The following is a 288,358-nucleotide window of genomic DNA, read 5'->3' on the forward strand; positions in this document are numbered from 1 at the left end:
ATAAGTGTGTTATCCAAGAATATTTGCATTTTTAAGTCTAAACTCCAATAGTGGTATGAATGTCTGTATTTATATCAAATGTATTTTAAGCAAAGAAAGGCAGGTTTCTTTTGTTTTTGTTTGGCTTTATTTTTCAGGAGGAAGAAGAGAGGAAAGGAAGATGGAGGTACCTTCCAGCGCTTTGAAAAACTTCTTGGGAGGGTGATCATATTTCCTAGTTTTCCCAGAAAAGTCCTAGTTTACATTAGTTGTTCTGGAATAATTATTAATTGTGTTCCATTTAACCTTTAAAAAATGGCATGATTTGGAGGATAATTACAGAAACATATCTATTGGTATTTATTTTATGTCTAAAGTTAATAGATCATTCAGACAAAAAAATTTTAAATGCTGCACATAAAAATTTTTAAATATTTTATAAGTAAGTAATAGATACATTTGTAAAGCTAATGTCCTAATTAATATGTAATGCATATTCCTTCCAGGCTTGATTGTGGGAAAACTTCCTTCCCTCTGACATCTTTTTCCCATATAGCAAGACTTCTGTAAGAATACCTATCCTGATTTCTCAACTCTGCAAGGAAAAGTGAATCGCTCAATTTGTACATGCTTTCCACTGGTCTATATTTTTATATGTATAGGCTTAACTTTATTTTAATCATGGCATTGTGTATATGACATATAGATATACCAGAAAGCATAAAAGATAGAGCTCAATAACAAAAATTAAATCATGAGGGGGACCTTCAAGCTGGTGGAGGAGTAAGACGTGGAGATCACCTTACTCTTCACAAATACATCAAAAATACATCTACAGGGGTCGGCGGGAAGATGGCGGAAGGGTAAGACGTGGAGATCGCCTTCCTCCTCACGGATACACCAGAAATACATCTACACGTGGAACAACTCCTACAGAACACCTACTGAAGGCTGGCAGAAGACCTCAGAGCTCCCAAAAGGCAAGAAACTCCCCACGTACCTGGGTAGGGCAAAAGAAAAAAGAAAAAACAGAGACAAAAGAATAAGGATGGCACCTGCACCAGTGGGAGGGAGCTGTGAAGGAGGAAAAGTTTCCACACACTAGGAAGCCCCTCCGCGGGCGGAGACTGTGGGAGGCGGAGGGGGGAGCTTCGGGACCGCGGAGTGGTGCACAGCGACGGGTGTGGAGGGCAAAGCGGGGAGATTCCTGCACAGACGATCGGTGCCGACCGGCACTCACCAACCCGAGAGGCTTGTCTGCTCACCCGCCGGGGCGGGCGGGGCTGCGAGCTGAGGCTCGGGTTTCGGTTTTGGACGCAGCGCAGGGAGAGGACTGGGGTTGGCGGCTTGAGCATAGCCTGAAGGGGTTGGGGTGCCACGACTAGCCGGGAGGGAGTTCGGGGAAAAGCCTGCACCGGCCAAAGAGGCAAGAGACTTTTTCTTCCCTCTTTGTTTCCTGGTGCGCGAGGAGAGGGGTTTAAGAGCGCTGCTTAAAGGAACTCCAGAGACGGGCGCGAGCCGCGGCTGAAACCGCGGACCCCAGAGACGGGCGGGAGACGCTGGGGCTGCTGCTGCCGCCACCAGGGGGGCTGTGTGCGAGCACAGGTCACTCTCCGCGCCCCTCTTCCGCGGAGCCTGTGCAGGCCGCCACTGCCGGGTTCCCGGGATCCAGGGACAGCTTCCCCGGGACTACGCACGGCGGGTCTCAGGCTGGTGCAACGTCACGCCGGCCTCTGCCGCAGCGTCACGCCACCTCTGCCGCCGCAGGCCCGCCCCACACGCAGTGCCCCTCCTTCCCCCATCCCCCAACCCCCGGCCTGAGTGAGTCGGAGCTCCCGAATCAGCGGCTCCTTTAACCCCGTCCTGTCTGAGCAAAAAAACAGACGCCCTCCAGCGATCTGCGCGCAGGGGCAGGGCCGGGTACAAAGCTGAGCTCCTGTGAGCTGTGAGAGCAGGGAGGAGAGGTGGAGGTCTCTCCCGGCAGCCACGGAGGCGGCGGATTGAAGCTCCACAATCAACTTGATGTGCCCTGCATTGTGGAATACCTGAATAGACAGGGAGTGATCCCAAATTGAAGAGGGGGAATTTAGGAGCGAGATCTGTGATTTTTTTCCCTTTTCCTCTTTTTGTGAATGTGTGCATGTATGCTTCTGTGTGAGATCTTGTCTGTATACTCTTGCTTCCACCATTTGTCCTAGGGCTCTATCCGTCCATGGTTTTTTTTAAAAAAAAAAAAAAAAATTTTTTTTTTAATAATTAATTTTAATTGTAATAACTTTATTGAACTTTACCTTCGTTCTTTCTTTCTTTCTTTCCTTCCCTCCTTCCCTCCTTTAGACAGCGAATCACCCCAGGTTGAGGGGGTGGTCTCTGGGAGCAGGATTTATGATTTTTCCCCCTTTGCCTCTCTTTGTGAACGTATATGTGTATGCTTCTGTGTAAGATTTTCTCTGTATAGCTTTGCTCCCAACAGTTGTCCTAGGGCTCTATCCGTCCATGGTTTTTTTTTAAAAAAAATTTTTTTTCTTAATAATTAATTTTAATTGTAATAACTTTATTGTACTTTACCTTCGTTCTTTCTTTCTTTCCTTCCTTCCTTCCTTCCCTCCTTTAGACAACAAATCACCCCAAATTGAGGAGGTGGTCTCTGGGAGCAGGATTTATGATTTTTCCCCCTTTGCCTCTCTTTGTGAACACGTATGTGTATGCTTCTCTGTAAGATTTTCTCTGTATAGCTTTGTTTCCAACATTTGTCCTAGGGTTCTATCTGTTTTTTTTTTTTTTTTTTCTTTCTTTCTAAATATTTTTTAGTACAATAACTATATTATACTTTATTTTATTTTTACTGTATCTTCTTTCTTTCTGTCTTTTTTCCTTCTTTCCCTCCTTCCTTCCTCCCTTCCTCCCTCCCTCCCTCCCTCCTTTCTTTCCTTCTTTGCTTCTTTCTTCCTTCCTTCCTTTCCTACTTTCCTCCTTTCCTTCTTTCTTTCCTCAAACTTCTACTAATTCTCTCTACATTTTCTCCTTCTTTCCCTCCTACCTTCCTTCCTTCCTCCCTCCCTCCCTCCTTTCTTTCCTTCTTTGCTTCTTTCTTCTTTCCTTCCTTTCCTCCTTTCCTTCTCTCTTTCCTCAAACTTCTACTAATTCTCTCTACATTTTCTCCTTCTTTCCCTCCTTCTTTCCTTCCTTCCTCCCTCCCTCCCTCCCTCCCTCCTTTCTTTCCTTCTTTGCTTCTTTCCTCCTTCCTTCCTTTCCTCCTTTCCCTCTTTCTTTCCTCATACTTCTACTAATTCTCTCTACATTTTCTCCTTCTTTCCCTCCTTCCTTCCTTCCTTCCTCCTTCCCTCCCTCCTTTCTTTCCTTCTTTGCTTCTTTCTTCCTTCCTTCCTTTCCTCCTTTCCTTCTTTCTTTCCTCATACTTCTAATAATTCTCTCTACTTTTCCTCCCTTTTATTCTGAGCCATGTGGATGAAAGGCTCTTGGTGCTCCAGCCCAGGAGGCAGGGCTCTGCCTCTGAGGTAGGAGAGCCAACTTCAGGACACTGATCAACAAGAGACCTCCCAGCTCCACATAATATTAAATGGTGGAAATCTCCCAGAGACCTCCATCTTAACACCAGCACCCAGCTTCACTCAACGACCAGCAAGCCACAGTGCTGGACAACCTATGCCAAACAACTAGCAAAACAGGAACACAACCCCACTCATTAGCAGAGAGGCTGCCTAAAATCATAACAAGGCCACAGACACCCCAAAACACACCACCAGACGTGAACCTGCCCACTAGAGAGACAAGATCCAGCCTCATCCAGCACAACACAGGCACTAGTCCCCTCCACCAGGAAGCCTACACAACCCGCTGAAACAACCTTAGCCACTGGAGACAGACATCAAAAACAACGGGAACTACGAACGTGCAGCCTGCAAAAAGGAGACCCCAAACACAGTAAGATAAGCAAAATGAGAAGACAGAAAAACACACAGCAGATGAAGGAGCAAGATAAAAACCCACCAGACCTAACAAATGAAGAGGAAATAGGCAATCTACCTGAAAAAGAATTCAGAATAATGATAGTAAGGATGATCCAAAATCTTGGAAGTAGAATGGACAAAATGCAAGAAACAGTTAACAAGGACCTACAAGAACTAAAGATGAAACAAGCAACGATGAACAATGCAATAAATGAAATTAAAACCACTCTAGATAGGATCAATAGCAGAATAACTGAGGCAGAAGAACGGATAAGTGACCTGGAAGATAAAGTAGTGGAAATAACTACTGCAGAGCAGAATAAAGAAAAAAGAATGAAAAGAACTGAGGACAGTCTCAGAGAGCTCTGGGACAACATTAAACGCACCAACATTCGAATTATAGGGGTTCCAGAAGAAGAAGAAAAAAAGAAAGGGACTGAGAAAATATTTGAAGAGATTATAGTTGAAAACTTCCCTAATATGGGAAAGGAAATAGTTAATCAAGTCCAGGAAGCACAGAGAGTCCCATACAGGATAAATACAAGGAGAAATACACCAAGACACATATTAATCAAACTATCAAAAATTAAATACAAAGAAAGCATATTAAAAGCAGCAAGGGAATAAAAACAAATAACACACAAGGGAATCCCCATAAGGTTAACAGCTGATCTCTCAGCAGAAACCCTACAAGCCAGAAGGGAGTGGCAGGACATACTGAAAGTGATGAAGGAGAAAAACTTGCAACCAAGACTACTCTACCCAGCAAGGATCTCATTCAGATTTGATGGAGAAATTAAAACCTTTACAGACAAGCAAAAGCTGAGAGACTTCAGCACCACCAAACCAGCTTTACAACAAATGCTAAAGGAACTTCTCTAGATAAGAAATGCAAAAGAAGGAAAAGACCTATAATAACGAACCCAAAACAATACAGAAAATGGGAATAGGAACATACATATCGATAATTACCTTAAATGTAAATGGACTAAATGCTCCCACCAAAAGACACAGATTGGCTGAATGGATACAAAAACAAGACCCTTATATATGCTGTCTACAAGAGACCCACCTCAGACCTAGAGACACATACAGACTGAAAGTAAGGGGATGGAAAAAGATATTCCATGCAAATGGAAACCAAAAGAAAGCTGGAGTAGCAATTCTCATATCAGACAAAATATACTTTAAAATAAGGACTATTAAAAGGAATAAAGAAGGACACTACATAATGATCAAGGGATCGATCCAAGAAGAAGATATAACAATTGTAAATATTTATGCAACCAACATAGGAGCACCTCAATACGTAAGGCAAATACTAACAGCCATAAAAGGGGAAATTGACAGTAACACATTCATAGTAGGGGACTTTAACACCCCACTTTCACCCATGGACAGATCATCCAAAATGAAAATAAATAAGGAAACACAAGCTTTAAATGATACATTAAACAAGATGGACTTAATTGATATTTATAGGACACTCCATCCAAAAACAACAGAATACACATTTTTCTCAAGTGCTCATGGAACATTCTCCAGGATAGATCATATCTTGGGTCACAAATCAAGCCTTGGTAAATTTAAGAAAATTGAAATTGTATCAAGTATCTTTTCTGACCACAACGCCATGAGACTAGATATCAATTACAGGAAAAGATCTGTAAAATATACAAACACATGGAGGCTAAACAATACATTATTAATAATGAAGTGATCACTGAAGAAATCAAAGAGGAAATAAAAAATACCTAGAAACAAATGACAATGGAGACACAACGACCCAAAACCTATGGGATGCAGCAAAAGCAGTTCTAAGGGGGAAGTTTATAGCAATACACGCCCACCTTAAGAAGCAGGAAACATCTCGAATAAACAACCTAACCTTGCACCTCAAGCAATTAGAGAAAGAAGAACAAAAAAGCCCCAAAGCTAGCAGAAGGAAAGAAATCAGAAAAATCAGATCAGAAATAAATGAAAAAGAAATGAAGGAAACGATAGCAAAGATCAATAAAACTAAAAGCTGGTTCTTTGAGAAGATAAACAAAATAGATAAACCACTAGCCAGACTCATCAAGAAAAAAAAGGAGAATACTCAAATCAATAGAATTAGAAATGAGAAAGGAGAAATAACAACTGACACTGCAGAAATAAAAAAAATCATGAGAGATTACTACAAGCAACTCTATGCCAATAAAATGGACAATCTGGAAGAAATGGACAAATTCTTAGAAATGCACAACCTGCCAAGACTGAATCAGGAAGAAATAGAAAATATGAACAGACCAATCACAAGCACTGAAATTGAAACTGTGATTAAAAATCTTCCAACAAACAAAAGCCCAGGACCAGATGGCTTCACAGGTGAATTCTATCAAACGTTTAGAGAAGAGCTAACACCTATCCTTCTCAAACTCTTCCAAAATATAGCAGAGGGAGGAACACTCCCAAATTCCTTCTACGAGGCCACCATCACCTTGATACCAAAACCAGACAAGGATGTCACAAAGAAAGAAAACTACAGGCCAATATCACTGATGAACATAGATGCAAAAATCCTCAACAAAATACTAGCAAACAGAATCCAACAGCACATTAAAAGGATCATACACCATGATCAAGTGGGGTTTATTCCAGGAATGCAAGGATTCTTCAATATACGCAAATCTATCAATGTGATAAACCATATTAACAAATTGAAGGAGAAAAACCATATGATCATCTCAATAGATGCAGAGAAAGCTTTTGACAAAATTCAACACCGATTTATGATAAAAACCCTCCAGAAAGTAGGCATAGAGGGAACTTTCCTCAACATAATAAAGGCCATATATGACAAGCCCACAGCAAACATCATCCTCAATGGTGAAAAACTGAAAGCATTTCCACTAAGATCAGGAACAAGACAAGGTTGCCCACTCTCACCACTCTTATTCAACATAGTTTTGGGAGTTTTAGCCACTGCAATCAGAGAAGAAAAGGAAATAAAAGGAATCCACATCGGAAAAGAAGAAGTAAAGCTGTCACTGTTTGCAGATGACATGATACTATACATAGAGAATCCTAAAGATGCTACCAGAAAACTACTAGAGCTAATCAATGAATTTGGCAAAGTAGCAGGATACAAAATCAATGCACAGAAATCTCTGGCATTCCTATATGCTAATGATGAAAAATCTGAAAGTGAAATCAAGAAAACACTCCCATTTACCATTGCAACAAAAAGAATAAAATATCTAGGAATAAACCTACCTAAGGATACGAAAGACCTGTATGCAGAAAATTATAAGACACTGATGAAAGAAATTAAAGATGATACACATAGATGGAGAGATATACCATGTTCTTGGATGGGAAGAATCAACATTGTGAAAATGACTCTACTACCCAAAGCAATCTTCAGATTCAATGCAATCCCTATCAAACTACCACTGGCATTTTTCACAAAACTAGAACAAAAAATTTTGCAATTTGTATGGAAACACAAAAGACCCCGAATAGCCAAAGCAATCTTGAGAACGAAAAAAGGAGCTGGCGGAATCAGGCTCCCTGACTTCAGACTATACTACAAAGCAACAGTAATCAAGACAGTATGGTACTGGCACAAAAACAGAAAGATAGATCAGTGGAACATTATAGAAAGCCCAGAGATAAACCCACGCACATATGGACACCTTATCTTTGATAAAGGAGGCAGGAATGTACAGTGGAGAAAGGACAGCCTCTTCAATAAATGGTGCTGGGAAAACTGGACAGGTACATGTAAAAGTATGAGATTAGATCACTCCCTAACACCATACACAAAAATAAGCTCAAAATGGATTAAAGACCTAAATGAAAGGCCAGAAACTATGAAACTCTTAGAGGAAAACATAGGAAGAACACTCTATGACATAAATCACAGCAAGATCCTTTCTGACCCACCTCCTAGAGTAATGGAAATAAAAACAAAAATAAACAAGTGGGACCTAATGAAACTTCAAAGCTTTTGCACAGCAAAGGAAACCATAATCAAGACCAAAAGACAACCCTCAGAATGGGAGAAAACATTTGCAAATGAAGCAACTGACAAAGGATTAATCTCCAAAATTTACAAGCAGCTCATGCAGCTCAATAACAAAAAAACAAACAACCCCATCCAAAAATGGGCAGAAGACCTAAACAGACATTTCTCCAAAGAAGATATACAGAATGCCAACAAACACATGAAAGAATGCTCAACATCATTAATCATTAGAGAAATGCAAATCAAAACTACAATGAGATATCATCTCACACCAGTCAGAATGGCCATCATCAAAAAATCTAGAAACAATAAATGCTGGAGAGGGTGTGGAGAAAAGGGGACACTCTTGCACTGCTGGTGGGAATGTGAATTGGTTCAGCCACTATGGAGAACAGTATGGAGGTTTCTTAAAAACTACAAATAGAATTACCATATTACCCAGCAATCCCACTCCTGGGCATATACCCTGAGAAAATCATAATTCAAAAAGAGTCATGTACCAAAATGTTCATTGCAGCTCTATTTACAATAGCCCGGAGATGGAAAGAACCTAAGCGCCCATCATCGGACGAATGGATAAAGAAGATGTGGCACATATACACAATGGAATATTACTCAGCCTTAAAAAGAAATGAAATTGAGATATTTGTAATGAGATGGATAGACCTAGAGTCTGTCATACAGAGTGAAGTAAGTCAGAAAGACAAAGACAAATACCGTATGCTAACACATATATATGGAATTTAAGGGGAAAAAATGTCATGAAGAACCTAGGGATAAGACAGGAATAGAGGCGCAGACCTACTGGAGAACGGACTTGAGGAGATGGGGAGGGGGAAGGGTGAGTTTAGACAGGGCGAGAGAGAGTCATGGACATATACACACTAACAAACGTAGTAAGGTTGATAGCTAGGGGGAAGCAGCCGCAAGGCACAGGGATATTAGCTCGGGGCTTTGGGACAGCCTGGAGGGGTGGGAGGGGCAGAGTGGGAGGGAGGGTGACGCAAGAGGGAAGACACATGGGAGCACATGTATATGTATAGCTGATTCACTTTGTTATAAATCAGAAACTAACACACCATTGTAAAGCAATTATACCCCAATAAAGATGTTAAAAAAAAATTTTTAAAAAATTAAAAAAAAAAAAATACATCTACATGTGGAACAGCCCCTACAGAACACCTGCTGAATGCTGGCAGAAGAACTCAGACTTCCCCAAAAGCAAGAAAATCCCCACATACCTGGGAAGGGCAAAAGAAAAAAAAAAAAAAAGAGACAAAAGAAGAGGGACAGGACCTGCATCTCTGGGAGGGAACTTTGAAGGAGAAAAAGTTTCCATGCACTAGGAAGCCCCTTCACTGGTGGAAGTGGGGGGTAGGGGTGAGGAAGCTTCAGAGCCACAGAGGAGAGCGCAGCAACAGGGTTGTAGAGGGCAAAGTGGAGAGATTCCCGCACAGAGGATCGGTGCCAACCAGCACTCACCAGCCTGAGAGGCTTGTCTGCCCACCCATTGGGACAGCTTGGGGCTGGGCGCTGAGGCTCAGGTTTCAGAGGTCAGATCCCAGGGAGAGGACTGGGGTTGGCTGTATGAACACAGCCTGAAGGGGGTTAGTGCACCACAGCTAGCTGGGAGGGAGTCCGGGAAAATCTCTGGACCTGCCTAAGAGACAAGAGACCATCGTTTCAGGGTCCACGAGGAGAGGGGATTCCTTCTCTGTCTGCCCACAGCAGACATAGCACCACCTAAACAAGCTCCATAGATTGGCACAAGTCATGGCTATCAGCTTGGACAACAGAGACAGGCATGAAACGTTAATGCTGCTGCTGCAGCCACCAAGAATTCTGTATGCAAGCCCAGGTCACTATCCACATCTGCTTGGGGGCTAGTGCAGCCTGCCACTGCCAGGGTCCCGTGATACAAGGACAATTTCCCTGAGAGAACACACAGCATGCCTCAGGCTGTTGCAACAACATACCAGCCTCTGCTGCTGCAGGTTTACCCTGAATTCCAATTATAACTATGGTACCCCTCCCTCACCCTGGCCTGAGTGAGCCAGAGCTCCCAAATCAGCCGCTTCTTTAACCCCATCCTGTCTAGGCAGGAACAGAAGACTGAGGGCAACCTACATGCAGAGGTGGGGTGAAAACCAAAGCTGAACACACGCAGACTCAGGGGCAGTGGATTAAATCCCCACAATCAACTTGATGTACCCTGCATCTGTGGAATACATGAATAGACAATGAATCAACCAAGAAATGAGGTGGAGGACTTTGGGAGCAACTGTAGAATTGGGGTTTGCTGTCTGAAACTGATTTGTTTCTGATTTTTATGTTTATCTTCATAAAATTTTTAGCACTTGTTATCATTGGTGGATTAGTTTATTGGTTTGGTTCCTCTTTTCTTTTTTTTTTTTTTTGTGGTACACGGGTCTCTCACTGTTGTAGCCTCTCCCGTTGCGGAGCACAGGCTCCGGACGTGCAGACTCCGGACACGCAGGCTCAGTGGCCATGGCTCATGGGCTTAACCGCTCCACGGCATGTGGGATCTTCCCGGACCGGGTCACAAACCCATGTCCCCTGCATCAGCAGGCAGACTCTCAAACACTGCACCACCAGGGAAGCCCTTTTGTTTTTTTTTAAATTATTTTTATTATAATAATTCTTTTACTTTTTATTTTAATTATTATATTTTATTTATTTTTCTTTCTTTTTTCTCCCTTTTATTCTGATCCGTGTGGCTAACAGGATCTTGATGCTCTGCCCAGGTTTCAGGCAGGAGCCTCTGAGGTGGGACAGTCAAGTTCAGGTTTTTAGACCACCAGAAATGTCCCAGCTCCACATAATATCAATCAGTGACAGCTCTCCCAGAGATCTCCACGTCAACGCTAAGACCAGCTCCAACCAACGGCAAGCAAGCTCCAGTGCTGGAAACCCCATGCCAAACAATGAGCAAGACAGGAGCACAACCACAACCATTAGCAGAGAGACTGCCTAAAATCATATTAATTTCACAGATACCCCAAAACACACCACTAGACGCAGCCTTGCCCACCAGACAGACAAGATCCAGCTCACCAGAACACAGGCACCAGTCCCCTCCACCAGGAAGCCTACACAAACCACTGAACCAACCTTAAACACTGGGGGCAGATACCCAAAACAAGCCTTGGTAAATTTAAGACAATTGAAATCATATCAAGTATTTTTTTCCGACCACAAAACTATGAGACTAGATATCAATTGCACAGAAAAATCTGTAAAAAATACAAACACGTGGAGGCTAAACAATATGTTACAAAATAACCAAGAGATCACTGAAGAAATCAAAGAAGAAATCAAAAAATACCTAGAAACAAATGACAATGAAAACATGATGACCCAAAACCTATGGGATGTGGGAAAAGCAGATCTAAAAGGGAAGTTTAGAGCAATACAATCCTACCTTGAGAAACAAGTGATATCTAATAAACAACCTAACCTAACACTTAAAGCAATTAGAGAAAGAAGAACAAAAAATCCCCAAAGTTGGCAGAAGGAAAGAAATCATAAAAATCAGATCAGAAATAAATGAAAAAGAAATGAAGAAAACAATAGCAAAGATCAATAAAAATAAAAGCTTGTTCTTTGAGAAGATAAATAAAATTGTTAAACCACTAGCCAGACACATCAAGAAAAAAAGGTAGAAGACTCAAATCAACAGAATTAGAAATGAAAAGGAAGTAACCACTGACACTGCAGAAATACAAAGGATTATGAGAGATTACTATAAGCAACTTTATGCCAAAAAAAATGGAAAATCTGGAGAAATTCTAAAAAAATCACAACCTTCTGATTCTGAATCAGGAAGAAATAGAAAATATAAACAGACCAATTATAAGCACTGAAATTGAAATTGTGATTAAAAATTTTCCAAAAAACAAAAACCCAGGACCAGATGGCTTCACAGAAGAATTCTATCAAACATTTAGAGAAGAGCTAACACCCATCCTTCTCAACCTCTTCCAAAATATAGCAGAGGGAGGAACACTCCCAAACTCACTCTAGGAGGCCACTATCACCCTGATACCAAAACCACATAAAGATGTCATAAAAAACAAAACTACAGACCAATATCACTGATGAACACAGATACAAAAATCCTCAGCAAATCACTAGCAAATAGAATCCAACTGCACATTAAAAAGGTCATACACCATGATCAAGTGGAGTTTATCCCAGGAATGCAGGATTTTTTTAATATATGCAAAACAATCCATGTGATAAACCATGTTAACACATTGAAGGAGAAAATTCATATCATCATCTCAATAGATGCAGAAAATTTTTCAACAAAATTCAACACCCATTTATGATAAAACCCTCGAGAAAGTAGGCATAGAGGGAACTTACCTCCACATAATAAAGGCCATATATGCAAATACAAAGTCAACATCGTTCTCAATGGTGAAAAACTGAAACCATTTCCACTAAGATCAGGAACAAGAAAAGGTTGCCTACTCTCACCACTATCATTCAACATAGTTTTGGAAGTTTTAGCCACGGCAATCAGAGAAGGAAAAGAAATAAAAGAATCCAAATTGGAAAAGAAGAAGTAAAGCTGTCACTGTTTGCAGATGACATGATGCTATACATAGAGAATCGTAAAGATGCTATCAGAAAACTACCAAAGCTAATCAATGAATGTGGTATAGTAGCAGGATACAAAATTAATGCACAGAAATCTCTTGCATTACTGTACACTAATGATGAAAAATCTCAAAGAGAAATTAAGGAAGCACACTCATTTACCATTGCAACAAAAAGAATAACCTACCTAAGGAGACAAAAGACCTGTATGCAAAAAACTATAAGGCACTGATGAAAGAAATTAAAGATTATACAAATAGGTGGAGAGATATACCATGTTCTTGGATTGGAAGAATCAACATTGTGAGAATGACTCTACTATCCAAAGCAATCTACAGATTCAATGCAATCCCTATCAAACTACCACTGGCATTTTTCACAGAACTAGAACAAAAATTTCACAACTTGTATGGAGATATAAAAGACCCAGAATAGCCAAAGCAATCTTGAGAAAGAAAAACAGAGCTGAAGGAAGTCAGACTCCCTGACTTCAGACAATACTTTAGAGAATACTAAAAATCTACAGTAATCAAGACAGTATGGTACTGGCACAAAAACAGGAATATAGATCAATGGAACAGGATAGAGAGCCCAGAGATAAAACCATGAACATATGGTCACCTTATCTTTGTTAAAGGAAGCAAGAATATACAATGGAGAAAAGATAATCTCTTCAATAAATGGTGCTAGGAAAACTGGACAGTTACATGTAAAAGAACACTTCCTAACACCATACACAAAAATAAACTCAAAATGGATTAAAAACCTAAATGTAAGGCCAGACACTATAAAGCTCTTCAAGGAAAACAGGAAGAACACTCTTTGACATAAATCACAGCAAGATCCTTTTTGACCCAACTACGAAAGAAATGGAAATAAAAACAAAAATAAACAAATGGAATCTAATGAAATTTAAAAGCTTTTGCACAGCAAAGGAAACCATAAACAAGATGAAAAGACAACTCTCAGAACGGGAAAAAAAATATTTGCAAACAAAGCAACTGACAAAGGATTAATCTCCAAGATATACAAGCAGCTCATGCACCTCAATATGAAAAAAACAAACAACCCAATCTTAAAGTGGGCAGAAGACCTAAACAGACATTTCTCCAAAGATATTCAGATTGCCAACAAACACATGAAATGATGCTCAACATCTCTAATTATTAGAGAAATGCAAGTCAAAACTACAATGAGGTGTCACCTCATACCAGTTAGAATGGGCATCATCAGAAAATCTACCAACAACAAATGCTGGAGAGGGTGTGGAGAAAAGGGAACACTCTTGTACTGTTGGTGGGAATGTAAATTGACACAACCACTATGGAGGATAGTATGGAGGTTCCTTAAAACAACAAAAATAGAACTACCATACGACCCACCCATCCTACTACTGGGCATATACCCTGAAAAAATCATAATTGGAAAAGATACATGCACCCCAATGTTCATTACAGCACTATTTACAATAGCCAGGATGTGGAAGCAACCTAAGTGTCCATCAACAGATGAATGGATAAAGATGTGGCAATATATATACAATGGCATATTACTCATCCATTAAAGAAAACTGAAATTGAGTTTTTTGTAGTGAGGTGTATGGACCTAGAGTCTGTCATAGAGAGTGGGAGTAAGTCAGAAAGAGTAAAATAAATACCATACGCTAACACATATATATAGAATTTTAAAAACATGGTTCTGATGAACCTAAGGGCAGGACAGGAATAAAGACACAGAGTTAGAGAATGGACTTGAGGACACGGACGGGGATGGGTAAGCTGGGACGAAGTGAGAGAGTAGCATTGACATATATACACTACCAAATGTAAAATAGATAGCTAGTAGGAAGCAGCTGCATAGCACAGGGAGGTCAGCTCGGTGCTTTGTGACCACCTAGAGTGGTAGATTGGGAAGGTGGGAGGGAGACGCAAGAGGGAGGGGATATGGGGATATATGTATACGTATAGCTGATTCACTTTGTTTGCAGCAGAAACTAACACATTATAAAGCAATTATACTCCAATAAAGATGTCAAAAAATTGTTTAATCACGAAATTTCAGGATTTTAACTTCATAGAAGTTTGTTTTCCATTCAAAGACATTCTGAAATAGTTTGGGAAACTCTCTAGGACAGCTTCTTGTAAGTCATTATTTAAGAATCTTGTCTATCTCTATTTTGTGCCTTCATAATCTCAACATGAGTGTTTTAAGGTTACTTCAAGAGAGAGATTAAAAGAACATGGAACATTATGCACGGTATTTTTATTACTTCAGCCCAGAAATAATACTTGTCACTTTCACCCATGACCCATTTGCTAGAAGTTGCCACAATTTTGATTATAAAAATCTCCTTTCTTTCTCATTACCATGAAAGAAAACACTCATCCCATCCGCATGAAAGTTCCAGCCCATCACTGCATCCAGCTCGAAAGTCCAGAATCTCTGGTGACACACAGCAGTCTCTACATTAAGTCAGATGTGACTCCACCAAGTAATCAGCCTCTGTTCACCAAGTATTCAGTGGGAAAAAAAGGTGGAATAATTGCAATGAACACTTCTATACAGAAAGAAGTGAAAATACTTCACGGTCATTGATCCATAGAATTTTCTTTCTTTTTTTTTTTTTGCGGTACGCGGGCCTCTCACTGCTGTGGCCTCTCCCGTTGCGGAGCACAGGCTCCGGACGTGCAGGCTCAGCGGCCATGGCTCACAGGGCCAGCCGCTCCGCGGCATGTGGGATCTTCCCGGATCGGGGCACGAACCCGTGTCCCCTACATCGGCAGGAGGACTCTCAACCACTGCGCCACCAGGGAAGCCCTGATACATAGAAATTTTAAAATCCCACTGGGGAAGCATTACACGGGTCTTTGATTTGTAGATACACTAGGTGCTTTCATTAATCCTTAATTCTGCTCTCAGGAAAGTACCTGCTTGCCCAGTTTTCTGTTACCTCTGACCTCAGGCTTTGGGAGTTTCTTTTCCTTATATTATCTCTCTTGATAACAACTGAGATGAGATTTTGGAAATATGGCTTTCCTTGGCTATACAGCTTTCTAAGACTGCTTCATATTTGTCTAGATTTTTTGACTTAATGGAGTTAAGCTATTAAAAATAATTAGCAGGTGGAGTAGAAAAATGGGTGAGTGTTTTCTGTAAAATTCATTTTCTTTATCAAGCCATTATCAACTTTTGATCAACAGATCTAAAGCCACACTTCCAAATCTATGTATCAGTTAAAATCTGACGTTTGATCCCTGTTTTTGGATCTCCTATATGTCTTAATTTTAACTTACTTCTAAACTGAGAATGAAAGAAATATTAATTATTAATTTCTTAAAATCTCACCAGCATTAACTATTGATATTGTATTCTAAAGGTATTAAATTTTACTTGTGTGTCCAATAAGAATGGTTTTGTAAATCATGTCTCCTCAGGCTGGTTAAACTACTCTGAAGTAAGCATGTCTATCTTAGTGGAAATCTTTTGACAAGACATTTTTGAATGTTACAGTAGATTAGGCTCATTATTTTTATTATTCACAGAGAACTTTACAAAAGTAAAAATATGTTATGCATTTTAAAGTAAATTTTTGTGCATAATTCAGACTAAAAATGTATATGTATGTAGATATTAAGATTTGGAGGAAATAACATTGAAAACAAAATTTAAAGACATTAAAATATAAGCAGCATATAGTATCTTTTTATTATGAGTTTTACTGGTCTTGATCTAATATTTCAGTTAATTTTTAACACACAATTCCTTGGAGTTCCTTTCTGGAGACCATATAGGATAAATATCTTGCTTAACTAATAGTATCACTTTTGCCTTGTAGAGCCTTTATTGGTGATGTAAACTAGTTTTTGGCGATATCTTTCTGCCCATTTCATGACTCAATTATTATGATCACTGGCTTCTTTTCTGGTTTATATCATTAGTGAATATTACTGTTAGTTTTTAATATTTCTCTCCCATAAAGGAAATGCCTGATCTTTTACTTAATTTGGTATAGCTACCTGTCTCATTCAATTAATTCTTTTTTAAACATAATTTTCCATAAACGTTTCAATAGCATCCAAATTCCATCTACACAAATGTATTTCTTGTATAAATATACAAGAATATATTTATAAATCACCTCAATTTCAGTTCACATTTGTAATCTATTTTAATCTTTACTAAGGATATTTTGAGATATACTTCTCTAGATTTTTCCTTTTAAACGTGTTAAAAACTTCTCAGTTAGGAAGAAAAGTAACACCTATATAACTGTGTCTTCACAGCTGATACTAAGAGATTTTTGATAGTACAATAATAGTAATGAGTTGCATTCATTCAGTGCTTTTTCTAGAGTGATAACTGGGCTACTGCGCTGAGAACTTAGATTATAAAATTTAATCATCATAACCACTCAAGGAATTAGGCAATACACCTCCATTTTATACCAAAAACTCTAACTCTTAAGGAGATGATGTAGTTCAACAAAAAGAATGCAGCCAAAAGGCAAAGACAGGATTCTATTGAAATGCTTATATTGTGCAGACCCATTGGACCAAGCATAGTGCTCAGTGCATGCTGAGTAATCAGTGGAGTTTTGTTTACCAGAACTGAGCAGGTCATATATACCAGTTAGTGTGATTTTCAACCTACAGCTTAGCAATGTGTTGACTGTATTGTCTTTTAAATAATATTAGAAACAAATGACGATTTTGCCAAAGTCTTTGGAATGAAAAGAACTGTATAAATGAGAACTAATATTTTTCTGTGTTCTTTAGCGTTCTTCCTGTAACAGTCAAGGGAATAATTGCTTCTACAGAGCTACTGTTCTAAGGCTTTCCTTTGCCTATAGACAGGCATCAATAGATGACTCTCTGCAGGTATTTGCCTGGGGGAAGTTATTGCATGTCAGTGCAAATCAGGGCAGTTTCCTCAACTGCAGAAAGTTACTGGCAGGAACCTTGCAGGCATAGGTATATTTTAAGACAGTAGAACTGCACATTGTGTCAATAACTTTATATCTCCAAATAACTAATTTTTTACCTTGATCAGCTGTTTTATAATTTCTTTATAATCCATTTTATTTTAAAGCAAATTACCAGAAAACTATCAATGTCAATGATTGTGGTTATGGTTTAAGACATACCTATGTGATTGTTAACTTTCTTGACCAATATGAACACACAAAATTTGAAATAATACTCAATAATAATTACAGCCTAACATTGTGCTAAATGTTTGAATGGTAAATTTAGACAATCTTCCTGTAAGATTACATTTTATAAGTACATTTTGATTGTTTAAAAATTTAAAAAACAGAATCCTAAACTGACATTATCATTTACATATTTTATCTGTTACTTTTTGTTCTTCAAAAGAAATGGTATAAATTTCCAATGACTTTGGACCCTACCACCTGCCATTCTAAAGAATGTTTTCTTCTTCACAAGTAACATGATTTGCTAATTAAGTGTTAAAATTTGGGGTAAGGGGTTGAGGAATCAAAATGATAATGTGTTATGGTGAAAAAAACCAATTTTTCTGTTTAGATGCATTCATTTTACTATTTCTAGTGGGATAAAAATTGGTGAAATTGCTACACTGAGAAGAAACAATGTCACCTTTTAAATTACAATCTGGATGATGATGTATAAAGCACAGGCAGTCACACTAAAATAGACTTTACTATTGTTGAAGAAAACTAATATTGGAGCCAAATGAACAGCATCAGAAATATATCTATGTATTCTATGAACTATGGTAGAGTTATTTCAATTTAAACTTAAACTTTTATATCATGAGTCTTTCCTTCTTATTTTGTAAAAGAAAAATAATCATAAACTTAAAATATTAGTTTAAAATAGTGTCTAATTAGCTCTTTGACTTTGTCTCTTCATGCTAAATAGTTATCAAGACATAGAAACAGAAAAACTCACAACTTTGGAAAATAACACTGGCTGACAACTCATTGCCAGAACATGAAATATATATTAGCATTGCACAAGTTTGAAACCAGTCATGAAACATAGACCAAGGGAAGAATTAGACATACAGTAATTCTCCCTTATCCATGCAGGATATATTCCAAGACCCCCAGTGAATTCCTGAATCCTCGAATAGTACCAAACCCTATAAACATTGTGCTTTGTCCTATACAGACATACCTATGATAAAGTTTAACTTAAAATTGGGCACAGTAAGAGATTAACAATAATAACTAATAATAAAATAGAATGATTATAACAATATACTGTAATAAAATTTACATGAATATGGTCTCTCTCAAAATATCTCATTGAACAAATTTAATGGCTTTATCATCTCAACTAAACACTTAGCACCAAAAGTTACTGTGGCAGTAACTTTTGCAGTTCAAGGTGTGACAGTAAAACTAGTATGACTTTCTTTTTCCTTCTGCACAACTTCTTGAATAGAAGTTTCATTCTTATCATAGATCTTAGCCATCTCAGCACACAGCTTTTTTCTTTCCTTATTAAGTCAAAAACTTTCACATTATCATTTAAAGGAGCACTTTAGGGCTCCTCATTGGCAGATCCAAATTGCCAGCATCACTATTCTTGCGCTTTGGGACCATTATTAAGTAAATAAGGGTGACTTGAACACAGCACTGTGATACCACAACAGTCGATCTGATAACAAAGATGGCTACTAAGCAGCTAATGGGCGGAATAAACTGGACAGAGGGATGATTCACATCCTAGGTGGCAAGGAGCAGGTCGGCCAGAGACTTCATCAGGCTACTCAGAATGGCCTGCAATTGCAAACTTATGAATTTTTTCTGGAAATTAACAGCAACTCAATGGGCAATAAGTAACATAAGGGCAGCCTCTATATCCTTTTAGTTGGCAAAGATCATGCCTGGATATAACTCTTCTCATCAAAGAATGATTAACAATAAAAATCAATATGTGGCATATAAAACATTCTTCCAAGTAAAAGAAAAAGACAATGTCATACTAAAAACTCAAAGGAAGAATATAACTCTGAAAACAGTATAATAAATACATGGGAATTTTAAAACACTTATTTGGACTTCTTAAAAGATCTATTTCCTATGAACAGAAACAGGATACCAGAAAGTATAGGATTGACAGTAAATGTGAGTTTATTGAGAGATATATTTCAAGGAATCTAAAAACATAAATTAACAATAAAAATCTCTAATGGAGGCAGCAAAAAATAAAATTAATCTATTGGATCACCATATCATTGTAAAAGACAAGTTTGAGAAATAACTCAAAAATTGGGAAACTGCTTTACAAAATACAAGCACTGAGTGCTGATACTAGGAGGCCACTGTAAATTGTAAAAAATAAAATTTTAAATATTGTTATAAAATAACACAATCTTAATAAAACTATTGAAATATATAATTTAGAAATAAAATAATATAAAATTAAGATATGTAAGAATATTTATACCCTTTCACCAGCCTCTCCATATTTCCTCTAGCCCTCCCCACCAAGTCCCTGGCGACCACCTTCTACTCTCTGTTTCTATGAATTTAACATTTTTTTTAGATTCCCTGTATAAGTGATACCATGCAGTATTTTTCTTTCTCTGTCTGGCTTATTTTATTTAGCATAATGCCCTCAGGGCATTTACATATATACTTATAAACATATATTCATATATAACAATATATTTACATATCTTTTCATATATCATATCTTTTAATGTTTATATATACATACATATTTTACAATGCAAAGAAGATTTATTTGCATGCACAAATTATTTGCATGCACGGATTAGGATACTAGAAAAAAAGAAAGTCGTCTTCTGGCAAGTGGAGAAGACAAAGACGTTTAAGTAGCTAACTTTAAGACTTACTACAAAGGAACACTTGCAGTGTTGCCTTCAGAAGTTAAGTTTTCACCTGATGCTTCAGCAGGCTTCTCAAACAGGACTTTTTTGCTGGACCACCTCTTCTAGTTCCTTCTGATAGTCAAGATGGTATTCCAGATAGTCTGCATTCTTCATCTCTTTATCCAGAAAATCTCCCATGAAGCCTAGGAGGTCAGTTTTACTATTCTCAGAAGATAAGATTTTTAGATCTTACAAGACCCTGCTTAATATGTTCTCCACCTGCAGAGCTGACTTGAGAGTTTTATGCCACTTTCCCAACTTTCACCTATAAGATGAATAAGGTCTGAGGATCTAAAATATAACTTGGTGACTAGAATTGATAACACTGTACTGTATAATTGAAATTTGCCAAGATAGTAGAACTTAAATGTTCTCACTAAAAAAAAAAAAAAAAAAAAAAAGATAAATGGGAGTTGATGGATGTGCTAATTAACATGACTGGGGGTTGGGGCGGGGAGTCCTTTCACAATGCAGATGTATATCAAACCACCAGGACATATACTTTAAACAACTTAAAATTTTATTTGTCAATTATAACCCAATAAAAGCTGAAAAAATAAATTAAACCTGAATTTAAAAATACATAAGAATAATTTTCAAATGAACAAAAAGAAAAATAAAGTCCGATCTTGGACAGTGCAGGGTCATAGAATCATGCTAAATTACTTAGCTTGGAATTGGGGTCATGTTTGTGGGAGAATTAGATTATAATAACATTGTAAATAATCATATGTATTAATATATGTAAATAAATTTTAAAATCTTAGTGAGGCAGGTGGTACCCTGGATTGGGGGTAAATACTCATTCAAAAAGCAGGACATAAATTGTTTAGGCAAGCAATCATTGAATAACTGGGAAAAAAGGTCAAAGAATAACCTACTAAAATAGTTCAGGGCTAAACAAGCTTCAAACATTTCAGTAAAATGTAATCAGTAAGCAATATTTTCCCTGGCATAGAACAAAAGAGAAAACTACAACATTCATTTCTGTGAAGCACAATCATCATATCATAACTTGATAAAGATTGCAAACACAAAGAAAAGTATAGCTTAAACTGTACTTTCTCTGGCAGGCAGTGTCTAAGATGGTCTTCAATGATTGTCATCTCCTGGAATTTATGTCCTTGTTTAAGCCCTCCCCTTGAGGGTGGGCTGGATTAGTGGGTTAGTGACTCACTTCTAATGGAAAGGATAGAGCAGAAGTGATAGGTTGTCACTTCTGAGATTAGGTTATATAAACACTATGGCTTCTTTCTTAGATTCTCAGCCTATCTCTCTCTCTCTCTCTTTCTCATTCCTCACTCTGGGGAAAGCACACGAACCCAGGGAAAGGCCCAAGTAGTGAGAAACTGATATCTTGATATCATCAGCCTACAGCCAACAAGATCCTGAGTCCTGCTAACAACCACATGAGAGAGCTCAGAGTGAATATTCCTCCAGTTAAGCCTGGAGGTGATGGAAGCTGCTGCTGACACCTTGCTTGCAGCCTCCTGAGAAACTCAGAACCAGATGCACCTAGCTAAGCTGCTCCTGGAATTCTGACCCACAAAAACAAGATAATAAATATATATATTTTGTCACTGTGTTTTGAGTACTTTGTTACATGGTAATAGAAAACTATTAGACTTAGCAAATACTAATGAAAATATAAATAGCACTAAATAGAAAGTATATGTTAAAAAAATCCATGTTATATACAGAGGTCTGAATGAAAAGAGAAAAAAAGGCAAAAAATTATTAGAAAAAAACTTGAAAATATGTATATAATTACTATCCTTAGAGGGTAAGAGAGTAAAGCCATAAAAGCAAGCAGAATGATATAAAAACCAATTATTCATTTAAAACAATGACATTGAATATTAATATATAATATAAACTGAATAAGTATATTATATATACTGTACACATGCTTACATATATATAGTACGTATGTATGTTTATATAAGGAATGGAGAATTGGAAAATAAAATTGAACCAATATCCTAGGGACAACAAAAAGATAAAGGAATGAATAATAGGAGATAATTTATAAAATAGGAGATAGGAAAAGATCAGCCCAGAAGACCTAATTTCTGCAAGAAAAGAATTGCAGCAAGGGATAACAGGAAACAAAAGGGAAAAAATTACCGAAGGAATATTTCAGTGAAGCTTCTCAGAATTGAAGGACATAAATTACCAGATTGGAAAACAAAACAACAACAACTAAAAACTGAGATCTCGGGCTTCCCTGGTGGCGCAGTGGTTGAGAGTCCGCCTGCCGATGCAGGGAACACAGGTTCGTGCCCTGATCCAGGAAGATCACACATGCCATGGAGTGGCTAGGCCCGAGAGCCATGGCTGCTGAGCCTGCACGTCCGGAGCCTGTGCTCTGCAACAGGAGAGGACACACAGTGAGAGGCCCACGTACCGAAAAAAAAAAAAACAAAAAACAAAACTGAGATCTCTGTAAATTAAGAAGTTCCACAGCAAGACACATCATTTTGAAATTTCAGAGCTCTTGAGAAAATATAATAACTTAACTTACAGAGAAGAAAACAACCAGGAGAGATAGTTAAAATGTTACTAGACCTTTCAACAACAGCTCTGGGTGCTAGAAGACAGTGGATAATACTTTCATTACCCACCTGAGTAAAAATTTGAGGAAAATTTGAGGAAATGTGATTTCCAACCTAAAAATACATAATTAGCTAAACTGTAAGTTAGGTTTAAGAGTAGAATAAAGACATCTTCAGTCACAAACCTTTCAAAATAATTCCATCACATGCCCCACCAATAGGCTGTTGCAGTGGTCAACAACTTTTTCCTGTAAAGACTCAGATAATAAATATTTTACACTCTGTGGACCATAATGTCTTTGTTGCAACCACTCAGATCTGCCCTGACAGTGTAAAAACAGTGGTAGACCATATGCAGATGAGTGGGACTGTGTTCCAATTAGCTTTACTTATGAATATTGAAATGTGAATTTCATAAAATATCATATATGTGCCTTGAAATAGTATTCTTTTTCTCTCAACCATTTAAAAATATGAAAATCACTTTTTTTAAGGCCAAGCATTTAAAAACAGCTATTAGAAAACTGGTCTTACATATGAGTCATATATATTATTATTATTATGTATTTTTAAAGCATCAAACAGCCTTCTAGCTCCTATAGCACAAAGGAAGTCCCCACTAGCCTCCCATCCAAGGCCCTGAAACAGGGCTCATATTTCAATTGATTTTCTCCTGCCTTCTGCAGCAGAGAATTTCAAAGTGAAGATTTTGGGACCACCTGAATCAGAACCACCTGGGGAGGATTGCAGGTGTCCATGCCCCACTTTATCCAAAGCCCCTGTGATAGAGCCCAGGGATATGCACAACCTCCTGAGTGATCTGAAACACACCAAAGTCTGTCACCCCTCCTTTAAAGGCAAGTTTTTAATCTCCCAGGACAAAGGAAACACAAGCGAGGAGTGGAAATACGACACCGGTAGGGCGCAATTCCAAATCGTGAAGAGATACCAGCATGTCTACACTGGAGCGGTTGAACAGAGGCAGAAACTGAGTCCGGGAGAAGGGAACAGGGACGGAAGCTAAAACAGATGCAGAGACAAAAGCCAGCTTCAGACTCCTACTGCCTCATCTCCTGGCATTGAGGCAGGGCTACTGGAAACATTTGGAGTGGGAAAGGTAGAAAGGCGGCCATTGGGCTGAGAGGCTAGGTCTGTGGACAGTACTGAGGATCCCAGAGCCCACCTGTACGTTGGCTTCAGAGACAATAGGGGGATGTGTGGGGACCCGCAGCAGTGCTGTGAAGGTGCCAAAGCCGCTGGTTGGGAGCAGGTCTGAGCAGCGGCCTGAGCCCCCAGTGGCAACCAGTTCCCTGCACGCTGGGAAAATCATTCTTAAATTCTGAGTTGTCCAATGATAGTGCACCAGATCTGGCCGGCAGACCCATAGTTTGCTGTCACCCGGACTATTGGAAGGTAAACTTCCCCCACACAGAGTTAAGCAAGAAAGACGAAATTATAGACTCAAGGGCATAAAGGATCCAACACAGGAAACGGGCAAAGTGAACTCGCAGGATGAAGGTGAAGGGAGATCCTGGACCAGAGATCTAGCTGCCACGAGATCTCAAGATCCACCAGTCCAGGTTGAAGCAGGACGATAGAGAGCTCTAGAGAGATTTCACCTAGGAAAACAAAATGAAACAAAGCCAAATAAAACTGATAGATTTTCCCAGTGTGTTCATTGTATTGAGAAAAACTTTAAAGGTGTGTTGGAGTCTTGGAGAGAAGAAATCATGATGATTACAGAAAAAAAGGGACAGACAAGTGAATTGATTATTCATAGGTTAAGAAAAACAAAAATGTCATTCAAGACAGAAAATTTAAGCATCATAACTATGTTGTACAGATCTGAATAGTTAGTTATAACCTAATCACAGAATATTGATTTAATAAAAAAAATATATAACTATATAGTATACACTGTTTGTATGTATGAAGGTGGTGATTAGAGAAGGTGGGTAAGTAGTTAAAGCTAAAAGTTCAATTAATAGCACTAAAAACATATTATTTCAAAACATGGATGCAGCCACCAAAATAAATAAGTTCCTACTTCTGGAGTACATGATTAGTAGATAAGGAGGGCCAAGCACGACCACTGTTTTCACTGACATGCCATGCAAATTTATTGGAAATTATGTTTCAATATCAGTAAATTTTAATTTACCAAAAATTAAATAGAAAGTAGGAAAAAAGCTATTTCTGTTCTATAAATGGCAGTAACTCACATGATATAATAATAATGATACTAATTATACAATAATTACTTTTTAAGCAATATAAAATATAAAATGCATTAAACCAACTCTGCAAGAAAGGAGTGGAGACAATCTACAGAAGACAAACTTGAAGAAATCTTATGTTTTTTTAAAATGTTTTGAAACAGCTGTTCCCTCTGCCTAGAATGCCCTTCCTCCAGATATTTGACTGACTTGTGACTTTCCCAGCATCAGGCCCCTGCTAAAGCATCACTTTCTCACTGAGGTCTTTCTTGATTACCCAGTGCATCCCCCCCCACACACACACACACTTCCTGCCCTCCTACCTTGCTTTCTTCTCTTCCATAGGTTTGATAAATGTATGCCATTATTTTAAAATTTTTGTTCTTATGGTTTGTTTGTTTTTTCATTGTCTCTCTGGTCTCTTTAGAATGCAAACCATGTGATGCCAGGGATTTTAATCTGTTTTTCCACTTCTGTACTCCTAAAATTTAGAGCAGTATCAGGCGCATAGTAGGTACTCAATAAATATATGGTTCTAAAAAAATGAAAACTGCATTTTAATCAATTAGACACAATAAGCAAAATTGAATAATGTAAGAATTTCAAATTTTCCCAAATTTGAAATTTTGGATTTCAAAATTTCTCTACAAGGATTTTTATTGGAACTTGACAAAATAATTCCAACTTCAGCATAACCAGGAAGCATTGTAGGAGAAGTAGCAGGGAACTATCGCTATTACCATTGTCAGTGAGAATAAAAATTTTTGAAAAATAGAATAATGTAAAAAGTAAGTTTGCATAAAAATCAACAGGTAAATGGAACAGAATATTCCACCTTGAAAGTGACTGCCATTTGACCATTCCTGAAGGGTGAGTCTTAAAAAGGTGTGGGAAATAGTGGATATTTGGGAAATTTTTAGGTTGGAATATTTGCTTACAACACATACCCAAAAATGTCCCAGAGGTTTAAAAGAAGTTAAAAAACAATTTTATATAAACAAAATAATACAAGTACTATAAAAATATAGGTGAATATCCCATGCACAAAGAAATAATTTGAATAATGTTTTACCTGGTTTTTAAAGCTGATAACTCAAAAGTTATTACAAATAAAACCAACAGACAAATGATTAATAAAAATATTTTTGAATCTGTATTTTTCTCAAAAGTTTAAAGAATTCTTCCAAATGTAAAGTATAGCAGCATTCCAATTTTTAAAAGGACTAAAACAGAAAAAAAATTTCAGCTTTACCAATAATTTTTAAATGTAGATTAAAAAGAACAATAGTATAACATACCCCTCTTTCTAATTATCTAAGCCTAAAATGAGTAATTAATACAATTAGGTATTCTTATATGTCTGTGGTGGAAATGAAAATTGGTTCAAACTTTTAGAGGAAAATTTGGCTCTCTGATCAGTATTTTTACTTCAAAGAATAAATCCTAAGGAAATAATCAAGAATCAAACCACTTTATGTCCTAGAAAGGTCTTCAAAGCATAAATTGAGAGTGAAAAATAATAGAAACAACATAACATTCAGCAATAGAGGAATAGCTTAACAAGTAAAATAAGTTAGTACATTTCAGGTAAGTAAATGATAGTATACTGGTATGGTAACATTTTCTGCCACCACTAAAAGTCATGTGTTCAGAGCACGTTGACAGACAAGGAAAAGTCCTCATGATCTGATGTTAATGAAAACCATTCATTTACTATGATATGAACATTTTTTTAAGCATGATTTCAATTGCTTTTATCCCCATTTGTATTACATATATAATGCATTCTATCCCTATCTATCTATCTATTGTATTGCATTGTGCATAAAGTGTGAAAATCAGTTCTCTCTTTCACACACACATTTTTTAAAGTAGCTGCATCTGGTTATTGGATTGCAGATGACTTTTAATTCTTCTATATACTCTTCTGCATTTTATATTTTGTACAATAAAGATAAAACCATTTTTTATACAATAAAAGAGTTGAAGTACCCATAAACTTTTCCTGAAACCTATTGAAATACCATCATCAATACCCACAATTTAAATCATGACATTTTCATTACTGTCTCAAATAAAGGATTCAGAAAACAGAACGTGGCAACTAAGGGTTGGATGTCACTGCTTCCGTTTGCTGAAAAGCTCTTACTTCATAGTTATTCACTGTTTATAAATGACAGCGCAAAAGAATAATTGGGAAGAGTTCCCTTGTACAAAAAAAGGTAAAAGTCCCTGAAAGTCTTCTGCCAGAGAGTTATTTTTGGAGATTTTTAGTGGACAGAACAGTCCTTCAGCAAGGCTTGAGCCAGCAAAATGCATTTGTCTCCAACAGTTTTCTCAGAAAGGCTACAATAACTATCACACAACAAACAAACCAAAACACACATAAGATATAACATTTTATACTTTTACTGTGTAGCAATTTTAATTTAAAATATCATAATTTACCATTGTCCTTGAAAGGATGGAGAATTTGAGCAGTGTTTTGGGGAAAAATGCTTTTCATGACCCAGAGGTGCCAGATTTAGGCACAGATTGTTTTGGGAATAGTGGCAAGACTTTATCTACTTTTTTTTCTTCTGCATACCTGTCTACTCTCTTCTTTCTCTTTTCATCCCTTGTGGTACGATATACTTATGGTAGGTACTATTACAAGGTGTCCCTATGTATAGTTGAATATGACAGACTTGTGAAACAAACCTATGCCCAGTTAAGAAAATTATTTATAGAGCATTTATTATATGCAGGCACTATTTTTCATATCTTTAATACGTTATTATTTTTTTCTATCTTCACAGCAGCCCTGTGTTACACTGCTAAAAAAAAAAAAAAAAACCTTTTTTTTTCCTCTCAGATTAAGATACTAAGGCACAGAGAAGGCAAATGTCTTGCTCAAGGTCACACAGCTAATAAATAATGAGCTGAGATACAGACCAAAGAATCTGGCTCTTAACCACTGTAATAAATCTACTGACATTTTTGCAATGCTCTATTGAGCCCCTGTGTGAAAAACTATCCCTAATGTGTGAGGTAGAGTTTTTTTTTTCCTCTTTAAAATGAATGTAAACTCCTACTGGGAATCAATCTGGGTGATAGTTTATAATGAGGCAAAAAAAAAAAAAAGACGAGACAAAGAGAAAGGCTCTTTCTTCCCTCTAGAAGTCCTCGTTCTGAAAGATGAGGAATTTTAGGGTAGGTTTGGTGGTGAGGGTAGCTTCAGTTCATACAGAGTCAGCAAAACCATTGAGTCCCTATAATACTTTCCTTCCTTTTCTGGCAATAGTGTTTGCATATGCAGTAATGGCTATGATTTTCTTCAGTTGTCTGGAAAAGCAGGGATTCTTGGCAAGGTTAACATCCCGCTCCAGTTCAAAACATGCATCTGAGTTCTAGACCCACTGGCAAGAAGTGAGATAAATTCTTTCTGACATTTTGGACGTGAGGAAATTATTATACCTTAATCTATTGTCCGGGAGGACAATAGATTCTGGGCATGCTGTCCAAGTTTTCTTATTATTCCAATTATTCCTGCTGCCCCTGCTCACAGTTGCTCTGCCTTTGGAAAAATGTCTGTGTGTAAATTCTAAGAGTTATTCCCTGCGACTTAGTCTCTTTATGGTCCTGAACCTTTTGCTCTGTTTTTTCACAGACTGGGCTCAACACTGAAGGTTTATGCACTCCTTGGTGAAGTAAAAGTCACCCAGGTGTGGGTCAATCAAGAAGAAACTTGCATTTACTGTTTGTGAAAGCAGCGTACCAGGGTACTGCCCCAGTTGTTGTCAGCAGCAGTTTTTTTTATTCAGGTCCGACGGTCAAAGCTGACCTCCATGTTACTGATGGCACCATGGCTGCTGTGGATGCTGCCCAGCCAGCGGGCTATTCAGAGGGCAGCATTTACACTGTTGGGCACAAGTGATTACATCTGAGTTTCTGTTTTCTTGGCACAGCAAGGTAAACTGTTTAATGGGCCAATGTAAACATCCTCAGGGGTTCTTCAGAACGTTTGAGGAGATCTAGCAATAAACTGGATTTCTTGCTCATCAGTCATCATGATTTGAATATCTTTGTGTTGTGTGATCTTATTGTAAGATGTCTAGTAACGTCTTTGAATTGACAATGACTGCCAGTCTGAAATTGTTTGTACAAAGTGTGTCCTTATTGCAAAGTCATTGTCTTTATGTAAAACTCCTAATGCCCGCAGGGGTCTGACTTCCCAATTTTTCCAGCCTATGATTTTGATCTCTCTCTTTAAGAGCTACCGATTAATGAGTTTTGCTTGTTGATTTCCACTGTTGAAATTATTTTCTTAATTTCCACTGGCGAAGACCATTTCTAAGGTTGGAAATGCCAGTGAAGAGGTCTCTAACAGAGACAGGACAAGAGGGAAGAGTCCCCACAGTCTGGCAGCATCTCGACCTACTCAGATCTACCCAAGAGTCAGACAAATCTTGAATGAAGTCAAGTAGGCTTGAGATCCACAGGTACTTATCATTTTTACGATCTATGTAAAATCATACACTCTACTTATCTATATTCTCCCTTTGCTATCTTTACACAATGGAATTCCACAAATAACACTAGAGAGTGGGTGGTAAACGAAGTTATAGCTTTAGCACTGTACTAATTATCTTTTCTTAAAATCTGCTTTTTTGGAATGATACTACCACAAGGGCTATAAGCAAAAATATTTGAGATAAAGGAATTATTCTTCTTTCTCCCTCTCTTCTTACTTTGTGTTTAAAGAAATGAGCATTTCTGGAGTACTGCCTTGTTATTTGCAAAGCCATGGACAAGGCACTTTCTACATATGTTACCCTGGACAAAAACTTTAAAGCAAGAATTACAATAAATATTTCAGTAGGAGCAGCACCTTGTCTAAAATCTCACAGCTGGTATCTATAAGAGACAGCTAAAATATGAAATCTGAAATTCTGACACTAAACCTAGAAACTTTTGCTTGTATTCATATAAAAATATTCTTAAATATACATAATAGTTGTAAATAATTCAAATAGTACAGTATTTAAAGTAAAAGAATGTTTTTTATTAAATTTTTACTTGGTACTAAACCCATGACACACAGGTAACCGTACATAACAGTAAGATATTCACATCTCTAGGAATCTTTGATTAATATATATAAAATGTAAAAAAATACTCACATGCATAAGAATATCCACATGTAGTTTTTTTTCTTCAAAATTTGTTAAATATATTCATTTGTAATAATGCTTTTCTCACTATCTTAAGGCTTTCAAGTTGTAGGCATATTTTGATAATTGTACAATGTTAAGTAAAGTAATACATATATATGCACACACACACTTCAATATTACTTATAATACAGATATATGTATACATATTTCTGTATATTTTAATTTAGTTTTAAATATTATTTTTCCAGTTTTATTGAAATATAATTGGTCTATAGCACTGTATAAGTGTAAGATGTACAGTGAAATGATTTGACTTACATAATCATGAAATGATTATCACAATTTAGTGACATTAGTGAATATTCATTTAGTGAAATTTAGTGATATTTAGTGAAATTTATTGAATATTCATCTCATAAAGGTATAAAAATTAAAGAAATGGAAAAGAAATTTCTTGTACTGAGAACACTTAAGACTTACTCTCTTAACAATTTTCATATATAACACACAGCAGTGTTAATTTTATTTATCATGTGGTATATTACATCCCTACTACTTATTTATATTATAACTGGAAGTTTGTACCTTTTGATCACCTTTATCCAATTCCCCCCACCCCCCATTTCTGGTAACCACAAATCTGATCTCTTGTTCTATGAATTTGTTTGTTTGTGTGTTTGTTTGTTTTTGAAGTATAATTGACCTACAGCATTACGTCAGTTCCTTTTACACAAGACAGTGATTTGATATTTCAATACATTTCGAATGATCACCAAGATAAGTCTAGTTACAATATGTTATCATAAAAGTTAGTACATTGTTATTGATTATATTCCCCACATTGCATATTTCATACTCTTGGCTCATTTCTTTTATAACTGGGATTTTGTACCTCTTAATCCTCCTCACCTTTTTCTTTCCTCTTCCCGTCAACCTTCCTTCTGGCCGCCACCAGTTTATTCTCTGTGTCTATAAATCTGTCTCTGTTTGTTATATTTGATGACTTGTTTTGTTTTTTAGAACCCACTTATATGTGTTCTATTTAATATTTTTTGAGGAATTCCCATACTTTTTTCCACAATGGCTGCACCAGTTTGCCTTCCCAATAACAGTACCTGAGGGTTCCAAATCCTTACCACCAACACTTGTTATTTGTTGTCTTTTTGATAACTGCCATTCTGATAGGTATGTGGTAGTATCTCACTGTGGTTTTGATTTGCATTTTCCTGATGATTAGTGATGTTGAGCATCTTTTCATGTGTCTGTTGCCACTTGTATGTCTTCTTTGGAAAAATGTCTATTCAGGCCTCTGCCCAATTGTTTTTTTTTTTTTTTTTTCTGTATGCAGGCCTCTTACTGTTGTGGCCTCTCCCATTGTGGAGCACAGGTTCCAGACGTGCAGGCTCAGCGGCCATGGCTCACGGGCCTAGCTGCTCCGTGGCATGTGGGATCTTCCCGGACCAGGGCACAAACACGTATCCCCTGCATTGGCAGGCGGACTCTCAACCACTGCGCCACCAGGGAAGCCTCTCTGCCCAATTTTTAATCAGTGTTTTTTTTTTTTTTTGATGTTGAGTTTATGTATAGTTTGTATATTTTGGATGTTAACCTCTTAACAGATATATCATTTACAAATAGATTCTCCAGTTCAGTAGGCAGCCTTTTCACTTTGTTAATAGTTTCCTTTGCTGTACAAAGCTTTTTTATTTGATGTAGTCTTATCTGTTTATTTTTGCTTCATTTCCCTTGCCTAGGGAGACATAGCCAAAAAAACATTATTAAGATTAATGTCACAGAGTATACTCCCTCTGTCTTCTTCTAGGAGTTTTATGGTTTCAGGCCATACATTTAAGTCTTTAATCCAAATTGAGGTGTTTTTTTTTTTTTTTAATATGGTATAAAAAAGTGGTCCAGTGTGATTCTTTTGTATGTAACACTACAGTTTTCCCAAAACCATTTATTGAAGAGCTGCCTTTTCCCCATTGTAAACTCTTGTCTCCTTTGTTGTAGATTAATTGATCATATAAACATTGGTTTTATTGTGGGTTCTCCATTCTGTTCCATTGATCTATGGGTCTGTGTTTACATCAGTACCATACTGTATTGATTACTGCAGCTTTGTAGTATATTTTGAAATCAGGAAGCATTTGAAATCCAGCTTTGTTCTTCATTCTCAAGACAGTTTTTGCTATGCAGTGTCTTTTGTCTTCCCATACAAAGTTTAGAATTATTTTTTTTCTAGTTCTATGAAAAATGCCATTGGTATTTTGATGGGAATTGCATTGAATCTGTAGATTGCCTTGGGTAGTATGGTAATTTTAATAATATTAATTCTTCCAAAACATGAACACAGTATATCTTTCCATTTGATTGTGTCATCTTCAGTTTCTTTCATCAATGTCTTATAGTTTTCCTAATCTTTTACCTTTTGGTTAGAATTATTCTTAAGTATATTTTTATGCAATTGTAAATGGAATTGTTTTCATAATACCTCTTCTGATAGTTTGTTATTAGTATATAGAAATGCAACAGATTTCTGCATATAAACTTTGTACCCTGAAACTTTACAAAATTCATTTATAAGTTCTAATAGTTTTTGGTGGTATCCTTACAATTTTCTATGTATAGTATCATGTCATCTGTAAATAATGAAAGTTTTACTTCTTCCTTTCCAATTTGGATTTCTTTTGTTTCTTATTTTTGTCTGAATGCTGTGGGTGGAACTTGTAATACTATGTTGAATAAAAGTGGTAAGAGTGGGCATCCTTGTCTTATAAGTGATATTAGAAGAAAGGCTTTCAGCTTTTCACAATTGAGAATAATGTTGGCCATAAGTTTATCATAAATAGCATTTATTATATTGAGGTATGTTCCCTTTATGCACACTTTTTTGAGAGTTTTTATCATAAAGGATGTTGAATTTTGTCAAAAGATTTTTCTGCATTTATTGAGATGATCATATGATTTTTATTCTTCAATTTGTTAATGTGGTGTTTTGTTAACATTGGCTGATTTGCAGATATTGAATCATGCTCATATACCTGGGACAAATCACATTTGATGGTGGTATATCATACTTTTAATGTATTTTTGAATTTGGTTTGTTAATATCTGGCTGAGGATTTTTTTTTTTTTTTTTTTTGCAGCACGCAGGCCTCTCACTGTTGTGGCCTCTCCTGTTGCAGAGCACAGGCTATGGACGCTCAGGCTCAGTGGCCATGGCTCACTGGCCTAGCTGTTCCACAGCATGTGGGATCTTCCCAGACCGGGGCATGAACCCATGTCCCCTGCATCAGCAGGCGGACTCTCAACCATTGCACCACCAGGGAAGCACTGGCTGAGGATTTTTACATCTATATTCATCAGTGATATTGCTCTATATGTAGTTGTATGGTTTTGGTATCAGGGTGATGCTGGCATTTTAGAATGAATTTGGAAGAGTTATTTCCTTTGCAATTTTTTGGAATACTTTGAGAAGTATCAGTGTTAACTCTTTTTTTAATGTTTGGTAGATTTCCTCTCTGAAGACTTCTGTTTTTTGTTTGTTTAGTTGGTTGGTTGGTTGTTTTTTTTTTCTTGGCCATGCTGCATGTCATGCGGGATCTTAGATCTCCAAACAGGGATCGAACATGTGCTCCCTGCTGTGGAAGTGTGGAGTCTTAACCACTGGACTGCCAGGGAAGTCCCTAAAGTTAGATTCTATAGTTTCTTGTGTCCTGAAGTAGGCTTCTATTTCTATAAGCTTCCCTCTTTAAATTCCTTTCACTTTTTCCCAGAGATTTTTTCTATTGTTATGTTTTCATTTAATTTGTCTTCAGGTATTTTCATATTTCCTCTAGATTGTTACATGACTTATTGTTTGTTTAGTAGCATGTCATTTACATACCACGTGTTTGTGTTTTTTTGCAGTTTTTTTTATTTTTATTTTTTCTGGGATTTGATTTCTTGTCTTATAATGTTGTGGTTGGAAAAGATGTTTGATATGATTTCAATATTCTTAAATTTATTGAGACTTGTTTTGTAGATTAGCATGAGATCTATCCTGGAGAATGTTCCACATGCACTTGAAAAGAATGTATATTCTGCAGGTTTTGGATGAAATATTCTGTATATATCTATTAAGTTCACCTGGTATAAAGTGTCAGTTAAGTCCAATGCTTCCTCATTCCTTTTATGCTAGGATGATTTACACATTGGTGTAAGTGGGGTGTTAAAGTCCCCTACTATTATTGTGTTATTGTAAATTTCTCCCTTTATGTCTGTTAATATTTGCTTTATGTATTTAAGTGCTTTTGTGTTGGGTGCATATATTTTCACAATTGTTATACCTTCCTGTTTGATCCTTTGATCATTATATAATGTCCTTTTTTACTGCCTTGACACCAACCAGGCCAAGGGAAAGACCAATATCATGTAATTTCATTTATATGTGGAATATGAAAAACAAATCAAATGAACAAAAGGACAGAAACAGTCATAGATACAGAAAACAAACAGGTGGTTGTCCTAGATGTTTGGGGTGGGCAGATGAGTGAATAAGTGAGAGAGATTAAGAGTTACAAACTTCTAGTTACAAAATAAATGAGTCAAGGGTATGAAATGTACAGTGTGGGCAGTATAGTCAGTAATATTTGTATTACTACATCTTTGCATGTTGACAGATGATAACTAGATTTATCATGAAGATCACTTTGTAATATATAGAAATAGTGAATCACTTTTTTGTGCACCAAAAACTAACATAGTGTTGAAGGTCAATTATACTTCAAAAACACACAAACAAACCCATAGAAAAAGAGATCAGAAGCAGGGTTTGGGGAGAGGGGGAATTGGATGAAGGTAGTCAAAAGTTACAAACTTCCAGTCATAAGATAAGTACTAGGGTTGTAATGTACAACATAATTAATATAATTAGCACTGCCGTATGTGATATATGAAAGTTAAGAGAGTAAATCCTAAGAGTTCTCATCATAAAGAAAAATATTTTTTCATTTTCTTTGTATCTGTATGAAATGATGATCATTAAACTTATTTTTACAATCATTTTATGATGTATATAAGTCAAATCATTATTCTGTATACCTTATGCAGTGCTGTATGTTGATTATATCTCAATATAACTAAGTAAAAATGGTGGCACTAGCCAGAGTTTGTTTTATTTTGGTTGAGTGGTTGAATGAACTCCCAACTGTGGCTGCCACCAGCAATTCCATCCCCAGATAGAGTCTCAGTTGCCTCCTGACTCTCCAGGAGGCTCTCCAAGATCAGCAAGTACATCAGACCTAGCTCCTTTCAAACTGCTTCCTCTGTGCTGGGACTGTGAGCTTGTGAGACTTTTGTGCATGCTGTTTAAGAGGGAGTCTGTTTCCTATAGCTCTCTAAATATAAACCCCTCTGATTTTCAAAGTCAGATGATCTGGTGCCCTATCTTTTAGGTGCAGGACTCCCAAGCTGGGGAGCCCAATGTGGGGCTCAAACCTCTTGCTGGTAGGGAGGACCTCTACAACTGTGAAATTTCCTCCTTTTGTGGGTCACTGACCCACTATGGATCCTAACTACATCATCACTCAGCCCCTCCTACCCATCTCATTTTAGTTACATCTTTATGTCTTTAGTTCTGAAAATAGTTTTCTGCTGGTATTTAGTTTGTTCTCATAGGTAGTTGCTGTGTAAGTAGTTGTAATTTTGGTGTCTCCATGGGAGGAGGTGAGTTCAGGGTTTTCTTACTTCACCATCTTGGCTACATTTCCCTAAATGTAATGCTTTCATGAAAGGCATTTGAGGTAAAAAAAAAACATACTTGTATAATATGTTTAATTTTAAATCTCTGGCTTTATTTATACTTTGTCTTAGTCATATCTAGCTTCCATAAGTCATATCTAGCTTCCATAACAAAATACCACAACAGTGTGGTTTAAACATCAGAATTAATTTTCTGGAGGCTAGAAGTCTAAGATTTGTATACCAGCATGTTTGGGTTCTAGTGAGAAGTCTCTTGCAGGCTTGCAGATGGCTGTCTTCTTGCTGTGTCCTCACTTGGTGGAGAGACAGACAGTCTCTGGTGTCTCTTCTTATAAGGAAACTAATCCTATCAAATCAGACAGCTACCCTTAGGAATTCATTTAACTGTAATTCCATAAAGGTGCTAGCTCTAAATACAGTCATATTGGGAGTTAGGGTTTCAACATATGAATTTTGGGTGGACACAATTCAGACCACATCATAATTTTATATATATGTTTTATCCTTTATTCTTCTTCTTCAATATAGGAATCCAGTGTCTCCCTTCTGTATCAAGGCTACTGACTTCATTCTCAGTCCCTCTCTCTTACTTTGCTTTAAAATTTTCCCCTTTCAACATACAACCTCTTGGAAATTTTCCTAATGTTGATCTCTCCGTCTTCTAACTTTCAAGAACAAACAGTTACCTTCTTTTCCAGTACCCTTGGCTAGGGAAAGTAAATTAGTCTCAAGTCTTGCTCATTTAGGCAATAATGACTAAATCTAATTGAAATGCAAATGCAGATTAAAAACATCATAGATTTTTACCAACACATATGTGTCAAATTAGTGTTATATGACAAGTACTATTCAAGAGCTAAGAATATATAAATAAGAAAACTAAGATTCCAGCCCATGGTAAGTTTATACTAATGAGGGGAATTTGAAGCTCTTTGGTTGTAAGACCTGGGGTTAAACACTCATTAAACCACATCACATAGTCAGAGGCTCCTTGGTTTTTGATAAGCAGACCATGTATTTTCCAATTACAATAAAAACTCTGAGCTTAGACCCTGTGTTGTTGAGCATGGAATTGATCCCAATATCTGGAGCAGATAATAAGGATATCAAATACTTTCACTTACAAGCAATCTGTCTAGTAAATATGCTAATATCATTAATAGTAGGCAAGCATTATTGAGTAGCTAGCTTATACTCATAAGGGAAATGAACCATAAAGGCAAAAGCAAAATGACCTGTTAACTTTTGAAAAAAATTGATATGATTAAAAATATTTCTGTTTATTCTTCATCTTTTTTTTCATTGAGTTTAGCATGCAAACTAAGAGAATAGCTGACTTTTTGTTCATTTCCATTTGATCCAAAGATACTAAATATTTTTTGATATTTTGTAGCTTATACATTTTCATTAAATTGCACTCTAATGTTATTGCTAAAAATAAGCATTATTGTAAAGGTGTGGAAAATGAATACTAATTTTAAGTAAAAAGAGATAAGTAGCTTCTTTGTTGCTCAGTTTCTATTAACAAGAGGATCCATATCTACATGGGTCACCTACATATCTCCTGCATTTCATTCAATACTAGGCACAGAGTTGATATTAACAATTATTTGATTAATAAATAAGTAGGTTAGTGACAATCATAGAATATAAGCATCCTTCCCAAGAAAACTAATTGCATTTATAAATCTTTTCTCAAAATATGTTATGAAATTTATTCTCTCAGGGGTGCTTCCATTAACTATTTTTTTCCTATTACATAAAACATAAATTTATTATAGACAACTGTATTTATGAATATTTTTATTCAAATATAGAATTATACAGTACATACTAATTGGCAACCTGCTCCTTTTTACTATCAATTTATTCTATATATATTTTGTGATCATTTAATATTCTTCCACAATCTCATTTTCTATTGGCTTTATACTATTCTGCTTTATGACTTAAATAATTTACTTAACAGTTATTTATGAAGCTGAACAATACCATGAGGATGACTTTTAGTTTGAGTTGCTTAAAAATATTGTTTGCTTAGATTGACTTAAAACTTGAAGGAACACAATATTTTGGATTTAGGGGGAAAATGTATACTATGAAAAAGATAAGAAAATTTTAGTTTACTACATATAAAAGTGTCCCAAAATTATTATCTGAAATGTCTGTTTTTGAGAAATCAGGATCACCAGAGGGTTTAATGAAGTTTGATAGAGTAAGTCTTGGAAAATCAGCTGGAGACTGACTGTAGGGGGTCTTGGACACCAAGAGTGTACTTTGACTTACAGGAAACTATCAAATGTTTTTGAGCAAGGGATTAATATAAGTAAAAATTTTTGTTTGTTTGCTTTTTAGAATAATTTGCTGACAAGGTTGATTTAGTAATGATAATTTGGATGTATTAAGGTCATATATGAATTCAGATAGGAGTCTGTTACAGAAGGTCTAGAGCAGTAAGAAACTGAGAGGTTAAATAAGAAAAAAATTCTCAAATATGACAAATTCTCTGCAAAATGTCACAAAATATCATAGATTGTTGGTAGCCAATTTAGATAAGTGTGCATTAATTTTGTTAAGCATTTTCTGGAAACAGAATTATGTGTTTCTGGACATAAATGGAATCATCACCCTTTTTCTAACTTATAGACACATTAAGGAAGAATTAACTCCATAGACTAATGGATTTCAATGGAAAGGAATCAACAAATTTCTATTGACCAATACCATATTCTCATTCTTTCTGTGAATGAAGAATGTTGCCTGTCATATCAGTAAACAAAAGATGTTGTGGCCATCAAGCCATCAGCCACTACAACCACATCTGACTGTGCACCCTGAGAAGATTCAGGATGGGAAAACAAAACAAAGCAAAACATGATAATGGCCCTAGATAGTTAAAGAGCATATCAAAGGAATGATTCTAATGATCCCAGACTCTTGAGTCTTCACATGTATAGAAAATTGCTAAATTCATGAATTTGAAACCTCTGGTTTTTCTTTAATTAACAGTAATCTTTTGATTTTCCAATGGCCTGATTTTTGTTGCAAAAACTGCTATATATCCTGGTTCTTCTCCTACCTCTTTGGGACAGTCCCTCAGAGTTATCTGAGAGGCTGTCTTCTGGGTTTAAGTTAACAGTATGTCTACTGAATAAAACATAATTCTCAACTTTTAGGTTGTGATTTTTTTTTGTTTTTGTTTTTTCCTTTTTCAGTCAACATTTTCCTACCAAATGCTAGAAGACTGAATAATTTAAAGAACTAAGTAAGACAAGGACTTAACCTGCCTTCTTCTTCTTCAGAAGTTTTACATTTCTTATTTAAAAAGGCATAGCTTTACTTATAGAAAATATTAATGTAACAATACTGATTATTTTAAAACAAGTAAAAAATGCCACTGCGCACTGTCAAATGTTTCTATGACAAGGGCCACAAGGAAAATTAGGCTGTATTTATGTAAATATATAGAGAATAGAAGGAGCTGACTAGATTGTCATGATTGTCATGAGAGTCAGAACTGACTTCACAATCACTCCACTAACATTTCCATTTCGGTTATGTGTTTACATGGTTAGGAAAAGGTTGCTTTTGATAAATATTACACTCTAACATATTGATAAAGTATCAAAAGTGTTAGCAAGCCATTTGTATTCCAATACCATGAAAATATATTTTGTCAATTAAAAAAATGTTTTGCATGGTATTAAAGAATAGTTTTGGGAATTCTGCTGAAGTTCATAAGCACAATCTTTGCATACATAAATTTGATTCAGGGAGAGGAAAGAGGAGAATGGGTGAAAGAGAAAGAGAGAGAGAGAGACCTGGTTTCCTTAAAAAAAGAAAGGAAATTTCTTATCAAAAGATAGGTGTAACATATGTGAAATTAAATTACAAATTTCAAAGAAAATGAAATGTGATTTACTACTATACTTTGTCAATGAGGACTTCATACTTATTCCTTTGAATGCTGTAAGGAAATTTATATCCCAAGGAACTGATTATATTGAATAGAATGAATGACAACTTGCAGCAGTAAAATGTATTGGAAGTTTTTGTACTTAGGGGAATCTGGATGATCTTTTCTAAATGACCTTGTGCATAAGGCTTTCCTGAAAATTTTAAATAAAATTAGCAAAATTAAAGTCATGTTTTTTCTGTACCCACATTTTTTTCTAAAACCAAAATACATTAGAAATCCTCTGTTAGCAGCAGAGACATTATCTACCTCTAAACAAAAGTTAAAGAATACATACTCCTCAGAAGTAGTGCCTATTTAAATAAAACTATTATGATGAGTAGTTGTTTATTCTTTGTACACCAGTCTTAAGAAGATTAAGTTTAAAAGTATAGAACTGTATTTGTACAGGAGACAAAATGGCAGAATAGAAGGACTTGAGCTCACCTCCTCTCATAAAAACACCCAAATCATAACTAACTGCTGAACAACCATCAACAAAAAAGACAGGAACATATCAAAAAATACATTTTACATCCAAAGACAAAGAAGAAGCCACAGTAAGATGGTAGGAGAGGCACGTTTGAGATGCAATCAAATCTCATTCCCACCAGGTGGATGACACACTGGAAAATAATTATATTGCATAGGTTCTCCCACAAGAGTGAGAGTTCTAAGCCCCACATCTAGCTTCCCAATCTTGGGGTCTGATTGGGAGGAGGAGTCCTGAGAACATTTGTCTTCGAAGGTCAGTGAGATTTCATCACAAGAACTCCACAGGACTGGGGGAAAGAGAAACTCCACTCTTGGAGGGTGAACACAAGATTTCGTGTGCACCAGGACACAGGGAAAAAAACAGTGACTTCACAGGAGCCTGGGGAAGATGTACCTGTTGGTCTTAGAGGGTCTCCTGGGGAGGTAGGGGGGATAGCTGTGACTCACTGTGGGAACAAAGACACTGGAGACAGAGACACCAGGGAGTACTCATTGGCATGAACTCTCTTGGAAGCTATAATTTTGAAACCAAACATGGCCTCACCCAACAAGCTGCAAGTTCCAGTGCTGGGACGCCTGAGGCCAAACAACCAACAAGGTGGGAAAACAGCCCCACCATTAGCATACAGACTGCCTAAAGTCTGCCTGAGCCCTCAGCTGCCTTGAAACACAACCCCTGATACAGCACTGCCCACCAGAGGGATAAGACCTAACTCCACCCACCAGTGGACAGGCATCAGTTCCTCCCACCAAGAAGTCAACACAAGTCTCTTAAACCACTCTCACCCACCAGGGGGCAGACACCAGAAGCAAGAGGAGCTACAATCCTGCAGCCTGAGCGAAGGAGCCACAAACAAAGAAAGTTAGACAAAGTGAGATGGCAGAGGAATATGTTCCAGACAAAGGAATAAGGTAAAACCCCAGAAGAACAACTAAGTGAAGTGGAGATAGGCAATCTACCAGAGAAATAATTCAGAGTAATGAGAGTAAAGATGTTGCAAGACCTTGGAAAAAGAATTGAAGCACAGATTGAGAAGATACAAGAAATGTTTAACAAAGTGATAGAAGATATAAAGAGCAAACAGACAGAATTGAACAATACAAAAACTGAAATGAAAAATACACTTTCTCAGAAAAATAAATTAAGGAAACAATCCCATTTACCATTGCATCAGAAGGAATAAAATACCTAGTAATAAATCTATATGAGGAGGTAAAAAACCTGCATTCCAAAAATTGTAAGATGCTGATGAAAGAAATCAGGGATGACACAAACAGATAGAAAGATATGTCATGTCCTTGGATTGGAAGACTCAAAATTGTCATAATTAATGTACTACCCAAGGCAATCTACAATCAATGCAATCCCTATCAAATTACCAATGATATTTTTTTCAGATCTAGAACAAAAAAATCTTAAAATTTGTATGGAAACACACAAGACCCTGAATAGTCAAAGCAATAGTAAGAAAGAAAAATGGAGCTAGAGAAATCAAGCTCCCTGACTTCAGACTGTACTATAAAGCAACAGTAATCAAAACAGTATGGTACTCGCACAAAGGCAGATATATAGATCAGTGGCACAGAATGGAAAGCCCAGAAATAAACCCACACACTTATGGTTAGTAAATCTAGAACAAAGGAGGCAAGAATATACAAGAGAGAAAGTGGTGCTGGGAAAACTGGACAGCCACATGTAAAGGAATTAAATTAGAACACTTTCTAACACAATACACAAAAATAAACTCAAAATGGATTAGATACCTAAACTTAAGACTGGACAATATAAAACTCTTAGAGGAAATCATAGGCAGAACACTCTTTGACAGAAATGGCTGCAATATTTTTTTGGATCCCCCTCCTAGAGTAATAAAAATAAAAATAAATAAACAGGACCTAATTAAACTTAAAAGCTTGTGCACAGCAAAGGAAACCATAAACAAAACAAAAAGACAACCCAGAGAATGGGAGAAGATATTTGCAAATGATGTGACCAATGAGAGATTAATCTCCAAAATATACAGACAGCTCATGAAGCTCAGCATCAAATAAAACAAACAACTTAATCAAAAAATGTGCAGAAGATCTAAATAGACATTATTCCAAAGAAGATATACAGATAGCCAAAAAGCACATGAAAAGATGCTTAACATCTTTAATTATTAGAGAAATGCAAATCAAAACTACAATGAGGTATCACGTCACACCAGTAAGAATGGGCATCAAAATGTCTACAAAAAAGAAATGATGGAGAGAACAAAAGGGAACCCTCTTACACTGTTGGTGGGAATGTAAATTGGTACAGCCACTATGGAAAACAGTATGGAGTTTCCTTAAAAAACTAAAAATAGAGTTACAATATGATCCAGCAATCCCATTCTTGGGTGTATATCCTGAGAAAACCATTATTGGAAAAGATACATGCACCCCAGTGTTCATTGCAGCACTATTTACAATAGCGAAGACACAGAAGCAACCTAAATATTCATTGATAGATGAATGGATAAAGAGTATGTGGTACATATATAAAATGGAATATTAGCCATAAAAAGGAATGAAATAATGCTATTTGCAGCAACATGGATGGACCTAGAGATTATCAAGTTAAGTAAGGTAAGTCAAACAGAGAAAGACAAATATCATATGATATCACTTATGTGTTGGATCTTTAAAAATGAAACAAATGAACTTATTTACAAAACAGAAACAGACTCACAAACTTAGAAGACAAACTTATGGTTACCAAAGGGAAAAGGTGGGGGAAGGGATAAATTAAGAGGTTGGGATTAACATATACACACACTGTATACAAAATAAATAATCAATAAGACCTTCTGTGTAACACAGGGAACTCTATTTAGTACTCTGTAATAACCTATATGGGAAAATAATCTGAAAGAAATAGATTATGTATATGTATAACTGAATCACTGTGTTGTGCACCTGACACTAACACAATATTGTAAATCAACTATAATATAAAATAAAAATTCAAAAAATGTATAGCACCATATTAAAACATGTTCCTTCTTTTTATTCCATATTTGAAGACATTACTAATCTTTGTGATAAATTTATAGTTTCCTAATCTTAATATATCATTCCTTGGCACAAAATCATGTTCTTTAATTTAAAAAAAGGTGTGTGTGTTTATATTCAGGAACTAAAATCACAATAGAAACGTGGACCCATGCTTCTATATCAATAATATTTATCAGCAAAACTACATGAAATGTAATAATGAGCTTTAAAGAAAAATATTTTTTAAAAAGACTCCTTAGGGCTAGTGATAATAAAATAATTAAATAAAATTGAGGAGATTTAGGGCAATTGAATTGTTTAAAAGTATTATATTTTCATCATTAACATCACAACTGCTAGAATAAGCCCTCAGTCTTCCATGCTTTGTTTTACGATAGATTATTTCCCTACAGTGTACGAAGTAGATTAGCATTGTGTCTTAATTTAACATTTTAATTCCTAAAATGTTACATTCTCAGCATAAATGTAAGGGAGTTATTCAAGCTGTATATGCATTGCAGTTCAGATTTTTGGAACTATTAGGTAAAATATCACCTAAATTTATTTTTTGCCTACATGATGATAATATAGCTGTAATTAATAAATATAATCACAAGTAATCAAAATTTGAGCAACAAAAATAATTTAAGAATGCAATAATTCTAATATTTTATTTGCAGGCTACTTTTCTAAGCATTATCAGTGACATATAACACATTTCATAAGGTTTTAAAATAGATCTAAATATATTTACCTTTATCATAACAATTCACTTTTCAACAAATGAGATGGACTATATAAAGAATTTTAACATACACCATCTTTTACATGTTTCTTTAACATAGTTGCCAAAAAGGCAGCTATTTAAAAAAAAATGAATTCAGTCAGTGTTGTTGCTTTTTCTTGTCTTAACGATATCTGAAAATAAGGGGCTACACCCACACATTCTATTATTTACTATGTATTTATTATATATATTTATCTTTTTTTTTTTTTTTACCAAAAGCAGCTATAATGTTGATAAATGTCTCTTCCAGGCTTCTCTAGAAGCAGGGTCTTGGAGGGAATTTATGAGTTAACAAATTAGGTGGTAGATGTAGGAAGTCACAGGAAACACACATGAAGAAAGAGGTAAGTGATGCAAAGGAAAGAGGAAGAGCAAATATAGAGTTTATTACTGAGCTGGCCTCTGTTTCATAAGCACATATGATTTTTCAGTCTGTCTTAACATCTTCCAAGGGGGTTTGTGACACCTATGCATCTGCAAACAGTTCATCTAAGGGGGTATCTGAGAAAGAATTCATTTGTAGATCCTTCTCATCTCCTGCCTCCATTTGGTCAAAGTTTCCTTCAACAGGAGTTAATGTTCCTGTACTTTTAGACTCCCTCACCTAAACTCTTCAAGTGCTCTGGGGAACTGGGTGCTCCCCTCTATGAGTTTGTGCTTCATCTTAGTGTGTACATTGTGAAAGTGGTCAGGGATTTCTTCTCGAGAGCTCAGCCCTTCACTGTCTGGATATTCATGGAATTTTTATGTCTTGGAATTCATATTCCATACTGATATCAAAATGTATTACAAGTCTCCCAGGTAATATGAAGACAGATATGTCTGCTTTTCTAAGAATTTGGCTTACATAAATATTCAGGTACAAAGCTGAGAAGCAATCTCCAGAAGTTTGGTTGTATCATTCCTATTAAAACAAAAATCTGATAAGTGCAGCAATGAAAAATTTATGTGTGTAAAAATAAAATCACATTTATTTATTTAAATCAATTTTAATTTGTTTCTGACTCCCAACCAAACTGTGGGCAATTGCATTTCTGTCATAATTAGCATTTGTTTTCTACCAATCCTAAAGAGCATCAGAACTTTTTTATTTCAGGGAATCCCCCTAATCCTGAGTCATGGTTACACACTGGTTACTACTGGAATACATAAGGGGTCAGACAGCATGATCATTTCAGGGCCTATGGGTTGTCTTTCTTGTTCTTTGCTTAGGGAATGGGAATATTTCACAAGGCTTTGTGCTGAATTGTAGATCTCACAGATGTCAGCTATTTGGTGTAAGGTCATGAACTTTCCTGAGGTGAGGTCATAGAACAAGAGGCATATCACTCCATCTCTTTGTGCTTCCCAAGGAACATTGCTATTTCTCAGCATACATGAATTCTCTATTCTTTTTAACTCTAGTCTCAAATCACTTCTCTAATTCTCTTCTCTATGTAGGATACTTGCATTTTATCTTCAGAGAATTTATGAAAGGTAGAAAGAGACTTCAACACATGCATTTGTTAAATTTTTTCTACAAATTAAAAAAAATCAACTTTATGCATGAATTCTAGGAAACTTAAATTTTCATTCCAATCTCAAAAAATTCATCCAGAGATTTGGAGAAAAAAAAGGAATATTATTTGCTGACATCAGTATAAGCTTGTCTGAAACTAGCCAAGGACAGTTTGAGAAATGGAAATTATTGATGAGTCTTATTTATGAATATTGATAAGTGCTGACACATTGTATCCTTCAGGATAGGCCAGGTAATGCTGTGGTACATGAAGCTCTTAAATCTTAAATGTTTAAAAGAAAAAAAAAAGTTTATTTCCCTTATATCCATTGTTTGCTGTCAAAAGAAATCTGCTTAAGGAATCACTAAGTGAACCAGGAGCTCACAAGCTCCATGCCAACATGAACTTAGAAGGAGGAAAATAATTCTGAGCAATCCAAACATTTAATTTTATATTGTAGCCCAGAAGCAGCATATATGTCTTTCATTCATAATGCACTGGGCAAATCTAGAGCTGGGCAAAAAAGAGAGAAAAAACAACTATCAATAATTAGCACTAATGACTAGACAGCTAGCTAGAAATGTCTACAAAGATAATGACCAAGCTGAATTTATTTCAGGAACAAAGATAGTTAAACATTAAAAAAAAATCTATAAAAGAGACTAATAATATTAAAATATAAATAGGACATTAAAAGATAAATGGAATAAAAGATTATCCCAATAGATGAAAATAAGAATTAGGTAAAATTCAACATCCATTCATGATTTTTAAATATGGAAACAAATAAAAAAACAAAAGGAAACAAAATAAAAATTAAAGAAAATCACAATAAATTAAAAGTTATCTATAAAAATATACATCAATTATAATATCACCAAAAACTATAGAGCATATGATATTAAATTCTAAAAACAATACATTAATAATTATTAAAAGCTATCTAGAGGATCAAAATAAATGAAGAAAGATACCATAGTCTTACATTGAAACCATCAGTAAGTCAAAGTTCTTGATTATTCTAATGTAGTTATGTAGTTTAAATGCAATACCAATCAAAATCACATTTTTAAAAATAAAAATCTGAATTTAACATTAATATGAAAATGTAAAGTTCAGTGGAATGGAGGAAGGAAACTTTCCTTAACAGTCATCAAAATATACTACATAGCTAAGTGAATAAGCTAGTAGGTATTGGTATAGTGACAGAAAAATTGGCACATTGATCAGATTTCACAATACAAAACCAGACATACCTGTGTATGAACACTTGGTAGATGATGGAAGTGGTATTGCAGATCAATTGGGATCAAATGATGAAGTATTGTAGATCAAGTGATGAGGTTTTCAGTGCATTGACAATTGTCTATCCATAGGGGAAAAATGAATAAGTATTCACATAATTAAAAAATTAACCCTTGGTAGATAAGACAGCCAAATTCTATAAGCAAAATTAAACTGTAGAGGACATTGTAGAAGAATATATTAAGACCATAGGGGCTTCCCTAGTGGCGCAGTGGTTGAGAGTCTGCCTGCTGATGCAGGGGATGCGGGATCATGCCCCAGTCCAGGAGAATCCCATGTGCTGCGGAGTGGCTGGGCCCGTGAGCCATGGCCGCTGAGCCTGCATATCTGGAGTCTGTGCTCCACAATGGGAGAGGCCCACATACTTCAGAAAAAGAAAAAAAAAAGACCATAATGTAGGAAGAGATTTTTTAAAAAATAAGCATAGAGTGCTTAGAAGATTGATCAATTTGGCTACATTAAAATTTTAAAGTTCTGCTCATCCAAAAAATAACAAAAGAAAGTCAAACCACAAACTGAGAGTCAATATTTAAAACACACATAACCAAAAAATAAAGCACTTCTATAAATTAATGTAAAAAGATAAATAACAATCCAATTGAAAAACAGCCATTACTCAAAAGAAAAAGCACATTTGAGGAATATGTATCTTAAAAGATGCCCAAAGTTGTTATTCATTAAGAAAAAGCAATACAATTATGTTACCTTCACTATAGACTGTCAAAAATTAAAATGCTGGGAATACCAAGTGTTAGAGAAGATGTGTATCTAGTGGATGCTTATACATTGCTGTTTGAAATGTAAATTAGTATAATCACTTTAGAAAACAAGTCAGTGTTATTATGTAAAGCTGACTTATCACATATAGTACATTCCAGAAATTTCACTCCAACATATTTACCTGAGAGAAAATCTTGCTCATGTGCCACAGAGCAGATACACAAGAATATCTATACCATCATGGTTTGTAATAACAAAAATGTTTTTTTTAAAAAAGGAAATAACCAAATTTAAAAAGTATGGGTAAGTGAACAAATTGTACTATAGTCAATTTTACAAGACTGGATTAGGAGAGTGGCATCATCAATATGGTGACATAGATCACTCCTGACTTCAGGCCTTCTCACAAAAGACAATCTAGCAACTACCCATAAACTAGTCATTGCTGAGAAAATCCCAGAACCTGAAAGTGAGGCTGAATCATCTCTCTGGACAAGAAATATCAAGAAGGATGCATTACGAAGATAAGAGGACCAGCTACACTTTGACTGTATTGTCCCTCCTCCCAGGCCAGCACAGTGCCCCAACAGGAAAGCTCCCTGAGCCCACAATTTCTCCAATGGGAAACAGAGAACCCAAGGTGGTTATGCAGCTTCCCCAGCATTGGAGGACCCTTCAGAGGCCACTTGGGTCTTATCTCATGAAGATCACTGGGGAATCTGCAGAGCTTAAGTGCTGGGGATCATATAGAAAAAATAAGGTGGCATGGCTTACAGCAACTGTTACACAGATCTTGGCAGACCATATTCCTGCTTGCAGTGAGGACTGAGCAGAGATCTTGGACAGTGGCTTTGCGTATCTGCAGAGCCCAGCCAGTGGCCCTGCCTGGTCAGGGAGCTTAGTTGGCATCTCTGCCTGGTTTGGATCTTTAGCCAATGTGTTGTACCATCCATGGAACCCTTTCTTCAGTTCATCCTGACTGCTGAGCCAATCTCATCACCATAGGATGTATGGCCACAGATGTCCTATGCTATGGCACATGTGGAATGTTTTCTAAGATAGATCATATGACAGACCACAAAACAAACCTCAACAAATTTAAAAAGATAGAAATTATGCCAAGTATCTTTTCTGAACACAATGGTAAGAAACTAGAAATCAATAACAGGATGAAAGCTGCAAAATTCATAAATACAGAGAAATTAAAAATTTTAAAAATCCTGAATATGTTAAAGAAGAAAACCAAAGGAAAGTAAAAAAAAAAAAAATGCCTTGAGACAAATGAAAGTAACATACCAAATCTTCTAAGAAGCAGCAAAAACTTTCCTAAGAAGGATGTTTATAATGATAAATGCCTACATTAACAAGGAAGAAAGATCACAAATAAACAATAGCTTTACATCTCAGGAACTAGAAAAGAAGAACATATTAAGCTCAAAGTTATCAGAGGGAAGAAGATAATAAAGATCAAAGCAGAAATACATGAAATAGAGAAGAGAAAAAACAATAGAGAAATCAACAAAACAAAAGCTGTTTTTGGAAAATATACACACAATTGACAAACCCTTAGTTAGACTAGCTAGGAAACAAAAAGAAGCCTCAAATAAATAAAATCAGAAATGAAAGAGGAGCCATTACAAATACTACAGAAATAAAAACGATCATAAGAGATTACCAGAAACAACTGTAGACCAACAAATTGGATAAACTTATAGAAATGGATAAATTTCTAGAAATATACAACTTACCAAGACTGAATCAGGAAGAATTAGAAAATTTGAACATATTAATAAATGAATAGGTTGTATCCATAACTGAAAACCTGCCAACAAAGCAAAGCCCAGGAACAGATGGTTTCACTGGTGAATTCTACCAAACACTTAAAGATGAATTAGCATCAATCCTTCTAAAACTACCCTAAAATATGCAAGAGCACAGAACACTCTCAAACTCATTTTATGAAACCAGCATTACCCCAATACTAAAGCCAGAAAAAGATACTACGAGAAGAGAAAACTGTAGACCAGTATAACTTATGAATAAATATATGCAAAATTCTCAATAAAATATTATCAAACTGAGTTCAGTAGCACATTTAAACTATCGTACACCATGATCAAGTGGGATTTACCTCTGGGATGCAAAAATGGTTTAACATAGGCAAATCAGTAATTGTGGTACACCACATTAACAAAATGAAAGATAAGAATTGTATGATCATCTCAGGAGACACAGAGAATGCATTTGATGAAATACAATATCCTTTTATGATAAAACTGTACAATAAATTGGGGATAGAAGGAACATACCTCAACAGAACCAAGGCCACATGTGACAGATCCACAGCTAACATCATACTCTGTGATGAAAGGATGAAAACTTTTCCTCTAAGGTCAGGAAGGAGACAAGGGTGCCCAGTCTTACCACTCCTTTTTAAGATAGTATTGGAAGTCTTAGCCAGAGCAATCAGGCAAGAAAAAGAACTAAAAAGCATCAAAGTCATAAAGGAAAAATAGATGTTCTGTTTGCAGATGACATGATTTTATATATTAAAAAATCCTAAAGGCACCACCAAAGAGGAGTTAGAACTAATAAATTCAGTAAAGTTCCAGGATACCAAATCAACATACAAAACTCAGTTACATTTCTATACACTAATAATAGAAACTCTGAAAAAAATAGGAAAACAATCCCATTCATGATAGAATCAAAAATAATAAAATACTTCATAATACATTTAAGCAGGGCTGCAATAAACCATACATTGAAAACTATAAGATATTTATGAAATAATCTGAAGAGAAGAGAAATAAATAAAAAGATTTCCTTTGTTCACGGACTGGAAAAATTATTGTTGAGGTATCCATACTACTCAAAGCCATCCATATATTCAATACAATCCCTATAAAAATTCCAATTTATTTACAGAAATAGAAAAAACAATTTTAAAATTTATATGGAGTCACTAAAGTTCCCAAATATCCAAAGCAATCATGAGAAAGAAGAAGAAAACTGGAGACATCACCCTTCCTGATTTTAAACTATATTACAAAGTTATAGTAATAAACAAAAGTGTGACACTGTCGTAAAAACAGGTTCATATACCAATGGAACAGAATCAAATGCCCAGAAATAAACTTAAGCATATATGGTCAAATAACATTTGATAAGGGAGCCAAAAATATTCAACCAGAAAAATAAAGTCTCTTCAATAAATGGGGTTGGGAAAACTGAATATTTATGTGCAAGAAATTAAAACTCTATATCACACTGCTCACAAAAACAAAATTTAAATAGATTAAATATCTAAATGTATTACCTGAAACTGTAAAACTTCTAGAGGAAAAACAGGGAAAAATCTTCTTAGCATTGATCCTGACAATGACTTTTAGAAATGACACCAAAAGCCCAAGCAAAAGCAAAAAAAAAGAGGGGGGGGGGACTACATACTTGGTTAAAACTAAATGTTACTCCATAGCAAAAGAAACCATTAACAAAATGAAAACTATGGAATAGAAGAAAATATTTGTTAATCATATATTTCTTAAAGTGTTAATATCTCAAGTATTATGATTTGTGATTTATATTTATGATTCTTATAAATCTCAATAGTAAAAAAAAAGTCTGGTTAGAAAATGGGCAAATATCTGAATAGACATTTTGCTAAAGGTGATATGCAAACTGCCAATAGGTACATGAAAAGATATTCAGCATCATTTATCATCAGGAAATTGTGAATCAAAACCACAATGAGTTATTACCTTACACTTGTTAGAATGGACACTTGTTATTACTTTGGGGCCACATAGATAATCCAGGCTATCTCCAGATTTTAATACCAGTTATTTAACAACCTAATTCCATCTGCTACCATCATTCCACTTTACCATGTAGCATAATATTCATAGACTTCAGGGGTTAGTAAATGGCATCTTTGGAGGGGCATTATTTTGCTTACCATAATATCATTTTTATAAAACTCCAAATCAGATTGAGCTATGATGTACAGTTCAGGCATAAATAGTCAGATGATACAACTACAGCACAAGAAGGAAAGGATGTTAGACACAAAGTTTAAAATAGGGGTTGGGCTTCCCTGGTGGCACAGTGGTTGAGAGTCTGCCTGCTGATGCAGGGGACGCGGGTTTGTGCCCCGGTCCAGGAGGATCCCATATGCCGTGGAGTGGCTGGGCCCGTGAGCCATGGCCACTGGGCCCGCGAGTCCAGAACCTGTGCTCCGCAGCAAGAGGGGCCACAACAGTGAGAGGCCTGCGTACCGGAAAGAAAAAAAAACAGGGGCTGCCTTTTGGTAAGACAGGTGATGAGCTATGGAAGAAAGTCCTAAGTAGATGAAATTATTGTCCATATTTTGGGGTTGGATGGTTGCTTAAGAATGTTTATTAGTGATGAATGAACAATAATATCTATAAATATTACTTATATTTTAGAATGTGACAAATATTTTAAAAACATAAATTGGAAAAAAGTAACCAAAATTTTAGAGCAAATCACATGAATATCTGAGTAAGAAATGAGTGATCCATGATAAGGGAACAATAAGTGCAAACGTCCTAAGAGGGAATTGGAATGTTCAAGAAACTCACTTAATACAGCATAAATTATTCAGTCTTATATAGTTATATTCATATATTACATACAATATATGCAGTATTAATAAAGAATATATGTAAAATATGCATACATTAAAATAATTTTAAAATAACTCAACAGTACTATGTTTTCATCCTTGTTTTGCCTCCAACATAAGTTATGGATAATAATTTTGTGTTCCATTGGTCTAACTTCCCACCTCAATAGTATGAGGTAATAGTGTAGAATAGTATCTAAGCTTTGTCTCATATAATTTTTTACTCAGCTATAAAAAGGAATGAAATTGGGTCATTTGTAGAGACGTGGATGGACTTAGAGTCCGTCATACAGAATGAAGTAAGTCAAAAAGAGAAAAACAAATATTGTATATTAATACATATATGTGGAATCCAGAAAAATGGTACAGATGAACCTATTTACATGACAGGAGTAGAAACTCAGATGTAGAGAATGGACTTGTGGCCATGGGATGGGGTGAGAAATTGGGAGATTGGGATTAACATATATACACTACTATGTGTAAAACAGATAGCTAGTGAGCACCCTCTGTATAGCAGGGAGTTCAGCTCAGTGCTCTGTGGTGACCTAGATGGGTGAGATGACGGGGTGGGTGGGATGGGGGGTTGAGTGGGAAGGAGGTCCAAGAAGGAGGGGATATGTGTATACATATAGCTGATTCACCTTGTTGTGCAACAGAAACTAACACAACATTGTAAAGCAGCTATACCCCAATTAAACATTTTTTCTCTTTAAATTTAATACTAATATCTAGTTAGACCCATGCTAGGCACTATCAAGAATCCAACATATGGGCTTCCCTGGTGGCGCAGTGGTTGAGAGTCCGCCTGCCGATGCAGGGGACATGGGTTCGTGCCCCGGTCTGGGAAGATCCCACATGCTGCGGAGCGGCTGGGCCCATGAGCCATGGCCGCTGAGCCTGCGCGTCCGGAGCCTGTGCTCCACAACAGGAGAGGCCACAACAGTGAGAGGCCCGCGTACCGCAAAAAAAATAAAATAAAATAAAATAAAATATTAAAAAAAAAAAAAAAAAAAAAAAAAAATGAACCCAACATATATCCTTTTTTTTTTGCGGTATGCGGGCTTCTCACTGTTGTGGCCTCTCCCGTTGTGGAGCACAGGCTCTGGACACACAGGTTCAGCGGCCATGGCTCACGGGCCCAGCTGCTCCGTGGCATGTGGTATCTTCCCGGACCGGGACACGAACCCATGTCCCCTGCATCAGCAGGTGGACACTCAACCACTGCACCACCAGGGAAGCCCTCCTTTCTTTTTTTATAGAAAAAAATTTTGTCACATTAAATTACTTTTTGGTATGGAGTGGGTAAAAATCAATATAGGCTGATTTATTATTTAATATATTAACTGCTATATGATAGATAATAATCTATATTCTAGTTTCACATAATTCACTCTCCAACAGACAAAATGACTGATATTTAACTTTCATAAAATAGTCAATCTATTCATTTTCTACTGTTTTATCCCCCCAGATATTATGATCATTTTATTATTTATTTCAGGCTGTTCTACTCCAAAGATTTTGCCATGGTTTTGCTTATACAAATATTACAAGTTTGTTAGAGTTCTTGTCGCAATAATGGAATCTGGAGGTCTTTTATTGAAATAACTAATTGTAATATTTAATTGGGTCCTACAGTGATTTCTTACCTGTATATACACTTGAGAAAAAGTGTTTCCAAGTCAGGATTTAATTTTCTTTTGACTGTATTATGTACTTTAAAAACAAGTACAAACTAATGATTAAAATCATAAAATTATTTATGTAATTCAAAATTTATTGGAATAGCTTAATATACTTGTTAACAAGTTAACAAGATTTCTAGTAGTGAGAACAAAAGTAAATACTTTTGCCATATTGTAGAAGCTAAAATAAAGAAAAAGGAGAAGAGGAGAAAAGGAACTAGCAGAAGCATAAGGAAAAAGAGTAGAGGAAAGAAAGATAAAAAATAGCAAGTAATCCACAACATATTTCTGTAGTAGCAAATTATTAATGGATTCACACCACAAATTTTCTTCTACCCTCATATCTCAATTCAAACCACTTTGTTAAGGAATTTTTAGAATGGGAAACAAGAATATTTACTTCTCTGGATTTTTCAAAAAGTGCCTAGAAAATTCCATGTGAAGAATTTTTCTTGATATAATTAATTCATAACTCAATTTTAGCATATAAAATTACATTTAAATTGTCTACTTACTTATTTGTTGCTTCTTCTAATTTGTGAACTTTTTAGGAAGAAGAAATATATTTTAATTTTTCTGCCTAGTTCATTGCAGTACATAGTAGGTGTTAATAAATGATAATTTACTGAATGATTTACATTGCCAACTGCAACATATAACACAAGTAAAATGATTAAAATGTAGTCAGGTTTTTTTTTTTTTTAATTTTGGACATGGATCATTACTTAAGAGTTCATATCATCCAATAACCTCAATTTTAGCAGCAAGTAAACAGTTACGGAGGGAAAAAAATATCATGTCCGTATTTGTACAACCAGGTGAAATACAAAGCAAGAAATACCATGATCCCTTTAATGAAAATTTGAGGAATTGAAAGCATTTTAATAGAAATCTTTTGCCATAATATTATCAATTAGTTAGATAAACGTAACACTTAAGGAAATTATATATTATTGGATAGATAATAATAATTTCATTGTAATTATTGTTAACCTGTGCATGAATCATGGTTAGAGTTCTATAGTGAAAACACAAAATAGATGTAAAATTTGAGAACTACTAATTTATATAACATGTTTTATTATCTAAAATATTTATGCTACATGGTAGGTGATTCCCTATATTCTAGGTCTGCATAGAAAGTAGTGGTATTATCTAGTGAGTAGTAGTTTGAAGTTCCATTTTGCAAAAGGGGTGACAGCTTCATCCTATGTGGCAATATCATATCATTAGTTTTCCTATTTCTATATTTACCTTAAATAATCACATCTATTTCACATACTCAGAATTTATTTTTGTTGTTGTTGTTGTCGTTTTAAGACTTCCATTGGTGAACACCTAAGGCATTTGGTTGAAATCCTAGAAAGTTATTTTATACCCTAGGACTAAGTACAAAACCAAAATAATTCCCCTTTGCGCAAGCATCAATATTATAAAAGTAACTCGCAATTCATAACTACCTGCCAAAATAAAGCAATATACTCTATAAAGGTATATAACACAAACTAAACTCTAAAATATACTTTATTAAAAATGTCCAGAAATTTAGAAAACAAAGCTAAATATAAAAAGAAGCAAGAAGAAAATATGTTTTGTAATCAAAGGAAAGGATAGTCAATGTAAGGAGATCCCATAAATCATCTATACAGTGATATTAGTAGACAAGAACATTAAAATAGCTATTAAAATATATTCAAAATTTTTCAGAAAAAGTGATTGAAGATGAATTGTTTTGGTAAGAAACATTGAAAAATTGAAGTAGAGCCAACTTTTATATGAATGAAGAAGAACCAAAATTTTACAGCTGAAAAATGAGATATCTTATTCAAAAATTACCGAAATTTAAAACAAAGGCATAGAGGAAAAAAAAAAGAAAACTAACAGAGTCTAAGGCCAGTGGGATGATATCAGACAGTTTACCATATATACCAGTAGAATTCTAGAAGGAAGTGGGAGAGAGCAAGATACAGAAATTAACTGAAGAGATCATAGTTAATTTTTCTCATGACTTTTGAAAGACCAATCTTTATGTTCAAGAGACACAGCAAACCCTAGAAACTCACACATAGGCACATCATAGTCAAACTGATGAAACTAAAGATAAGGAAAACAATCATAAAAAACATGAGTATAATATAAATAAATAATACATATAGTATAATAAAAAAATAAAGATGATGCCTCTAGTCAGAACAATATAATACAGAGCAAAATGGGATTACATTTTTTAAACATTTTTTAAAGGAATAAAAAGACCTGTCAATCTATAATTCTATACCCAGTGAAAATATACTCTTAAAAATAAAGGCAAATTAATACATTTTCAACAACAACAAAAAGCTGAGATGTGTGCCACCAGTAGATATTCACAAAAAGAAATACTAAAGAGAATTTCTTTTGCCTAAAGATAAATAGTCACAGATAAAAGCCAACATCTGACTAAAGAAAAGAACGTCACTCAAAATGGTAAATATGTGAGTAAATATAAAAGGAACATGTCAAGAATTATTAGAAGGGTATAGATTATTTAAATAAAATATAATATGTATGTGGGTTTTATAACATATGCAGTAATAAAATATATACAACAGTAGTATAAAGTATGGGATAATTTGAACTATACTGTTAACAATTTATTTTATTGTACATACAATAGTATATAAATTTGAGGTAGATTGTGATAAGTTAAGGGTTTATATTTTAATCTTTAGAGAACCCAGTAAAAATAATAATCATACAAAGAGGTGGAGCTAAGCCCAATAGTGGAGAAAACATATTTTTCAATCTAAAAATGTAGTGAATTAACAACAAAGCAAATGGAAAAAGAATACTAAAACAGTATACTCATACACAACTATATCACAAATTACATTAAGTAAGTGGATCTAACAATTTAATTAAAAGACAGGGATTGTCTGAATGAATAAAAACAAACAGAAAAGCTGTTTGATAAGAGACTGAATTTAAAAATAAGGACACAGACAGGCTAGAAATAAAATGTTGGGAAAATATATGCTAGATAAATACTAGTCATAAGTGTTTTTATATTAATATCATAAAAAATAGAATTTAAAGCAAAATGGATTGCTAGAGACAAAGAGGGAGATCATAATTACAAGATTATTAATCCCTCAAAATGACATAACAAAAATAAATTAAAAGGTGAATAAATTAAAAGATGAATTTATCAAATAACCTTACTTCAAAATATATGTAGCAAATATTAACAAAACTGAAAAAGAATAGTTGTCACATTAACTTCCTTCAATCTCTTCTCGCAGGGTACAGGGTATAAATGTCTACATATTTCATTTTGATAAAATATTGAGTCTTTGGGGAAAATTTTTAACATTTTAACTGTCAATTTTCAGCAATATTTCAATGGTAAGTAATGATTTTAGCTGCTTCGTGTCTACTATAGAAGCATAGGTATTCTTTGAACTAATCAATATTAATAAGTCTATAAAACCAAGCTCAAATTTGCAAAACTTAGAAATTTATTTTGTGAAGAAAAAGATAAAAATTAAGATGTTCTGTATTATTTATGTGCCTTTGATGGAACAGGGAAATGACCATAAGCTGCATGAGGGTAAGGGACATTTTCTATTAATTTCTTAGTATATTCCCAGTGCTGGTGGAGTACTTAGCACATAGTAGAAAAATCAATAAATAATTCTTGAATAAATGAATAGACCTTTTAATCAATGCACTAGTTTCACAAGCTTCTTAAGTTCTTCAACAATCTGATTTTTGTAGTGTGTATGTGTGGCTATAAATACATAATATGCAGATATACTAAATCACAAGAATATAAATTATCTCCTAAAGGCAAGACACAAATGTATACTTCTAGCCTGAAGTTATGCTGAAAGAGAAGCTTAAATAACCGGAAAGAAGAAGAACAGAAGAGTTAATGGGAATACATGTAAAACTGATGCATAATTAAGTTGTATTCTATAGAGAGTTATACAATTCAAACTTCACTCTTGAAAAGATGAAGTACTTACTATGTAATTATTATGCTGTTATTTACACCATGATTATTTTATCATATTACACCATGATTATTTGTGGCAGCACTAACATATAGAATGTATGCATATATATATATATATATATATATATATATATATTTGTGTGTGTGTTTATATATATATATATATATATATAAAACATATATGATAGTCAATCTCATGTGACTTTAGATGAGATTGAACCGTTGAATCATTTCAAACTTCACAAGGTTATTTGTGTCAAGAATCTATTTCAAGGAGGAGAATTGGATCATTTCAAAATTTGGACTAAAATGTGACTCAAAAAAAAAAAGAAAAGCCAAAAATTATGACAAATATGTGATTTATTTTTTACTCTATTGGGTTAAGAGGGAGAGATTTTCCAATATCCTATTCTTACTTATTTTTTCCCCATAGTTGATTAAGGTGTTTTGGAAAAAAATAAAATAAACTAACCAATATCTTGCCCTTCTTTGTCTTACATACTTACTGTTCTCAGAATGGAATAACAGAATAATATAAGGACTCTATCAGAATATTTCTTCTATGATGTCCAGTAAGGCTTAAAGAAATGGAATACTTGGACAAAATGGAGATTCAAATCACACAGTTTAGGGGCAGATTGAGAACTTTAGTAGCCAAGGAAAGAGACACTAAATAATATTCACTGATCATAGTGTTATCACAGATGGATACTGACACCTTTATATAGGGGTTGGGTAGTTTGAGGTGATAATAACATTTCAGAAGGGGAAGAATGGACTCTGAAACTAGATTGTTGTTTTTCAAATCCTGACTCCTTTATTAATTAGCTCTGTGACCTTGGGCAACTCACACTATATACATATAGTGTGAGTATATATATATCAGTAATTGCACCTACTTCATGGGTTCGTTTTGAGAGTTAAATGAGTAAGTCCACATCCATAATCTCTTACTTGAAACCCTCAAGCCCAGAGGTGTTTTAGAATTTTTTTTAATTTTAGAAAGGTGAAATGGTATTTACACTGAAATATTCCCAGTGTGTTATAAAGCACTTTGACATTTTTGTAGTGAATTTTTCCTATATCTACATCAAGTGGGATTAATAAAAATTATGAACTACCTCTTGATGGATCAAATCAGGTTTTGCAGTAAACAAATTTGCACAAAACATGAAATAACTTTCAGTTTTCAGAGCTTTGTGGATCAGAACTGCAGAAAATGAATCTGTATATAGAAAGCATACAGAATTGTGCCTAGAGAATGAATGTATTTGTTAATAAAAAGGAATATGTTAACTCTACTGCACTATGTATGGATCAGGTCATATTTGGAGTATTGCATCTAGTTCTAGATGCTTCATTTTCTGTGTAGCATGACACACTAGAAAATGCCACATAAGATCTTTTTATAACTGTGTATGTTAGCTGAACGGGAGAAAGCACAGTTGTATTCATTCTACACCTGTCTCCCTAAACTAGGCTAACCCACATTCATATTTCAACCTGGCTCTCCAATAAAATTAGTCAAAAACTGTGTTGAGTTCCATGAGAAACTGCTTTCCATCTTTGATCCAGACTTTGTTGGGCTTGCTCCCTGTATAACTGCCACCTATGGCTCCATTCACTACCTCCATCTGGCACTCCTTGAAGTAGTATTGGCCTGATCCTTTCCTGCCTAGATTTTAGCTTTGTCTTCTACTACTGCCTCAGTTTCCATACTGATGGAGAGGAAGAGTCCTTTCAAAACTACCCTCCACCACTTCTTCCTGTGATTTTAAGTAAGAGTTTTTGGTTAGAATATGGAGTAGCTCAAACTGTGTGCTCATGAGACTAGAACCAGCACCAGAGTTGACATAATGGTAATGAACAGGTAGACTTCCACTAATATAAGTAAGGATGTAAAGCTGTTAACAACACTACAGACTGTTTCACCAAATGATGCGCCTCTTTCAATGCTGAATGACCATCAAAGATTTTGATTATTGGCAAAGTGCTTGGTTAATGGAAAGAAGTTTAGCTGTCAGATTCCCTACACTGTGAATATTCTATAGCTCTAGTAATAAACTACTGCATTATATAATTCAGTTTTTGATTAAAAATCTCTGAAATATTTCATTGAAACACTTTGTAAATATGTATATTTAAAATGTGTACATATTTCATATTTGCATAAAGGCAGACAATTTCAAGCCAAGTAAATTTATAAAATCTAGGCTGAACCTAGTTTTTACATTTGTTTGGGGTGGGGGGTGGGCAGAGAACAAGAGAAAAGTGTAGATTAATAGTTTTTCTAAAATATGAGGTGATGCTGTTTTGGCATAAGTTCTCTGTATGTTCAGCTGTTTTTGGACAGTATTGATTTATTAGAGAAATAAATACCTAAAAAAAATTATTTTGACCCTGTTGAGAATATTAAGATTCCTGAGAAAAGTACATGCTGAACCTCCAGTGAGATCTCTGTGGGAGAAATGAAATTAATTTCCTTCAAGGAAGTAAGGCACTGCTGTGAATTTCTTTTCTGTCAACTTGGCTAAACATGTTAAGTAAAATTTAGTGAATAAGGTACAAAAAAAAAAAAGTAGCAGGTGGTTGAAAATTGATTCAAATAATGAATTGCTTTTAATACTTGAAGCATGTTAAGGTAATTAGAATAAATTTTGTTAATATCTGCAACCATTCAAATATGAGATTCTTGTCAAATATAGTTTGCCTTTTCTACTGTTGAAACAATTCAGAAAATAAAATAGAAAATCCTTAAAAGGAGACTAGATTAATACTAATTTTGTACAACAAAGGACTATGAAAGAAATTCTATAAATTGATACTCATTAGGCCCATCATATAATGTACTTAATTATTTGAAGCATATTTGAGTGAGGAGGTAAAATGTCATTTGTTGTTTTTGTTGTTATGTTCCAGAAGAACAATGATGAATGCCTTTCTTTACTCACCATATAACATGACAACAGGAGACACACATTATTAGAAAGGCAACTATGTCCTGCCTTCTAAATTCTTCAGGAAGAACAGGTGTGTTGATTGCTAAACCTACTAAGAGAGTAAAATATTTAGCTATACTTTTAAAATAAGCCATTAAATTCACATTCTCCTCTTTCCTCATGAGATAAGGGATGCATAGTGAGCTGCCAGAAATCTGACTATAAAACAATGTGTTGTTTTTGTTAGACTCATGCTACAAACCCTATTTCGAATAGTGCACAACGGCTCTAGACCCTCATTTATAATAGCCACATATTTCCAGTTAAATGAAACTCATCTAAAATGCAATGTTAAAATCAAATTGTATAACATTTACTTGTTTTCATTTTATCTCTCCTCATATAATAAAATTAGTTGAAGTGTTTTAGATGGTTTGGATAAGTCAGTAAGAAATTATTTCATGCTTGTTTTGGGACTAAGGCAAAGCCAGTCCCTTTTACAGTTTAGAACCTGTGGGAAATGTGAGAAGAGAGAAAGCTGAGGAGAAAGCAGAAGGTTTAGAACTGCCTAATCTAACCACAGATCAAGAGGAAAGAATGGGGGTATAATCCATTTCCACAGCAGAGGAGAACCTTACTTTTGTTGGACAGCATCGTTATTAGTTCTCTCATAAAGCTGGAATGACAAAAACTATATAATGACATCACTGTGTAATTGATGATGTTTTAAAAAGAAAAACAGAAATGCAACTTAGAGTAAGAAGATGGTCAGCTCAAGAAGCTTCATGTAGTTTGTTTTTGAGTCCTGCAACCATTATGATAAGAAATTAAACTTCATGTATACACATATATTTAATGTTTTTTAAGTGTGAAAATATCAATACTTCATTGGGTTTTCAGAATTAAACAAGAAAATCTATTAAATTACATATTATGGAGAGAATTTGCTTAAAGCTAATTGTATGTCTGTTAACAAAACCCATATTGACAAAGGCAATATCCACCATTTTTCATTTGTTCAATAAACGGATGTATTGTAAATTCCACAAGGACAGGAATAATTTCTGATTTCAATTTCTGCACTAAACCTAGTATAATACTATATAGAGGATGAATACCATTAACTTAAGCTACCTTATCATTGTGACTTTGTCCCCTTCATTTTGATTTACTGGCAAATTAATAATATTTTTATTAAAATGTTTATTAAAAAGTGGTTACTCTATTTGATGCATACGTCTTGTTTAAGGAGGGAAACTGGTGGTCTTCTTCCACTCTATGCTTGTAATGTTTCATTGCCATTTCTCTGCAAGGCTAAGTAAGCTTCACTTTAAGTGTCTAGTAACTAGTAAGTAGAGGGACAGATAAAAGAAAATATCACTTTATTTCACTTATGCTGATCAACTCTGTATTAGCAAATAATTAGTGCTTAAAATTTTATTGCCAAGAGCTTTGACCTTGATATTATGAGTCAGTTATAGGAATCCCGATGCTTGTGTACATTATGGTAATAACAGACTTTGGGGCCAAAATTAGCCTTTAAACAAGTCAATAAGACATGAGATTTAATGACTTATCAAGATGTCCAACAAGGCTAAATATTAACTAGAATGAAGGATGATAATTATCAGTAAAGTACTTTCATTTTTTATTTATATCCTTTTTTCCATACTCCTTTTCTCCTTTTCTCTCTTTGTAATTATTATTTCAGACAAAAAAAGGATTTGTGGACAGATATATAGATGATAAATAGAAAGAAAGACTGACATTTGGGGTATGATTCTGCTTTTCTTTTCTCCTTGTTACCAGATTACCAGAGTAGAGTAGCTGAACTCACCTCGTTTTACAATACTGCTGTTTCCATTTCCCTTAAACTTTCTGTTACACATTTTCATGGCTTCGTTCACGTGGCATCAGGCATACTTTTATATCTTTATTTATCTGGAAAATTCTTATTCATTCTTTATCACTAATCTCAGTCATGTCTCCTCTAGGAAGTATTTCCTGAAAGCCACATTGTGTTGAATGATTTGCTTGCACACCACACTATACATACATCAGTCCTATCACAACATTTCCAAATGGCATTATCTCTTTGGAAGTGCCTTAAGGGAAAGGACTGTATCTCTTTCATTTTTGAGATACATGTACCCAGCAGCACTTGAGCATAGCAGGTATTTAACATATACACTGAATTCACTGTTTTTGAAAGCACTCTCTTGCAACTTACAAATATTTATTTAAAATTTATTCATAGATTTTGAAGTTTCTTGTGTTTGCTCATGTGTTTTATTAATTGCCTTGTTAATGGCAATTTAGTGTTCAATTATAGGATTTCAATCATGTATTTGCAAAAGTTTTGATGCTTTATTTTGATGTTAATAATTTTTTTTTTTTTTTTTTTTTTTTTGCGGTATGCGGGCCTCTCACTGTTGTGGCCTCTCCCATTGCGGAGCACAGGCTCCAGATGCGCAGGCTCAGCGGCCATGGCTCACGGGCCCAGCCACTCTGCGGCATGTGGGATCTTTCCAGACTGGGGCACGAACCCATGTCCCCTGCATCAGCAGGTGGACTCTCAACCACTGCGCCAGCAGGGAAGCCCCAATAAATTTGTAAATCATTAAAAATGACTCAAGAAAAATGATAAAGTATGAAAGGTCTAATAAACGCAGCAAATAAAAAATAGAGGCAAAAGGAAAAATTAATATAAATGGCATTTAGATGATTATGACACTTTTGGGAAAAAAAATCAAGCACTGATTAATTCTCTGCACAAAACTTAATGCTAAATAAATACTTTTTAGTTAAATAACAAATGTATTAAAAACTGAAGAAATATGGGTGAATATTTATGTTTTGTCTATAAAAAGATATTTCTAAATATAAAATTTATATAATGTTATAATGACAAACAAGATGGAAAGATTTGTCAACATAAACTATTACATACATATCCCAAATCATCATAGACAATATTAACAGTCAAATTACCTGGAATAAAATATTTGTATCATACATAACTGAGAATTGATATCCTCATTTTATTAAATTCTTACAAACAAACCAAAAATATATAAACATCCTAAAAAAGGAACAAACATATAAAACGACAGGTCACCAAAGATATACATTGTATTATCAATAAAAAGAGATTTGCTGAATCATACATGTTATATCCAGTTGATGAAAGTCTATGGAAACATTTCAAGAAAGGTTACTTATCTTTTAAAATGTTAATAATAAAATAAAAGAGCAGGCAGTAAAAAAAAGTGCATGGGGTAATTCTAATTTGTGTCTGTATTTAAGCATTTGCATAATTAAGTTGATAATAATTAATAAGGATAAGAGAGTTAGAGAGGATAAGGGAGTTAGAGATTTTACTATTCAAATTTTTTCATATCTTTATATTTAACCTTCCCACAATAAACAGTGATAATAAGAAAAAATATAGAATTGAACACATTTCAAAATATAAATTTCTTATTCTCTATAAAACCTTATACCAATCTAAATATCATTAGATACCTAACTGATTAGTAAATTAACATTTACTTTCTGGAGACAATAACCATTATTTTTGTATGCTTTATAAGCAATTGAAACACTTGTAAAAATTATTAATGTCTTTCTGTGTCTACTTAACTCATTATTTTCACTATTTTATTATAACCTTCTGTCAATGAAGTACACAAAAACTAGAAACTTCTCAAAGCAAAGAAGATATCTCCAGAACAAGAAAGATCACATCTAGAACTTGTCATTTCACTTCAGCATTGAGCATCATACAGAGTCAAAGATAAAATGCCCAAAGCAAGGATGTGAAATGTAGTTTGGTAAACAACATATCCTTCAGGTTATTATAAATTCAACATTAATTACATTACTTTCTTGCTAGTGTGACATTTTTAATGTCCTCTTTCACAAACCGGTTTTCAAAAAACTTGTTTCAACAATGTTCAGCTAGATAATAGGTCCCTTAGCAAGTAAAAATGAAGTGATACAAATATTGAAAGCATTCTGTGCCCTTTGAAAATATTATGAAAGTAACTGCACAGATGGGCTGAAAGTTTAATTACCTCAAAAGAAGAGTGTCAGAGTCATCATTGCTGCTGCAACTGGAAATTTAGCAACCAAAATATACATCAGGAAATTACTCTGTGAATATATTTCAAATATACTGAAGAAACAGCTGCCATTCCATTTATGTCTCCCAGACACGAGAGTTGCAGGGATGGAGTAACATGGAGATGCCACATTGGCTTTTTCTTAAGTTGACATTTTCTAGGCATTTCTCAAATATGCCAAACTGGGAGAAATGTATGAAATACAGTAACATGCAACAATTAAAATAACACCAGTTTGATTTCATGTATTTCTGGTGTACATTTTTGTGTAAAAGTTTATAGTTTTATTACAGGATGTAATGTTATTTTGGGCTCATTTTTATTACAGAGCTAAGACAACTAACATTATTCATATAGAATGACTAAGTTTCCTTTAACTGAAAATACTATGCTATTTAGGCCTTTGTAAATAATCGTTAATAATTGTGTGTATTTTAATATATCGTCTTCTAAATGGTGATATGAAATCCTACTTCAGAATCATAGCTGTGTGGCAAGATGTCAGAAACTGTGAGAAGATAAAAACTACTCAACAGAGATTAATTTTTCAGAGTAAATATTCATTCTTTTGCATCAAAAAAAGAGTAAGTGCATAAGAAAATAGTAAGAATATATGAAACTGCTCTTAAAACAATTTACTATAGGTCGTAAGGCCCACTGTGGCATCTTGCCATTCTCTTCATCTTTGTTTCTGGCAAGGTTTTGGCTGGAATTGTTTGAGCCTGACTAATCACCGATAATGGTAACTACGTACTTAACAAAAGACAATATAGTTTAAAGATATAAAAGAAATGTGTGTTCATTTATATTTACCAAAGCAAGTTTTACAAGTACAAGAAGCAGTGTGACATAGTCTGGAAAATATTGAGAAACTATGACATTATAAAATGCTGTGTATCAGTAATAACATCAATTTCTGAGAAGCAATACAATTTGTAATTATGCAAACCCCAGTATACGGAATCCCAACTGAATTAATGATAACTCATTTTTACCTCCCAAACATGCATTTCATATAAGCCAAGTCTTACTTTAGGTCTTGGGAAACAAGAATACAACTGGGACCATAGTTACCTATAGAGTATTAGTTAACAAATAATTGCTATCTTCTGTAATTTAGGCATGTATGTGAGCCCCTATGACTAAAAAGTTCCAAAACTTTATATACAAGAGAATATGCAAAAATCATAAAGTATTTAAAGGCAATTCAAGATCTTGAAGGTGTTATATTTATAAATTTCTTGAAATAATTGTTTTATCTTAAAATTTTAGCATGACCCATTGGAATTTCATCTCAATGGGTCAACAAACTTAGATTTTAGAAAGTCATTCTTTAACAAATAAACTTAGACCAGAGATTTATAAGATATTATGTTAGATATGTGGATCCAAGAGTGGCAAGTGAATAGATGTAGGATGCATAAAGACTTTTTAAACTTCGGTTAAATAAAGAATACATATATAATCAATGGCATCTTATGTGCATGACACCCCGTTATTTGTCTGACCTCATGATCTATCACCTGACTCCACTCCTGGCCCACTGTACTGTTGTTCCTCCAACACACTGGAGGTGCTCCTGTCTCAGAGCCTTGGACATACTGATCTTTGTCTAGAATTATCTCCTGTTAGAGGCACAATTCATCTCCTCATTCCTTCAATCCTTGATTCGATAACTACTTCTTTAGGAAGCTATTCCTGGTTAATGTATCCAAATTTCACCTCCCCATCCTAACTCCTGTCAACTTACTCTCTACTTTTCTTGCTTTATTTTGTGTTCTTCTTATCACTTATTATCTAACATACTGTAGTACATACAGATGTCACTTTATTTTAAATTTTTGACTGTTTTCCTCACTAGAATATAAATTTCTTGAGAGCAGGGATTCTTGTTTGTCTTATTTGCTGTACTTCAGGCTCACAATAATATTTGTTGCATGAATAAATGAATGAACTAACTGGAATACAAAGCAAAGTGAATGAAGTGCTGAAAAATTTGATCCAAAGGATATTCTATTTTTTTCAAAAAAGAGGGAAGATAAGCTAATGTTCCTTTTCAGACTTATAATTCTATGATTCTGTAAGGCACATATTTAATAAAGCTATTTTATGCACATACACACAATTTTTTTATCATTTCACTATAAAGGAATTAAAATTCTCAATAATAGAAAGGAGGGAGGCAAACATATACATCTGGGAAAGAAAGAATTAAAAGGTCTGGCTTTTGATCTATTTCTCTCCCAATTACTGGTGACGTATTCCTGGGCAAAAAAGAAAAGTCATCTTGTCTAATATCCGTGTAGGCATGCTGGTAACTGGATGATTTTGTATTGATAAATAGACTAATTCTATTTGCTAGGGGAAGAGCTCTTACACATGAAATACACTTAGCATGATGTCCCTGACATTTATTTATGGTAAACCAACCTATGGGTTTATGAGTTATTAAGTCCCAGGAAATGTCTCATAAGCTATACAATTAACTGGATTATAACTTGCAGATATTGGTCGTGTAGACACTCCCTGCTGCTGTATATTGAGGTGAAAACACACCTCACTTAGAGATAACATCTACTACTTGGACCAGAGAAAGAATGTCAGATGTAGAAAGGAAGAACCTGAGTAACCCTGAAGAATGTCCCTGATTCTGTATTGTAATCCTGTTTTATAGGAGGGAAAATTGGGGTTCAAACAGGTTGCATAATGGAAGTAGAAGATTGATTTACATTGTACATTTGTCTTTGCCCTCAATGCTTAACAGAGAGACTTGAACTTACTAATTAAATTTAATACATTATATAAGCAAACCCTAACAACTGATTTATGATAAGACAGAAAGGAATTTTATATATATACACACACATATACATATATATGCATATATATATTGATATATATGAAGCAGAAGACTGAAGGAAGAGAGCAGTAGTGGTAAAACATTTCAAAAGGCTAAATTCCTAAAGGATGTGATTGATGCTAAGTTGGGATTTGTGGAAAATTTCAAAGTAAAGCAAAAATCACAAATAACAAGCCTAGCAAATATCAGTTAAACTTGCACAGAAAATTTCAGAATTTCTCAATTTACAAAAGGAAGAGGACCAGTCATGACATTTTCCTGTGAATACAAAGACTTTCACAAGTTTGGAGTCTAAACCCTGATGTTATATATATTGCATAATTTGATAACTTAGAGCATATACGATGCGTACCTGGAAATTCAAACAATAAAATAAAAACAAATAATAGTTTTCACCATTGTATTCCTGATTTCATTATTTGGGAAAATTTCACAATTCTGCTATATTCTGTTTGATGTCATCTTATTTCTTTGAAGAGCCCAGAAGGTAAAATTATTTAAAAACTATTTTTATTTCAAAATGATACAGAGTAATGACAAGTTACACTTGTCATTGGGTTTCTATTGTTTTTTTTCTGGTGCTATTAACAATTTCATTTTTCTTATTTAAATGTTTGCATTCAATGCAATATAGTTTTAAGGAAAATTTCTTCTAAATGAGCCTCTCTAGAGTTCACCTTCTTGAAAAAATCTATTCTGAAGTCATGCGGCAACTTAGACAGCAACTATCTGCCTTAAATATCGTCAGTGAGAGGAGAAAAAAAAAATGTCTTGAGCAAATGTCTCTCCTCAAATGGGAGAAAGTGACATTGCCAGTGAATAGAGGTGCTGCTTCTTATCTGTGCTTAATAACCTCTCTCACTGGCACCCATTCAGCTGCCACATAGCACAAAGACACTTCTGAATGTCATTTAACAGGGCTGCATTAATACACCTAACCAATCAATGGCTTCTACCCATTCCACAAGGACACCAGTCTGTTACTATTACTAGACACTGTCAACAGAAAATGACACCAGAGTTGCAAAAGGCAAAATGTTGTCAGTTTAATCAGAGAGCAGACAAAAAGGCAAACAATGCTACCCAGGATATAAGTGTAACAAGGAGACTCAGAGGTTGGCATAAGCCACTCTTGGCAGGTCCCAGTGAAACCAGCTTGAAATTCAATGATATAAAATCCAATAGAATGACATAGACCATTAGAACTGCTTTTTTCCCCCATTCAATTAAAATTGGGGACTGCTGCTGGCAGAAGGAAGATCAGTAACAAAATATTGGAAGATGGTGCAACTTGAATAGACTTTATAAGAAATCAAACTATTTTTCCTTCTAAGAAAAGGACCAGCAACCTAAATTGTAATAAGATTTGTTTAATTAATTACTTAAGTTTCCTTTCCATGGAAAATTAAACAGATGTTTTTAAAAGTCTTATTATATTAGGCCAGCTGTTTTGAATTTGTGTTTGTGTACACTGACAAGATAGCTGTTCACATTAAGTCCTGATAATAATGATGGATTTGTACAATTATGCATGTGGAATAGGCCTCAGAAATGATCTGGCCCAACCTGCTCATTTTACAGATGAGAGCGCTGAATCTGAGACAGGATGGGTGAAGTGCCTGGGAGCACGAGGGCAGTGCTGGGCTCCTGGCTCTCAATCCAGCTCTTCTTCCATAGCACTGTTTAAGGTTCATACTTTACAATAATAATTCAATTTTTATCTAGAAAAAAAGGATTTCATTAATTTTCGATATACATGTAATGTGTGTTATTTGTGAAATAGTGAAAGGGAATTATTTTAATTATGTTACTTCAAATAGAAGAGTCGTAAACAATGAAGTATGCTTCTACTGACCCTGTAAACCTTGTAAGATTCCTCTTCCACTTTCCTTTAAAGACTTGGGGATGTGTGGTGCCTTTAAAATACACTAGAGACAAGGGCCACAACTAGGCCAATAAGAGCTGACTGAGAGCAGAAAATACACTGGCAAAATGTCAGAGATGCCATATCCAATCCCTCACTGCATTAATCTGAGTTATTTGGCTGGCTCATGACCCAGTTTTCACAGGGTTCAGTATTTTGGACTCGTCTTTGACATTGTCTGCAGTCTCTCTTTATGTAGAAGTCCAGTGCTGACTATGCTGCTCACTTGAAATGCCTCTTTTGGCCAAGTCTGACCCATCCTTTCCTCCAACTCAATTTCCCCCAGTTCAGTTTCTGCTAAGTCCTGTAGCTCTGGGATGGGTTATACATATGGAGAGCCAGGTGGATAAGCCTTTTCCCCCAGAAACATTCCAGACAGTTCCCTGCCTTGGGCTGACAGCTTTTCCAGGTAGGTAAAATTGAAATTTGGTTTCAAAGCTTACCCTTCATTTATTATCTAAAGAGGTCTATCTCAACCTTTCAAAATCCATGTACCTTTTGAATAAATAAGAAATATCTCAAGGATTCTCTGTCTCCAATACTGATATAAGCATTTAATGGTTATATGTGACAATAAGAGTTAGTGTTTGCACTACCTGTGAAGAATGTGTCGGGCATGGATATATGGAGTTGGAGTTCTGTTATAAAAAACTATTTCTTTATATTTTCAAAATTTAAAATTATAAAATATTTAATATGTTTATTTGAGTTTCACATACCTTCCCCTAAGCTTCTAATGCCCTTATTTCCTTCTCCCCGTACATCAACATGGGCCTTTCTAGTTTAGAGTGTGAATGCACACACAGTACTATAATATATTTATCCTTCTCCTTGTCTCTCTGCCTTTCACCTCTCCCAACTCAGGTAATTTCACCATGAAGCAATTTTTTCTCACATTTTCTCATATTTTACCCCTCTCAGCTTCCTCTGCCAACACCCATATTCTGCACCATTATCTCAGAAAAGTTTTCCTTTTGTTTATCCCCTTAATTTCATGATTAAATGTGCACACACACACACACACACACACACACACACACACACAGAGGGAGAAAGAGAGATAATTATAATTATCATGGTTAATTAGTGTAAGGATAGTCCCAGTTTAAAAAAATATATAGTATCCTTTCCTTGATATTAGGAAGAATAATCACTAAGTGGTATCAACTTCTTGATTCCTTTAACATTTCTAGAAATTGTAGCAAAATGCCTTCCTATTTCTGCTTTGATTCTATAGTCAGTCAGATTTAAAGATATTATTTCCCATGTAAATTTTCATTCTGCTGTGTGTAATTATAATACTGAAATGTTGGTAATCTTTTTCACTAAAGTTATGCAACTACACATTTTGTATTAAACATAAACCTTGTATGTAAAGTAAATGCATCCTAAGTAATCAACATACAATAGTTTCTGGAACCCACCATTTTATAGACTGAGAAGAGTCTGCATAGGGAATTTTTTTAAATTTCAAAAACAGTTTTAAAAAACAGCATTTCAAGATGCTGGCTATGGAAGCAACTCAAATGTCCAGTGATAGACAAATGGATAAAGTATACATATATATATATATATATATATATATATATATATATATATATGTATATATATATATATATATACTTAGTGTTAAAAAAAAAGGAAATTCTACCATTTACAAAAACATGGATGGACCTGGAAAAAATATGCTAAGTGAGGTAAGCCAGTCACAGAAGGACAAATATCACATTATTCCACTCGTATGAGGTACTAAATATAGTCAAACCTAGAGAAGTAGAAATAGAATGGTGGCTGACAGAGTATAGGAGGAGGGAGAAATGGGAGTTGTTGTTCAATGGGTATAAAGTTAAAGTTATACAAGATGAATGAGTTCTAGACATCTGCTGTAAAACATAGTGCCTACAGTTAATAATACGGTATTTTGCACTGAAAAATTTGCTGAGGGTAGATTTTATGTTGTGTTCCTATCACCAGAAAATAAATAAATAAATAAAAAAGCAAAGGGACATAGGAAACTCTTGGAGGTGATGAACATATTTATTACCTTGATTGTGGTGATGGTATCAGAGATGTATATGTTTGTTCAAACGCATTGAATTGCATACATTAAATATATGAAGTTATTTGCTTATCAGTTATGCCTCAATAAAGCTGTAGAAAACAATACACTTTGTTAAAGAGTGAGGCTATGGAGAGTAAGGATGAGTCAGATATTAATTAGTAAATAAATAAGACTTAAAATAGTGATTTTTTCCCCTGTGTATCAGAATAGGATAGAAGTTAAGAGTATGGGGTCTAAAGTCAAGACTGACAAGTTCAAAACTTTCTTCCACGTTAACTATGATGAACAAATTGCTCAATTTTCTCTTCCTTCTTCTTTAATCTACAAAATAAAGACAATATTAATACCTTTCCTAGAGCTGTTAGAAAGGACAAATGAGAGAATACACATTAAACATTTGGAGCCATGCCTGGCATTCACTAAGGGTTAGTAACTATGATTATAATAATAAATAGTGATACTCTCTAGCTCTGAAGGACTGTTCTGATTTCAGTGATGTCTCCCCTCTCCTGCACTCCTGCTGCTGTTCTACACAGGGAATGCAGGTAATCATTCAATTCCTGATACATGAAAAGACATGTACTGGTTACCTGATTACTTTACTGGCTTACTTTGCAACTCTTGCAAATAATTATGGTCTTTCATATCAGTTACTATTTGGAATTCAAAAGGATAAATATTTATCATACAATGTATTGTAAATTATTTCTATTAAGACCTCATTAATAATTTAAATCTTTCAGGCCTTAGTTTTGTCTGCTTATCTCTGGATCATTCTGTAATCTCAACTAATCCATCTATTATAGGTATATTATATTCATGTTTCAAAATCATGTAATTCCTAAGGGCCACAAGGTAATAGTAGTGTTCTTCTACAAATACAATAATTTTTAATTTTATAAGTAAGCATATTGGATTTAGTTTACAGCAGTGCATTTCAAAATTTGATTTGCCTGTGAAAGATCTGGCTATCTTATTGATATGCAGTGTATCTTGGGTGAGGTCCAAGAGTCTCCATTTCCATTAAGCTCCCAAAAGATGCTAATTTTGCAGGTCAATGTCAACACACTTTGTTCCACACATGATTTATAGAAAATTATCATGATATTTAATACTTAAACGAAAATAACAGATCTAATTTTGACTTTCAGGGTTTAGATTTTGGGTTAGGGAGTCAATATAACAAATTCCAGTTTGCAATTATTTGATGCCACAGGAATTTGAGTTGATATTGTTTTTGTCTGCATGTATATTGAACTTAAATAATTATATTTTCAGTATCATAATTCTAATACTTTGATTGAATTCATCAACATAGAGGATAGTTTCCAAAAGAGAATAAGAGAATTGATGTGACAATAAAATCCAAACATGGATTTTAAACCAATGTTACCAAGTCTTGTCTTTCTGTGACAAGCTTTAAGATTTAGAGTACAGCAAAGTTTAAAAAATACCTTTGGTTCTTCTAGTAGTAGTATACACTACAGTTCAGGAGCAGTCAAACTGATACTTCACTGCAAATCTTCTACTTTAAATAGCACTGGTATAAAGGCTGGGGGAAAAAAACATGCAATATTAACAATATGACAAGAAGAGAAAAGTAGAGAGGGAAGAGAAATGTCAAATTGTGGAAATACATTCGAGTGGAAAAGAAGCATGTTCTTGGTAAGGGTGCATCATGTTGGGCTTATATACTGCAATATAGATGAATAAGGTATGAGAAAGAAAGATCCTGCTCATAATTAATTGAGCTTATGAAGTCCTTTTTTTTTCTGATTCAACACATTGATACATTTTTAAAATATAAAAGTTTTGAAAGAGAAAAAAGATACCCATAGCTATCATCATTCTTTCTATCTGTAATGCTAAGAAAGATAAAAGGGAAAGAGAAATGCAAGCGAATTTTTATAAAATTCCATTAGATATGACAGTAGGGGGATTAAATGATTACTGCTCTTCTTTTGAATTTTTCATTTTGAAGTAATTTTAGATTTTCAGAGAATTGCAAGGATAATACAGAGAGTTTTTACGCATCTACTCAGCTTCCCCTAAAGTTAATGTTTTACCAAACCATGGTGCATTTATCAAAACTAAGAAATTAACATTGGTATAATACTGTGCACTACACCGTTTAGTGTTCATCAGTTTTTACAGTAATATCCTTTTTCTGTCCCAGAATCCAATCTAATTTACCACATTGTATTTATTCATGTGTTTCCTTAAGTCTCCTCTAACCTGTGATAGTTTCTTAAGTCTTCCTCTGTTTGAATGTCATTGACAATTTTGAAAAGTACTGGAGAGGTATTTTATAGATTGGCCCTCAATTTGGGTTTTCTCATTATTAGATTGCAGTTATGGGTTTTTTTTAAAAGAATACCACAGAAGTGTAGTTACCTTCTCATTGTATCAGATCAGAGGGTACATGATATCAACATGACTTATTACTGTTGATGTTAAGTTTGATCACTTGGTTAAGATGGTTTCTGCATGATTTCTCCACTGTGAAGTAACTTTTTTTTTCCATTTCCACACTATAGACATAAATGAGTCACTGAATCTAGTCCATCCTTAAAGACGGGGAATCAATTAAGATCTATCTCCTACAGGAAAGAGTATTGTGATAAGTAAAGTAATATCCTCTCAATATCCTTTTCCTAATCCCCAGAACCTGAGAATACGTTTTTCACTGGCTATCTTCAAGATTTTCTGTCTTTGTTTTCAACAGTTTGAAGATGATATACCTAGATGTGCATTTTGTATTTATCCTTTTCAGTCTTATCTGAGCTTCTGAGATCTGTGGTTCAATGATATCACCAATTTTGGAAATTATCAACCATTATTTCTTCACATAATTCTGTTTTGTTCTTTCTTTTTTCTTCTTCCAGAATTCCACTTATGTGTATTTTAGATCATTTGGATGTGTTCCACAACTACCGGATCTCTGCTGTGTTTTCTTTCTTTCCCACTAGTTTTTCTCTTTTGTTTTCACCTGGGTGATACCTACTGAACTATCTTCATTTTCACGGATTCTTTCCTTGGTTGTGTTTGGTCTGCAGATGGATCCTTCAAAGGTATTCATTTGTTCTGTTACTTTGTTTCTGATTTCTAGCATTTCCAATTAAAATTTTCTTATAGTTTCCATCTCTGCAGAAATTATCTACTCTATCTTGTATGTGTTCATGTTTTTCACTAAAACCTTTAAATATTAATTGTGCCTTTTTAACTCCCCTAACTGCAAGTTCCAGGATTTGTGTCCTATATGAATCTTTATCTGTTGGTTGCTTTGTTTCTTCAAACTGTGTTTTTTCTTACCTTTTTGGATGCACTGTAACATTTTTTGGAAGTGTGATGTGTTGTACAGGGCTATAAATTCTGATGTATTTTATTTTCATGTCTGGAAATGAGCAGGCTTTTCTTTCTGGTAGGCCTTTATTTGGGGGCAGGGGACAGTGGTTCTGCTAATCTGACCAGGAGTTGGCCTGGGTTTGAAGTGTATTGTTGCAATGCTTAACCTCAGTGCACCAGAGGCTTTAAACTCTTCTAGTGATGCCTTTTGTTTACGGTATTGGCTTATTTGCTAGACGTTTTTTTCTCTGTTTGTGCCCTACAACGTTTTAAATCTTCCTTTGCTCCTTAGAGAGATTACAGTACTGTAGCTTTTTAGCTTTGCTCTACTGTCATTATTACCTGACAGTTGTTAGTGTGCTGAAGGTGGGGTGGATAATGCATTCTCTTGTATTGATTAAGCCTTAATATTAAGCAATTTATTGAGGCAATTAACCTTGATCTTCAACCTGAATGTCCAGGTATAGCCTACACAAATGTTCTAGCTTCTCTTCCACCCTAGACCTGGACCCAGCATGAATTACTGCCGCCCCAAAACCCCCTCTGGTCCCCACTTAAAGGTGTTTTTGTTTGCTTTTTTTTTTTGGTTCATATTCCCTTCTTCAGCTCTTGTGGGTATCTACCAGGGTCTTCAGCTTTATTTCCCTCCCTTTTACTGATTAAGGCTTTTATTTCCTGGGTGATATGAGGGAGATAGGTCTGGGAAGGATTTATCTCCCCTCTTCCAGCTACAGAAGATTTCTACCACAGCCCTCAGTCTACAGATTTTGTTTTCCTTCTTAGGGTTTTTAAAATTGTTTCATTGAGGGGAGATTGATCTAGGCAGGGCTTCTGCAGTGGCTGCTTTTCCCCTGCCCAGCCAGCACCATCAGGAAAGCTTTCTTAGAGTTTTCCTTGATTTTCTCACTGAGCAGCTGGTGGAATTCCTGGGAGGGGGAGCTTGAAAGTGGATGGGAATCCTATGTATGTCTGTGGCCCTTGAGTGCCTTACATTCTCATGAGAGCCCATACTTGGGGGCTTAGCATTTTATTAAAAATTTCTCACTGAATCTTATTCCCAGTTCTTTGACGATTTTCCAAAAATTATTGTTTGTCCAGCATTTTCACTTGTAAGGGTGGGAGTGAAACTCTTTTCAATTCTTTATATTTCTGAACTAAAATTGGAAAAGGATTATCCAAAAGTCAAGCATAAGTCAGGAACAATCTTTTCTAAATTTCTTCAGCTCCTACTCCATGGGGGAGGAAACAATAGGGTGCTCATAAGTATTGTTTAAAAAATGTAAAAGAGATGCATTTGTCAAATGCATTTGGAAAAAAAAATAACTGCTTTAACCCATTACACAACATTTCCTACTGTGACTTTCTCAAAGTCTTTGATATGTAAATATGTCTGGTCATTCAACAACAGAATGATGATATGCTAGTTTTCAAACTTATTTCAGTGAGAAATACATTTCTCCCGTCTGAAAATATCAGGGAAGCTATCTGTAGTCAGAATACACTTTGTAATACCTGCTTATTTTAATTAAATAGTATATAAAGTATACTTGGTTCTCATGTTTCCACATCGTGAAACTTCTTATCCACTCCTGCTGTGATGGGCCTCCCTCCTCTGAATAGACACCTGACATTCCAGGTAGCCCAGAGAGACACAGGACACCTTTGTACAACACCTCTTTGGGTTGGCCTAAGAGTTGGGGGCTTTCCTAGAAACCAGTGGTTAGACAACATAATCACTAATTACTCTGGCTATACCTAAATTTGACTATGAAGAGAATGGTCAAGTTATTATATGTTATGTAAGAAAGGGGTAGAAAATATGACACTGAAAATTGGAAGAGAGTAATATTTTCTTCTCACATTAAGCTGTTTCATTGTCCCGGCCACAGCATCTGGGACTGTGTATAAAAACCTATGACTCCTTTTTGAAAAAAACTCAGTAATGTACAGTTTTATGTTGACCATTTTCCTTAACATTTCTTAGCCACTTAGTTGCAGTGAATTCTTCCTAGGTTTTGATATTTAGAATATAAGAAAAAAAAATTTTTTTGGTTAAATATATAGGTTAGGTGCTTCCTCAACTTCACTTTCATAAGAAATTGACAAATAAAACTGGATTTAAAAATTGGTCAACCAGTATTAAAGAATCCATTAATGTCATGATAGCTTTAAAAAGTCATTACAAAAGGCAACATTTTTTTTTTTTTCCTGGAAGTTGAAAAGGTTTGCAATCAAGAATTCCTATCTCAGGGACCCTAGAACATGAGGAGATGCTTAACTAACGGTTAAGTTCTGGTCATTCAAGGTTAAAAGCTATTTTTTATAGTCATTGATTCATTTCAAATTGGTTTCCTGCAAATTTCAATTAAGTCAGAAGGCCAGGGCAAATTAAAAATCCAAAATCCAAATGATCACACACTCTGTTTTTTTTGTTTTGTTTTGTTTTGTTTTTAATTAACTCAGCTGTTTTCTGTTAAAAAAAAAAGTAAACGTTTTATTTTATGGTCACTTCTGAAGCATTTTGGAGATACCACGTAGACATGATCTCAGGAGAATTTCTTTCCTGGTGCAGGCAACCTCTGTAGTTGGCTGTGTAGTCTTATATTACTTTGAGTGTGTAACTTTTGAGTCAGGGTTTCCTATGGCATGAAAAGCCTGGGTTGCCCTCAGGGATTTGTCACACTTTATTTAGCTCAAGCAGGGACTCAGCAACCTGGAAAATATACTCTACTTAGCAGCCCAGCTCTTCTTGCAAGTAGTGAAGTTCAAGCTATCAAAGAACTTTTCAAGGTGACAATTATATGACACAGTACGTGACCTTTACATGAGATTTAAGCTGGGAAATTTAAGCTGAGGGGTTTTCCTCCTGCTGGCATGAACCCTGTCTCCTCTATTAAACATACAGTTTGGATAAAAAACAGTTTGGCTATATGTAAACCATTTTTTAGGTCATTTGATGTTAAAACAATATCAGACTTAGAGTGACAATCATTTGTCATCTATTTTTTAGTGATTAGAATGTAGAAGAACGATGGACATGTATCTTTTCCCTTAATTTATATTTATTGAGTACCTCATATATGCAAGAAATGTTTCTGAACCACAGTACAGCAGTGGGGAAAAAAAGATTAAAAAACCCTTTACCTTTTACTTTATTTTTTCCAGGTAATATTATATAACAATTTGTTTCTGCTCTTTTAGTGAAACCCATAGAAGCTCCACTCCCTTGCCGTGAAACCACAGCAGAGTCTGTAAACTACGACCAAGAATGGCAAGAGAAAAAGCAGAGGTCACATGAGTTAGCAGCAGAGTAAAGGAAGTTCCACAGAGAGCTTGTAGAGCTCTTTCTTCAGTGCAGTCAAAGGCAACCCCCAAGAAGTGGGAAGGGAAGAGGTAAAGAGAGTGCTTTCTGTTAAATAAGCCCAGGGGACTGTGGTTCATTCCTACAGTTTGAGGTCCATTTGTATTGCATGCAGTAGTATTTCACAGGATCGGGGTTAGAACAGAGTTGTTTCTTAACAGAAAACACTCTATTTTTGAAGAAAGCCCTACTTTTTTCTCTTTTTTTACTTTTTTCCCTATCAGCCCACATAGTGTCTTTGCCTGCAATGACACTTTTATTCTTTTATACCATGAAACAAAACGAGCAAACAAACAAAAATCTTCTGAAATAGAGCAAAACTACTCCTAGGAACTTGAGTCATAAATTGAATACAGTTTGTGTTCTAATTTTTGAGGTTACTTCACATTTGAAAATTGTTTCTTGGGCTTCCCTAGTGGCACAGTGGTTGAGAGTCCGCCTGCCGATGTAGGGGACATGGGTTCGTGCCCCGGTCCGGGAAGATCCCACATGCCGCGGAGCTGCTGGGCCTGTGAGCCATGGCCACTGAGCCTGCATGTCCGGAGCCTGTGCTCCATAACGGGAAAGGCCACAACAGTGAGAGGCCCACATACCGCAAAAAAAAAAAAAAAAATTGTTAATTGTTTCTTCAGGCATGTTGAGGGTTTTAAAATGACAGCATATTTTATTGAAATATACTGATATGTTTTCATTCTAGTACTTAACAAGATAGAGGCATCCATCCCTGCTTCAATTAACATGTATTGACTGTACATAATTTAAATTTCTCACTGTGAATCAATATTTGGTAAAAAAATATTTTGTTTCTAGTATAAGTGTTTTCCTTTTCTCAACATTACAGTTTGGGGCAGTCCTTAATGATATATGCAGAGAGCTCTTGTGTGTGAAGTTCATAATGAAAACAATAAGATTTTTCTTGAGAGAACAAAAATCTGACATACAATAGGTCCAAAAAAACTCCTACATGAATACATACAATAAAAGTAAAATTAAAGGAACTTATTTTAGTATTAATATTTCTAAAAAATAAAGGAAACACTCTTCATCATCAGGTCCTGATGAAGCACAAAATACATATATTCTAGAGTAGTTTTGACATCCAAACCTCCTGTCAAGCTACACTGGCTTCATTTTCTTGGAAATTCATTGATATTCTAAAGACTTTTCAAGGTCTAGTATGTTGAAAAAAATAAGTCCTATTCAATAGTGTAGCTCTTCTCAGTCCTGGAAATCTGGGATATAATAGGGAGTGAGTGTGTCTTTGAGATCTGAGATGATGGCATTTAAGTGCATAAGCCTCAGAATCATGAACCTCCAATTTGCCCTGAGTCCATGCAAAAACTCACTCAAAATAGTTACCTCAAAATGATGTTAGTTTTGTGGGGTTTTTTTAATACCTACCTTTGCCAATTCTAATTGACTCTGCATGTTACTATAGTGATGTCTCAGCTGTATGAGTAGGGTAACCTGGCTAGGAGAAAATAGCACATGCCTCCCAAATTGCAGATTCTGGATAAGTATGGTTGAAAATCATGAGAACATGTGTGGGAGTGAATTGTAGGTTACAGTATAAGGAAAATTTAAAGATATAGAGGTCATTCTTTACCCCGGATTCACTGTTCTAATAATAAAGTGCTTGAAGCTGGTTCTAATAATTTGTCTGTATTCTTTAATTAGGGCATATAAATAATGATGACTTTATATCAATATGATGAAGTCGCTGAAACTTCTTTGACATTTTATTAGGAAGAGGCAGAAGGCTAAGGGAGGTGGTTGTATCAAAATAGATCAATATATATGACCTGAGAATCCATCATTTGCCTATATTCTACTGAAGGGCCCACAAGACATTTCTATCTCTAAGACAATAAGAAATATGCTGATGAGGAGAACACCACTCTTTTATTTGATTAAATCAACACAGTCTATGTCAATTGTCATGAAACTGTTGATTTGGTATATATGCTCTTTTGAATTTCACTAATACGCAGGATGAAAATCTGTTTTGTTCTCATATGGCAAAGACAGAAACATACATGCGTTGTTTTGCCTATGGGTCAAGTTAACTCTCCTGATCTACTGCAGATGCTTTAATTGTATTCAGTAAAGCATCAACTGACCCAGAATATTTTTTTTAATTTATTTATTTATTTTTGGCTGCAATGGGTTTTTGTTGATGCTCACGAGCTTTCTCTAGTTGCGGCGAGTGTGGGTTACTCTTCGTTGTGGTGCGTGGGTTTCTCATTGCAGTGGCTTCTCTTGTTGCAGAGCATGGGCTCTAGGCACTTGGGCTTCAGTAGTTGTGGCATGCACGCTCAGTAGTTGTGGCTTGCGGGCTCTAGAGCGTAGGCTCAGTAGTTGTGGTGAACGGGCTTAGTTGCTCAGCAGCATGTGGGATCTTCCCAGACCAGGGCTCGAACCTGTGTCCCCTGCATTGGCAGGTGGATTCTTAACCACTGTGCTATCAGGGAAGCCCGACACAGAATAATTTTGACGTAATGCTAATTGGACCTGCCAAGCAGGAAGTAGTAAATAATCTAGGTGCCTTAGTAACAAACACACATGTCAGAAGCTGTGAAATAAACTTTTCAATGATTCAGGAATCTGCTAAATAAGTAAAATCCAATAGTATAGATGTTGCTGAGACAAGATCTAGAGTAAAGGAAACTTATCCTCTAGAGTAAAGGAAAGTTATTTGAATCAAACCTTGTACCACTAAAAGAATCCTCTTTGGTTTTGGTCCTTTTTGTGGACCCCTTTAGATTGCAGTGTCAGCATTTATCTTTTGGAAGTCCTGCTCCAAATCACTGATCGATTCGTACAGACTTGTCCTGGGGATGACAGCCAGTCTTTCTCCTCAATCAAACCTGTGCTAGTGCAATAGGTACATCGATACAGAAGCATAAGGACAGAGATAGGTATTATGCATTGGCTCAGATACATGGAATTAACTTCACTAAGAATCTTCTATTTACTCTTACTGATGGATCTGAAAAGCAGTAGCATAGAATGTGGCTGGGCTTTGATTTGACCTCAATACTTAGTGAGATTGACCAGCAGATGGATTACAAAAGTTCCTTTGCTCATTGGAAGGTCCATGATATTGTCTTTACTGAAACTGACAAGTACTATGAATATAGGTTTGCATTCCCTACTTGCAGTATCTCAGACTACAGTACCACTCAAGAGCCTATAGAACACTGAATAACACAGTAAATATATATCCTAGTGAAGGTCAACTTGTGGAAAAATAGACATGAACAATGATTTTTTTGTATAACTCAATGTATTTATATATCATTTGGGAATCTGTAAATAATTTATGTCATATTAATACAATGGAATAATATGCTTTATTTAAAATAAATATATTAGATCCGTACTTATCAATAAAAATGTGGGTAAATATATTATCCTTTGTACATTTCAGCCTTTTATTTAACATTTTGAAAACTAAATATATGTGTATATTTTCCCCTAAAATTATCTGAAATTATTACTGTTTTTAAACCAAACCCGCATATTCTCACTAGGGCTCAAAAAATAAGAGGGATATAAAAATGTTTCTCTGGTATAGCTTCTTTTGGATTTGAAGCTGACACCCAATCAGGGCTGAGAATAATTACATTAGTACAGCAATTACCAAACTTACATGATAAGAAGAATTAGGTGAGGAATGTGTTAAATTATAGAATCCCAAGTCCTTTACTTGGATATTGATCTTTATTTAGTTGTCTAGGGTAAAGCTAAGGGTTTTGCCTTTGTAACTAAACTAAGGCTGCTCATAACATCATATTAATTGGAAAACAATACTCTAAAAGGTAATGTTAGGGCGACCTCAACAGCAAATTGAGGACATTAATATAAGACTTTAAGCATAAAACCGATATTTTTGTGACAGGAATGTTTGATTACAGTGTTACTGCATTGGCTTTTTATTCTCTTGATTCTAATTTACTAGAACTCATTTTTATACTAAGCTGTAAGGTCAATTTGTATTCTGTTTCTCAGCAATTAAACACTGTTCTATATAAAATTTGAACCTTGAATGACTGTTTATTCTTGAAGTCTAACATATGCTTTGCCAATAATAGGAGAGTGTCACCAAATTACTCACCTGGCCAAAAGGTATGTTATAAATGGTGAAATATATCTGATTATATATTGAAAATATTTTTCATTATATTTACTTAATTTGATTATAGACAAATCATTTCATTTTTTTTCTAAACATGAAGCGTGGATATAGTCATCTTTAAAACTAGAACATATGGTTGACCTATGACACTTTATTTTATATAACTGAAAGTGAAATGGAGGAAATAGATATATTAATCCTTATGTTGATGTTTTTAAAGCATAAAATAATTTCCATGGGCACCTGGGAACTGTTAGGGTAGTTAGCACTAAATTTCAAAGTGATAAACCATATATATTGCTGTGTTATGAAATAATAGATTGTGTCATATAAACATAGGAAAAAATAGACATTAGATGCTTATTTGGCTCTCCTTTATATTAACAGCTATAGAGTTTTCTGGCTCTTGAGAATAAAGGTGTATTTTCATAGAAATTTAAAGCTATATCTTTTAACACTTTCTTTTTCGGTACACAAGTTAATATCTCTTGATGATCCAGCGTATACTATTCCCACAATACACACACTTTCAACGTGAAAAGGTGCCTTCTCTATACAATACTATTAGTACAAAAATAGATTTATATCCTGTGATTTCAGGTTATAAATTTTATAGAAAATGACTATCTTGTTTGTTGTCAAAACAGAAGTTAAGTAATCACTTGAGCAAGGTTAATAACAAACTGACGGCAGCAAAATACTTTTTAACTATTTTATTTGCTAATCAAGACTTTCTTAAATCTATATTCCTAGAATTTTTACATGGGCAAAAAAATGGTTATTGTTCTAATCTGGCATGTAACTTTCAAAGCAAGCAAATTTTGCTTATGATCTGACAAAATGATTACATGTGGTGTATCCCGTATCTCTTCAATACTGTTTTCTTCAGACAATTAAGGAACACTAATTGTGTTCAGAGTATACAGCACGTGTTGGTTTAATATTTGTAAGAAAATTAATGTTGAATATTTATTAAATTGAAAGTTTAGATAAATGTTCAGTATTTTAAGTTCTCATGCTGAACCGCCATGACACTTTAACCAAATGATAAAACACTTTTGCAACAGATCTTTGTAACTAGATAGGTCCTAAGTGTATTTCATGAACATTTATAATTCACAACTCTGATCCTGGTTATATTCTACTTCAATTATGACTTTCTTTTTCTTGGGTGTCATTTTCCATTTGCTGAGATATTATCTGCTTTGGGATAATAAAGAAACCATTGTCTTATATTCAAAGGATTTTTTTTCATTTTGATAATATTTTTATTTAACCAGATATATCTAAGACATTGTTATTTCAACAAGTAATCAATATAACAAATTACGAAGGAGATACTTTACATTCTTTTGTTCAGTCTAAACCTTTGGAATCAGGTGTGCATTTCACACCCTTCTCAGTTTGAACTTGCCACATTTCAAGTGCTTAATAGACACACATGGTCAGTGGCTTCAGCACTGAACATGGGCCTAGAACATTCTTTTTTTTTTTTAACATCTTTATTGGGGTATAATTGCTTTACAATGGTGTGTTATTTTCTGCCCCATAACAAAATGAATCAGTTATACATATACATATGTTCCCATATGTTTTCCCTCTTGCGTCTCCCTCCCTCCCGTCCTCCCTATCCCACCCCTCCAGACTGCCACAAAGCACCGAGCCAATATCCCTGTGCCATGCGGCTGCTGCACACTAGCTATCTACTTTATTATGTTTGTTAGTGTGTATATGTCCATGACTCTCTCTCGCCCTGCCACAGCTTACCCTTCCCCCTCCGCATATCCTCAAGTCCGTTCTCCAGTAGGTCTGTGTCTCTATTACTGTCTTACCCCTAGGTTCTTCATGACATTCTTTTTTTCTTAAATTCCATATATATGTGTTAGCATACAGTATTTGTCTTTTTCTTTCTGACTTACTTCACTCTGTATGACAGACTCTAGGTCTATCCATCTCATTACAAATAGCTCAATTTTGTTTCTTTTTAAGGCTGAGTAATATTCCATTGTATATATGTGCCACATCTTCTTTATCCATTCATCCGATGAGGGGCACTTAGGTTGTTTCCTTCTCTGGGCTATTGTAAATAGAGCTGCAATGAACATTTTGGTACATGACTCTTTTTGAATTTTGGTTTTCTCAGGGTATATGCCCAGGAATGAGATTGCTGGGTCATATGGTAATTCTATTTGTAGTTTTTTAAGGAACCTCCATACTGTTCTCCATAGTGGCTGAACCAATTCACATTCCCACCAGCAATGCAAGAGTGTTCCCTTTTCTCCACACACTCTCCAGCATTTATTGTTTCTAGATTTTTTGATGATGGCCATTCTGACTGGTGTGAGATGATATCTCATTGTAGTTTTGATTTGCATTTCTCTAATGATTAATGCTGTTGAGCATTCTTTCATGTGTTTCTTGGCAGTCTGTATATCTTCTTTGGAGAAATGTCTATTTAGGTCTTCTGCCCATTTTTGGATGGGGTTGTTTGTTTTTTTGTTATTGAGCTGCATGAGCTGCTTGTAAATTTTGGAGATTAATCCTTTGTCAGTTGCTTCATTTGCAAATATTTTCTCCCATTCTGAGGGTTGTCTTTTGGTCTTGTTTATGGTTTCCTTTGCTGTGCAAAAGCTTTGAAGTTTCATTAGGTCCCATTTGTTTATTTTTGTTTTTATTTCCATTACTCTAGGAGGTGGGTCAGAAAGGATCTTGCTGTGATTTATGTCATAGAGTGTTCTTCCTATGTTTTCCTCTAAGAGTTTGATAGTTTCTGGCCTTTCATTTAGGTCTTTAATCCATTTTGAGCTTATTTTTGTGTATGGTGTTAGGGAGTGATCTAATCTCATACTTTTACATGTACCTGTCCAGATTTCCCAGCACCATTTATTGAAGAGGCTGTCCTTTCTCCACTGTACATTCCTGCCACCTTTATCAAAGATAAGGTGTCCATATGTGCGTGGGTTTATCTCTGGACTTTCTATCCTGTTCCATTGATCTATCTTTCTGTTATTGTGCCAGTACCATACTGTCTTGATTACTGTAGCTTTGTAGTATAGTCTGAAGTCAGGGAGCCTGATTCCTCCAGCTCCTTTTTTCGTTCTCAGGATTGCTTTGGCTATTCAGGGTCTTTTGTGTTTCCATACAAATTGCGAAATTTTTTGTTCTAGTTCTGTGAAAAATGCCAGTGGTAGTTTGATAGGGATTGCATTGAATCTGTAGATTGCTTTGGGTAGTAGAGCCATTTTCACAATGTTGATTCTTCCCATCCAAGAACATGGTATATCTCTCCATCTATTTGTATCATCTTTAATTTCTTTCATCAGTGTCTTATAATTTTCTGCATACAGGTCTTTCGTCTCCTTAGGTAGGTTTATTCCTAGATATTTTACTCTTTTATTTGCAATAGTAAATGGGAGTGTTTTCTTGATTTCACTTTCAGATTTTTCATCATTAGTATATAGGAATGCCAGAGATTCCTGTGCATTAATTTTGTATCCTGCTACTTTACCAAATTCATTGATTAGCTCTAGTAGTTTTCTGGTAGCATCTTTAGGATTCTCTATGTATAGTATCATGTCATCTGCAAACAGTGACAGCTTTACTTCTTCTTTTCCGATTTGGATTCCTTTTATTTCCTTTTCTTCTGTGATTGCTGTGGCTAAAACTTCCAAAACTATGTTGAATAAGAGTGGTGAGAGTGGGCAACCTTGTCTTGTTCCTGATCTTAGTGGAAATGCTTTCAGTTTTTCACCATTGAGGATGTTTGCTGTGGGCTTGTCATATATGGCCTTTATTATGTTGAGGAAAGTTCCCTCTATGCCTACTTTCTGCAGGGTTTTTATCATAAATGGGTGTTGAATTTTGTCAAAAGCTTTCTCTGCATCTATTGAGATGATCATATGGTTTTTCTCCTTCAATTTGTTAATATGGTTTATCACATTGATAGATTTGCGTATATTGAAGAATCCTTGCATTCCTGGAATAAACCCCACTTGATCATGGTGTATGATCCTTTTAATGTGCTGTTGGATTCTGTTTGCTAGTATTTTGTTGAGGATTTTTGCATCTATGTTCATCAGTGATATTGGCCTGTAGTTTTCTTTCTTTGTGACATCCTTGTCTGGTTTTGGTATCAAGGTGATGGTGGCCTCGTAGAAAGAATTTGGGAGTGTTCCTCTCTCTGCTATATTTTGGAAGAGTTCGAGAAGGATAGGTGTTAGCTCTTCTCTAAACGTTTGATAGAATTCACCTGTGAAGCCATCTGGTCCTGGGCTTTTGTTTGTTGCAAGAATTTTAATCTCAGTTTCAATTTCAGTGCTTGTGATTGGTCTGTTCATATTTTCTATTTCTTCCTGATTCAGTCTTGGCAGGTTGTGCATTTCTAAGAATTTGTCCATTTCTTCCAGATTGTCCATTTTATTGGCATAGAGTTGCTTGTAGTAATCTCTCTTGATTTTATTTATTTCTGCAGTGTCAGTTGTTACTTCTCCTTTTTCATTTCTAATTCTATTGATTTGAGTCTTCTCCCTTTTTTCTTGATGAGTCTGGCTACTGGTTTATCTATTTTGTTTATCTTCTCAAAGAACCAGCTTTTAGTTTTATTGATCTTTGCTATCGTTTCCTTCAATTCTTTTTCATTTATTTCTGATCTGATTTTTATGATTTCTTTCCTTCTGCTAGCTTTGGGGTTTTTTGTTCTTCTTTCTTTAATTGCTTGAGGTGCAAAGTTAGGTTGTTTATTCGAGATGTTTCCTGCTTCTTAAGGTGGGCTTGTATTGCTATAAACTTCCCCCTTAGAACTGCTTTTGCTGCATCCCATATGTTTTGGGTCGTTGTGTCTCCATTGTCATTTGTTTCTAGGTAATTTTTTATTTCCTCTTTGATTTCTTCAGTGATCACTTCATTATTAAGTAGTGTATTGTTTAGCCTCCATGTGTTTGTATTTTTTACAGATCTTTTCCTGTAATTGATATCTAGTCTCATGGCGTTGTGGTCAGAAAAGATACTTGATACAATTTCAATTTTCTTAAGTTTACCAAGGCTTGATTTGTGACCCAAGATATGATCTATCCTGGAGAATGTTCCATGGGCACTTGAGAAAAATGTGTATTCTGTTGTTTTTGGATGGAGTGTCCTATTAATATCAATTAAGTCCATCTTGTTTAATGTATCATTTAAAGCTTGTGTTTCCTTATTTATTTTCATTTTGGATGATCTGTTCATGGGTGAAGGTGGGGTGTTAAAGTCCCCTACTATGAATGTGTTACTGTCGATCTCCCCTTTTATGGCTGTTAGTATTTGCCTTATGTATTGAGGTGCTCCTATGTTGGGTGCATAAATATTTACAATTGTTATATCTTCTTCTTGGATCGATCCCTTGATCATTATGTAGTGTCCTTCTTTATCCCTTTTAACTGTCCTTATTTTAAAGTCTATTTTGTCTGATATGAGAATTGCTACTCCAGCTTTCTTTTGGTTTCCATTTGCATGGAATATCTTTTTCCATCCCCTTACTTTCAGTCTGTATGTGTCTCTAGGTCTGAAGTGGGTCTCTTGTAGACAGCATATATAAGGGTCTTGTTTTTGTATCCATTCAGCCAATCTGTGTCTTTTGGTGGGAGCATTTAGTCCATTTACATTTAAGATAATTATCGATATGTATGTTCCTATTCCCATTTTCTAAATTGCTTTGGGTTTGTTATTATAGGTCTTTTCCTTCTCTTGTGTTTCTTGTCTAAAGAAGTTCCTTTAGCATTTGTTGTAAAGCTGGTTTGGTGGTGGTGAACTCTCTAAGCTTTTGCTTGTCTGTAAAGGTTTTAACTTCTCCATCAAATCTGAATGAGATCCTTGCTGGGTAGAGTAGTCTTGGTTGCAGGTTTTTCTCCTTCATCACTTTCAATATGTCCTGCCACTCCCTTCTGGCTTGTAGGTTTTCTGCTGAGAGATCAGCTGTTAACCTTAACGGGATTCCCTGTGTGTTATTTGTTGTTTTTCCCTTGCTGCTTTTAATATGTTTTCTTTGTATTTAATTTTTGACAGTTTGATTAATATGTGTCTTGGTGTATTTCTCCTTGCATTTACCCTTTATGGGACTCTCTGTGCTTCCTGGACTTGATTAACTATTTCCTTTCCCATATTAGGGAAGTTTTCAACTATAATATCTTCAAATATTTTCTCAGTCTCTTTCTTTTTCTCTTCTTCTTCTGGAACCCCTATAATTCGAATGTTGGTGTGTTTAATGTTGTCCCAGAGGTCTCTGAGACTGTCCTCAGTTCTTTTCATTCTTTTTTCTTTATTCTGCTCTGCAGTAGTTATTTCCACTATTTTATCTTCCAGGTCACTTATCCGTTCTTCTGTCTCAGTTATTCTGCTATTGGTCCCATCTAGAGTACTTTTAATTTCATTTATTGTGTTGTTCATCATTGCTTGTTTCATCATTATTTCTTCTAGGTCTTTGTTAACTGTTTCTTGCATTTTGTCAATTCTGTTTCCAAGATTTCGGATCATCCTTACTATCATTATTCTGAATTCTTTTTCAGGTAGACTGCCTATTTCCTCTTCATTTGTTAGGTCTGGTGCATTTTTATCTTGCTCCTTTATCTGCTGTGTGTTTTTCTGTCTTCTCATTTTGCTTATCTTACTGTGTTTGGGGTCTCCTTTTTGCTGGCTTCAGGTTCATAGTACCCGCTGTTTTTGATGTCTTTCTCTAAGGTTATTTCAGTGGGTTGTGTAGGCTTCCTGGTGGAGGGGACTAGTGCCTGTGTTGTGCTGGATGAGGCTGGATCTTGTCTCTCTAGTGGGTAGGTTCACATCTGGTGGTGTGTTTTGGGGTGTCTGTGGCCTTATTATGATTTTAGGCAGCCTCTCTGCTGATGGGTGGGGTTGTGTTTCTGTTTTGCTAGTTGTTTGGCATAGGTTGTCCAGCACTGTGGCTTGCTGGTCATTGAGTGAAGCTGGGTGCTGGTGTTAAGATGGAGGTCTCTGGGAGATTTTCACCATTTAATATTATGTGGAGCTGAGAGGTCTCTTGTTCACCAGTGTCCTGAATTTGGCTCTCCTACCTCAGAGGTAGAGCCCTGACTCCTGACTAGAGCACCAAGAGCCTTTTATCCACACGGCTCAGCATAAAAGGGAGAAAAAGTAGAGAGAATTAGTAGAAATATGAGGAAAGAATGAAGGAAAGGAGGGAAGGAAGGAAGGAAGAAAGAAGCAAAGAAGGAAAGAAGGAAAGAAAGGAGGGAGAGAGGGAGGGAGGAAGGAAGGAAGGAGGCAAAGAAGGAAAAAAGACAAAGAAAGAAGATACAGTAAAAATAAAATAGAGTATAATAAAGTTATTGAATTGAAAACTACTTATTTAGAAAAAAATAAGGGACGGATAGATCCTTAGGACAAATGTTGGAAGCAAAGCTATACAGAGAAAATCTTACACAGAAGGGTACACATACATACACCCTCACAAAAAGAGGTAATGGGGGAAAAATCATAAATCTTGCTCTCAGAGACCACCTCCTCAATTTGGGGTGATTCGTTGTCTAAAGGAGGGAAGGAAGGAAAGAAAAAAAGAAAGAAAGAATGATGGTAAAGTATATTAAAGTTATTAAAATTAATTATTAAGAAAAAAAATTTAAATAAAAACCACGGACGGATAGAACCCTAGGACAAATGGTGGAAGCAAGACTATACAGACAAGATCTCACACAGAAGCATACACATACACATTCACAAAAAGAGGAAAAGGAAAAAAAATCATAGATCTCGCTCCTGAAGTCCACCTCCTCAATTTGGGATCATTCCTTGTCTATTCAGGTATTCCACAGATGCAGAGTATATCAAGTTGATTGTGGAGCTTTAATCCGCTGCTTCTGAGGCTGCTAGGAGAGATTTCCCTTTCTCTTCTTTGTTCTCACAGCTCACAGGAGCTGAGCTTTGGATTTGGCCCTGCCTCTGCGTGTAGGTCGCTGGAGGGCGTCTGTTTTTTGCTCAGACAGGACGGGGTTAAAGGAGCCGATGATTCAGGGGCTCGGGCACACTCAGGCCAGGGCGAGGCGGGGGGGGCGGAGGGGCACTGCGTGCGGGGCGGCAGAGGCTGGTGTGACGTTGCTCCAGCCTGAGGCCCGCCGTGCGTTCTCCCGGGGAAGTTGTCCCTGGGTGCCGGGAACCTGGCAGTGGTGGGCTGCACTCTGGGGTCCGCGCTTCTAGCCGCGGCTCACGCCCGTCTCTGGGGTTCACGCTTTTAGCCGCGGTTCGCGGCCGTCTCTGGAGTTCCTTTAGGCAGCGCTCTTAAACCCCTCTCCTCGCGCACCAGGAAAAAATGAGGGAAGAAAAAGTCTCTTGCCTCTTCGGCAGGTGCAGACTTTTCCCCGGACTCCCTCCCAGCTAGCCGTGGTGCACTAACCCCTTCAGGCTATGTTGAAGCCGCCAACCCCGGTCCTCTCCCTGCGCTCCGTTGGAAACCAAAACCCGAGCCTCAGCTCGCAGCCCTGCCCGCCCCGGCGGGTGAGCAGACAAGCCTCTCGGGCTGGTGAGTGCCGGTCGGCACCGATCCTGTTTGCGGGAATCTCCCCGCTTTGCCCTCCGCATCCGTTGCTGTGCACTCCTCCACGGTCCCGAAGCTCCCCCCTCTGCCTCCCACAGTCTCTGCCCGCGAAGGGGCTTCCTAGTGTGTGGAAACTTTTCCTCCTTCACAGCTCCCTCCCACTGGTGCATGTGCCGTCCCTATTCTTTTGTCTCTGTTTTTTCTTTTTTTTCTTTTGCCCTACCCAGGTACGTGGGGAGTTTCTTTCCTTTTGGGAGGTCTGAGTTCTTCTGCCAGCCTTCAGTAGGTGTTCTGTAGGAGTTGTTCCACGTGTAGATGTATTTCTGGTGTATCTGTGGGGAGGAAGGTGATATCCGTGTCTTACTCTTCCGCCATCTTCAAGGTCCCCCCAAAGGATTTTGAAATGTTACAGTACCCATAAATACTTGAAAATCCTTCATCAAATCTTACAAAAGCTTTTTCATATATTGAAGTATCAAACAGGTTATTCAGGTGGAAAAAAAATGAAATTGCATCTCTGCCTCAGACCACATATGTCTTAGATAGGTTAAAGACTAAATGTCAAAATACAAAACTGTAAATTTGTCAGTAAAAATAAAAATTTGTAAATATCTTTTGTATATTGTGTAGGAAAAGACTTATTGAATAAGATATCAAAAAAGCTTTTTTTTCTATAAAAGTTTAACAAATTTGATTCTATTAAAATTGAGAAAGACATGTTAAAAGAAAATGAAAAGGCATGCTATACCAGTGTATAGAATATATCTATAATTGCTTTCTATCAAAAAATATAAAGAAAACCTACAAGTCAGAGAAAAGTACACACACACAAGAACAGAAAAAAATGGACAAAAGACATGAATAGGCATTTTACATAAGGCCAATAAACAGAACAAGATGATGTGACTGGTGAAATACACATCAACAACTTTATGATGTTCTGTCTTATTCCTAATACATTGGAAAAATGTACATCTGGCAAAACTAGTGTTAGATACTATGATGATGGACAGGATCACTTATACACTTATAGTTGGAGAGTTAATTGATTTACAACTGAAGCAGTTTGCATTATTTTCTTACATTGATTATTCCCATGTCCTCTGACCCAGAAAGCCCATTTCTAGGTATTTACACATGAGATTCTCTTGCATCTGTGCATCAATGACAGGTTCAGAAACATTGTATCACTGATGTTCACAATAACAACAAGATTGGAAGCAACTCAAATGCCCATCAATGACCCTACATTCAAGGAATAAATTGTGATGGTGTATTTGGAAAATTGCATATTGTATGACAGCTTAAGATGAATCCAAGACTGTGAATGAATCTCAACAATACCCTACCATGTGAAAAATTAAGTTTCAAAGGTTGCTGATAACCCTTTTTTAGTGAAAGTGAAAAATATACTTTTTAGAAATACATGTAGCTGAAAATTTAGAATAGTCGAGGGGGGAAGTGGTAAAAGAAGAGCAAGAGGCCATTTGGTTAGATAGAATTTATTTTCAAGGTACTAGATTTTATTTTGGATGATGTGTAAGGTTGTTTACTCTACAATTAAAATACAGAAGTACATAAATAAGTACATAGAAGCTTGCCTTATATAGATTATTGATTACAATATTTCATAAATCAAAGTGTACATTAACCAATCCTGAACAATTGGCATCCATTGAAAATTAATAACTGTGGGGCAGTAGCTGTCTCATCCCATGTCTCAATAACATTTTAAAATTATTTTGTATTCCACACCATATCTTGGCATTCCATATACAAAATGGGTGTTCCTCATTTTATATGGACTTTAAATTCTTTCTCTATCCCTTTTCTCTCTATATTTTGATGGTTTTATTCTAGGCTTCTGTATTGACATTACGCACTTGAACATGGAGTGAAGGAGTATAAGTAATACTTAGTGTTATATCTTTCCCCCCACAAGTCTTCCGCGCAGGTCAGTGCATGCAATTACACCATATACTGCAACAGCCTCTCTTCCTCTATATTGTGGATACAAGAGGCTTGTGGAAGGTTCACAGCAAAATTGAGCAGAAAATACAGAGAGTTTCCATACACCCCCTGCTCCTATCCAGGTTTGGGCTTGTCCCGCTATTAACATGTCTCACCATACTGGGACATTTGTTACAATTGATGAAACTCATTGACACGTCACTCAAAGTCCAGAATTTCCATTAGGGTTCACTCTGGGTGTTGTATTTTCTATGGGTTTTAACATTTGTGTAATGACATGTATCCACTGTTTGTTGATGTCTTTTAATTACCCTTTTAAAGTATTTTGGATTCTTCCATGTTAGGTTATAATCTCTACTATTATAGTATGTACAGCATTGTCTTGATCATTTTTTTAATTAGGTATATGTCTTCCTACTACTATGTTGATAAATATAGGAAAGAGCCTAAGTCTTACACTTTTTCATAGCCTCAGATCTATCAGAGTACCTTAAAGATAGTAGAAACCCTATTAATTAATACTTATTAATTAACTAATTAAAACCCTATTAATGCTTATTGAATAAGTGAAATCTGGATATAAATTCATATTATGCCCATTTTTTTTTGATCAACTTCATTTGAGTTCCCTGATGATTTCTGATTATAAAAAAAAAAACAGTGGGAGGGAGGGAGACGCAAGAGGGAAGACATATGGGAACATATGTATATGTATAGCTGATTCACTTTGTTATAAAGCAGAAACTAACACACCATTGTAAAGCAATTATACCCCAATAAAGATGTTTAAAAAAAAAAAAAAAAAAACCAGGACAGAGTTTTCATATATAGTGTCTTGTTTTTGATATCAAAACAGAGGTGATTTTTCTCATCACAAAGCAATAAGGACACCAAAATGGAAAGATTGCTCCTTGAAAGAAAAATATGTCCATAGTTGAGTGGAAAAATTATTGAGAGCAACTTGTTCCAACAACGGTGAATGGTGATGTGGAGGTAGATGGAAGTAGGCAGCACACAAATAAACAGTGAAGAGTTTCCAGCACTTTGTCATGAGTCAACACTGAGAAAACTGCAGGCAGAGCAGGCAGGCTTGCTTCAGTCAGAAGCTGGGGAGTTTTTAGAGCTGAGGATTTGGGCCTAAGGTGAGCGCAAGTAGCAGAGTTGCAAACCCTGACAAGCTCTGCAAGTAGTAGCTGCAAATCAAAGAGCAACATCCATGTGTGCACAGTGTGGAAGGGACTGGAGGTTACAGACTGGTCTCTTCCGCTTCACCCACACACACAAACAGCAATCACTGACAAGAACATCACTTTTGAAGGGTCCAGTGAAGTTCTATTTATTTATTTATTTATTTATTCATTTATTCATTAATTTATTTATTTGTATCCTTTGTACTTACTGTGAGGAAGTTTTATCAGGAAGGATCCAATTTAATAAATCTAATACATAAAAGTGGAAGTAAGACTATTTATGTTGTAGGAACAAATTTCTGTGCCTGATTTTGACTTCTAACAAAGGCATTTTAATCTGATCCATTTCAAAGTGATAACTGCTCCCGGTATATAGGCCCAAAAGTATAGTATAATTATATGTCTGTATTTTTGAAACCGTAGGATGCTGAATCAAAGTTGTCATCTCTGGGGAACACTCTGACATGTAACCTGTGTTATGCATCAACTTCCCTGAGAGTATGAGGAAAACTAATTCCATTCCTGGAAGGATAGACCAACTCAGATGCAATTCACATTCAGAGTTCCTCTAAAAAGAAGATAATGAAACTAGCTATATGGTATCCACGCATTTTCACTGTCTGAAAAATAAAAGTAATTACCTATTCTTAATAAGTTGGTGCTCTCCATTCCTTTTAGAAATACTAGGGGGAAAAAAAGAGAATGAAGGATCCGTGTCCGGAGAGTGATTACTCGGAATTGAAATTATTTTTACTTAGCTTCAGTGTAAAATTTCCCTTAGGTACATTCTATTTGTGGGAGCTAGAAAGGAGAAAGATACACCACAAACTTCAAATTAATTTTTGGCTTCTATCTCTGTGCAAGTGAATTAGTTAAATATTTTCTTTTATGCAACAGAACATGCAACAAGAAAAATTCATTTAGTCATTAGCAGGCATTTGTTAGGTACTCTTGTACTGCTCATATTGTTAGTCACTAAAGACAAAGAGACATGAATAAACCAGCATGCCTGCCGTTGTAGAGGTCACAGCCTAGTAGAGGAAGAAAGAAGTACAATGTATTAACGTATGCTGTCATGTAGAAATGTCCTGCATTTTGGTGCCACAGAGAAAGCATCCAATGTTTTGTGTGAGTTGGGAAGAGATGGTGTTGAATAAATAAGGATTCATAGATGAGGCAATATTAAATCCCAGTTTGAAAGATGAATAAGAATTTTTATGGCTGAAAAGGACGCCAAAAGGAAGGACAGAAACACTTTGGACTTTGGGAATATAACTCTAAAACAAAAAGGAACATTTCTCATGCTGAATGTGTGTATTTCCTGGAGACTAAAGCTTAGATCACAAGAATGAACTTTGCAAGTAGGTGTATCCTTGAAACACTAAAAGTTTTTTAAAAATAATATATTCCCCCCTCGGGTTGTGAAAGTATAATAGTTCTTGCTCTTTGAACATAGAAGCATCATGAATAGTGGAAAGAGCATCAGCTTTGAGGTCTGGTGATCTTGAGTTGAGATACTACTTCAGCCACTTATGAGCTAAGTTACTCTCAGCCTGAATTTCCTCAGGTGTAAAGTTGTATGAAATTTCTACTTTGCAAGGTTTGGGATGGAGTAAAGGAGGCATTTATCTGAGAACTGAGAGCCCAGACCATAGGCAAAAAGACACACTAGAATATGGTCTTTTGTTTTCCCCATCTGTTTTCTCAATTCTGAAAACATCATTTTACTGTGGTTGTATAATTTTGCTTTAAAGCTTCAAGATAAGTGTGGCTTTTGGTTTTGTTAGCCAAGATAATACTTTTAATCCTCATTAATTTAGAGAGTAAGCAATAAAGAAATCTGTGAAATAATTATGTCAACCATCCTAGAAAATGTATGTGTATCTAGTTAATATTTTTACTGATCTGAAAACTTAAGATAAATGTTACTAGGGTGGGAGAAAATGCCTTGAAATGAGCCTTACTGAATAGGCCTTGGAGAAAACATATGGCATTTAAACAATCTGGATGTCCTCTGAAATATGATTTTCTTGTTTAAGATTTTCTTGTTTAGGGAATGTTGATTATTTTACTTCTCACTTTACTGAAAGAAATATCAATGATATTTTCAGCAGCAGCAATAATTGAATATCTATTTCTCCTTATATTATCAAATTTAAGCATTACAAAATTGTTATGAGATGGCTCCCATTAACCACATTCTGCAAGTAAAAACCTTCTGAATTCACACAGGGAGTAGGTGGTGGAGCCAGTATTAGAATGCAGGTTTGTCTGACTCCAGTCTAGAGAATGTCTTCAGTGATGTAGTGCCTCTTACTCTCCCTGGATTATTAGAATGAAAGGAAATAATGTTCCTAAATTCTTCCTTTTTAGTACTCAAGATTGGGCAATATTTCAAAAGTTCTCTTGAATTTCTTTTTATTTAATTATTTATTTTATTTTTTTGTGGTACGTGGGCCTCTCACTGTTGTGACCTCCCCCACTGCGGAGCACAGGATCTGGACATGCAGGCTCAGCAGCCATGGCTCACGGGCCTAGCCATTCCGCGACATGTGGGATCTTCCCGGACCGGGGCATGAACCCGTGTCCCCTGCATTGGCAGGCAGACTCTCAACCACTGTGCCACCAGGGAAGCCCCGAATTTCTTCTTCTACCTAGTGGATCTATTTTCATTTTCCCCAAAGAGACTGAAGTTTTCCCAGATACTAAGTTTCTGTACCTTCTCCTGGCTACAGACTTTTCTACTATTGTGTTCTTATCTCTTCTTCTTCCATGTAATCTATGCTGGCATGCCCCAGCCCCTTTTCTGCTCCAGTGGTTGCCCCAGACAAGTGGAAGACGAGACATTATTTAGCCAGTGTTGAGCACCAACATTGACCTTATGTTCTCTTACTCTTACATAAGATTCAAATCTTTCACTAGACCTTTGACTTAGTGTGCTTCTTCCTGTCTGGAAGACCAGATAACTTGAGAGATGTCATATCATTTCAGTCTCAAAAATATTCCTTCTTATAAATCATTAACTTTGGAATAAATTCATACACACCAATTCTTAGTAAATTCATTTGTCCTAGTCTCCTTAATGCCTAAGTATTTTTAAAGAGAACACGTTGTCATAAACCGTATGTTTTTAGATTTGGGCCCTATAGGCTGACCACTAGCCTCAACTGTTCTTTTATTGCTAGTTTATTGGGGCTGAGAATATAACAGATAACATCCTCAATCTCACATTTTATATTCCTGAATATTTTTATGATCTGTGTATACACACTTTATGAAAATTATACAACATTCTTTCCTCAAGAGGCCTAGCAGAGAGATTGAGTCTTGGATCATTTTACCCACAAAAGACAAGATGTAGAATAATATGTATTTCACAGTTTTATAGAACTGTTAGTCTCTTTAAAGGCACTTTAATCTAATCTTCATTTTTTACATTGAGACAACTAATACCAGGATCATTTAGGGGAAATACTGAATACAGATAATTAGTATGAAATAATTGGTAACTACTTCTAGCCCTATTTTCTTCTTAAAATTAGAGGATGATGGTTTCCTAAGAAGTATCATATAGTGTTGAATAACATTTGTATGCCATATCAACATTAGATTCTTTGAATTCAATATCCACCGAAATCAGTATGTATTTAATTCTTAAAAGTTGACTGAAAAACAAAAGTCACCCAAATATGCTTTACACACTACCTTTTAGAAACTTTTAACCTAAGTTCTGCAATTCTACTAGAAGGATAGTAAACTAACTTTGCACAAAGGTACAATGAACAGTATTATTGGATATGTATATAAATAAAGATTAAATTAATGATAGATTGACTCTTGGAACTAGTTATTTGCACTTTGCTTTATTATTAGAGAGTTTTAGGTTAGGAAAGACCTATTCATCAAAGGCTTTTTTGGAGTCAGGCTTCTTTGGATTCCCTCATATCAGTGTTTTCAAATTTCTTTCCAGTTGTACTATTGTAGATATTTGTTTCTTGACAGTTGTAGGGTTCTATAGCCAATGTTTACTATGATTTCCTAATTTTAATCACTACTTGTAGTTAAACATTACCTTTCTACACATGGCAAGATGGGTATCCTGAATAAAATGAAACAATATGGCCTCAGAAATATATATATAGGTACTTAGTAATGTATAAATTAGAAAGAACTAGAACATTGAAAGAACATGAATTATGCCCTGTTCTTTAACAATTAAATGGCAAATATCACTAACAATTAGATAAATCTTATAATGTAAACAAAAATAATTAATTGGAAAAGAATAGATAATAACTTTGTAAGATTTTTAATTTTTTGATATCAGAGAATAAATGTAACATTTATGTACATTTCTACAGATATGTAAACTATCTTTAAGTTCCTATTTGAGTGAAAGATTTTACTAAAACTGGCAATAATTTTTACTAGCCTCTCTTAACCTGTGAAATTTACCTGCATAAGAGACCTAAAGGTACTTTTTTCCCACTTATCTTGGTTTTTCTGATGGTAGTAAATTTAATGAGACTGATTTTTCTGCTCTAGTTTATTTATGCATTTGCTCTATAAGAAGAAAATACAGCAAACTAACTTAAAGATGATTCTATTTTGGAACTGTCTTTTAAGTCACATATTGAATTTTATTTAATTTTAGTAGTGCTCTCAAACAGTACCATTCATAAGTCTCAGTAATTTGATAAAACAAAATATATTAACTTAATCAAGTATATTTTCAGACAATGTCATTTCAATCCCATATAAGAATGCCATTCTCAAAATATTTGTTATAGGAAAGCAGTTTACTCTTACCTTAGTCTGATTTATTTCATGTAACATTTTTGGGTTGGGAAAAGCAATTAAAATCCTACCTCAAGAAACAAGAAACATCTCAAATAAAAAACCTAACCTTACACCTAAAGCAATTAGAGAAAGAAGAACAAAAAATAAACAAAGTTAGCAGAATGAAAGAAATCACAAGGACCAGATCAGAAATAAATGAAAAAGAAATGAAGGAAACAATAACAAAGATCAATAAAACTAAAAGCTGTTTCTTTGAGAAGATAAACAAAATTGATAAACCACTAGCCAGACTCATCAAGAAAAAAAGGGAGATGACTCAAATCAAGAGAAGTAGAAATGAAAATGGATAAGTAACAACTGACATTGCAGAAATATGAAGGATCATGAGAGATTACTACAAGCAACTACATGCCAATAAAATGGACAACCTGGAAAAAAAGGACAAATTCTTAGAAAAGCACAATCATCTGAGACTGAACAAGGAAGAAATAGAAAATATAAACAGACCAATCACAAGCACTGAAATTGAGAATGTGATTGAAATCTTGCAACAAACAAAAGCTAAGGAACAGATGGATTCACACGTGAATTCTATCAAACATTTAGAGAAAAGCAAACACCTACCCTTCTCAAACATTCCAAAATATAGCAGAGGAAGGAACACACCCAAACTTATTCTACAAGGCCACTATCACCCTGATACCAGAATAAGACAAAGTTGTCACACAAAAAAAGAAAACTACAGGCCAATATCACTGATGAACAGAGATGCAAAAATCGTCAACAAAATACTAGCAAACAGAATACAACAGCACATTAAAAGGATCATACACCATGATCAAGTGGGCTGTATGCCAGGAATGCAAGGATTCAATATACACAAATCAATCAATGTGATACACCATATTAACAAATTGAAGGAGAAAAACCATATGATCATCTCAATAGATGCAGAGAAATCTTTCGACAAAATTCAACACCCATTTATGATAAAAGCTCTCCAGAAAGTAGGCATAGAGGGAACTTACCACAACATAATAAAGGCCATATATGACAAACCCACAGCCAACATCATTCTCAATGGTGAAAAACTGAAACCATTTCCTCTAAGATCAGGAGCAAGACAATGTTGTCCACCCTCACCACTATTTTTCCACATAATTTTGGAAGTTTTAGCCCCAGAAATCAGAGAAGAAAAAGAAATAAGAGGAATCCAAATTGGAAACGAAGAAGTAAAACTGTCACTGTTTGCAGATGACATGATACTATACATAGAGATTCCTAAATATGCTACCAGAAAACTACTAGAGATAATCAATGAATTTGGTAAAGTAGCAGGATACAAAATTATGCATAGAAATCTCTTGCATTCCTATACACTAATGATGAAAAATCTGAAAGAGAAATTAAGGAAACACTCCCATTTACCATCACAACAAAATGAATAAAATACCTAGGAATAAACTTACTTAAAGGAGACAAAAGACCTGTATGCAGAAAACTGTAAGACATTGATGAAAGAAACTAAAGATGTAACAAACAGGTGGAGAGATATACCATGTTCTTGGATTGGAAGACTCAACATTGTGAAAATGACTATAGTAACCAAAGCAACCTACAGATTCAATGTAATCCCTATCAAGCTAGCAATGGCATTTTTCACAGAACTAGAACAAAAAATTTCACAATTTGTATGGAAACACAAAAGACCCCAAACAGCCAAAGCAATCTTGAGAAAGAAAAATGGAGATGGAGGAATAAGGCTCCCTGACTTCAGACTATACTACAAAGCTACAGTAATCAAGACAGTATGGTACTGGCACAAAGCCAGAGATATAGATCAGTGAAACAGGATAGAAACCCCAGAGATAAACACACACACATATGATCACCTTATCTTTGATAAAGGAGGCAAGAATATAGAGTAGAGAAAAGACAGCCTCTTCAAGAATTGGTGCTGGGAAAACTGGACAGCTACATGTAAAATAATGAAATCAGAACACTCCCTAACACCATACAGAAAAATAAGCTCAAAATGGATTAAAGAGCTAAATTTAAGGCCAGACAGTATAAAACTCCTAGAGGAAAATATAGGCTGAACACTCTATGACATAAATCACACCAAGATCGTTTTTGACCCACATCCTAGAGAAATAGAATTAAAAACAAAAATAAACAAATAGAACCTAATGAAACTTAAAAGCTTTTGCACAGCAAAGTAAACCATAAACAAGACAGAAAGGCAATTCTTAGAGTGGGAGAAAACATTTGCAAAAGAAGCATGTGACAAGGATTCAACTCTAAAATTTACCAGCAGCTCATGGAGCTCAATATCAAAAACAAAACAAAACAAAACAAAAAAAAAAACAAAGCAAAAACAATCCAATCCATAAATGAGCAGAAGACCTAAATAGACATTTCTCCCAAGAAAATATACAGATTGCCAACAAACACATGAAAGGATGTTCAACATCATTAATCATTAGAAAAATGCAGATCAAAACTACAATGAGGTATCACCTCACACTGGTCAGAATGGCCATCATTAAAAAATCTACAAACAATAAATGCTGGAGAGGGTGTGGAGAAAAGGGAACCCTCTTGCACTGTTTGTGGGAATGTAAATTGGTACAGCCACTATGGAGAACAGTATGGAAGTTCCTTAAAAATCTAAAAATAGAACTACCATACAACCCAGCAATCCCACTACTGGGCATATATCTTGAGAAAACCATAATTCAAAAAGAGTCATGTACCACAATGTTCACTGCAGCTCTATTTACAATAGCCAGGACATGGAAGCAACCTAAGTGTCCATCGACAGGTGAATGGATAAAGAAGAAAGGCTCATGTATACAATGGATATTACTCAGCCATAAAAAGAAATGAAATTGAGTTATTTATAGTGAGGTGGATGGACCTAGAGATCTCATACAGAGTGAAATAAGTCAGAAAAATAAAAACAAATACCGTATGCTAACACATATATATGGAATCTATAAACAAACAAAACAAACAAATATATATTTCTGAGGAACCTAGGGGCAGGACAGGAATTAAGATGCTAATGTAGAAAATGGACTTGAGGACACAGGGAAGAGGAAGGGTAAGCTGAGACGAAGTTCAAGAGTGGGCATGAACATATATACACCACCAAATGTAAAACAGATAGCTAGTAGGAAGCAGCCATATAGCACAGGGAGATCAGCTAGATGCTTTGTGACCACTTAGAGGGGTGGGATAGTGAGAGTAGGAGGGAGATGCAACAGGGAGGAGATATGATGATATATGTATATGTATAGCTGGTTCACTTTGCTATAAAGCAGAAGGTAACACACCATTTTAAAGCAATTATGCTCCAATAAAGATGTTAAAAAAAAAAATGAAAATGTGTCTTCAGGCATTCCATCTGGATATGTGTCTTGCATTCCATGTGGATATGTGTATTTCACACAAATTGGCATGAAGGCATAAATCCATATTTATGTAATAAGCACAATTGAAAGTTAGTCAATGTAATAATGTTTATCTCTTGAAATAATATATGCAATAAGTCTTAAATTTATGAACTGTCTCTAATGTATGAACCTGTATTATGTAAGTACTAAACGATCTATTGATAAATTTTATGATTGATTCATTGACTCTCTAATATGATAATATAAATTAAACTCAATTAGGATCAAGAAATATTTATTCAACAACTACTATTTTGCAAAACGCTCTTCAAATACACAAGGCACTCTTTAAACATCTAATGCTACACAGATACAAATTTGCTTATAGTCATACAGTCAGTACCTGTTTAGAACATTTTATGTATTAGGCCCTGCATTTCCTATGGGGAATAATATGATCACTGTTCTTATGAAATTTATAATCTGGGAAATTCTTCTCCTTCAAGAATCTTCTGGGCTTCCCTGGTGGCGCAGTGATTGAGAGTCCGCCTGCCAATGCATGGGACATGGGTTCGTGCCCCGGTCTGGGAAGATCCCACATGCCGTGGAGCGGCTGGGCCCGTAAGCCATGGCCGCTGAGCCTGCGCGTCCGGAGCCTGTGCTCCACAATGGGAGAGGATGCCACGACAGTGAAAGGCCTGCATACTGCAAAAAAAAAAAAAAAAAAATCTTCCATTTTAATTACAAAGTCTAAAATAAAAGAACTTGAAAGACTAGAAAATATTAAATGAGTTCTTGGCTATGAAAAAAGGTATTTATTAGCCATTAATTCTTATCATGATTTAACTTTTTTTTTTTTTTTTTTTTGCGGTACGCCAGTCTCTCACTTTGTGGCCTCTTCCGTGAGGATCACAGGCTCCAGACGCACAGGATCAGCAGCCATGGCTCACGGGCCCAGCTGCTCTGCGACATGTGGGATCCTCCTGGACTGGGGCATGAACCCGTGTCCCCTGCATTTGCAGGCGGACTCTCAACCACTGTGCCATCACGGAAGCCCCATGCTTTAACTTTTTAATTGCAGTCAATATGGAATCTGCAATGTTTTCAAGTCACATTCAGCTAACATAAGTTGCAATTGTTATGATAAAAAATGTCTTATCTTTTACTTCCATGTTGGCCAATAGCAAATAAATGTAGCAAACCATTGACTACTTACTTGGACAAGATGTATTTGAATTTTTATATTGATATTTCAACTGAAATATTATTGTTAATTCACCTGAAGAGCAGTTGGAAAGTTTAGATTTGTACGTTTTAGATTAACAGAATTAAACCATTGAATTTCTCCTCTGGACCTCAGCAAATTAGATTTTTGTTAGTAAAATATGTATTTTGAGCATTGGTAGTATATATGCTATACACAGTGTGTGTACAATACATTCTACATATTAACTATGTATGCATATGTTCATGTATCCTATGTTGTGACACACATAGTAGAACAATTGAAGATCATAAAATATTTTTTTATTATACAGCTATTATGGGAAATTTATTTAATAATTTAATTTAAAATTCATTACTCATCCAGTAGGTCAATACTGAAATATTGATGTGCACACAAATCTTCAGGGGATCTTTTTAAAATGCAGATTCCTGAACCCAACTTCCAAAGATTTGTATCCGGTATATTTGGAGGCCTGCATTTCTAACTCTCAGGTAACACTGATGCATAGATTTCAGTGTGAGGAGCATTACACTAGATTTATAAGTCTCTATTAGATTATAATCTATTTGGAAGCCTTGTACCTTACTATCTTTCTTCCTCAAACTGCATGTTTTATCAAAGACAAACATCTGAGACACAGGAATACTTACATCAAGATTACGTATGCAAAAAAAAAAAAAGATTACATATGCAACTATGAGGGCAAACCTAAGAGATTTATAGTGTAATGAAACATGTCTTACTGGTAAGAAAAAAAAAAAAGGAAAAAAAAGAAAAAAGAGGCATCACCAGAGACACTGTGTGGTGATCCTACCTTAATCGGTATTCTCATATTATTCCCATATTATTAAACATGAGTAATCCAACATTCAGAGCTGTATTCACTAGAAGTTTAAGAATATTCTTGGAGGAGAAAAAAAGATTTCCATAGAATTAATTTGAATAAGAGAGTACTTACAAATTTTATTTTTAAAAAACAAGTTAGCGGAAAAACAAAGTACATAAATTAATGGGTATTTTATATAATTCTTGACACAAAAAGCTAAATAGACAAGAACACTGTTAGTTTCTCAGAATTTAACTAATATCAGAACATAGTCTATTACTTTGTCGACCACCAGGAGAGAGGTTCTGACAGATGTTTTAGTGAGGAGGAAGTGGAATTTTATAACAGAAGTCATTAAATAAGCTTTATAGTTAGTTGTAAATGAATTTGTAGAAAATGCATACAGTTCTCAGTTTAAGAAAGCATTTAAACATTATTTGTAAGCTCTTTGACATCAAAGTGTTTTAGAAGTTTTCAGATATGATTTTGAACTTTGTTTTGAAGAATTCTACATTACAGTTATAATGAGGATTCCAGCAACAAAATAAACAACTACATTTAAAAGCACACTGTATAGAATTCTGTATTAACAAGGATTGTTTCTCTGGGTACACTATAACTTATGAATTACGGTGAATTCATGGCTATTTTGTCCCTTTCTTTTGTCAGCTGCGTAAAATAGTAGCCATGATTTCTGAGTATTGAAAATCATCTTAGTAATATATATTTTGCTATTCTATTCTAATATTCATTTTCCTTTTAAATAAAAAACGGCTAAAACAAAACACTTGTAATGATAGCCAGGTCTTGCTTTTCTCTATTCTCATTTTTAACAAAACCAGTTTCTTTTACAATGAATATGAAGGCTTTTAAAAGGTAAAACTATAACACAATGATGTTTTATTTAATAGATGTCTGTTTCCATTTCCTAATATTTCTGGCAACCAATGTAGAAAGACTATAAAATTGCAGTGATTTTGAACTTGATATCTACTCTAAAATCTGTTTAAAAATACATTTCTACTGAAAAACCAAACCACTAATGTTTTAGAATGATATCTGAGTGCTTTTATTTTAAAAATGGAATAGTTATTATAAAAGTATGTAAAAGTAAATAGAAAAAAAGTGTAGCAAAATATCAAAGGTGTCTGTATTATCACAGTCCTGGGTTTGATGCAGAAGTGCCATTTAGCATTTATTTCTACAGGAGAGAGCCATTCAGGAAACCCTGGAAAATTATCCAGTCCATGTTAGTCATATGCCATGCAGGGGTATGTTTGAGCAAAATCCTAGAGGTCCCATACCTGATTACAAGTTGAGCTGTTTTCATTCCCCATAACCCTCTATTAGTTTATAACCTCCCAGTGTCAGAAAATTTTCTTGCTATAAATCCACTGAATCATTTCAACAACCTCTGGGTAAAAGCTACACCTGTTCCATATATAAATGGTCTAACAGGCTTTATTGTTAATGTATGAGCTATACAGAGTCAAAATAAATGCTATTGTTAATGATATTCAAAGTTTGTGATGCTAACCAAGAACTATGATAATATACTTTCTTCGTTTTGGGCAAAAAGGAAAATGGAAGACTGAACAAACCAGTTAAGATAATAGCAAAAGTTCAGTTAGAACTCTTAAAATATTCATGCTCCAAAAGACCCCAAACTTTTGTAGTTGGAAAAATTTTTTATAGAGCAGAGAAAAGGAAAGGGTGCCAATTTCACACCCTAATGCCATCTCTTCTTGCGTTCAACTCCTAACATAAAATCCAGATTTATTTTCTATGTTCATTATTCATAATTTCTTCTTTCTCTCACTCTATCTCAACTCCTGCTGTGGATTGACAAATTCATCAGATTTGTGGGTGGCCATTGTCTAAATGTTGTAACTATGTGTTGGTTAGGTCAAAGTATTAGTCAAAATTATTTGAAGATTTATAACTTTTCTACTAACTTTTTGTTTTATAAATAATGAAGAGACAGGTCTGTGCTCTTTTTGAATTTCTTCACCCCTCGCACCTTTTATAAAAAACTGGACTTTTCTCATTAAGTTAGACTTCTGTGTTCATGAAAACTCAAGGATTTATAAAATGATTTCTTCCTAGGGAAGAGATATCATTTATATATACTTGGGAAATGCTTAGATAAGACTATGCCGTGAGCTCTATGATCATTTTAGTAAACTATTAAGAATTATATCCTATCATATAATATAAGAAATTACATTCATTTATAAATTTTCTTTCACCTGACTTATCAAACCAATTATTCTTATTACCAACTAGCTTAGTGTTTGTTTCTGTTTTGCTTTCTTTACAATTGTTGCCATAATTTTATGTGTCAGCAGATTGGCCATCTTTGTAATTGATGAAAATTACATATTATTTCAACTTTGTTAATAATGCCAGACCAAGATTTGAAATACATTATAGCAGAACCTTAATATATCAGTCCTTAAATGAGTAACATTATTAACTGAAAAATAAAATGACACACTATACATTTTAATGAGTGTACATTTTAATGAATCTCGAAAAAGTTTGGAAGTCATTGGCAGTGTTTTACTTCTTATGGTTTTATAATAAGCTGTTCAACAAGAATAGGAAAATATAGTTAGTGTTTTAAGTTTAAAGAAATCTAATTTTATACTACTACTAATAGGCCTCTAGGTTTTAATCTAATCCATTATATAATGGAGTGTTATTTATTTATTTATTTTTTTGAACATGTAAGAAAGTGTTGTCTCCGAGTATTTACTCCCAAAGGTAATCCTTTTCGGCTGAGAAGGTCATTGGGGAATTAGGATCTGAGCTCTTATTAGAATAAATACGTTATCTATTTTTTGCAGTATGTTTTATTTGTCGTGATCACTGTGACTGCTTAGATAACGTCTCCATTTTTATACTTTGCTTAGACATCTATGTGTCACCCTCTCCATAGAATGTCAGTGGCTGAGAAATCGGAAATGGAGGAATCAAAAATTTTCAGACCATTCTGTTATAGTGACTATAAAAGATTATGTTTGAACTTAGTGGTATAAATTTAGAGTAAGCAATAGAAGGCAGGAGAAGCTGTATTAGCTAGGACTTATCTAGCCTAAGATTTACACACAAAGGTGGTCAAGCTGAATGTTAATATCAGACAATCCAAGGTTTGGTAGAAGGAAATAAGAAATGCTTACGCTGTTCCCATTAGATAAGGAAAAGAATGAGGAAAGCAAGGTAGAAGATAACCTGTCTCCTGTGTTCTTTCTCCAACTAGTTTTTTCTGTCAGTATTTTCATGAAACTTGAAGAAAAACAATTTAGTTTTTGATTTCATGAGTCAGTTTCCATTATTGCAAAGGAGAATGAGGATTGTTTTCCATGCTAGTTAATCTGTCATCATGGGTCCACAGATGCAGAAAACTGTCTGTGATTTAATATATTCATCAGCAGAAGAAATATTTTTAAATAAGACTTTAATTTTAAGCAAACACAACTAAAATCTATTTTTTATTCTCCAGATGACAGTTGGGAAATGTTTGTCTGGAAATAGTTATGATTATAAGTATCCTCCACCCGGGTTCACTTTGTTGTTTACAAACTGACCGGGTTTGCTATGTGCTGATTTACACATGCTTTGGGGAGTATTTTCTTACCTTTTAAAAATGGCCACTTTTGAAAGTTTTCTTCAAAATGATGATAGTATTCAGTATGATATATAAAATATAAAATCATTATGATAAAATTAATAATTTAGGGGGAACCTTCAAGAAGGTGGAGGAGTAAGACGTGGAGATCACCTTTCTCCCCACAGATACATCAGATATACATCTACATGTGGAAAAACTCCTATAGAACACCTACTCAACGCTGGCAGAAGGCCTCAGACTTCCCAAAAGGCAAGAAACTCTCCATGTACCTGGGTAGGGCAAAAGAATAAAGAAAAATAATAGGGATGGGACCTGCACCTCGGGGAGGGAGCAGTGAAGGAGGAAAACTTTCCACACACTAGGAAGCACCTTCACTGGTGGAGACGGGGACTGGGTGGCGGGAAGCTTCAGAGCCATGGACGAGGGTGCAGAAACTGGGGCAGAGGGCAAAATGGAGAGATTCCCACACAGAGGATCGGTGTTGCCAAGCAGTCATCAACCTGAGAGGCTTGTCTGCTCATCTGCCGGGGCAAGTGGGGACTGGGAGATGAGGCTCCGGCTTTGGAGTTCAGATCCCAGGGAGAGGACTAAGGTTGGCTGCGTGAACACAGCCAGAAGGGAGCTAGTGTACCACAGCTAGCCAGGAGGGAGTCCAGAAAATAGTCTGGAACTGCCTAAGAGACAAGAGACCATTGTTTCAGGGTGCTCAAGGAGAGGGGATTCTCCTAAACGAGCTCCAGAGATAGGCACGAGCCACAGCTATCAGCACAGACACCAGAGATGGGCATGAAATGCTAAGGCTGCTGCTGCAGACACCTGGAATCTTGTGTGTAAGCACAGGTCACTATCCACACCTCTCCTCCCAGAAACCTGTGCAGCCCACCACTGCCAGTGTCCCATGATCCAGGGACAACTTCCCCGGGAGAATACATAGCACACCTCAGGCTGTCACGTCATGTGGGTCTCTGAAGCTGCAGGCTCACCCCACATTCCATACCCCTCTCTCCCCCCGCCCTGAGTGAGCCAGAGCTCCCTAATCAGCTGCTATTTTGACCCCATCCTCTCTGGGCAGGGAACAGACGCCCTCAGGTGACCTACAGGCGGGGTGGGTGTGGGGGATAATCCAAAACTGAACCCCAGGAGCTGTGCAAACAAAGAAGAGAAAGGGAAATTTCTCCCAGCAGCCTCATGAGCAGCAGATTAAATCTCCACACTCAACTTGATGTACACTGCATCTGTGGAATACTTAAATAGACAGCAAAGCATCCCAAAACTGAAGCAGTGAACTTTGGGAGCAACTGTGGACTTGGGGTTTGCTCTCTGTATCTAATTTGTTTCTGGTTTTATGTTTATCTTAGTTTAGTATTTAGACATTATTATCATTGGTAGATTTGTGTATTGGTTTGGTTGCTCTCCTCCTTCATTTTATATATATACATATATTTTTTTCTTTTTTATCTTTTCGTGAGTGTGTATGTGTATGATTCTTTGTGTGATTTTGTCTGTATAGCTTTGCTTTTACCATTTGTCCTAGGGTTTTGTCTGACTGTTTTTTATTTTTAGTATAATTTTCAGCACTTGTTATCATTGGTGCATTTGTTTTTTGGTTTGGTTGTCTCTTCTTTCTTTTTTTTACTTTTAGTTTTATTTTTATTTTAATAACTTTATTTTATTTTTCTTTCTTTCTTGTTTTTCTCCCTTTTCTTCTGAGCCGTGTAGCTGACATGGTCTTGCTGCTCTGGCCATGTGTCAGGCCTGAGCCTCTAAGGTGGGAGACCTGAGTTCAGGACATTGGACCACGAGAGAACTCCTGGCCCCATGAAATATCAGATGATGAAAGCTCTCCCAGAGATCTCCATCTCAATGCTAAGACCCAGCTCCACTCAAAGACCAGCCAGCTACAGTGGTGGACACCCCATGCCAAACAACTAGTGAGAAAGGAAGAAAACACCATCCATTAGCAGAGAGGCTGCCTAAAATCATAATAAGATCAAAGACACCCAAAAACACATCACCAGATGTACTCCTACTTACCAGAAAGACAAGATCCAGTCTCATCCACAAGAACACAGGCACAACTCCCCTCCACCAGGAAGCCTACATAACACACTGAACCAACTGTACCCACTGGTAGCAGAAACCAAAAACAGTGAGAACAACAAACCTGAAGCTGGTGAAAAGGAGACCGCAAACACAGTAAGTTAAGCAAAATGAGAAGACAGAGAAATACATAGCAGATGAAGGAACAAGGTAAAAACACACAAGACCAAACAAATGAAGAGGAAATAGGTAGTCTACCTGAAAACGAATTCAGAGTAATGATACTAAAGATGACCTGAAATCTTGGAAATAGAATGGAGAAAGTACAAGAAACGTTTAGCAAGGACTTAGAAGAATTAAAGAGCAAACAAACGATGATGAGCAATACAATAAATGAAATTTAAAAATCTCTAGAAGGAATCAATGCAGAATAACTGAGGCAGAAGAATGGATAAATGATGTGGAAGATAAGAGTGGAAATAACTACCACAGAACAGAATAAAGAAAAAAGAGTGAAAAGAATTGACAACAGTCTCAGAGACCTCTGGGACAACATTAAACATACTAACATTCGAATTCTAAGGGACCCAGATGAAGAAGAGAAAAAGAAAGGGACTGAGAAGCTATTTCAAGAGATTATGGTTGAAAACTTCCCTAATATGGGAAAATAAATAGTCAATCAAGGAAGCACAGAGAGTCCTATACAGGTTAAATTCAAGGAGAATCCACCAAGACACATATTAAACAAATTATCAAAAAATAAATAAAAAGAAAAAAAATTCTTAAAAGCAGTAGCGAAAAGCAACAAATAACATACAGAGAATCCCCATAAGGTTGACAGCTGATCTTTCAGCAGAAACTCTGCAAGCCAGAAGGGAGTGGCAGGACATACTTAAACTGATGAAAGGGAAAAATGTACAACCAACATTACTTTTCCCAGAAAGGATATCATTCAGATTCAAAAGAGAAATTAAAAACTTTACACACAAGCAAAAGCTAAGAAGGTTCAGCAACACCATACCAGCTTTACAACAAATGCTGAAGGAACTTCTCTAGACAAGAAACACAAGACAAGGAAAAGACGTACAATTACAAACCCAAACCAATTAAGAAAATGGTAATAGGAACATACATATAGATAACTACCTTAAATGTAAATGGATTAAATGCTCCAACCAAAAGACATAGACTGGCTGGATGGAAATGAAAACAAGACCCATATATACACTGTGTGCAAGAGTCCCACTTCAGACCTAGGGACACATACAGATTGAAAGTGAGAGCATGGAAAAAGACACCTGATGCAAATGGAAATGAAAAGAAAGCTGGAGTAGCAATTCTTATATCAGACAAAATAGGCTTTAAAATAAAGACCATTACAAGAGAGAAAGAAGGACACTACATAATGATCAAGAGATTGATCCAAGAAGAAGATATAACAACTGTAAATATTTATGCACCCAACACAGATACACCTCAATACATAAGGGAAATGTTAAAAGTCATAAAAGGTTAAATCGACAGTAACACAGTAATAGTAGGGGATTTTAACACCCCACTTTCACCAACGGACAGAACATCCAAAATGAAAATAAATAAGGAAACACAAGCTTTAAATAATATATTATACAAGATGGACTTAATTGATATTTATGGGACATTCCATCCAAATACAACAGAATAAACTTTCTTCTCATGTGCTCATGGAATATTCAGGATAGATCATATCTTGGATCACAAGTCAAGTCTTGATAAATTTAAGAAAATTGAAATCATATCAAGTATATTTTCTGACCACAATATTATGAGAAAGGATATCAATTACAGGAAAAAAAAAACTTAAAAATTCAAACATATAGAAGCTAAACAATATACTGGCAAATAAACAAGAAATCAGTAATAAATCAAAGGGGAAATCAAAAAATACCTAGGGGGGGTACCTTGAAGATGGCGGAAGAGTAAGACGCGGAGATCGCCTTCCTCCCCATGGATACACCAGAAATATATCTACACGTGGAACAACTACTACAGAACACCTACTGAAGGCTGGCAGGAGACCTCAGACCTCCCAAAAGGCAAGAAACTCCCTACGTACCTGGGTAGGGCAAAAGAAAAAACAGAGACAAAAGAATAAGGACAGCACCTGCACCAGTGGGAGGGAGCTGTGAAGGAGGAAAAGTTTCCACACACTAGGAAGCCCCTTCGCGGGTGGAGACTGCGGGAGGAGGAGGGAGGAGCTTCAGGACCACAGAGTAGTGCACAGCAACGGGTGCGGAGGGCAAAGCGGGGAGATTCCTGCACAGAGGATCGGTGCCGACCGGCACTCACCAGCCCAGGAGGCTTGTCTGCTCACCCGCTGGGGTGGGCAGGGCTGCGAGCTGAGGCTCGGGTTTCGGTTTTGGACGGAGCGCAGAGATAAGACTGGGGTTGGCGGCTTGAACATAGCCTGAATGGGTTAGTGCACCACGACTGCCGGGAGGGAGTTCGGGGAAAAGCCTGCACCTGCCGAAGAGGCAAGAGACTTTTTCTTCCCTCTTTGTTTCCTGGTGCGCGAGGAGAGGGGTTTAAGAGCGCTGCTTAAAGGAACTCCAGAGACGGGCGCGAGCCGCGGCTAAAAGCGCGAACCCCAGAGACGGGCGGGAGACGTTAAGGCTGCTGCTGCCGCCACCAAGGGGCCTGTGTGCGAGCACAGGTCACTCTCCACACCCCTCTTCCGCGGACCCTGTGCAGCCCGCCACTGCCAGGTTCCCGGGATCCAGGGACAACTTCCCCGGGAGAACGCACTGCGGGCCTCAGGCTGGTGCAACGTCAAGCCGACCTCTGCTGCAACGTGACGCCGCCTCTGACGCCGCAGGCCCGACCCGCACGCAGTGCCCCTCCTTTCCGCCCCCCCACCCCCGGCCTGAGTGACCCAGAGCCCCCGAATCAGCGGCTCCTTTAACCCCGTCCTGTCTGAGCAAAAAACAGACGCCCTCCAGCGACCTACACGCAGAGGCAGGGCCAAATCCAAAGCTCAGCTCCTGTGAGCTGTGAGAACAAAGAAGACAAAGGGAAATATTTCCCAACAGCCTCAGAAGCAGCGGATTAAAGCTCCACAATCAACTTGATATACTCTGCATCTGTGGAATACCTGAATAGACAAGGAACGATCCCAAATTGAAGAGGTGGACTTTAGGAGCGAGATCTATGGTTTTTTTCCCTTTTCCTCTTTTTGTGAATGTGTACGTGTATGCTTCTGTGTGAGATCTTGTCTGTATACTCTTGCTTCCACCATTTGTCCTAGGGCTCTATCCGTCCATGGTTTTTTTTTAAATTTTTTTCTTAATAATTAATTTTAATTGTAATAACTTTATTATACTTTACCTTCATTCTTTCTTTCTTTCTTTGCTTCCTTCCTTCCCTCCTTTAGACAACGAATAACCCCAAATTGAGGAGGTGGTCTCTGAGAGCAAGATTTATGATTTTTCCCCCTTTACCTCTTTTTGTGAAGGTGTATGTGTATGCTTCTGTGTAAGATTTTCTCTGTATAGCTTTGCTTCCAACATTTGACCTAAGGTACTATCCATCCCTTTTTTTTTCTAAATATTTTTTTAATTCAATAACTATATTATACTTTATTTTATTTTTACTGTATCTTCTTTCTTTCTGTCTTTTTTCCTTCTTTCCCTCCTTCCTTCCTTCGTCCTTCCCTCCCTCCCTCCCTCCTTTCTTTCCTTCTTTGCTTCTTTCTTCCTTCCTTCCTTTCCTCCTTTCCTTCTTTCTTTCCTCATACTTCTACTAATTCTCTCTACTTTTTCTCCCTTTTATTCTGAGCCTTGTGGATGAAAGGCTCTTTGTGCTCCAGCCAGGAGTCAGGGCTCTGCCTCTGAGGTAGGAGAGCCAACTTCAGGACACTGGTCAACAAGAGACCTCCCAGCTCCACATAATATTAAATGGCAGAAATCTCCCAGAGACCTCCATCTTAACACCAGCACCCAGCTTCACTCAACGACCAGCAAGCCACAGTGCTGGACAACCTATGCCAAACAACTAGCAAAACAGGAATACAAACCCACCCATTAACAGAGAGGCTGCCTAAAATCAGAATAAGGCCACAGACACCCCAAAACACACCACCAGACGTGAACCTGCCAACTAGAGACACAAGATCCAGCCTCATCCAGCACAACACAGGCACTAGTCCCCTCCACCAGGAAGCCTACAAAACCCACTGAAACAATCTTAGCCACTGCAGACAGACATCAAAAACAATGGGAACTACGAACGTGCAGCTTACAAAAAGGAGACCCCCAAACACAGTAAGATAAGCAAAATAAGAAGAGAGAAAAACACACAGCAGATGAAGGAGCAAGATAAAAATGCACCAGACCTAACAAATGAAGAGGAAATAGGCAGTCTACCTGAAAAAGAATTCACAATAATGATAGTAAGGATGATCCGAAATCTTGGACGTAGAATGGACAAAATGCAAGAAACAGTTAACAAGGACCTAGAAGATATAAAGATAAAACAAGCGACGATGAACAATGCAATAAATGAAATTAAAAGTACCCTAGATGGGATCAATAGCAGAATAACTGAGGCAGAAGAACGGATAAGTGATCTGGAAGATAAAGTAGTGGAAATAACTACTGCAGAGCAGAATAAAGAAAAAAGAATGAAAAGAACTGAGGACAGTCTCAGAGACCTCTGGGACAACATTAAATGCACCAACATTCGAATTATAGGGGTTACAGAAGAAGAGAAAAAGAAAGGAACTGAGAAAATATTTGAAGAGATTATACTTGAAAACTTCCGTAATATGGGAAAGGAAATAGTTAATCAAATCCAGGAAGCACAGAGAGTCCCATACAGGATAAATACAAGGAGAAATACGCCAAAACACATATTAATCAAACTGTCAAAAATTAAATACAAGGAAAGAATATTAAAAGCAGCAAGGGAAAAACAACAAATAACACACAAGGGAATCCCCATAAGGTTAACAGCTGATCTCTCAGCAGAAACCCTACAAGCCAGAAGGGAGTGGCAGGACATACTGAAAGTGATGAAGGAGAAAAACCTGCAACAAACACTACTCTACCCAGAAAGGATCTCATTCAGATTTGATGGAGAAATTAAAACCTTTACAGACAAGCAAAAGCTGAGAGAGTTCAGCACCACCAATCCAGCTTTACAATGAATGCTAAAGGGAGTTCTCTATCACTTACAGGAAAAGATCTGTAAAAAATACAAACACATGGAGGCTAAACAATACACTACTTAATAATGAAGTGATCACTGAAGAAATCAAAGAGGAAATAAAAAATTACCTAGAAACAAATGACAATGGAGACACAATGACCCAAAATATATGGGATGCAGCAAAAGCAGTTCTAAGGGGGAAGTTTATAGCAATACAAGCCCACCTTAAGAAGCAGGAAACATCTCGAATAAACAACCTAACCTTGCAACTCAAGCAATTAAAGAAAGAAGAACAAAAAACCCCAAAGCTAGCAGAAGGAAAGAAATCATAAAAATCAGATCAGAAATAAATGAAAAAGAATTGAAGGAAACGATAGCAAAGATCAATAAAACTAAAAGCTGGTTCTTTGAGAAGATAAACAAAATAGATAAACCAGTAGCCAGACTCATCAAGAAAAAAGGGAGAAGACTCAAATCAATAGAATTAGAAATGAAAAAGGAGAAGTAACAACTGACACTGCAGAAATAAATAAAATCAAGAGAGATTACTACAAGCAACTCTATGCCAATAAAATGGACAATCTGGAAGAAATGGACAAATTCTTAGAAATGCACAACCTGCCAAGACTGAATCAGGAAGAAATAGAAAATATGAACAGACCAATCACAAGCACTGAAATTGAAACTGAGATTAAAATTCTTGCAACAAACAAAAGCCCAGGACCAGATGGCTTCACAGGTGAATTCTATCAAACGTTTAGAGAAGAGCTAACACCTATCCTTCTCGAACTCTTCCAAAATATAGCAGAGAGAGGAACACTCCCAAATTCCTTCTACGAGGCCACCATCACCTTGATACCAAAACCAGACACGGATGTCACAAAGAAAGAAAACTACAGGCCAATATCACTGATGAACATAGATGCAAAAATCCTCAACAAAATACTAGCAAACAGAATCCAACAGCACATTAAAAGGATCATACACCATGATCAAGTGAGGTTTATTCCAGGAATGCAAGGATTCTTCAATATACGCAAATCTATCAATGTGATAAACCATATTAACAAATTGAAGGAGAAAAACCGTATGATCATCTCAATAGATGCAGAGAAAGCTTTTGACAAAATTCAACACCCATTTATGATAAAAACCCTCCAGAAAGTAGGCATAGAGGGAACTTTCCTCAACATAATAAAGGCCATATATGACAAGCCCACAGCAAACATCCTCAATGGTGAAAAACTGAAAGCATTTCCACTAAGATCAGGAACAAGACAAGGTTGCCCACTCTCACCACTCTTATTCAACATAGTTTTGGAAGTTTTAGCCACAGCAATCACAGAAGAAAAGGAAATAAAAGGAATCCAAATCGGAAAAGAAGAAGTAAAGCTGTCACTGTTTGCAGATGACATGATACTATACATAGAGAATCCTAAAGATGCTACCAGAAAACTACTAGAGCTAATCAATGAATTTGGTAAAGTAGCAGGATACAAAATTAATGCACAGGAATCTCTGGCATTCCTATATACTAATGATGAAAAATTTGAAAGTGAAATCAAGAAAACACTCCCATTTACTATTGCAAATAAAAGAGTAAAATATCTAGGAATAAAACTACCTAAGGAGACGAAAGACATGTATGCAGAAAATTATAAGACACTGATGAAAGAAATTAAAGATGATACAAATAGATGGAGAGATATACCATGTTCTTGGATGGGAAGAATCAACATTGTGAAAATGGCTCTACTACCCAAAGCAATCTACAGATTCAATGCAATCCCTATCAAACTACCACTGGCATTTTTCACAGAACTAGAACAAAAAGTTTCGCAATTTTTATGGAAACACAAAAGACCCCGAATAGCCAAAGCAACCTTGAGAACGAAAAAAGGAGCTGGAAGAATCAGGCTCCCTGACTTCAGACTATACTACAAAGCTACAGTAATCAAGACAGTATGGTACTGGCACAATAACAGAAAGATAGATCAATGGAACAGGATAGAAAGCCCAGAGATAAACCCACGCACATATGGACACCTTATCTTTGATAAAGGTGGCAGGAATGTACAGTGGAGAAAGGACAGCCTCTTCAATAAATGGTGCTGGGAAAACTGGACAGGTACATGTAAAAGTATGAGATTAGATCACTCCCTAACACCATACACAAAAATAAGCTCAAAATGGATTAAAGACCTAAATGAAAGGCCAGAAACTATCAAACTCTTAGAGGAAAACATAGGAAGAACACTCTATGACATAAATCACAGCAAGATCCTTTCTGACCCACCTCCTAGAGTAATGGAAATAAAAACAAAAATAAACAAATGGGACCTAATGAAACTTCAAAGCTTTTGCACAGCAAAGGAAACCATAAACAAGACCAAAAGACAACCCTCAGAATGGGAGAAAATATTTGCAAATGAAGCAACTGACAAAGGATTAATCTCCAAAATTTACAAGCAGCTCATGCAGCTCAATAACAAAAAAACAAACAACCCAACCCAAAAATGGGCAGAAGACCTAAATAGACATTTCTCCAAAGAAGATATACAGACTGCCAAGAAACACATGAAAGAATGCTCAACAGCATTAATCATTAGAGAAATGCAAATCAAAACTACAATGAGATATCATCTCACACCAGTCAGAATGGCCATCATCAAAAAATCTAGAAACAATAAATGCTGGAGAGTGTGTGGAGAAAAGGGAACACTCTTGCACTGCTGGTGGGAATGTGAATTGGTTCAGCTACTATGGAGAACAGTATGGAGGTTCCTTAAAAAACTACAAATAGATCTACCATATGACCCAGCAATCCCATTCCTGGGCATATACCCTGAGAAAACCAAAATTCAAAAAGGGTCATGTACCAAAATGTTCATTGCAGCTCTATTTACAATAGCCCGGAGATGGAAACAATCTAAGCGCCCATCATCGGATGAATGGATAAAGAAGATGTGGCACATATATACAATGGAATATTATTACTCAGCCTTAAAAAGAAATGAAATTGAGCTATTTGTAATGAGATGGATAGACCTAGAGTCTGTCATACAGAGTGAAGTAAGTCAGAAAGAAAAAGACAAATACCATATGCTAACACATATATATGGAATTTAAGGGAAAAAAAATGTCATGAAGAACCTAGGGGTAAGACAGGAATAAAGACACAGACCTACTGGAGAACGGACTTGAGGATATGGGGAGGGGGAAGGGTGAGGTTTGACAGGGCGAGAGAGAGTCATGGACATATACACACTAACAAACGTAGTAAGGTATATAGCTAGGGGGAAGCAGCCGCAAGGCACAGGGATATTACCTCGGTGCTTTGTGACAGCCTGGAGGGGTGGGATAGGGAGAGTGGGAGGGAGGGAGACGCAAGAGGGAGGACATATGGGAACATATGTATATGTATAACTGATTCACTTTTTTATAAAGCAGAAACTAACACACCATTGTAAAGCAGTTGTACCCCAATAAATATGTTAAAAAAAAAAATACCTAGAAAAAAATGACAATGAAGAAACAATGGCCCAGAAACTATGGGATACAGCAAAAGCAGTTCAAAGAGGGGAAGTTTATAGCAATACAATCCTACCTTAAAAACAAGAGAAATCTCATATAAACAACCTAACCTTACACCTGAAGCGCTTAGAGAAAGAAGAAGAAGAAAAAAAAAAAAAAGTAACAAAGTTAGCAGAAGGAAAGAAATCATAAAGATCAGAACAGAAATAAATGAAAGAAACAATAGCAAATATCAATGAAACTAAATGCTTGTTCTTTAAAAAGAGAAACAAAATTGATAGACCATTAGCCAGACTGATTAAAAAAAAAGAGAGAGAGAAGACTCAAATCAATAGAATTAGAAATGAAAAAGAGAAGTAAAAATTGACAGTGCAGAAATACAAAGGATCATGTGAAGTTACTACAAGCAACTCTATGCCAATAAAATGGACAACCTGGAAGAAATTAACACATTGTTATAAAAGAACAACTTCCGTGACTGAACCAGGAAGAAACAGAAAATATAAACAGACCAATCACAAACACTGAAATTGAGACTGTGATTAAAATTCTTCCAACAAACATAAGCCCAGGACTAGATGGCTTAACAGGCGAATTCTATCAAACATTTAGAGAAGAGCTAACACCTATCCTTCTCAAACTCTTCCAAAATATAGCAGAGTGAGGAACACTCTGAAACTCATTCTACAAGGCCACCATCACTCTGATACCAAAACCAGACAAAGATATCATGAAAAAAAAAAGAAAACTACAGGGCAATATCACTGATGAACAGAGATACAAAAATCCTCAACAAAATACCAGGAAACAGAATCCAACAGCATATTAAAAGGTTCATACAACATGATCACATGGGGTTTATCTCAGGAATGCAAGGATTCTTCAATATACACAAATCAATCAATGTGATAAACCATATTAACAAACTGAAGGAGAAAAATGATATGATCATCTCAATAGATGCAGAAAAAGCTTTTGACAAAATTCAACACCCATTTATGATAAAAACCCTCCAGAATGTAGGCATAGAGGGAATTTACCTCAACATAATAAAGGCCATGTATGACAAACCCACAGCCAGCATCATTCTCAATGGTGAAAAACTGAAACCATTTCCTCTAAGATCAGGAACAAGACAAGGTTGTCCATTCTCACCACTATTTTTCCACATAATTTTGGAAGTTTTAGCCACAGTAATCAGAGAAGAAAAAGAAATAAAAGGAATCCAAATTGGAAAAGAAGTAAAACTGTCAGTGTTTGCAGATAACATGATCCTATACATAGAGAATGCCATATATGCTACCAGAAAACTACAAGAACTAATTAGTGAATTTAGTAAAATAGCAAGATACAAAATTAATGCATAGAAATCTCTTGCATGCCTATACACTGCTGATGAAAAATCTGAAAGAGAAATTAAGGAAATACTCCCATTTACCATTGCAACAAAATGAATTAAATGCCTATGAGTAAACCTACCTAAGGAGAAAAAAGACCTGTATGCAGAAAACTATAAGACACTGATGAAAGAAATTAAAGATGATACCAACAGATGGAGAAATATACCATGTTCTTGGATTGGAAGATTCAACATTGTGAAAAGGACTATACTATCCAAAGCAATCTACAGATTCAGTGCAATCCTTACCAAACTACCAATGACATTTTTCACAGAACTAGAACAAAAAATTTCATAATTTGTATGGAAACACAAAAGACCCTGAATAGCCAAAGCAATCTTGAGAAAGGAAAATGGCGCTAGATGTATCATGCTCCCGGACTTCAGACTATACTACAAAGCTACTGTAATCAAGACAGTACGGTACTGTCACAAAAACAGAAATACAGATCAGTGGAACAGGATAGAAAGCCCCGAGATAAACCCACATATATATGGTCACCTTATCCTTGATATAAGAGGCAAGAATATAGAGTAGAGAAAATACAGCCTCTTCAAGAAGTGTTGCTGGGAAACCTAGACAGCTACATGTAAAAGAATGAAATCAGAACACTCCCTAACACCATACATAAAAATAATCTCAAAATGGATTAAAGACCTAAATGTAAGGCCAGACACTATAAAACTCTTAGAGGAAAACATATGCAGAACAATCTATGACATATATTGCAGCAAGATCCTTTTTGACCCACCTCCTATAGAAATGGAAATAAAAATAAATGGGACCCAATAAAACATAAAAGCTGTTGCACAGCAAAGGAAACCCTAAGAAAGACGAAAACACAATTCTCAGAATGGGAGTAAATGTTTGCAAACGAAGCAACTGACAAAGGATTAATCTCCAAAATATACAAGAAGCTTATGCAGCTCACTATCAAAAAATGAAACAACCCAATCCAAAAATGGACAAAAGACCTAAATAGACATTTCTCCAAAGAAGATATATAGTTGACCAACAAACACATGAAAGGATGCTCAACATCACTAATCATGAGAGAAATGCAGATCAAAACTACAATGAGGTATCACCTCACACCAGGGAGAATAACCATCATCAAAAAGTCTGCAAATAATAAATGTTGTAGAGGGTGTGGAGAAAAGGGAACCCTCCTGCACTGTTGGTGGGAATGTAAATTGGTACAGCCACTGTGGAAAACAGTATGGAAGTTCCTTAAAAATCTAGAAATAGAAGTACCATATGACTCAGCAATCTGACTACTGGGCATATACCCTGAGAAAACCATAATTCAAAAAGAGTCATGTACCAAAATTTTCAATTGCAGCTCTATTTACAATAGCCAGCAACCTAAGTGTCCATCGACAGATGAATGGCTAAAGAAGATTTGGCACATATATACAATGGGATATTACTAAGCCATAAAAAGAAATGAAATTGAGTTATTTGTAGTGAGGTGGATGGACCTAGAGACTATCATACAGAGTGTGATCTGTCAGAGAGGGAAAAATAAATACCTTATGCTAACACATATATATGGAATCTAAAAAATAAAAATCGTTCTGAAGAACCTAGGGGCAAGACAAGAATAAAGATGCAGACATATAGAACTGACGTGAGGACATGGGGAGGGGAAAGGGTATTCTGGGACTAAGTGAGAGAGAGCCATAGACTTACATACACTTTTTGATTTATGTCATAGAGTGTTTTGCCTATGTTTTCCTCCAAGAGTTTTATAGTGTCTGGCCTTACATTTAGTTCTTTAATCCATTTTGAATTTATTTTTGTTTATGGTGTTAAGAAGTATTCTAAATTCATTCTTTTACTTATAGCTGTCCAGAATACTACTCAGCCATAAAAAGAAATGAAATTGAGTTACTTGTAGTGGGGTGGATGGACCTAGAGTCTGTCATACAGAGTGAAGTAAGTCAGAAAGAGGAAAACAAAAACCGTATGCTAACACATATATATGGAATCTAAAAAACAAACAAACAAAAAAGGTTCTGATGAACCTAGAGCCAGGATAGGAATAAAGATTCAGACATAAAGAATGGACTTGAGGACACAGGGAGGGGGAAGGGTAAGTTGGGACAAAATGAGAGAGTGACATGGACATATATACACTACCAAATATAAAATAGCTAGTAGAAAGCAGCCACATAGCACAGGGAGATCAGCTTTGTGCTTTGTGTCCACCTAGAGAGGTGGGATAAGGAGGGTGGGAGGGAGATGCAAGAGGGAGGGTTTATGGGGATATATGTATACATATAGCTGATTCACTTTGTTATACCGCAGCAACTAACACAACATTGTAAAGAAATTATACTCCAATAAATATGTTTAAAAAATTAATAATTCTAGACAATTAAACATATGAACGAATCAAATGAAAAATGTTATTTTCTTCTTAACAACCAAAACTATTTTAATGGTATAGTTGCTTTGAGGACATATCTCTGTGCTTCTTTTTCTCCTACTTTGAGCAATGAAAACACTGTTTGTAGTGCAACCATGATTACTTTCAACTTCATGTTAAACTAGTCTATGTATTAAAAATGTATAAGCTGCATCTTTCCCTTGAGGAAGCGATTGTAGATTAGGGTTTAATTCTGTGTGACACCTTACTTTCCTTAAGACATCACTATACTGGATTTTCTTCCAATTTCTAGGCTTCTATCCCTGCAGAGTGGGGAAGCAGCTGCATTGCTCCCCTATGCTGTACACTCCTCTCACATTGTGCTTTGAGGAAATGAAAGACACAGCCCAGCAAAGTGCTGCCTGTCCAGCTGCTTTGAGGAAGAATGCAGCCCTCCTCCAACTCCCAATTTCTCTTCCCCTTTGATCTGCCCTTGTTAGCGAAGAGGGCGGGGCGTCCTTCAGACTTTCAAAAAAATGATTTCTAAGGGGGACATAAAAATTCACCTGGGCTTCTGCCATTTGAAGTTATAAATATTCTGAATATTTTCTATTTATAACTACACCAATAAATAAGCATCATTAGCATATGAATTCATGAAGGGTTTTAATGAAGAAGAGTTATATATTTGTTTATTAATTAAAAAAAAACTTATTTTCCTATACACAGGTAATTTATCTCCTATCTTTGAATATTGTTGAGTATTGTCACAGAGATTAGAAAAAAAATAGAAAAGAAAGGACATTATAAGAGACAACACATGTCAAAGCAGAAAGGTAAATGTAAGGAGTCCCTGAAAAGGGAGAAAAAAATAAAATTGCTATTTAATAAAAATCATGTTCTAGTCTTCTGGCATATTATTCATCTTGTTTCCCTATTTGAAAGATTTTTCAGTTTAGCTCCTGTTGAATTCTATGTATGCTGAATTTTGAACTATATAAATTCTATATAATTTAGGCTAGCATTTATGCTCCTCCATAATGTGCCCCTAATTTTATCATGTATCTTTCCTTATACAGAATTATCCACCTGAAATTCTTTTATCTCTGTCTTTACAAATATAAATTCTGAGTGTCAAAGCTTTGATAAAATGCCTCTTCCAACACTGAGATTTCCTTGATTCTTGAAATTTTCTTGGTATTTTCTCTGCTCTATCTGTCCTCAATGGAGTAGGAGAAAGAGAGAAAGTGAAGAATAACTTTTATTTCTTTGAACATTTATAGGACATTGACATCTTCTGGAAACGAACTGAACTGAACTGAACCACTATTGACTTAACTTCTATATTAGAACCTAAATGTTTTAAGATGATGTTCAGGTCTGATTAATCTTTGTACTGCCCAATGGCATTACATGGTATTTGCTCATAGTAAATGTTGATTCTATGTACAATAATTGCATGACATTTTTTGAAAAAATAAGTAAATAAATCTTTATTATTTAATGTCTTATTTTATTAAATATTCAAAATATATTTATTCCATCAGTATTTCTTTTGAATTATTACAAATAATTCTCCACTTGACTGAAGAGGGTAAATGACTTATATTTTCCCCATCTCTGCAGTTTTCTGCCTTTCTCATCAACTTAAGAATCATCTTAGTCAATGGTACCCATGTGTATGTGGGTGGAGTAAATAAAAGTGAAGAATTTTATGGAAGATTATGGAAGGTATATTTGAGATATTTGATCTAGAATTTACTATTATATTTAAGGATTAATGGTATGGAGTATTTGAAATTATGATTATCATAGAAAATCTAGTAAGTTTGGTACTATGTTTATTCAAATCTTCCATCATCGATAGGGCAGGGTGAGATGGGAAAAGGATCACCTAATTTAAAGATTATATATAGTGACATGGAATAGAGAAAATATGCCTGTATATTATAATGATAAATATTTTATGAGATTCTAAGGTTAACTATGCACTAAGTAGTGGGATCTGAATTTAATCCATCTAATACTAATTAAATTAATATATTTGCCCCGTGTAATTTCTGTTATATTTATTAAGGTGCACTGGATTTTATTAGGACTCATAACTGTCCTCTAAGTTCTGTCTTTTCATGGTGTGATACCTACTGTTGGTGTTCTACCTCTCCTTTCTGGCTAAAACAGTTGTGGGGTTTGTTCTGGTGTTTGTCAAATACTGGACGATATCTCTAGAGAATGAACTCATTCATTTTGCTAATGATTCATTTAGAAATGGTTATATAACCAGGTTTGGCAAAAATATATAAGAGGAGATTTTATAGTAAAGAGAATTTCTTCAAAATACTTAATAGAAAAAAATGCTACTCAAGCTGTCTCACCATCCGTTCATCTCATACTTCTTTCTTCTTTTTGGACATTTTTATGCTTCTTAGGCATACTAAAAGCCATTTTGTAACCATAAAGAGATGGTCAAGAGCTCCACAGAGAAGCTGACCCAGATCCTGATATTATGGAGTCACTGAACAAATTCTGGAACTTCCAACCTAAGTATATTTATTATGTTAGAATAATACATATTTTACACTTAAAAAAAGTGTATTCTATTTTTTGTAATAAAAAAACATAATTGACATAAATATTAATTTTGGCATGTCCACATCATCATATGAATTATCATTGCATTAAAGAGTATTTAATACTACTTAAGGAAATCAGTAGCCTCCTGGCAATTAACCTTTAGAAACAATTTTTACTACACTACAAACAATATATGATGTCCTCAAAATACCAAAGCCTGTTGAAAAACAATGCTAGTTGATATTATGGCAGAGGCTACCATTCAACCAAGAGTGGCACCTCACAGAAACTTTGGCTCTTTAACACCATTTAATGGAACTTCAAGCTCAGGAGGCATGTGGTCTTCCTACCAAGGTATTTATAATGATGAGTTACCAAATAGTTTGTCATTGCCTGACAAAGATCTCTAACATTCCAATCTCTGATATCACTTTTCTCACCCTGCCTGACCCTTATGCCAGTGCAACAATTTATTTTTTATATTACAGAGTAACTCCAGTTATACTACCAATACAGATGACTGAAGACTGAAGGAATAGGCCTTGAGTGACAAAGGTCTTGTAAGACTTTTCATTTAAGCAAATGACAGCATCATTAACATTAGAGCTCTAATCTGTAACAATAGGCTTTAATCTTTTCTGTGATGTTAAAGATCTGAGCCTTTTGTTTTGGATTGCCTTAAGGTAGCTGTCAGAAAATTAAAAGGGACAGGGACCATGGATGCAGGGAAGTCAAAAATAAAAACAACAAAAAAAGGGCTTAAAAAATATTTACAGGAAGGTACTCTGAGTATGGTTACTTTACATGGAACAGACTTGAAAACATATCACATATACTATTTCTAAAATTTTCAATTTTGAATTTATTATAGATGCACCAGAAGTTGCAAATATAATGAAATAGGTCCCATGTATTCTGCATCCAGTTTCTCCCCATGGTAACTTCTTCCATAATTATAGTACAATATCAAAACCGAGATTTTGACATTGGTATAATGTCTATGTATAATTTTATATCACTTTATCACTTGTGTAGCTTTGGATAATCACCACTGCAATCAAGATAACAAGCTATATTCCATTACCAAAAGATCTCCCTCATGTTATCTCTTTATAGTCATGCTCACACCCTACTCCCCACCATCACAAACCATTGGCAAACATTAATGTGTTTTCCACCTTTATAATTCTGTAATTTCAAGAATTTTATAGAAATAGAATCTTCTAATATGTAAACTTTAAGGATTGGTGTTTTTCACTTAGTATAATTTTCTGGAGATGTATCATGTTGTTATGTATATTAATAGTTCTTTTTATTGCTCAATATCATTTATGGTATGGATATACTTTGTCTAACCATTTGCTCATTGAAGAGCATGATTTGTTTCCAGATTTTGGAAAAAACTATTTTTGCTATTATGAATAAAACTGTTATAACTTTTTCTGTACAGATTTTTCTGTGGACATAAGTTGTAATTTCTCTAGGATAAATGTTCAGGAATGCAAGCATGGGCCAAATGAAAGTTACATGTTTAGTTTCTAAAGAAGCTGACAATCTGTTTTCCAGAGTGGCTGTGTAATTTTACACTCTGACATGCAATGTATGAGTGATCCAGTTTCCACCCTTGCCAAAATTTGATGTCACTGTGTTTGTTTGTTTGTTTTAATTTTAGGTATTCTAATAGGTGTGTAGTGATATTTCATTGTGTTTAATTTGCATTTCCCTAATGGTTAATAATGCTGAACATCTTTTTATGTACTTATTTCCCATCTGCATATGCACTTTTTTGAAATATATCTTCATGTCTTTTGCCCATTTCTAATTGGATTTTTTTAACTTTTGAGTTTCCAGAATTATATTTTAAATTCTAGTCTTTTGTTTGATTCGTGCTTGTGATTTGCAAATATCTTTTTTCCTGTCTGTAGCTTGAGTTTTCATCCTCTTAACAGAGTTTTTCATAGAACAAAAGTTTCTACTTTTGTTTAGGTAAAATTTATTGATTTTTCTTTTTATAGATTACATTTTTGGTGTCAAAATTCATTGCCATGTTGTTCTCAGGACCTGAGGTGACCAGCTACTCTTTCTTCTCTTTAACATTGAATCATTTAACATCTGTTTATACATAATGGACAAGGTTTTCTGTTGTGCTTCTTTAGCAGGAGGAATAGGGAAAAGTATGAAATCAGTCTATACTAAGTTTTTGAGACAATTTTTCCTAAAAGAAACCACCTACATGGTCTCAAAAAAAAACAGCCTGCAATAGTTTGACAAGCATTAAAACAATTTTCATAGGAAACAGACTAAGATCCTGTCCATTCTCCCTTGTGTCCAGTTCAGATGTGTCCATAGAAGTTAATACATGCCCAAATTGTCAACTCAAGGATTAAGAGGAGATAATCTTCCTACAAAAGATCATCCATTTCTTTCTTCAATTTTTCTTTTTTTTTGGTCAGCTTTATTGTGATAAAATTGACATATAATATGCATACAATGTGATGATATGATATGTGTATATACTGTGAAATACTACAATAAGTTTAGTTAAAACATTGTTTACCTCACATAATTACCATTTTGTTGTTGTTGTAGTTATGGTAAGAACATTAAACCTCTAACCTCATAGCAGCTTTCAATACAATATAGTATTGTTACTCTAATCACCATACTGTGCATTAGATCCCTGGAACTTATTCCTCTTCGAACTGGAAGTTTGTAACCTTACCACTATCTCCCCATTTCCCCCACCCCTCAGCCTTAGAAACTACCATTCTACTCTCTGTTTATATAAGTTCAAAGTTTTCCAATTCCGCAAACATACAGTATTTTTCTTTGTCTGATTAGTTTGCTTATCGTAATGCCCTCAAAGTCCATTCATTGTCACAAATGGAGTAATTTCATTCTTTTTTTAATGATTGAATAATATTCCATTGTACATTTATACCAAAGGATACCAAATCCTTACTTGGTGAGGATACCAAATTCCTACTTTATCCCTTCATCTACGGTTGGAACTTTAGGAGGTTTTCATGCCTTGGCTATTGTGAATAATGCTGAAATGAACACAGAAGTGCAGATGTCTCTGAGATAGTGATTTCGTCTTCTTCAGCTACTTATGCAGAAGTAGGATTGCTAGATCATATGGCAGTTCTATTTTTAATTTTTTGAGGAACCTCCATACTGTTTTCCATAGTGGGCATACCAGTGTACATTTCTCCCTAAAGTATGCTAGATTTCCCTTTTCTCTACATCCTCACCAGTATTTATTACCTCTTGTCTTTTTGATAACCATTCTAATGGATGTGAAATGATACCTCACTGTGATTTTGATTTGCATTATCCCAATGATTAGTGATATTTAGCACTTTTCCATGTACCTGTTGGCCATTTGTATATCTACTTTGGAAAAAAGTTTATTCAGGTCCACCTTGTAACTTTATTTTTGGCCCACTTTTTAATTGGAATTTTTTTTTTTTTTTTTTTGCTTTTGAATTGTCTAAGTTCCTTATATATTTTAGATATCAACCCCTTATCAGATGCATGGTTTGCAAATATTTTCTCTCATGCTCTAGGCTGCCTTTTTAGTTTGTTCACTGCTTCTTTTGCTGTGCAGAAGCTTTTAGTTTGATATAGTCACACTTTGTTTTGTTTTGTTTTGCTTTTTTGCTTGTGCTTTTGGTGTCATATCAAAAAAAAATCATTGCAAAACCAAGGTCAAGGAGCTTGTCCTCTGTGTTTTCTTCTAGGAGTTTTATGGTGTTAGGTCTTGCATTTAAGTCTTAAATCCATATATTAAGTCCTTAATTTTTGTGAGTGTTATAAGTTAGGGGTCCAATTTCATTCTTTTTCATGTGGATTTCCAGTTTTCCCAATCCTATTAACTGGAGAGACTCTATTTTCTCCATTGAATCTTCCTGAGAACCTTCTCAAGTATTAATTTACCATACATGTGTGGATTTATTTCTGAGCTCTTGATTCTATCCTATTGGTCTATGTGTTTGTTTTTATGTCAATAGTATACTCTTTTGATAGTAAAAGCTTTGTGGTATAGTTTGAAATCAGGAAGTGTTATCTCTCCAGCTTTGTTCTTTCTCAAGATTGTTTTGGCAATTTGGTTTTTTTTGTGGTTTCATGCAAATTTATTTATTTATTTTTTCTATTTCTGTGAAAAATGCCACTGAAATTTTGATAGTGATTGCATTGGCTCTATATGGCTTTTGGTAGTATAGACATTTTAACAATATTAACTTTTCCAGTCCATGAACATTGGATATCTTTTCACTTATTTGTGTCTTCAATTTCTTTCATCAATATCTTGTGGTTGTCCATGATGGACATCTCACTTCCTCGGATAAATTTATTTCTAAGTATTTTATTGTTTTTATGCTATTGTGAATGGGATTGTTTTCTTCATTTCTTCTTCAAATAGTTCATTGTTACTGTATAGAAATGTTACTGATTTTGTATGTTGATTTTGTATCTTGCAGCTTTATTGAAATTGTTTATTAGTTCTAACAGTTGTTTTTGCAGAGTCTTTAGGATTTTTTATACATATGAAATCATGTCATATTCAAACAGAGAGAATTTTACTTCTCCCTTTCTGATTTGGATGACTTTTATTACTCTTCTTGTCTAATTGCTCTGGCTAGGACTTCCATCACACTCTTGAATAGGAGTGGTGAGAGTGTTCAGTCCTGTCATGTTCTTGATCTTAGAGGGAAAGCTTTTCAGCATTTCATCTTGGAGTATGATGTTAACTGTTGGTTTGCCGTCTATTGTTTTTATTATGTTGAGGTATGTTTCCTTCTATGTTCAATTTTTGGGAAGTTTTTGTCATGAAAGTGTGTCAAATATTGACAAATGCTCTTTCTGTATCCATTGAGATGATTATATGATTTTTGTCTTCCATGTTATTAATGTGGTGTATCATATTTACTGATATACATATATTGAATCATCCTTTCATTGCAGAAATAAATCTCACTTGATCACAGTGTATGACACTTTTAGTATGCTGTTGGATTCAGTTTAATAGTATTTTACTGAGAATTTTTACATCTATATTCATCAGGGATATTGGCCCATAGTTATCTTGTCTAGATTTGGTATCGTGGTAATGCTGGCCTCATCAAATGGTAAGCGTCCCCTCATCTTTTTGGAAGAGTTTGAGAAGAATTATAAGAATTTACATCAATTCTCATTTAAATATTTGGTAGAATTAATGCATGAAATGATCTGGTGTTAATTTTTTTTGTTTTGTTTTTAATTGAAAGGTTTTTTTTATTACTAATTCAATCTCCTTATTTGTTACTGCTCTGTTCAGATTTTCTAGCTCTTCATGATTCAGACTTTATAGGTAATATGGTTCTAGAGATGTATTCATTTCTTCTAGGTTTTCCAGTTTGTTAGTATACAATTTTTCACAGTATTCTTTTTTGAGCTTTTGTATTTCTATGGTAAAATTTGTAATTCAGTGTAATATTTTCTTTTTCACTTATAATTTTAACTATTTGAGTCATCTCTCTTTTTCTTGGTAAGTTAGCTAAAGGTTGGCCAATTGTTTTACCTTTTCAAAATACCATCAGTTAGTTTTGTTGATCTTTTCTATTATTTTTCTCTTCTCTATTTCATATATTTCTGCTTTGATCTTTGTTATCTCCATCCCTCTGATAATTCTGGGATTTTTTTCCTAGTTCCTTGAGGAGCAAAGCTAGATTTTATTTGATATCTTTCTTTTTTTCTTCATGTAGGTATTTATCACTATAAATTCCCCTTTAGTACTCCTTTGCTGCCTCCCATTAGTTTTGGTGTGCTGTATTTGCATTTTCATTTATTTCAATATATTTTTAAATTTCTCTTCTGATTTCATTTTTTACCCAATGGATGTTCAGGAGTGTGTTATTTAATTTCCACACATTCATTAATTTTCCAGTTTTCCTCCTCTTGTTAATTTATAGTTTTATACCATTGTGTTTAGAATAGATACTTAATATAATTTTAATCTTAAATTTGCTGAGGCTTGTTTTGTGACTACATATGATCTTTCTTGGAGTAGGTTCTGTGTGCACTTGGGAGAATGTGTATTCTGCTGCTGTTGGATGGAGTGCTTTAATTATCTGTCTTCAATTCCTGGATATCCATTCCTTTGGGCCCAGTTACTAAAGATGTTCCATATTCCTTTCATGAAGAATTATTTCCTTGGTTCTTCTCCCTGTAACCTTGTACCTCTGCATTTTAAGACGCTGTTACCTCTTCCAAAATTTATAAACTGTCTCCAATAAGAAAATCTTCACCTGTGGATGCAGGGATGATGAAGCTTGCTATGCTTAGTGAAGGAAATCAAGTGTGGAAGCCTGTTCAAACCAGGTCTCAGGGCATGGTAACTCGTTGGCTTAGGTCATTGTAGTCCTCAGCATCAACAATCATATGGTCCTTGGTAAACACTGTGAGGTGATCCACAGAGACTGCAAGGGTTTTTATGGTCCTCAATGGTGCCTCCTAGTCTACCATCTAAGATCATGACAAGCAGTGGTATTGCCTGGAGCCAGTGTTGTGTACAATCTCAGTTGTGGGAGCCAGCTGCAGGTTTTTGTGTATTAGCAGGGGCCAGTTACAAAAACATGTAGTGGTGAGAACTAAGGTATGCAGCAAGGTCTGGGGCCAACTGAGCACAATAGAAGCTGTAGGGGCCCTGGCTGTCAGTGTGCACTGCCATGACTGCTGGGTGTCCCCGTGGGCGGCCAGCATTGGAGGTTGGTGATGGGAGTTGGGGAAGGGTTGTCAGGTGTGCAGCTGGAAGAGTGAACCCAGTGGTGCAGGCCAGTGTCAGAAGATAGGAGAGAGCTGATGAAATCTACAGGGGTCTATGACAGCTCTGCTGGCTGTTGATTTCTTCAGTGGCAAAAACTGTTGCAATTGTCTACAGAGCATGTTACTGGGAACACTCTTTCTCCTGCTATGTGACTGGTATTGGTAGCTTCTTCTTTTCTTTCTTGTTATTGGTCATCTCTATGAGTCTTAGCTTTGCTGACCTCTTAGTGGGTGGTGAAACTGAAGCAGATCTGCAGAAGGTAAGCAAAAAAGCTGAGGCAACACCTTGCTCACTCTGTTCTTAGTTTCCCAGGAAGGAGAACTCTTTCTAGGTGGGGAGTTTCCTCTTGCTGCTGAGCAATGGCAGCTTTTGGGATGGGATAATGCAAACAAAATAAAGTTGTTCTTCCTTCTTTTTCTGTGTGGTTATTCTCAAGTTTTTTGTTCCTCTGTGTTGCTGAAGCTTCTGAAGTAGACTCCAGGGTTCTCCCAGAGTTGTTTTGGTATAGCTGTGTGTATAGCTTGTTTTGTTTTGTTTATTGGGGTATAGTTGCTTTACAATGTTGTGTTAGTTTCTGCTGTACAACAGAGTGAATCATCCGTATGTATACATATAACCCCTCCCTCTTGGACCTCCCTCCAAGAGGCACATGAAAAGATGCCCCAAATCACTAGTTATTAGAGAGCTTCAGATCAAAACTACAATGAGGGATCATCTCACACCAGTCAGAATGGCCATGATAAATATCTACAAACAGTAAATGCTGGAGAGAGTGTGGAAAAAAGGGAACCCTCTTGCACTGTTGGTGGGAATGTAAATTGATAGAGCCACTGTGGAGAACGGTATGGAGGGTCCTTTAAAAGCTAAAAATCAATGTCTAATTGTTAATCTTTTGGGGAGGATGGAAGCTGGAGAACCTGTCTATGACAGTCTGTGAAAAGCATCCTGGGAGGTCTTCAGTCACTCAGTCTACCCACCCTGGGCTGTCTGGGTTCTGGTGGCACTTTCTTCATCCCTTTCTTCCCTTCCTCCTTCCTCTCTCCTCACCTCCTCCAGGCATGTGGCACCTCCATGCCCTATGCTTGTGCCAGGAGAGGCACAAAGGACCAGTAGGGACACTAGAATGGACTCAGTGATGCCACCATCAAGAGAGCAGGATGTGTGTGTCATTTTGGGGCTGAAGTTGTTAAGAAATGAACCTACCTTTCTCATGTTTACTTACTCCTTAAATAGTGACTTTTGAAGAAACATGTTGATGATGCAGACAAAATTTGGAAGGAACTTGACTCCCTGAATTGCTTCCTAGAAAGTTTCTTAATGAAAATCCACATTTGACTGCTCAGTGAGTGAGAAGGAAAATTCCACTAGAGTTTATCCCTTAGAATGATCATTATTATCATAACAATTACAGGACCTACAGAAACTATTACATTTAGTAGCCATATAATTCCAAAATTCTAATTTTTTTTCTCATGACTCTGAAGCTACAGAAAGTAGGGAGACACCACAAAATAGAAAGCAGAGTTAGTTTTCATAAAGTCTAGAGTTTCTCTTTCTGTTACCTTAAATTATCTTATGTCTTCTACTTCATTTATAAAGTAAGTATTTTAACCCCCAAACAGATAATAAAGTACTATATGTACTAACAAAATTCAGCATGTTTTTATTGCCCAAGTGAGCTAGTATGTAAGTAAATATGCATGAATAGTACATAAACACAAGTACTTTTTTTTCTCCCTAGCATGAGTATAAAATGTGTTATCTTACTAGAAAAACAAACAAAGATTATAATTTTCCATCTAAATGTTACGGTTCATACCAACTGGTGAAACTTCAGTGAGGGAAAGTACTGTTCTATGATAGGTTATCCTTGTCTGTTTCAGGAAGAATAGAGCCTGGTGTTGAAAGACTTTATCTCATTCCCAGAGTTTAAATATGTATGAAGGAAGGTATTTGTTTTGATATACTGGACTAATAGTGTTAATATTTAAATGGTTCCTCTTTTATTCCTAAAGTAACACTTCATTAATATGTGAAATATAATATCAGCTTTGGTCATATTGTTTCAGTCTGTTTGGCTGCAGGCCTTGTGTGCCAACCTTGCATCGATTTACATAGTGAAGACTATTTTTTGCTGCTGAAGGGGACTAAAACTTCATGTTTAAACATAGGCTTTTTACAAGGAGTAAGAGAAACTGAATCATTAGGATTTGTAGATTACAAATGACTGTTGTATTTGAAATATGTTAGTATGTCTAATGGTTCTTCTCTTTGATTAAATAATATATGTTGGCATCTTAATCGTTAGAGATCATCATTAAACTGATAGAGATTGAAAATTTATATTCTCAAACTCTTTTAGGATTAGTAATTTTTAACAACTTTCTTTCAAAAGCCAAACCCAGAAGTATTACTGATAAACATTTCTTAATTTTTTTTATGAGTAAAACTTCTGTATTTAACTTTTTATTATGGAAAATTTTAGACATTTAAAAATGTATGATGAATAGTTTAATTACCCTCAAATTATTAATTCATGACCAATACTTTTTTATTTATATTCCCACCTATTTCTCCTCCCTCTGAATTGATATGAAGTAAATCCCAGATATCATAAAATTTCCTTAAATCAACAGCTTTAGCAGAATTAACATTACGGTAAACAACAAAGACTATCAGCCCCAAAATATTTATGTATGTATATATATATAGATAGATAGATAGATATAGATATATAGATATAGATAGATAGATACAGATAGATATAGATAGATATAGATATAGATATAGATATAGATATATATTCCACAATAATAGACAGTTTGTACATATATACTGTTTCCCTTTCTTAGAATAATTAATTAATTGAGAGTAATTATCACCATCCCAATCTACTATAACTCATTTTCATTATTAATATTTCCTTAGAAGCTTACTATTTTTGTTAGTTGAAAAATACATTGTAAGACAACTCTTGCCAGCCTGGAGCTTACATTATAGAAAGGTAGATAGAAATGGATAAGAAAACAACAGTGATGATAAGCCATATGTCAAACACATACTGTGACTTGTTAAAATACTAAGACAAGAGAAATGGAATAGAAAACTTTCAACTCCCTGTTCATTTTCATCTTCTTACTCATCTGTGAGTAGATGTGTTCACAGTTACTGGCTCAAGATGTAGCAGTAAATGTCTGTAGGGGAGCAAAATTTGCCACCCCAAAGTGTGTCTCCTTGGCATGAGGATTAATTTAGGTTCATCATTTTAAATGCCTGACTCAGGAAAAACCTTTGACTTTCCCCCTAACTGCTTAAAAGAATGTAGATAGAGGAAGTGTTACAGGACGGGAGCTATCCCCGCAGATAACTATAGTATGAGCTAGGTGTATAGACAGGAAGGAACTTAGCAAAGTCTGCTTGTTAAAATTCCTTTCTGTGTCTCATTGTCTCTACGAGTCCCAGAAAACATTTGCTTACCAAACATTTGCTTTTCCATCTCCATGTGAATTACATTCCACCCTTTTGAAGTCCCAAACCACTACCCTGAACATCCTCTTTAGTCTTTAACTGAAGATGGTATTACATTTATGGTAGGACTTTGGTCATTTTGGTGAATTACTCATTTTACCCGTCTCTCCCATGTATTAAAAATGTTATCAAGCTTTTGTTTGATTGTTCTCCTGTTAATCTGTCTCATGTCAATTTAATTCTTAGGGGGCTTCCCTGGTGGTGCAGTGGTTAAGAATCCGCCTGCCAATGCAGGAGACATGGCTTTGATCCCTGGTCTGGGAAGACCCCATGTGCCGCAGAGCGACCAAGCCCGTACACAACAACTACTGTGCCTGTGCTCTAGAAGCCTCAAGCCACAACCACTGAAGCCTGTGCACCAAGAGCCTGTGCTCCGCAACAAGAGAAGCTACTTCAGTGAGAAGCCCGTGCACCACAACAAAGAGTAGCCTCTGCTCACCACAACTAGAGAAAGCCAGCATGCAGCAACAAAGGCCCAATGCAGCCAAAAATAAAATAAATAAAATTTAAAAAATTGATTCTTAAATGAATCAGAAGAACCAAGGAGAGTAAAGAAAGATTTCTTCTTCCCCAAAATACCCATGCCTATTTTTAGGAAGCACTGCCCATAGATATATCTAATGTACTTTAAAAAATGCACTGAACAGCCTCTGGATATAATTTTAAATTGTGAGCTATTCCTGATGTTTTGATGTTGACATCTTTAAACTGATTACCTGAATATATGCTAACATAAGTAAGAGATAGGTACAAATATTACAGAATGTATATATAGTACTTTGGAGATGGCTTCATATTCTTGGACAATCCTCCACCAAAATGTGGGGTTTGTGGTCCCTTCCTTTGAATTTTTGAGGACCCTATGATTAATTAACTAAAAAGAATATAGAAGAAGTGTATTGTGCCAATTTCTGGGCCAATGCCTTACAGAACTGGCAGCTTCTACTTCCTGTCTCTTAGAATACTTATTCTTGGAACTCAGCCACCACCTTGTAAGGAAGCTCAAGCTTCCCCATACAAAGGGGCGTGTGTAGAGGAGAACCCAGGTCCTACTACTAGCTGCAGCTATGCTTCCAACTGACTGCCTGTACCAATTTACTTGCTATGTGAACTTACCTTCTTAGAAATTGTCCTCCAGCCCAAATGGAGATGCTGCATTTCAAATTGATTAAAACAGAGATGACTGACTTAAATTGCAGATTAAAAACAAAATAATTGATTGCTGTTGTTTTAAGCCACTAGGTTTTATTTGCTATGAAACATTAGATGATCTTAAAAGAATAAAACTCCACGTAAGTTACCTTTTTAGGTAATGGACTTTATGAAGGAGGACTATTTCTGAAGTTTATTCTATATTTTCAGACAATTACCATCATCATTAAAACATCAAGTTGTTTGTTTGTTGAATGATCTGTGTCCTCCTTCATGCCTCCACTGATGTTATATACTACTCTTCAAATTTCTTTCATCCCCCCCATCATATGTCCTGCATTCCTTTTGCATTGGAATTTTTTAAAAGGCATAGTGTATGTTTGATATATTTTCAACATCATATGACCTGTCAAAGTCTCCTCTTCATGGGGTATAAAATCTTTGAAAATAAGAATCAATTTTTTCATGACTTGAAGGATCATGTTTGTCACATAATCAATGTTTATTTTTGAATGAATGAATGATTTAAACATTACCTTGCCTAGTGCTCTTATTCCATGGGTTTATATTGTTTTTGCCTACTTAAATACATCTCACTATAGTAACTTTATAAACTCTATCCTTTTTCCAAAACAATTACTTGAAGTAGGTTGTAATGAAACTGATTTTTTTTATATATAAAAATGATATATGTGGAAATGAAACCCAGTAAGTTACCTGTAGGATACAGCTTATTTGCCAGAGGAAAATACTATAAGTCAGTCTTATGATCCAGTGTTTTCTAAGGGGAAACTGTACATGCAAGGGAATTAAGGAGGGAAATTAACTTTGAATTTTTATCTTCTACTCAACTACTAGTAGCTAGGTGATAATTGCCAAAATTAAAAATAGTATATCAAGCAAGGTCCATTCAAGAGATTAGAGACAACATCATTATTTTAACAAAGAGAATTTAATATAAGGAATTGCTAATGAAGTATTAGAGAAAGTAAAAGACAAAAGGGGACAGTAAGATGGTAACTGTTTGGAGTATCTACCACATCTAGAGTGGGAAGAGGTAAAAATTATTATACTTCACAAACTGGGCGAGGGGCACTGGATTTCCGAGAAAGGGGCTCAACAGGCTACAACTTGTTCTTCTGAAGGAAGATAAGGGGCTTCTTCTAATATAGGAAACTCAAACTGAAGCCGGCTGCTACTGGAGGAGCCAACAGCTACAGTCAGGGTGAAGAACCACTTGTAGAGCTTCATAGGAAGTGGAGTCCCCCTTCTTCCTCTTCTGGTAGCTAAGTCTCCTTCAGAGCTTTCTGTAGGCAAAGTTTAACAAGGGTCTTTTGGGAAAGCTGAATGTGTTTTCCAGAGTCCCAACCTCATCATTACATAGCAAAGAGTAAAAGGGTTTCTTTGAAGCTGAGGAGAAATAGCTTAAAAATCAACCCATATGGGATGTTAAAAACCATTGTACAACTTTGGTTCCTGTACATTCTCATTCACCAGGGTCTGTGTTTTACATTATAGTCATTTAATGCTCCTCTTTTAGAAGTTTTCTCATATAGGAAGGATATTGAATATTTTTCCCATAAGTAAAGGAAGGACTGTGGACTACTGATATAATAAGTGAATATACAATTACTCTGGATTAGTCAGGATTCAATAAGCTTGGACTAAAGTAATAATAAAATTGGATGCAGATACAGAAGGAAGTATGGTTATATGTGCATGTATGCCTATTTGCATTGCTTAGCAATTACAGGTGGAGCAATGCATGAAAAAGACAAAGGTAAAGAATGAAAAAATAAGTAAAAACAAGGATCAAGTAGGAATAAGAAGCAGGTAAACAAATGAATAAGAAAATAATGATACTGACAGATTGGTCAAAAGGAAACCAATCAAAAACTAGTGCAGGACCAATCTTTTGTAATCTAAGTGCAAAACATATTCCTAGCCTAATGTAATTTTAAGAAGTGAGGTCAGGAAAGAGTGTAATCACTTTGACTTCTTCAGAATAGATTACTCTACCTCTGCTTCTCTGTTCCCAAAGCCTCAATAAACTATTCCTGTAGTTAGCAGGTTGTAGCTTTGTATTCTTCCCATTTTGGCATCTGTAAGGATGGGCATATCTTAGGCATTTTTTGTTTTACAAGAAAAAACAACATTACCAGTTTAGTAGAACATGCTTATTACTTACAGAATTTCACTCCAAGTAAGAGATGCAGTACATTTTGTAAATCTATTAAGTACTGGGACATTATTTAAGATTGAGAAAGGTAAGAACTGAATATGGTGTAAGTCCTACAAATGTGACAAAGAAAAAGTCATTCTCTTATTCATTATATACCTATATTTATCTATCTGTATCTCTCTATATTCATATATTTTATGTTTATAAATGTTAAATTTATGTTTAATAATTATTCACATACTTTGAAGAATGTTTCTGTAAACATGGTAGACTATCACGCATCCAGGGAACAGTGCTTATATTTCCTAATTAGATTTTCTAGAATAAGTTGACCATGTGATGCAGCATGACCCTTGAGCCCTCTGTTCATTTCAGCCTGGACAGTGGCTCAGGGGATAAGTATTTTGACTAGCAACTAGTGGCAGTCATATGGCAATATAATCAACAATATTTGTATTTGTCTCTGTCTCCACCACCATCCATGTGTGAGTTTATGTTGTCATTAGATAACATTCTCAGCATCCTTACTAATATTTTCTTACCTTATGTTAATACCTTTCCTTACTTTAATTTGCCTGTATAAAAATATCAAAAGAAGAATAAACCTGCATCCCACTTAGTTATTTTCTTGGGCTATTATTCTTTGAAGGTTGGTGTCTGTCCCAAATGTATAAAACAAACACAACCTTCCCTCTCAACTACATATTATGAATTTAGTCCATAAAGTATCCAATACTGTTTATATTCTTTTCCATTTGGATACTGAATTGTCATGGTACTTTGATAAGAAAGACTAAAGTATTAGAAGATTGTTCCTTTACAGCTTCAATATTTATCATTTAAAATAAAAGGACCTAACTTAATACTTATGATTTTGATTAGATGGACTTAATTCAGTGAAACCATGAAATAGAATCTATAAATTTGCATCAATTTGGCCTGTTAGTTTGGTATTTGCCAAAAAATACATAGGTGAAGATACATATACAACGCCCAGGTATCTCCATTGGTTATCTTAATTGCATCTAAAACATTAAGATATTTCATAAAAACAAAACAAAACAAACCTCCAAAATATTAACTACTTCAATGAGGGAGATAACAGAGAGGGTGAATAGGCTCTCATTTTCAAGTTTATTCTTTCATTAGGGACACAATTAAAATATTTGAAATTTAAAAAAGGTAAGAAACAGGAAAAAAGAAGAGGGACAGCAGAAAAAAAGAGAGAAGGAAAATTTTTTAAAAAAAGGAAATAAAAGAGTGAAATGAGAATTGAAGAGAGAGGAGATAGAGAAAGGAAAGGGAAAGTGAGAGTGAGAGCAAGCAGGTGAAAGAGAAGATGTAAAATAGTACTGCTAAACGATGTCTGAGATTATATCTGATTCACTAGTGAAAAGAGACTGCAGAGTCATAGAAAAATCTTCTAGTTTAGAAGTTGTTTTTTATAACTGAATTTTCTAATGATATTAATCAGCATATGCTTTTATGTGCATTATGCTTTACATAAGCATTTCTATTTTTTTCAGATTCCAAAATTTCACTAAAGCTTAGAATTTTCCTCTTTTAAAATACTCCACACATAGTAAATTAATGCATGATTTTCTTGTTAAAATCAGCATTGCCTAAAATGATCTGTAACTGAACAGGAGCAATAGCAAAGGTGTGAACTACTTCAGGGAAGTGCTGACTTCAGAACCCAAATGAGAACATTTAAATGCTAAAATTTTTCAGCAACAGCAAACAGATATTTCTGCAAAATATCATTTTTTTCATGTTTTCCAAACTGCTTTTTCTATGTACATTTACTTCTTTATTCTTCAAACTTGGACTTTCCTGCCACTTTACCAATTTTCTGTGCTCATTCATCCTTGAAATATTTCATTTTTACTTCTCAATTTCTCCTCCTCTGCAGTAATTGCAATGGAAGATGGGTGTATGGTTCTGCTCTAAAAAATGAATTCAGTATTAGTGACATGTACCAGGCTAATGACACTGCAAACTGAAGCCCATTGTTTTAATCACAGTAACCCAGGCACCAAACAACATTATCTCACAGTTGCCTGAACAACTATTCTCAGTTCTATTCTGAAAGAAGGGACAATAATTAAACCTTTGGCTTAAAACATAATTTGTGTTAATTTTTAAAACGACTGTGCATGATATAGGTTTCTGCTTGAAAAGACATATTGTATTGATGATGCCAATCAAATAGCCATTAGATGCTATTGAATTTGAATGGCTCACTAAGGCAGACACCTGCCTACTAATTTTAAGTTCCAATTAAGTTTGTGATTGCATAGAAATTAACTATCAGAAAGAGATAAACACATATTTCAAAGGTAACTTGGATGATTCTGTCATCGTAAGCAAATATTTTATTCCACGGGGCATATACATTTCTAGTAATGTGTCTTCTAAAATATGAAGGAATTAAAACTCCTCTCTCACTGCATAAGCATATATAACAACTACGTACAAACTGCTAACTCCAGAACAAGTTTCCTACTGTCTAAAACAACATCCTATCCCCACAAACATCAACTGATAGTGGTTTTGTGGGGCTAAGGCAACAAAAATAGACTAAGATGCAGGATGACTAGATTTACTAAAGTAAGATATAGATATAGGGTAGAGTAGATAATCACAAAGGTCTTGTACTCATCTAATAGTTTCCAACTGAAATAGGCATGGTCTTTTGAAGCTAAAGCAAAGCCCTATGGAAATGTAGAGAAATCTAAAGAGTCTGTCTCAATGAATTTTTTAAAAGAGTAGGACTTCTTTTGGGTAGTTAGAATCTTTCTCAATATTACTATTTGATGTAGCCTTAAAAAATTTCTAAAATGTAATCCCATCACATAACTTCACCCCACCATTGGGACTTATTTACTTTAATGGATTTTGCTCATCAAGATTCCCCTTAAACAGCAAATAACCTTTAGGATACTCAATAATTTATGTTTTTTTTTTAGCTAATATAAGAACCCAGGTGGGTTTATTGCTTAAAACTGTGGGGGGATAGGACATAAACAAAAGGCATGGGGCTTAAACCTTGTCTTTGAGAAAGGGAAGGGGGATCAGAAAAGGAAAGAACAATTCCTAACTGCTAAATTAAGGATTTAGGAGACTAACTAATTTACAGTTAATCAGCAATGTGATTAGGAAATGACAAATTTTAATTATGAGAGGTAAAAATGAATTAGAAGGATTTCATTTTAAAAAAAAGCTAGAGAGTGAAGCTTGATAACATCTTCAAATATTAGAATGACTATCAGGGGATCAAGAGATTAAAATCTAAGGTCATAACCAGCACAAATGAATAGAAATTACATGAAGTAAATTACAATTAAATATCAGCATAAACTTCTTAATATTTATAACTGTATAGTTAAAAAATCACTTGTCTACAGAAGTAATAGTTTCTTAATCCTTGGAATTTAAGTAATGTTTAAACAGCCATTGCCAGAAAACTATGCAATGTTCTTGCCTAAAATGAGCATTTAGGCATTTGGTAAAAAGTTTTCCACAAAATGTTAATTCCAAAGGTTATTAATTGTTACCTCTAAAGGGTAAAGGATTCTATTGTCAAATAGGTATGGTAAATACCATTGAAATACAGTTAATCATGCAACTTTAATGCACATCTTCTCCCAATCTTCAGTATAATAATGCACTATTCAAATCCCCAGTGGGAAATAGTCAGTGTTTATTAAACATGGAAGACCATGAAATCCCTTATGCATTAATGTTCATATGGTATGATGCTTTTGGGAAGTGTAATCTATTACACAAATTAGAAAATATCTTATGTTCTTTCAGAATTTAATATGGTTCAAACTATTAATAGGCCCTGTTGAAGTATGATGTGGTAATTATGATTTAAATATGAAATATTTCTAAGCCATACCACTTTTTCCTTAAATCACACCTCATAGATAAATGCCCAGCTTACCTATATGAAAGACTGACTTCATATCTTTAGAAAGTTAATATTTAGCAATCTTTATTGGAAAAGTTATGGCAATACTCTAAATATACATGATACTTTTTAAGAACTCAATATGAATCATGGCTGTTAATTCTTAGAATAAACATATTAGGGTGTATTATTATTGTCATTTTACAAATGAGAAAACTGAGTATCAGATAATTGAAATAACTTGTCCAAGGCTATAAACTTAAAAAATGAGTAGGACTCAGTGTTTTTTTTTTTCTTCAGAGTCTTTGTCCTAAAATTCTTACTACTTTATTATTAAATAAAATATGTGTGATTTTTTTCAGCAAGCTTTTAAGGAAAGGTCTTTAAAAATAGAATAGGCCATGAGTCATCTTAATGATTCAAATACTTTCTTATATGAAAATACCAGGGTGGATAAATTATCTCTGGAACTTCTTTTTGGCTTTGTGATAGTAGATATAAATTGAAAAATAATTTTCATACAATAAAGAAATTTGCACACTGTTATTAGATAAAAAGGTTTCACAGTCACTTGTTATAAACTTCTGTGAAAAACAGGATTGATTTTTATCAGTCTGAAATTTTTCAGTGGAAACAGTCATTGCTTAATACAGAAGAATGAACTAAATTGCTAAATGCCATTGCTAAATGCAATTTACATCCTATATGAATGTAGGAGGCAAATTTTAACTACTTTTCCTGGAAAAGATACATGTGACGAACATTAAAAGATACATGGTCTTTTCTGAGACTTAATAAGTTTTTAAGCCAGTAACACCACCAATTTGCTAAGAAACATAAAGAAAATTAAGCTTTAAATTCAAGGCTATGAGGGAAAGTCTAGCATTACCATACGTATGTCAAGATGGTTTTTAATTCTTTGGATTGAGTATTTTAATTTTTTGAAAGTGCCAACTTTGTTAGGAGATGATAAACTAAATTAGTAGTTACTGAAAGAAAAAAAAGATTGCATTTTCCCATTCATGGACATGGTTGAACATTAAATCTGCATTAATTATAGAGCCATGAAATATGTAGTTTCAACTATTTTTTTTCCTATTGTGAAAAATAGTAAAAATATAAGCAGAAAAATTCTATCCTCAATAGTATGAAGCAAGAATAAATCAGAGATAAATAGTCTAGACCTAGTCTTGTCCATTTTTCAGACTTTTGCTTTTCTGCTGACAGGTATATAATGTAAACCTTATTCTGAATCCACATATGAATGAGCTTTCAGGACTTATTAGATCAACTCAAGTTGTCTTTTCCAAAAAAAAAAAAAAGAAGTTACACTGTCCATGATTCTTAATTGCTAAGATGGTCAGAATCCATAAACAAAATGACCACTAAATTCATCTATGGCTATCTAATTTTCTTTGGTTTTCCTTTATTTTATTGAGGAAGAGCTTGCATTGGCTCATAAATATGACTTTCAGACAATGTAAAGCTCAGTGACTTTGGTTTATCTAAGATGTCCTGGTAAGACACTCATGACTGAAGCATTAAAACCCATTATGTTGTTTGCTTCTATCACTGTAGTTTGTGGAGTTCTGAGGGAATGTCATATGCTTTGTGAACATTCTGAAATGAACGATGCCTAGTTAACTAGTGAGTAGACCTCTAAAGTATTGATTTTGTCTGCTGTCTTTTCCTTGATTTCTTTGTTTTGCATCTCAAAAATAGAAGCAAACAAACTGGAAGAGTAGAAAAAAATTGAAGGAAAAAATTCTCTCTCTCCTCCCTAATATATGTATATGGAAACATTTAATTTTCCCATAATTCTGTAAAGTTATACAAAAATTTAGTAGTCAATTATATTGCTGAAGACTCAGATAACTTCTCTCACACTGTATTGTTCACATTTAGTAAGAATTGGATATTTTCTTTTCCAAAATCTGCAATTTGATTAGAGAAATCAGTTCTTTATTTTGATGAACAAATTTTTTTCATATATGACACATATTAAAAATAGTACTTTAGTATTTTCCTTGTCACAATTAGCTACTGATAATGCATATTCTATAAATATATGTCCTATGAATATATTAAGGATTGTGGGTAAAGATAATAATATCTTCATGGAACAAGAATAAGATTTTCTCCAACTTTAAATTAAAAAAAAAAACTGTTGAACAAAAATTTAGAAAAAATACAAAGGTTGGCCAAATTTTATACCATCTGGAAACTACAGTCATTCTCTGGATATTTAGAATGATGCAGTAGATCCCAATTGCTGGATGCATGCCAGTAGTCACAAGGAACAGCTGATAATAGGTGAGTCTATTTCTACCCAGTTCTTTAGCATGTTTATGGGAGTCATTTAAGGTTTGAGATAATATATTTTGTTTCTGTCCTTCTTCCTTCCTCCTTCCTCCCTTCCACTCTTCCTCCCTTCCTTCTTTATTTCCTTCTCTCCTTCAATGATGATTGCTATTTTATTGCTAGGCTCTATGCTAAGATATGGGATTCAGTGGACAGTGCAATAATGTGGTAGTTCCCTTCATAGAGCTTAAAGTCAAAGGGAGAGATAGTAAACTATCAAAATTGTATACAAATAAATTTAAATATGAAATTTTGTATATTGTGTATTATGACAAGTATGAAGCCAATGGCTAAAGATTTTAAAATCAATTAATAGTGGTAGGGAGTATAACTACAGCATTAAATAGCATAGTAAAGGAAAGATTCTCTGAGAAAGTAACACTTAATGATATTTGAAGAATGAAGAGGAGACATCCCTGAAAAAGAATGTGTTTAAGGGAGAGAATAATTCACTCAAGAGACTAGCATAAACAGTTAGACTCTGCATGTGAAAGACAGGCCTTGTGGACAAATGGTATTGAGTAAGTGCAAGGGTCATTTGCCTTGAAGTTAGAGAAATAAGCATAGGCTGTATCAGACAGGTCTTACAATCTACATTAAGCACTTTGAATTCTTGTCTAAGTGTAATGGAGAAACATTGAAAATGTTAAGTGAAGGGATTATAAGCTGAATTGTGTATTTACAAAATATCTCTGTAATTTGTATGGAAATATAGCAAGCAAGAAAGAGGTAGATAAATTAATGGTCTATTAAAATTATTCAGGTTAGTGTGGGTGATGGGGCAGACTAGTGCAAAAGAGAAGTAGGAAACTGGAAAGAATGTAAGTTTGATTTTTGAGGCAATTTTGCAGAATTAGTGATGATATGGAGTTCTCTGAGATGTAATGAGGTGAATCTAGTGTTATTCCTCAATTTTCAGTTTAAATGACTCAGCAAATAGTAATACCATTCACTGAAATGTGAACGCCTGGTGTTTGGGGGGAGGGAAGGAGAGGGGAAAGGTGACAGTTTGTTATTTCACATGTTACATTTAAAAGTAGATTTTGTTTGCTTTTCTACACATTAAATGTGAATGAAAAATATTATCTGTGTTTGGAGACCTTCAAGATGGCTGAAGAGTAAGATGTGGAGATCACCATCCTCCCCACAAATACATCAGAAATACATCTACATGTGGAACAACTCCTACAGAACACCTACTGAATGCTGACAGAAGACCTCCCAAAAGGCAAGAAACTCCCCATGTACCTGGGTAGGGCAAAAGAAAAAAAGGAAAAACAGAGACAAAAGAATAGGGATGGGACCTAAACCAGTGGCAGAGAGCTGTGAAGCAGGAAAGGTTTCCACACACTAGGAAGCCCCTTCATGGGCGCAGACTGCGGGTGGTGGAGTGGGGAAGCTTCGGAGCCATGGAGGGGAACGCAGCCACAGGGGTGCGGAGGGAAAAGCGGAGAGATTCCCACACAGAGGATGGGTGCCGACCAGCACTCACCAGCCTAAGAGGCTTGTCTGCTCACCTGCCAACCAGGATAGGTGGGGGCTGGGATCTGAGGCTCGGGCTTCAGAGGTCACATCCCAGAGAGAGGACTGGGGATGGCTGTGTGAACAGAGCCTGAAGGGGGCTAGTGTGCCACAGCTAGCCAGGAAGAAGTCTAGGAAAAAGTCTGGACCTGCCAAAGAGGCAAGAGACCATTGTTTTGGGGTGAAGGAGGAGAGGGGATTCAGAGCACCACCTAAATGAGCTCCAGAGACAGGCACGAGCCACAATTATCAGCACAGAAATGGGCATGAAATGCTAAGGCTGCTTTTGCAGCCACAAAGAATCCTGTGTGCAAGCACAGGTCACTATCCACACCTCCTCTTCCGGGACCCTGTGCATCCCACCACTGCCAGGGTCCCGTGATCCAGGGACAGCTTCCCTGGGAGAACACACGGCATGCCTCAGGCTGGTGCAACGTCACTCTGGCCTCTGTTGTCAAACACTCACCCTGCATTCTATAACCCTCCCTTCCCCTGGACTGAGTGAGTCAGAGCCCCCTAATCAAAGGCTACTTTAACCCTGACATGTCTGAGCAAAGAACAGACACCCACAGGCGACCTACATGCAGAGGTGAGGCCAAGTCCAAAGCTGAACCTCAGGAGCTGTGCAAAAAAAGAAGAGAAAGGGAAATCTCTCCCAGCAGCCTCAGGAGCAGTGGATTAAATCTCCACAATCAAGTTTCTGTACCCTGCATCTGTGGAATACCTGTATAGACAACAAATTATCCCAAATTGAGGTGGTGCACTTTGGAAGCAGCAGTGTATTTATATTTTTTCCTTTTTCTCTTTTTGTGAGTGTGTATGTGTATGCTTCTTTGTATGATTTTGTCTGAATTGTTTTGCTTTTACCATTTGTCCTAAGGTTTTCTCTGTCTATTTTCCTTTTTTTTTTTTTAGTATACATTTTAGAACTGGTTATCATCGGTGGATTAGTTTTTTGGTTTGGTTGCTCTCTTCTTTCTTCCTTCCTTTTCCTTTTATTATTACTTTTAAATTTTTTTCTATTAATAATTTTTTATTTTAATAATTTTATTTTATGTTTTTTCTTTCTTTCTTTTTCTCTCACTTTTCTTCTGAGCCATGTGGCTGACAGGGTCTTGGTGCTCTGCCCAGGTGTCAGGTCTGTTCCTGTAAGGGGGGAGAGCCGAGTTCAGGACATTGGTCCACCAGACACTGCCCAGCTCCATGTAATATCAAATGGTAAACGATCTCCAAGAGATCTCCATTTCAAAGCTAAGACTCAGGTCCACACAATGACCAGCAAGCTACAGTGCTGCACACCCTATGCCAAACAACTAGTGAAACGGGAACACAACCCACCCTTTAGCAGAGGGGCTGCCTAAAATCATAATAAGTCCACAGACACCCCAAAACACACCACTGGATGTGGTACTGCCACCAGAAAGACAAGATCAAGCTTCATCCACCTGAACAAAAGCACAAGACACTTCAGCAGGAAGCATACATAACCCATTGAAGCAACCTTTCCCACTGGGGGCAGACCCCCAAAAAAACCGGGAACTATGAACCTGCAAACTGCAAACGTGAGACACCAAACACAGTAAGTTAAGCAAAATGAGAAGACAGAAGAAGCACACAGCAGGTGAAGGAGCAAGGTAAAAAACCACCAGACCAAACCAATGAAGAGGAAATAGGCAGTCTACCTAAAAAGGAATTCAGAGTAATGATAGTAAAGATAATCCAAAATCTTGGAAATAGAATGGAGAAAATACAAGAAACATTTAATAAGAAATCAGAAGAACTAAATAGCAAATGAACAATAATGAAAAACACAATAAATAAAATAAAAAATTCTCTAGAAGAGATCAATAGCAGAATAACTGAGGCAAAAGAACGGGTAAGTGATCTGGAAGATAAAATAGTCGAAATAACTATCACAGAACAGAATAAAGAAAAAAGAGTGAAAAAAATTGAGAACAGTCTCAGAGACCTCTGGGACAACATTAAATGCACCAGTGTTCGAATTATAGGGGTCCCAGAAGAAGAGAGAAAGAAAGGGACTGAGAAAATACTTGAAGAGATTATAGTTGAAAACTTCCCTAATACAGGAAAGGAAATCAATCAAGTACAGGAAGAGCAGAGAGTCCCATTAAGGATAAATCCAAGGAGAAACACACCAAGACACATATAAATCAAACTATCAAAAATTAAATACAAAGAAAAAATATTAAAAGCAGCAAGAGAAAAACAACTAATAACACACAAGGGAATCCCCATAAGATTAACAGCTGATCTTTCAGCAGAAACTCTGCAAGCCAGAATGGAGTGGCAGGACATATTTGAAGTGATGAAAGGGAAAAATCTACAACTAATACTACTCTACCCAACAAGGATATCATTCAGATTGGATGGAGAAATTAAAATCTTTACAGACAAGTAAAAGCTAAGAGAATTCAGCACCACCAAACCCATTTTACAACAAATGCTAAAGGAACTTCTCTAGGCAGAAAACACAGGAGAAGGAAAAGACCTACAATAGCAAATCCAAAACAATTAAGAAAATGGTAATAGGAACATGCATAATGATAATTACCTTAAATGTAAGTGGATTAAATGCTCCAACTAAAAGACATAAACTGGCTGAATGGATACAAAAATAAGATCCATATATATGTTGTCCACAAGAGACCAACTTCAGACCTAGGGACACATACATACTGAAAGTGAGGGGATGGAAAAAGATATTCCATGCAAAGGGAAATCAAAAGAAACCTGGAGTAGCAATTCTCATATAAGGCAAAATAGACTTAAAAAGAAAGACTATTACAAGATGCAAAGAAGGACACTACACAATGATCAAGGGATCAATCCAAGAAGGTATAACAATTGTAAATATTTATGCACCCAACATAGGAGCACCTCAATACATAAGGCAAATGCTAACAGCCATAAAAGAGGAAATCGACAGCAACACAATCATAATAGAGGACTTTGTCACCCCACTTTCACCAATGGGTGGATCATCCAAAATTAAAATAAATAAGGAAACCAAAGCTTTAAAAGATATGGTAAACAATAACATATTGTTATGTTATTAATATATTGATAGTTATAAGACATTGATATTTATAGGACATTCCATCCAAAAACAACAGAATATACTTTCTTCTTATGTGCTCATGGAACATTCTCCAGGATAGATCATATCTTGGGTCAAAAATCAAGACTTGGTAAATTTAAGAAAATTGAAATCATATCAGGTATGTTTTCCGACCACAACACTTTGAGACTAGATATCAGTTACAGGAACAAATCTGTAAAAAATACAAACACATGGCGACTAAACAATACACTACTTAGTAACCAAGTGATCACTGAAGAAATCGAAGAGGAAATTAAAAATACCTAGAAACGAATGACAATGAAAACACAACAACCCATATCTATGGGATGCAGCAAATTCAGTTCTAAGAGGGAAGTTTATAGAAATGAAATCCTACCTCAACAAACAAGAAACATCTCCAATAAGCAACGTAACCTAACACCTAAAGCAATTAGAGAAAAAGAACAACAACAACAAAAAAAACATAGTTAGCAGAAGGAACAAAATCATAAACAGCACATCAGAAATAAATGAAAAAGTAATGAAGGGAACAATAACAAAGATCAATAAGACAAAAGCTGGTTCTTTGAGAAGGTAAACAAAATTGATAAACCACTAGCCAGACTAATCAAGAAAAAAAGGAAGAAGACTCAAATAAATAGAATTAGAAATGAAAGAGCAGAAGTAATAACTGACACTGCTGAAACACAAAGGATAATGAGACAATACTACAAGACACTATATGCCAATAAAATGAACAACCTGGAATAAATGGACAAATTCTTAGAAAAGCACAACCTTCCAAGATTGAACCAGGAAGAAATAGGAAATATAAACAGACCAATCACAAGAAATGAAATTGAGACTGGATTAAAAATCTGCCAACAAACAGAAGACTAGGACCAGACTAGGTGAATTCTAACAAACATTTAGAGAAGAGCTAACACCTGTCCTTTTCAAACACTTCCAAAAAAGAGCAGAGGGAGGAATACTCCCAAATTATGCTACAAGGCCACCATCATGCTGATATATTAACCAGACAAAGAAGTCACAAAGAAGTTACAGACCAATATCACTGATGAAAATAGATACAAAATTCATCAACAACAAACTAGCAAACAGAATTCAACAGCACATTAAAAGGATCATACACCATGATCAAGTGAAGTTTATTCCCAGAATGCAAGAATTCTTTAATATATGCAAATCAATCCATGTGATACACCATATTAACAATTTGGAGGAGAAAAGCCTTATCATCATCTCAATACATGCAGAAAAAGCTTTCGACAATATTCAACACCCATTTATGAGAAAAACCCTCCAGAAAGTAGGTAAAGAGGGGACTTACCTCAACATTATAAAGGTCATATATGACAAAACCACAGCCAATATCATTCTCAATGGTGAAAAACTGAAACCATTTCCACTAAGATAAGGAACAAGAGAAGGTTGCCTACTCTCACCACTATTATTCAATATAGTTTTGGAAGTTTCAGCTACAGTAATCAGAGAAGAAAAAGGAATAAAAGGAATCTCAATCAGAAAAGATGAAGTGAAGCTCTCACTCTTTGCAGATGACATGATACTACACATAGAGAATCCTAAAGATGCTACCAGAAAACTAATAGAGCTAATCAATGAATTTGGTAAAGTAGCAGGATATGAAATAAATGCACAGAAACCTCTTGCATTCCTATACATTAATGATGAAAAATCTGAAAGAGAAATTAAGGAAACACTCTCATTTACCATTGCAACAAAATGAATAAAATATCTAGGAATAAACCTACCTAAGGAGACAAATGATGTGTATGCAGAAAACTATAAGACACTGACGAAAAAAATTAAAGATGATACAAACAGATGGAGAGATATACTAAGTTTTTGGATTGGAAGAATCAACATTGTGAAAATGACTATACTATCCAAAGCTATCTACAGATTCAATGCAATCCCTATCAAACTACCAATGGCGTTTTTCACGGAACTAGAACAAAAAATTTCACAATTTGTATGGAATCACAAGAGACCCCAAATAGCCAAAGCAATCTTGAGAAAGAAAAATGGAGCTGGAGGAATCAGGCTCCCAGACTTCAGACTATACTACAAAGCTACAGTAAGCAAGACAGTATGGTACTGGCACAAAAACAGAAATATAGATCAATGGAACAGGATGGAAAGCCCAGAGATAAACCCATGCATGTATGACCACCTTATTTTGGATAAAGGAAGCTAGTATATACAGTGAAGACAAGGCATCCTCTTCAATAAATGGTGCTGAGACAACTGGATAGCTACATGTAAAAGAATGAAATTAGAACACTCCCTAACACCATACACAGAAATAAACTGAAAATTGATTAAAGACCTATATATAAGGCCAGACACTATAAAATTCTTAGAGGAAAACATAGGAAGAACACTCTATGACTTAAATCACAAGATCCTTTTTGTCCCACCTTCTAGAGAAATGGAAATAAAAATAAACAAATGGGACCTAATGAAACTTAAAAGCATTTCCACAGCAAAGGAAACCGTAAAAAAGATGAAAAGACAACCCTCAGAATGGGAGAAAATATTTGCAAATGAAGCAACTGACAAAAGATTAATCTCCAATATTTACAAGCAGCTCATACAGCTCGATATGAAAAAAATATAGAACCCAATTCAAAAATGGGCAGAATACCTAAATAGACATTTCTCCAAAGAAGATATACAGATTGCCAACAAACACATGAAAGAATGCTCAACATCATTAATCATTAGAGAAATACAAGTCAAAACTACAATGAGGTATCACCTCACAACAGTCAGAATGGCCATTATCAAAAAATCTACAAACAATAAATGCTGGAGTGGGTGTGGAGAAAAGAGAACCCTCTTGCACTGTTGGTAGGAATGTAAATTGATATAGCCACTATGGAGAATAGTATGAAAGTTCCTTAAAAAACTACAAATAGAACTACCATATGACCCAGCAATCCCTCTACTGGACATATGCCCTGATAAAACCATAATCCAAAAGGAGACATGTACCACAATGTTCATTGAAGCTCTCTTTGAAATAGCCAGGATATGGAGGCAACCTAAGTGTCCATCAGATGAATGGATAATGAAGACGTGGCACATACATACAATGGAATATCACTCAACCATAAAAAGAAATGAAACTGAGTTATTTGTAGTGAGGTGGATGGACCTAGAGTCTGTCTTGGAGAGTGAAGTAAGTCAGAAATAGAAAAACAAACACCATATGCTAACACATGTATATGGAATCTAAAAAAACAAACAAACAAACAAACAAAAAACGTTATTAAGAACCTAGGGCAGGACGGGAATAGAGATGCAGATATGGAGAATGGATTTGAGGACACAGGGAGGGGGTAAGGTAAGGTGGGATGAGGTGAGAGAGTGGCATGGACTTATATACGCTACAAAGTGTACAATCTATAGCTAGTGGTAGGCAGCAGCATAGCACAGGGAGATGAGCTCAGTGCTTTGTGACCCCCTAGAGCGGTGGGATGGGGGGGTGTGAGGGACACACAAGAGAGAGGAGATATGGGGACATATGTGTATGTATAGCTGGTTCACTTTGTTGTAGGGCAGAAATTAGCACACCTTGTGGAGCAATTATACTCCAATAAAGATGTTAAAAAGAAGAAAGAAAGAAAGAAAGAGAGAGAGAAAGGAAGGAAGGAAGGAAAGAAGGAAAGAAAGAAAGAAAGAAAGGAAGGAAGGAAGGAAGGAAGGAAGGAAGGAAGAAAGGAAGGAAGGAAGAAGGAAAGAAGGAAAGAAAGAAAGAAAGGAAGGAAGGAAGGAAGGAAGTAAGGAAGGAAGGAAGGAAGGAAGGAAGGAAGGAAGGAAGGAAGAAGGAAAGAAGGAAAGAAAGAAAGAGAAAGGAAGGCAGGAAAAAAGAAAGAAAGAAAGGGAAAGAAAAACAATACATTTTGAAAAATAAATAAATAAAAGGCCCCCCCCAAAAAATATTTTTTTTTTCTGCCATATCAATAAACAAAGAATGTTGCAGCCATCAAGCCATCATATAACAGCAGCCCTGATGGTGAGCCCTGAGGGAACTCAGGATGAGAAAACACAGGATAGTGACCCCAGATAGCTGAGGTGTATATCAAAGGGATGATTTCAGTGAGCCCAGACTCTTGCAACTTCCTGTACATAGAAAAGCACTAAGTGCCTTAACTTGAAATATCTGGTTTTCTTTAATTAACAGTGATCTTTAGACGTTCCTACTACCTTGTCTTTGTTGCAAAACTTCTATATAACCCGGCTCCCCCCTGCCCCTGCCCTTGCCTCTTGGGAACAGTCCCTTAGAGTTATCTGAGAGTCGTGTCTCCCAGGCTTGAAGTCCTTAGATTGTCCGCCAAATAAAACATAAGTCTCAACTTTTAGTTTGTGCATTTTTTCAGTCGACACTTGCATTGATGATGTAAATTTGAATGGAATTTAATCTTGAGGAGAGAATAGGTCACTCTATTAGTTTCCTAGGACTGCTGTAACAAAGTACAACAAAATGAGTGACTTAAAACAATAAAAATTGTTTTCTCATGGTGTTGGAGGTTTAATAAATCAAGGTGTCTGCAGGGTCATGCTCCCTCTGAAGTCTCTAAGGGGAGACATTTTGCTTTTTTTCTTGCAGCTTCTGTAAGGACTAGGTGTTCTTTGGGTAGCAGTATAACTATTATCTAGGTCCCCATATTTATATGGCCATCTTCCCTCTGTGGCTCCGTATCTTCACATGATGTCTGCTTTTTGTGTATATCTCTCACTTCTTATAAGGACACATTATATTTGATGAAAGTCCCAGATTATTCCAGTATGATCTCATCTTAACTAATTACATCTGCGATGACATTATTTCCAAATGAGGTAACATTCTGAGGTATTAGGGATCAGGACTCCAACATATCTTTTTGTGGAACACAATTCAGCCCATAACTGTCACCTATAAAGAGAGTGTAGAGAAAGAAGAAACAAACTTAGCAATGAACACCTGAGGAATTTCAGCACTTAGATTTCTTGTGGTGAAGGCCCTGATGGAAGGTCTGGAGTGTTAGTTAGGAGGAAGTCAGGCATGTATTTCCACCACATTAAGTGAAGAGAGTAATTAAGGCAGGAGTGGTAAAAAGCATTCAATTCTATTATGAGGAGTAAGATGAAGGCAGAAAATGGCTAAGTTCATCAATGAGCAATGGAATTGCTGATGTTTGTAATGATAATCCTGGCCATAAGTAAAACATTAAATTATGTCAAATCAGCATTACTCAACAAAGCAAGAATATGTGAAGTGTCTTTTAGAAAGATTTACATTGAAGTTAGTACTAATATTATTATGTAATTTAGGTGTTGATGTTCTCTGGAAATTCTACAGTGAATAACAACTAATTTCCAAGATTAAAAGGATTCTGTATGGCTAATTAGTCTCATGTTCTCTATGCATGTTCTCTATGTATATGATGAAATAGTGGAATATTCCTTTCAGCTCACTGTGGAAGAAAATATATTTGGACTTTTTACACTGAACAAAAATAAATTTTACCCCATAAGTGACATGAATGCAGAAAATAAAACCAACAAAAATTTGAAAATATAGAATCTGAGTGATTTTAAAAATATTGGAAATCTAAAAGTTATAGAAGAATATATAACAATATTTGGTTATATATATACATATATATTCAAAATATTGCAAGATATATCATAAGCCAAGTCAAGAAAACTAATTTAAAAAATTATTTCTAATGCTAACATTCATAATAAATGACTCTCTTATATATTAATTTTACAAACACCAAAAATAAAAAATCTACAGTAGGAGTGGAGTAAGAGAAAGAAAAACATTGAAAACAAATGTGTATATGGTAAAAATAATACTATGCTTTCTTATTTAAGTAAAAGTACATGTGTGTATGTATATATGCACAGCATATATAACTGTGTAAAGAGATGCATACAATTATAGTCTCTCAATGGAGTTTATTTTAAAGAGGTGAGAATTTAGGTGATATTTATTTCCTTTCATGTACTAATATTTGTAAATTTAATATAATGCAAAGAAAAGCAACAAATACCTTCTCATGAATAAATGAGTGGACTCAGCTTTTCTTGATACTTTTGGTTCTCTACAATTCTATCGTGTACATTTTTAATGATTTACTGAATGGATGTTTATGACTGTCTTCTCTGAGTAAAGAATTAGGAACGAAAACTATATTCATGCCCTCATAGGATTGGTATTTTACTGGATTAAATCTCAAAATAAGTGCATTCTTTTAATATTTTTTTAAACTTTTTACTTTACAAGCACTGTAACACAGGCCAAGAATTTTATATATTAAGATTTTTTTGTATCTCTTGTTCCTTTTTCCTTTTCTTAAATATCTCAGCTCTAGATAATTTTTACCCTGGACTGCTTATCTTGCCTAGTCTTAAAATTAATGAAGAAGAGTTGGCTAAAGAGGTCAAAGTAGTAATAAAAAATAACTTTCATAAAAATGTGAATAAAATATGGAAATCACAAGAATATATGTACTTAAACATGTGAATTTTCATTTTATTAAAAAAGTACCCTCATGTTTCTCATGATAATGCATAAAGGTGATGCAGTTCAGTAATGGTAAGATGTAATTCATTATGAGACAGGTAAATGTAATGTATTAGTGAGCCCAAAGCTAATCATATTAATTTAGGAGAGAAAAAGGTCAAATTAATCCCATAAGCAAATTGGGAAATATTCCTAGTCCTCCAAAACTTTCGAATGAAGAAAAAATATTGCAGTCTCTATATTACACTCAATGAAATAAGTAGAAAATAATGAAAATCTAGGGAAATGTAGGTTCATATTTATCCAGTATTGTTCTGAAATACTCCACAAGAAAATTTCTAGAACTGAGGAAGCAGAAAATATTCTGCCATCATTTTCCTGTACTCTCTCCATAAAGCTGATTTGAAGGAGGAATTGCTCAGTTAATAGTTTCTATAGAAGCAGTTTAACCAGTTTCCTAGGGAGCATAGTTGCTTAGGAAACTCAAATATATTAGAGCACAGACGCTGTGATAAGACACCTGCTGGTGCCCTTTTTCATTTTTTACCAGCTTCTTCTCACTCTCCTGGCTGTGCTCTCATACGGCAGAAATGCAGAGTTGGAAAAGCAGTGTGGTCCTTGGCACGCGGTGGGGTTCGTATAATTGCTTACAGGCTTACCATAAAAACCACCTTTGGTAGACAAGTTGTTTTTGAGGGCAGATTGGGCAACATTTTCCTACCCTGCAAGCACATTCCATTGGCCAATGGGATAATCTCTGAGGATTTACTATAATCATATTCTCTGAAAACCCTGGCACATTAAGAAATGGTAATTGAATTTCATGAGAGCTATTTTCAAAATCTGCTCAGTTAAGAAAAAAAAACAAGGACATAGTTATACAAGACACATTCTAAACCTTAGGCTGGTTTCCTGAAAATAGCAGTGATGTTTTCCCTTTGAAATGCTTAATGATATACAAAAATAGAGTACATGTTATAGAATCACTCTGGGATTTTTTAATCAATGAATAATTCTGGTGTTAATGAACTGTTTCTGTTTTTTATCAAAAATAAAAGTTGTATGAACGTTAAACTTTATGCCTGTTTTTCTACCTACTATCTATCTAAACTGGTTTTGTAATGCTTTTGAAATTGGACCACTCATTTTCAGTTGATATCCTTTAAAAATGTGAAATGATGATGGCAACGTGAGGACAAGTGCTGCAAATGTGACTTGGGGTCTCAGCACACCAGGCTGCCACATTTCACAGCTGTTTGGTAGACATGAGGAACTAAGCTACAGGACCCATGCCAGTGGGCTGGGAACCCCTAGATGACGCAGCGTTATAAAAAGAGAAAAATAAAATAAAATTTGCAATTAACCAACAGCAATCCCTGAGGTTTGAGGCTCAGCATTATTCCCTGCCATCTGCATTCTCTCTGTGAAACTCTTAGAGAGAGGTCATCATGACTTTTTCTCAAAAATGTTTCATAACAGATTATGGTAAAGCTACTCATATTTTAACAGTCCTAGATATTCAGAGGGAGAGAGAGAGAGAAGAGAGAAGAATTTCCTAAAACATAATTCAAGTTACCCCAGAGTTAAAGTGAGCTTTAAATTGTTTTATAAATGTTTAATTTCCCAATTAACTTTGTGTGTGTGTGTGTGTGTGTGTGTGTGTGTGTGTGTGTGTGTATGTGTTATGCAGGCCTCTCACTGTCGTGGCCTCTCCCGTTGCAGAGCACAGTCTCCGGACGCGCAGTCTCAGCAGCCATGGCTCACGGGCCCAGCCGCTCTGCGGCATGTGGGATCTTCCCGGACCAGGGCACGAACCCGTGTCCCCTGCATCGTCAGGCGGACTCTCAACCACTGCACCACCAGGAAAGCCCCCACTTTGTGTGCTTTGCTGGTGAATGGAACCCTGAGACTCTATTGTTCAGACACTACCTACCTGCTTAGGGTCAAGATCATACTTCTGTTTTTCATCTTCCTTTTGTGTCAAGGTTTCCTTGGGCATAAAAGAGATAAATGCCAAATATTTTTATCCACAAATAACAGTCAATGGCATGATCTTCTAAAAAGAATCCTCTAATTCGGGCACCCCACCGAGATCCCTGGCTCTCCAAATTGGAATGAACTCCCAGCCTCACTGCAGCTCATGCTCCATCTTGGACTTCTAGGAACATATGCCTGTTAGTGACCTGTTAATTGCTGGGCTGGTCTTTCTGGAGTAAAGATAAATAGCACAAACTGTGCCTTCTCTAAGACAGTAGCTCAGAGATCCAAAATTCTTCTCTTGCTTCTTCTACTTTTTTTTTTAGTTGCAGTCAATATTTACTAGGCACTAACTTTGTGCTTAATTGTGCCAGGTACTGTATATCTATGTCTATATCTATAGATATAGATATAGAATTAGATAGATAAAAATACGACTCACCATCTTTGTGGAACTCACTTTCTCCCATCACTAATTGCAGGATCACACCCTCTTGAGGAACACTGGCTATGTCCAGGGCAATCTGTTGATGCTGACCTGATTGTACACCCTGGACCTTCTTGGTTTTTATGGCTGTTTGACAACATCCTTGGGGCCTTTCTTTAAGCAGAAGCAAATAGCTTCTTTTTCATTCTACTCCTGCTGATTATCTTGGTGTCTTCTGTTAAAAGGCAAGAAGATCATAGTGGAGGGTTACTATGAATGGGGAAAAAGAGCAAGAGGAAGAAATACCCCAAAGCTTATTAAATCATTTTATATATAACAAATATCTACATGTCTAAACTAATGAAATGAATCTAGGTCTATGGATATTTCCAACAAGGCAATGTAATCTTTTTTTTTTTTTTTTTTTTTTTTTTTTGCGGTACGCGGGCCTCTCACTGTTGTGGCCTCTCCCATTGCAGAGCACAGGCTCTGGACGCGCAGGCTCAGCGGCCATGGCTCACGGGCCCAGCCACTCCACGGCATGTGGGATCTTCCCAGACCGGGACACAAACCTGTGTCCCCTGCATCGGCAGGCAGACTCTCAACCACTGCACCACCAGGGAAGCCCAATGTAATAATTTTTATTTATCCTCAAGTTTTCCATTTTCTTTGCAGGATTTCACATTATTTTTTTAAAAATACAATTTTACTTGGTTCAATAAAGATGTATTTTCCACAGAGCAGTCAAAAGGAGCCATTTCAAACTTTTTTTCAGATCCAATGCCCCTGCTCAAAACACCTCAGTGCCCTTCCATCACACCAAGGAAAAGACTCAAAAGTCATACAATGGCCTACAAACCCCTCCATGATCTGCCCCCTGATTACCTCCCTCCCCTTTGTATCCAGCACTGGCCTTTGCACTCTTCATCTATGTGCCCTGCATGCTCCTGTCTTAGGTCCTTTTCCTCGTTATTCCCTCTGTCTTGAAAACTTGTCCCCAGATTGTTGATGGCCCATTCCCTCAATTCTTTTAGGACACTAAAAGTGCCTTCTTCTCAGGATGTTCTTTTCTAGCCCTATATCTAAATGTCAGTACTTATCCCTTTTTATTCCTTTACTCTCCTAATCATTTTATTCTTAGCCTGCTTTACAACACTATGTATTATATATCTATTATTTCATTCTGTTTACCAAATACAGTGTAAGTTCCATGAAACAGAGATTATCTTGTTAACTGTTGCATTCCAAGCCTCTAGAAAACTACTTGGAAAACAGCTGAGCTTAAAAAAAATTAGTGATCTGAATGAAAGAATAAAAGAATGATTGAAAAGGTCTCTATAAGCAACAAGTAGAATATTGTTCATGGTTCTCTCGAGTTGCCTCAGAAAACCTCCTCAGAGCGCCACTTTTCCAGATTCTTCTGGCTGTCTCTTCATGAGAAAAAAACAAAGAACATGTGTTGAAATACTTCTTTCAGTGATGGGTATGCAGCTTTCAGATGACCACTCATTATATTATAAAGGACAGTTTATCAACACTTCTTCTTGAGAACTTCAAAAGAAAACACATATGATTCTATGTCTTATTAATTAATATTGATATTTTATTGTGAAAAACATGAAATTATGTTAGTCTACATGTTAGTAGTTTGTGCTATGGGATACATTCTGTTTTTGTATTTTGTTACATTTTATAATCAGGTGTTACAGCGAATACAATTTTATGACGATGATTCAAATACCAAAAGGAACAGGAAAAAATGGTCTCCTGTGCTAGCTTGGGTGTCCTCAAAATAAGGTTGAGACAATGACTTGTGTGCAGATAGTTTGAGAAGCAATGCCAGAGAGTAAGTGGGAAGAACAGAAAGAGTGAAGCAGAGAGGGAAGAAAACCAGTGTAAAGGCACATTATCAATTCCACTGCTGTATGTAACAGATGCTTCTAGGAAGCACAGGAAATGCCTTCCAGGATTGACTACTTAAAGCATTTTTCCAGCATTGCTCATGTCCGTTGATCAAAAGTTGCTTACTTCAGAGTGTTTACACCTGTACTGCTGACCTGTCCACACTGTGAGCACTTCCTACTTCTGCCCTACAGAAACCCTGGGAAAGGCCAAGAGGATGTGAGACTGGAGCATTAGCAATAAAAAGGTGAAAAGTCCACCCTGCCCTCCATCCACAAGTGCCCTGCATGAAATTCACTCTGTTACTGAGTCTTCAATGTCTCTACTGATGACTTACTATGCCAGGGTTAGTGGGATAAGCTACAGTCCTCTTTTCTGAAACAGCTTAAGGCTGTAAGTGATATTTATCATGTCCCTTCTCCACCACCAATTCTAGATATGCCTCCCCTTCAAGCAGCATTTCATCTGTTCTTGGTTGCTTGTCTGATGGAATCACCCAAAACTTCATCTCCGAGAAGTCTAAGCCTGGAGATCCTTGGCCCTAACTGTGATTGCTGCAAAAGTCCTTTCACCATAGTACTAGGTATACAAGCACCAGGAGAGGCCCAAGTAGATCTCCTCATGTCCACACATACTCCCTGCCCCCAGAGATCCTAGTTCTACTATGTTCCTGAGTAAAAATGTCCTCACCTTTCTACTCCCAAGAACCAGAACATCTAATCCAGCAGAAGCTAGGATATTGGTCAAGGAAGCATAAATTCCACATAGGTGACAGGCAGTGATGGTGAGAGAAGCCAAACCTACTTGATCTCTGCACTGCATGTTCTAGTTATTGGGTACTAAGTTCCATATTTCAAGAAATCAGTTCAAGGCATACACTGCATCCATACAGACAACATCTCAACCCTGAGAAGTGTTTTGTCAAAAACATGTTCCTTGGTTGAATCTTTAGTAAAATATTCTGTTATTCTGTTATGACAGGTGGTTCTGGATAATACAGCATAGGGTAGAATCAGAGGGTCTCATAGTTATGTGCCCATCATAACACTACTTTCTCTGTTAAATTGACATTTTAGACTGAGGTGACGCCACATGTTATAGATGTTGATGTTGGCAAAACCTATGCGCAGGGAAGGCAAGTCAGTACTAACATAAGATTCAATTCTGTTTGGGATGAAATACTACCTTCCAAGTTGGAAGGGCCTGATGTAATTAGCTTGCCATGAAGTGATTGAACAAGTCTCCTTGAAGGACAGGACCACTTCATCGTCTCAGCATTGGTCTCTGCAATGAAAATTTCAGACGTTCAAGCATCAGTAGAAGGTAGACCTGCTTTTTGAGAAGAAGCTCAAACCACTGGGCTCATGCATAGTTTCCATCCCTGCTACAAGGAGTTTACTCATGACTTCTTCCACAAGCATAAGTGGTAAAGAGCAGAAGTTGGCTAATGTCCGCTGGCTGGGTCATCCTGTCCACTGATTTTTGAATGTGTCCTTTGTGTCATATCAACATTACTGGGCATTAATTTGAGATTCAAGAATCTTGACTCCTGTAAGTCTATCTGTGCACTATTTCCCAGACCTCTTTGACTTTGAACTTCTAATCTTACTCATCTCACGCCCCTCATCAACTGTCCCGACAACCTGTGTAACCTGATCTCACTTCAGATCTTTCTTCAGGACAAGTGACTGACCAAGTATACTCCCAGTTCTGCTCACAGCGAAGAGTCCCCTTGTCATTGACCTTTAGTGTCACTTCTTTTTGTCTTGGATTGTGTCTCCCAAAGATCTGTTGAAGTCCTATTAATGTGACCTTACTTGGAAACTTGGCAGATGTAATCAAGTTAAGATGAGATCATAATGAATTAGGGTGACCTTGATTCAATAAAGGGCATCTTTATAGGAGAAGGGAGAGGGAGATTTGGACACAGAGAGACACACAGAGAAAATGTTGTGAGGCAATCAAGGCAGAGATTGGGGTGGTGCAGCTGCAAGACAAGGAAAAACAGACTTATGGTAACCACCAAAAGCTAGGAAGAGGCAGGAAAAGATTCTTCCCTGGAGCCTTGGAGTCAGCCTTCTAGTTTCCAGAACGGTGAGAGAATACATTTCTGTTGTGTTAAGCTACCCAGCCTGTGGTGCATTTTTATGACAGTCCAAAGAATCAGGTAAACTCCTCATTGTCTGTCCTGTGGTAGTTTTACATTTTCATCTTGCATCAAGATCTGAAGCCAGCCCATCTGTGAACTGTGTTTTTGTAAGTCATGTGACCAGAGTTGGGAGCTGAGGAAGACACACTAGTAAAACAGAGGCCAGGCTACATGCCTGTGCAACTTTCTTTTGTCCTTCAGCTCTGTTCAGACCAGTTCCAGGATGTACTATTTCCAGTACACAATTGATTACTTCTGCAACCACCTGACCTTATGATTTGGTAACCTGACAATATGGGGATGATGTTGGGCTGCTCTGATAAAGTGTCCTTTGCTGTTTTTTGGTCAGGCATTCATCCATATAATAGGAGCTATTTTTCACACAAAGAGTAGTTCTTTGCTGCTGAAGACAGGGTTTTGCTGTAGAACATGAGCATCTGTGCCAGGATACTCTAATTAGGGCTTTCTAGAGACCACATACAGCTTCTCCATCTCACACAGGGGCCTTTAGTATGATCGTGTTCACTGAGTCAGATCCTCAAGCTACAGGGTCTCTTGCACAACAGCTTGGACCTATTTGCAAAGACTTCTCTTTGTCCCTTGAGCTACATTTTACTAATCAGGACAGGTTTTATGCTTTAAAGTCAGGAATTCTCTCATTTTCTTGAGCTACATGTCCCTATGTGGTAAGTAGACCTATGAAAAGTTTCATTCCTTGGGCTGACTGAGTTTTCAGGGTCAAATTTCTTTTTCTTATTTTGGAAAATCTGCAAGCATACTGTTATGTGAGTTTAATCAAGCCAAGGCCATCACTGCAGATTTCTCTATTTCTCTCTCACCATTAGTCTGATAACAGGTGTCCCAAAATACTGCTGAGAGAGGAAGGACATTGAGATGATTAGGGTCTCATTTAGCCTTCGATTCTAACTCTGTGTTCCAGTGCAGATTTTCTTGAGTTTGATGGTGTGTAGGGGTTATAAATGCTATTTATGAAGTGGTAGCTTGATTCACTCTGCAGATATTCCTTTTGAATAAATCTCCATCTAGGGCAAGATTTGAGTGTTTTTGCATCTCTGGACATAAAAACTATCAAACTCTATTAGAAAGTTAAACGTTATCTATAGCAATGCCATTCCATTTTCTCTTTTTAGATAAGTAGATGTCTAAAGTACCCTAAAGAGATGTTTATAGCTTTCTCCAACAATTAGGTCTGTATCAAGTATGTATACAACAATAGTCTCTGAATTTGACTTTTAATGTCTCAAGGGATTAGTTTAATTACTGTAACCCCAAGTACATTTTCAGAAAAGGCCTCCTTACTTATTATTAAGTAAAAGCATACAAAAAAATGTCCATTTCATTGTTAGGCCTTGTAACCTTCCACTTCAGTACACTGCACTGTATTATTTATAGGAAATTACATACAAGGTATCCTGTACCAGCTTGCTAAGATCAATAAGGTATGAGCTTATAATGAAGAGCTGTAAAATCTAGTGGGGAAAACAGATATGAATTACCCAGTATCACCCAAGATCTAATGAAGTACTTGCACACTGGGATTATATTCTGGCAGGATTAGAAAATGCTTAGAGAAGTCATGGTAACTGAGCTAAGCCTTAAATACTATAAATAATCTCTCTGGTAGAAAAATTGGGGCAGCAATTATTTGGGTGAAGAAATAAACTGCTGCATTTGGAACTGTGACTGTATGGAACATGTTCACAGAATGTTGAGTAGACAGGAGCACAGGGGATTCAAAGGTATAAATAGTTTTTAATCCTAAATGTATGCTTTCTACATTGTTTATATGTTTTCTCTGTTCATCTCTGTCAGTTTCCTTCTCTCAATCTCCACACTCCCAGTCTAAATGGTTTTTGCCTAGTAAACTGCAAATGCTTGGATCACGGTTTTAGCACCACATTTTGGAAAATACCTCAGTCAAAACTTCATTTTAAGATCAGTAACACACTCACACACACACATGCACACAGGCACACACACCTTATATGTGTTTGTAGTTTATTGTCAGAATCACGGTTGATGCTTATAATACGTAGTATATATGTTACTTATTTATCCTTTGTCCTCAATATCTAGAAGTAATTTTTCAAGTGATATTCCTGATTCCTAGTGGTGCATGACAAAATCCTAGGTATTAAGGACAAAGAAATTAATCAGTTTGGCAAGTACACTGATATTTTAATGTGTGGGAATGATGGCGGTTAGGGAAAGTATACCAGGACAAAACTAAATGAAGGTGTGTCAGAGAACAGTAAATCTTAGAGAATGAAACAGAATAATACGTAGGAAGGGACTGAGGAAACTATATTAGAAGAGGTAGTCAGAGAAGAGCTCTCTAAAGAGATAACACCTGAGCATGTATAAATTCTGTGAGCTATCAAATATATAGTTTACAATGAACTATTTCTGACTAGGAAGAACTTTTGTTTAATTAAATGTAGCTTCCAACAGAAGGAAAATATTGTAGAAAAACCTGACTTCTGTATAAGGAAAATATACATGTCTAAGAAAAAATAAATATAAAATACTGTAGAAGTCACTATTAATGTATTATAAAAATAAAAGCTGCTAAAAATATGTGATCATGGACAATTTTCACAAGCAGAGTAAATTTATCAAATTAATTTCCCTGTTGTATTAATATTACCAATAACAAATAAATTAGATAAACTGAACTGAACTGAAAGGCACCTATCAACTTTTCCAAAATTATCATTCAGGGATTCTTATAATTCAAACATTTTATATAGAGGAGGTGTAAGTTTTACATGCTCTTTAATTTCACAAACTCAGGTATGTATCCTCTTTATGGGCTTTTTCTTTTTTAACCTTCGAAGAAAAAAATGAAAGAATAAAAAGCCCCTTACAAAACAGTTAATCACTTCACTTGTGGGAAAAGCCAGAGTAATATACATCTAGCAACAACTGAGAAGAATGCAGGAGAGGCTATTTTTGTGCTCATTGGAGAAATATAAATCTTCAAAAATTGTTTCCACTTATCATTTCTTGTATTCTATTTGGTATGTTAAATTCATATACAATAAACTTGAAAAACAGTCATTTTACATGAAACTAATTACATTCAGTGGAGACCCAGAGGACAGATTCATCCTGACAGAGTACTTTCAACACCATTTACTTGTATGTAGCTTGCTGTACACAGCACAATGCCTTAGCTGGAATCATAGCGAGTGACCTACTCTTCCTAACTCACTGACAGTTATTTTTATGTTGTTGTTATTTATTTAATTCTTTTTGAAAGACTCATGAAAAATGCTTCCCAGATATGTATGGGTTAAAGGAAGCATTGATTTTGAAATTATAATTTATATACACACAGAATAATAACTGATTTCACAGTTCATTAATTCAATTGATGAACAGCAATAAAAGAGAGGTACAGCAAAATATAACCAGGATATAAGGTGGGAGAGGAAGTGTATAATTTTACCCACTCACTATTCAAGAGAAATAAATGATCAGATGTACTTTATATAAGATGGTAAATTCACTATAGAAAAACATTAACTTTAATTAAGATAGAGTTTTAAAACTGTACTTCAAGTATGAAATTGAAGGGGTAATTCTTTTGGAAATATGCAATTCTGACATAATTTAAGAAGATTTAAATTTGTGCTATGGGTAATAAATTCTACTGTTTACAGTTAATTACATAAAATGTCCAGTTTTCCTTCTGAGTTAATTTGTGTTTGATAGTTGCAGAAAATATAGATGTTGTATGAACTATGTATATGTGATATTTTGTATTCACAGTAGGGATGCATTTTTTTTCTAGTTCTGTATATTTTTTAATGCTAAATGCTTATTACTCTATTTTCTCAATGAAAATGGACAGGTTTTATTTTTCAAATATAGATCATATTAATAGGAGGATATGGCATATTTTTCAAAAACTCTGTTTCCAAATGAAAATAAATTTCACAATATATAAACTTTCATGTTTGTGGATAAAAATATATATAGTGAAAAATGTGTGTATATATATACATATATGTATATATATATGTATAGCATGATGAGAATAGGGGAAACATGTTAGATAATTTCTGCATTTTATTACTTTACCATCTTGTAAATCTTCACTAGTTTAAATAATTCCAATGGTATAGATGGACACACACACACACACACACACACACACACATATATATATATATTTTAATAAATGTCATAGCTTTTTCATGTTAAGTTATAAAAATATTAATTTTGTATGTGGGTATGTAAATAAAATTCCCACTCTAATGAACCTAGAGAGAAAAATAAAAGGAGCATTTTCTTTTTCTCATCATGGGAAGAAAGGTCAGTAAAGTACTTTTTAAATGCCAGGATAAAGTAGCCATCCATAAGCTAGTCCAACAAGTGATTATATTAACATTATACTGTCTCACAACCGGAACTTTATTATTTCCAAATGAATGTTTAAGAGAATAAAATAAGTTTATTTTATTTTATTTTTTTGCGGTACGCGGGCCTCTGACTGTTGTGGTCTCTTCCGTTGCGGAGCACAGGCTCTGGACACGCAGGCTCAGCAGCCATGGCTCACGGGCCCAACTGCTCCGCGGCATGTGGGATCTTCCCGGACCGGGGAACAAACCCGTGTCCCTTTCATCGGCAGGCGGACTTTCAAACACTGTGCCACCAGGGAAGCCCAAAATAAGTTTATTTTGAAGGTTAAGTGTATTCAAGTCTGAACACTATGGTGCACAAATAAAGATTAAAAATGGAGGGTCTGCAGCATGAAGTCTTTAGAATTAATATAACGTGACTGAGGTAGTGACAGAGCCCATGAGTCACTGCCCACTCTGAATAAATATTCGAAGCAGCTACAGAGAAACTGCCAAGGTCAAAGCTCAGTGCTATTTCAGATGGATGTTATTCTCTATACAGCAGTCACTCTCTCCTGCTTCCAGCTTTCCAAAAGGAGCTTGTGCACTGCAGGTACTCAGGATGAATCAGCCAGGTTTAATAATAATCAAGAACACTCAAATAAATGTCTCCAGCAAGAGAAGCTATTGAAAAACTTAAAAATAAAAACTATTTGAACTGTGGCTCATTTCAGAAGGCACACTTTTCTTGACTCATTTCAGAACAAAGGTACTAAAGAAGAATAGGATGAAACTCCTGGAGAGTCTTTCCTTGCAGCCAAAAGGATTAGCACACGTGTCAATTACCTTGGTCATTCTAATAACCACACAGCAAACATTCTTGGGCAATGCGAAGGTAGATAGGAGCAAGCCACTTTGAATCAATATTCATTGGTGGAGATTTGTTTTTATTTTAATGCAACTGTACGGCAGGTAGGTAGTTTAGCCTTCTAAAATTTAGAGTGAAAGATTTAGCAAAGCTGTGATGTTGAAGAGAAAATAGGAAACAAGTATATTCTGAGAACTATTTGAGTGCTTCATAGTATCAGTGTTTGAGTAATTTTTTTTCCTTGCTACTATATTCTTTTCTTCCTTTTGGATGGTAGGTGTATTCCTAACTTTGGCTGTCACTTAGCCTATCACATAAAATGTTTCCAAGTGGAACTTGTGACATCTTGTGTGTATTTTGGCTATCAATACAATTTTGACATTGCAGCAGAATAAATAGAATTTTTGAAACTTCTAAACAGTAAAAGTTAATTAGGAAATACCTTAAGTCAAGAAAGTCATCACCTCACCACATTTCACTACTGTGACAGCCACCACTTCTCAGAGCAATTTTCATACAACATCATTACTCATTTAATAGAGTGTCCATGAGAGATGCAGATATTTTATCTAGGAACACTGTTTTAATCACATTAGTCATACATAGCTTACAAGACATTCTGAAACAATGGGAATGTTCTAGCTACTATTTATGTGTAACAAATATCCAAGATTGCACAATTCTGCATTGACCATTCATTGGATGAAGGTTGACCACAGAACAAGTCATAACTTTGGGTGAGGTGGCTCTCTTCTGGAAGGCAATTTCCAGGTAGGCAATCAGTTGAGAACTGACAATCCCTAGAAGTTGTGGGATTGCTTCATTTCTGAAAAAGGTGGGGCTGGGGCTGGATCTTGCACAACAGCATCTTCTTTCACTAGTTTCTATTTTTTTTTTTTTCAAATCTCTCTACTTTGTTCCAGTCTACTGCCACCATTCTAATCAAGGCTACATCTAGGTTATTGCCATGGCTCTTCATTGTTTTCAGCCTATTTACATTGCATAGTGAGTTAATATTACCAACAAAAAATCTCTTCCTATCAGATACTTCTTTTTTAATACACTTGGATATTTTCTCACTCATTGCTCTATGTAAAATAAAACACTCTAAGAATTGTTTATAAATCTCATCATGGCATTGCTATTTCACTACATTTATATACTCATGCTCTCCCACATTTTTCCTCCACTCTTTGTCTCCAGACTGAAAGGGTATTTTTAAGATCTAGTAGGCCTTGTGATTTCCACATAAGGACTTTCAGACGTATTATTTCTTCATCCTAAAACATCCTCCAACTTCACTTTTCTCCCTTGCCCTTGGCATAACAAATGTTTACCAATCTTTGAAAATCCACTTAATCAAGGCTCCCAGATGTGCTTAGGAACCAATAACATTTTGTCTACAGCCAGACCATCAGTCAAATATTGAACCTTACAGGACTAAAGATAGAGGCATGACAGACTTCTTGAAAATTGATAGTGATATATTAACTCACATTGTTTTTGATCCCAACACCAGACACTGACTGACTATAAGTAGATTTTCAATTAATATTTGTGAATAAGTAAATAAACCAGATAAGAATACACTTAATTATTAGAAGCCATCCATTTATATCTGTTCATTTTATCTCAAATAATATCATGAATGACTCTGTCAAATGCTTGGAAAATTTTCAGATACATTATATCTATAACAATTGTTCTCAACCATGTGAAATTTTGCCCACCAAGGAAGAGAGACAGTTTGTTACAACACCAAGAAGTTGAGAGGGAAGGAAAGATCCTTCTAGCATCTAGTTGGTTGAAGCCAGGAACACTGCTAAACATCCTAGAAGACAACCTCCCTCCCCCAACAAAAAAATATCAGGATAATGACAATGCAATGCCAACATTGAGAAAACTAATCTATATCATTTCTTCAATTAGCTATGGCAAGTGCATACAAATAAAGAAGTAAAGAATGAAAGAACAAAGGAAGGAAGGATGGGGGAAAGAGAAAGAAGGAGAAAGAAAAAGAGAGAGAGAAGGTGGAAGGAAGGAAAGAAAAAGGGAAGGAAGAAGGGAAGAAAAGAGGAAAGGAGGTATACTTGATGAGACTTGATCTTTGTTTGTTCTTTACGGTTTTATTCTGTTAACAATGACCTCTTCCCTTCTTGCCTTTCTAAGTTCTCAGAGGCATCTACTTGATAAAACCTTCTTAAGCTGTGTCTCTCATTTTCCACAAATTAGCCAGCCTGACAACTTCTGGGACTATGTTATTTTCAACACAGTTCCTCAGAGATCATTAACTGTTGTTCAGTCATATCAATGCAGATCTTACTGTACCTCAGAAAATAATTTGTCAGACTCAGGACATCCAAAATTCCTTAGAGTGCCAAGGTGCTCACCTGTTATGTCCTAATGTATTTTGGACTTGTATTATCCTCTATCAAAGATGATTCTGCCTCTTTCATATGATAATCATTAGACTTGAAAGGGAAGTTGAAGGTGATATATTCCTCATCAGTTTCTACATTTAATGGACGTTTCCAAGCCTCTGCACCTTGTTCCATGATGTTTCTTCAAATTTTATAACTCTTCCTCTTTCTTGCCTATTTGAAAAGGCATCTTCTAACCATAAAGTCTGCCATAACCATACATAAGCATCTCTCAACTCCTATTTCAGCACCATATTCTATTCCATTTTTTATCTCTCAAATCACTGAATACTGTATCTTGTACAAGTGTTTAATAGTGTTCCTAGAATTAAGGATTCAGAATATAAAGGAAATTAACCTATGTACATTTTATACATAGGTTTGTTAATATGTCTACTCATACTTAACTTGTACCTTGACATTTCCAACTTTGTTAGGTCCCTTTAAAAGAATAAAAAAATTTAGAATTTAATTACATTCTTATAATTTTTAAATTTATTTGGTAAATGGTTTGACTATCCATATTTTATTAATGTATAATATTTCATACTGATTTATTTTTGCTTCTTAAATGTATCATTCTCTTTCATCTTAAAAAACTGCTTTATTCTCTTGAAATTTTACTTTCTTTCTTGGATGTCACTCTTGTGATTACATGTAGCTTTATCCCACAGAATGGCATATTAAACCTTGTTTTGTATGTGATATAAATCTCACTTTTAACCTTTATTATAACATAAATATTTTCCATGTATTTTTATTTTTGCATATTTTGAACATTTATATTTTAACCAAATTTACCTGTTCTGCTTTCAGAAATATTGTGTGTATCATCCTGAGGATATTATCAGGTACACTATAGAACAGATGGTAAAAGGCCTTCTAGTGACATTCTTCCTGGAAAATATCTCTTTTATCCCAATACTCAGAATGCACATAGAAGGTAAAAGTGAATAAATCAAAATGTTAGCATCTATAATTCAGCGGCTTACAGCTTAGCATCACACTGCATTTAGTACTAAACCAGAATGACTTATGTGATCTGTTAGAATGGAAAGATTTAATGGTCAGTATGGAGCCAGTCTTGACTGCAACAGTACAACTTGTAGAGTCAAAGAAAGGATTACTTTCCTTTGAAGATGGCAGTGGTGGGAGATAAAGACCAATGAGAGCAATGATATGCTACAATGACAAGGCATCTGAAGCTCCATTTGAACAAGTGACAGCTACAAAAAATATGTTATGCTAAGAGTTATGGGAACAGGACAGCAATAGGTATAGTGTTTAAGGTAATGCTACACATGGTTGTACAGGAACCAAGAGAAGGCAATGTAAAATTGACAGCAGTAAAATTGTAACAGCAGCTAAGAAGTATTTTAATAAGGATAGGAAACCCTTACTGGAATTATGGAGGCCATGTTTAGCAAAATAAACTCATTACCAGAAGTCTACCAGAGGATTATTTTTAACTTGTGAAATCATTTATATTAACAAACTTGCAAATAATTTAAAAATTATGTTAAATGAGTTTTTAAAAGTATGTAAAATCAAGCTGACCTGTATGGTCCTAGCTATACGGTTATTTTAACTACAGCAGGTAGACATTGAGAATCTGCAAAGGAAATCTTTGAGACACAGAATTAATGGTTGAGTAATTTACCATCAGGTGGTGGAATAGGAAATAACATTCCAGAGATAAATGGAACTTGGTCACAAGGAATTTTTCATTAAACAAAACAATCAATAATGGTTCCCTTCACACTTTTGAAAATGTAAATCCTACATAAGTTTAGAGAATGGACAATTCTAGAAAAAAAATACTATTAGTAATATGAAATGATATGAAGTTCAAGCTTTGAAAAGCTAACCTCTGCTAGATGCCCATTCCACCATAACTCTTTTATACTCAGGTTAAACCTGGCATTTATTATTATTAGATACATTCTTTCACTTAAATATTTTTAAGTTCATTAAATTGACCCAATTAAGAAAAAAATACTTTCTAAAAATTCTGTCAAGGAATTTTATCATTGTTCTCATGACAGAGCTTAATTGAAATAAATTTAAACACTCCCCCCCAAAAAAATCTAGATGATCTGGACATATATCTAGTCATTATTCTATGAAGGAGACAGTACATTGATTTATTTTGTATGTCATTGAAAAGGAACTTAAATTTAAACAGAACATTTAAAAATTGGACCTAAGTCCTAAGATCCCTAAATAAAATATTAGCTAATAAGGAAAAAACTTGCAATAGATTAGTGATAGATAAATTAGCTTGTTTATGGACAATGAATTCAAGAGTCTAATAGGAGATTTTATAATCCTTAGTCATACTTTTGCAATATTTGACTAATAATTTAGTGAAGTATTTACCTCAGTGAATTATTTGAGCACATGCCCAACTTTGTCTCAGTACATATACTCCGAAGGTTCTGAGATAAAAAAAAAATGGGGGAAGCAAAGCGTAACTAGGCAAATTTACCTGCTTAATTATTTTGCCAAAGGCTCATTTTTCAGACATCCTTGCCTTAGTTAAAAAAAAAATTTTGTGTGTGAGTGAGCATGTGTTTACGTTTGACCCTAAGGAAGGGTCAAAAATGTGTGTTGAGATAAAGCATAGGGTGGGAGACTTTGAATAAACTTTCTTCCCTGTCATCCTAGGGAAGTACTTAAGAATTTTTATGTTTTTAAATACAACAGTCCCATTCTCAAAAAAAAAAAAAAAAAGTGATATAGCATTTTTTAAAGTGGTAGTAAATACTAGAGGGAACTCAATTAGAATAATTCTCCAAATTGTGCTCTGAATACCTAGATGTTAAAGTATCCTTTATACAGATATACGGAAATAAAACACATTTTAAAGGTGGCTGCCAACTCTGACCTGCCGTGCTGTCTCCATCAATAGAATATCATTTTGCCCTTGGAGCCTTCTCTTTCATTTATTTAAGGAGGAACAGGAGGTAAATGAATACATTAAATAAAACAAAAAAGTATAATTTCACTTTGCAAATTTTTGTGTTCTTGTCAGCTAACTTATTTAGATATCTGTTATTAATTGTATTCCACCCATTGCTTTGCAATATATATACTGCATCTCAAAGAGCTGGTTCTACTTCCCTGATATACTTTGTTATTTCTTCCTCTTTCTAGCTTGTTATATGTTTTTATTCCATCTTAAAATTCACCCCCAACATGGGTAGATATTTTGATTTGTTCATGTTAAGGCCTAGAAGGGCCTTGCATCTGCAGCACACCTGTGGCTTTTGCTCTCAATTTTAGTTGGAATCTGGGTTTCAAGCTTTTAAAAATGGATTCTAGGCAACAAGAATAATTTAACTTCTATGTGAGACATCATTACCATAACACAAGGAATGTTCTTATTCCAAAGAACAGGTTTACCAGTATGACACAGTAATACAGTAAAATGCTGTTTGTATTACTTAAGGCATCTCAGGTTGCAAGTGATGGAAAATGAACTCAACCTAGCTTAATCAAAAGATTATATTGGCTTAGAGTACATCCTCCAATTACATAAATTAATATGTATATGTACTTATATATTTATACTTATATTTATACTTAAAATACATAGATGGAAGGACAGGAATGAAGGTTGACTTCAAAAGAACTGCAAATCTACCATTCTCATTTCTGTTTCTCTTTGGATATAGGTTCATAACTTCACTGCAGATTATTTTCCTTCATTAGGCAGAAACCAGAGTCAACCAACAATAGCACAGTCCTATCCAAAACTCCTAAAAGAAGTAATTGTTTCTTTTTCTCTTCTCCTCCTCCTGTTTCTTATTCTTCTTCTTCCTCCTCCCCATTCTTCCCCCTAACCCCTCCTCCTCTTCCTCCTCTTCTCCTTCTCCTTCCTCTTCCCTTTCTTCTCCTTCTCCTTCTTCCTCTTCTTCTTCACCTGCTTGAACCAATCAAATATGGGAGATTGAATTTGTGGGAAAAACAAGCAACTCCTGTGAGAACAGTATGGAAGAGGTAAGTAGGAGAAAAATACTGAGAAATGTGGTTTGCTTTCATAAAATGAGGAAGTGTTCTGGAAAGAGGAATGATTTACTAAAATTTATCAAGTATTAACCACACTGGAATAAGAAAGCTTTGCCTTCTAGAACATTTATATAAATGTACAACTTAAAATCTGGAAATGGAGGGACTTCCCTGGCAGTCCAGTGGTTGGGAATCTGCCTTCCAGTGCAGGGGGCGTGGGTTCAGTCCCTGGTTGAGAGAACTAAGATCCTGCATGCCGTGGAGCAACTAAGCTGGTGTACTACAGCTAGAGAGCCTGCATGCTGCAACTACTGAGCCCACGAACCCTGGATCCCACATGCCACAGCTAGAGAGAAGCCCACACACTGCAACAAAGAGCCTGCTCACCACAACGAGGATTCTGCGTGCTGCAACTAAGACCCAATGCAGCCAAATAAATTTAATTTAAAAAATGGAACTGGAACAGAATATAGAAATATGTAATTATGACCAGATTTATGAGAAGACTATTTCAATGTAGCCATCAAAGCATTTTAATATTGCAAATATTATAGAATAGATCAAATATTGCTGTATTTTTCAAGTTTTAACTAAGAAAATGAAACCAACAAATTTAAAGCAGAGAGAACTTAATAAAGAAAATTGGTTGCACTGACAATGGAAAAACTGAGCAAGAAAATGGGGACAATGATATGTTGCAGATATCGGCAACAATGGGGAACCAATAGTATTTTTTGGCTAGAGGTACAAAGGAAAGAGGCCATGTTACCTGTGTTCAGGAGAAAGGTTCATCTGCAATAGCTGGATTCAGGCAGTCCAGTTTAATGGGAGTTAGAGCCTCAGAGGTGACACAGACATTGCCGGAGTTATCACTGTCAGAGTAATAAAAATTTTGGCAAAGGGGAAGAAATCCTTTGGCTTCTTCCTTCCTCACATTCCCCTGTCTCCTACCAGCACTTCCTATTGGCCAGAGTCAGATGTCTGCTGCCTTGAGAGCTCAGGAAATGAACCCCTTGAAGGTGAGGAACCTTATCATATAAGCAGAGAAAGCAAATAGTGAGGAATTGATCTTAAGGGAGTATATTTCTGTTTTTCTTTTCAGAGTAATAGAATTGCTTTACTACCTTTTTTTTTTTTTTCTACTTAGCTTGTTTTTACTGAGAGATTACTAAAACATCATCTGAAGTATACTAAATATTATCTATTTCTCACTTCCAAGAAAATGAAATCTAGTTTTTAAATGTAAAGATTTAAAACAGTCTACTTATATAAATTTACTACAGATTTGTTCAAATTGTATTTATTTTTAATTTATGCATCATAATATTATTTCAGGGAAAGTATTTGTCCTCGGTGTGCTTAAGATTCTAGAAGTTCACAATGGCAGCAATCAAAAATGAACAGATTGAGTGTGTACAAGACATAAGGATGTGTATTGAAAGGTGACATACAAAGAAATAAGTATTGGAAACATGAGAGACCTTGAGGATAGGAGAAGGATCCAAACAACACTGTTGTACTTGATGATGTTTGTTTCCTCCGCCCAAGGCTGAATAATTTTTCCTGCTGATTTGTTCAGTGAAAAAGACAACAATAACCCTTTCAGTATTTTTTCATTTATAATACAAAATATCTGCTTACTGGCTATTTCCTATCTAAATTGCTCTGATATGAGAAATGCATGTCATAGCCATTGTTTCCCCTTAACATGGGTTCAGTTTACCCTGTCTTCTTTCCAGCAAAATACTTTGTATTAACCTTGGTTGTTTAGAAAAAGAAGGTTCTGTTTCTTTTCTTTCTTGTTTCTTTCTTGTTTTAAATTTTTGTGAGTTTTCACTTCATGGAAGATGAATGACCAGCAATCACTTTGAACAGTGAAAACATTGTGTCCTTCTGAATTGAGAAAGAAAAGGGTAGCTTTTCACCTTTTTTTCCAGTTTCCTTGATATCACAGTTTCCTGTTGCCTTCTAGTAGTTTTAAAAGTATAACTCTCTCTTTCTTCTAACCTTCCCCCTCCTCCCATATCATTCTCTCTTCACCATGTTTTATTTCTTCATAATATTTAATGCTAGTTACTTTTCCTTATTTGTCTATTTGTCTATATTGTGTTTCTATTCTGCCCCACTGAACTGTGAGCTCCTTGAAATTATAGAATTTTTCTTGCTTGTCATTCCATCTCCCAGGCCTAGAACAATGCAACACATTCCACGTTCTCTTTAAATATTTATTGACTGATGGACAAGGAACAAATTAATATGCATGTTACATAAGAGCTCCATATATAGAAAGGGATAGGTATTAATCTATTATTTAATATTCCACTAGTTCAGGAGATTCTCAAAAATAAGGACTTGGTTTGAACCAATTGTATAATGTAACAGGAACAGGTAGTGACTAACATTCGGTTATTCATCAGATGGTTACTGAGTGATAAACTACATGAATGAGTAAGGGTCTACTAAGTCTCTTTCAAAGATTCACTGATTCACTGATTGACTCATTCAACAAGTATTTGAGTACCTGTTATGTGCCAGCATCTGTCTAGACACAAGAGCTATATCAATTATAAAACAAATTATCTGCTCTCATGTATCTTACAAATAGATTTTAGAAAAAAGCAAACAGCAAGAAGATTTATTAATAATAACTGTCCTATGAACTGGTGACCAAATGGTATTAGTTCATGTGCTCTTAACCTCTGTTGGAAGGCATGCATATTTATTTGAAACTTGGTCAGTAGTTCCTAAATTTGAGGTCAAAGACTTTGTCAGCCTGGTGAGCAGCAGATATTTTCCTTTGGGTAAATGTTTTCCTAGGAGGAACACTACTAGCAAGGTACAGCATTGCCTTATCAAATTGTGGGCCATGGCCCATTTAGAAAATTATAAACTCACTTTATTTTATTTTGATCATTTTATTATTGATCATTTATTTAGATTAAATGAGACCGAAGACTAGAATAAAAAGTAGACTAGGATAGAATAAAATAGGAAAAAATAGAAAATTCAGAATGCTGACACTTGCCAATTCACTTGTAAAGGGTTAGTATTATTTAATACATGTATTTAAGTGTGTTTGTGTTTGTGTGAATCTTTGTATTACCTCATTAGGTTATACATTATTTGATGTAGGCTGAAGTAAAAAAAAAGAAAGAAAGAAAGAAAGAAAAGAAAGGAAGAAAAAAGATTGGAGCCATTAGCTGATAGATAAACAAGAAGAGGGTCCAAACCCTAAGATAAAGAATGGGCAGCAAAATAAGGCTAGGACTCAGAGAAGGATTAGTGGCGCTGAAGTGAGAGGAGATTGAGTAAATCTCCTACCCACCACAGGAAAAACTGTCCAAAGGCAAGGAAATGAGGTAGGAGTGATGAAGTGGTGGCTAGTCCTGTGAATGGGAGACACAAGGGGATGACTAAATATGATGTGTGTGTGAGCAAGTGCATGAACAAGGTAGTGCTGGATTGGGGTGTAGTGGGATAGAGTTGTCCAGTGGGATTACTGGTTTACAAAGGAGAAAAAAGTGGATAGGTAATTACTTTACTAAGGCAGGGTCTATCAGGGTGTTCAGATACTGAACCAGACATGCTGAATCACAGTTTTAGATACATAAAATAGATGATACGTAATAGACTAAAGCAAGGCAAAATTTCCTGTATTCTGAAATGGGGGTGAGAAAGTGCTGAGAATATGAGAATAGTTGCTGTTCTCATTGAATGCAGTTGGCTCAGAACCTGGTTGAAGTTTCTGCATTTGTAGAAGTTTCTCTGTGTATTTCATGGGGAAAGGTTTGATAAGCCTGGGAAGCTGGAAATAAACTAGCAACTGCAGATTCACAGTGTTGCTAGAGTTTATTTACTAATCTTTCAAATGAAGACAAGAAGGCTTGACTTATCTACCTCCAGGACTACCGAGAGCATCAACTGAGATAACATATGTACAAAGCCCTGATTGTTTAGGAATAGGCATTATTACTGTTGTTTTTGTTTTATTATTATTTCTTCTTAGTGAGTGGGTGAGTTGCCATACAGCAGAGATTGGAGAAATAGCTTTAGAGCAGGAGAATAAAGCCCTGACTGAAGTAAGATGGTAGAGAGGAAAGTTAATAGAGTAAGTCTTCAGTACTGAAGACTGTTAGAAGGGACAACAATAATAATAAGAGAAGAGGAAGAGAACATTTAGTTGAAAGGGATTATTTTTTCTAATGCTTCAGATTCTCAAAGATAAATATACATATGTGAGCTGTGTGATTCTTGTACTTGGTGATCACATTACAATTCACATTCTTTCTATCCATTTAGATATGCCAACTCAGTTTCTTGGCTTTTACTTATTTCTTCTACACTGATTACTTTGCTATTGATCTTAGAATTTTTACTTTTTTTTATTTTTAATTTGAACTGTCTTCATTATATGGAGAAACCATTTTTAACCTCATGGAAGAAATAGTGACTTTCCTTAAAAATTTATCATAAGTGATTTCTTTTAAAAAGGGTGTAAATGGATATGGTGAGGCCCAAATGAAGAGGACCTGTCACATTTTCTTTGGATGTTTAAAGGAACCAGTGAATACTAGTAAAAATATAAAACTAAGAATTTGTCTTTTCTTCGCCCTAAGCTACTTAGGATAGGCCCTGACCAAGGGAATGAGTGGCACTTAATCAATATCTGTTGAACTTAATTACGTGGATGTGGCAAAATTGTCCTACAAAGGTTTAAAATTTGTGTTTTTCCTAAAAAATTCAAAATCAGAAAAATATTTTTGGACATTCATGTTTAATAAATCAAACTGGATTTCTTGCTTCATATTTCAGACATGAATAAAACAGTTCTAAACTGAATGTTAGCCCATGAAGTCAGCATCTGTTTAGCAAGCAAATATTTGGTGAGGATAACTTTCAACCATGTGAAAAGGAGTCACACTGGCCTTTTCAGGGTGCTACTGATTCCAAATCTAATTCATATGCTGCCAAAGCAAGCTAAATTCTACACTCAATTGGACAAAGTTCACGACGCTTGGAATAAATTACATTAAAATAGTCACTTACCTTTATCTGCTATCTAATGGAATAAAAATAATCTATTATTTTCTTCAAGTTTTAAAATCAAAGTTAGTAGAAGTTTAAATTTTAATTTTGTGAAAAAAAATAATTTTAATTTTGTGGATTGCTAAGAGTAACCTTCTAAATTTGGGTTTCTTAGATGTTAAATTTCTTTTGCTGTGACTGATGTATATGCTTAAAAGTTATTTCTTTGGAAAATGTCCACTCCTATTTAAAATCTATTAAGATTTTTAAATAGAAATTTTTAGATTTATCATCTTAGCAATGTAGTTTTATTAAACAAAAATCCTCAAAGTTTAAAGCCAACTGAAACTTCAAATTTTCCAAGCTGCAGAAGAGATCATCTTAGGTCATTTTGAGGTCCTCAGTGGAGCACATTTATTCACTTTATTATACAGATCATCTATCATCCAGAATAGTAGTTTTCTCAGAATATCCCAGTGACACAAAAAAGAACTTAAGTTTGAAGAGTCATAAGACCTACTTAGACCTGCATCACATCTTTGAACTCCTTATGGAAATCTGGATGAAATCTCCTTTCTGGGATGCTGCACTTAGCAATCTACAACAGCAACACATTTATGTGGGTCTCTTAAACAGTCATTACCTGGTGAACTCTAAAGAAGTTCCAGTTCCAGCAGTGATCCCATTAAAAGTTTGCTATCCTCTTAAAGATTTACAATATGGGGAAAAATAAAAAATGACCCCATGATTTTACACAGGACAGCAACCCAAGGAAAACTTAATTTAAATCATTTCCCTGTGGTTCTGAACATAAAGTTTGGTTATTTATATCTTATAAGAAGAATTCAAAATAAAAATGTCTTGTATTTTCTGATTCTTTATTTCAATAAACGGGAAACATTGCCATTGTATAGAATAATTACTTCTGCAGAATATAATGTAAGAAATCTTTTACTGTTTTTTAAATTACATATATAAGAAATCTTTTACTGTTTTTTAAATTACATATATATATATATATATTCCACAGGTAATAATAAAACTGATGAGGATTCTAACACTTGGAAATTGTCAGGTCAAAAATATCACACTACAAAATACAATGGTATTTTATTATATTGAAACCCAATTTATATCTTAAAATTGTAGGTGTCAGTGTATTTCCTATTAAACTGATATAAGTACACATTAGAATAACTAAAAGCAAAGTTGAATGGTTAATAATTTTCCTTCTTTCAAAAATATATCTGGTAGAATATTACATTGAGATATTAAACTAGGTCATCTTCCATTATATTACAATGTACCCCTTGACTGCTCTTAAAATAGTTAATTTCAAAAGCCAAGGCTAGAAAGTTAGATTTAAGAAACATTAATTTTATAAACAAAGATTAAGAAGAGTAGATTGAGTCAAGACTAAAATGAACCAGATAAGGATGCTCTAGATTGAGAAAAAGTAAATGATTGAACCAGATGTTAAGAAGCTTATTACTACTTGACTCTACGAAAGAGTGTTGTTTGAATATCCAGATAATTTGGGCAATTGAGAGTAGGGTCCTTTGCCTGAGCCCTCCAGCACCTAAGTCTCCAAGTGTTCCTGCACCAATGCGGTAAGAGATGAGTAGAAATGTCTTCATGAGCTGTCTACACAAGTGTGTCTGAGGCAGCCTGCAAAGTTTTTTCTGACTCCAGTGTGCTTTCCATGTACCCAAGAGTACCATGGACACAGTGTCAAGAACCAATAAACTTGATGGGTTTTGCAGTCTGGATGAGGTGGAAACAGCTGTGAAATACACGGACCTCTAAAGATCAGCTACAAAAGTAGGTCTCTCCTACTAGAGAATGGACTTGAGGATATGGGGAGGGGGAAGGGTAAGCTGTGACAAAGCGAGAGACAGGCATGGACATATATATACTACTAAACATAAGGTAGATAGCTAGTGGGAAGCAGCCGCATAGCACAGGGAGATCAGCTTGGTGCTTTGTGACCGCCTGGAGGGGGTGGGATAGGGAGGGTGGGAGGGCGGGAGATGCAAGAGGGAAGAGATATGGGAACATATGTATATATGTAACTGATTCACTTTGTTGTAAAGCAGAAACTAATACACCATTGTAAAGCAATTATACTCCAATAAAGATGTTAAAAAAAAAAGTAGATCTCTGTGTAAATCAGTGAAATTAGATGTTAATACCTCTCAGCATACAATAGTCTTCTAATGTCTCAAGCCCTTGCAACTCTGATTCAACCACAGGAAACTGAAGCAAGTGGGGACAGAAGAGATGGGAAGAAGCTGAATTGACTGAAAATCAATATCTTCTGTGTGCAGGACAGAAGTTCATAAAACAAAGCCCTTTGCATGCTTGAAAGGTGGCAATAAATGTTTTGTACAATTGAATTTATGGAATAAGATGCTTACCAGTTACATATGTGTAACCTATATAAACAGTCCCTGACTTAAGATGGTTTCACTTACAATTTTTCAACTTTGAGACTTGATGATGGTGCAAAAGCATACCTTTTAGTAGAAACTGTACTTCAAATTTTTAATTTTGATCTTTTCCCAGGTTAACAATTTTTGGTATGCTACTCTCTTGATGCTGAGCTGCAGCAGTGAGCTACAGCTCCCACTCAGTGAAGCGATCACAAGGGTAAACAATCTTTACTCTCACAACCATTCTGTTCCCATAGTACCATTCTGTTTTTCAATTTCAATACAGTATTCAATAAACTACAGGAGTAGTCAACACTTTATTATAAAATAGGCTTTGTGTTAGATGGTTTTGCCCAACTCTAGGCTAATGTAAATGTTCTGAGCACGTTTAAAGTGAGCTAAGCTAAGCTCTGATGTTTGGTAGATGAAGTGTATTAAATGCAATCTCAACTTAGGAAATTTTCAATTTTCTATGGGTTTATCGAGAGGCAACCCCATCGTATGTCAAGGAAGATCTGTACTCCAGTTAACACTATTCATTTTTAACTATGTGTTATAATTTGTTAATCATTTGTGATATATACATCAAATATTGGCATACATCATATTGGAATTATACCATGGTGATGTGACATGGTTATGTGGTGTAGAAAAAAGTAGGGAAAGGGCTCTAGCAGAATAAATAGTGATACTGTGGTACAATGCACAAAACAACAGACTGGGATTCTTGTTTTATCATTGTATAGGTGTTTGAAAACTTTCTCTATAGTGTGCCTTAGTGTCCTTGGACAATTTGCTTTGGCAAAGAGAAAAAGAGCCACTGAAAGCTAAGAGATGGTCTGACACTATCATTTATGATAATGATCTCACTAATGATCTCACTTTTATGAATTTGGCTATTTCATGTTAACTATAATTTAACAATATGTTATGTAGAACTGTGTGGAAACTGAATATCAAGTCAGCTATGGAATCATTTATGCCTCAAGGTAGCTCAAAGAGTAACAACTTTTTGATATTTTGCTATGTTTGAAGCTCAAAATAATACATAGACCAATATCTTAAACTTATTAGTGACTGGATCATATTTTTTTAATAAATATCAGGTTTCTTACTGATATTTATAAAAAATAGCTTTCCAAAATTTATGCTGGTGTTCTGAATATTTTTCCATATCTTATGGGAAGTTTATGGCAATGTTTGTGGTTCTACAGGTATTTTGTCTGGTGCAATCTTAATATTTCCTAGAGACTGCTGATGATTATAATTTTTTTTGCACAATTGCACATTACAAGATTTCTGAATAATTCACCAGATATTGATTAATATATAAACTAAAATACAGCCTGTAAGGTCAAGGTAACTGCATCACTTGTTAAAATTTCTAATGTATTAATAATGTTGTATTTAAATCATTCTAAAAAGATTATGTTATCAACTAAATAAATGAATATTTTGATTAATGAAAAAATTATTTAGAGTGGAAAGGTATGGAGATGTTTATTAACACACTGTAATTTAAAAATGAACAGAATATTGGTCTTTATGTTTAACATTAGCATCACAAGTAGGGACATATTCACCAACACACAATCCTGGAATACAGCCAACCCAACAGCAGTGAGGTTATATTTGTTACAATGCAGCTCCACTGGACTGCAGAAGTGTAAAAAATGGATGGCAGCAGGATACATGGCCAGCTCTTGTATGGTGAGCTGAAGTGGGGCCATATCAAATAGGGCAAGCTGAAGGAACATGATCCAGACACACTGAAGAACAATTTCGAGTAACGAAGCATGGCTGCAGAATACTAGGAAATAATATCAGTGGGAAGACCAACCCAGTGTGGAGAAATCAGAGCAGCAAAGGTGGTGTGCAGCCAGGTGAAGAAGCAGCGCTTCAGATTGCAGCAGCTTTTGCAAAGAACATTCACTCCCCCAAAGAACTCTGGCCACCAGTATTCATTGAGTATCATGGCTGATTTCTTACCAAATATTTTAGTAGTATTACCAATAAACAAAAATATTATATTCTCATGAAGAAAATTCCTGTCAAAGCTATCTTCCCAATTATGTACAATGATGTCTAGTTTCCAAACGTTGTTGCATAAAGACTAGTATTATATGCAAACAAAACATATAGCAGGGGCTTCCCTGGTGGCGCAGTGGTTGAGAGTTCGCCTGCCGATGCAGGGGACACGGGTTCGTGCCCCGGTCCGGGAGGATCCCACGTGCCGCGGAGCGGCTGGGCCCGTGAGCCATGGCTGCCGAGCCTGCGCGTCTGGAGCCTGTGCTCCGCAACGGGAGAGGCCATGGCAGTGAGAGGCCCGCATACCGCAAAAAAAAAAAAAAAAAAAACATATAGCATATTTAGATACGTTTTCGCAGGTGTCCAATCATACAGCAGTCCAATAATTGCTGTATAATTGTGTTAAGGAATTTTCACATACAGGGAGATTTTTGCTTTGGGAACTTTCCTGGAAGGTCAGTTAAACTGTGACTGGTAGGATATAGTGAAGTAGTTAAGATCAGTCTCAGGAGTCAGGCCATCTGAGAGTTGAAATCATATACCTGACAATTTACCCAATTTTCTCCCTGGGCAAGTTGTGAACTTCCCTTAGCTTCAGTTACTGTATCTGTATAAAGGGGTACTCTATTGGGAATAAAATGCACAGAAAGTGTTCAACACTGTGCCTGACCACGTTATTACCAGCAGATGTACAAAATTTTTCTTAATGGTCTATATAAACCAGTAAGAATTCAGTAGTTCCCATTCACAGTGTTGGTGCCTGAAGGATGTGTAGAATCCATGCAGAATGAGGTGTGTTTTCCATCCAATATTACTGTACATTTTTTATGTAAAAAGAAACTAAAAGTGGTAAAGAAAAAAATGGTTTCTGAAGGCATGCTTAAATGAAAGTGAATAAAATTTCCTTATGAATTATGTTTGAAACTGACTTGTGACTGAATTCTAGGAGGATCTTGCATTTTTCATCTTTATATATCTGGTGCCTAGCACAGTGCCTGGGAAAATTATTTAGAAAGTAAATCGTTGTAGTTGGAATGAATGTGTGTGCACATAAATCAACCTCTAGGGCATGATTTAGTTACTAATCTAATAGATATTATTTAATTTTAATAAATCTTTGGCAAGAGATTATGTCTTCTTGTCTTCAAATATCAGAAGGTGCTGTTAAAAAAATAACATTATTTGGTCCCCTGACAATTGCATGAAATTGGGCTTCCTTTTCTGAATTGTATATCTAAAGCACAATAAAACTTAAAATAATTGAATAATTCTTAGTTTTTCCTTTACTTTGTGAAGGACAGGACCACAATATATATTTTTTTAATTATTTATCTGTTTTAGTGAATGTCTTCATATCCTTAAAGGATCCATCTTTGATCTGATTAATTTTCTTTATTTTAATTCCTCTGTATTTGCCTTATTAAACTGTCTAATCATTTTTTCCAAATGTATAGTTTGCAGATTATATAATATGTGATTTACAATTTTCCACATTAGTATAGCAATAATCTATGGCCATTTCCTGCTATTTTTCATAAGTAAAGTAGAAATTTATCTTGATCCTAACATATGGCAAATAATAATCTCTCTCTGCCAAAAAGCAATTTTTAAAAAAGATATGTTTTGAGTTGCATCTATATGTTCTATAATACTTTCTACCAGATATTTAGAAACTGTTGGAAATTCAGTCATGGAGATTAAATAATTTACCTTAAATTTTACATTGGCTTGGTTTTGGTGCCTAATTTCCCATGTTATGTTTTGTGCTTGTTGCAAACCAAGATTTTTAATCTTTGGCTTCAAGGTTCCCACTGTTCTTAATAGGGGCCTTAGATGCCCTGAGGTAGACAGAAAGATTAAGAACTGTCATTGAAAATGCCAATTAACTGGAGACTGGTAACATACAGAAAATTTTAGGTGATAAGGTTGGAAGCAAATACAATGATTGGAAGAAATGTATAGTCCAAACCAGAGCTCTCCTACCATTGCCATTAATATGGCTAAACTATTTAAAGACATTTAGTGTCTTTGCCATATCTACCTCATTAGTAAAACTTTCTACAGACATATCTTTATGTCTTTGCTATATCTATTTCATTAGTAAAACTTTTCTACAGTTTGATTGACCTTATGTCAAAAAGTTTTTCAAATACCTAAGATAAATATAACTTTCTTCAATTTCATTTCAGCATGGGTAGTTTTAACAGTGGCATCTGTTGTTAGTATTTCTTCCTCATCTTTGCCAGAAATCTTAATGTCACCAGAAACCTTAATTACCTATCATATTTTATTTCTAAATTATTTTCCTGATTTTTTAAAGTGAAATATCAATGTAGTTTTATTGTTTTTATGATGTATCCATTCAAAATTCACAGTAGTTTTGTCTTTCAAAGAGCTAAGCACTTGTAAAGATCACCCCATAGATCTTCACTACTTTCCTGTGAAGCAAAACAAAGCATTATACCATGTAGGGAGATATCTTATAATTCTGATTTCCAACTACTTAACTAGAAAAGATTTACCACCCCACAGTACAATTCAGGATTGCTCCTTCATTTATCAATCTATATATCCTTTTCATTTTACCTTATGCATTTAAATATAGCATTTGTCTGAATAATTGACTAAATTGCTCTCTTTGAAATATTGTATAATCTTTTGGCATTATATTCTTAATATCAGTAACAACTTTTTATCACAGAATAAAAGTACCTAGAAAACAGGTTCTTAATATCTCTTCTAAGCAATTTTGATTCCCAGTGCACCTTTGGCAGTGAGCTAGAAAAGATGGTTAAACAGGGTTACTAGAAAGAAGGTTAACAGTCATTTTGAAAGGCTACTAAAAAGCACAGGTTGTACATAATTGGTAATCAAATTGCATTAATCTATTCCTTAGGATACATATATTCAAGTAATTTTATTTAATGTATATCAGAGAATTCTTAGATTTTTTAAAACAGTAGATAGGTGACTTTAAAAAATGTTTCCATAAGGAAAAGAAAATGTAAAAAATTTAATAACCGTAACTACATAACCAAAAATTTTAGTTCTACATCTACACTAAGAAATTAGTTTTCCTTTCCTAATATTGGAATTAGTTAATCATTATGCTCTAAATCCTTTCAGTATTTGCTGACCAGCTATATAAAAACCTGGGGGGTAGGGGCGAGGATGAAGACATACAAAGAAATACATCCTCCAAAAATATTTTTCATAAAATTTTAGTAATTCTTTTTTAAATAGGAAATAATAATTCTTAAATTATTTAAAATGAATTTAATAATAGAAGTCTTATTTCCTTAATGATTATTCTCAGCTTCCACTTAAACCTCCTCTAGTTCTTTAATTCTAGCCATTTTAGAAGTTCTACCTTTTTCTTAGTGACTTTGTTTAAAATCCATATTGACCATCAATTACTCCTAAATATTCATCTCCAACCCTCACTGATTTCCTGAGTTTTAATCTTCAGTTTTCAGTGGTCTGCTAGAGAACTTCACAAAGATGCCTTGGTTTAATGTTAGTTCAACAAATTAGATGCAACAGGTGACATCTAAGGCAATGAGGATAGCTGGGAATTCAACAGAACATAATTAGTCTTTGTGAAAATAATATTCCAATATGTGGGACTGAAATAAATACAGTTAGAGGGTATTGTATGTTAAAAAAGATAATAATTACTTTTGGGAAAAAAATCAGACTATGTAAGAGGTGTGTGGGTGTCAGGATGTTGCAGTAAACCTTATCGAGAATTTGACATTTGAATAAAAACCAAAAGATGGGGCAGCAACTCATGCATATGTCTGGGGTGTGGAGGGTGAAAATTCCAGGTATAGGAAACAGCTAATACAAAGATGGTGTTGCAGGAATATTCCTGGTATAATTAAAGAACAACAAAAAGGTAATTGTGACAATAATATGGGGGATTAGTAGAAGAATAGATAAATAATAGAAGGTCAGAACTTGTAAGTCATCAAAGGCTATTGTTGGCTTTTACTATTAAAGAAAAATGGGACCATTATAAGGCTTTTTTAAAATGTGACAATTCATGTTTTAAAACTATCACTCTGTCTTCTCTATTAATAAAAGAGACACATATCCAAACATAAAATAATGGTGGTTTAGACAAAGATAGTAGGTAGCACTGCTGATGGAAGAAGTTTTCAGCCATTATTTCTTCTATTTCTAGTTTTCTGGTCCTTTCTCTCATTCTTCTCCTTCTGGGACCCCTATTATATTCCATAAGTCTGTTGGGTCTTTTCATTATTTTCCTTTTTTTCTCTTCTGATTGGTTAATGTTCACTGTTCTGTCTTGTTTGTTTGGCTGCACTGCACAGCATGCAGGATCTTAGTTCCCCAACCAGGGATCAAACCCGGGCCCCCTGCAGTGGAAGTGTGGAGTCTTAACCACTGGACCACCAGGGACGTCCCCCACTGCTCTGTCTTCAAGTTTGCTGATCCTTCCTTTTGCTTGATCTAGACTGATTTAAACCCCTCTATTGAATTTTTCAGTTTAGTTATTGTATTCTCTGTGATTTGTCTTTGGTGCTTTTTTTACCATTTTCTTTTTGTTGAAATTCTCACTTTATTCATTCTTTGCTCTCCTGACCTCAGTGAGCATCATTATTTTGCATTCTCTATCAGGTAAATCACTTATCCCTGTTTTATTACATTGGTTTCTGAAGATTTATGTTGTTTTTCATTTAAAACATATTATCTTATTTTTTTTTCCTTTTCCTTGACTCTCTGTGTTGGTTTCTGCATAGTAGGTGAAACAGCCACCTCTTCTTGTCTTGACAGACTGGGCTTATATAGAAAGTAACCTTGTCAATCAGCCGGCCCCAAGCTCCTGGTTGCCTTTCAAACCTTTGTGATCATCCAAGCATCCAAATTTGTTCTTAGTGGCCACCCATAGTTGAGGGTGTGCCAAGACCTATCAGTGTCCCCAAAACTTGGGAAATGCCCATTAGTGTGTTCAGGCCCCAAAGGACTGCAAATTGCCTGCCCCTTCAGTTACCCACTTCAGGCTAATTGGAAGCCCCACCTTCAGGCAGCAGTTGGGAAAACCAAGATATTAGATATACAGTCTAATCCCTATTAGGGAGAAACTGGGGGCTGGATGTTTTTGCTTATACTCACTCTGTGCTGAGCCAGAGGAATAGCCATTGGGAGTGCCTATGTGCCCAGATAGAACCACAACTTTGTTGTGTGGTACAGGGGGAAGTCATGAATGTCAATCTCTGCCAGTTCTCTGTCAGAGCTAGTTGATTGGGAGCCAGTCCCTTAAGTGGCAGCCATAGCAGTTCGAGTGCTTGATGTGTGGACAAGCTCTTTCCAGGGAGAAGCTGGAGGCTTGGTGTGACTGTTGGAGGCAGCTGTGGGGAGACATGGGGGACGTGTCACCATCTCTGCCAGACTCTGTAGGATCCTGGTCATCTCCTACATGAAGCAGACAGGTTGAAAGCTGGAGTGTCAAGCATCATCTGGGAATGATGCAGTAAAATCCCTTCCAGGGAGAAACTAGGAGGTGGGTGTTTTTGCCTGCTCCCTCTTTGTTGAATCCTGGGAAGGAGCTGTTGGAAGTGATTGTGTGCCCATTTGAAAATTGTTTCTTTTGTTGTTTGATATGTCCCTGTGGGACTTGAATGCAAAGCCCTGTTGGTTATCAGAGCTAGGTGATTTGAGGGTCTATCTTTCAGGTAGCAGTTGCAAAATTTGGGGCTGTAGCTGTATTGGCAAGTTGCCTCTAGGGAGAAGCTGGAGACTTGGTTTTGTTGTTGGAGCTAGCCAGGGGGAGAAGGTAGGGAAAAAGCCCACTGGCTCTTTCAGGTTCCAGAGAGGATCCCATTCAGCACCTAGATGTGGGCTAATTAGGAGCCAGACCCTCAGGTAGCATCTGAGAAATCATAAAGTTAAATCTCTTCCAGGGAAAATCTGAGAGATGGGTGCTTTTTTCTTCTCCGTCCATACTGAGCCTGGAGAGTGTAGCCACGAGAGTGCTTACACACCAACTTGATAACCCCTCTTTGTCTTCTGTAGTCCTGTGGGATTCATAAACACAAGCCCTGTTGGCTTTCAGAGATAGATGATTTGGGGGCCCTTTCTTCAGCTAGCAGCTTTAAAAGTTGGGGTGCTAAATGTTAAGTCTAAATCCTTCACTACTCAGGGAGAAGCTAGGAGTTGGAAGTTCCCTCCTTACTGCAATGTTCTGTGGCTGTGTCAGTGGAGAACTTTACGGTTGAGAGTGTCTCAGCCTTTCCTATCCGTTTCAATGTGGGTATTTTCTGTTGCTGAATGTGTAGTTTCTGGAATTCTCTCAGAGGGGATTGATCTATGGGTAGTTGTATGCCTTCATGGGAGGAGGGAATTTCAGGAGCATCCTTTTTGACATCGCTTTTAGGTTTTTTTGGTGTTTTTTTCCCAGTTTTATTGAGACAAAAGTGACATACAGCATTGTATAAGTTTAGGTAGAACAGCATACTGATTTGACTTACATACATCATGAAATGATTACCACAATAAATTTAGTAAACATCCATCATCTTATATAGATACAAAATTAAAGAAATAGAAAAAAAAATTTCCTTCTGATGACAACTCTTGGGATTTACACTCTTAACTTTCATATGTAGCATAAAACAGTGTTAATTATGTTTATCATGTTGTACATTACAGCCCTAGTACTTATTTATCTTATAACTGGAAATTTGTACCTTTTGTCAGCCTTCATCCAATTCCCCCCCCTCCAATCTCTGGTTCTAGTAACCACATATCTCATCTCTTTTTTTCTATGAGTTTGTTTTTGAAGTATAATTAAACTACAACACTATGTTAGTTATTGGTACATAACATGGTGATTCGATACTTCTGTACATTACAAAATGATCACCATGATAAGTCTAGTCACCATCTTCCACCATACACATATATTACCTAATTATTGACTATATTCCCCATACCGTATGTTTATATCCATGACTCATTTATTTTGCAACTGGAAGTTTGTAACTCAGTCTCTCTCACCTGTTTCTTTCATCCCCCAACCTGCCTCCCCTCTGTCAACTACTTGTTTGTTCTGTGTATCAATGATGGTTTCTGTTTTGTCTTTTTTGTCCATTTGTTTTGTTTTTTTTTTTCTTTTAGGTAAAGATGTTTTTCTTAATAAGATTGCATATAATAGATACTCAAGTTTTATTAAAAAATGTATAAATGTATGCACCCATTTTATTTGGTTTCCTCACACAGCACAAAGCAAGCAGAAAACTAAGAGCTATTTTTGCATGACTCAACAACTAGACTGTCTGCTAATTCAAAGACAATAGATAAGGGACATAAGTGAAAAAGGAGGTTAGATTAGATCTTAAATACCAGATTATAATGTGATGTCAAATGATACAAATTACTCCATCAAGTTTTTAAAGAAAACTATTAATGTGGATGTGTGTTTGCTCTTTTTTATGTGAATGCTAAGGCAACGTACAGGTTCATTTTTCCACAATGAAAATAGCAATATTATATGTGTCCTTTACATAGTTTACCTCTAGTAATTACCAGCATACAACTGGTACTTAATAAAGTTCCTGATTTTTACTTTTTCAAATTCTTTTCCATTTTTTTATGACAGTAAATGATAATAACATATATGTGATAAAATTATCTTTGATAGTGTGCTTCATTGAATCAGCGATACCTATTGATTTGTTACTCTAGTTTTAAAGAGGGGGAGCCTAGATAAGAAACATAAATATTCTTTGGTATTATTTCTTTCTCTGCTTGCTTCTTTGCATCTATAAAGCCTTCTGTAAATATTATAATCTTTCAATTTTTCAGTGTAAATTATTTTCATTGTATCATTTTTGATAAGAAGTCTCTATATTTATAAGTATAATAAAATTTCATTTTTCCATTTATACATAAAATCATGTATCAGTTAGATTCCACATGAGATAATCTAATAAAATCAAAATTTCTGTGACTGAGGAAATGCTAGCAAACCACCTCTGCTCAATTGTTTACAGCTAAGCATGCTACTCATTTTCAATGCAATCAGTAATCTATCTTTTTTCTATTTATTCCTACTATGAGACACACTAATTAAATTCCCCTTTGCCCAATTTTTTTTGTGTACCACATGAATAGCAGGTAAAGTCAATTTGTGAACTTATTGTCCTTGACACAGTGTAGAAGTGTTTCCAGCTGGAACTGATTATGTTTATTCTTCTGTGTTACCCAGGTAAAAAATAATGCAAAAGATAACAATAAAAAATTGCAGCTCTAACTGTATTTAAATTTATTCTGCTACTGTTATGGTACAATGCAGATAAATAGCAAAGGATCTTTCACACTCTCCAAAGAATGTCGCCATAGCTGTAATTATCTTCTTGCACGTGACCATATGCTCTCTGCAGCAGGTGATAGGTAAATGATTTTAAAATAAAGAAAATCAAATTGAGATACTCACTATCCTTTGAGGAAATAGATTTAGCACTAGGATATGCAAGTCTGGTATTCCATCTTCCTGAGCAAGGCAATATTATACACATTTTATAAGGTAAACTTTTTTAAAAAATTACCATTTGTTAAAATTGTGATAAGAACAGATAATGTGAGATCTACCCTCCCAATAAATTTTAAATACACAATATAGTATCCTTAACTATAGGCACAATGTTGTACAGTAGATCTCTAGAATTTATTCATCTTGTACAACTGAAACTTTTTATCCATTAAGCAGCAACTCCTCATTCCCCCTCCCCAGAGCCCTGGTAATCAATCACCCTTCTACTTTCTGCTTCTATGAGTTTGACTATTTTAGATACCTCATATAAGTGGAATCATGCAGTATTTGTCTTTCTGTGTCTGGCTTTTTTCACTTAGCATAATGCTCTCAAAGTTCATCGAAGATATTGTATATGGCAGTGTCTCCTTTATAATGCTTAAATAATATTCCTTTTTAATGTATATACACCACATCTTCTTATCAATTCATCTATCAATGAGCATTTAGGCTGTTTCCACATTTTGACTATTCTGAATAATGCCACAATATACCTGGGGATGCATATATCTCTTCAAGATCCAGACTTTAATTCTTTTGATTAAATACCCTGAAGTGGGATTCTTGGATCATATCATAATTATATTTTCAATTTTTTTAGGTAACCTTTTATGTATATCTGAAAGAAACACTTGGGCTTTCTCCTATAACATACTCTTAAAGAAGTGATTCTTGCAGGCTTATCACAGTGATTATTTTCAACATGTCAAAGGTTGGTATACAAACATGACAGAATCTTTAAACTATATTTTGGACAGTGTGAGAGTATGTATACATATTATGTAAATATTATTCAAGTAATATAAATGCATTATATTAATATATATAATACTCATATATCATACTTTATAATTTTATGTAATATTTAAAACCTTAGTGATACAACTAATATATAAGTGCCAAATTTCATAAACTGAATTTTTTTTGTGTGTGTGTGGTACATGGGCCCCTCACTGCCGTGGCCTCTACTACCACAGAGCACAGGCTCCAGACGTGCAGGCCCAGCGGCCACAGCCCACAGGCCCAGCCGCTCCACAGCATGCGGGACCCTCCCGGACCAGGGCACAAACCCGCGCCCCCTGCATCAACCAGTGGACTCTCAACCACTGCTCCACCAGGGGAGCCCCTGAATTTTTGAAAAGAAATAATATAGACTTTACTTACATAATATTTTAAATTTCAGGCAAAAGTACTGAACATCTAAGAAGTAATTCATTTTTTTGAAACTGAATAGTGTGCTATGGTTTTTAAACTCATATGGACTTGTGAATTTTAAACACAGGCAGAATAAAAAAAAACTTTACATGTGATACGTTATATTAATTTGGAATATACACATACAATTTAAATAACACTGCTTTGGGTATTTAATACCTCTAATGAATGTTTGTCAGTCCATAGAAACTATATTGTAATTAGAAAGTAGTATCTTTCAATCTTTAATTTTTGGAGATTTATAAACTTTAATTCATTTAAAAAACTTATTTTTTATAATGTATCTATATTAATTTCCTTTTAAAATGAAATGATGAAATGATGTATGGTGTATTAAAACATTATCCTATGTAGTTTATTTCATCATATAAGAACTCCCCTTATGTTTTACTTGTTTTCATTTGAAGCTAATTTACATTTCATGGAAAACTATATACAATGTCAGGGAGGAAAAGATACATTATGAAAAATAGGTAAGACTCAAAAGATATTTCAGCATTTTATCAAATAAAACAAAATCTCATAAATGTATCCAATTTTTTTACATTAAATTTATCCAATTATTTATACCAAAAATATAATATACTAACACTATAACAGTTCTATATAAACCAAATCTCTGAATAATCCAGCATGGATCAAAGTTAATATGTTAACTCAAATTCATTTTTGTAGAGAATCTCATTTTGTGTTTAGTTCTCTTAATCTTACTTGATAAGTTCCTCAGAGTTTAATGTTTACTTGTAGAATCATAAACTTCAGACCTTGATTTTCATTTTACTCTGAGATGCATGATCTTGTTTGGTTCTGTTCAAGTTTATGATGGAAAGAGAGACAGTACTGCCATGCCAACTAGTGAGTGAATGTGTGGGCTAGAGAGATTAGGTGGTTTTTTACATGTCATACAGTAAGTTTTTTGCATAGTTGAATGTATGGACAATTTCTTCCAAGACTTGTAGCCAATCATGGTGTGGATTTCTTCTCCTTAGAACTTTTTATGAGGATTCAATATTTAAAACACACACACGTGCACACACACACACACACACAAAATCATTAAAATTGATATTTGTGATAATTCTAAATAAGTAAAGATTGGTAAAAAAAAAATTGGAATAAAATTCAAAATGCAGCATAAGAGATTTGTGAAGGGAAAGAGAAATAATACAAACCCTAGTCTTTTTACCTAGCAGCTAGTGGATATAATAGGTTGACGTTAGATGGTTAAATGTGAATGTTTAAACATCTCAGGGATTTGGGTCACGGGGTGAAGCATTTTTCCCAGTGCTTCCTCTCCTAACCTTTGGTCACTAATCCCTGAAGCAATGGAATTCACCATAATATATTTTGCTACATTTTCAACTACAATCCAGTGATATACTCTTCTTTACTTGGACTCAAGGTCCTGCCCTGGACTTTGCCATTACCTGTATCTTAATCCTTGAAATAGCTTTCTTCAACATCCCAGCTCAAACTACAGCCTTTCTTTTCCTTGCTTCAGGTATAACTATGAGTCTAACCGTCTTCTGACCCTGAATTCACTTCTAATTTTTCTGTGGCTCTTGTGTTTTTATCCTTACTTCTTCATCTGGAAATCAGGATTCCTTTACTTTCATCATTTTCTTCTCAGTGACTTGAAACTCTCTGCTCCATCTTCTATATGAAGACAACAGTTCCTCATTTATCAATATATTTGTCATTTCTGTACGCCATTTCTGAGCATTAATTAAAAAATCACCCAGTTGTATAGATTAGTGATAATATACTTGTAAAAAACCTTATCTTTATCCTCAGTAATGTCTGCACATTATTCTGTTTCCATTATCTGTTTCTTTTCCATTTCTCGCTTGCAGTGTCCTCAATTCCCTATTCTGCCTTCACTTTCTGTTGACAATATTAATTTCTGTTTCCCATGGAAAATAAAGAGCAAGATAATAATAGCTTTACTGTTCTATATGCCCTGCCCCACTTAAAAATGTATTTATATCCACTATCTTCTTCCCTTCCCTCCTGTAGAATTGGGAAAATGTTTCTCTTCTTGCCTGAGGTTTCTAGATCCATGTGTGTGCTAATTACCACTTGCTCCTTCGTAGACCTTGCTCTCCTTCATTTCCTTTATTATGAAACTTTAGTTTCTTTCTCCTGCTTCCCCAGCATCTGAATGTGAACAAGTCTCTTCTCTAAGCCAAACCAATCAGAACATTTACCTCCACCAATTTATACTCACTGCTTTTAATGTAGTGTATCCTATTTATACTTTAACATTTTTATAATAAATACATTTTACACAGTAAAAAGTCTATTTAGTAGATTTGTGCAGTCTAAAGAATAATAAAGAAACACCCACTTACTCATTACCTACCTCAGAACATGGAAAATCACCAAAAAACTCAAAACCACCTGTGTTCTCCTCCACAGTTGCATTATTCTACATTCCCCAGGAAGTAAAGACTATCCTGCACTTTAAATGTTTTTTTAAAGATTTTATGACATATGCATACTTTTGTATTTCATATAAATTAATTTATATTATGTGCATTGTTTCATGATTTGTTTTCTTCATATTTTTACTTTCTGATATTTCAATATTAATATGCATTGCATTATTTTATTCATCTTCACAACTGTAATATTCCATTTTTAAAAGATGCCTTAAGTTATTTACCCATTCCACCACAGATGAACGTTTGGATTATTTCCATATTGTTTCTGTGATAAACAATACAGCTTCATGTTCATGTCTCCTGGTGACATTTGCTAGGCAATATATCTGTATATCTCTATGCCTATATAGGTGTATAGATATAGATATAGCTGTGTGTATGTTTGTGTATACAAAACCTAGAATAGAATTTCAGGTCATAAAGTTATGCATGATAATGGCAAATCGTTTTTCAAAGTTGTTACATCAATTTATAACCTATTAGCAATGCATGGGAAATCCCTTTGACTTACAATCACAGTAGCAAATAATTATCCTTCGTAGCTTTTACTTGAATTTTCCTGATTCCTAAAGTGAAGTTGAGCACATTTTTATATAATTGCGTGTTGTTTCTGTTTGTGTTTTATTTATTGGGAAGTTTTTGTGGATGATATTCCACCATTGTTCTCCTGGGTTGTTGGTGTTACTGATTTTTAGGTGTTGTTTATATTCTTCATATGAATCCTGCTATGGTATACATGTTGAAAATATTTACTTCCAGTATAAGGTTTATATTTGTTACTTTTTGGGGATATATTTTAGTGAATATAATTTGAATTTTAATATGTTTGAAGTCATTATTCTTATCATGCATAGATTGGCTTTTGTTTTGCTTATGAAATACTTTACCACTGCAAGTTTATAAAAATATTTTCCCATGTTTTCTCCTAAAGGTTTTAAAAGTTCTAAAATGTTGAATTTTTAATGTAAGCCCAGATAACACTAGCAATTGTTTTGACACTTGGTATATATAGAGACAAAAACATACTTTTAAATATTATATTCTTTCAACACTGATCTAAAATACCAGCTCTATTGTATTCAATATATCAGATTCTCACTTTAGGCCTTGGATACCCTTTGCTAATTATATGTTAGTGCCAGACAAAAATACATGCACACACATACCAAACATCCAGGTTATATGCTTTTTCTTACTTAATGATTTTTCTTTTTATGAATGAAACTTATGATTTTTATATTAATATTATTATTGAACCTAATTTGAACATTTTATATTATTATAACATTCTTTATTCTGTATGACAGTTATAAAATCTAATAGTAATATGCACATCGTATTTAACTATTTATTGACATAATAACACTATGAAAGTCAGTGCAATGAGGTACTTCTCCATTCTCAAAAACTTTTACATATAATATACAAAGGAAAAAGAAGTGCAGTAATATAGCTCATTGTAATAATGAAGTAAATGTAGATTGAATTTTGAAAATCTGCAAGGCAGTATTGGGACATTACAAATTATTTCATTCCAAGGAAAGTTTCCACTTTTTTTAAGTCTCTAAAGAGTGTGTGGATAGTATATGTAGAGTTGTTCTCCCTATTTAGTCAGAGACTGCCACCTTTAGGAATATGTGTATGGTACTAATTCAAATGATAACATAATGGCCTTGTCAAGAATCTTTGCTTTGAGAGAGTGTTTCATATCAAAATGAAACTGAAACGGTATGCTCATCTCCAACTAAGGTGGTTGAATACAGGTTAGGATGAGATCCTTTTCTGAGTTCCTGTTTTACAGTATCATTAACAAATAGAAACAATTCAACAGTTCAGATTCTCGCTTCTGTAAAATATTCTTCAGAGTAAGTCATATACTTTATGAAGAGTAAGATAAAAAGACATTTAATTATTATTAACAAATAGAATTTTATAATATTTATATTTTTATTTAATTTAGAAATGTAAGAATCTGTGCCTTAGTAGAATGATTTAGAGATTTACAGAAAAAAGATTACCACACTGTTATTGCATTTTACTGATTTCCAAAATAAGCCTGTAACAAGTTCAAAATCTCTATACTTCAGGTGCCTCGTCAAGATCAAGGGGACAATAATATTAGCAGTTTCCCCGTGATATTGTATAAATTATAAAGTGCTTTGAGGATATGTCATGCTGTATGCATGCCATAAATATATCTGCTGAAAAATGTAATATATTTGGTGTTTTAAGGAGATATCTTTAAAAAGTTACAGGCTATGAATTATGTATATTGCCATTATGGCTCTTAAAATTATTGACTTTAAACTACTGGACACTATATTAAAAGTACCTAATTTTTCTTTAAAATATTTGCAAATTTTGCAAGTTTTCCAAAAATCATTAGGAAAGTTTCTTCAACTATTTCATGTCAGTAAGTTAATATACAACAGAAAACAGAAATGTATAAAGCTATTTATGATCATCAGTTATATAGTACACTGTAGATTTATAATATGATTATGAGACTTAGTTTACTTGAACTTTGACATTATCTAGAGTCATATCTAATATATGCTAATTTGAGATAAGTTTAACTGAATTTCTTATTAAGAATGATAGGAAATAAATTTACCTTAGTCATGTTTTTTCTTTGTTTGTTTGTTTTTTTTTTACTTTCAGTAAGAAGAAAATAGTGTTTAATATTTAATTCCTGACATAAAAAAGGATCAAGGAAGCAGATAGAGAAAAACAGTTGGCGTATACAGATATTCCGTTTGGTTTTGCTTTAAAAAGGCTTCACTCTAGAAAGAAAAATAAAGGAAATTGTGGTAATGATTCCAAGAGGCCTTAAGTGCTTTGGCACAACAATAGGTAAATAACTCCACTGAAGTAACTCATTGATACAGAGAACTGTTGCTAACTTGAGGCAACATTAATTTCAAAAGTTCTTAATAATCTAAGCAAATGCATTCGTATTGGTAAATCACACATTTTCATATGTGACTGGTAGATCATTTTGTTTTTACACCCTACTTTGCCATTTCTTTTACAATTCAGTGTGGATGTTAACTACAACCAGCATTCTGAATCCACCTTGGAAGAGCAACATCATGTGTGATTTAGTATATAATGTTGTACTTATTGGTAAAATAACTCTAAACTTTTTCTAACAGGAAAATATTGGGGGTAGTATTAGACACTTAGTTTTCAGGCCAAGTTAGCAAATAACATCAGTAGCTAAATCCTTAAGCTTTATACACATGTGCATGCACACAAACATATAGACACACATACACACACACCCCATGCTCCTCTCCCACCAACACACACAAGCAAGAAGAAATAAAACTGGAAAGTTTAAATTCTATTTAAGATAAAATACCTTAGGTCAAAGAAAATTTGAAGGGAAGACACAGACTAAAATACAGTACCAGTGTATTGATAGGTCCTATCTGTGTAGTCCATTGACTAAAATGTTAGCTTAGTAATTTTCAGACTGCAAGTAATCACAAAATATAGAATGTAAATATTATAAAAGGAAATGAAAAAACAACAACATATTGATTATCAGTACACGATGTTTAAATGACTAATACTATACCTAAAAGATTGCTTGGATATGAAAAATTGATATAGTCTTTTTTCCTCTAATTAAATAGAAACAGTAGTTTGAAGAGAGGTTTTTATGCCAGATATGTAGCTTTCTTTTTCAAATTCAGATACAAGGAGAAGGAATATCAATAATCTCAACCAGAACACAATTCAAATAGATTATAGATAATAATACGATAATTCAATTAGTATATCCAATTTAGAAATCTATATTTGTTATACTAATATTAACATTGAATACCATTAATTATTCTTTTTCAATAGGACGTGTTGTCAAATTTTAAAAAGATCTTAGTAAGTATCATTAGGACTTATAAATGACTATGTATGTGATTGAATACTTGCCCATTATTTCTATATTTAAGGAATTCGTTCATATTTTCAAGCTACTTATACTTATTGAATGTGAATGAGCCAAAGAAAGGATGATCAAAATTTTATTTTAAATATGGATATAAACAAATTTTAGTTATTGTAAGTAAGTTTTTCAAGTAAAATTTGGCTTTGAATAATGATTTCTATTGTTAATACTTTTAAATGTTATACCATTTTCTTCATTTATTTAATAGTCTACATTTTTTCTAAGTTAATAGAAAAGATTTTTAAAACCTGACAAGAAATAAAATAAAGTTAAGGAAAGGCATTTTTGGAAAGGAAATGTTTAATTCATTTTAAACTTTGTTTCCACTGTAATGTATTACAACAAATTTACTTATGTCGATGAAAGAAAGTAATTTGTTTGATTTTATATTTACATTTTATGAAAAATAAAGGATTAAAACAGCTACAAAGCAGGCAAGGATGTGAATAGCAAATTCCCCCATTTCTTATGTGAGTGTAGCTGTTGCTATAGCTACTGAGTGGCTTGCCTTCAACATAGGTTTAGATTTGACCTTCAGATTAACCTATGACTCCAACATTATGGGTGTATGCTATAGGGTATCATTTTCTTTCTTCTTGTTTTTTTTTTTTTAACCAACAGATGAATTGCCTGTAAGGTAAAACCTACGAAGAATACATGCTGACAAATTTCAATTTACATAGACTGAAAGGTGATTATAAACTGTGCATGTATGAATTTTTCCAAATTATTTACGATTGAAGGCTATTTATGTATCCTATTCACCATTTTATTTCCTGAAATAATTTATCTTCCAGATATACTTCTTTTATAACTGTAACTTTGAAATTTCTTCAACTTTGCTCTCACTACTGAAATTATTTACAACTTTATCTAGTAAGGTTATAACACTACTAATTTATTCACTTTTAATTATATTTAGATATGACACTTTTTTATCTGATAGGTCTTTTATCATTTCTCCTTAATTACACACAATCACTTACAGATAAAAATATGACTTGGAGGGGCTTCCCTGGTGGCACAGTGGTTGAGAGTCCGTCTGCCGATGCAGAGGACACGGGTTCATGCCCCAGTCCAGGAAGATACCACATGCCATGAAGCGGCTGGGCCTGTGAGCCAAGGCCGCTGAGCCTGTGCATCCAGAGCCTGTGCTCCACAACGGCAGAGGCCACACAGTGAGAGGCCCAAGTACCACAAAAAAAAAAAAAAAAAAAAAAAAATATATATATATATATATATATATGACTTGGAAAAATAATATATTTACATATTAATTTAATTGTTATATTTCTATGTACATACTATAGAAGTACTCTGAAGTCCAAAGGTATATTGGCATTGACAACATAAAATGAGAGACATATTGAGAAAAATAAGTTTAAGGTAATGACTTTGAAAATAGTCAAAGAAGTAATTTTAAAGAGCATGTTTTAGATACTGTTTGGGGACTACAGTCATACCATATAAGGCTATACAAGATGTTCAAGGCACATCTCTAAAAGCTGTTATTCATAAAAATCACAATAATAATTTGTTTCCCTGAAGTTTTATAGTGTGGTGGCCTTTGGGCTGTTTACATGAAAATTTGTGCATATAAATGAAAAGCATAAAAAGACAATAGTAAAAGGTAAATATGTGGGTAAATATATAAGGCTTTTCATAAAATTGTTATTCACCAATAGGTATGTTTACATTGTTAAAACATTGCTAAGGGATTATTGCATTGTAGGAATAAAATATATGAGAAAAAGAACACAAAAAGTAGAAAGGTAGTAAATGGAATTAAACTGAAGTAAAATTCTTACATTTTTCAGGATGTAGATTATTTCTGGAATAACCTGATGACTTAAAGATACTTGCTCTACTATCTAGAACAACAAATAACATATAACACAAAAATAGATCTAAAAAATCAATAAGCAAGATAAAGTAAGATAGTAACAAATATTTGATTCACTTGAAAGAAGTATGGTAATGAGAAACAGAGAATCATAGATCAACAGAAGCAAATAGCAAGAAGGTAAATTTTAACCCAACCGTAACAATAATCACCATAAAAGTAAATGGACTAAACACACTAATTAAAAGGCAGAGATTTAAAAATATTGAATCATATGCTGTTTAAAAACATATTTTAAATATTGAGAACAGAACAGCTTGAAATAAAAGGGGAGAAACATGTATCATTGCAAACACATTGAGTATTAGAAAGTTGATGTAGCTACATTAATATAGAAATACACATTATGGCCAAGTTAAAGAGGGATATTTCACAGTATAAAAGAGTCAATTCATCGAGTTATAATAATCTTAAATGTGTACACACTTAATAACAAAACTACTTTAGAGCAGTAAAACTGACAGAACTACAGGAAAAAGTCACAGTAATATTATGTGATTTGGAGAATCTTCTCTTGGTGTTAGGCTAATAAAAATTGTTAGAAAATAAAAGATTTGAGCAACACTATTAAACAATTTGACCTAAATGACAATTGCAGAACACTGTAGCAACCACTGAATGCATGTTTATTTTCACTTGCACATAAAACATCCATTAAAAAAGTATCAATACATTTCAAATGATTGAAATAATACAGAATGTGCTCTTTGATCAAAGTGATGTTAAATTAGAAATAAATAACAGTACTGTATCTTAAAAAAACTCTAAATATTGGGCTTCCCTGGTGGCACAGTGGTTGAGAGTCCACCTGCCGATGCAAGGGACACGTGTTCGTGCTCCGGTTTGGGAAGATCCCACATGCCGCGGAGCAGCTGGGCTCATGAGCCATGGCTGCTAAGCCTGTGCGTCTGGAGCCTGTGCTCCGCAATGGGAGAGACCACAACAGTGAGAGGCCCACATACCACAGAAAAAACAAAACAAAACAAAACAAACTCTAAATATTTGGAAATAAAATAATATAGTTCTAAATAGTCCATGATTCAAGAAATCAAGAAAAAAATTAAACATATGAACTAAATGATAATAAAAACATCAAAATTTGTAACATGCAGATAAGGCAGTACTTAGAAATCTTATAGTATATGGGAAGTAAATAATTAATTTCTATGAATTTTATTTTATTATATATATTACTCTCCATAAAAAGGGAGAAAAAAAGATAAACATTGAGGAAATTATCTAATTCAGTGTCACACCAAATAAAAAAATTGATCAATGGAGATGACGATGATAATGATGATGTTATATATAAGTCAGGTAAACTTTAAAAGTAAGAACTTCTGGACTATTTGAATATGGTGACATTAATATCTTTTTCATAATATTCAGCTTTAATTACAGTTTTGTTTTATTTTGTATCTTTCTCCTTCAGTTATCAATACCTCCTTTGCTTTCTAAATGTTTTCCAAATGTGAAGGAAATTATATACTTTCAATGTTTTACTTTCAAAATTAGAGGTCCCTTTTTTCATATTCTTTCAAAGAATATGAAAATCTTTTCATATTCTTTTTCATAATCGTTTTCAAATCTTCATATTCATAGTTTTGCATATTGATTTCAGTCAGACTGTAAATTTTTCCAAGCAGAAATATTCATTTAAAAATAATTTATCAGGGCTTCCCTGGTGGCACAGTGGTTGAGAGTCCGCCTGCTGATGCAGGGGACACGGGTTCATGACACGGTCTGGGAAGATCCCACATGCCGCAGAGTGGCTGGGCCCGTGAGCCATGGCTGCTGAGACTCCGTGTCCGGAGCCTGTGCTCCGCAACGGGAGAAGCCACAACAGCGAGAGGCCTGCATACCGCAAAAAATAATAATAATAATAATAATTTATCTTATTGTATGTTAAAATATATATTACTGTTATGTGTAAAAGTTCAGACGTCAATGAACAGAGGAAAGATAAAGGAGAAGAATCATCACTACTCACACACTATTCATAAAGCTTTTCTGAAGCAATTCCTGCTTGAGGAATTTTAGAATGTCTTTTCATAAGAAAACCCTCTGTAAAAAAGTCAAAATCCATTTTGCATCTTAACAAAATATTATTTCTTCTTGTAGCCCTCATTTTCCTTAGAAAGGGTAGCAGTGGGATTACAGGATTTGGATTCTGTTTTGGCACTTGTAAATTTACTGAAAGGTATAAATCACATGTACTATTTTAACCTCCTCTTTTAAAAATATTGACCTTGTCCTGTCTTTGCACAGGTGAACCTCCTCCTTATTACCTGCTGTAATTTTAAATTATCCCATGTTGCAAAGCTTCATCATCAAATACATTTGGTATACCAGCACAGATTTCTATGTCTCCTCTATTAGTCTCAAGTCTACTGATAAAAGTTTTGACATTGTATACAGTGTGTAGAGGTGATATGGGTTAACAATATTGGTGTGGCAATTAAGAAGCAGTACACGGAAACAAACTCCAATTTCTTGTTCTGACTTTAGCAATAAGTATCCAGGTTTTATTTATAATTGAATTTTTGTTTCATCACTTTTAAAATATAGAAATAACTTGTTATAAACACTCACTTATTTCTTGTAACAATAAAATAGAACAATAAAGTATAGAAAAGTTTTTTTCAAAAACTTCAAAACATTTTAAATCAGACATTGATATCACTTGATGAACATTTTTAAATTAGCTTATGTAATTTTAATTAACAGTAAAGGTATCTCAATGTATTGAGTCCCAATATTACTATAAGTAAAAAGCAAAATATCAGTTATTTTATTGATTTTTTGCATATATTATTTTATACATATTTAAAAAGTGCAGGATGTTGTTTCTATGTCTCTTTTCAAATTCTTGTATAATAATAGGAACTTGATTTGTGGATGTAGTTGAAATTTTGGAATGCAGAAATTAGGGAAAACTGTGTGTTTCCCTTAAAGGATATGGTTTATTAGACATTTTGCAATGATTAAATTGATCTTTAGTGCATTATTTTCCTTGTATCACAATCAACATTTTAGCAGAAAATTGGAACTCAACACATATGCTTTGAGGCAGATAATCTAATAATTAGTAATAATATGTATTTCTATCTACTAATGGAAAAAACATGATTAAAATGGTTAATGAAGAGGGAGACCAAGACGGTGGAGTAGGAGGATGTGAAATTCAACTTTCCTGTAAACATATCAAAAATATATCTACACAGGGTGCAATTATCACTGAAAACTAACTGGAGACTGGCAGAAAGACTGTAGGAAGACTTTCCTACAAAGGCTGTAGGAAAATCCACACAGAATTGGGTAAAAAGGGAAGAAAAGTGATTAGGTTGAGACCTGTGTCCCTGGGACGGGACTCAGAGGAAAAAGGAGGTTACATGGGCAGAGATCCTCCCTGGGGAGTGAGTGATTCAAGCTACATACTGGACGCCTGAGGCCTGTGGTCTGCCACAAGGAAGAAGAGCCACCTTAGCTGGTTGGAAGGCCAGTAGGACTAACAGGAAGTCTGCGGGAAGCCTGGACTCTCCTTGTGAGGAGCATGAACACACATGCTTGCTTCTGAATCAGGGAGGTGAAGGCGGATTAAAAATTACACCAGTAGCTGGTCAGTATTCCATGAGCACACCAGAACATGACCCTTCCTGATGCCAGTGATTGCTCTAACACCACCTGATTTCTGACACAACTCTGCATTGCTAAGAGGGCTTGGCTGTGAGGCACAAAAGCAGAGCTTTGCTGTGAGACATGAAATCAACTCAGACCCTGCCATAAGACAAAGAGGTGGCATCTTCAGACCCACGTGGCATCTGAGCAGGGTATGGGCAGCCATTACAGGCCCTAACACACAGCATCAGAAACAGTCTGGATCTTGAACCCCAGGCAAACCACCACAGCCTGTGTCCTGACACATGCTAAATGCCAACACCAGCCCCACCATGCCAACACTGCTTGCTTCAGCACTGCTCCCCTTGGGGGTGAGATTGTCAGTGCTGGGAGGTGGGAGAACACATGTTTACAGGGAAAAAAGCCAGCTCAGACCCAACCCTCAGGCCTTCTGCTCAAGCAACTTGAGACCAGACCTCCACCCTGATAGGGCAGTAATGGCCACTGAGAAGCGGGGAAGCCTCAGATCACACTTAGCTCTGGCTCTAGACATCTCATCTTCAGCCCCACTTCCCACCAAAGTGAGAGATGCCAAACAACCCTGAGAAAATATGTGACTCGTGTTCACGTCAATCCAGCTCTCCCACAAAGCCACTGGGCACACCAATTATATAGGGACAATCACACACAAGTAAACCTCTTCAAGAATGCAATAGGTAACTGTATCACATAATTTCACAGAGACAGGAAAAGTTAAGCAAAATGAGAAAAGGAAGGAATTCATCTCAATTGAAAGAGCAAGAGAAAACCCCTGGAAAAATAACTAAAGAAACAGAAACAGACAACTTATCAGATAAAGAATTCAAAGCATTAGTAGTAATAATAGTAATTGGATTAGGGGAAATAATAGACGAGCATAGTTAGAACTCTAACAAAGAACTAGAAAATATATAATAGAATGAGTCAGACCTTAAGACTAAAATAACTGAAATGAAAAACACGAAAGAAGAAATGAATGACAATCTAGGTGATACAGAAGAATGCATATATGATCAAGAAGAAGAATACTGGAAATTACCTAGTGAGAACAGCAAGACAAAAAACAAATTTTAAAAATGTGAACAGTTTAAATGATCTTGAGGTAACATCAAGCTTACCAACATTCACATTATAAGGGTCCCCAAAGGAGAAGAAAGAGGGAAGAGGGTCAAAAATGCATATGATGAAATGATGGCTGAAACTTCCCAAACCTGGAAAAGGAAACAGATATCCAGGTACAAGAAGCACAGAGGGACCCAAACACGATGAACCCAAGAGACCCACACAAAGATATATCATAATTAAAATGGCAAAAGGTAAAGATAAAGAGATAATTCTAAAGACAGCAAGAGAAAAACAAAGAGTCACATACAAGGGGATCCCCACAAGGCTACCAGCTGATTTTTCTGCAGAAACTTTGCAGGCCAGAGAGGAGTGGTGTGATACATTCAAAATGTTGAAAGAGGAAAACCTGTAACCTAGGGTAATCTACACAGCAAGATTATCATTTAGAATTGAAGGAAAGATAAAGAACTTCTCAGACAAGCATATACTAAAAGAGTTCATCAATAATAAACCTACCATCAAAGAAATGTTAAGGGATCTTCTCTAAGTGGAAAAAATGCTATAAGAAGAAGAAAGAACCTATAGGAAAGGAAAAATCCAGCTAATAAAGGCAAATATATAGTGAAGGCTGAAGATCAACCACTTAAATAAGCTAGTATGAAGATTAAAATACAAAAAAAAATATAAAATCAACTGTAATGATAATAATCAGTAAAAGGATAAACATGAAGATGTTAAATATGACATCCAAAACACAAAAAGTGAAGGAGGGAAGTAAAAAATGTAGATACAGTAGAATGTGTTTGAACTTAAAGGACTACCTGTTTAAAACAAGTAGATATAGTTATAGGTTAACATATATGAACCACATGGTAATCACAAATAGAAAACCTAAAATAAATACACAAAAACTAGAGAGAGAAGAACACAAGCAACCACTAAAGAAAATCATCAAACCACAAGAGAAGAAACAAAAAGAAGAAATAACAGAGAAGAACTACAGAAACAACTTGAAAACAAGTAATAAAGTGGCATTAAGTACATACTTATCAATAATTACTTTAAATGTCAATGGACAAAATACTCTGATCAAAAGGCATAGTATGGCTGATTGGATTAAAAAAAAACAAGATCCATCTATATGCCACTTTCAAGTGACTTATTTCAGAGCTAAAGACACACACAGACTGAAAGTTAGGAGATGGAAAGAGATATTTCATGCAAATGGAAATGACAGGGAAGCAGGTGTAGCAATACTCATCAGACAAAATAATATTTTAAACAAATCTATAAAACAAGACTAAGAAGGATGATATAAAACAATAAACGGACCAATAAAAGAAGAGGATATTACCCTCGTTAACATATATGCACCCAAAACAGGTGTGCCTAAGTATAAAATCAAATATTAACAGACATAAAGGGAGAGATTGACAATAATACAATAATAGTAGGGGACTTTAACACCCCATTTTCATCAATGGACAGATCCTCCAGACAGAAAAATCAGTAAGACAACAGTGACACAATAGACCAGTTGGACTTAATAGATATCTACTTCACATTACATTAGAAAACAGCAGAATATACACTCTTTTCAAGTGAACAGGGAATAGTCTCAAAAATAGATCACATTTGGGAGTTTCCTGGTGGCCTAGAGGTTAGGATCTCAGGCTTTTGCTGCTGTGGCCCAGGTTCAGGCCCTCAGGTTTAGCAACTGAGATCCCACAAGCTGTGCTGCATGGTCAAAAACAAACAAACAAAATAGATCACATTCTAGGCTACAAAACAAGTATCAACAAATTTAAGATAGAAAATATATCAAGCATTTTTTTCCAACCACAATGGTATAAGACTAGAAACCAATTACAGAAAGAAAAATGAGAAAAGCACAAACATATGAAGACGAAACCACATACTACTAAAAATCAATAGGTCCAGGACATAATTACAAAGGAAATCAGAAAATACCAGAAGAAAAAAGAAAATGGAAACATGACTTTCCAAAATCTATGGATTGCATCAAAAGCATTTCTAAGATGCAAATTTATACTGATATAGCCTACCTGAAGAAACAAGAAAAATCTCAAATAAACAACTTAACCTACCATCTAAAGAGTTAGAAAAGCAAGAACAAACAAAGCCCAAAGTCAGTAGAAGGAAGGAAATAATACAGATCAGAAAGGAAATAAATTAGAGACAAAAACAAACAAACAAACAATAAAAAGAATTAGTGAAACCAAGAGTTAGTTTTCTGAAAAGATAAACAAAATTGATAAACTTATAGGTAGGCTCATTGAAAAGAAAAGAGAGAGGACTCAAGTAAACAAAATAATAAATGAAAGAGTAGAAATTATAACCAATACTACAGAGACGCAAAAAATCATAAGAGAATACTATGAACAGTTATATGCCAAAAAATTGGACAACCTAGAAGAAATGGATACATTTTTGGAAATATACAAACTTTGAAGTCTGAATCAGGAAGGGACAAACAATCTGAACAAACCTATCACTATTAATGAAATTGAATTTGTAATAATAATAATAATAATCATAAATCCCAGCAAACAAAAGTCTGGGACCAGACAGTTTCCACAGGGGAATTCTATCAAACATATAAAGAAGAACTTATGGGCTTCCCTGGTGGTTGAGAGTCCACCTGCTGATGCAGGGGACGCAGGTTCATGCCCCAGTCTGGGAAGATCCCACATGCTGCCATGGTCGCTGAGCCTGCGTGTCCAGAGCCTGTGCTCCACAATGGGAGAGGCCACAACAGTGAGAGGCCCGTGTATCACAAAAAAAAAAAAAAAAAGAGAACTTATACCTATCCTTCTCAAACTATTCCAAAAAAATTGAAGATGGAACATTCCCAAATCCATTCAGGGCCACCATTACCCTGACACTAAAACCAGATGAAGACACTACAAATAAAGGAAAATTACAGGTCAATATCTCCAATAAATATAGATGAAAAAACCCTGAACAAAATATTAGCAAACAAAATTCAAAAATATGTAAAAAGGATCATATACCATTATCAAGTGAGATTTATTCTGGGGATACAAGGATGGTTCAATATTCGCAAATCAATCAATGTGATACACCACATTAACAAAGGAAGTACAAAATCACACAATCAACTCAATAGAAGCAGAAAATCATTTGACAAAATTCAAAATACATTTATGATAAAAACTCTCATTGACATGAATATAGAGGAAACATAATAAAGACATGACAAACCCACAGCTAATATTATATTCAATGATGAAAAGCTGAAAGCCTTTCCTCTAAAATCAGGAAGAAGACAAGGATGCACACTCTTACCACTTATATTTAACATAGTATTAGAAGTCCTACCCACAGCATCCAGACAGAAAAAGAAATAAAAATCACCAGAATTGGAAGGGAAGAAGTAAAACTGTAACTATTTGCAGATGACATGACACTATATATATATATGTGGTGTCATTAAAGTCTCCACCAAAAAATTGTTAGAACTAATAAATGAATTCAGTAAAGTTGCACAATGCAAGATGAATATACAAATATCTGTTGCTTTTCTATACACTAATAATGGACTATTTGAAAAGGAAAGCAAGAAAATAATCCTGTTTAAAATGTGTCAAAAAGAATCAAATACCCAGGAATTAAATTAACCAAGGAGGTGAAAGAATTATTCTCTGAAAATTGTAAAACACTGATGAAGGAAATTGAAGATGATACAAAGAAATGGAAAGATATTCAGTGTTCTTTGACAGAAGAATTAATATTGTTAGAATGTTCATACTACCAAAAGCAATCTACAAATTTAATATAATCCTTATTAAAATACCCATGACATTTTACACAGAAGTGGAACAAATAATCCTAATATTTATATTGAACACCAAAAGACCCCAAATTGTCAATGCAATCTTGAGAAAAATGAACAAAGCTGGAGGTAGCACACTCCCTGATTTCAGACTATACTACATAGCTACAGTAATCAAAACAGTATGGTACTGGCACAAACACAGACATATAGATCAGTGGAAGAGAATAGAGAGCCCAGAATTAAACCCACACACAAGTGGCCCATTAATCTAAAACAAAGGAGGCAAGGCAATACAATGGAGAATAAACAGTGCTTCAATAAATGGTGCTGGGAAAAATGGACAGCTACATGTAAAAGAATGAGATTAGAATGGTTCCTCACACCCTATACAAAAATAAACTCAAAATGGATTAAAGACATTAATGTGACTCCTGAAACCATAAAACTCATAGAAGAGACCATAGGCAGAACAATCTTTGACATTATTCATGTCAATGTATTTTTGTATCTGTCTCCTAAGGCAAAAGAAACAGAAGCAAAAATAAATAAACGGGACATAATTAAACTTAAAACCTTTTGCACTACAAAGGAAACCATCATCAACAAAATTAAAAGACAACCTACTGAATGGGAGAAAATATTTGAAAATGACATGACTGATAAGGGGTTAATATCCAAAATATATAAACACCTCATACAACTCAATGTCAGAAAACAAAAACCTGGATTAGAAAATGAGCAGAAGACATGAATAGACATTTTTCCAAAGAAGGCATACAGATGACCAACAGAAACATGAAAGATGCTTAATATACTAATGGTCAGAGAAATGCAAATAAAAACTACAATGAGATATCATCTCATACCTGTTATAATGGCTGTCATCAAAATGACACGGTACTAATGTTTGTGTGGATGTAGAGAAAAGGGAGCACTCATACACTGTTATTGGGAATGTAAATTGGTGCAGCCACTCTGAAAAACAAGATGGAGGTTCCTCAGAAAACTGCAAATAGAATTACCATATGATTCAGGAATTCTTCTCTTGGGTATATATCAGAAGGAAACAAAAACACTAATTTGAAATAATATATACACCTTAATGTTTATAGCAACATTATTCACAATAGCTAAGATATGGAAGAAACCTAAGTGTCCATCAAAAGATGAATGGACAGGATGGGTTGGAAGATGGCGGAAGAGTAAGACACGGAGATTGCCTTCCTCCCCTCGGATACACCAGAAATACATCTACACGCGGAACAACTCCTACAGAACACCTACTGAAGGCTGGCAGAAGACCTCAGAGCTCCCAAAAGGCAAGAAACTCCCCACGTACCTGGGTAGGGCAAAAGAAAAAAAGAAAAAACAGAGACAAAAGAATAAGGACAGCACCTGCACCAGTGGGAGGGAGCTGTGAAGGAGGAAAAGTTTCCACACACTAGGAAGCCCCTCCGTGGGCGGAGACTGTGGGAGGCGGAGGGGGGAGCTTCGGGACCGTGGAGTGGTGCACAGCGACGGGTGCGGAGGGCAAAGCGGGGAGATTCCTGCACAGACGATCGGTGCCGACCGGCACTCACCAACCCGAGAGGCTTGTCTGCTCACCCGCCGGGGCGGGCGGGGCTGTGAGCTGAGGCTCGGGTTTCGGTTTTGGACGGAGCGCAGGGAGAGGACTGGGGTTGGCGGCTTGACCATAGCCTGAAGGGATTAGTGCACCACAACTAGCCAGGAGGGAGTTCGGGGAAAAGCCTGCACCTGCCGAAGAGACAAGAGACTTTCTCTTCCCTCTTTGTTTCCTGGTGCGCAAGGAGAGGGGTTTAAGAGCGCTGCTTAAAGGAACTCCAGAGACGGGCGCAAGCCGCGGCTAAAAGCGCGAACCCCAGAGACGGGCGCGAGCCGCGGCTAAAACTACGGACCCCAGAGACGGGCGGGAGACACTAAGGCTGCTGCTGCCGCAACCAAGGGGCCTGTGTGCGAGCACAGGTCACTCTCCACACCCCTCTTCCGCGGAGCCTGTGCAGCCCGCCACTGCCAGGTTCCCGGGATCCAGGGACAACTTCCCCGGGAGTACGCACTGCGGGTCTCAGGCTGGTGCAACGTCACGCTGCCTCTGCTGCCGCAGGCCCGCCCCGCACGCAGTGCCCCTCCTTCCCCCATCCCCCAACCCCCGGCCTGAGTGAGCCAGAGCCCCCGAATCAGCGGTGCCTTTAACCCCGTCCTGTCTGAGCAAAAAACAGATGCCCTCCAGCGACCTACACGCAGAGGCAGGGCCAAATCCAAAGCTGAGCTCCTGTGAGCTGTGAGAACAAAGAAGAGAAAGGGAAATCTCTCCCAGCAGCCACAGAAGCAGCGGATTAAAGCTCCACAATCAACTTGATATACCCTGCATCTGTGGAATACCTGAATAGACAAGGACTGATCCCAAATTGAAGAGGTGGAATTTAGGAGCGAGATCTATGATTTTTTTCCCTTTTCCTCTTTTTGTGAATGTGTACGTGTATGCTTCTGTGTGAGATCTTGTCTGTATACTCTTGCTTCCACCATTTGTCCTAGGGCTGTATCCGTCCATGTTTTTTTAAAAAAAATTTTTTTTCTTAATAAATAATTTTAATTGTAATAACTTTATCATACTTTACCTTCGTTCTTTCTTTCTTTCTTTCCTTCCTTCCTTCCCTCATTTAGACAACAAATCATGCCAAATTGAGGAGGTGGTCTCTGAGAGCAAGATTTATGATTTTTCCCCTTTTACTTCTTTTAGTGAATGTGTATGTGTATGCTTCTGTGTAAGATTTTCTCTGTATAGCTTTGCTTCCAACATTTGTCCTAAGGTTCTATCTGTCCCTTTCTTTAATTTTTTTTCTAAATATTTTTAATTCAATAACTATATTATACTTTATTTTATTTTTACTGTATCTTCTTTCTTTCTTTTTTCCTTCTTTCCCTCCTTCCTTCCTTCCTTCCTCCCTCCCTCCTTCCCTCCTTTCTTCCCTTCTTTGCTTCTTTCTTCCTTCCTTCCTTTCCTCCTTTCCTTCTTTCTCTCCTCATACTTCTACTAATTCTCTCTACATTTTCTCCTTCTTTCCCTCCTTCCTTCCTTCCTTCCTCCCTCCCTCCCTCCTTTCTTTCCTTCTTTGCTTCCTTCCTCCTTCCTTCCTTTGCTCCTTTCCTTCTTTCTTTCCTCATACTTCTACTAATTCTCTCTACATTTTCTCCCTTTTATTCTGAGCCGTGTGGATGAAAGGCTCTTGGTGCTCCAGCCCAGGAGTCAGGGCTCTGCCTCTGAGGTAGGAGAGCCAGCTTCAGGTCACTGGTCAACAAGAGACCTTCCAGCTCCACATAATATTAAATGGTGGAAATCTCCCAGAGACCTCCATCTTAACACCAGCACCCAGCTTCACTCAACGACCAGCAAGCTACAGTGCTGGACAACCTATGCCAAACAACTAGCAAAACAGGAACACAAACCCACGCATTAGCAGAGAGGCTGCCTAAATTCATAATAAGGCCACAGACACCCCAAAACACACCACCAGACATGAACCTGCCCACTAGAGAGACAAGATCCAGCCTCATCCAGCACAACACAGGCACTAGTCCCCTCCACCAGGAAGCCTACACAACCCACTGAAACAACCTTAGCCACTGGAGACAGACATCAAAAACAGCGGGAACTACGAACGTGCAGCCTGCAAAAAGGAGACCCCAAACACAGTAAGATAAGCAAAATGAGAAGACAGAAAAACACACAGCAGATGAAGGAGCAAGATAAAAACCCACCAGACCTAACAAATGAAGAGGAAATAGGCAATCTACCTGAAAAAGAATTCAGAATAATGAAAGTAAGGATGATCCAAAATCTTGGAAGTAGAATGGACAAAATGCAAGAAACAGTTAACAAGGACCTAGAAGACATAAAGATGAAACAAGCAATGATTAACAACGCAATAAATGAAATTAAAAGTACTCTAGATAGGATCAATAGCAGAATAACTGAGGCAGAAGAATGGATAAGTGACCTGGAAGATAAAGTAGTGGAAATAACTACTGCCGAGCAGAATAAAGAAAAAAGAATGAAAAGAACTGAGGACAGTCTCAGAGACCTCTGGGACAACATGAAACACACCAACATTCGAAATATATGGGTTCTAGAAGAAGAAGAAAAAAAGAAAGGGACTGAGAAAATATTTGAAGAGATTATAGTTGAAAACTTCCTTAATATGGGAAAGGAAATAATCAAGTCCAGGAAGCACAGAGAGTCCCATACAGGATAAATACAAGGAGATATACGCCAAGACACATATTAATCAAACTGTCAAAAATTAAATAAAAAGAAAGCATATTAAAAGCAGCAAGGGAAAAACAACAAATAACACACAAGGGAATCCCCATAAGGTTAACAGCTCATCTCTCAGCAGAAACCCTACAAGCCAGAAGGGAGTGGCAGGACATACTGAAAGTGATGAAGGAGAAAAACCTGCAACCAAGACTACTCTACCCAGCAAGGATCTCATTCAGATTGATGGAGAAATTAAAACCTTTACAGACAAGCAAAAGCTGAGAGTTCAGCACCACCAAACCAGCTTTACAACAAATGCTAAAGAAACTTCTCTAGACAAGAAACACAAGAGAAGGAAACGACCTATAATAACGAACCCAAAACAATATAGAAAATGGGAATAGGAACATACATATCGATAATTACCTTAAATGTAAATGGACTAAATGCTCCCACCAAAAGACACAGATTGGCTGAATGGATACAAAAACAAGACCTTTATATACGCTGTCTACAAGAGACCCACTTCAGACCTAGAGACACATACAGACTGAAAGTAAGGGGATGGAAAAAGATATTCCATGCAAATGGAAACCAAAAGAAAGCTGGAGTAGCAATTCTCATATCAGACAAAATAGACTTTAAAATAAAGACTATTAAAAGGGATAAAGAAGGACACTACATAATGATCAAGGGATCGATCCAAGAAGAAGATATAACAATTGTAAATATTTATGCACCCAACATAGGAGCACCTCAATACATAAGACAAATACTAACAGCCAGAAAAGGGGAGATTGACAGTAACACATTCATAGTAGGGGACTTTAACACCCCACTTTCACCCATGGACAGATCATCCAAAATGAAAATAAATAAGGAAACACAAGCTTTAAATGATACATTAAACAAGATGGACTTAATTGATATTTATAGGACACTCCATCCAAAAACAACAGAATACACATTTTTCTCAAGTGCCCATGGAACATTCTCCAGGATAGATCATATCTTGGGTCACAAATCAAGCCTTGGTAAATTTAAGAAAACTGAAATTGTATCAAGTATCTTTTCTGACCACAACGCCATGAGACTAGATATCAATTACAGGAAAAGATCTGTAAAAAATACAAACACATGGAGGCTAAACAATACACTACTTAATAATGAAGTGATCACTGAAGAAATCAAAGAGGAAATAAAAAAATACCTAGAAACAAATGACAATGGAGACACAACGACCCAAAACCTATGGGATGCAGCAAAAGCAGTTCTAAGGGGGAAGTTTATAGCAATACAAGCCCACCTTAAGAAGCAGGAAACATCTCGAATAAACAACTTAACCTTGCACCTCAAGCAATTAGAGAAAGAAGAACAAAAAAACCCCAAAGCTAGCAGAAGGAAAGAAATCAGAAAAATCAGATCAGAAATAAATGAAAAAGAAATGAAGGAAACGATAGCAAAGATCAATAAAACTAAAAGCTGGTTCTTTGAGAAGATAAACAAAATAGATAAACCACTAGCCAGACTCATCAAGAAAGAAAAGGAGAAGACTCAAATCAATTGAATTAGAAATGAAAAAGGAGAAGTAACAACTGACACTGCAGAAATAAAAAAAATCATGAGCGATTACTACAAGCCACTCTACGCCAATAAAATGGACAATCTGGAAGAAATGGACAAATTCTTAGAAATGCACAACCTGCCAAGACTGAATCAGGAAGAAATAGAAAATATGAACAGACCAATCACAAGCACTGAAATTGAAACTGAGATTAAAATTCTTGCAACAAACAAAAGCCCAGGACCAGATGGCTTCACAGGTGAATTCTATCAAACGTTTAGAGAAGAGCTAACACCTATCCTTCTCGAACTCTTCCAAAATATGGCAGAGAGAGGAAGACTCCCAAATTTCTTCTACGAGGCCACCATTACCTTGATACCAAAACCAGACAAGGATGTCACAAAGAAAGAAAACTACAGGCCAATATCACTGATGAACATAGATGCAAAAATCCTCAACAAAATACTAGCAAACAGAATCCAACAGCACATTAAAAGGATCATACACCATGATCAAGTGGGGTTTATTCCAGGAATGCAAGGATTCTTCAATATACGCAAATCTATCAATGTGATAAACCTTATTAACAAATTGAAGGAGAAAAACCATATGATCATCTCAATAGATGCAGAGAAAGCTTTTGACAAAATTCAACACCCATTTATGATAAAAACCCTGCAGAAAGTAGGCATAGAGGGAACTTTCCTCAACATAATAAAGGCCATATATGAGAAGCCCACAGCAAACATCATCCTCAATGGTGAAAAACTGAAAGCATTTCCACTAAGATCAGGAACAAGACAAGGTTGCCCACTCTCACCACTCTTATTCAACATAGTTTTGGAAGTTTTAGCCACTGCAATCAGAGAAGAAAAGGAAATAAAAGGAATCCAGATCGGAAAAGAAGAAGTAAAGCTGTCACTGTTTGCAGATGACATGATACTATACATAGAGAATCCTAAAGATGCTACCAGAAAACTACTAGAGCTAATCAATGAATTTGGTAAAGTAGCAGGATACAAAATTAATGCACAGGAATCTCTGGCATTCCTATATACTAATGATGAAAAATTTGAAAGTGAAATCAAGAAAACACTCCCATTTACTATTGCAAATAAAAGAGTAAAATATCTAGGAATAAAACTACCTAAGGAGACGAAAGACATGTATGCAGAAAATTATAAGACACTGATGAAAGAAATTAAAGATGATACAAATAGATGGAGAGATAAACCATGTTCTTGGATGGGAAGAATCAACATTGTGAAAATGACTCTACTACCCAAAGCAAACTACAGATTCAATGCAATCCCTATCAAACTACCACTGGCATTTTTCACAGAACTAGAACAAAAAGTTTCGCAATTTGTATGGAAACACAAAAGACCCCGAATAGCCAAAGCAATCTTGAGAACGAAAAAAGGAGCTGGAGGAATCAGGCTCCCCGACTTCAGACTATACTACAAAGAAACAGTAATCAAGACAGTATGGTACTGGCACAAAAACAGAAAGATAGATCAGTGGAACAGGATAGAAAGCCCAGAGATAAATCCATGCACATATGGGCACCTTATCTTTGATAAAGGAGGCAGGAATGTACAGTGGAGAAAGGACAGCCTCTTCAATAAATGGTGCTGGGAAAACTGGACAGGTACATGTAAAAGTATGAGATTAGATCACTCCCTAACACCATACACAAAAATAAGCTCAAAATGGATTAAAGACCTAAATGTAAGGCCAGAAACTATCAAACTCTTAGAAGAAAACATAGGCAGAATACTCTATGACATAAATCACAGCAAGATCCTTTCTGACCCACCTCCTAGAGTAATGGAAATAAAAACAAAAATAAACAAATGGGACCTAATGAAACTTCAAAGCTTTTGCACAACAAAGGAAACCATAATCAAGACCAAAAGACATCCCTCAGAATGGGAGAAAACATTTGCAAATGAAGCAACTGACAAAGGATTAATCTCCAAAATTTACAAGCAGCTCATGCAGCTCAATAACAAAAAAACAAACAACCCAATCCAAAAATGGGCAGAAGACCTAAATAGACATTTCTCCAAAGAAGATATACAGACTGCCAAGAAACACATGAAAGAATGCTCAGCATCATTAATCATTAGAGAAATGCAAATCAAAACTACAATGAGATATCATCTCACACCAGTCAGAATGACCATCATCAACAAATCTAGAAACAATAAATGCTGGAGAGGGTGTGGAGAAAAGGGGACACTCTTGCACTGCTGGTGGGAATGTGAATTGGTTCAGCCACTGTGGAGAACAGTATGGAGGTTCCTTAAAAAACTACAAATAGAATTACCATATGACCCAGCAATCCCACTACTTGGCATATACCCTGAGAAAACCAAAATTCAAAAAGAGTCATGTACCAAAATGTTCATTGCAGCTCTATTTACAATAGCCCGGAGATGGAAACAACCTAAGCGCCCATCATCGGATGAATGGATAAAGAAGATGTGGCACATATACACAATGGAATATTACTCAGCCTTAAAAAGAAATGAAATTGAGCTATTTGTAATGAGATGGATAGACCTAGAGTCTGTCATACAGAGTGAAGTAAGTCAGAAAGAAAAAGACAAATACTGTATGCTAACACATATATATGGAATTTAAGGGAAAAAAATGTCATGAAGAACCTAGGGGTAAGACAGGAATAAAGACGCAGACCTACTGGGGAACGGACTTGAGGATATGGGGTGGGGGAAGGGTGAGTTTTGACAGGGCGAGAGAGAGTCATGGACATATACACACTAACAAACGTAGTAAGGTAGATAGCTAGGGGGAAGCAGCCGCAAGGCACAGGGATATTAGCTCGGTGCTTTGTGACAGCCTGGAGGGGTGGGATTGGGAGAGTGGGAGGGAGGGAGACGCAAGAGGGAAGACATATGGGAACATATGTATATGTATAGCTGATTCACTTTGTTATAAAGCAGAAACTAACACACCATTGTAAAGCAATTATACCCCAATAAAGATGTTTAAAAAAAAAAAAAAGATGAATGGACAAAGAAGATATGGTATTTATACATAAAATGGAAAATTACTCAGCCATTAAAAAGAGAAATTCTGTGATTTGCAGAAAGTGGATAAACCTAAAGAGTGTTGAGCTTAGCGAAATAAGTGAGACATAGAAATACAAATACTCTATCTTATCACTTACATGGATAATCTAAAAAAAAAAAATGTGTATAACAGAACAGAAACAGACTTACAGATACAGAAAACAAACTAGTTGTCCCCAGTGGAGAGAGTGGAGGGTATGGGGCAAAATAGGCGAAATGAATTAAAAGATGCAAACTACTAGGTATAAAATAAATAAGCACAGGGAATATAGTCAGTATTTTACAATAACTCTGTATGAAATATATTCTATAAAAATATTGAATTATTGTTTGTATACCTGAAACTAATACAATATTGTAAATCAACTATACTTCAATTTGAAAAAAGGGCAAATGAAACACTTCTTCAGCTTAGGTCAAAATGAACAGACTTTGGTATTCATATTAGCATTATAATATGAACTGTGATTGTAATCAAGGATTAATCAATTTTGTATCCCTAAAGTCTAGCAGTGAACTTAACCTATAGTCAGTGCTCAAATTAATGTTCTTGGGTGGATCTTCTAAGTCATATTATGTATTCTACAAATGTATATATATGAATCTCATTCCTTCCTTCTCCATTTTCACTATCTTCCATCTTCTGGTCTAATATTGGCAAAGATGAAAAGAGGAACCTCAGGAAAGAAACATCAGAAAATGTTATAGTATCACCACCCTTCATACACCGGGAAATGTTGAAATGGTTCAGTTGTACATAATTTAACACAATGGCAAAAATTTTGAAGACCACAATAGTTATCTTGGTTTCAAAGGTCAGTACGCACATTGCTTTACATCTTCTGAAGACTTGAGGAAAAAAATAAATGAATTTTTTTTCTCATTCTTCCTATGAGAAAGGGAATTCTTTCTACCAAATTTTTAAAATTCTTTTTAAATTTTAAAATGAAAAAAATAAATCTACCAATACCATATTCTCCTGTCTCCATTGCCATTTAGATTTCAGACCTTTAATTCACACTTAATGGCTTATAGTTGATAAAACATCTCTTCTCCCAAGGGGATCTTTGAATTTTAATAGGAATCAAAGCCTAGGGATAAAAGGATTAACCTCAAAAATAAAACCTCCTTTGGATTTTTCTTAATTAACACTAAATGTTTATCTACTCTGTGCATAAAAGTGACCTAGGATATTGAACTTTAATGATATTCTTTAGCTTGTTCTGTTACTATTAAGAAAAAAAACTGCAGCAATCTATTATTTTAATGGTGTAAAGTAGTTGTATACAATGGAAGATTTTGTCTTTTATGTATGCATGATTGAGAAACTCCATATCTATTGTGGAGATTCTGCAAATGTGCCAATAAACAAACATTTTCAATCCTTTTTTAGTATCTAAATATAACATGATTTTACGTGTACACATGATGAGTTAGAGAGATGAAAAATATGTCACTGATGTTGGTTATACTTTGTAAAATCTACAAGGAATTTACTTTAAGTAGATTAGAACATTTATTTCATATTCCAATGATGATATTTTAAAATTTTATAAACTATCTTGCAATTCTTGTTATAAAATTGAAAAAAAGAGAAATTGAAGAAAAATTTAGTCATAGTCACTTTATAGTCAAGCGTTTAGAAATAAACCTATCTCAACATTTCTAAGGGGCTTTAGATAGGATTCATGGATTTTATCACATAATACCCACCCACAGAATCACAACTCTATTGTAAACATTTGTAGATATTGTACAGTTTGAAGTTTATTTGGGAGAAATTAGCTTATTGAGAGCCTTTTCTAAAATGTAAAGTAATCACTATCAATTTCATACTCAGCAATCTCAGATACTTTCAAGTAAAACAAGATGGAGTGTGGGAAATGACAATGAACAGGAAAGATTTAAGGTGATCAGGTGGGTGGGTGAAATGGAAAGATTTTGGTCATTTAGAGTTGAAGAATGTGAAAACAAAGTAAAATTTAAAAATTGACAGTGTAACAGACTCTTGAAAAACTGTAATTTGAAGATTGACTATTACAATGCTTAATCTATTTTTCCAAATATTCTCATTCTTTTTTTTCTCTAGTTAACAAATAGCAATTCTTCTATTTATAGAAAATGTAGAATTTTCCTTCTTAATTGCAATTTTTCTCTCTCTTGGATATTCTTGTAAATGTTTTCAGGTAAAACTAGTTTAACTATATAATCCATAAGTTTCACACTTAATTTACCCTCCTCTCTTAATTATATAGTCTTTAATATTTATGCATATCTAGTAGTGGTAGTCTGGGAAAAAAGAGCCTGCTGTTTTCCCAACTACAATTACCTATAATATATGCTTTTTCTTCATATGAAATGAAAATTTTATGATTTAGTAAGATTGATCCAGGCATTTCAGCTTGCAGAAACATACTAGAGTATAACACTTTTTATTTGACACTTTCCATTTTCTAATACTATTCTACCTGTTTCAGGAATCTCATGATCCTTAACTCTAGCACACATCTGCTATCTCATCACATCATGGTTGGATTAGCTATTTCCATTGGAAATCAGGCTGATTGTCATATTGTCTTTCTCTCCTAAAATATTGTTTTGCAAGTGTTTGAACAAAGGTTATGTGAATATCTTATCACAATGCCTTTCTGTTTTAGAGTATTTCACATGAGTATTTCACATGAGTATTTCACATGAGTATTTCACAGGAGCATCTCATAGAAAAAAAGATATATATTTTGAAGAATATGAAGTAAATACAGAATGATTAATACATTAAAAAATTTATTGAAAAATATAGGTCTAAAACATTGTTAAGGCTTATATATACTGTGTTGCTGAATCATCTCAAAGCCTCATGTGTATTAAAGTACTGCTACATTTATTTTAACTAATAGAAACTGAGTATCAGAGTTGAAATAGCATTAAAAATAGTACTCTCCCAGGTAAATAATAATAACAGTTATAGCCTATATATACCTAAATTGAAGTGTTATCAATGCTGATTGAAAATACTGAGGAATATTATTTTAAAAACAAATATAAAAGTTGGCATTCCAGAATATATTTTTAAGCTACATTTCAAAACAACTTAAAATGTGTTATATGCATGATTTAGGACATCACTTTGATTTTGGAAAAAAAAAATCAGCTGAAAGGGATATCTTAACATGTTATATTTCTCAGTCAATAAATTGCAGTACAAATTTGAAAAGTGTTTAATGGGGTGGAGGAGGGGTGAGGTGGTAAGTTATATTCTCTCATCCAAGCTTTGAATTTCATGTATCCTTAAGATTACTTAATTCATAATAAGATGTTTTTGAAAATGCCAGTCAAGAAAGTAAAGTTGTATTCACTTTTAAAGTTAAAATAACTTTGTATCTCTCTCCCTCTCTTTTTTCTCTAAATCTTACTCTGAGAGTCCATACTAATTTTTTTTTTCCTTTTGGCTAGTTTTTAATGTGGGCAATTGTACTTTAGCTCTGATGAAATGTCATTCTCTGTCTACCTAGAAATAAGATTGTTCTTGACATTGGGAGTTTGTCATTGATTAAATTGTCATAGTCTATTTGAAACCTAAATGCTGCCTTTAGTCATTGTTATTTTTCTTCTTTAGAAAGTGAACTTTGTGAATAATTGCATGCCCCAGATGTGTCAAAATGAAGAGAAAGCAGCATTCCTAACTATGAACATACTATATACTATTTGTCTCTGCTGTCTTGAGCAGCTTTACAAAGTGAAATATTTCAAAACTGTATTGTAGAGTCAAAGACTTAGTCTTAGGTGTAAGATAAATTTAGTGTAGAACTATAAGATTTATTGATGTTCTTCATTTTCCCACCAATACCAATTTATTAATATTATTATATTACATTCCTAAGAAAAATTATAAAACATTTGTGACCTTAATCTTTAAATATTTGTAAAGATGATGGATTCCAAAATGTAAGGACATTTTAAAATGTATTTATTCATTATATCCTCTTTGGGCACATCGGGGAATTTTAAGTATCTCCTCATGTAAAAGGAGTAATATTTTCTCAAGGTGCTTTTAAAAATATCTCTAACACTTTTAGGGACATCCCTGGCAGTCCAATATTTCCACCCTTCCACTGCAAGTGGTACCAGTTCAATCCCTGATCAGGGAACCAAGATCCCACATGCCTTGCTGTGCAGCCAAAAAAAAAAAAAAACAAACTAAAAACTCTATCACTTTTGACTTAAAGTAATTTATATTAGTGCAGGTATGTAAAAATTGTTACAAGTATAGTATGTACACATACTTATTTGTAAATTAGTATTTTTTATAAATTTAACTCTTTTACTACCTACATTTAGATTTATAAACCACTTTCCAACTTTAATAGTTGAAGATAGTTTAAATTGTACTTCCTTGATGAGCATGACTAAGAATATAAAAGGTAGCTTCTCACACTGCAGGAAGTAAATATGTAAATAAGACATACATAAATAAGCAATAGTATTCAAGGTACAAGATATAAGGGAGTTTGAAATCTAAAGAAGAAATAAAGACAAATATCATATGATATCACTTATATGTGGAATCTACAAAAAGGGTACAAGTGAACTTATTTACAAACAGAATTAGAGTCACGAATTAGGAAACAAACATGGTTACCAGGGGATGGGGTGAGAAATAAATTGGGAGATTGGGATTGACATGTACACACTACTATATATAAAATAGATAACCAATAAGAACCTGCTGTATAGCACAGGAAACTCTACTCAATACTCTGTAATGCCCTATGTGGGAAAAGAATCTAAAAAAAAAAGAGTGGATATATGTATATGTATAACTGGTTCAGTTTGCTGTACACCTGAAACTAACACAACATTGTAAATCGACTATACTCTAATAAAATATTTAAAAAAACATATAAAGAAGAAATAGTTCAACATGGGATGGAAGGAGAATTAACGGATATATTTAAATTTAGCTTTAAATGATGTATTTCATATGGGTATAGAGACGGGAAGAAAAAATAAAATAATTTGAAGCTGGGTACTAACATACTGAATGATATGGAGGAGAAAACAAATATGGTCCACTGTTGGTAAGAAAATAAATAAAATAGTAAGTTAATTTTAAAACGATTCAATCTTATCAAAAGATTTTAGAAGTTTGGTTTGGGAGGAATGTGTGTGTGTGTGTTCTTTTTACATAGATTACTGTAAACCACTCTGGGTTCTTATATGGGGGCAAAAATAATGAAAAATGTCTTTTCAAATACAGTCTGGTGGTAGTGGATTGTAGAAAGAATCTGGAGGCAGTGACCTAGATAGAAAATATTTATAGTTATTCAAGAGTGAGTTAAGGGATTAGAGTGAGGGCCATGGGAAAAGAAATATAAAGGATAGGTTCAAGAGGGACTGTGAAGGTCGTACTAAGAGCAAAGAAAGCAAAAAAAGACAAAAATAAAGAATATTGATTTAAAGATGATGCCAAAATTTCTATCCTTGGACATACCAATAATTAAACAGAAAATCTGTAAGGAGAAAGACATATAAAGAAAAAAATTTATTTGTTTTTAACCTGGCAAGGCTGAGGTAAAAGTCCATTATCTAAATTATGCCACATTTCAAGGTGTTAGGTTATGGTCCTGCATGTAAAAGATCAAAATTGGACAAGTGGTTTTCAATGTAAATGTAGTAGATGGAGTCATGATCATTGGTAAACTTATTTAGCAAGGTATAAATATAAGAACAAAGGATATAAGACTAAGAGATAAGTTAGAATCAATAGAACCAACTGAGATAAAGGGAAAGTTCCAGAAGAGGATTGAAAGAATTAGAAATATGAAGGGATGCTGATGCTATGAACAAAATAATTTATGTAAATTTTTAAAAAATGTAAATATTAGAAAACTCTTGAGCTACACAAATCTTTTCTGCAACTTTACTACAGCCAGGAGATATCAAATAACCACGTTCTGTAGATGATTGTGTATATATAATTATAATCTTAAGCAGAAGCCACTTAGATCCATAATCATCCCAGGATGGGAGCGTACTTCCCTCTCCTTGCCATCAGGATATACAACACATTCACCTCGCATTCAGCTGTGTGGCTACTAGATGTCAGGAACTATGTCAAGTACAAAAATAAAAAGGTGAACTAGGAAATCAAAGACCCTAATCTTCTGCATATACTTTTGCAAGAAATAGACAATAAGCAAGTAAAACAATAAATACTACTCTCAGAGACTGGAACAAGTGTTATGAAGGGATAACAAAAATCCAAATGATGAGATAAAAACTGAACTAGTAAAGGCCACTTTAAATGAGGAACTACAGAACAGCCTCGATAAGGTGACATTTTTAGTTCAGAACCCCAAAACCAGCCTTTGAAGAAGTAACTTTACAGTTACTGAATGTAAATCATGCAAAGGCCTAGAGGAAGGGAAAAGTTTGTGTTTACAGAACCCAAAGGAGACCAGTATGTCTAGATGAGAGTAGTGTGTAGGAAATAAAATAGTTTAGGTTGAGTTTGCAGAATTGAGAAACAGCCATATTACATCCAACTGAAAAGCTGTGATTAAACACTGCATTTTCATTTGAGGGTGATGGGAGTACGCTGAATAGTTTAAATAAAAAGATGACATTTTTTTAAAACATCACTCTGGTTGAAGTATAGAGAATTAATTGAACATTACAAGACTGGAAGCAAGAGATCAGTTAGAAGAGGCTTCTAGGGACTCTCAGGGCAGCTTGGGCTAAAATGATGTCAGCAAAAATTCACAACATATCTTCAAGGGTCTGGGTGAGGAAAAGGACAGAAACTAACTATGAGAATGTTGTGGTTTGTTTATTAGGCATAATATAAAATACAAAAGAGTGAATCACAATTATGTATCTTTATACACGTAAAAACATTTGACATTTAGATCCACATACAATCACACACATTTATTACATTGAGATATAGGACTCTGAAGAAGCCTGTATTTCCCTGTTTTCTAAATTAAGTGAATGTTCATATTTATTACAACCTTATATTTCTTAACCTCCCTGTAAATGTAGTCTGCTGAGCCCCAAAAAAATGAGGCACTTTTACTCTCTTGAGGTTGTTTTCTGAGCAGAGAAGACCTTGAAACAAGTTTTCCCTTGTGGAATTTACAGGAGAGATAGAGAAATACAACAAAAACAACAACGAATATTCTTGAGTATAGTCTCCCAATATATCTTTGTGTTATTTTACCTAAGTTTTAAAATTTCCCTGCTGGAAGAATAAAGAGATGGATAGAAGCATGCTGTGGATTTAACCCTCCATTATCTTGAGAGTACAAGAGTCCTTTTCAGTGACATGTATGTAGAAATGCATGCCTACTTTATATGGATTTGTGCTTATTGGGAGGAACTAGAAGCGAGAGTAGAAATATGTTAGGGTTATAAATAGCTCTTAATACATTTGCATTTCCTTAACCAGAAGAGCTGGGATTTACTTTATGAATAATTGGTTTACATTGCTGTTATCACACTATCTCTCTTATCTTTAATTATCATTTGTGTTCCAGGAGGAGAATTCTTTGAAACAAGCACACAATTGTCACCACTTAACCAAATGTATGAGACACATAGTAGGTACACAAAACTATTTTAGTGAATAAATGGCTATAAGATGTTGAATTATCTGATGCAAATTTCTGATGCATTGTTAAGTGGAAAGCTAGGCTTGAACTATGTAATATATAATACCAATTTGATTTAAATTATGTATAGAAGTAAAGCATATCCTCCAAGACATTAATTAAAAATGTAATTACAAAAATCATACTAAACCCAATTATAAATAATTCTTACATCATCTTTTATTTGGTGTTTTATGTTTCAACTCCTTATCTCTGAGTGTTTACAAGATAACATTCACTCTAGCTCTGTGTTGAACACTACAACTTTCTTTTCCTGCTGGGGGAAAAAGAATATCTTCATATAAACCAAACTGTGAAAGATTCTGAAGATTTTCGAGGTTCATGCCAAAAACTGATCATTTAGATTAAAAGAGAAAAGGCAGCCAAGTAATAAAATTTTCTTGAGTTACCAGAGGATGCTAGCAAAAGGTCACTCAGTCTAATTCAACTAGGATCTATATAATCTAATTATGTTCATTTCTAAAGTAAATGTGTTATTTGCACTGCATTGGTATGCAGATTACTTACAAAGGGTTATTATAGGATTATAAATGGAATGCTGGTTAGTACTTTGTATGAAAAAGACCTGTAAATACAATTTAGCTTCACTTTTATGTGGCTGGGATTTAGTGCACACTAAAAGGCTTAACAAGTACAATATTAGAGTTCAAGATAGTGAAGTCAGCTAACTGAGCTAAATAAAGCCCCTCAAGTGTAGTTTCAGGCTCATCTCTTCATCTATTACATTTTCTTTCATCCATCAGAAATATGAAGTTAATAAATCTGATGTTCCATCCCTCTAACAATTAAAGAAACTTTTGTTTTAACCAATTAGAATAAGAAGTCTTTTGTGGGAATCAAATTACTGAGCCATTTTTTTGAGATTTGATGCATATACTTTCATACCGTATTTATACATGAAGCTAGGAGGCAAATGCCTTTGCTTACTTTCTTTAAAGAATTGTGTAAAATACAGTTTGGGGACTCTGGCAGGTTTAATATTTGCCTCTGCAGTTAGTACTATTGCGATTTAACAGCTGCATTCGCAATGATGCTTCAACAGGATTTTCAAGTAATTCATTACTTCCCTTTCTCATGCATTAAATTTAATATAGCTTGCAAGTTCTAATTCATCTTCATGCATACTAATAAATTGTGCACTACAAAAAAATTCTGCATTAGTTTTAAAGCAATTTCACTTCATCTATATATCAAATATGAAGTCGTTGTTTGGTTTGTAGCTAGCTACAAGTAAGTCCAGAATCTTATCTATGTACTTACTTACATGATCAATGACTATAATAACCCATCTTTGTAAAGATAATATATTCCTTAAAAAAATTTTTTTAAAAGACAATATATACATATATACACATATATATGTATTTATAAATATTTACTTTCTAAGGCAAAAACTCTTCAGGTCACCACTCTAGTATTTGAATGAACTCAATGAAAGCATCTTAAAATTCATATGCCATACCACAACAATTCTCTTCTTTTATATCTGGGCTTTATAACTAGAACTACAGAGGAAAGAAAATCTTCATTCCTCTCCCCTCTTGGATCCTTCTATCAAATTGTTTTAGTGTTGGCAGTCTTTGCAGCTGCTGAATGACAGTTTCTTATGCAGTTTTCATAGCTAAGAAAAGGAATTGGCAAGACTGTGGCACTGATGTTGAGCAGGGTAGGGATGGAAAGCACCTATGCATACAATAACAATATAATATGCTTATATAGTGCTTTATCATTTAAAAAGCAATTTCATGTATATCATTCTATTTGAATATTAGAATATTTTTAATTGAGATATAATTGACATATAACATTGTGTAAGTTTATGGTGCACAATGTGTTGACTTGATATATTTAAATATGATTGCCACTGTAGCATTAGCTAACATCTCCATCAGGTCCCATGATTATAGTTTCTTTTTGTCATGAGAACACAAGATCTAATCTCTCAACAACTTTCAGGTGTATAATACAGTATTATTAACTATAATTACAATGCTGTGCACTAGATCTCCAGGACTTATTCATTTTCTAATTGTAAGTTTGTACCCTTTGACCAACATCTCCCCATTTCCCACCCTTCAGCCCCTTGGTACCATCATTCTACTCGCTGTTTCTATAAGTTCACCTTTTTTATTCCCACATGTAAATAATGCCATACAGTATTTTCTTCATCTGAATTGTCTTATTTAGCATAATTCCCTTATCCATGTCACAATTGGCAGGAATTTATTCTTCTCATGGCTGAATAATATTCTGTTGTATATTAATACTACATCTTCTTTACCATTCATCTATTGAAAAAACTTCAGTTGTTTCCATATCTTGGCTATTGTGAATAATGCTGCTATAAACATGGAAGTGCAGACATCTCTTTGATATCCTTTTATTTCCTTTGGATATAAATCCAACAGTGGGCTTGCTGGATGATATGGTTGTTCTATTTTTCATTTTTTGAGGAACTTCTAGATGGAATAATCTCAATCTTGCATGAAAGGAATTTTTAAAAAAATAATGTTACATGAATTCAATGCTGAAACTTATAATCAAAGTTAAGTTGTCTGATAAATAAATAGTTTTTTTTTCTCCCTGTATCACACTTTATCCTGTGCTTCTGTCTGTTTATCCCACATAAAATGTGGGTTAAATTTTTTACTCTATTCCCCAATAAGGTCTGCAGAAGAAATATTTTAGTCATACTTGTTTTAACTGCAAGTTTGGGAGAGAAACTCTCTTAAAACTGTGCTACTCAAAATGTGGCATGTGGATGAGTAGCATTAGTATCACCTGGGGGTTTTTTAGAAACGCAGAATACAGGGCTCACCCCAGGTCTGCTGAATCTAATTCTCCATTTCAGCAAGGTCCCAGATTAGTTTTTGAAGGAAACAGAAATCAGTTGTAGAAAAATGATCTTTGGAGTAACATAGTACAAAAAAAAAATCAGTAAAATGGAAAAAAAATTCAATAAGATAGAAAACAATTGAACCAACATTGAAGTGATAGAGTATATATATGTGTATATATATATATATATATATATATATATATATATGATTTATCTCACACACAGAATTTTTGAAGTTCTATAATATTTATAATACTTCTTTCACCCATTCATTTTTGGCAGTATATTTGCTGCACGTGTCAGCAAAGTACATGAGTGATGGGGGAGATTCTGTCTAAAGAAGTTTCTGAATTGTGAGAAATTGACTAGGAAATTAAAATTTGAATAATAGAAATTGTGCTTATGAAATCTGTGTATTATATGTCAGACTGCTTCAGTAGCTTTAAGATTATGACAAACAAATTTGTAATGAAACTAAATATTTTCTCCAATCTGTTTCCTGGCTCTAATACAAGGAAGTAACCAGCTCTTTGTATAGTTATGCCAAAATTTCTTAGCTTATTAAATTAAATGGAATTCATTTCATAATCAATGTATAATCATTTTAAGGTAGTCTTTTTGTTGTCCTTATAAACACATCAACCCTTAATTTTCCATTGTTTCTGAAGATAAGTACCAGGAATTTTACTGTCCTAATCATTACTTTCAGTGTTTAATTTATGTGCAAATTATGCAGGTCCAATCATTGGTATACCTTACAAAATTATAACTGGGCAGCCCTCTTGCAAAGACATGGCACAAAATGTGATTAGAATGTGGACATAAACACATTGTTTGTTGTTGTAATTATCTTGGAGGATTACTCTCCCAACACAATCCATGTTGAAGCACATGGAACTTTTCGATGACCCTGGGGAAGAGCTGGTTTATTTGCAGTTAGACTGATAAACAGCAGACTAAGATAGATAGATAGATAGATAGATAGATAGATAGATAGATAGATAGATAGATAGATAATAGATAGAAACTATCCTGTGTGTGTGTTTATCTGTTATATCATGTTATATGAACAGCATACCTTGGATTCTCAGGCTTATCCAGTTTTTCTTTTTAATAATTGAATGTTAGTTTGATTCTGGATTTAAGTCTAAACTTTACATTTCTTACTGACTTTTAGAATATTCACAACACTACTTTAAATGAAACCATCACCCTATTCTTACTCATATAACTGCTGTGTGATTAAATTTAACTATATATCTTGAAATACTGTTGTTCCAGGGAACAAGGGATAGTGGGTAACTATTAATAATAACAAGTATAAATAATTACTCTGAAATATCTTTTCAGAGTCTCACCTATTCTGTTTAGTGAAAATACTATCCAAAGTTTTGTATTTCTCTAATTCAATAAACCAAAGGAAAGTAAATTTAAAAATTTCCCCTTTTAAAATTTCCCTCTTTTCATGGAAAATATGCTATTATTCTTGTTAACTGAAAAGTGCATGTTGTGGGGGGGGGGGGGGGGTCCATTTTATTGTATGTTTGGAACAGGACAACTTTTTTTACATAAATTTGAAAACTTAGAGGCAAACTTGTTGTATATGGAATCACAAAGTTTGAATATCTCAGAAAGAATCAGTTCAAATCATCCTTTTATAAATCCAGAAACACACATTTCAGTTAACATAAAAAGCTTGTAGCAGTGTAGAAACTGGAATTTTAATATATTCAAACCAGTAGTGCAGTGCTTCTCAAAATTGAATGTACATATGGATTCCCAAGGAGATGTTCTTAGAAAGTTGATCAGGGTTCTAGCAAGCTCCCATGAAATGCTATTGTAGCTTGATCGCTGACCACAATTTGAATAGCCAGGCTCTAGTGAGCATGCCCAATTTCTTAAATAATGAGACAAAGTGACAGAGTATGCTATCTTGCCTTTTTAATCTTTAAGATCATTCCTGGTGGCATATAATATTTTGCTATTTTTACTATCAGCTGCATTCTTTTCTTGTATATTTTTCAACCTTCACATCTATGAGTCTTGTGAAGCTGGATCTGTGCTTTTCTCCTCTTTATGTTTATATTACCTGCCTCCTGCCTTTAAATACTTCAAGCACCACAGTTGCAACTCTTTCAGGCTTTTCCACAGATTCCATTTCTCTTCAGGAGGAATCCAGTAGCTCTACATTTAGGCAATTTTTCTACTTGGCTCTTCCTTATATTGTGGCCTAGTTGGATTACTAGGCTTAACATTATCACTTTTAAACTTATTATTAACATTTTTCTTTCTATCTGACATGATCCATTCTTTATTTGTATTAAGTGAGCTCCGTCTATCTGTTATAGGATGAATTTTGTCTTTCCAAGAAATAAATGCTGAAGTCTTGTCCCTCATTACATCAGAATATGACTTTACTTGGAATAGGGTAGATGCAATTACTTAAGAGGACATCATACTTGAGTAAGATGGACCCCTAATCCAATATGGCTAGTGTCCTTATAACAACAAAACCATACGAAGTCTGAGACACACAAGGAGAACACCATGTAACAAGGAAGCAAGAGGGTGGGGTTATGCTGCTACAAGCCAAGGAACGCTAAAGCTTGCCGGCAAACCACGAGAATCTAGGAAGACTTAAGAACCCGCAGGGAAGGAAGTAATGTCACACATGTCCATATCTAGTAAACGTCAGGTAAACTCACACTATTACAAGAATATTGGTCTTTGTACTTTTAACACAAACAGTTTAGGGGGTTTATCTAAATGAGAGCAATAGGTATTAAATGAAAGGAGTTGAGGTTTCTTAGGTATGTTCTGTTAGTAAAATAGTTCCCTCCCCCCTTATTTTTAAGTAGGAGAAATAGATTTTTCTTAATTGTGGAAGAAATCTAAAGTAATCAATTAGAAAAACAGTAGGCAAAGTGAAAAGTTACTATTATTATTATTATTATTTTAAAAAAAACTGGCTAATAAATTTAAGAGGTGCCTCTGGAACCAATTAAAAATTTCAAAAGGAAAAGAAAGAGCTTTTTCAACAAAGCTCTTTATCTTCCAAATTTCTTTTAGTTAAAAAAATTACCACTGTTTCATCTAAACAGGCATTTCTACAAAAAGCAAGTGACCACTGAAATCTCTGGAATATGCTGTCATTTACATTATCCTCATCAATATATTTAATATCCTAAAGTCTAAGTCCTACAAAGAAAAAATTATAACCCATCAGCTCATCTCATATTTCAAAGATCCTGCTCAATGTGAAGTCATATTCATTGATCATTGTGAGTATAGCTATTTTATTCATTCTTAATATATAAAGAAGATGTGTAGTGAAAGCTTCTTTGCTTTATGAATTTTCAGTGTGGGCCATACAGTGACTGCATTGAATAGTTGCCAATGTTACATCCAAGCCCATAAACATATCTGAGTTTGGTAGGCTTGCAGGTATACATGGGACAAATAACACTTTAAAATAAAGTGTAACCTACATATTTATCACAACTAAACTACAGTAGGGGTAATTTGTTTGCCTGCTGCTTCTTTTAACCAACTCCTATTTGGTGAAAGCCTTAGAAAAAACAAAATTTGTAAATTTAATGATACATTTCTGAGCTTTGAAGTATTTTTTTGTAAAATACATAATAAAACTGGGGAGTTATGATGGATTATTAACCAATGGAAATCTAGCATGTATAAAATTTCATATATTCATTATTCAACATTAATCTAATTTAATATTATATGCTATATTATTAGTAAGAAATTGAGGCAGATACATATATATTTCTGATCTTTTGTGAACTGATATGTTTTGGAAACCCAAGGATAAAATCATTTTTCTATAGTGTAATTGAAGAATACTGTGTAGTTAATAAAATTTCTTGTCTTTCCTCATACATTGTTTCTTAAAAAGAAAATAATATTAATAATTTATATAGAGGAATTAAGTATCTGGATAGTTGTATATCAATCTGATACTGTATTACATTTCTAAAAATAGAAAGCAAATATGTGCTTTATGTTCATTTTAGCAAAATAATATTTTCATATATAATATGTAAAAACTGAGTGTTCAAAAAGTGGATATATAGTTTTCTCTCATGTTCACTTAGTTTGATGGCTGAATTTTATTTTATATTTCAACCTTTTTAAAGTAGTGAAAAAAGATGATGCTTTAGATATTTTTGAAACCATGGCATATGTCCATGATGGTACAGTGTAAGTTTATCTTCCTCATTACTGCTTAATATGTCTCTGGCATATAATGGCTAATCAATGTGTACATATAGGGTAAATGAATACATGAATAAAAGTTTGAGATTGTGAAAGAAGAAAAACTAGAACTCAAAAGCTCAAAAAATTATCAATAAAATAGAAAACTATGTGTTACTCTTTCCCATATCTTAGAAATTTCAAAGGTAAGCAAACTAGCAGCCTCAACATAATTATTTTTCACAACAGTATGTTAAATAAAATATTTTTCTCTGTTTAATTTTAATTTTACTTGGAAAAGATGTGTATTATCTAAAATTAATTGGACCGTAAGTACATTTGAATTTCTTTCAAAGATATACAATGAATGAAAGGATTTTATGTTTGGATTCTTTAGGTTAACTTTCTTATCAAATATATGAATTAAAGATGTTTATGCTTTAGGCTAAACTGTTTAACATTATTAACATTCTCTTATCTTCGATAGCCACATATTCAAAAATAATCTATGGGAAGTAAATTAAATATCAGAATAGTAATATAATATGCTATTTCAGTTTATAGAAATAAATATTAGCTGGTAGCCATAATCTAGTTATAGATTAATTTTGTGATGCTAAAAGGGTCTTCATGATTAGAATTCTGATACTCAAATGTGTCCAGAAGCTAAGAAATAATAATAAAATTGTCAGTCTGGACTATTATTGATTTTGGAAGTTTAAGTTTTAAAGTAGTCTTTAAGGCAAATAAGTAAATATTTTAAAAAATTAACTTGGAGTTAACTTATTTCAGATATAAGATTTTAAGTATCATAAGCCTCTCTATAAAATATAAGCAGAAATAAATTACACATGGTGAAATACATATATTTTTAATGTTCTTAAAAACAAAGCAAAAGACATATTTGTCATTAGAAAAATACAAAGTTCAGAAAATAAAATTGCAGGAGAGAACATTTTAAAACATGCTTTAGCTATGGAAATATTCTCTTCACCTGTATGTTAAAGAAAAAATACTACTTTGAGAGATTATCTTACATTGAATTATCCACTTTTCACTTTGCAAGATTTGTAGTGTTTACTCCAGCATCCTTTTCTTTAAATTCCACCTTGGCAAAAGATCAAATTCACTGAGCAAGAAGTGCTTGGGACAATCAAATCATATCTGATTAACATGTTGGTAGATGTCACTGGCATCATTTTTGAATGACTTTCATAATACTAATAGGAAGTTTTCTAATTGAATAATAATGTTAAAATGTCACTTTGTGTCCAACACAGAGACTGTTCTTTGAGTTTCTAATATGCTGAGTATATCTTACTCTCAATCTCATTTGTCTGGAGAATAAAGCATATGATTCATTGGCAATCAATATGGAGGCTACTAGAATGCTGAAAAGAATACATTGTCTTAAGTTCCACCTGAGGACTAGTAGCCATTCTACCATTTGTGTTACTTAAATTACTTACAAGATTTACAGAAACTATATATATATATATATATATTAGTACTCTCATCCATGTGATGGGCATAGCAATATTTGTTCTCTCTGACATGCACATGTCAAGCTCAAATGAAATCCACTTGTGAATGAAAGGTGCACTCTGTGAAGAAACTGATGTGGCCATAGATGTTGAAAAAGAAGATTACTAACTTTCACAGAAACTGTGACAGATGTTCAGATAGACATATCAAATTTTTCTAGGAAAGCAAAATAGGAATCTTATAATAACCTCAGCTTTTTGCCTTCTCTAGTATTATCCAGGGTTCTGTGAAATCTATATCTATATCTTTTCTGCTATCTAAAGAATTGTTAAAGTTTTCTTGATTTTTGTCTCTTTTTTTCTCTTCATTTCATAAGTCATTGCATATTTATTCTTAAATTGTTCATGTAAATACTTGATTTAACAAATAGTAAATATAACCCTTCTATCAGAATAAGATGAGGACATTTGGGTGAGTTACCTCATCATGCCATCTATATTATTACCATCTTGTATTTTAGTTCTTCCTTTTTTTCTAAACCCCATTAGTTAATATAATTATCAGAATTATTGTTCTACAAGCAATGTTTGTTTTGACTTGCCTATATATTTACTAGTCTCTGTTCCCTGTTCCTTCTGTCATCCATCCAAGTCAGTCTTTTAAATTTCCTATTTCTTTTCTGAAAATAAACTTGAATCATGCAACTGAGAATAAGCAAGACTATTCATTCAGTGATTACTATATCAAGCTGGGCAACCACTACCATTTTCTTTGGCAGAGACTCAAAGGCTCAAAGACTTCAGGTGTGTTCTTATTGGAGGTTGTTGTCATGGGGAAACTGGAGGAAGACTAAGTAGAAATGGGACATCTTATGTAATTGGTTGGGAAAGCATATTTGGTTTCATCTGTTTTGTGCTGTGTTAGAGAAATACAGGCAAATTATAGGGAGGTTGGTAGCTGGTGACCAGGTCTTGGTCATTCCTGGACAAATGGCCCCAGAATTTATTGTTTGGCTTCCTGGAATGTTTGCTGCAGAGTTTTGGGGTGAGAGTCCCATTCTCGTATATAGTCTGGCCATTGTCCATTTGTATATTCAGTCTCTCACCTTATTCCTAAGGACACTGTAATTATTACTCTAAAATCTTTGAGTTGTAAACCTTCTCTTGTAGCATTTAAATATATTTTTGGTTTGTCCCCACTCTTGAATAACAATTTTTTTGAATTGAGAATTTCATTGTGTTGGATTTCTTCTCCACAAAAATTTGAAGATATCTCAATGTCTTCTAATAGCAGACTTCTTCTAGTGAAGAATAGATGCTTTAAAATTCTTATTTCTAGAATGTGTGTCCTGCCTCTTGCACAAACTAGCTGATTCTCTCTCTCTCTCTCTCTCTCTCTCTCTCTATATATATATATATATATATATATGGATTTCAGCTGAATCGTTGCCTAGTCAGAAAATTTCTGACCATCCTGTGAAAAGTAGGCCCTTCACTAGATTTTCATTTTGTTTATGTTTCATATTTGCTATAATATTTATTACAACTTAAAACAATTTTTACTCATCTGTTTTCTTTCTCTCCCTCTAGAATATACACTCTTTGAAATCATGTACTCTGTTTGGTTGTAAGATTGGGATTTCTGGGCTTACTGCAGTAACCAGAATGTTTTTGTAATTACAATTGTCTTACTTCTATACTCTTCATATTCTTTGGGAGCATGTTGTTTATGTAAATTTTTAAATCAAAAGTCATAAAATCTAATAATTTGGAAGTTAAAAGAATGTGTATATTATAATTCTTGTTCTTTTCCAGCAAATATATTTAAATCAGATTTGAATTCGTATAAAGGGTAGGAATTATGAGAAAAATTGTGATCTACTCTTATGAATGAAGGAGAATGTATAGGGTATATAAAACATATAGAGTTTTAAAATTTTAATCTCATATTAAATTTAGGGGGACCGTGCTTCCCTGGTGGCACAGTGGTTGAGAGTCCACCTGCCGATGCAGGGGACACGGATTCCTGCCCCAGTCCGGGAAGATCTCACATGCCGTGGAGCGGCTGGGCCCATGAGCCATGGCCTCTGAGCCTGCGCGTCCGGAGCCTGTGCTCTGCAACGAGAGAGGCCACAGCAGTGAGAGGCCCACATACCACAAAAAAATAAAAATAAAAATAAATTTAGGGGGACCGTAAGTATTATTTTATGACAAGATATTTTGGAAATTTTTTATGTTGTGCCCGCATAATTGATATGTGTAATGTACTTCAGTATTTTACAGACACAAACTGATTAAAAAGAGACACATTGTGGCAGTAGAGATAAGATACAGTCATTTAAAAAAAAAAAGACATTCTGCTTTTCACAAGTAGGATTTGAGGTAAGAGAAATTATATGAGGCATAAGTCACATTAAGAAAAGGTTATAACAGATCACTACTTGTCAGTTTCAGCACAAGCAGGAACTTTAGGAAATAAGAATGTTTTATTCTTTGAGAAAACGATCACAAAATTAGTTAACGCCTTTTATACCCTTGAGGGATGTATCTTAAAGGACTTGATTAGTTCTGGATACCTCATTTTAAGATGGACATCTACAAACAAATTGAATCCAGACATTGTAACAATGGGGCATAAAGATGTCATGTGGAAAGATGTAAGGAAATAGAGAACTTTAGCCTGGAAGAGACAACACTTAAAGCAGCATATTAAATTGTAAACTTTATATATATGTATACATACATGTGTGTATATATATATATATATATATATATATATATATATATATATAATATTGTGTTATGAAATAGAAATGTGCCTAAGTCTGCATAGGTGCAGAATTCTTAAGTAGAGTCAACAAAAGAATGTGTGTTGAGAGACTGCTTTCTAATATAGAACAAATGTTAGGATGTATTTTCTGACAATGAGAAAAGTTAAATATAAAATGAGCTAATGTAGTGGAGTAATAAACTGCATTTAAGGATTGATATTCAAATAAAAGATGGTTGACCCCTTTCCAGAAATATTATGCATAAATGTATAAATGAATACATTATTTCAGTTAGCGTTTCAACTATTAGACTTCAGATATGTCATCAAAATTTCCATGATAAGCAAAGGTGCCTTATTCACTAACCATTGTAAGATGAAGTTGAAAGTATTTTAAACATAATTAGTGATTTTTTTCAGTTTTAGAAAACCAAAAAAATGATAAATCAAGCTTTGATGCAAAAATTCTACTCAAATTTCCAGGTCTATGAGAATTTATCAGTGCCCAAGTAGCTATTATGTACAACTTTGGTAGATAATAAAAGTCATCATAGCATGACATTATTTACTAATAACACAGATTTAACTGGTTCCCACTTCTAATTTCCTTCTGCTTCCCAAAAATATTTATTCCAATACACTGAGCAACATCTTTTTCAGTCATTTTCCTTTTGATTTTGGATTACTGTATACATCTGACAAACCCATGTAGTATAATGCAAAGTGGAATTGCAATCTTATAAGAACTACATGATTTCATGAACCTGATGAAGTAAAATAACAATTATTTGTGTCACAAGTAAAGAAAGTCTTTGACAAATGAGGGTGTAGCAGAGTTAGACTGGTCAAAAATTGAAGAAAAATATTGGCAAGAATGATGATAGAATATGTGCTTCAAAAGAGAATGATTTGACTATCAAGGAATTGAAAGAGGTCCTTGGGAAATTTGATGAAGCCCTAAAATATTTTGGCAAAATGGTCTTCTTTGTGATTGTTCTCTGAAACAATCACAATGTAATATGCTATTAAATTTTGACAAAATTACAAACCCAAACAAATACACAAACACAAGTTAGCTTAATTCATTTTTGAAGTATTCAATAATTAATGCCATTAAAATAACCTTATCCTATTGTACCGTATAAGATAAATTGAATTATTTTAACTATTTATATTATTTTAGATGCATTTTCTAGATAAAATCATAGTCACATCTTTTTTAAACCATTATTCTATGAAATTATGGTGAATGCTTTAACTACTTTAAAGTGTCTTTTTTTTTTTTAAAACTAATTATGTTTATATAATGGTGATCTCTCATGTGTTCTTTTAGCAAGTCTCATAGGATGTCATTTTTGTGCTACTGATAATGAGTGTTATTATAATTTGTGAGTGTGAAAAGTGATCTGTAAGTACTAAACTGCTGTACCACTGATTTTTAAAAATCTTTTCATCAGCAGTACATCAACTAATATTACAGCTGTAGCCACACAGAACCTGTACATTTCTTAGAAACTACAAAAGGAACCCCAATATATTAACTACATCATTCACTACCCACTACTGATTTTCCATGAAGAATATTATTTTTTTAAAAAAACTGAAATAATACAGTTAAAAAGAGATTTTAGAGTTGGTATCACACATAGATGAAAAATAAATTGACATAATGTCCTGTGGGTAAATCTTCAGCCATTTAAGAACGTGCAAAAAATTGTAAACATAACTTACAGGAAGAAAAAAGCAATTAACAGTGAGTCTCTGTGTTTGGCAAGATTATATTCTGTATGTATTAGGATTTGTGCATCTGTGACCCAGCAGGTTGTTAAATTGTCCAGCTATCAGAGATAGTATTTGCCATTTGTTCAGATGATGTAGCTTGCTAGAAACTACATGAAGCTGCTTTAAAAGAGCCCACTAGTATTTGTTTTTCAAATTTCTGCTGTCTTGAGGTGTAATCATCATTAATAGATATGTATTTCAAAATATAAAGGCCTACATTAAAATTTACTAGGCATTATATGTTATAAATTCATTGGCTTATGAGTCTATTTTATGTTTATTTTTACACGTTATTTTTGTTTTGCTCCATATTCTTCACAGAGTTGAAAAATTATTTATACTTGTGAAATTGATAGAAGGTTATGAGATTATTGATGTAATTCAGAGTGGGGGTGTTGTTCTTTTGTTCCAGTATGATTTTATATTATCAGTTAAATGAGAGGGTTGAAATTCTTCAGATACTTAATTAAAATTTCTATTTTGTTAACTTGTCATGTATAGGCATACCAATAGAAATTTCTTCACTTGAAAGTCAGTGTAGGTTTGTTATCCTGAATATTTTGACAATATTTTAATAATACCATCCAGTGTAAATTCAGGCAGTATAATAATTGCTAGCATTTTTGAGCTTACTCTATGCTCCCTTAGGTGTTTTGCATAAGTTTGGCCATTATATCCTCAAAAGAATCTTGTATGGAAAATTTTAAGCTTATTTTACAGATGAAGAAACTGAGAAAAGAGCAATATAAGTAACCTTCCTAAGTATGTTCACTAGCAAGGTATGGCTCCAAGATTTTGCATGGCATTAACAGTCTGACTCTTGAAAGCTGAAGACTGACAGCTCACACTTAAGTGACAAGCTGTTCTTTCTCTGCTATTGTACCTTTTAGAAAATATCACATAAGCACATACAAACATGCATTTCATAGCAACTTAAAATTTAATTCTATAATATCCACCTAAAGAAATTTGGACATAATAAAAAAAAGATTTTAATGTGTTACAATATATATACAATATCTCTTCCATTTCAACAACTTTTTTTTTTTTTTTTTGCGGTACACGGGCCTCTCACTGTTGTGGCCTCTCCCGTTGTGGAGCACAGGCTCCAGATGCGCAGGCTCAGCAGCCATGGCTCACGGGCCCAGTCGCTCCGTGGCATGTGGGATCTTCCCGGACCGGGGCACGAACCCGTGTCCCCTGCATCAGCAGGCGGACTCTCAACCACTGTGCCATCAGGGAAACCCTCAACCACTTTTAAAGGTACAAATCAATAGCATTAATTACATTCACAGTACTGTGTAATCTATCAATCACCACTATTGATTTCCAAAATTTTTATCATTCCGAACAGAAACTCTGTTACCATTTAGTAATAACATTCTCCACAATTTCCAAACCCTGGTAACCAGTAATCTACTTTTTGCCACTATTCCTCTATTGTAGGTATTTCATGTGGAAGGAACATACCATAATTTCTTTATGTGTCTGGCTTATTTCACTTTATCATAACTTTTTCAAGATCCATCTATGTTGTATCATAGATGTATACTTGTGAGTATATCATGTCCTTTTATACTCACAAGTTTTTAATTTCGATGAAGTATAATTTGCATGTTTTTTCTTTTGTTGTTCATGCTTTTAATGACATATCTCAATTATCAATATATTCCATTAGTGCATATGTCTATTCTTATGCCAGTGAAACGCTGCTTTGGTTACTGTAGCATTGTACTAGGTTTTGAAATCAGGAAATGTGAGTCTTTCATCATTGTTCCTATTTTTTAAGATTATTTTGGCTATTTAAGTTGCTTGCAACTCCATGTGAATTTGATGATTGGCTTTCCCATTGCAGCAAAAAAGTGCTGTTGGAATTTTAATATGGATTGCATTGAATCTGTGAGTTGCTTTGAGTAGAACAATATCAAGTGTTCTTGTCCATAAATGTAGGATATCTTTACATTTCTTTACAAGATTTTCACTTCTTTAACAATTTACTCTGAGCTATTTTATTCTTTTACATGATATTATAGGTGGTACTGATTTCTCATTTTCCTTCTCAGGTTGTTCATTGCTGGTACATATAAGCACAACTCATTTTAATGTGTTGATTTTACACCCTGTAGTTTTGATGCATTTGTTTATTGCTCTAGTTGCTTTCCTGTGCATTCTTTGGGAGAAAAAAAAAAAACAAATAAACAAACACCTCTCCCAATTTTTGCAAATAGGCTCTGTGCTGGAGCACTCATTCGACTTTTTAAAAATTTTCTAAAATATTTATTTATTTATTTATTTTGACTGCACCAGGTCTCAGTTACTGCATGCAGGATCTTCGTTGCCGCATGTGAGATCTTCATTGTGACATGCGGGATCTTTAGTTGCAGCATGCAAACTCTTAGTTGTGGCATGCATGTGGGATCTAGTTCCCTGATCAGAGATCGAACCCGGGCCCCCTGCAGTAGGAGTGCAAAGTCTTAGCCACTGGACCACCAGTGCTTACACTGAGCCTAGGAATCAGCTCCAGGTGAAAATTTAGGGTTTTCTCATGTCTTTTCTTGGGCATGTTGTGACCTTCTAAATTCTCCTATATACATTTGCATGTCCTAATTTCCCAAAGACACGTTCAGCAGAGTTTTCTCCCAGGTGGTCTATTGTATGTTTCCATTGTAATGTTTTAATGTCAGGTTACCTGTGAGTCCTTAGTTCTGCTTGCAGTGTTTTCAAGTAATGCACCATTTCCAGCTTGAAAACCACATTAGTCAAATCAGAGCCAAACACAAAATCCTTCAGGTAGTCCTCAGACAGATTAGAACAGACACGCACAAAACTTTTCAAATAAATTTATGCTCTCTTAAACCGCAGACCAGAGTCCCACACTGGGAACTCAGACTTCCCTCTTTGAGAGCACACTGCACTGGGAAAGTGGTGGGGCAAGCACAGATAAAAATGTTGCAGTTTTCCTACCATTATTAAGTTGCCTTTTTCTTAATCCAGCTTTTTCTTGGTTGCTGTAAACCTTTGACTCTTTCAGAGTTCTAACAAAGTTGGTTCTGACAGTTTCTGCTTGTTTTTGATGTTTCTGTAAGGGGGAGGGGGTGGAGCAAGAGCTAAGAGCTGCCTACTCTGGCATTTTGTTTGTGTTCTGAAAATAAATTGCTGTTATTTATATTTAAGCTCTTAAAAATAAATTCAACTGTCTTTACAACTAAGTTTAGGGTATAAGAGAAGAAAGTTGAAAATATGGATAATTATGAATTGAAGAATTTGTGACTGGAAAAATGTTATAGGATTCACATTTTTCAAAATATATTAAAAGATTTTCAATATTTTTAATGAGATGTGGGAAAATAATTATGCAACAAAAAGTGATTAAATAAGGTATAAACTATTTCAATATGATGGAATACCAACACAGTATTAAAATTGTTTTCCTAAAAGAATTAAAAGTTTTGGAGAAACTCTGACAATGTAATGTAAACAAAAAAAGCATACCTCCCAATTAAGAAGGAATTTGAATACATATATCTACTCTTCTATATCCTCAAAAACCATTATAGCAATGGTAAAGATAAAAAAAAATTATATCTGTAACTTTATTTGTTTATTTATTTATGTTATAGTAAACACCCAGAAAGGAGAACAGTAAATGACATATCATCAACGAAACTATTAATGTTGGAAATAAAATGGATCTGTCCTAAAACTATTTAGAAAAGCTACCCAAACTGAATCCTTGGTTAGCACTGAGGAAAGCTAAGAAATGACTGAGTTTATACCTCAAAATATTCCCAAAACTTTCACCTACCACTGAAAATGTGGAAGAGGGCAAAAATTAGGCTAAAATAAGGAGATTTAATCAACAGACTGCAAAGAATATTTTATATTTCTTGATGCTGTACAATATCAAAGAAAGCTGGTATCTGCCATATTCTACTGTGGAAAAAAGACCTGAGAATTATTCTCTGAAAAGGGTAGAACAAAGCGTCTCTTTTTGCATCTCTATTTAAAGTCAATTTTGCCAAATTTCATTTTCTTTGTTTCTGTCAAGCATGTTTTTCTTTTCTTCCTTTTTGGTCTCCTCAATCCTTAACAAAGTTTTGTTCTTTAGATATCTTATCCTCTGTTCATATATAAAAGTATATGACTAGTTGATTAGCAATTCTCTGAGCTATAGAGAAAATAACATTTTGAAAACAAACCTTTAAGCTAACAAATGAAGTCTATTTAAAAAAGGGAATGATAGAATAAAATTAGACTCTAGAAAGAAAAAAAAGACAAATTCTCAAGAAAAAGAAGGGAAGATATTGCATTCATGAAGCAAACAGGATGATTATATATAATATATGTGGGTATACACATAAATGTATGTGTGTACATGTATATGTATTATATATATGTATAAACAAAAGGACATTGTTTTGCAATTGGAAATTAAAAACTCAATACTATGGTTGAAAGATAAAGTTGAGAAAATCTTGCAGAAAGATGAGAAAATAAAAAAACAAAGAAAAAGATAATAATGGAGAAGAGGATAATAAGTATAAGAAAATGACAGATACGTTCCATTAATTCAAATATCCAAATAATAGGAGTTTGAAGAAGAAACTACATGAGATTAAAAAGAAAAAAAATAAGTAATTTGAGTAGTTTTTATAGATATTAAGGGCATGCATTTTTTTAATTTTAATGCTTCATTAAATGTGCATAACAAGTTGACAAAACTAGACCAATGCCAAAGGCATACATTTGTGAAATTTCAGAATATTGGGTTAAATGGGAAGATCCTATAATATTCCAGATTTAAAAAAAAAAAAAAGTCTACACACTGAGACACAATCATTAGTATCTCCTCAGGCTTTTTATGAGAAACAATAGAAACTAAAAAGAAGTGGAAAATACCTTAAAAATTCAGACGAAAAGTGAAAACTAAACTAGATCCATAATCATACAAACTATCATTCAACTGTTAGTCTAATATAGACATTTTTATAGAGTGCAGGGACTCAAAAATTAAAGTTTGTTACTTAGATCTGAATAACATACTTACAGTAATCATGAAATAAATACAAATATTTATTTAAACAGAATTATGACAAATCATAATGAGAGGATGGGGTGATGGGTGGAAAGTGATGAGTGTGTATTGTAGTTAGAAACAGAAACAAATTAAATGCTTATTCTTCACTGAGGGAAAAGAATACATATGTTTTAAAAATAAATATAGCAATACTAGCTTATTTAGAGATATAAACCAGTCCTAAAATAATGTCTAAAATATGTGAATGTAGCTGTTTCTGCTGCATAGTAAATGTAAGATGATAAAAATGGAAGATGAGACAGAGAAATATTTTAAAGAAATTCTGTAAAAACTGTTGAACATTTAATATTTACACACATACTACTGGGTTTCAAAATGTAAGCACATACATAAATATAGTAACAGATTTTGGGGGACTACTCATAATGATAATTCTCTTTTTATGTTTTCATTTATAAAAAACATCTACAGTTTCTATATATGTTTTAATAAGCTTAATTAAAAGAAATGGCATAGAAATATACATTTCTTTTGAGATCTTTTGTGTTGAATATTATGTCTACCTAAGTGAGCCAGGGCAAATCACAAAGGCTTATCCAAGTTTAACATGTGCTGACAAAAAGTAATTCCAACTACACTATAAGGATAAACTAAGTTATTCCACTGTAACAAACTTTAAACAACAGTGACCTTAAAGATAAAGATTTACTTTTACTAAATATGTCCTCTGCAGAGCAGCAGCCATCTCTGTTTCATACAGCATCATTCATGAGCCTAACAGAGGGATCCATACAAGATGCTGTGGCAAGACTAAAAGTACACAGTGAATTTATTCTGGATCATGAATACTTTGACTGAAAGGAGCACGTTGTTTTTGCTTACTTTTAATTGGCCAAAGTAAGTCATATGATCATAATTAAATCTGAGGGAATAAGTAGTACAATCTTCCCATGTGCTCAGAATGAGAAGTAAACTGGCACAAATCCACAAGGTCTCAGCAAAGGTTAATTATTACTACGATTATTATTATTTTAACTTAGTTTCCTTACTGAGCCCGCAGGTTGAAAACCTTGTTTCCCTGCACCTTTGCAGGCCCAAGGAATATAAATTACAGATTATTCTTGTTACTAGACGGCTTAAAATCAAATTTCTGTTTCATTAAAAAACAAAACAGGGACTTCCCTGGTGGCGCAGTGGTTGAGAGTCTGCCTGCCGATGCAGGTTCATACCCCGGTCCGTGGCCAGGCCCATGAGCCACGGACGCTGAGCTTGAGCGTCCGGAGCCTGTTGCTCCACAACGGGAGAGGCCACAACAGTGAGAGGCCCACGTAACAAAAAACAAAACAAAAACAAAACAAAACAAAACAGGACTTCCCTGGTGATCCAGTGGTTAAGACTCTGCACTTCCACTGCAGGGGATGCGGGTTTGACCCTTAGTCAAGATCCTTGATCAGGGAAGTCCCGTGTGCTGCGTGAAGTTCTGGCCAAAAACAATAAAAAACCCACCCTGTTATCTGTACCCCAGACAAATTTATAATATTTATATTTATAATATTTATTCCTCTGCTACTTATATTTGTATGATTTTAGCACATTACATAAATTTTATCTATAAAATGGTAATAATAGATCTTATCAATTTTTTGTAAGGATTTAATAAGTTAATATATATACAGTTTTTAAAATAGTGCTTGGAAAATAGTAAGTTATTAAGTGTTTTCTGTTATTACTACCAGTAGTAGTATATTTTTATTTTTGTCTCAGGGTGATTATGGAGGCATAAGATGGGGGGTATGTAGACAAAAAAAAAAGATTTCCTTTGATGCCTAGTGTTTAAATTTCAAGAATGTCCTAGAAGGGCTAGAACCACAATGAAATTCCTAAACAGCTCACTTCTGACTGTGTCAGACTGATCAACCTCTAACTCTAGTCTCTTACAGAAGGAAGAATGTTCCCTCAGGTGGAAGGGGGAGAATACAAATGTAAACACACACACATGCGTGCACACACACACACACACACACACACACACACACATAACCTGCTTCACCTCTATCGTTCTCTACATGCAAGAGTAAAGCATTGTAAGCCATGTAAAGATGCAATGTGACATAAAATTAAAAAAACAAAATCAGTCAAAAGAAAGAGATGCATTAATGTTCCACATATTGGAGTTGGAGTTAAAGACAAGAGCTTTGATCCAAAAGAAGAAAAAAATTAGGAGGTTACTATGTTTAATGCAAGGTGTTTTAACCAAAAAACATGGGAAATGTATTCAACATAGAGTAATAGTAAATTGAATTGTTCCCAAATACTAAATGAAATATTTTAATATTAACTATTAACATTTAATAATTAAAATGACAGGAAACATGGAAGGATATTATGGTATAAGCATATGCAAGATCAAATAATTTTATACATTATAATTAATTCTAGAGAAAATAAGAAAATAAGTTGAAAGAAAATGTAAAAATTAATTGTATTTAGTTTGTATCTTGGCACTAAGAAGAATGTTTTATCTTTTCTAATTTTTAATGAATTTGTACAAAATTTATAATGAAAAACATGTTTAAGATTCTAAAATGTATTTTTATATGTTAGAAGACTGAGGAATGAGAAATGAAAAAATAATATGATTGATTTAGGCTAATAGAAGAAACTGGAAAGCTGAGTTTCTGATGTTAATTTTAGAGTATGCATATCATGGTGGTAAAATATTTTATACCAGTCATGATTTGGATGGAGTACTGGAATTTCACTCCTTTGACATAACATTTCATAATATATATATTATATATACACCTATTATATATGTACATATATATACAAATTATATTTTCTGTTTTATATATTAGAAAATTTATTCACAACCATATTAAGAACTTTCATTTCTGAAGCCATGATTCAATCCCAATTCAATCTGACATTTTTTTCATCAGTCCATATTTTCAAAACTTTTGTAAAATTTCACCCTATAAAATAATGCAAAGAGTTATATTAATGCAATATTTGCAGGTTCCTTATAATAATCAGATCTCAAAGAAATAGTTTTAGGTCATGGCACTGAAAGAATCAGCTTGTATATACTTAGGCATTTTCTAAAATTTAATAGATCCAGGAAATGCTCATTAATGATTTTTAACACAACAAAAAGGGAGTCGATTGGGTATTATTTCTTCCTAAAAGGTCTACAATCCAAATATGAAGTGTACAAAACAAAAACAATTTGAAAAAAACCTCAGTCTTCAAAATAAGGGGCAGAAAATATTTTCTGTAGAGTCAGAAAGTAAATACTTTAGGTTTTATTCACCATGAGGTCTGTTATGACTACTCAACTCTGACTTTTTAAGTGACAAAAACCATACACAATACATAAATGAATGGTTGTGGCTATTTTCCAATTTTTTTTTAATAAAAATAAGCTGCAGGCTGTATTTGGTCATAGTCTATAATTTGCCAACCCCTACTACCTACCTAATTAACAATTTCAGGAAATGCATAGGACAAAAAACGTGTTTAAAAATGCTATGAGGAAAAATTCAGCAAAATCCAGACTTCAGAGAATACTACAGGACAAATATCACATTTTTTTCAAAAAAGTTTATTGCAAGAAAGAAAAAATAAAGATGGAATAGTAACCTACGTATTAAAATACAGTTATGAGACATATCAACTAATCTAAATGTAAGGACTTTATTTTGATACAAATTCAAATAAGGAAATTGTAAAAAACATAAGATGAACAGGAAAAAATTGGTAATTTCTTTTTATTTTTTCATTAAAAAAATTTTATTGGGGTATAATTGATTTACTATATTATGTTAGTTTCAGGTGTACAGCAAAGTGAGTGTTATACAAATACATATATTCACTCTTTTATAGATTCTTTTCCCATATAGACCATTAAGGAGTGTTGAGTTCCCTGAGCTATACAGTAGGTCCTTATTAGTTATCTGTTTTATGTATAGTAGTGTGTATTTGTCAATCCCAGTCTTCCAATTTATCCCTCCCCCCTTGCACCCCCAGTAACCATAAGTTTATTTTCTACATCTGTAGAACTATTTCAGTTTTGTAGATAAGTTCATTTGTAACCATATTTTAGATTCCACATATAAGTTATATCATTTGATATGTGTCTTTCCCTGTCTGACATACTTCACTCGGTATGACTCAGTATGAAAATCTCTAGGTCTATCCATGTTGCTGCAAATGGCATTATTTTGTTCCTTTTTATGATTGAGCAATATTCCATTGTATCTATGTACCACATCTTTTTTATTCATTCCTCTGTTGATGGACATTTATGTAGCTTCCATGTCCTCACTGTTGTGAATATTGCTGCAATGAACATTGGGGTTCAAGTATATTTTTGAATTATGGTTTTCTCCAGATATTCACCCAAGAGTGGGATTGCCTATATTCAGTTTTGTTTTTTGTTTTTTTTTTTACAGTACACGGGCCTCTCACTGTTGTGGCCTCTCCTGTTGTGGAGCACAGGCTCAGTGGCCATGGCTCACAGGCCCAGCCAGTCCGCAGCATGTGGGATCCTCCCGGACTGGGGCACGAACTCGTGTTCCCTGCATCGGCAGGTGGACTGTCAACCACTGCACCACTAGGGAAGCCCTATATTCAGTTTTTTAAGGAATCTCCATACTGTTCTCCATAGTGGCTCTATCAGTTCGATTTCCCACCAACAGTTTAGAAGGGTTCCTTTTCTCCACACCTTCTCCAACATTTATTGTTTGTAGATATTTTGGTGGTGGCCATTATGATTGATGTGAGGTGATACCACATTGTAGTTTTGAATTACATTTCTCTAATAATTAGTGATGTTAAGCATCTTTTCATGTGCTTTTTAGCTATCTCTATGTCTTCTTGGAGAAATCTGTATTTAGATCTTCTGCCCATTTTTTGATTCAGGTATTTGTTTTTCCCTATTGAGCTGTAGGAGTTATTTGTATATTTTGGAGATTAATCCCTTGTCAGTTGCTTTGTTTGCAAATATTTTCTATGATTCTGAGGGTTATCTTTTTGTTTTGTTTATGGTTTCCTTTCCTGTGCAAAAGCTTTTAAGTTTAATTAGATCCCATCTGTTTATTTTTGTTTTTGTTTTCATTATTCTAAGAGGTGAATTGAAAAAGATCTTGCTGTGATTTATGTCAGAGAGTGTTCTCCTTATGTTTTCCTTGAAGAGTATCTAGCCTTACATTTAGGTCTTTAATCCATTTTGAGTTTATTTTTGTGTATGCTGTTAGGAAGTGTTCTAATTTCATTCTTTTACATGTAGCTGTCCAGTTGTCCCAGCACCACTTATTGAAGAGACTGTCTTTTCTCCATTGTATATTCTTGCCTCCTTTTTCACAGATTAGGTGACCATAAGTGCGTGGGTTTATCTCTGGACTTTCTATCCTGTTCCATTGATCTATATTTCTTTTTTTGTGTCAATACCATATTGTTTTGATGACTGTAGCTTTATAGTATAGCCTGGTCAGGGAGCCTGATTCCTCCAGCTTCTTTTTTCATTCTTAGGATTGCTTTGGCTATTTGGAGTCTTTTGTGTTTCCATACAAATTGTAAGTCTTTTTATTCTAATTCTGTGAAAAATGCCATTGGTAGTTCGACAGGGATTGCATTGACTGTTTTGGGTAGTATAGTCATTTTCACAATATTGATTCACAATATTGATATTTCACAATATTGATTCACAATATTGATAATCCAAGAATGGAGTTTATCTCTCCATCTGTTTGTGTCATCTTTGATTTCTTTCATCAGTATCTTATAGTTTTCTGAGTACAGGTTTTTTCCCTCCTGATGTCAGTTTATTCCTATGTATTTTATTCTTTCTGATGTAGTGGTGAATGTGATTGTTTCCTTAATCTTTTTGCTGATCTTTTGCTGGTAATGTACAGGAAAGCAAGAGATTTCGGTGTATGTTTTTTTTTTTCCTGCAACTTTACTAAATTCATTTATGAGTGCTAGTATTTTTCTGGTAGCATGTTTAGTATTTTCTATGTGTAGTATCATGTCATTAGCCAACACTGACAGTTTTACTTCTTCTTTTCCAATCTGGATTATTTTTATTTCTTTTTCTTCTCTGATAACCATGGTTAGGACTTCCAAAGCTATGTGAATAAAAGGAGCAAGAGTGGACATCTGTGTCTTGTTCCTCATCTTAGAGGAAATGCTTTCAGCTTTTCACCATTGAGTATGATGTAAGGTGTAGGTCTGTCATACATGACCTTTATTATGTTGAGGTAGGTTCCCTCTAAGCCCACTTTTTGGAGAGTTTTTATGATAAATCAGTGTTGAAATTTGTCAACAGCTTTTCCAGCATCTATTGTGGTCATTATATGGATTTTATTCTTCAGTTTGTTAATATGGTGTATCATATTGATTGATTTGCATATATTGAAGAATCCTTGCATCTCTGGCATAAATCCCACTTGATCATGGTGTATGATCCTTTTAATGTATTGTTGGATTCTATTTGCTGGTATTTTGTTGAGGATTTTTGCATCTATATTCATCAGTGTTATTGGTCTATAATTTTCTTTTTTTGTAGTATCTTTGTCTGGTTTTGGTATCAGGGTGATGGTGGCCTTGTAGAATGTGTTTGGGAGTGTTCCTTCCTCTGCAATTTTTTCGAAGAGTTTGAGAAGAATAGGTGTTAGCTCTTCTCTAAATGTTTAATAGAATTCACCTATGAAGCCACCTAGTGCTGGACTTCTGTTTGTTGGAAGACTTTTAATCACAGTTTCAATTTTATTACTTGTAATTGGTCTGTTCATATTTTCTATTTCTTCCTGGTTCAGTCTTGGAAAGTTATACGTTTCTAAGAATTTGTCCATTTCTTCCAGGTTGTCCGTTTTATTGCCATAGAGTTGCTTGTAATAGTCTCTTATGATGATTTGTATTTCTGTGGTGTCCATTGTAACTTCTTTTTCAATTCTAATTTTATTGATTTGAGCTCTTTCTCTCTTTTCCTTGGTGAGTTTGGCTAAATGTTTATCAATTTTGTTTATCTTCTCAAAGAACTAGGTTTTAGTTTTATTGATCTTTGTTATTGTTTTCTTTGTTTCTGTTTCATTTATTTCTGCTCTGATCTTTATGATTTCTTTCCTTGTATTAACTTTGGGTTTTTTTGTTCTTATTTCTCTAGTTCCTTTAGGTGTAAGGTGAGATTGTTAATTGAGATTTTTCTTGCTTCTTGAGGTAGCATTGTATTGCTATAAACTTCCCTCTTAAAACTGCTATTGCTGCATCCCATAGATTTTGGGTTGTTGTGTTTTCACTGCCATTTGTCTCTACGTACTTTTTAATTTCCTCTTTGAGATTTTTCAGTGATCTCTTGGTTATTTAGTAATGTACTGTTTAGCCTCCATGTTTTTGTGTTTTTTACATTTTTTTCCCTGTAATTTAATTATTATCTCATAGCATTGTGGGTGGAACAGATGCTTGATATGATTTCAATTCTCCTAAATTTACTGAGGCTTGATTTGTGACCTAAGATGTGATCTATGCTGGAGAACGTTCTGTGTGCACTTGAGAAGAAAGTGTAATCTGCTGTTTTCAGATGGAATGTCCTACAAATATCAATTAAATATTTTTGGTCTCTTGTGTCATTTAAAACTTGTTTTCCCTTATTAATTATCTGTCTGGATGATCTGTCCATTGGTGTAAGTAAAGTGTTAAAGTCCCCTACTATTACTGTGTTACTGTCGATCTCCTCTTTTATAGCTGTTAACATTTGCCTTATGTATTGAAGTGCTCCTATTTGGGTGCATAAATATTTATAATTGTTATAACTTCTTGGATTGATCCCTTGACCATTATGTAGTGTCCTTCCTTATCTCTTGTAACAGTCTTTATTTTAATGTCTATTTTATCTGATATAAGTATTGCTACTCCAGCTTTCATTTGATTTCCATTTGCATGGAATATCTTTTTCTATCCCCTCACTTTCAGTCTGTATGTGTCCCTAGGTATGAAGTGGGTCTCTTGTAGACAACATATATATGGGTCTTGTTTTTGTATCCATTCAGTGAGCCAGTGTCCTTTGGGTGGAGCATTTAATCCATTCACATTTAGGGAAATTATTGATACGTATGTTCCTATTATCATTTTCTTAATTGTTTTTGGTTTGTTTTTGAAGGTCCTTTTCTTCTCTTGTGCTTTCCGTTTTAGCATTTGTTGTAGAGCTGCTTTTGTGGTGCTGAATTCTCTTAGCTTTTGCTTGTCTGTAAGCTTTTTATTTCTCCATTGAATCTGAATGAGAGCCTTGCTGGGTATAGTATTCTTGGTTGTAGGTTTTTCCCTTTCATCACTTTCAAGATATCACATTACTCCCTTCTATCCTGCAGAATTTCTGCTAAAAACTCAGCTGATAACCCTATGGGAATTCCCTTGTACGTTATTTGTTGCTTTTCCTTGTGACTTTTAATATTTTTTGTTTGTATTTAATTTTTGTTAGTTTGATTATATTTGTTTTGGCATGTTTCTCCTTGGGTTTATCCTCTATGGAACTCTCTGCACTGCCTGGACTTCAGTGACTATTTCCTTTCCCATGTTAGGGAAGTTATTGACTATAATTTCTTTAAATATTTTCTCAGACCCTTTCTCTTTCTCTTCTTCTTCTGGGACCCCTATAATTTGAATATTGTTGCATTTAATATTGTCCCAGATGTCTCTGAGACTGCCCTCTTTCTTTTCATTCTTTATTTTGTTCCATAGCAGTGATTTCCACCAGTCTGTATTTAAGCTCACTTATATGTTATTCTGCTATTGATTCTTTCTGCTGTATTTTTCATTTCATTTATTGTATTGTTCATAAGTGTTTATTTGTTCTTCTAGGTCCTTGTTAAACATTTCTTATATCTGCTTGATCTGTGCTTCCATTCTGTTTCCAATATCTTGGGTCATGTTTACTATCTTTACTTGAATTCTTTTTCAAGTAGATTTCCTATCTCCTCTTCATTTATTTGGTCTTTTAGGTTTTTACCTTGCTCCTTTGTCTGCAACATATTTTTCTGTTGTCTTATTTTGTCTGACTTACTGTTTTTGTGGTCTCCTTTCCACAGGCTGCAGTGTAGTAGATCCTCTTGCTTCTGGTGTCTGTCCCCTGTTGGGTGAAGTTTGTTCAAGGGCTTGCATAGGCTTCCTGGTGGTAAGGACTAGTGCCTGCACTCTGGTGGGTGGAGCTGGCTCTTGTGTCTCTGGTTTGCCAGGTAGTGCCAAGAGGTGTGTTTTGGTGTGTCTGTGAACTTAGTACACCTTTAGACAGCCTGTCTGCTGATGGGTAGTTTTGTGTTCCTGTCTTGCTGGTTGTTTGGCCTGAGGCATCCAGGAGCACTGAAGCTTGCAGGCTGTTGGGAGTGAGGTGGATCTTGGCGCTGAGGTGGGGATCTTGGGGAGAGCTCACGCTTATCAATATTCCCTGGGGCTAGAAATTCTCTGGTGGTCCAGTGGCCAGGACTTGGCACTCCCAGGCTTGACTCCTGGCCAGGGAACCATGACCTCACAAGCCACATGGTGTGGCCAAATAAAATGGGGGGGTGGTGGGAAGAAAGCAAACAGACAAAGGAAAACCAAGACATACAATAAAAACACAAGCAAACAAAAAACTTGAAAAACACAAAGAAACCAGAGAAGAAGAAAATAATTAAAGAAACAAACAAACAAACAAAAAAAAAAAACAATAAAAAGGAAACTAACAAAAAGCAAAAGCAAAACAACAAAAAGCAAAGAAAATAAAAAATAAAACGACACAAACAAAACAACAGCATAACAAAAACCCACAAAAAACAAAAAAGACAACAACAAAAAATATTAAAAGAGACAAAACTATATATTTTTTTTAATTAAAAAATGTTAAAAATTAAAAATATAACTAAAACAACAACAAACAAAAAAATTTCCTAGAACCTCTACCATCAGTGTCCTTGCCCCCACAGTGAACATCCACATACCCTCATCTCCCCAGGAGGCCCACCAAGACCTCTAGTTAGGTCTCTGGACCTGCTGATAGCAGTGTGGGGGCAGCTCAGATTCTGACCTGGCCCAACCTGTACTTGTACATGTCCCCAAAGTCCACAGCTGCTAAAGCTCGACCAGTCTCAGTTGTGGGAGTGCTTGTTGTCCATTCAGATGTTCTGCAGGCGTTGGATATACCAGGCCAATCTTGTGGGTTTAATCCATAGCTTGCACAGAGAGGTTTCAGTTCCTCTTCCTTAGTTGCACAGCCCCTGGGGCTTAGTTTTGGTTTTGGCCCCACCTCTGCATGTGAGCCACCCTCAGGGGTCTGCTCCCCACCCAGATGAGAGGGAGCAAAGATCACAACTGAGGGGGACCATGCTTGCTTGCTTAGGTGAGATGCGCCAGAGGTGGCAACCAATTGGTGCACATGTACTTGCTCAGGCAGGAGGGGCATAAGTTGACTATGACTGCAGTAAACATACTTGCACTGATGGTTTCCCCCTCCAGTGCCCGCAGATGCCGGGGCCGGCAGGAAGCAGTCATAGGCTGGGCACGCACACTCGCTCTGGTGAGAGTCCCTCCCAGTGCCCATGGAGGCAGGGGCTGGAGTGTGGGGAGAGAGGCTGCGATGGTAGCCCTGTCCATTGCATGCCACTCAACAATGGCGCCTCACTTCCAAGGCAGTCCATGCTTCCTTCAGAAGCATTCTTGGATGCGGAGCTCCTCACTCCCATCCCTTCAGGCTGTCTCTGTGCAGCCAACAACAGTCCTCTTCCCGGGTCCACTCTCCTAACCCCATGCTTCAGCACCCAGACCCCACCAGCACTGGCAGACATCTGTCTCAAGCTGGGACATGCAGGGCTATGACACAGACAGCCCATGCAAGTCTCTCTGTGTCCTGCCTGCCAAAGACTGGCCATTGCACTTTCTTCCACTAGCTCCCAAAGCCCCCCTCTATTTCAGTATATCTTGCTTCCAGTGAGGGTGCCTCCTGGGTGTGGTAACCTCTCCTCTCCTTCAGCTCCCCCAGAGGTGTGTGGGTCCCATCCCGTTTTCTCTTTTCTTTTTCTTCCCTTTTTCTCCTTTGTCTTACCTGGTTATGTGGGGATCTTTTCTTGTCCTTTAGGTGTCTAAGGTCCTCTGCTAGTGTTCACCAAGTGCTCTGTGTAAATTGTTCCACTTGTAGATATATTCTTCGTGTACATGTGGGGAGAAGTGAACCCCAGGTCCTCCTATTCCAACATCTTGACCACTCTTGGTAATTTCTTTTTAAATGTGATAATGGTATACTTTTTAGAATATACATATAAATGATTTCTTGTATTTTGAAGGTATAGATTTAAATAATTTTAGGTAAAATAATTCTGGTGTCTGGGTTAAGGTAAGAGAGTGTGATAAGTGGGTCTGGTTACAGATGAGACAAATTAGGCCAAAAGATGACAATTATTGAAGATGGATGATAGGCACATGGGAGTTCATTATACTATTTTACTTTGCAGACATTTAAATTTTTCTATAATAAATTATTTTTTTTTAATTTAAAGTTGCACACAGCAACACATAATAGGAATGCCACTAACCTTGTTATATGGTTACATCAAGAAATACTTTGACTAGAATTGTGTAGAATTACAATGGGGTTAATTGGCAAAATAACAAAGCTGATAGTTTTTTTTTGGTGCTTTATTTTCTTTCCTTTTTTCATCTACTCTTCACCTATTCAACTTCTATAACTTATTCATTTTTTAATCTCTTTTTCTTCCCATCCAGGCCCAGCTTACCTGAACAATTTATTTTCCTACAGAAGAAACTCTCAAGATTTCCATTGTTAGGTTAAACTGATTTTAGTTAACTAACAGGGTTGGAAAAGATTCTGACCTAATGTCAAATTACATTCCTGGAATTTCACATATTCTCTTTGGAATGAAGTATGTTTTTCCATTCTAAGGCACTGAGTGGGTATAACCATACTAAGAAATGGAGTTTGTACCTCCAGTCTAATAGGCTGAGTGTGAATGTCCATACTGAAGAATTGAGTAGGTATATCCATGCCAAGGAACTGAGTGGTATGTACTGCTAAGGAATGGAGTTCATCATCCATGCTAAGGAATTAAGTGGGTATGTCCACACTAAGAAGTATGTTTAGTAAAATTTATATGAGTTTTTGATTGTTCTCACTCTCTTGTGCCGATGAGAAAATCATCAAGCTGCTGGTTTGGGTAAGTAACAGTTTTCCCTATGAGAATGCAAAATCCCAGAATTGTAGTGTTGCAGTGTAATCCTGGAACTGAGCAGAACCCTGCAGAGCCCCCCATAGAGGGGACATAAAGACCCCTCTATGTTCCCCTGCCTTCTTGTTTATAGAAAAAATGAAGTCTCCCAGGCCTCCCTGAATCACGATAAGAGCAGGTTCGAGCAGTTAATGATTAGGACAATAGAGTCAACAGACTAAGTGTCTGATACACATTCTTGAGTTGTTTGGCAGATACTGACACCAGAAAGAAAAAGCTAAACTGTGTATTGACCAGACTGTAACCATGACATAAAGCTGTTCTATCTTGGGCAAGTACTGAATCTATGGCTAGAACAATTTCAAGGACTGGCCTCAAGCAAATGAGATTAACATTATTGCTCATAATAATCTATATCTTTGTGGACATCAACATATTTGTAGCTTGCTCTGCCCCTATATGTAAGTGGGCAAATAAAATTTTCAGCAAAGAGATGATACATACCCATGTCCACATCTTCCACTCTGAAAATATGGCACCCTATGTCAGTATGAAGAAGTTACAGAAGACAGATTTTGCCCCTAATCCCATAGAAATGAGACAAGTGGGGATTTGTAAGCTGCTCTTTTGCCCCTTTCCTGTTTGTCTGTTTCTGTTCCCCTCAAACCTTAATTATATAAATGAAATTACTACGTAACATTTAACCTAATTTTTGACTTCAGCTCTACTGAATGTACACAATGCCTTACCTAATCTGTTGATACCTTTCCTGGATTAAAAGGAGTAGGAATGAAGAATTAAGTAGTTAAAGAATGACTGGGTCTCTACACCTAGCTTCCCCCTTAGCAAATTTGCAGGCAGACCACACAGGCAAGATAGCATCCAAAGGAAGATCAGGAGAAGTCAGCAGGTCTACATGCAATGGGAAAGTGACAAAAAATCTGACCTCTTACCTTGATAATTAACTGAGATTTTTTCCCTTTAAAAATTGTCATGGCTGAGCAGAATCTTTGGAGTTGGTCTCAGGATATGAGTCCACCTTCTTCCCAGGTTGCCAGCTTTTCTGAATAAAGCTGCTTTCCTGTCTACCAACACTTGCCCCTCAACTATTGGCTTTTGAGCAGTGAGCAGCCAAACCTGAGTTCTATTACAATCCTAAATGAAAAAGAAATGGTCAGAGGAAGTACTAAGAAAAACAAAAGAAAACAAGATCATAAGCTTCAAGAGGGCAATTTGTTTTGATGTTAAAAAGCCATTTTGTTTCATTTCTGTGACTCAGACATGCATCTTTCCTTTCACTGCTCCTTATTTTTCTCCACTTAAAATAAATATGTGAAAACATAAGCTGTTAGTAAAGTTTAAATTAAACTCAGAAAATTCTTGTCATTTGAATTTCTGCAAATTTAAGATTGACTATAAATAGTTATAACTGGGTTTCTTTCCAATACAGAGTTGCAGATTTACCTAATTTTTAAAAAAATTTCCTTACATTTATTTGTATAGCATTTGATTTTGAACTCTATGTAGAACAAATAATTATGTAAATAAAAAATTAGATCTTTCAACACTTCAAAACGCCACAACAAATTTAATTCCTATAGGATACCACAAAGAATCAGTTCATTCCCGAATAGTTCAGCATCTGCTAACAAATGAAGTGAGAATGCTGAATTTATTGTAAATCTACAGATGCATTGTGACATAGCAGGTGGTATTTTTAATGGCCCTGAGAGTTATAGTGAAAAATTAGATGAAAAAAATAGTCAGTGGCAGAGGCTTTACTACTGCAATATGGATAGGGAATAAAAGTTTTTCCAGCACCAAATAGTTAATGAGCATCTATATGTGCAAAGCACTGTAGAGAGGGCAGATCATTTTATTTCCTTGGAACTTAGTTTGGTGCCAGAAAAGGAATTTTATGTGTTGAGTTGACTGGTACAATCTTTCAGGTACAGTACTTTCTGCATACTACAGAAAAACATCAGACAATTTATTCTCAGGAAGACTTACAAATGCTGCAGCATTAGCAAAGATTGAACAAGGGGCCGTCTGATCTTAAGTAAACCTCCCATCCTTCTAAAGATGTTTGTGTTGAGAGAAATGATCTTTGAAAGCGTTTGCTTGGAAATGTCATGAGCACAATTACCAGGCATGGTGGCACTGCACATTGGAAAAGGCACAAAAAGTTGCAACTGAGAGTGGAGAGGGGGCTGCTTAACTGTTAACAGAAAAATGATGAGTTTAAATTAGTGGTATGATATAATTTGAATTTAAATGATTTGTTATGGTATTATGTGTCATGACAGAAAAAAAAAATTGTCATTTGCTGTCATGAAAGAAAATTTAAGATAAACTATAAAGTGGCCTTAGTCCTTTTAGGTATTAATTTTGAAGTACTAATTTGAAATAATCAGAAAAGTGTATCCGTGTCATTATTTTCTGTTTCAGATTTGTAAAAAGTAATATTTTTCCTACTATATACTTTAGCAAGTAGAGGCCTTTATGCTCTGTTATTAAAAATTCTGACTTTAATTTAGAACTTTGGAACTCATGACATAATTTAATTAGGTATTCTCTTAAAAGAGGAAAATATCTAAAGAAAAAAATCTAAGGTTGTTTTCTATTTAGTGTAAGTACTTTGATGGCAAGACATTTTTTTACAGTGGTTGATGCAATTAGATCTCATTAACAATAAGTATGGAAAATGAACAAAATTTAAATCAGAACCTCTTAACTAGAGGATATTTTTTGTCACTTTATCAAATGTATTTAATCGTTTGTTTTTAATTATAATCCCCAGATTATATTTTTAGAAAATAATTAACACAAAAATAGAATACTTACTAAAAGTCAATCAGTAAAACTGTGAGTGACAGAAATTAGAATAAGAACCAGCAGTCCTGACTTGTTGGAAGCGATTCATTTTTAAATATCCAGAGCAAAACCATTAATCATTATTACGTGTATTATTTGCCAGTTTCTATATAAAAGTTTCAGTTAGCAGAAGCATTTCTTGAGTTCACCTGGCACAGTTACTATTTTGGAAAGTTGCAACTCTGTTTTTCCTGTTCTAATTAGTCTTCCTGTATGAGTCATTCAGCAAAAAATTTAATAATCTGTTCTCTGATATTTAAACATTGTTATCCACAAAATGGAAAACTATCATTAAAGCACAATTAGTGGAAGAGAATCAGTTTAGTGAAACTACTGTTTGAAGTGTTTTAGCAGCCTTTCTTTAGACAGATAGATTTATGTGATTAGCAAAACAATATTACAGAAACAATACTGGCTTTATAAGAATTCTGTGCACAAAGGAGGTTTAGATTGACTACTTACTTTAGTACATCAGTGCATTAATGAAAGTCTTTGTATGGAAATGCTGGCAAAACAACTTGCATAAGAGATGGAAAGATTATGTGTGTTTACCTATAAAGGAAAAATTTAATAATAATCCATAAATTTATGATCAAAGATTTTTCAGAACAAATACAATCTCAAGCAATTTGTTGAAATTATGTCATTATACTCTCTCCACTAATTTCTTACTACCATCCTTTTCTGTGGCAATGTTCACTCAGCCATGCAGGATGGCTTAGATGTTAACAAAAGGCAGAATAAGAAGTACTGAGTGTTTCTGTTCTTTTTTTTATGGCTGAATAGTATTCCATTGTATATAAGTACCACATTTTCTTTATCCATTCCTCTGTTGATGGACATTCAGGTTGCTTCCATGTCCTGGCTATGGTAAATAGTGCTGCAGTGAACATTGGGGTGCATGTATCTTTATTTTATTTTATTTTTTTTGTGGTATGTGGACCTCTCACTGTTGTGGCCTCTCCCGTTGCGGACCATAGGCTCCAGACGCGCAGGCTCAGTGGCCTTGGCTCACGGGCCTAGCCGCTCCGTGGCATGTGGGATCTTCCCAGACCGGGGCATGAACTTGTGTCCCCTGGATCGGCAGGCGGACTCTCAACCACTGTGCCACCAGGGAAGGCTGCATGTATATTTTTGAATTATGGTTTTCTTCGGGTATATGCCTAGGAGTGGGATTGCTGGGTCATATGGTAGTTCTATTTTTAGATTTTTAAAGAACCTCCATACTGTTCCCCATAGTGTCTTTGCCAAATTATATTCCCACCAACAGTGTAGGAGGGTTCCCTTTTCTCCACATCCTCTCCAGCATTTATTGTTTCTGGATTTTTTGATGATGGACATTCTGACTGGTGTGAGGTGATACCTCATTGTAGTTTTGATTTTCATTTCTCTAATAATTAGTGATGTTGAGCATATTTTCATGAGCTTTTTGGTTATCTGTATGTCTTCTTTGGAGAAATATAGATTTAGATCTTCTACCCATTTTTTGATTGGGTTATTTGTGGTTGGTTTTTTTTTTTTGATATTGATCTGTATGAACCATGTGTATATTTTGGAGAGTTAATCCATCAGTTGCTTCATTTGCAAATATTTTATCCCATTCTGACGGTTGTCTTTTTTGTTTTGTTTATGGTTTCCTTTGCTGTGCAAAAGCTTTTAAGTTTAATTAGGTGCTGTTTATTTATTTTTATTTTAATTATTCTAGGAGGTGGATTTAAAAAGATCTTGCTGCTATTTATGTCAAAGAGTGTTCTGCCTATGTTTTCCTCTAAGAATTTTATAGTATCTGACCTTACATGTAGGTCTTTAATCAATTTTGAGTTTATTTTTGTGTATGGTGTTAGGGAGTGTTCTAACTTCATTCTTTTCCATGTAGCTGTCCAGTTTTCCCAGCACCCCTTATTGAAAAGACTGTCTTTTCTCCATTGTATATTCTTGCTTCCTTTGTCATAGATTAGGTGACCATAGGTGCATAAGTTTATCTCTGGGCTTTCTATCCTGTTCCATTGATCTATATTTCTGTTTTTGTCATACTGAGTGAAGTAAATCAGACACAGAAAGACAAACATCATATGATATTTTCATTTTTAAAAACTTAATAAAAGGGTAGAAATGAACTTATTTACAAAACAGAAGTAGAGTCACAGATGTACAAAACAAACACGGTTACCAGGTGATGGTGGGGGGAGGGATAAATTGGGAGATTGGAACTGACATATACACACTACTATATATAAAATAGATAACTAATAAGAACCTGCTGTATAGCACAGGGAACTCTATTTAATACTCTTTAATGGCCTATATGGGAAAATAATTTTTAAAAAGGGTGGATATATGTATATATATAACTGGTTCACTTTTCTGTGTACCTGAAACTAACACAACATTATAAATCAACTATACTCCAACAAAAATTATAAAAAACAAAAAGTACAAAGTGTTAATCTCACTTGAACAAGCATACCAAAGTTTAATTACTTTCTTTTTTTTTTTTTTTTTTTTTACAAAGAATTAAGTTTCAGAGATGACTGTGGTGATTTAATGGAAGAGGACTAATTCTTGAACCTCTTCCTCCATAAAGTGTCAGTTTTAATGCAGGTTTTCAACTATATACAAAACTTAAAGATTTTCTCAAAAGAAATCATCTATTTGTTTTTTAAATCTGAAATGGCAGTTCAATATTCTTAATATATTATGTAAATTTTAAGTGAGGATAATAACAGCAATTTCTACTACATTTAGAATGTTCAGAATGTGTATGTTTCCCAATTTATTCAATAAATTGTGATCTTGCCTGTTTAATGATTATTAATGGGGAGAGAAAGAGAGGAGAGAGAGGATTACCCACTATATTGTCAGATGGAGCAGCTACACCACAGTCCGCAGTATGATATTAAAGGAGAAACCTGGCTAAACAAAGTTAAAAATATTTAGCTTACAATGCCTTAATCCAGAGAGTGGTTAAGTCATCTTGCAGACATTCATAAAATATGGAGTGATAACTTGGAAAAAGAACTAAATTAGACAATGAAGTAAGGGAAATCAAGGATGGATGAGGATTTTAAATGAAACCAGGAATAAAGTGAGCACATTCAATGCATACCCTAAAATCTTGCAATGTTTACAAAAAAATTCAGAGATAGTGAAACCTGAATTTTACCACTACCATAAGAATAAAACTGGCTATTTGTAGGATAAGCCTCCATTTTTGCCAATTTTTAATTTTACTAGAAGCAGTGTATGCATAGTGTAAGCAATATCAAATAGATACTTCCAATAAGAATCAATAGTTATTCACCCTAACTTTCTCTCCCTCCAGCCGCATTACCCATAAACAATTTTAACGTTTTTTTTTTTTGGTGGGGAGGGATTCTTTCTTGTGATCCCTTATCATTTTAAATAACATGATTAAGTCTCTATCTTTTGATCCATCAACTTGCATATTCTCCAATGTGTACCTTCCATGTAAGATGAATATCCAGCTCAATACTTCAATTTTTCTCAACCTTTACTTTTTTTTTTAATAATTAACATTTCTTCTCTGAATGATTCTTTTAAATTTGAATAACATATTTAAAACTATATTTCTAACTCTGTCAGGTTTCTGTAGTATGTCTTATCTCCGTACAATGAGGTTAAACCAAATTGTTTCCACTAAAAATTTGTTACTAATATTACATTCACTTTTGCATGGGCAAAACAAAAAATATACTACTAATATAATAAACTGTAATAAAGTAATAAGAATAATGAAATAATATCATAATAATTAATGTCAATAGTAATATGCAATAATATTTTAATATGTAATCATACTAAGAGTTTTTAATCTTCTTGTTAACCTCCTTTAAATCTTCAGACTTTGCCTTTGCTGCATTGTGGATATCTAATTAAAAGCCAACATATAACATGTACATTAGTTGAATACAGTTTCTGTTAAAGACAATAAAGATGCAAAGATCATTCACAGGCATACCTTGGAGATATTGTGGATTCAGTTCCAGACCATTGCAATAAAATATTGCAATAAAGCAAGTTGCACAAGTGTTTTGGTTTCCTAGTGCATATAACTGTTGAAGAGTTGTCACAAACCTTCAATTTGTGAACAAAGCAATACCTGTGAAACACAGGAAAGCAAAATGAAATAAAATGAGATATACCTGCATATATTCCTCTATAATCCAATGGGGGAAAAAAATCCTATGTCAATTAAAGGAGAAATCTCTTAAAGGAAGGTAATTATTTTTCTTAATAGTATCAGTTGTTCAAATTCATTTGTATCATATTTGAGTAACAACTTCTTGTACAAAACTTGGGGTTGTGTTTTCTTTGTTTGATTTTCCTTATTTGTTATTGCATGCTTTATTCAATTTGAAAAATAAAGATATACTTTATTTTAACAATATCTGTAAGATCTTCCTGGTTTTATTCACTTATTTTATTGACTTGCATCCAAGTCCCACTATATTTAGAAAACATTTCTTTTGAAATTTTTACCAATTGAAAATAAACAGGTTTTTTTTGGTTCATGGATATTTTTTACCATAAGGAGACTATGCCAATACATTCTTATTATGAAAATTTAACTAAGCAGATAGGGAAAAACATACATTCTTAATCCCTGGTTGCCACAGTTTCTGATTTCCTCCCTAGAAGTAAACACTTGTTGTCATTATGGCTTTCATGTTTCTAGGCATTTATATACATTTATAAATATGTATGTATAAATATATATGTAGATCAGGTGATGGTGGGCCACCCAGATTCTCCTTTCAAGACTAAAGATTTTCTTTTCATATTCCCAGTTGGCTAATAACTCTCAACTGAATCTCTCTTCAGAAATTGTCTTCTACCGAAAAGAGTCACCTCACCCAAAGTCATGCGTCCTGCCTGATGGTAGTCCACATCTAATACCTATTTGATATAAAGGTATAAAGGTTTGGTCTTCTTACCTCAATTTGGGGTATATCTGAAGGGCCTTAACAAAATACCTGTGGGATTAGCTGAGGCCTTTGTTTCAACTCTGCTGCAGTTCAATTTCTTCCTCTGCCCAATCCTCCTACATTCATATGTGAGAACATATGTTGACTATGAGAGCATTTCCCCACAAACTTCTTGTATCTGTCTGTGTTTATTTCCTAAGGAACAAAATCTAAAAGAGTCAAAAGCAAGAGTGGGCTAAGGAAGCAACTGTGAAATGGGAATTGGAGTCAGATCATGTACTGGTTAGCTGGTAATAAAGACCAAGTACTAATAGTAGGTGGAGAAATAATAATCCTTGGCTTGTGGTGGTAATCCAATTGTTAAACCATTCATCTCTGGTGCACTGGAATGGGTGCAGTTAATGGGAATTCACTGATGAATGTAAGGAATCTGGCATATAAGGACTACAGTGAAAAGCTCTAATTATAAAGATTATGGGATTAAGTGGTATTTACCTGAGAAAATTGATTCACTGGAAAAAGATAAAAGGTTAAGGGTGATTAATCACCAATTAAAGGTTAAGAGTGACTTTGAGGAGGCTTTCTTGGTACCATAAACATATTATAATTTCCTATAGCTGGAGGGAAGAACAAAAATAAAAATAAACCAATGTTCAAGCCCAGGATTTACATAATTAGCAAAAATATAAAGAAAGTTTGAGTTTTCAGTTTTGGCAAGTCCCCTACACCAAACCCTGAGGGCTGATTAGGAAGGACTGAGATTCTGAATTTGTATATGTGGGCAGTTGGATTTGTACACATGAATATATTAAATCCTCAGAATTCATGTGTATGTGGTACCTATGGAAGAAGCCTACTCCCCTCTCTGAAGTTTTACACTATCCTTAAGCCTGAAAATGATGCAAAAGTCTCTGCTTGCAAGAAAACATGTGTTTTCTTCAAGGTAAGACACCTGTTTCCCTGGCCACCAAACTAATAATTACTGTGAAGTCACATAACTATTCAGGTCAGATTACTTGACATAACCAGAACCCCTCTACTTCTAGTAAAAGAGAAAAGTAACCATATCCAGGAAGAAGCTCAGGATCTCACCAATATGTAAGAGCAGAAATCCAGGGAATATATCTGATACTGGATCTGAAGATGCTCAATCAACCATACCAAACAGAAGGGTGATATTTTATCATTATGAGAGAAGTTTCTCATGATATAGGATTAATTTCTTGGCAAGAGTCAGTGCTAACACACCATGAGAAAGCAAAGCCCCTTATAAGGTGAAATAGAAATACTAGAATTACCATGTCAGTTTGTGGTAGTAGCGATTAAAAATGCTCCAGGAATTGGGTTAGTAAAGTAGGGAAACTCACCAGATAACTACATTCTACTGGAAGGCCTTGATGTCAGTCCATTCACTAGAGTGATAAGAAATGGACTGGTAAGAGGGGAAAAAGCATCACTGAGATATGCAGTGGTAACTGCTCTCTATATAGGTGATTCCAGTGGTGGCAGAAGATGCTATTACAGCATTAGGCTCAGTACTATCAAAAGAGTTAAAGAATCATGAAATAATAGAGGCCCAACTATCAAAGTTTAACTGTCAAAAGCAAGGTGGGAGAAAATACAGTGATGAGTGATGCCATTAAAATTGCAGCATGATAAAAAATGATTATTGCAATATGATGAGCCAATACAGATTATCCAACAATCATTGCCAAATGAATGAATGACAGCCTGAGGGGCAGTCAAACCAAATCACTGGACCTGAGCCAGTTTTCTTCAAAGGACACAATGACTGAAGGAGAGTTTGGATCCTCAGTAGCAATAACCCTGCAACACCATGGCAAATGTACATGATAATAATATTCGGTTGGCCAAAAAGTTCCTTTGGGTTTTTCCATAACACAACGTAAGGAAAATCCGAACGAACTTTTTGGCCAAACCAATATATCCAGTTCTTCTACAAAGACACTATCTTCCATTTACTCAGAAAACTACACTGGAGAAAGGGAAATACATAAACATTTTGACGACTGTTGGAAAAAGTTTCCAACTTTACATTAATATCTAGAGATTTGAAGTTTCATCCTGTGCCCCTTCCTGGATTCTTTCCTACTTGCTGTAGTCTTCCTTGCCCATATATTGATCTCCCATCTTAGATCAGACTAATGATCCCAGGAGAGAGGGGAAGCTACCTGATAGAAGCTCACTTGTAAATATTCTTTCTCTAGAATATTCCTCTTTCTCTCCTATTTCCACAGAAATATAATGCTTTAAAATTATAATATTTTTAAAATGTACTCCTCTTTCTAGTTGCTGTTAATGCAAATTTTGATCTGTTATGACCTCCTACTTAGAGGTAGAAATTTTTCTAGAATTTCTTTTAACTTAAACTTGAGCCAGATCAACTACTTTCTGAATTAAGTTCCATATAGGTTTTCACTCTCCTTTGATTGGGATATGTTCTCAACTAATTTCTTCAGAAAAGATAGATACAGATGTTGATATAGGTATAGATGTTAAATATATATATATATATATATATACTTATGTTTTAATTTTGTAATGCAAAAAATCTGTATATATGTTCATTTGTGTTTTCATAAGTGTATAAGAATGTATTTATTTTTCCTTGTCTTTAGTCGATAATTTGTCCTGTAAAGTATAAAAATATTTCCCTCAGAACTTTTAACTTATGGCTTTTTTCTTTTTTTTTTATCTATCATCTAGAGATTTGAAGCCTGTCTCTCACTTATTTTGATTTTTTTATTTTGTATTGCTAACCACTCACTCTCACCCTAAATTTTCAAGACTACTTTTAATTCTCTCTTTATTTATCTTATTTTATTTTCAAAGAATCCTTTCATGCTTAAGATGCAGGAACTTTTTCATCTTTGGAAACATTTTTTATTATTGTTGATAATTTTCTCCTCCAGTTTCTTTGTTTCTTTATTGCACTCATATTAATAGGCTGTTATACATTCTGAATAGTTCTTATATTTTTCATCTTATTTTACATTTTCCAACTCTGAATTTCTGTTCTGTGTTCTGTGAAATATTGTCAAGTTTAATCTCTAATGCAATGATTGAAATGTTATTTCTAAAACTTAAAAAAAATTCTCAAGAGCATTTTCTTTTCTCTGTTGGCTCCTGTCAATTAAATAGATAGCAATTTGCTCTTGAGGTCTCTGAATTATTTCATGTTTTTGTCCTCTGGGATTCATTATATAATTTATTTCAGTGTTTTTAAATTTATTTTAATTTCATGAGTTTTCTTTATATGCATATTAATCTTAGGTGGTCCTTTATTATATTTGATGAAGGTTCAGTTTGACTTCTCTGTTGTATAAGTTAACCTTTTCTGAAGTCATCATTTTAACAGAATGAGAAAGATGACTGAAGTCTGTATATGCCTGAAGCATGTCAATTACTTGATGGGCTTCTAATTTAGAGTGATAAAAGTAGGCTTTTCCTATGAGGTAAGCTGAGAGGCTTTCCAAATTTTAGAAGGTTTTTCTTTAGGGAAACTTTCTACCAATATTTGTCCCTCACCCCCAGGATATCCATTCAAGTTATTTAGTGATCATTATTTTAACCTGATTTAGAGTAAATGTTAACTTAAGATGCTTTATAATTGCATGTTTTCTCATGCCCATTTTTAGTACCTCCTGACTCTAAACTCCAAAAGTTTGTAAACATTCCAGAGACCATGTTAAATGTGTTTCAGATATTATCTTATGTAAGCTTCAAATTAATTATTAATTTTGATATTTGGATGAAGGACTTAATAAGGAGTAAGTAAATTTCCCATGACTACATAGTTTGGATTTGAACATAGAAGTTGTGGATCCCAAAACTACCCCTTTTTACCACGGGTATATAGATCTATCCATTTCCTACTGCAGTCCTTTCCTCTTTTCTGTTTTTCTTGACAGCTATATCTATACTCATTGATCCATTATTCTTCCAAACTAGTTATGTTAATATGTATTGAGATTTGACTTTGTTAGAGAATTGGGACTTTTTTATTACTACTGCCTGAACAAAAGTATGCCAAAATAATTTTGTTTATATTTCATATAGTTAAATAATATGGAACCTTAACAACTTTATTAATGTGTCCATGGGTAAAGATTATTTTTTAAAGAAAATCATTTTTTTATATTCAACACTCTCTGATTCAAATCTGAATGGATATATTGTAGTGATAATATACATGCTATTTTGTCCTAAGCCTTTGCTAGCTTCCTTAGTTTTCATGAAAGATGCTTAACTTTCTAGAACCAAGATCAGGTCAGGCACATGAGACAGATTTCAACCCACAAATAGCAGAGTTACACTCCAGGCATTACCCAGAGGGGATAATTTCAAGCTTACAACCATTCAATGTTTATCAAAAGTTTAGTTCAGAGAAATGATATGTGTGAAGGATTGCCTGAAGGATGTAAAAATTCATGTGTTCCTCTGGTTTCTATGAAATATACCTGTAGGTTTCCCCAGACCTTCAAAGTGGTGTATCATATTGTTCTTGTAATTAATACCCATGAATTTAATCATGTTTTTATTATATGTCATTAAGTTATGGTGGCAAACTCTCCAAGAAATGAGTCTTAAAGAACCTGTCACTATATTCTCAAGAAATCTGTCACTATATTCTCAATAAGGATACTGTTGAATACAGAATAGACTATTCTCTCCTTTTTAAATATTTTAGGATAATATTTTTAATTGTTTATGGACCAAATATGGTAGCACTATGACTAAGAAATTATCTGGTTTTAAATATATGCCTATCGTGAGTTGTGTAACATTGGAAGCTGGCCACTCTAGAAGTCTAATCTCACTTTGTAGAATCATTTGCCATCATGGCTACATATTCAACTTTAATAACACTAATACATTTAAAAAAAAATCTTTCTGTGGTTTAATTATATCATCTTGATCTAATTTTTGAATCACGATATGATGTTTTAATAACTTCTAGGTAAAAGAAATAAAATAAATAATTAAATTAAAAATGAGGAAAATCAGAGAATAATTTTGATTAATAATTAACTTTTTTTCTAGAAGTCAAAAGAAAAACTTAAACATATTTAGTTTTGAATTCACTAGTACATTAAGAATAAAGCAAATACACTTTTCATAAATGAAACTATTTTCTAAGAACAAGAAAACGTTCTATAAGACACCACTTAATAAGAAAACTGTGTAATATAACAAAATCCTCCTCAATACAGTATAACTTTGAGAGGACTTTTAAACTACTTTTCTAAATATGGCTGATAGAATATCAACTAAGCATAATTCAGTAAAAAATAAACTTTATTTGCAGGGAGGTGCAATGTGGTTAGGGAGAATACAAACATAATTCAGTTAATAATTATTTTAAGCCCAGTTATATGTCCATACTACAATACAGCATTTCACTTACATATTTTAACTCAAAATTCTGAGAAGATTATGCCAACAGATTTTTTTTTTTTGCATACAGATACACTTGCAAAACAATTATATTAATTTTGGTGGATAATTTCAAACTAAATAAATAAGAAACTGTAGGTACCCAGCATAACTTAGCATCATGCTTGATATATAGCAAGCACTTTCAGTTCTTATTGATTTTTATTATTCTAATAATTTATAGAGTAAATACATTTACTAATATTGAAGATAGCTAGAGTTTTGTTTAACAACTTTTGGTAGAAAATATCCCATTGCTAATTAAGAGGATATTTAAATCATGACACTACACAAGGCTGTCACTAATATAGAGAGATAAATATTTCTAACATATGCATGTCTATATTAGATATATGCACATACATTTGTATTGTTTCCCAAATTATAGTCTTAATGGATTTTTTATTGCTCATTTTCCTTCATTTAATAAAGCAATGCACACAGTCTCCCTACGTGCTTTTAAATTAGCCAGTTGTGAGGCAAGGGAAAGGGATAATGAAGGTATGTGCAAAAATTGGTGTTTTAATCTGTATCTTATTCAAATTTAGAAAACTAGTCCTCTGTGAATAATTCAATTTTAATATAATTTTATGTATATTTGCTAAACATTCTTAATATTAAAGCCATTTATTGAATGCTGTTCACAGTCACTAATGTAGTATATATATTTTTTAATCTATAGCAACTATATGCCTAACATGCTTTCTTTTTTTTTTTTTTTAACATCTTTATTGGAGTATAATTACTTTACAATGTTGTGTTAGTTTCTGCTGTATAACAAAGTGAATCAGCTGTATGTATCCATATATCCCCATATCCCCTCCCTCTTGTGCCTTCTTCCAACCCTCCCTATCTCACCCCTCTAGGTGGTCACAAAGCACTGAGCTGATCTCCTTGTGTTATGCAACTGCTTCTTACTAGCTATCTATTTTACATTTGGTAGTGTAAATATGTCAATGTTACTCTCTCACTTCATCCCAGCTTACTCATATCCCTCCCTGTGTCCTCAAGTCCAATCTCTATGTCTGTCTTTATTCCTGTCCTGACCCTAGGTTCATCAGAACCATTTTTATTTATTTATTTTTTTTAATTATATATATATATATATATGTATGTATGTATTAGCATACAGTATTTGTTTTTTCTCTTTCTGACTTACTTCACTCTGTATGACAGACTCTAGGCCCATCCACCTCACTACAAATAACTCAATTTCATTTCTTTTTATGGCTGAGTAGTATTCTGAACAGCTACATGTAAAAGAATGGATTTAGAACACTTCTTAACATCATACACAAAAATAAACTCAAAATAGATTAAAGACCTAAATGTAAGGCCAGACACTATAAAACTCTTAGAGGAAAACATAGATAGAACACTCTATGACATAAATCACAGCAAGATCCTTTTTGACCCACCTCTTAGAGAAATGGAAATAAAAACAAAAATAAATGTAGTACAATTTTATTGAACATTACACATATTTTTCTAGTACTGCTAATATGGAAAATCTGCAAATTTAATGTCAGGGTAAGGCAAAGAAGGGAGAAAGAGCCAAGAATTCTATTCTCATATATTTAAACTATGTGTTTAAAAAATTGCAGAAAAACACTGACTGACTTTTCTTTCCCTTTTTTCTAATAAAAAACGTGAAACAGCTCTGAAAACCTACATTAAACCAAGACTTCCACAATATATCTTTCTAAGACTAGGCAAACTTTGTAATGGCTTGGGATGTAAATAATTAAATGAACTGCATACTTTTTCTTTTAATATTTTTTCTTGACAGTTTAATTATTTAATTAAATTGAAATACAAGGAAAGTAATATAGAAGTATGAATAATGCTGTATTGACTGCTTATTGTTTTATGAAGCTGTATACTATATTTTTCATAGGATAAATTTTTAAAGCATTTTAATCCAGTTCTTGGGAAAGTGAACATGACAGAACTCTTCAGTAGCCTGTATAGAATCAAATTCAAGTCTGTAGATTAAACTAATCAGTACCTAGGATCAATAATTACATTTTGTACTCGAGATGGACATTAGATTATAATACTTTAAATTGTATGTAAACATAAAATAAAAGATAAATTGCCTCACCAAGCATCATATTCAGTTATGTCACATATAAAATTACAATTCCCAGATCTGAATCATTTTTCTGTCTTACAATAAACATACAATGTGTGTAATACAAGTATTATCCTTATTACCAGACAGCAGCATTAAATGGATTTTACTATCTGTATTTTCAGTTAAAAATGTATATTTCTTTTTGTGAGACTTCTTTTTGCTCCCATTGAACAAGGCTTCAATTTTTTCATCTGGGATGTAGGTGAGAAAGTAACCAAAAGAAGTCTATATAACATAACTCATGAAAACTTAAAATTGAAAAAGAAAAATGTGTTCAAAATGGTCAGACAAAATAGGATGCTGGAAGGAGTAACAATGCTTTACGATGGATTAAAATATTTTGAGAAACTGCAGAAAAGAGTTACAAAAATGGCCTAATTAGCAAAATTATATTTTAAAATAATTTATTTGCTAGAATAACACGTATTAAGAACACCTATCATACAATTACTAGAAATCCCCTTTATTGCTCTAGCATTAAAGAATGTTTATGCCACTATACTGAACACTAAGATACATTTTATATATATATATATATATATATATATATATATATATATATATATATGTCTACAAAATGTCCATTTAGGAGGTAGGCTTTGTAGGATGCATGTGGCAAGCCGTTAACTTGCCATTATAATAAAAAATATAACCTATTAAAAATAATTTCAAGTTTGAGCTGTAAATGTAAAAATACTTATTTTCATAAATTCCAGGTGTATGATATCTGGTAAACTGCCTTGGTGTTTATTTGATCTGAAGATGACATTGGTAATTTTATGGAAGTTTGAATTAGGTTATTATTTATTACCAGGGCTAACTGAAAAGGTACCAGAACATATTTAATATATGCAGTATATTTATTGACTAGAAAAGTAAATGTAAGCGTGGATTATCAAGGAAGTTGTAGCATCTTCTACATGATCATAGAAATTCTTAATCTAGAGATAATTTACTTTGTTTCTGCTTTTGATAAAGTTATTAACAATATTCCAGTCATACTTATATATCTACTTACTCTTTTGTCAGTTTCATAAACAATAAAAATTGTCACAGGCAACATTTCCTATTCCATGTAACCCTTCTTTGTTAAGCATGTAATGTAAAATCACCATTTTATAAATAGTAAGTAAACTCTTGGATTACCTTTACTAAAAATAATTTACTGCATTACTCAGATCTAGCAATGTTGATTTTAATATTTCTTACAAAAGCTGTTTAATCATATCCTAGAACTTTTTTTTCTCCTGTACAGTTCATATTACTTATTTTTGGAAAATGGTCCTACAAATGCCTCGAAAATGGAATTATTTTATATGACCAGACTAAAATAAAATTGAAGTTCTTCCTCTTTTCCAACTGAAAACAAATTCAAATAGTAGAGGTTTTATTTACATAAGATATGCTATAATTTAATGATTCTGATTACATTTTATTCTTTATACTAATCAGAGAAGACAATAGATAATATTTTGCCAAAAATAAATGTTTTTAATACAAATACCATTAACTTATAACATTCTGATAGAGATAATATCATACATATATTGGAAATTTATCAAATCTGGATGGTTATCTTACCTTTTAATTGAGTTTTTAAGATCATAAGAAAGCTTCAAATAACTCTTCTTTCTTTCCTGGGAAATAATTATTTTTATAAAATGAAATTGATGTGATATTTTTTGCTGTCATATTTAATATTTTGGATAATTTTGAAACTGCTTAGTAACCCTTCATTTCTGACAAAATTACTGGCTCAGTTGCCACTATAAAGTAGTGCTTTATAAAGTAATAAAATATAGATGGAGTAATATTTAAATATCTGTGTCTATTATGGGGAATTGCCTTCTGGATTCATGCATTATTAAAAGTTTCTAACAACTTATAATGGTTGTAAGATAATAGAATATCATGTATAATGAGTGTTTTAAAAGATCATCTTACTGTGCTTGTCAAGGGCTTATAATGTGGATAATAGAGAAGTACAAAAATATTAGGCATAAAGTTTCTCAAGTACCTAAGACATTAATTTTCTTCCTTATGCATATTTTAAATAAATTAATGACTTTTAAAAAAATAATTAATTTCAAGCATATGTTATAACTTAATATCACAAAAATAACCACCTTGTTAATCCCAAATATTTTAGCAAATTCAATTTAACTGATATATAAATAAAGTGTTTATTTATGTAATACAAGCTATATTGATCACATTACTTTGAAATAGTTCAAAATAAATTTTTGGAAATTATCCTAATGAAAGATAAGGATAATCCTGATTATCCTAATGAAGATCTCTTTTTATGATACAATTACAGGAAATATCCCTAACAAATGATCAAGTCACCATTGTTATCATTTCAGCATAGTGCAAAATGCACTATATGAAATATCATGCAGTAGACACATAACTCAAAAAAAAATTTGTTTTAAATAAATTTATTTTATTTATTTTTGGCTGTGTTGGGTCTTTGTTGCTGCACGTGGGCTTTCTCTATTTGCAGTGAGCGGGGGCTACTCTTCATTTAGGTGCGTGGGTTTCTCACTGTGGTGGCTCCTTTTGTTGCAGAACATGGGCTCTAGGTGCACAGACTTCAGTAGTTGTGGCTTAAGGGCTCTAGAGTGCAGGCTCAGTAGTTGTGGCACATGGGCTTAGTTGCTTCGCGGTATGTGGGAGCATCCCAGACCGGGGCTCGAACCCATGTCCCTTGCATTGGCAGGCAGATTCTTAACAACTGTGGCACCAGGGAAGCCCTAAAAGAAATTTTGATATACACCATACCTACCTAATAGATTTCACACATATCTCCAGTAAGAACGCATTTTTGTCATCTTAAATTACAAACTACATTAACGAATGTTCAGTTGTCTGACTTAAGTGTTTGATTTACATGAGAATACATTTTATATTATTTAAAACAGAGATTTTGAGATCCCTTTTAATTTTGCTAAATACTTTTAAAATGACATTGTAACAATTTTCTTGAGTTTAAATTATTTCTCAGGATATGTGTTTGGCAGCAGCTCCCCTGGGAACTGGTTAGAAATGAGAATCATATTTTAGACCTAGTGGATCAGAATCTGCATTTTTACAAGATTCCCAAGTCGTTCCTAGGCACATTAAAATGTGAGAAGCCATTCTGGTTGAAGAAGTTGAGGTAGGAAAATTTTGAACTTACCTTCTCCTGTAGACACACAAATCTACAGCTATATGTGGAACAATTTCCTCTGGAAAAAAAAACCCTGAAATCTGGCAAAGCAACCCTTTCACGCTGGACAAACAAATGGGAAACCACATCAAAGTAGGCAGGAAATCTCACTATTAATTCCACTGTAGCATGGTGACCCACAGTCAGGAGGCAGCTCAAAATCTGGAGATGTTTCCTGAGGAGTGAAGGCATACCAACTTTTAAAACCAACAACTGAGAGATGAGCCTCCCAAACATCTGGCTTTGAAAACCAACGGGCTCCTGCCCAGGAGACCTAATGGGCTATGGTGAACTGAATAACTCAATATAGACACCTGCCTCAGGGCTCAGAGTAGAAGCAGCTCTTTGAAAATTGCTTACACTTTATGGGAAAGAAAATCATTTCCTAATTTTAAAACACTGATCTGAAGGGGAGGGATCTGCTGAGATGGAGGCTGGTGGGTATCATTTCCTGCTCTCTCTCTGCCTTCCTAAAGACAGCAGGTGTCCTTTTTTTTTGTTTGTTTGTTTTCCTTTCTCAAGGGTGCCATCTTTATTCTCCAGCCAGTGGGAATTTTCTTCTTTGCTCTTTCTTCCCTGTGAAAGCTGGCGTGCATCATCTTTCTTTTTCCCTTTGTTCTTCTATTCTTTTTTTTTTCTTTCCTTTCCATTTTTTCCTTTCATTTTCTATTTTTTACCTTTTTTTAGTGAGTGCCATCTTTGCACTCCCCTCTGCCACATTCCAGAGCACAAGTACCTCCCAGAGAGTAGCTTCTATACATGTCTGGTGCCCTGGTTTTCACATTTAATGACCTGTTTTTGGCAGCTGCCACCCAGGGCATGTCCCTTGATTGCCTGACTTTAGAGGCCAGGGGGCTTGCTTTCCTGGGTTCCATGTGACTATAAAAATCCAAGAGAGAAAGTTCTTGGCAGACTGTCATTTCCTACCTGAGCACTGCTCAGGTAGCAGACTGATATGCCTCCAGTCTTTCTGACAAAGCCCTAAAATCTGACAAGTACTGATGTAAAGACATTTTTTTACTGATTATCATGGATATTTTCTCCCTGACATAGTTTAGCACTTTTCTTGGTTATGCTTTGGTGCCCCAAAGACACTGGATTTATTGAGTTCCTATGTTAGTATAGGGAGCTCTAAATGAGAACAAGACTTATTCTCTACATTTAAGTCCTAAATCGGTTCTTAACCCTGTTTTGTTGCTCAAAATAAATTTCGGACTTTCTTATTTACAAATAGAGTAAGTAGGTCCCACCCAGAATGAATTGGTTAAATATAGTTTGAGGAAAAATACAGATGTCAGTATTTTCAAAATGCTGTAAGGATGACTGGAGTCAAGTCATGTTTTAGGAGATGGAAAACAAGGAGCATATTTGCTAATAATCTGGATCCCACAACTTTCTTGGATAAAGATGGCCTCAGGAATACTGTGGGCAGTATAGAACAAACAAATGTGATGAATTAAAGGGGCCACTAAAACCCAACTAGACCAAAACATATTTTCCACTTTGTGTCAGAGCAAGAGCACCAGAAACATATAGTTTAAGATCTATTTTATAATGCATTTGCTATGTAGATAGAAATGTAAATTTACCAGCTAGGTATATAATAGATAGATAGATATGTTTGTGTGTGTGTGTGTGTGTGTGTGCGTGTGTGTTTATTAAGGAGTCCTTAATGAGAATCTCTGATATATAGTCATATAGATACTTAAAACATGTCAGTCTATTTATTTCCACAGACATTTCAAAGAGTTGAGACATATAATGTAATAAGTCCTGACAAATTTTGATTATGTATGGGTGAAAAAATTAAAATTGATTCATGGAAACATAAAATGAGTGATTTCAGGTGGACATAAGAAGCTTCAGAACGTGAAAATAAAGAATATCAATGATGGAAAGGAAGTATCTACTAAAAAATTTAGAGGGGACAGACATAGATAAAGAAAAATTTTGTCCATCCCAAATTTTACTTAAAACAAATTCTGATTCCCAAGTAAGAAATATACAGAATTTTTCATTACAAATGACAGTATTTGTCCTCCAAAATTATAATTGTCTATTACATCCTTCACCATAGGCTTTTTATAGTGGCCTGTCATGTAATTTTGTAATCAAATCCAACTTGGTGTTTTCTTGAATTGTGGCAGTAATAATGACAATGAGTTAATCAGTCACTGAATGTGAATATTATGTTCCAGAAAGTGTGCTATCAGTTAATACAAGTAAATCTATTAACACTGGGTCTTACGCATGATAAGCAGTCAACATATGTTAACTGCTGCTGCTACTGCTACTACCACTACCACTATTATTACTGTTAATATTATTTAATCCTCAAAACAATCCTGTAAAATATGTATTATTCTTACAATATTTTATGTAAGAGAATGTGAGATTCAGAAAGGTTAAATAACTTGTGCAGTATCACCCAGTTCTGAAGTGAAGTAGGAGTATTTTCACTTAAAATTATCTGATTCCAGAGCCTGAATTTATAATATGCAATAAATTATATTCCTCAAATTCTATCATAATATTTCTTCTAATCAAGGGCACAATAAGTTCAAAGAAAAATACACTCAAATTATAAATTTTATATTATCAACCCTCTGTAAATTTTCATCCCCTGCTCTCACTGAATCTATTAATTGTCCAGATCAAATAGATACCTTTTGCATTACAAAATAGAAATTTAATAAAAGCAAAAAATATTTTATAAGTAATGACTATAGTCTAAAATCAAAGGTTGAAATTGTAGCATTTATTTTATACCACATGATATTGTTTCTATCAAAAATATTACCCATATTCTTTCATTTCCTATTGTTTGGAATAACATTTCTCACATTAATGGAACTTTATTAGTTTTGGGATGGATAGCATGGAAAATTATTATTGGATTAGGTCACATAAATCTATCTTTAATACATTGGATTAAAAAAGAAACACTTCAAGGAGGAGTGATGCAAGCAAGATAGAAAAATAGGAAATTACCAACTGAATTCTAAAGAAATAAAAAATATGAACAGACCTATGAAAAGTAAGGGATTGAAACAGTAATTAAAAAAAAAAAAAACTCCCGGGGGGGATCGGGAAGATGGCGGAAGAGTAAGACGTGGAGATCGCCTTCCTCCTCACGGATACACCAGAAATACATCTACACGTGGAACAACTCCTACAGAACACCTACTGAAGGCTGGCAGAAGACCTCAGAGCTCCCAAAAGGCAAGAAACTCCCCACGTACCTGGGTAGGGCAAAAGAAAAAAAGAAAAAACAGAGACAAAAGAATAAGGACGGCACCTGCACCAGTGGGAGGGAGCTGTGAAGGAGGAAAAGTTTCCACACACTAGGAAGCCCCTCCACGGGCGGAGACTGTGGGAGGCGGAGGGGGGAGCTTCGGGACCGCGGAGTAGTGCACAGCGACGGGTGCGGAGGGCAAAGCGGGGAGATTCCTGCACAGACGATCGGTGCCGACCGGCACTCACCAACCCGAGAGGCTTGTCTGCTCACCCGCCGGGGCGGGCGGGGCTGCGAGCTGAGGCTCGGGTTTCGGTTTTGGACGGAGCGCAGGGAGATGACTGGGGTTGGTGGCTTGAACATAGCCTGAAGGGGTTGGTGCGCCACAACTAGCCGGGAGGGAGTTCGGGGAAAAGCCTGCACCTGCCGAAGAGGCAAGAGACTTTTTCTTCCCTCTTTGTTTCCTGGTGCGCGAGGAGAGGGGTTTAAGAGTGCTGCTTAAAGGAACTCCAGAGACGGGCACGAGCCGCGGCTAAAAGCGCGAACTCCAGAGACGGGCGCGAGCCGAGGCTGAGGGCGCGACCCCCGAGATGGGCGCGAGCCGCGGCTGGAATCAGGGACCCCAGAGACGGGCGGGAGACGCTAGGGGTGCTACTGCCGCCACCAGGGGGGCTGTGTGCGAGGACAGGTCACTCTCCGCGCCCCTCTTCCGCGGAGCCTGTGCAGGCCGCCACTGCCAGGTTCCCGGGATCCAGGGACAACTTCCCCGGGACTACGCACGGCGGGTCTCAGGCTGGTGCAACGTCACGCCGGCCTCTGCCGCAGCGTCACGCCGCCTCTGCCGCCTCAGGCCCGCCCCGCACGCAGTGCCCCTCCTTCCCCCATCCCCCAACCCCCGGCCTGAGTGAGCCGGAGCCCCCGAATCAGCGGCTCCCTTAACCCCGTCCTGTCTGAGCAAAAAACAGACGCCCTCCAGCGACCTGCGCGCAGGGGCAGGGCCGGGTACAAAGCTGAGCTCCTGTGAGCTGTGAGAGCAGGGAGGAGAGGGAGAGGTCTCTCCCGGCAGCCGCGGAGGCGGCAGATTGAAGCTCCACAATCAACTGGATGTGCCCTGCATCTGTGGAATACCTGAATAGACAGGGAGTGATCCCAAATTGAAGAGGTGGAATTTAGGGGCGAGATCTGTGATTTTTTTCCCTTATCCTCTTTTTGTGAATGTGTGTGTGTATGCCTCTGTGTGAGATCTTGTCTGTATACTCTTGCTTCCACCATTTGTCCTAGGGCTCTATCCGTCCATGGTGTTTTTTTTTTTTTTTTTTTTTTTTTTTTTTTTTTTTTTTGCGGTACGCGGGCCTCTCATTGTTGTGGCCTCTCCCGTTGCGGAGCACAGGCTCCGGACGCGCAGGCTCAGCGGCCATGGCTCACGGGCCCAGCCGCTCCGCGGCATGTGGGATCTTCCTGGACCAGGGCACGAACCCGTGTCCCCTGCATCGCCAGGCGGACTCTCAACCACTGCGCCACCAGGGAAGCCCGCCCATGGTGTTTTTAAAAAAAAATTTTTTTTCTTAATAATTAATTTTAACTGTAATAACTTTATTGTACTTTACCTTTGTTCTTTCTTTCTTTCTTTCCTTCCTTCCTTCCCTCCTTTAGACAGCGAATCACCCCAGGGTGAGGAGGTGGTCTCTGGGAGCAGGATTTATGATTTTTCCCCCTTTGCCTCTTTTTGTGAACGTGTATGTGTATGCTTCTGTGTAATATTTTCTCTGTATAGCTTTGCTTCCAACATTTGTCCTAGGGTTCTATCCGTCCCTTTTTCTTTCCTAAATATTTTTTAGTTCAATAACTATATTATACTTTATTTTATTTTTACTGTATCTTCTTTCTTTCTGTCTTTTTTCCTTCTTTCCCTCCTTCCTTCCTTCCTTCCTCTCTCCCTCCCTCCCTCCCTCCTTTCTTTCCTTGTTTGCTTCTTTCTTCCTTCCTTCCTTTCCGCCTTTCCTTCTTTCTTTCCTCATACTTCTACTAATTCTCTCTACATTTTCTCCTTCTTTCCCTCCTTCCTTCCTTCCTTCCTCCCTCCCTCCCTCCCTCCTTTCTTTCCTTCTTTGCTTCCTTCTTCCTTCCTTCCTTTCCTTCTTTCCTTCTTTCTTTCCTAATACTTCTACTAATTCTCTCTACATTTTCGCCTTCTTTCCCTCCTTCCTTCCTTCCTCCCTCCCTCCCTCCCTCCTTTCTTTCCTTCTTTGCTTCTTTCTTCCTTCCTTCCTTTGCTCCTTTCCTTCTTTCTTTCCTCATACTTCTACTAATTCTCTCTACTTTTGATCCCTTTTATTCTGAGCCGTGTGGATGAAAGGCTCTTGGTGCTCCAACCCAGGAGTCAGGGCTCTGCCTCTGAGGTAGGAGAGCCAACTTCAGGACACTGGTCAACAAGAGACCTCCCAGCTCCACATAACATTAAATGGTGGAAATCTCCCAGAGACCTCCATCTTAACACCAGCACCCAGCTTCACTCAACGACCAGCAAGCCACAGTGCTGGACAACCTATGCCAAACAACTAGCAAAACAGGAACACAAACCCACCCATTAGCAGAGAGGCTGCCTAAAATCATAATAAGGCCACAGACACCCCAAAACACACCACCAGATGTGAAACTGCCCACTAGAGAGACAAGATCCAGCCTCATCCAGCACAACACAGGAACTAGTCCCCTCCACCAGGAAACCTACACAACCCATTGAAACAACCTTAGCCACTGGAGACAGACATCAGAAACAACGGGAACTATGAACGTGCAGCCTGCAAAAAGGAGACCCCAAACACAGTAAGATAGGCAAAATGAGAAGGCAGAAAAACACACAGCAGATGAAGGAGCAAGATAAAAATGCACCATACCTAACAAATGAAGAGGAAATAGGCAATCCACCTGAAAAAGAATTCAGAATAATAATAGTAAGGATGATCCGAAATCTTGGAAGTAGAATGGACAAAATGCAAGAAACAGTTAACAAGGACCTACAAGACATAAAGATGAAACAAGCAACGATGAACAACGCAATAAATGAAATTAAAAGTACTCTAGATAGGATCAATAGCAGAATAACTGAGCAGAAGAACGGATAAGTGACCTGGAAGATAAAGTAGTGGAAATAACTACTGCAGAGCAGAATAAAGAAAAAAGAATGAAAAGAACTGAGGACAGTCTCAGAGACCTCTGGGACAACATTAAACGCACCAACATTTGAATTATAGGGGTTCCAGAAGAAGAAGAAAAAAAGAAAGGGACTGAGAAAATATTTGAAGAGATTATAGTTGAAAACTTCCCTAATATGGGAAAGGAAATAGTTAATCAAGTCCAGGAAGCACAGAGAGTCCCATACAGGATAAATACAAGGAGAAATACGCCAAGACACATATTAATCAAACTATCAAAAATTAAATACAAAGAAAGCATATTAAAAGCAGCAAGGGAAAAACAACAAATAACACACAAGGGAATCCCCATAAGGTTAACAGCTGATCTCTCAGCAGAAACCCTACAAGCCAGAAGGGAGTGGCAGGACATACTGAAAGTGATGAAGGAGAAAAACCTGCAACCGAGACTACTCTACCCAGAAAGGATCTCATTCAGATTTGATGGAGAAATTAAAACCTTTACAGACAAGCAAAAGCTGAGAGAGCTCAGCACCACCAAACCAGCTTTACAACAATTGGTAAAGGAACTTCCCTAGACAAGAAACACAAGAAAAGGAAAAGAACTATAATAACGAACACAAAACAATATAGAAAATGGGAATAGGAACATACATATCGATAATTACCTTAAATGTAAATGGACTAAATGCTCCCACCAAAAGACACAGATTGGCTGAATGGATACAAAAACAAGACCCTTATATATGCTGTCTACAAGAGACCCACTTCAGACCTAGAGACACATACAGACTGAAAGTAAGGGGATGGAAAAAGATATTCCATGCAAATGGAAACCAAAAGAAAGCTGGAGTCGCAATTCTCATATCAGACAAAATAGACTTTAAAATAAGGACAATTAAAAGGGATAAAGAAGGACACTACATAATGATCAAGGGATCGATCCAAGAAGAAGATATAACAATTGTAAATATTTATGCACCCAACATAGGAGCACCTCAATACATAAGGCAAATACTAACAGCCATAAAAGGGGAGATTGACAGTAACACATTCATAGTAGGGGACTTTAACACCCCACTTTCACCCATGGACAGATCATCCAAAATGAAAATAAATAAGGAAACACAAGCTTTAAATGATACATTAAACAAGATGGACTTAATTGATATTTATAGGACACTCCATCCAAAAACAACAGAATACACATTTTTCTCAAGTGCTCATGGAACATTCTCCAGGATAGATCATATCTTGGGTCACAAATCAAGCCTTGGTAAATTTAAGAAAACTGAAATTGTATCAAGTATCTTTTCTGACCACAATGCCATGAGACTACATATCAATTACAGGAAAAGATCTGTAAAAAATACAAACACATGGAGGCTAAACAATACACTACTTAATAATGAAGTGATCACTGAAGAAATCAAACAGGAAATAAAAAAATACCTAGAAACAAATGACAATGGAGACACAACGACCCAAAACCTATGGGATGCAGCAAAAGCAGTTCTAAGGGGAAGTTTATAGCAATACAAGCCCACCTTAAGAAGCAGGAAACATCTCGAATAAACAACCTAACCTTGCAACTCAAGCAATTAGAGAAAGAAGAACAAAAAACCCCAAAGCTAGCAGAAGGAAAGAAATCATAAAAATCAGATCAGAAATAAATGAAAAAGAAATGAAGGAAACAATAGCAAAGATCAATAAAACTAAAAGCTGGTTCTTTGAGAAGATAAACAAAATAGATAAACCACTAGCCAGACTCATCAAGAAAAAAAAGGAGAAGACTCAAATCAATTGAATTAGAAATGAAAAAGGAGAAGTAACAACTGACACTGCAGAAATAAAAAAAATCATGAGAGATTACTACAAGCAACTCTATGCCAATAAAATGGACAATCTGGAGGAAATGGACAAATTCTTAGAAATGCACAACCTGCCAAGACTGAATCAGGAAGAAATAGAAAATATGAACAGACGAATCACAAGCACTGAAATTGAAACTGTGATTAAAAATCTTCCAACAAACAAAAGCCCAGGACCAGATGGCTTCACAGGTGAATTCTATCAAACGTTTAGAGAAGAGCTAACACCTATCCTTCTCGAACTCTTCCAAAATATAGCAGAGGGAGGAACACTCCCAAATTCCTTCTACGAGGCCACCATCACCTTGATACCAAAACCAGACACGGATGTCACAAAGAAAGAAAACTACAGGCCAATATCACTGATGAACATAGATGCAAAAATCCTCAACAAAATACTAGCAAACAGAATCCAACAGCACATTAAAAGGATCATACACCATGATCTAGTGGGGTTTATTCCAGGAATGCAAGGATTCTTCAATATACGCAAATCTATCAATGTGATAAACCATATTAACAAATTGAAGGAGAAAAACCATATGATCATCTCAATAGATGCAGAGAAAGCTTTCGACAAAATTCAACACCCATTTATGATAAAAACCCTCCAGAAAGTAGGCATAGAGGGAACTTTCCTCAACATAATAAAGGCCATATATGACAAGCCCACAGCAAACATCATCCTCAATGGTGAAAAACTGAAAGCATTTCCACTAAGATCAGGAACAAGACAAGGTTGCCCACTCTCACCACTCTTATTCAACATAGTTTTGGAAGTTTTAGCCACAGCAATCAGAGAAGAAAAGGAAATAAAAGGAATCCAAATCGGAAAAGAAGAAGTAAAGCTGTCACTGTTTGCAGATGACATGATACTATACATAGAGAATCCTAAAGATGCTACCAGAAAACTACTAGAGCTAATCAATGAATTTGGTAAAGTGGCAGGATACAAAATTAATGCACAGAAATCTCTGGCATTCCTATATACTAATGATGAAAAATCTGAAAGTGAAATCAAGAAAACACTCCCATTTACCACTGCAACAAAAAGAATAAAATATCTAGGAATAAACCTACCTAAGGAGACGAAAGACCTGTATGCAGAAAATTATAAGACACTGATGAAAGAAATTAAAGATGATACAAATAGACGGAGAGATATACCATGTTCTTGGATGGGAAGAATCAACATTGTGAAAATGGCTCTACTACCCAAAGCAATCTACAGATTCAATGCAATCCCTATAAAACTACCACTGGCATTTTTCACAGAACTAGAACAAAAAATTTCACAATATGTATGGAAACACAAAATACCCCGTATAGCCAAAGCAATCTTGAGAACAAAAAAAGGAGCTGGAGGAATCAGGCTCCCTGACTTCAGACTATACTACAAAGCTACAGTAATCAAGACAGTATGGTACTGGCACAAAAACAGAAAGATAGATCAGTGGATCAGGATAGAAATCCCAAAGATAAACCCACGCACATATGGACACCTTATCTTTGATAAAGGAGGCAGGAATGTACAGTGGAGAAAGGACAGCCTCTTCAATAAATGGTGCTGGGAAAACTGGACAGGTACATGTAAAAGTATGAGATTAGATCACTCCCTAACACCATACACAAAAATAAGCTCAAAATGGATTAAAGACCTAAATGTAAGGCCAGAAACTATCAAACTCTTAGAGGAAAACATAGGCAGAACACTCTATGACATAAATCACAGCAAGATCCTTTCTGACCCACCTCCTAGATTAATGGAAATAAAAACAAAAATAAACAAATGGGACCTAATGAAACTCCAAAGCTTTTGCACAGCAAAGGAAACCATAATCAAGACCAAAAGACAACCCTCAGAATGGGAGAAAACATTTGCAAATGAAGCAACTGACAAAGGATTAATCTCCAAAATTTACAAACAGCTCATGCAGCTCAATAACAAAAAAACAAACAACCCCATCCAAAAATGGGCAGAAGTCCTAAACAGACATTTCTCCAAAGAAGATATACAGAATGCCAACAAACACATGAAAGAATGCTCAACATCATTAATCATTAGAGAAATGCAAATCAAAACTACAATGAGATATCATCTCATACCAGTCAGAATGGCCATCATCAAAAAATCCAGAAACAATAAATGCTGGAGAGGGTGTGGAGAAAAGGGGACACTCTTGCACTGCTGGTGGGAATATGAATTGGTTCAGCTACTATGGAGAACAGTATGGAGGTTCCTTAGAAAACTACAAATAGAATTACCATATGACCCAGCAATCCCACTATTGGGCATATACCCTGAGAAAACCAAAATTCAAAAAGAGTCATGTACCAAAATGTTCATTGCAGGTCTATTTACAATAGCCCGGAGATGGAAACAACCTAAGCGCCCATCATCGGATGAATGGATAAAGAAGATATGGCACATATATGCAATGGAATATTACTCAGCCATAAAAAGAAATTAAATTCAGCTATTTGTAATGAGGTGGATAGACCTAGAGTCTGTCATACAGAGTGAAGTAAGTCAGAAAGAAAAAGACAAATACCATATGCTAACACATATATATGGAATTTAAGGGGGAAAATTGTTATGAAGAACCTAGGGGTAAGACAGGAATAAAGACGCAGACCTACTGGAGAACCGACTTGAGGATATGGGGAGGGGGAAGGGTGAGTTTTGACAGGGCAAGAGAGAGTCATGGACATATACACACTAACAAACGTAGTAAGGTAGATAGCTAGGGCGATACAGCTGCAAGGCACAGGGATATTACCTCGGTGCTTTGTGACAGCCTGGAGGGGTGGGATTGGGAGAGTGGGAAGGAGGGAGACGCAAGAGGGAAGACATATGGGAACATATGTATATGTATAGCTGATTCACTTTGTTATAAAGCAGAAACTAACACACCATTGTAAAGCAATTATACCCCAGTAAAGATGTTAAAAAAAAAAAAAACATAGATATGCTGTTGGAAAATGCAGGAGTATTTTAATAACCTTTCAGATAATTGTGGTCATTCTTCTCTGATGCTTCACCAAAACTCAACAAGTAGGAAGTTTATTAAAGGTTAGTGACAAGGTGAAATCTGAAACTATACAGGTGAACTTTTTGTACTCTATTACAATAAAATCCATTGGTCTAAAAAAAAAAAAAAAAAAAAAAAAAAAACTCCCAAATCAGTGTTCAGAGACTGATCATTTCAATGGAGAGTTCTACCAAACATTTAAAGAAGAATTAACATAAATCCTCCTCAAACTTTTCCGAAGAATATAAGAAAAAAGAACACTCCCCAACTCATTCTATTAGGTCAGCTTTACCCTAATATCAAAGCTAGACAAAGACACAACAGGAAAAAAAAAATTACAGACCTATATACCTGATAAATATTGATGTAAAAATTTTCAAAAAATACTAGCAAAACAAATTGACAGCACATTAACATCATTATACACCATAATCAAATTAGATTTATACCTGGATTGGATTTATACCAT

This window comes from Phocoena sinus, chromosome 18 (assembly GCF_008692025.1).
Source record: "Phocoena sinus isolate mPhoSin1 chromosome 18, mPhoSin1.pri, whole genome shotgun sequence".
NCBI classification, from domain to species: domain Eukaryota; kingdom Metazoa; phylum Chordata; class Mammalia; order Artiodactyla; family Phocoenidae; genus Phocoena; species Phocoena sinus.